This window comes from Tyto alba, unplaced genomic scaffold (assembly GCF_018691265.1).
Source record: "Tyto alba isolate M040663 unplaced genomic scaffold, T.alba_DEE_v4.0 Super-Scaffold_38, whole genome shotgun sequence".
NCBI lineage: Eukaryota > Metazoa > Chordata > Aves > Strigiformes > Tytonidae > Tyto > Tyto alba.
This window is the reverse complement of record NW_024881313.1, coordinates 15095808-15384165: the sequence shown is the minus strand read 5'-3', so window position 1 is coordinate 15384165 and position 288358 is coordinate 15095808. Positions and strand designations below refer to the sequence as shown.

Genomic DNA, 288358 nt, shown 5'->3' with positions numbered 1-288358 from the left:
ACGTGCTATTCACCTTACGTGCACAACTTTCACTAATGGCCAAGTAAAATGCCATTGATGGTTTTCATTTTTTCAGTTATCTTTACCTGCATGCTAGTTCTCAAGCCTTCTAGCTAGTTTCACAGGCTATAGTAAAGAGCTGTGTACAGGCATCCTGGCAGACTACAAGCACTCTTAATTTCTTCGGCCCTATCTTGCAGATTAAAGATATGCTGAGCTTCTCTGGGATGTCCCTGAGATCCCAGTGGAGACATCTTATCTTATACATTACGCTGGTGTTTGAGGAAGCAGCCCTGCATTTCCGAGTCTTTTCTGATGCACCACGCCCAGTCCCAGAGCAGTGATGATACTGCTGGAGCTGTCATTTCTTGATCACCAAACCTTCAGAAGAGAGGAGGTGAACAGGTATACTTATGGTTGCAAATTAGTCCATAACCATGATTTCTTGAAAGAATTAGATGTAGCTGTCATGTTTACATGTGTTAGTCTGTTTAGTCATGATGCACAGTCCCAGAGATGCATTCAGGTGGGCACCAAGGGGTCCCCAGCAGCCCCAAGCATTCTCTCCAAAGGGAAAGAAAATGTCCACATGCTCCAGGACCCCCATGCAGCGGTTACCTGGGATGGAGGTGGAGTCTCCAAGTTGCCTCGCTCTCCTCCGCATCCTGTTCTGGCATGCCACAGTTCCCTCTGGCATACTGTTTGAGGCTCCTGATGGTAAAACCACAGCCTATTTTTCTGTAACACAAAGGCAAGGCAGTTTAACAGATGCAATTTCAGTGAAACACTATTGTTAGCAAAGGAATTTGGTACTTTGACTGGAGTAGTTCTTGGACCTTTTCCACCATCCTTCAATAAATGAGAGTACTTAAGCGGGTGATCAGTCATAGCCTCTGCTGGTTTTGCACATCTATGAGGTCAACTAAAGTGATAGTTTCATATAAGAAACTCCTTGTAAGTATGCACTGAATTCTCATCAGGAATTACAGCTTGTAATGAAAGGTAATGAAGGTCTTTTTCAATAGGGAGCTGGACTTGTGTTATATTACTTCTTCATACGGTGTTTCAGACTGCCAAATTTCTGCTACACAGGTACAGCCTTCACGCAAATGAAAGATGAGTTTATTTAGGAAAAAAAATCATTAACAAGATAAGAACATTTGTGTATATAAACCAGAAAAACTTAAAGATGTACTGTATATGTTCCAAGCTAGTAAACTCGATTGTTGCCAATTAGGCTTAAGTGTACCCGAGATAATATAGAAGAATGCGGTTACATCTCCATCTGTCTCATTTGTTTTAGGATTCCACAAAATCTAATTTGGAACAGATTTCTGGCACATGGAACTGAGAGGAGAATACAACTACTCCTAGTAATTGCTTGATGCATGTATCTCCATCCTCTGTCCTAACTTCGTTGTCATACAATGCCTGTAGCAAGACACGTTACCAGCATGTCCTATAGGGCTGGTAGTCTGGCAAGAATTTCACAAGCTTCAGAAACAGTTGAAGACAGCAGTAAAAAATATGCAGCAACAGATTTGGTGTGAAAGAATATCGTGGTTTAACCCCAGCCAGCAACTAGTACTGCACAGCTGCTTGCTCACTCCCCCCCTCCCCAGGAAGGGGAAGAGAATTGGAAGGGAAAAAGTGAGAAAACTCATGGTTTGAGATAAGAACAATTTAATAATTGAAATAAAATATACTAATACTAATTCTGTAATTTAAAAGAAAATAACAAAGAGAGAGAAATAAAATCCAAAAAAGACAAGCTATGCAAATAGAACAGTTGCTCACCACCAACTGACTGATGCCCACCAAGTCCCAGAGCAGCAGCCCCCCTGCCAACCTTCCCCCAGCTTTATATGCTGAACATGACATCATATGGTGTGGGGTATCTCTGGGGTCAGTTGGGGTCAGTTGTCCCAGCTGTGTCTCCTCCCAACTTCTTGTGCCCCCCCAGCCTGCTCATGAGGAGGGTGAGATGAGGAGCAGAAAAGGCCTTGGCGCTGTGTAAGCACTGCTCAGCAATAGCTAAAACACCCCTGTGTTATCAACACTGTTTCCAGCACAAATCCAAAGCACAGCCCCATACCAGCTACTATGGAAAAAAATAACTCTACCCCAGACAAAAGCAGCACAAGGACACAACAGGCTTGATGAGTTCAGCTAGATCCAATAGAGGTCATGCATTTTTTAAATACAAATATGAACTTTTTGTATGGACTGGAAACGGTTTTGATTTACTCATTCAGCCTAATCTAACTTTCCATCAAAAATTACCAGTATGAGGAAAAGACTTTTGACTGCAGTTGTCTATCCATGCTCAGGCTGAATACTGTTTTATTCCAATGGTTTCCTCATTCATCTTGACTGACCTGACCAAGAAATAAGTGAATGAGCACACAAAACTGTTGTACAAGTAGAAGGGGTGAAACTCAAAGTCAGGAATAAATTTACAGACAATTTATAGACATAACTTGTTATTTCTTTTTAAAGCCAGAATTTCTTTAAATGAGTGGAATTACAATATCTTGGTACTTTAAAATATAGTCTTACCCCCTCGCTCCCCAATACAAATAGATTATTAGAAATCAGTTGAAAATAAGTAAGCCTTGTTATTTTTCATGTATGTTTTCCTGGTCTGTTTGTTACACGTAGATCCCATGGTTCCAGTTTAGCTATATTTGTGCAGTGAAGGTTGATAATGCCATCAATTACTAAAGGACATTTATTCATCCAGAATTAAGGCAAATATTTGAATTCTTTATGGCGAGCATGGTGAGCAACATTTCTCTTTTACCTTTTCTGTACTCCCGTCTAAAAATGTGGATGAATTCTGAGCAAAGTTAATGACAAAAATAGTTGAAAAATGCCATTACAACAATGCCTTACATTATCTAGTGACCCTAACTCCTTAACTCATCTCACAGCTTTGTGTGTATTTGCAGAGCATGTTCACAAGGAGTTTTCAGGCTTCATTTGTCTGCCTTTTCTGGTCTGTTTTAGAAATGTGTAAAAGTCTTCCCTTGGAGCCTCTAACCTCTTAAAACACCACTTTGAAGCCAGCAATAGTTGCTGTGTGGCCCCTCACTGCCCTCAAACCACACACAGAGCATGATGCTCCCTGCACTGCCTGCCTGCATTTCATATTACAGTCTGGTTCCTACAGGGAAAATTCCCAGTCTGTCGAGAAAATACATCAAGGTCATGCTTTCTGTGAAAAAAGTTGGAGTGGGAGTGAAGGCAGTGGGGAAACAAGGTAAAAGATATGTGTGTATCATGCCTCCAACCATACAGCTGCTAAGACATGTACCAACACGACCAGACCATCCCAGGCTCAAATATGGATTTGCTCACTGCAGAGCACTCAGTGTGTCTGCACCGGTTATTAGTATTCATTTTAAGCTTTGTAGGCCTCACGATGAGTAGGTTACAAATTCCAGCCATGGAAACTTGTTTTAGATTGTATATACAGATTATGAATAAAAAAATTGCATGGTCACATCACTGGTAATGTATCTTATTTGTTCCTCATTTAGGAAAAGCTTAAAAATTCAAACTGTACAGGTTCAGAGGCTTGGTCCATGATTCTGTATATACAACATCAGAGAGATCAATACCTGGAAGGCTTCATAAGCTTGGATAAATGCATGGAAACAAAGAATCACCTAATTAAATCTAGCTCTTATTCAGAAACAGGTACCCAAGCTACTAAATCAACCTTTTAGCACGTCACAGGTTTATGGGTAGTTTTTAGTTTTGTTTTGTTTTGTTTTGTTTTTATTTTGAGGACTACTGTTTTCATTCATTACCACAAATGGGTTAATAAGAGTGGCCAAGCAGCATGTGTCAGTCCTCCAAGGGCAGTCCTTCTAATTCACGTCCCTTTCTCGGGCACTCAGCATGGCAATTCACTCACTGGTGCCAACAGGCAGGTGAGCCTGTTCTAAAATCACTGTGATGTTATGCAAAGATTAACTGTTATGAATAACTATGGTAGGAGAAACTAATTCAGTGGTTTTTATGAAACAAAAAGATATGTTTACCTTAGCATGAGCTTATTTTTTGAGCTCAGTAGTACTGTTACAGTGCACAAAATAAGTCCTTCAGGTCCTGGTCCTGCAGCAGGAGGTACGTGGGCAAAGACTTTAGCCTGCCTAGGGCATTGGTGCTGTCAGAGGCAGGTGTGTAGGGGGGGGGGCGGGGAGGGTCAAGTGGGAATCACATGAGTACAGAGTCCCTCAGGTGAGATCCTGAGCTCCGCAGTATAGTCCTGGGCTCTGCCATTCAATCAGCAACATTCTGAAATTTCTGACTGGCCTGAGTATCATTTGTTTTGGGAACCTCAGATCTGAATCTCAAAATTCAGTGTGTTTGTTCTTCAGCACAGCTAATCTGCACTACCAACAGAACTGCCAATTTAGTTGATCACACCTCTTTTTTCCTTTAATTTCAAACTTTACAGTAGGTAGAGAGGCCATCTGGCACAAATAACCTATAATCTAATAAAGCATCAATTGCTCTGAGAAATAACTGAGTCTGGAAGGAGCCCTCAATGCCCCTTCCCAAAGCAGCTCAGCCACTGTTGTTTTTTTTAATTAAGGTACATGGCATAGCAGTAAACCAACAAAGCAGAAGAGTTTGAGAAGTCTCTGATTCTTCTAAATAGTCAGCATTTCCTGCCAACTTTAATGATTTATTTGTTCTTGATTTTTTCTGAAGTGATCTGACAAATGACTTTCCAACATCCACCCAAGAATATATTCTGAAACTGCTAGCTAAAATGCAGGTGCATTTGACTGTGGTTTTGCTTGAGCATTTTCCACGATACATTTCAACCCCTCATTATACCTGAGCCTCAAAAGGGGTTTTTGTTGTTGCAAAAGAAACAGTAAGTTTCTGATACTCAAACATCAATTAGAATTTTCAGAACTGATCCTCTTCAATAACTCGATGCAATAACTGCACAATTGGATGGTGTATCGGTGTGGGAAAGGTCAAAGGAAAAGGAAATTAGAAAACCTCTTCCATATTCTATTAACCATCTGATAATAATTTTTTTAAAGGGTTGCCTTACTTTCAACATACTTCAGTCTGTACTCCTTATTTTCCATGTACACAGTCACTTCTAACTCTAAAAACTAGAAAATAATATTTTTATGCTAGTTCTTGATAAAGATGGCTTCAGAGGTCAGTTTTTGAAAATCATTGGTTCTTATCAAAACATTTATTGCTTTGCCAAGGTACAGTCCCACATTTATGAAGCAATTCTGCAACATGCTTGTCAAGCCACAAACTGTCACTGAAGAGCAGAATGAATTCTGCCTTGTTCATGGAGCTGAGGAACAGACTGCAGTGGTCTGATTTGTTTTAGTGGTTATTTATTCAATAGTTGTTGCATCATGACCAAAGCAATCCTTTCTCTCAGCTGCAAAAATACCCAGAAGTGAATGATGTCCAACACTGAGAACTGGAAAGAAAGCAGAGGGTTTCAGATAAACAAGCCCCCTCAGAAATCCTGAACGTCCTGACTGGGTGGTGAGGGATGCAGACAAATCTGTCATTCAGAAGCAATGTCTGAAAAGCTCTGACATAACATTTTCCAAGGACACTTCCAGAAACCTGTGAAGGATTTCTCAAGCCAATGCATAGATATAAAACTTGGAGACATTTGTTCTGTATTTTAAATGACTGCAGGGAGTCCAGAAAAAATGGAGCTGGCCTTTTATTTGTGCTTTTTGGGGTTTTCTTTTGGTTTCTCTTCTATCCTTCTTATATCAGGGTGACTAATGCCTCCTGGTGAACCTGTAGTAAAATCTCTGTGCCAACAGAGAGATGAGGAAGGTGACGTCAGATGTGGACAGAGCAATAGACCTAACTTTACCCATCTATCTCCTCTACTGTGTTTATCGGTCAGACAGCAATGTGAGCCACCTTATCTGCCAGCAAACCTTCTCATCACCATTAGGGCTGTACAACATGACTATCCCATGTCAAACTTCATCACTTTTCCAGTCTAAGATATATTATTTAATCATTTTACATATTTATAAAACAGCTCTTAAACCATTATATTGACCTTTGTCTAAAAGATGCAGATGTTGGAAGACCCAAATAGAATGAAATGACTGAAGGACAGAGAAGGCAAACCCCAGGACTGATTTCTCCTAATGCCCAGTGATGAAACAAGTGCTGAACAGCTGAGACTCACTGTGGTTTCAGTTGGTGCTTGAACAATAATGTTCAGCTGAAAAAAACGTTGGAGAGCTATTGAGGAATGTGAGATGCTCAGAGAGCTGCAATCCTTGTGCCAGGGAGGTTTGAGGGTATAATTTATCCTGTGGATCCACAGCTGTCTTCAGAAGACTTAACCTCTAGGAATATCCTTCCTCAAATGCCATTCCCTGTTAGCAAATAGTCCAAAGCAGAGTTTTGGACTGTGGGGCAGTTGACAAGATTTGGAGAGGGATGGGGAGCCCCAGCACTGGGAAATTACGCTCAAGCAGGAGCAGAAATGGGGACACAACAGGACCTGGCTGGGGTATCAAACAGCCTGGTAGGTACTTTGGATGATCAAAAGCTTTCTCTCAAAATTTATTTTGATGTGAAACTAAGTTTTCAGCAAAACAGTATTTCTGTAAATACTGTCCATGTTCTGCAGGCAGCTTTGATTTGTTTATTTCTCAAAACAAAAAATCAGATGGCTCCATTTTCAGTGAAAAATATGCCTAGATTCTAACTTTCTGGGGTTTTTTACTGAAAAATTATTTTTCCACCAGGAAAAAAAAAACACCTTTGCTAATTTTTTTCTGCTGTCTAGTTATATTCTATTCTATAAAAGAAAAAAGAAAATTTTTTGCTTTGCAAGGTGTGTATAAGCAAAATTTAAATCAATGCAAAACAAGAGAAATAGAGTTTACCTTACTTACAAATAAGACAGTAATTCCTCGAGAAATATATCTTCCTTAGATTCTATTAAATGTAATGCTATTGCCAGCCCCTGTGTTACCACTAAAGGTTTGGATCACTTTTCTTGGTAATGCACTTCACATTTTCCCTTAACCTTTATACAACTGAATTACACCGTGTCTTTTCTTTTCAGAAGAAGTTATTTAGTTGATGGATAGAATGACTGCAGTCTTCTATCCTAAACTTTTCTAGATATAGAAAATGAACCCATCACATTCTGGTCTACATTCTCTCACTGTCTAAATATACATTATTTTTAAATTTGTGACTTTTTTACTATCTGGAGACCCAGGAGGCTTGAAGTCCTTTATCCACAAAGCAGGACTGGGTTTCCATGGACAGCAAGGTATAGAGATGCTGCTGGCCAGGCCCTTGCCTGTGTGTTATTGGCTTAGAGCACTCTGAGAGTGCTGCAGCAGTTTTGATCTTGAACAACAGAGCTATGGGGAGATCATCTGAGATTGGGTCTTCCATATTTTAGAAGAATTTCACCCACTTTTTCCATAGTTACTGCACTTTTTCTTACCTTTCCCCCCCCACACTTCATCACTGTCCCATGATTCATACCTTAATAGCTCTGCTTTCCCACCCACAACTCCTAATGGCTTCATAAACTTTTCTCTCCCTCCCTTGCCACAGAGGCCTCTGGGCAGCAGCAAGCCCCTAATTACACAGCCAAGGGAGAAACACAACAAGAGTTCCCATTTTTCCACATAGGAAACTGGACAGAAATATAACATCTAGCCACAACAGGGCAGAAATGTTGTTCCTACACAGTCAGTATGTGAAATATGTGTGCAAACCTGATTCAGGGAAAAGGACAGAGTAGATTAATCTTTCCAGTCTTACATGCAATCCTAGGATCCTCCTCTGACACATCCCAACTAAGTGCTCCCCAGCTCCCCTGCCCTAAAAGTCTAAAATCCTAATGTCTGTGCTAGCAGCCTTGATTTGCACAAGACCTCTTTGATCTCAACCTGGAATTGTCTTTGGGAAAAAAAAGCCAGCAGGAACGGGCCTATCTAACTGAAGAGATCTATCTTCTCTGGTTTCCTATCTGGGGACTGCAAAGCAGTGTGATATTCTTTGCTATGCTTTCTATATTTTGTAATTATAACATCTGACAATATAGAAATACAACTGTGAAAGCAGCAGTCAGCCAACCCCACACTGACTCTGATAGAGCATTCTGGAGAGGATTAAAAAATAAATAAAATTCCAGTGTATTAATGACAAATACCACAAATGTGGCACAAGTAAAATACACTGACAAACAGCCCTTTGATGGAAAGAAAGGTCCTGTAGGAACTGCCCAGCCTGAACACCAAGTGAGACCTAGCAAATTAATTTTCCCTGGCACAGCCACAGAAGATTATGTGCTTTGGCCGGACTTTTCTTTCAGTGTGATTCATACCTGTATCAGCTCTGGGAGAGATCCTTCAACAGTTCTGGTCCCTCCACAGGAACACTTTCCCTGGAGGCTGGCAATGTAAATTCACTCCAGCTTCAAACTCCTTCTTTGCCAGGTCTTCAGCAGCAGAGCCAGGTCCTGCAGAGGCACAGGGTTTGCCTCAGAACCAAACTGCCACCCCATAGACATGGGAGCGCATTATCAGAATAAAGCAGCTGCTTCCTCAGGAAGGAGGAAGGCATATGACATCCAATTTCACAGCTCTTTTTGAGAAACTGAGTTGTATTTTTTTTCGGAAAATGTAGGTGCCTGTAATATTTTTCATCTTATGGGCTTTTTTCCTAGGCAGTTGCTGATCAAAGAATATCCTCCACGACTGGTGTTGTCTTCCCTTGTTTTCTCTAATGGAGAGCTGCTCTGAACTCTCAGCCAAGCTGGGGATATTAAGTACATCTAAATTAACATCATTTTCATAGGTGCAGGTGGGAGCTCAGTGCCCCAGCACACAGTGTTTGCTAATAGTTTTATGCTGCATGTATTGTAATCACATAAAAAAGGCAGGGTAATAGTCTTCAGTGGAGTTTGTGGGATCAGTCCTAGAACCTGGAAAAAAAATATATATTTGCGCTCTTCATAATACTGACTTGATCACTCTGTTAAGCCAGAGCTGCCAGTCTTGTACTGCACCATTACACTTGGATCCTGGATTACTACCAGGAATATCAGCAGAAGAGGGAAAATTCACATACTTAAAGTAAGTTATAAGGCTGGTTACAGGGTGGAATTTAAGTAACTGACATTTTCTGATGCTACTTGAGTATCATATAAGGATATCTCTGCATTGATTCAAAACTAAATACGAGACCAAGGATCAGTGCTTCAAAAAGTTGTTTATTCTTGGCATAACACATGGCTGGTAATATAGTATAATTCCATACATATAGATTGTAGCATTTTAATATGGTTAAATGAAATTATGTCTGAAGAAACATTCTTTTGGTGTACACTGGTATACATTTGGTATACAGAAACATTCTATGTTTCTGTCCAGTGAATGGCATGATTTAAATTTGCATTATGATTTAAAATTAAAAACTTCTACCATAAAATCAAAGTATTAAAGGCTAGAGGGATTCCTTGCATCTCTCACAAATTTTGTACTTTCTTTCCTGTTAAAGGCATAGTTGTCCCTGTCCTGTTTATCTGAACTAAATGCAGCTGTTTATTTGATATTAACTTCATTGCACTTCAGTCCCAATTTTCTCATAATGTTCTTCAAGGCTTTATTTCCCCTTCACAGGGTTACCAAAGCAGCACCTACTTTTGCGAAAACTGGCTATTTTGGGACTTGTGCTGTAACTGTACTACCCCTTCCAAAAAGACATAAACTAGCAGCAGTATTAGAGCATTGCCCTTAGTCTCCAAAATGGGAACAGACGCAATTGCGCATTTTCTACACTTTATTTTGCACTCCTAGCACACAGTTATACTGTTCTGATAACTGCACCACGTTTTCCACATGCTTCTATTTCAACCTAGGCACCATCTTAAAAATATAAGGAAATTATACAGGCATTCTGATTATCTTAACATTTTTTTCTTCACCACTAAGGACAAAATGAAAACAGCTGATTCATAGAAGATAAACTTTTCCAGAACAAATGGTTCACGCATATCCTTAATAAAAGGAATGTGATGATGAAAAAATACCAGCAACATGATACTATAGGCCATAATGAGTGAGAAAATGAGTGTGTTATTCTTTGTGATTTGTTCCCTTTTTTGAAAATGTCTGCTTTAATTCTCTTTGAATTCTTTTTCAAACCTCTAAATCGTGAAAAGGAATTGGCATATTCTTTCCCATTTCCAAAAATTCAGTGGCAACATTATCAGCACCTGGTGTTTTGTTGTTCCTGAGCTCCTGATTGCCTCTCAAATCACTTCAAAATTTAATTCTTCTACAAATAGCTCATGTGTCTGGAAGACAGATTTTTATTCACTATTAACCATCTCCCTGTAGTGGACGCATAAAAATACTCCTCTTTGCTCTTCCGTAATTGAGTTTTTATAATTAAAAGATTTTCTTATTTATTCTTTATCAGACATAGATGTGGTTAATATCCTCTCTTCCATGCATCAGTACCCTTTTAAAATGTGTTTATTTTACTAATCCTGCTATCCTGTCTCATCTTTTTCCCCAAGCCATGAAAGTATTGCCTTTCTCCTTATACTGTTGGCCTCATGACTTTCCCTCTGGCTTTAGAGTTTTTCTCATCCAGAGTTCAATTCTGATTCCGAAGGCTACAGCCTTGTTATATGTCAATCTCAACTGTTTTCCTGCAATCTTTATCAAACCACTCTTTTCCCTTTATTTTTGGGCTTATTCCTAACGTCTGTTCTAATGCTTTCTTCACCATCTCTCTGCAGGTGTCCCACTTGGTATCAGTTTTCTCATAAACATCACACAATCCTCTGAAGACGCCAACCACTTTTAACTACTGACCAATATTCCTGTCCATATTCTGGATTCCCCAAAGATTCTGTGTTGTGTCTGTGTCTCATCAGCTTTATTTCATTTTGCTCAGTTCATGGTTGTAGCAAATAATTTTCCTACAATACAGAGATCTCACTTGCAACATCTCCCCTTTGCTTCCTACTGTCCTCAGCGTCACTTCTACATCTTGAATAAACTAGTATATTGTGTAATCTGATTGATACCAAACTATTTTGAGGTACTCACACACACTTTTGAAAGTTCTTATGGGTAAACAAAGTGACCTTCACAACCACATTTTTGAACTGGGCAAGTAGCATTTCAGTGCTATTAATTCTGTCTTTAATGCTCATATTTGGATCCCATGCATCTTCCTTAGGATATCTATCATCAAGGAAAACATGGGCAACTGAAATAATTTTATCTGTAGTTCTTCAGAGAACATAACTTCTAGTTTATGATCAGTGAGCTTCATCAGCACTTTCCTCAATGATTTGAGCATTAGATTCAGCAGATGAGACATCTTGGGAATGCCATTTGGTTGGGGAATTATTAGTGTGGTTAAGCTATACAGTTATGCTATTCTAGCATGCTTTGAGGGTGATGCTTCAAGTTAAGGATTGGAAAGTTCATGCCTACAGATGAAAAATTACAAAATATTATTCTTTTTTTTTTCTCTCCTAGTGATATCAATTAAAAATAGGAACCAGATTTGAGAATTTGTGCTAATATAACTATTTTAAGGGACTATACCAAAAAGGTTGAGTGCTGGATCCCCCCTCTCCCAGAGCAGAGGATATCCTTCATGCCACACTGTCAGAGAAGACTCTGCATATTTATCTAATTTTACACTACTTTAGGGAAGCCACTGAAAAATAAACACAGAAGCATTCCTGGATTTATTTATTTTTAGTAAGGCTTATATTTTGATGTGTACCACTCCTATCCATGCAGAGACACTAACGAGTAAACACTTTCCTTAAGGCAGCATTAATTACAAACAAAAAAGGTCTTAAAAAAAAGGTAAAAAAAATATTTTCTCTAGAAATGCTGACTCTTGAAAGTCTGCAAGATAAAGGAAATACTCACTTTCCATTAGGTCCCATCAGGTTCCTAATTCATATAAAGCCATACTTGTGAAAATTGGAAAAATGTTATTTCTAATGAAAATTGATAAACACTATGTCAAATGCTCTTTCTCTATTTTCTCTAAACACACAGAAAGCTTTATTGCTTGTGCCGGGATACACAACTTACTTTGTCAAGAATATATTATAAGATCAGAAAGGAAATAAGGCCAATATTTTCATGGATGTCTGTAATTAAGCTTCTAATTTTGTGTTTAGTTTTCCAGACATGAGACTTTAGGATCCTAACATTGGAAATACATTAAACAAAACACGGTCTATGTCTTTATCATGAATCAGAACACCTCAGTATTAGAAAATGAGAATTGTTTGGGTTTTCTGCCCATTTCCTAAATTAAGCAAAAATGAAATATTCTGATGAGTATTTGTTCATTTCAGGCAACAGTCAGAATAAGGGCTTTATTCTTACAGTAGCTTGGATAAAATCCAGAATGACAGTTTTCCAGCTCACTGTAACAACAGTCAGAAAGTCCAGATGATTTTTATAAACATTGGTATCTTAATGCTTATTTTCCATAAAGACTCATCTGTAGCTCTTTCAATTATGGAATTATCTCAATTAACACAAAACTTGTTGTTTTGGTGTATAGAAATTAAACAATTTGCATTGTTTAATTTCTAACAATGCCTTTCCTGACAAGTTAAGCCCAAAGGTGAAACTATCTGTGAAACTTCAGGCTAAAACACTGCATGTCAGCACAGTCAGCTCACCAGGAGACTGTGGGTCCCCTTGTGTTTAGGTGACATTAAATCCAAGCGTAGCCTAGGTTATCTACTGGCAGATGCAAACCCTCCATTTTGCTCCTCACCTCATTCCCCCTTCCAGCTCTTATCTGTCTTTTCCATTTAGACTGTAACCTCTTCTCTGCAGGGACCCTCCTTCAGCCCCTCTTTGCCTATTGCCAGGGCAAGGATTCCCAGTCCCAGGATGGGTCTCTAGGTGCTGCTATAACACCAATATTAATAAATGTTGCTACAACTATTTTTCCGGATATTAAATCAGTACCAGGACTCCCCGGTATCTGTGACTCCTCTGAAAGAGATGGACAGAAATGTCATAGTTTTGGCTGGTTGTGGTTCTGACACTGCAGGGCTAGTGTCCAACCCATGCCATATCCCACCAACATGGCCAACTCCCCTCACATGTACTAGGGCAAGAGGAGGGTTTGTCTGTCCCAGGACTTACAGCTCATGTTTCAAATCATTAATGCTTTGACCAAACAGAAACATGGCACATATATGCCCCCTCTAGACTATTATATCAGGAATTTTGCCCAAAATATGGCCTCTCCTCACACTTATCCCATTTCTCTGAAACTGGCAGGTTCCCCTGATCTGAGGGGAAAAAAGGTTATTTCCATCAGCTTGTCATGAGCTTCTCCTCAGCAGTGTCAGCAAGAGCACGGAGGGGTGACCTCGTAAGAGCAGAGAGTGGTACACAAACCAGCCATTAAATCCTAATGAGATGAGGTAGGCCAAATGTCTCCAGTACTGATTCTGCCTTTACTTATAATATGCACACCTAGTATCTCTTAGCTCTAATGGACTCTCAACATGATAATTGGAAAATTGTTAATACAGTTCAGTTCTGCTGCAAGGTATTTCCTCCTATGACTTTGTGGTTTAAGCAGCGGCAAATTTTATATAGCGTCCCTACCACCTATTTTTTTTTTAATGCTACACATGTTTTAGAACTGGGGAAACAAAAGCAACAGATCCAAATAGGATGAGAGAGACATACTACGTGACCCTAGCAAGTCAGGAAAAAGCAGATATTCAGTTGCCAGTTATTCATTTCCTTCTCTCTACTTCCTACTGGAGTTGGAACACCTCACCTGCTTTTGTAGAAGTACTTTGAGACTGATGGAGAAAAACAGTATATACAGCCATGTATTAGTAGTAGTATAGTTATTATTATTATTAATTACAATTAAACCCCAACATTTTGTTTTCATATCTCACCATGTGCTGAAGATGTCTTCTGGTAGAGTTATTATGATACTGTTAAAATGCAACCCTCTGAGCCCACTCTGCTTTGATGACTGGCCATCTAGTTTATCCAAATGGCATTGAGCAAAATGATATCAGATGGTAGTTGGTGTTTTATACTGTTACTCTAAGGAGACATTTGGGGAAAAATAACCACAATATCTCAGACTGATCATGGCTGACATACACATAGGAACAACCAGTCTGAATTCCACTCATATAACATGGATGTTCTAGTTCATGTAAGTAAAATTAATCAGATTATGGATACCGTCAATTCAGAGGGAAGATATAAACACTGTCATTCAAGAAGTGGTCACTGGAAATCAATAATAACTAGAGGTGCTTATTACTTCTTGCTGTTTAGGGCAGACTGCTTCTGAGAATCTGTTGGAGAGACTGTAGAGGTGCTCAGATGCTCATGAGAGCAATCAATTTATAGAAAGATTTCTAAGGTCAAAATTCACTGTAAGAATTTTTATTACAGTGGATGGAGCACAAAACATAAAGAAGCCAGAATGATTTAAAAAAAAACAAAAAAAAAAAAAACCCCCAAAAAAAAAACACACAAGACAATACACAAAACAACAAAAGAATGAACAAAAATAACAACAAAAAAGCTCAAACAAAACAAAAAACCCACAAACCAAACACACACACAAAAAACAAGTGACAGGTAGGGAAGCAAGCATTTTGCTTTTAAACTACTTTGCCCTACTATGAAAAACTGGTGGTGATACAGCAGCCAGAAAACTATTTTTTACAATCTACTTTTCAGGGCAATTTTAGGCATGAAAGAGGCATTGAAAACCCAAGTGGGAAACTGAGAAGATTTGAGTGAAAATTTGTTGCTACATTGCAATTTTGGTATTATCCTTTCCTTTATTTTATTGGAGGTGCTTAGAAGAAAGAAAATTGACCTACTGGAACAATTTAACATTCAGTGTATTTTCATATCTTGTTTCTTCAAAGGACTAGCTCCTTTCTAAGGGGAAGCACAAGAACCCTCATGTCAATAATTACCAAATCATCTGCCCACAAATTTTTTTCCAGCTCCTCCATCCTGTCCTATGTTCACTTACTCAGATACAGCATGAAATTTACAGCATTTCCAAAACTTTCAAAGTTTAATGCAACCAAAAAATCCAATGGCTTCTAGTTTTTCAGTTCTAGTTTGAATTGTATTTAGTTCAAAAGATCTGTGCACTGAGGCAACCAGTACAGTACCAATACGAAAACCCTTTATAACCATTAAGAGAACTCGGGACTGCAGCAAAAAGTTTACCTCTCTTGCTTGGTGACCAGTGGGACCTGCCATGCTCACAAAGGTGGTTTTATGTTCACATCAACATTTCTGTAAGCTGCAGCAATCACCTAACGTTTTGGAAGGAGAGACTCATAAGAGGTGTTGTCCTGAAGCATGTGCCATGCTCAGAGCTGTGTGTATTCATGTAACAGCTGGACTGCCTTTGAACTCTCTCTTTGGCTCTTAAATGCATTCACAAAACAAGTGTACAGCATAACTAGCAACTCAGCCTTGGCAGAGGCATAGAAGTTAATCAGAATGAACAGAGAAGCTATCCGTCTATTGAGCCAGATAACTTCAGCCCCTCACTTGTTCATAGTAGGGGAGTCCATTTACTTGGATTTGCTGTCAAATTATTTTCCTGGCATGTTAAATTGTTTCTCAATTAAGTGATAATAGACTTTTGTAGTGTTGTGCGTATAAAGTGGCATAAGGAAGACTAATTGGTCGTTCATGGACTTTTAATCCCTGATTTTCTCTGTTGAATTAATTTTAAATAAATGTGAGCCGTCTACTGAGAGTCAGTGTGGCAGAGGAAGGGAGCAAGGAAGCAGAGCCTTTGCTCTGAAGTTGTTGAGGAAGATCCAAGCAGAGCAAGAGCTGATACCTTAGATCTGCTGAGGCCACACTGACTTTGAATTAACCAAAGGTGGAGACTATGTACTTCTTAGAGGAGAAGAATGCATAAGTAAAAATTGTGTCCTGTTTGAGCCATGACAATGAAGGTGCTGTCTTTTTTTTTCCTGTTTGGGTTGCTTTAGCAGATTGCCTGAGGCTTTGACATTCTGTCTTTTCTCCATTCAGCAACATGTTTGCTGGTCAATAGGAATCATCAAGCTCCGTTATAATCTCACTTGCATCTGTGCTTCACAGTGGTTTCCAGCTAATTCTTTCACTCCTATTTATAAACCCCAGTGCTTTTCCTCCATCGGTGATTTTTGAGAGTATGAGGGATGCTGCAGCTGAAGAGAGTCAGTGGAGCAGCCAGAGCAGTACCAGGCTCTGCAGTCTTGAAGGTGGTGCTGCGGCAGTGGAGATGGTTCATCTTGGTGCCTGAGGTGCTGAGAGCCTTTACAGAGGCACTGAGTATAAAATGGGATTTTATTGTGCCCCAGTGAGGAAAAGCTTTTTCTCTGAGAGGCAGTGAGTGCAAAAACACTCATAACAACACTCATAACAGCAACGCTGTTTCGTGACATTGCTTTCCAAGGCAAAAACTACTTGCTTATTCGTTGTCACACACAACCTGTGCTACATGATATACTTTGTATCTTTTAGAATTTACTTGCTTCTGCAGCTCATGTATTGGTCCCCATTGACTATAAAGTGATATAGCTAATAGAGGGTGGTAGCAACACTCCAAACTATGGGTATTAATTTGTTATATACTAAATAAAGCCTTAATCTTAGCAGGGCATGGAAAAAGAGACAGTGAAAGAATGAAGAAGACTGTTAAAGTTGAGACCCCTATCTCTTCACCTAAAGGAATGGATGATACCTAGCATATAAAAGAAAGAGGAGCCGGAAAGTGAAAAGGGTGAAAAGAGTCATAAACCATATTCATGCCTTTTATGAACAAAACATTATAAAAACTGGAACTTTATTAAGATTTCCCTGGGGCCTATGCTATAGATAACGTTGGTTTAATGTAGCTCGTGGATTTTTTTGACATGGTATCTTGAAAGGACCACAGCTGATAGAAAGCTGTAATGGTGGACTTGGCTGATGACCATACGTAGCTGGATCTACAGAGGCAAGATCCAGCACCAGTATTCACCTGGTGGTGGGGAAAACTGGGCTCTCCCACACACCCTAGCCCCTCTCCTGCTGTGGGATTTTTCACAAGGGGAGATGACCAAGGCCTTGTGGCTTTTCCTGTTGTGGTATGAACATCCTTTAGGAAAGGAAGTGGTTGGTTTGTCTAGACAAATCTCATGGGGGTAAAACATCTAAGAGGCCCAGGCTTTTAACCCGTTGAGAGTGTTGTGTCCAGTGTCAAGTTAAAAAGTTTTATTAGAGCAAAGACTGGAGACTTCTGACTATCTATTTTTGATTCACTTGACATGGCAAGCATTTTTATATATTTTACACTCATCCCTTACTAAGTGGACATTTACTCATTCAGCAAAGAGTTTATAATAATAGTTCTTTGATTATCCTCCTTTTCCATTACTATGACAACAGAAGGCTTTAAGCACAGACTGTGCATTTAACTCCTTCTTTCCTGTGCCTCTGCATATTTCCTTATCATGCATCTGTGAGGACACTCCTTCACAGTGCTATGTCACTGTGCCCTCCATAAAGCTGCTGGTACAGGAGTATCAATCTTGTCCTCTCTTTAAATTTCTATTTGTTTTGGACAGTTGCAACAATCTTAGCCACATATTTCAAAGAATTTTCTGTTTTAAAATATATGCATAATTTTTGTATATATAGATACACACATTTATATATACATATGTTCTTCATGAGTCTCTAAGTACACAAAATTCAGTTTGTTTTAATGGTGTTACCAGAAGGCCTGAAGTATCAATGATTCTATTAACACCTAGTTACCGATAATGATTGAGAAAATGTCTGGTTTTATAAGAAAATTAGTGATTTTTCCTGCCTTTTTGAATTCTGTAAATAATTCTGAACACATTAACACAATATAACAAAAGCTGCGAGCAGAATCCACAAGGTAATTAAAAAAAAAATAACACCCTAGATGTTATTCAGAGAACTAGCATAGATTTTTTTATTATAAAGAGAATCTCCTAATCTTCTATGTTTTGGTTTAGTGTTTCAGTGCTTTTTATAAAAAAGCAAAATTAGTATGACAATACTTATAAGTTATTAAAACTGAGAATGAAGTGTGCTTCAGGGAGACTTCCTTTGGGCATGAAGAGAATATTTTTATCAGATATGTGACTCCAAAGCAGTGCTGATTAGCCCTTTTTGTGAGCTTGTACTTCACATGTCTGTATCTACATTCCATGAGATGAGAGAAAAAAGGCACTTCTTGGCTGCTACCAATTTCTCTGACATTGGCAGCAAAATGATGAGTCCAGCTGAGAGCTATCCTTGTGTCCTGGAGGATAAACCTGGTGTCCCCAGAATCTTAGGAGACTCTCAGTGTCAAGAATGCATCTGAAATATGCCCTCAAGCCTCACTCTGACAGGGAAATGCTGCTGATGGAAAATTCCTATTGAATCAGTTACAAACATCTCTCTTTCCTCAAAGAATTTGTCTTTTGACATACCCCAGCTGTGAATGAGTCAGGTAACCCCAAGGCCAAAGAAGAAGGCTTTCTAATTCCCTTTATAGCCATGTGGATCACTGAAACAGATGTGATAGGACACTGTATGTGTACATATTGAATCTTCTGTTGAGTAAATGTAAGTACAAGAAGAATATTTGGCCCATCACTTGAGCAATGTCTTGAATAGCACCAAATGGGCTAAGAAGCTGAAAGCAGTGTATGGTCAGCAGCCCCCAGAGTGCCACACAGAGCGCTGGGGTGCTCCATGAGGTTGATGCTCCTCAGGATGGGAGCCAAAGTTGCCCACGAAGAAAGCTCGGGCAGAAGAGTTACATCTGGCATGTCACACTTCTCTGGGGTTTGAATTTTCTCAGATTTCCTCAGAAAAACAGATAAGGTCCCCTTGGGTAGAAGCAGGGATGGGATGTGGGTTCCCTCTCTGTCAAGAACCTCTCTTGCAGCTCAGCCAACTCCTCCTGCACAAGGGTGCTGGGTCTGGCCCTGGGACATGGGTGTGCTTTGCTCAGCCAGACAAGCAGCACGCCAGCTGAAATCCAGTGAGTTACTCCCCTGCAAAAGCCAAATGGTCTAGAGGTGAATTCATCCCTCTCGGGCAGAGCAGGGTGCCAGACCAGAACTGCTGCCCATGGTGGTGAATGCTGTCACTCTGAGGCTGGGGTCTCAGGGGAATGTAGGCACTTCTTTGGGTGAGATAATTTTGCCTGCTGAGCATGAGGTCACCCAGATGTTCAGTGCAAACGCCTGCAACACATTGTGGGGGGATGAATGTCCCTCTTCTGCCCCAGGACCAACCCTGCCATGCCTAAGCTCCCTCCTCCTGTGCATCTCAGTGTGTCTTGCAATCGTTTTCCCCCTACATCACTATGAGTACTTATCTAACTCCTTTTTCTTTCAGAGCTTTTGCTCTTGCTCACTCTCTCCTTCCTTATGAGGGTGTTACTTGGGTGTTTTTTCGGAGCCTCCGGGAGGAGATTGTTATTCATTGTGGCAGCTGTGTGGCTTGACACACTCAACAGACAGGAATAGGGGCACCTGTAGATTTTGAAACAAAACATGGTCTACAAGTAGAGTTCAGTCTATTCCTGCAGCAGAAAGTCCTTCCCAGCATTAAGAGCTATTAGCCTTGGACTCTTGCTCATAAGCAGACTCTGTAACTATCTCTGGTTTTACTATGCCCATCAATAGCTCCCAGAGATTCATCTTCAATGCAAAAATGTATTGACTGCAGTTTGAAAAAACAAATGGATTTTCTATATCTATCCAGACAGTGATCTCTGAAGAGAGCATCAGGTGACTGCTTGACTACCCTTTCCTGATTGAATCTACATTGGGAACTACTTTTTCTTCCAGAGATAGGAGGGAAGCTGATAAAATAATCCTGGGGATAAAACTTTAAAATAATCTATTTTGTTGTAAACATTCAAGAATAGGCTACATGTATGAAATCCTGGGAATAAGAGCTCATGACCTTACATCCCTGTAACTCCATTGGCTCCTGGCATGCATTGATGTAAGTGGAAATAGAATAAGAACCCAATTATTCTCTATTTGGATGATGCTATATCTAATCACAAGTAGGACATACTGAAGGCACAGAAAGCCTTGGGGATGTGCTGGTCAATCACCTAGTAAAATATAATGGCTCACATAAAACTGTACTTGGAATATTTCTCCCATCTAGCTTGTTGCTTGTGCTGAGCATTTACTGTAACACATGTAAGGTCTAATTTACCTCTTTCCCTTCATAGTCTCTCTCACCTCCCTAAAGTGAATCAGTCTGTTCAGCAAATGCTTTTTGCTATGCCTCCTGAATCAAATTCAAGACATCTCCTTATACATCTCCCAAACAGATACAGCCAAGCAGACTAACGAGTAAAGTCAATTTACATAGTGAAACTGTTATGAAGCTCTGAAACTTGTTATACAGTGGATGATCATCCTTGTATCCAGAGGATGGGAGGAAGAATTTTCCCTTTTACCTGAAATCTGAACACTGTAACACTGTAAGTAAGTTTGACTGGAATGATCACTGTGGAAATTCGGCCATAATTTGTAGCTCCTGGGCTACACATGACATTGGGCTGTTATTTTAGGCATGCTGCACTCTGCTGCCTTCCTGTTTAATGAGTATGTTCTTCTAACAAGTCAGGTGTCAAAAATAGTTCCCACAGTCCATTAAAGATGAAGCATGGAAAAAAAAAAAAAAAAAAAAAAAAAAAACCAACATAGCACTTAACAATATCTGGTTCATTATTACTCTAGGATCCTACTTCTAAAAACCTAATTGTCTTTTGTCTTCGGTCTCTGATGTGTTCTTCCACCTTCTGCCTGAGACAACCCAGCACTCAGGTATTCAGCTTCTCAGCCAGTTTTAAATTTTTTTTCCACATTAACCCCTCATTCTTGTCTTCCTGTTGCAGGGTATGACTTTTGTAATGCTGTTTTTCTGTCAGGGGCCCTGCTGGGAAACAGATCAGGGACTAATATAGGTTTAAATATCTAAATATTTTTATTTTTAAAAAAACTAGCTCAGGTGCCTAACTTGGTTCCCAGCACACAACACTCCAGCAACAGAACCAGTGCAGATGAAGGGGCAGTGTGGTGCAGCAGTGGGAACGAAGCATCCACGGACAAAATGGGAGCACCTATGGAAGAGAAGGGCCAAGAACTTCTTAAATTGGCTTTGCCACGAAGTGCAAAAGCTGAAGAGGAAAAATCTGGTGTTTGTACACGGATTGGCAGCAATTAGTGTTTGCTTTCAGGAATGTAAGAGCCTGGAGCTGACTGTATAATGAATGAACTGCTAAATTCCAGAGGAAGTTTAACCCACAGCCAGATATTTCTGACATGGAGGAGAGACTAGGAAAGACATTTCAGGTTAATTTTAAGCAAGTTTGGCTCAGGATGAGGGAATAGGATAACCTTTTTTTCCCAGGAAGATTTCCAGACCTTCTAGTGAGGAATAGTTTCTTTTTGTCCAAGAAAAGCAGTATTTTATATAGATTTTCTTAGAGTTACTTTTTTTTAATGGTGATAATTATCTATGAGGTTATGCTACATACTAATGAAGAGTATAACCTTTCATCCAGCTGTGTGGATTTACTATGTCATTTAATCTTTCTATTATTAGAATATGTGAATTATATGTATGTGTATATATATACACATATGTTATGTGACATGAATCTGCCAAGCAACTCTTTGTCTGCCTAGGAGTTCCACAGAGCTGGTTTGTGTCCTTCCTGAACAACAAATACGATTGGAATTTTGACAGTCAGCACCAATTTCCCACAAAAATCTTGTTGCTTGCACCTGCAACTTGCAAAATTCAAAACATGGCAAAAATTAACTTGAGGAGTGGTATCTTTGTTCTGTTATTTTCCTGGTCTCTGCAAAAAAAAAAAAAAAAAAAAAAAAAAAAAAATCAAATCTATGCTGAAGTCCAGAATCTGCTTTCTAAAATAAATTCAATCTGTTTATGAAATAGGATCAACTCTCAAATTCTCCATGAATTCCAAACTGAAATGGATTCATTTTATTTTGAAGAGAGAGAATGTTCCTTTTAGCTTCCTTTTCCTAAAAATACAACACTACCGCATTGTTTAGAGCAATGCTGCTGGAGATTGACAGCTGACTTTACAAACGAGAATTCATTTTTTATAAGCCTGTCAGTCATGATATTACTGGAACAAGGCAGTAGATATCATCCTGCCTTTATCACATTTGCATCTTTCTTTCATTAGCTTTATGTTTTCTTTATCCTGGGAATCACCTTCCCTTTAAAGAGGCAATTTGTTCGTTTTATCAGATGATAGTCTGGTGTATATGTAGCCTACTTAAGAACAAGGTCTAATTAAAGAAGAAAAACCAATCACATGAGTTCAAAAATAGAGAGCTACAGTAAATACAAGTTAATACATCTAGGAAGGAAAACTTTGAATTACATGGGGGACGAAGTTGTCTAATCTGTCTAGTGGAGGCACTCTGCTCTGCTCAATCATACAGGGTAAAGTGAAAACAGGAATGGACATTTAAATCAACTCATAGATCACAAGCTAATTAACTTCATGGTGCCTTGAACACATAGTTATGTGCTGTGATACACACCAGGCTTCTAATGGGGCACATGGTGGGGTTAGAAGGACCCCAACATTCGGCCAGATATGGATCACGTGAATGGGCAAAGGGAAGAAAGCAGAGCCTAATAGACCTCAGGCTAGGAACGCACCATACCTCTCTCTTCTGCTAAGCACATAGTCCACAGCTGAAAATATGCAGCTTGAGATATGACCCTGCTAGCAAAAATCAGTACTGGACACTGTCTGGAAGCTGCAGTAAGCCATGAATTGCTGAGTGACCTACCGAAGGAGACTTTCACATCTCTGTCTTCCTCACTTCAAACAGGCTTCAGAGAAGGTGGAAAAATTACAGGACTCTGCTCATTTGGTTAGTGGGAAATTGGCTTAATGGCTTCCTGGTCTACTCCCTTCCTTCCTCTGCTTCTTCCAGCTTGCCTCAGGCTGGTAATTAAAAGCCCTGTGAAAACACAGAGATTGGGTCAGGCTAGGGGTATCAGAAAAAAATAGGTATGGAGAGAGAAGAGGCTAGCTCAAGAGTATGAGGACAGTTTTGGCATCTGTAAATGTTGCTCTGAAGACTATAGGAGTGACCACACAGCCACAGACATCTCCAGTAGCCCAACCAAAACAATACACTGTAAAACAGGCCAACCAGAACTGCCTGTAGTACCTCCTCATGGAGCAAGAGGAACCCACAAAAAGTGTTTGTGTCAGAGATGCAGGTTATTGGATAGGTGATTGGTCAAACTTCTCAACACTGGTGTGAGTATATTTAAGAATTCTGCAGACTGGGGAAAATTTACAGTACAATTGGGCAAAATGCCAGATTGTTATAAAACCTTAGGTGGATGAGTTTCTCAGTGGTTTTTCTGCTATTTAAAATAAGGAAAAGACTTTCTTTCTTAGGTGTGTGATTTAGGGAGGATGAAAAAAGCACTCATTCTATGGTCCACTGCAAACAGTTTACAAAATGAATAATCAATAAAAAGAATAATGTCTTCTTAAGGTAATGTCTTATAAATAAATGTAGCTCTCAGGATTCATTTATCTGGTAAAGCATGCAAGTTACTTCAATCATCAGCTAGACGTGAGATCAAAATAAATCCTAAATGTGGAATCTAGACATTGCTGCATATCAAGTAAAGAAGTGTTTTTGACACCTGGTTTCAAGTCCGCTGTTTCTGTGGGCTGAATTTATACCTCTGATGTCAACTTTCTCCTATCACAGGTTGTCACATAAGTGAGTGAAGGACCTGTGCTGAAGACTGGGTGTCTTGTCTCACAGTCTACTTCGGGTACAGTAATGCATCAGGCTTTTCATTTTTTGACACGCAGTAATAGTAGTTGCTTTCTGGGTTGTTTGTTCCCTCCCCTTACATGACTGATTTAGTCTCCTGGGACCAAAAGCTCAGCTGTAACCAGCAGGAATGAGGCATCCTGAGCCAATTCTTTAGGATTTGCAGGGCCAGGCTCCATGCACAGTCGTGGGGAGGAAGTGGCAGACGTGTTACCAGCACATAGTTCATAAAAAGAAGGAAGCAGCATGTTTTCCCATCTCTCCCATGCGTCAAAAATAGGAATCCTTTGTCCTCCCAAATGCATGTATAAATAACCTCGTTATCTGTGCTTTGCACAAATTGATGTAGACAGCTAAAGATATAAGATCATTTGCTTATTGTTCCCCAAGGTTCAATATATGTTATATAGTCAAAGGAAAATATACTTTCAGGTGTCAATTAATACAGTTGCCAAGAATTTGCGTTTGTAAAACAGACTAGAGCAAAAGTACTCAGTAGAGGATATGAAACAAAAAAAAAAATATATGCATGTCAAAGGCATTGCTGAAGGAGAAAGTCAGGGGACATGGTAAAATGCAAGGCGGCAAATATTGACACTAGAAACATCAGTGCTTTTGTGATGGGAATATCAGATATTGGAAGAGAATAGTCTTATCCATCACAGTATGGCCTGAAAGCTGGTGGGAGAATTCAGAAATCTGCGTGGACCTCTGCCTATAAGGTACTTCTGAAAATGCCACTGTATATATGTCCTTTGAGAGACGAGAGCCTGCAGTAAGGACCATTGAGAAGATGACCTTGAGGAGCCCAGATCTCTTCAAGGTTCAGTGAGATGCATTTAGACACCTGATTTTAAAACCCACTAATTTGTTTTTAAAACTTGACAAAATTTATGATTTTTTGTTATTGAGCCCAGTTTGTATCTGTCTGGAAACCAGCTAGATCTTCATCTTGTCATCTGGATATAAACTAGAGTTTATGCAGCTACAGTAGCCAGGAAAGAGAGTTTACTTTAGTGGCATGGTTCTCTCTGCTCTGAATCAGGTTATGCTTTGTGATATATTTTACTGTTTAAAGGTAAATTCAGTACAGGCATTTGGAACAATTCCCACCTCCACTCCCCCAACCCCTTTTTTCTTTTTTTTAAGTTGTTCACTTTACCATGGTTGAAACTTACTTTCCTTCATGCAAATAGTTATCTAAATAGTTATCTTTGTTGTATGAAAATTTTGCTAAGCTTTCTGCCCTCCTAAAAAAGAACTCTTCTGTGGCATATTTGTTGCAGTACCATTGGTTTCCAGCATTTACAGTTTTGTTGTGTCTTTAAATTATTAAATACATTTATTAGGAAGAAATAGACATTGAGAGAGAGACACACATCTAAAGAAAGTTTACAGGTGCAAAAAATACTCATTCTAAGTTGTGAAACTATTCTGTAAGACTTATAAGCAATATTCAAGATGCAGTTGGGATCTAACACTGAGTGTTAAGATCTATAGTCTATTGCAGAGACAATGCAGACACAGAGTCAGAAACTACTGTGTAAAAAAAAATGTAAAAAAAATAACTAATTCCCATCTTTCAAATGTAAAGCAGTTGCTCATCTTCCTTTTACATATTTTCAGCTTTCTCTAAGGTCTATAACAATATTGTATCCACAGACATGCTTATTCTTCTTCTAAATGTCAGAATGCTTATTTTAATAGGTTTGGAGATGGAGACTGTAATGGCATAAAATGATTTCTTATGTCAAAGCATAAATAGTGTTTAGCTGAAAAAACATCAGCAGCAACCACTTCAGTAAATACATCACAGGCATACACACATACATGCTTATAGAAATTATTTATTTGACCAAATAAAAACACCTGCATTGTATTCATGTTGGGAAACACCATGGCAATAGCGGGTTTCACTGGGACAGTCTGCTTATCTTACATGGCTATAAAAACAAAAGTTGAGAGGATATGTGTAGGCACCACCCTGCCTTGGCAAGACATGGCAGGCTTCCGTCTACCTGTTTTCTTTCCAGAAAAGCTTTGAAAGAGCTAAGTTGTAGGTTTCTATAGCTGTGTTAAGAATGTAAAATTAACCAATGTCAACGGCCAGTAAAAAGAATAGTGATAAATGCAGGGGTTTCAAGCACTTCAGACTGTGGGCAGGGGGGAAGGGTCTGCCCTGGTTCTAGGGACCTTGTGCCTTTGCCAGTCAGCCCTTGCCAGAAAGAAAGCTCACAGGAGGTTTTCAGCAGTTTTCATTAAACTTTCTGGTCAGCTGTAGCTGGTGTTGTTGCCAATGCTAGAAAAGAGACATCTGAAATTTCTGCAGACAGCCATAATTCAACCAGAGGAGACCTGCTGGTATCTTGTTCCCAACAACAGGTGCTAAGGGCCTGCTTGTGCACCCCTGCATAAGGATCCTCTGAGGATTCTTCTGAGCTAGTTTTTACAATTGAAAACAGAAAAGTCATCTAATTTCTACACGTTTTCATCTGCTACATTTTTTAAGGAATGCTCTATATATAACTTTCTGGGGCGCCAGCATTGTTGTTCAATGTTGCTGGCTGTACTCAGAGACCACACAATTACAGCTATGTACAAACTTAAACGGGAGAGAGTTCATGCCATGGTATCGATGAACTGCCCAGCTACCTGGGGACATGAAACACTTCAGTGACCAACAAGTAAGATATGGTGGTGGAAGTGGAGGGAGAAGGATAGAAAGGAGATAATATCTGGGGAAGAAGAAAGATGCAAAATAATTGGTACTGTTTATTCCAAATGTATCTATTTCCTGTTTGTAACACTTTTTGAATGTAGTTTTTCATTATGTCTTTGCAATTGCTGGTGGGTGGTGGCTCAATTTAGTCAAGTCAGGATAGTTCTTTCAGTAACAGATGAGTGCTTACCAGAGAAAAAACAAAAAATGCATCTGATGAAGATTTCCTCTCCCAGAGCTCCACAAGGAACAAGCTGGTCTGTCAGCACCCTATGTCTGTTTAAAGACAGCAGGGAAATAAGCAACCCCTTACTTGAAGAGTGTGGAGGGACAAAAAAGGGAACCAAAGGAAGAAGAGAAAGGGCAACTGACCTGAACACTATTCAGTGGGAAAATTACCTGGCTTTGCCATGTGAGCCAGGGTTTCACACAGGACAGAGAGGTCAGTTCTGCAAGGGAGATGGTGTGGCCCACAAAGCTGCCGCTGCTAAAACCACTGTGCCACCCCTTCCCTTCAACAGCACAATGTCCTGCATTTCTTAGTCCTTCTGAGAGTGGGACTCATGTTATACATATTCCTCTATATAGTCAGCATACTTGCTTTGTGTTCCCTTTGTTGCACTTACAGCTGCAAAACACAAGCATCTATTGTTGCTTTCTTGGCACATTTTCTCTTCCTGATATACAAAAAGCAATATGGTACAAGTCAGACAGCACAATGATACCCTTGGACTGTCTCTCTGTCCTAGAGGTTGGAGGGTCTAAAAGTGTCCCTGGTTGGCTTGGATTTTGTTGTGTTTAATTGGGACTTTTTAAATCTACAAAAAGCAATCTGAGTGAAAATTATCTTGTCCTGATAGAGTTCATGTTTCTAAGATGAAGGAATGAATCTGAGAAGATGATGACCACTAGCAATGTACTTCAAAGGGCCAATGTAACAGCCTGCAGAATGGGAGGAAAGGTGCCCACAGAGAAATTTTTCCCAAGTGGAAAAAATATTTCTGGAGATATGACGATTTATATACAAAGCAATATCAAGAACACAACACCATTCTGTCTTCCTATGGAATAAAAATAGGAAAATGCAATAGCTTATCAGGCTGGATGAGGCATACCTGGAGAACAAGAAAATCAGAAATAAATAGAAAGAGAAAACAGTCTTAACAACTACAAATATCTATAGTTGATTGCCACAATCAGAGGGGTAAAATTAATTCCAAAGATAAATGAGCAGAAATTGCAACAAAAACCAATGTTGGTTAAATGCATAAGTTAAGTAATACACTGCATTTTCACCCATGTATCTCTTATGAGAAATAGAGATAATCATCAAGAAGAGGATTAAACTGTTTAGGACCAATTTGCTGTAACTTTCACAAAAATATTAGTAACGATTGTTGTTTAAAAAGCTGGTGATTATTGAGGAGAAAAGTCCACATCAGAAGAGAGAAAGAGCAGATTAAAGACTGTTTAGGTGAGTGGGATATATTCAGACTGAAAGCAAAAGATTAACATATCCTTGATTCCTTATGGAATTGGTCAGACAGTATGTGCTTGAATAATTATAATTTTTTAACAAAAAAAAAAAATGCATTTACAAAAAATAGTGAAGTCCCAGAAGACTGGAAAAGGAAAAATATTATAAAGAGAAAGAATTTTTGTAACAAGTGGAAGAAACTGTGATATACAGAATTAACGCTTAGGCAGCTAAGTTTTGGTACCCAAAAAGACCCTAGAAGAAATTGCATTCAAAGAACAGTAGAAATTATTTGAAAATTAGAAAAAAATAAACCTAAAAAATAAGAAAAACTGATTAATTTGGTATACAAATGAGACATCTAAATGAGGACACAATTGAACAATATGAAAAGGGTTTGGGGTGGTTTTCTAGGCAGCCTGTGGAGGTAGAACAAGGCAAAGATTTAGTTTAAATAGAAACAGAGAAGACACATTTTAGAATTTAGGACCAACTTGCAATGATAAATATGTCTAAGTAGTATCATTTGCAAAATAGGCTGTAGAATCTGAAGTTGCCAACTCCCTGAGGAAGACAACCAGCTGCCTTTTCCTACGTAAAGCTTAATTTCACACCTTCCAGCAGTGAACTTTGCCATATGAGTGAGTCCCTGCAGACTGACAGTGCAAGGCCAGCTTCAGTGAGTTGCCTCTGCCTGTGGTCACTTAACATTGAAATGGGAATAGTTGTTTCATAGAGAATCTCTTAGGTTTGAGTTGACAAGACTGAGAGTTGTACTATTGCCCATTGGGAACAGTCTGGAGAGAGGTGAGCCTGTGAGAGTTCCTGAATCTGCTCAGAGAAATAGCCCTTGCCTGTCCTACATCAGAAGGGTAGTATGGCCTGGCACCCATATAGCACAGCTGTGCTTGGTCTTGAACTTAGGGAAAGTCCCAGGGACAGTGTTTGCACAAGAGAGCATCTCTTTTTTGGTCCTGAAACTTTGCTGTCAAAATATACAAGAAGCGTTGCAGGGTTTTCTATCCAGCTAGAAATGAGACTGATCCCAAGGTTAGACAAATCAATACATCATTTAAAAAACATTAGAGTTACAGTTTCTGTTAGGTAAATATTCCTACCATGTACAGAATATACAAGGTAATGGGTTTGCTTTGACCCAGATAAAAAAGTTAACAGAGATGCAAGCACAAAATAATAGCTAAGCCTTGCCTGCAGATTTACATTTAATTAAACAGTAGAGCTCCTCCAAGGGATGCTGAAGCTGTGCAAGAGGTGAGCAGCAGCATGACGCATATATATATAATGATCAGGCCTGTGCCAGTCTTGGCTGTCTGGAGAATGTGTCATTTGTGCACGTAAACACGGGCTTTATCAGAGCACCAGGCAAACTTGCATCTGGAAGATGGTCACATAAATGTGGGAACTGGGAGGGAAGGGACATCTCCCAATACAGCACATATGACTGGAAGGAACCGAGTCTTTGCTCAGAAAATCACATCTTAAAATCTCTTTTATTAAAAAAGGGCTAAAGTCCCTCTTAAAACTAATAAGGAATTTTTGCTCCCTTTTTTTCTGGGCAGCTGTTCTAAAACCTCACTGATCTCATGATCCACATCACTGTTGAATTTCTATCCTAAACTGGCTGCTGTCAGTTTATTCTATTTGTTCTTGTGCCAACATTGTCACTGAATTATCATGGCCAGGGAGGAGCCACATCCTGTCTCAGGCTTTGTTTTTCTCTTTTACTGAGGAAGGCAAGCATCCATCATGCTTTCAGAGCTATGCACGGTGTAACGATCCCCATGTTAATGCTTGAAGGAACTGGCTTGATAAAATAGGACTGATGCAGCCAAGTCACTGAGTTAAAGAGCCCTGCTAAGCAGTAGAGTGATGATAGTACTTCTGGGGTCATTCAGTTCTTCTTGGATGATATTATGAGGTAAATAACAAATTAAGACTGAATTTGGGCTGTGGTTATTCTGGGCTTCCCTGAGGCACTGGGATGAGGGGAGCCAACAGTGGTCCCTCTGCTGTGGCTGAAAACCAATAGAAGACTTGTTGGAAGGAATTTGATCCAATATGCACATCCAGAGCAGTAGCTCTGTAATTCTTGGAAAAGATAGAGCATGGCTCCCTGTCAGTGACTGGCCGTCATTATTGACAAAGGCAAATTAGGACAGAGAAAAAAATGCAGTTCTGCCCAGCCTCTAACTCTGCTTCATATTCCCTAATGGACAGGTAACACCTGGGGAGAAATCAGCAAGGAAGAAATGCTTAGTTCCCATGACCCTTGGCCTTATCCTGTGGATAGATCTTTTCTGTCTCACACTATCTGTATCACTATAAGATCTAAGCAGAATCAGTCTGTTACGACATGATTTTCCATGGAATAATAAGGTCAGTCTGTCAATTACATCTTATTGATGACTCTGATGAAACTCAGATTTTCTCCTCATCTCTACCTCTTGCCAGCAGCATGGTTTACATTTCCAAAATGGTCACATTTGGCTGCTAAAAATGCTTTCCTAAATCTAGCTATAGATACCCAAATAAATACAAGCTCAGACACAGAGCTCTCACTGCTTCAGACAGGGCTGCAGACAGTTGATGCCTGAGAAAACCAGGCCACTTTTACTTAGCAGTGAACTCTGCATAGAGCAGCCTGATTTCTCTGAACACATTGCCCTATAGATTTAAGACCATTGCTAATGCAGTGAAAATATTATTCAAAAGACACAGGATAAATGTTAAAGGTCCTGGACTTTTAAAACCTCTCTCCAAACCAAAACTTAACCTTTAACTTAAAAAAGAGTCTATGTGTATTTGGGCTGAGTACCTAACAGCATTTTTCTTACGGGCTGTTTAAAGAGATAGTACATCTATTGTTTTATTCTTTTCCTTTAGAGCTTAGGGAAACAATAACACAATATATATACATGGAGAGAAAAAACACAGCAAGCTTTTCAGAGAGGAATAACACAACAAGCATCAAATTTTCTATTCTATGGGTTCAAGCTGTTTGTTTTTGGTGATGTCTTATCTAGGTGACAGAAGACACATGTGACAAACAACATCAAGCAGTGCAGAGACTGGCAGCTGTCTGCATGAAATATGATGGAGTTTGTGCAACCAACTTTGGCTCATTTCTCATACCATTATTCAAGAACTGTCACACGCTGAACTTGCATGACTTGGGTGACCGGCAGGGTGCATTCAAATCATCTCCAGGGGCTGAGGACCAGGACTGCAAGTCACACAGTTCCAGGATGGCAAGTCAGAAAGCTCAAATTCCATTTCCTTACTGCTTGCTCTTACCCTTTCTGCATGTTTCCAGTTCCTCATGAATGAGAGAGGAATACAGTAATTCTTATTTAATTTGTGCATTAAACTGAGTTAAAATTGCAAAGCCATACTCTTACCCGTTGTGAGAAAGTACAAAATGCAGTATTTTTTTTCTTTATTTACCTTTTTTTCACGAGCTAATACATTTCCTTTGCTACAGAACTTATTCCACCAATAAATACATCTTTAAGTGGAGGTTTGGAGCAATTTGGTTTTAGTGTAACCATTTGGAAAGCTGAAAGAGCAGAGGGGAGAACTGGGTTGACCTACCATAATCTTAACATCTAATAATACCCCCAAAACAAAGTATCAGCAAACCAATTGATGTGACATGCAGTTTGTACACTGGCAGCTGGATAATGAGTTGCCACAGTTAAGTGGCATAATATTCCAAGGAAGTACTTAGATACTTGGATAACTACTTGATGAGGCAATGCAAGAATGTATCTGCATATCAGTCATAAGCTTGCCTTGCTTGGATGCAAATGTCTGAGCTGGACTCTAGCCCATAGGTTTGGATGTTGGCCAAACACTGGGTCCTGGTGAGAAACAAAACTTAAAATCATTCCATCCTTTAACAAATAAAGATGTTCAGGCAAAACCTCTGTAAGGTAACTAAGTCAAGGGTCCTCCTCAATGTGTCTGACATCACATCCTGCCAGGAACTGTATGTTTTGTAGGCAATAAGCTAATAAAGTGCATATTCTTGTTCACTACGTGCTTTAGTCATTCTGACTCTCAGAGCACCGTAGACACAGCCAACAGTGGCTTAATGCAGCACTTGGTCTGAGTGTCCACATTTAACATAGAGTACCTTCTTATGCATAGATTATTTCTAGAGACATACAGTCATTCCAGCATAGATAACAGTTTGAGTGCCTTTAATATTTATAGCTTCTCCTCCTTTAAGCCAGTTGCAGTGTGAAATTCAAATGCACACTGGGTTAACAGTTTGATACCCGTTTGCATATCTGGCATGATGGTGAATGACTGTGATCCAAGAACAGTAGTATTCCTAGGCTTTGTCCCAGAGCTGTTCAGCATCACTGAGTAAGTGGTGACACTACATTTCTAACGTCCAATTAGTGCTAACAGTGAACAGAAAGACCCACACAAATGCTTCAGAAAAGTGAAACAGAATGCCTTATTTCTAAAGAAGACTGACCAGAAGGTTGAGAGAGGTGATTCTGTCTCTCTACTCTGCTTTCGTGAGACCACACCTGAAGTACTGCATCCAGCTCTGGAGTCCTCAGCATAGGAAAGACATGGACCTGTTGGAGGTGGTCCAGAGGAGAGTCACAAAAATGGTCAGAGGGCTGCAACACCTCTCCTATGAGGACAGGTTGAGAGATTTGATGCTGTTCAACCTGGAGAAGAGAAGGATCTGTGGAGACCTTATTGCTGCCTTTCAATACTTACAGGGGGCTTATAAGAAAGATGGAGACAGGCTTTTTAGCAGGGCCTGTTGTGATAAGACAAGGGGTAATGGTTTTAACCTACAAGAGAATAGATTTAGATTCTACATAAGGAAGACATTTTTTACAATGAGGGTGGGTGAGACACTAGAACAGGTTGCCCAGAGAAGTTGTGGATGCTCCCTCTGTGGAAGCATTCAAGGTCAGGTTGGATGGGAATTTGAGCAACTTAATCTAGTTGAAGATGACCCTGCTTATTTCAGGGGGGTGTTGGACTAGATGATGTTTAAAGGTCTCTTCCAACCTAAACTTTTCTATGTTTCTGTGATAATAACTGGGCCTAGAAAGAGGGGCATAGGAGTTCTTTTCTCACCTGAAGGGTAGACTAGGCTAATCATAAATCACTTCTCAGTGTGATCTTCCTCATCCACAAAAGGTTCTCAGTGACAAGATTTAACTCAAAATGTAGAGGTTCAGTCTCTAGTGGGAATCAGAGATGATTTCTCTAGACTTTATCTGGGGTGTTATGAGTAGATATCTTTCCTGTATTTTTGTGCATCTAATAACATAAGAGCACATCCCAAGTAGCAAACTCCAGCGAGCATGGAAAGTCTCTTCCATAATGAACTTTGTTGGCACTGAGGTTTTCCTAAAGGATGAAAAAACTGAGGGCAGAACTCTCACTGTCCTTGGAGCAGAACAACAATAAATTCAAACTCTTTTGAGACTTGAAGCACTATATCCATCATCAGAAACCAAGACTCTTTTTGGCTTTGTACTGGTCCCAGCTTTGGTCAAGACATGACTAACATTGTACGTTTATACTGCACACAAACCATGGATTCTCAAAAAATTTTTCATCTCCTGGGTCTTGGTATGCAAGCTCACTGCCTCTTGACCTTCATCCTCCTTCCTTCTCCAACTCCTGTTTTCATAAAACACAAACTTCGCTGCATAGGTGAGAGCCATGGTGAAGCACAAGCAACATCTAGCCAGAACAATCAGGGTTGCTGGGCCATGCAACAGCTTCACTGTCTGTGTGGGCATAGTTTAAATATGTTGCTGTGGGTGAATGAAGCAAATCTTTCTCAGAGTCCTTGACCCTGTTTTTAAAATAGCATAGTATAGGCCTGGCCCAGTAAAATTACTTTCCTTTCATAGCAAACTGAAAAGTCATTTATATACCTTCCCTGTCTTCTTTTGAAATCACTAATGTAATAAAAACTTGCTCACATGAATATCATGCACAGAATTGAACAGCTCTAAATTTCCCATTTCCTTTCTGCTCCTGCTATAATTAAAATAAAATGTTTGATCTCCTTTTAGACAACATTTGGACCTGGTTTTCTGTCACAGTTTGATTGGATTCTTGAAAACATTTTATCCCACTATTGTACAGATGAAAAACTATCTAGTACAATCTTTCAAGTTAACAGTATAATCCTCTGTTTGCAGCAGAAAGTGACTTTCCCCGTGAGATTTGCAGCTCTGTGTTTCCTCCCAACCATCAAACTCATGATTGCCCTCTGCACATAAGTTGACCCCTTCTTCCAAATCTCTCCAGGCAGCTGCAGCACCTCACAGGGTGTTGACTAACTGTGATGTGCAGAAGTTCTGCCAAAGCATGATCCACCCAGCCAGTAGCAGCTCCTGTTGGTACAGCTAGTAAATACCAGGATATGTCACTGGTTTGGTCCAAATATTTATTTCTACATGAAAGATTTTTTGGTTTTTTAATGCACTTACACCATAATGTAAAAGCATTGAATTATGTTATTTTGTGTCCTCTATGTACTATCCAGTCTTGTCCTTTAACAGACCTACTATACTGTTACGAGGTTTAACTGCATCTAAGGAGATGAATAAACCTTCCAAATCACCCCTTGAGCCCTAGCTTTGGCATGGCTTTTTTGTTAGATGACAGAATTCCTTCAGCTTTACATTTTACTTAAGGTCAAAAAGTTGTTTTTCTTTTCAGAGTGCTTTTGCCAGGAAGCCTGTCACTCTCTGCTCATGAATCTCTTGTTCTGTACCTATGAGATAATTTCAACAGCCAAAATCAACCTAGTAGAACCTTTCCTAAATAAGTGGTGGGACTGATGATATAGTTCATGCTGCTGGTGTAAAATGCTCATGCAATCCAGTTCTCTCACTCCTAACTTAATATGAACTGCTGGTTCCTTGTAGGTCCCAGTTAATGGAGAAGACTCCTAGCAGCTTCTAAACATAAAAGCTGTATTGGTATTGTCACTATAAACCATCTGACGTGATATTTCAGAAGATCCTGTGTGGGAAGATTCATGGGAGGGAGAGGAATCACCAGGAGATACCCCAAGGGGGGTCAAAGCTAGAGAAATAATGAGTCATCATAAAAATGCTACAATTACTTTCTCTCCTTGCCAGCTTTCCCACGTAGGAGGGAGTTCAGCACTTGTGGCTCCTAAGACAGCTGTATTTTGCAGCAGCAGCACTTTTCCCCGATAATGGATTTTTCATTCTCAAAGGTGGCACCCCACTTATTGCCACATGACTAGTTTAAATTATGAGTCTCTTCTAACACTGATACCCTCTCTGAAAACCTAAATGTTGCCATAAGAGGAGCAGTGATAACATGATTACACCTAACAGTCAAAACTCAAGTTAAGGGTATAGCCCAGGTTCTGGACCCTAGCTGTTCTATCCAACTGCGTCATATCACTCTCTTAATGAACTTTTTATTTTTATTTTGAAACTATTGAGGCTTCTCAACCTATCTCTGACCTACCATTTCCCAGCAGGAGTATGTTAAGAGTTGCATTTATGCAATGGGAAGTAATCTTTTAATCTCTAGTCTGTCCTTTCAAGAACAAACTGAAATTATCACTGATAAGTCCCATCTTATCATGATGAAACATTTAGGAAGCTGGACAGATATATATTTCCCCCATAACCATGCAGAGAAACTGAAGTGGCTTATTAAATTCTGCATTTGGTCAGTTTCCTACAGCATCCAAACAAACTGAGGTTAAACAGCCATTTTTTTCTGATTTTTAAAATGTGCTGCATAATAAAAAACTTTGATTTCAAAAAAGGCTGGAATTCAGAACTTTCTTGAAATTGAGTACTTTTAAAATGTTGTACTTTTTCTTACTCAGAAGTCCTCACAGATATTCCTAGCATTGGTTAGAACTTCTATTGTGGTATTTTTCTCAGGTTTCCTGGACATCTTCAAAGTCTGTCTTCTGGGATACAGTCCCTTTACTGTAGCGGGCTTAACATCTGAAGTTGTTCCATTGGTGGTTCTTGACCTATAGGGCCTGTTTGTCTACACCACCGGTGCTTGCTCACAACCCTCTGTTTGCAAATCCAAGGAAACCACATTGATCCTGTGCTCCAACAAACCCTTGCAACTGAGTTCAAGAGCAGTTCCACAGGTCCTGCTCACTCAGGTGGGAGCTTGCTGGCTTCCACAGTCCGTAACGCAGCATTCTCTGCTCCAGAAGGTGGGAGGCATGGTACTCAACCCAGCCAGCCAGTCTTTCCAGCCGTCTGTAGGTAACCAATGCAGTGGGTCAGCACTGCTTCCTCTACACACAGAGAGCATACGGCATGGACAGGGTGTCAGTGCCCCAAAAGGGTGAAACAATCATCAGGACTAGCAACAATATCCTAGAAATGTAAAGGTTTAGAGCTTTTTGTTTCTTGCTTTTCTTCCTTTAAAGAGAAAGCTGAGTACGCACTTTCATCATCTCTATCTTGGATCACTTGGTGAAATTCTCCTTGATTTTATGGGGTTAAAGCAGGGGCGTAGCCTTCACTGCTCGGGTTATGGAAATGGAGTAGGGATCTGGAAGGTAAACCCTGCCTGGAGGGGAAATCACTGCCAAGGCTTTGCTGACAGGTGCAGGTACACTGACAGCTTCCAGTCTGAACTCTGCACCTCTCCTTCTCCTTGAGCTTATTTTCAGAGGTTGCCTGAAGGTTTCCTTCTGCCTCATTTAATCTCATTTAATGCTGAAAATCATTTATCTCTATTTAATGTAATTCACAGTCTCTATAACCTGACAGTTAGGTAATAGAGACTCAACTGGCTAATCTTTGTATAACATTCCCAGTTTAGGTTTTATTTTACTTGTATCAGTTCAAATCCTTTTAAGGAACCTGAGGGGAATTCCCACTGAAATGCCCTTATGAGAGATAAAAGGCCATTTTTGAAAGATAAGCTTCACTTTCAAACATTCTACATAACTCAGTATTAACTATTCAGACATATGATGTAAATGTGATACTGAAATAAGCATAGAATAAAGGTTAAAATGAAGCTATGCAATACAGTTAAAGTTTGACATATCAGAAAATATTTAGATATTTGCAGAATGAAGGGGAAAAAATAAAATCAAACTTCTGAAATTTCCTCTGAGAAAATGCATTAAAATATTATCATCTTTATTCTTAACCCTGCTGTGAATAATGTCAGTATCCTCTGGGTCAGCTTTGTAGTAGCAGCTCCCACTCCCTCTCCTCTTCTTCCTTTGCCAACTATTTCTCTCTCCCTCTTGAGTTCCTCATCAGAACAGTTATTTCTCTTATCTCTGCTTGCTGTTCCTGATGTCTAAACATGTAATCCCCCCTCATAATTCCCCTGATTTCTGGCTCCTTGTAGCGCATGTGCTCTCAAAATAATAATTCTTGCTGACTTTTGCAATCCATGTTTCTCTTCTGGCTTCTTTGGGTGGTCTCCAGATGATTTTACTGACAAATATGCTTCTGCAAAACAATTGAGCTTGTACCAAAGCTCCTTTCTGTACTCTTATTCCTATGGTCTGTATTGCTATACTATACAAACAATCTGTAAAATATTAAGTCATTCCCTACTATTTCAATAGTGGCCATGAAGTTTATTCGGTTTTATAAAAGAGAGCTAAATAAATTTTTTATACCTGCTCTGTTGATATTAACAATTTATTTATTTTTCTATTGCACATTGCTTCAATTTCATATTATTATTTTCCTCTTATTCATTCCTTACACTGTTAGGACATCATCAGACAACACACTGAACATCTTCTAAATTTAACTCAGTTTGCTGGAAGCATTTTTCAGGAGACCTATAAAACTGAAGTAGAAAAGTAATCCCAGATCTAGTCAGTGTAGGAAAGAACTGCCTAAGGATGCATTACCATTTGCTACCCAATGGGAATTAATTCAATATTCTGCTTTTATTGTGACTGGTTTTGTTTACCAAGACTCTGGAGTGCCTGGAAGCTCTTGCTACAGCAGAGCACTGCTGTGGAAGGCACTGTGCAAGCAAAGGGCAAATTAAAGAACACCACCCAAAAGCCAAGACACACAATAAACCCCTTGTAATCTGCATAGATATAATTGCTGGAGTAAAACCACTCACTGTTTTGTCTGATGTTGTCAAAATTAAACGCAAGCTGATACAGAAGCCCCACACCAAGGAGGCATAGTGTCTTATAGTACCAGGCATTAACTCACTAAACAAAATATCTGGCTCCTCACAGTCCAGCCTGAACTGTGAAATCCAACAATTTATGTCTGCATTCTTGCAATTGTTATCAAGATGACATTACAAAAGAAATCTGCAAGAACATAAGTGGGATAGAAGGGCAGCACTGCTGTGGAATCAAACATAAGAGTGACAATAAAAAATAACTCTGCTTAGATGTGGACACTGCCATAGTGAGACCAGACTCCTCACAGGACAAATGTGATAGCCTGGCTAGCAGCTATGACTGTTGGAGGCTGTGGTTCCCTATCTACCCAGTAATAATGGTGGGAAATGAACACCACTTATATTTGGCAAATATTAAGGGTTCCAGATGAGGTACAATGCTAAGTATTGGTCTGGTTTGGTGTGGATTGCCACTTATTTCCTTGAGACCCAGAGCTAGAAGTGGTTGATAAGAGATCTCTTGTCCAGCAAAAGAGAGAAGTTCCTGTTCATTTAAAGTTAGAGGAAGTTTTCAGTAGACACAACACCTTTCTTATCCTTTTTTTTCCTGTTTTTTGTTTGTTTTTTTTTTTTTCCCCCGGTTATATAAGTGAGGATGCTCTACTCTACTTAGCTTTTTCCTGTGAAAAACAAAATCTGAGGAAAGTTTTGTATATGATCAAGTCTCTCAGTGGCTGACTGCAAGTTTTCTTGAAGGAGCAAACTTCAAAAAAGGTTTGCATGCATGTTAACTCTCATTAGATGGTTAAACCTGTCCAGCTGGCAGACACAAATCTAGAATTAGCAAGTCATTTTCTTTTCCATTTCTGTCTCCTCAATTTTTGACAGATGTCCCAGCTGGAATAAAAACATAACAGCATAAATGTGTACAAAACAAGAGGGAAAGAATACAGAAGATGATTTCCTCCATCCATAATAATGTACACAGCAATGACAGGTTATTACTGAGAATCTTGCACACACTCTCAGGCAACTTGTGGTGCTTAAAGTATGGAGCAAAACAGAACAGGATTTGGAGGTGCAAAAAAGTCACTATGCCTGTGATTAGCAAGGTATTTCAATTTCTGACACTCCTCAGCTTCTGAGATAAGCACTGAACCATCTTTTGTCTATCAAATTCACAATAATTTTGCATACATTCATGATCATCTGCTTTTGAGACTAAATGTAGGAATCAATCAGTATTTTAATGTAGTTCAACCATCACCGGGGATTTTATTCATGTTTGTTCAGGTAATCATTTCAACATGAAAACTGATTTAGTTTAGAAGAAGATACCTAGAGCCTACTTAGGCAGGTGAGGTGGTCAGCTTTCCTAGAAGCATGAAGAGATAAGGAGAAATACTAGACCCGGACTGGGTAGATTATATCTATCCACTGATTTTAGCAGCAACAATGTTTCATCCATGATCTTATCTATGTAGCAATAAATAAATTCATTACTTTACTAAGCTTTATTTTAAAAGTCATTTGAGAAAAAAATTAACCAGGACAGTATTTGTGCTATTTTTATGGAGCAACTCAGGAATGAACTCATCATGGCAGTATTTCACTTGCAAGAATTCTTTTGATATGTATTTTATAATTTCTCTGCCTGGCTCAAACATGATTTGTCCAGGGAATACAGCTGGGTCTTCAGTATAATGTAAGAAATCACTGAGAATGCATCATTTTACAAGCACACAAACTATTTTACCACCCCAAATCCAAGGATCTTCTCTACAAAGGTATTGTGTCCAGTGCTTAAAGTAAGTATCTCCATAAAGGGATCTGCATTCATCTAACCTCACTGTCTTCTAAACTGATTCATTTAAACTCCTCCACTTTTCACAGCAGGCAGAGGTGCAGCCTAAGGGGGAGTTCGCTGTGACAGTGTAAGGTAATTGAAATCACAACACAAGATGATGCTTTACTTTCCATAGGACAGGGAACTGGTCTAGCAATTAGTCTGGACATATTTCTGTAAAAACAAATCTTTAAAGCATGATGAGGAGTCCTCACGTTAACATAGGTGTCCTTATCACTGAGAACTGATTAGCTGAACCACTTCCTTGGCTATTTCTCTGCATTGTGCAATGCTTAGTTAGAATGGATAAAACAAGATTTTTTAGCAGCTGCAATTATTTAACCTATGATATTTATTACATTTGAAAACTGAAATCAGTCAGATGATACTCTCTGGAGGGAACATGCAGTTACTTAGGGATAAATGTGAAATATTTAGGGTGAAATAATTCATCTGGCATGGTGAGCATTTCATCTCTGCAATTTAGTCCTTGATCTGTAACTGCACTTTGTTTCACAATCAATTTTAGGGATTATTTGATTTGATTAGCAATGTAGAATAAAAAACCTAAAATGATAAAAAGAGGCTGGTGCTGAAGGCATTCACTGCAGAAGCACAACTGAAACAGATGTGACAGGTTCTACCATCAGAGTATGCTGGTATGACAGCACTGGTCCCGGAGGAGTACTAGAGTGGACAACTAGCCCAATAAATTGTTATTAAGAACAAGATTAAAGGACATACAAGAAAATTTGTGTATTTGTCAGTGGCTGCTTTACAACTGTCTGCATTCAGAATTTAGGTCCTTAGATCTCCAGCTAACTTTGGAGATTCTTAATTCTGTAGTTACCCACGTTTTTTTCTCCAAAGACTTCAAGTGAATAATATTCTTTCAGCCATAAACTAATATCTCACTCATAACCACCCTGGTGAGATTTACCAAGTTGTCATTCTTTCATGTCTCATAATCACCTAGATGTTGGCATTCTTAGAGCACATACATGAGAAAAGCCTTGCACACACAGGACCCATGAGTAATGGGAGATGAACCAGATGCTGGAATCTGACTGTAAAACTCTTTTGTTTTGGGTTCTTTTGTCTGGAGAGGCAGAGATTCAGATGGCAGATACTTAAGTTTTTCATACAAAATGTTCCCTGAATCAGGTTTCTGGAATCCAGAACTTTCTTTTTCGTTTGTTCCATTGGAATACAGTTATGTTTAATAACACCTTTCTCTTTCAATGAATACTGAATTGTGGAAAAATTTCAACAAGAGATATTGGGAGAAACTCAGCTACAAATAGGCTATACTGTGAGGCTATACTGAGTATTTATGAATAATGTGTGGGTTTGCAATCTCTTAACAGAGGAAGGAACTGACTGTGGTCTTTACATAAAGGTAAGGGCTGTAAGCATTGAACTGACGGATGAAACATCAGGAGTAATATTTAGTTCAGACTTCCCTCCAAGTAAGGGTTCAGAGTGGGGACTCCTAATTGGAATGATAGGCCAGTACTCTGATGAGACTGGATCGTGTCCCACCGGTCCAATTGCAGCTCACTTATTTTTGGCTACCTTAAATATATTAGTTTTGACAGATCCTATTTGCTGGCAGTTAACCTTCCCTATGTAGAATTTAGGGGCCTTAAGTACGTCATTGGAAGGTATGGATTTCTACATTTTAACTGTGATGAGGCTGAATGAGTATGCTTGAATTTAATTTTAATTTTGTTTGGAGAATCGCCTTTTAACTAATAATGAGGATTTTGAACATAGCTGAATCTTTTCTGCACACTTCAAAGCTTCTGTTGGCACCCAGACAAGCACACATCATGGTTTCTGCACCCCCCAGTCAGGAGATTGGGACATGCAGACTCCCCCGGCAGCAACAGAGTGCTCCATCACTTCTTTGGCCAGTGGTTGTAATGTGTTTGTGCTGTCTCTCTAGAAACTATCTAAATCAACTTCTAAATATTCCCAAATTCTTTTGCCTGGGAAGCAGAAATCTGACAGTGGCTCTGAAAGGCAAGCCTCCCACCAGTCACTGCATGTCAGCCTGCCATGGGACCCCTCAGCCAGAAATATTTCTTGCTTGTTTGTCTTAAGGCTTTATGTGGGCTTTTTGCAGCTTGAAATAATGTTTTCTACCAGTTCAGGTAGAACATCCTTTTAAACATTTGTTTATCTGTTCAGTACAACAAAGAGATCTGGGGTTAAATGCTGCAGATAAAAAAGAGATTGAACTAACATGCACAGAGGTGCGGCTAATACCTCTAAGTAAATGCCACGTTCACAGAACTCTGGATGAAATGGCATTAACCAGAAGAGTGTCATTTCTCTCATGTCTTCCCAATCATTCACTATTCCTTTGTGCCTCAGTCGCCACAAATATTCTCCCTATTTTCTCATTCCTGCTCTTAGTGACTCTGTAGCTAGGCAGAGGCTTTTCATTGTACAGGCATACCCTCAGCAGAATTCTTCAGGTGGGCTATTTACAGATAAAATTAGATAAAAGAGCAATTTTAGCTTACCTTACTGATGCATTTCCCTCCCTTTCCTTGTAATTCATCTGAAACAAGCATGCAAGAGGTTGGAGTGAAGGGGGGAGTAAGGAACTGTCCTGTTCCCTGTCCGTCCTTGGAGTATTTCTTGAGATACTAGATGCAGTTACTCAGAAAATCAACAGTTCATGAAACAGAAAATGTAGTTTACATATGGGAAAAGACTCAGACTGAAGCTCAAGTATTATTCCAAATACTTAAGCCATCCAATTTGGAAGAGATCAAAATGGTTTAAAACAGTTCCTTGTCTTATTAAACAATTCATTATTAAGCCACTGAGTCACTAATTTCCTTGTCAGCAGGAAAGTAGCTCCTATGTAAAAGACAGAAATGAACTCAGAAAATTTGCTGAAATATAGATCAGTATTACTGTTTCACTAAAGGTATGGTACTGGTCTTCAGCTGATCCATCCAGCTGACCAGGGCCAATCTGTAGCATGTAAGGATCTTTTTACAGCAGTAACATGATAGTAGTCGATATGAGATGTCACGAACACTTCGCTGTGATAGTTAAACAACTATGCCTTATTGGGTGCATTCAGTACAGACTGTCAGTGCTCTACCTTGTTAAATGACAGGCAAAACTAGTCACTTACTATATGTCATTAACAGCTCATGATCAAGACTTATTGTAAATTTTCATGGATATGAAGTATTAATTTATTCAGATTACCTGCATATGAGCCAAATATCCCTCATATGAAAAGCGGGATTTCACCTGTCTGTACAAAAATAACCTCAAAGGCTCTGGGAGCTCTGAAGACAAACTATTTAGTATTTCTAACAGGTTGGAAGGAGAGGAGGAAAAAAATTTCTGCCTTGGTGTATAATTACAATCTTGTCTTTTTGAACCCCTTTTTCAAGCTGCTGTGCTTCAGGACCCAACAAATGTGGGCTTCGGTCGCATGGCGCACATGCCTGTGTGCAAGGAGAGAGCCTGTGGAGCATGTAGGGAAGGAGTACTCTCACCAGGTTTTGAAGAGTGCAAAGCAAGATTGGGATGGGGAGGCGGGGGGCACTGCAGCATCTGGGGCCAGTGCTCACCACGTTTGTTTTGGAAGCAGCATGTCCCACGGAGTTCCTGCTCTGGAAGGGAAGAATACAGCCCAGCACTGCACTTCTGGAAGGTTTCCAAGTCCCTGCACACTGATAGGGGGGCATAACACGAGAAGCTGTGTGTATATCATGGGGAACTAGACAGCTAAATACTTCTAAGGTTCTTGCTGTATTATAATGTGCAGGTTGGATCTCACAGAAAACTGGCTTTCCTGGAAGATGAGGGAATTTCTGCATGACAGTAGATCAGCATTTATCCAGAATCATCTCTGATTGTAATGAGCAATGAGATAAATCTGCTTTTTAGATGATTTTCAAATTGGGTTCAATTTTGTAGTTTCAAAAACTTTTCAGTCAATCTTACTGAATATAATTTCCCATTCTGTTTTCCAGTAATTAGTGAAATAGTATCTCATTTCATTGTGGAATATGTCAGCTCTGTGTGGCACTGGCACCAGAATGGAATAAAAGAGGAATTGCATCAGGGATAGGGTAAGGTCTGCTCCATAGTGGAAATTCAGACTGTGTAGATTTGTCCCACAGTGCTACGTGGCTGGTCTGTCCAAATCCAGCCCAGTATGATCCAAACCTTGTTTCTAATAACACATAAGGTGATCACTTCCTCGACCCAGTCTGCTGCCAAACCCCAGCCAAACGAAAGCAGTACCAACAGGGCTGAGCTTCACAGCACTGTGACCACAGGACCTAGGAAATCTGACAGAGATCTGTTTCTAAAAGTTAATTTATTCCCTTCTGAGCCATAAAAATGGTTTCTCAAAAACATTAATGAAAAAGAATGATTTTACAGAAGGAAAAGTTTCATTTTGGTGACTGTACATTACAACTTTTTGAGTCATAACAATCAAAAGCAAAAAAGAAAATGGACAGTCCTCAGGACAATTCAAAGGACTTTTTGATCTTGTTACAATACCAACCAAATTATTTTAGCAATTTTCCTGGTTGTTTTTGTGTTGGGTTTTTTTTTAAGAAGATTTCCTAGTTTAATTGGCATTGTTAACCGGTTTTCACTTTTTACCAAACATGTGTGGGAAGAGTTGTTAAGTAGCGTCTATCAATAGTAAAACCAGTGACGTACGAGCTGAGTTACATGGTGTACAACAGTGCAAAGCAAGGATTTAGCTGAAGCAAACTAATGGAGCAAAGCTAGTATGATTTTATGAAAGATGTTGTCATTATATTTGGTTGCAATAGGGCATGCCTGAAATTAAAACTGCTGAAGCAAATGGAAAAGTTAAATTAGCTGAGAATGTTTTAAAGCCAAATTCTATGGTATGAAGTTAGTCTTTACTCAACTGAAATTCCCAAGAACATGGTGGGGTGCTTCTGGGTTAGTTTTATGGAACATCATTAAATAGTGGGCTATAAAACCAGAGGTGCATAATAAAATCAAACTGCAAACACTCTATAAACCAATCTTTCTATTTTAACTTTGGGGGGAAATGTGACTTAGAAAGTGAAGGAACCATCTATGTTTCTTCCAAATACCTCTAACTAGCCAGTATTTTATGTAGTAAACTAAGTGGGAGACAATAACCTCCTTCATGCTTCAGTATATTAATAACTCTTGGTTCAAAAAAATAAATGCCTGCTCCTAAGATTCTGACTTTACAGCAATAACCTATTACACACATTTAGTTTTCTGGGCCCACTCTGGTGATTAGAAAAAGGAATCCAAGTAAGCTTACTATACTTATACACTTCTCAGTATAATTTGTGTTCTATACATCTGCCTTTTAGATTACAGATATTTAGGGATCAGATATTTTGCAAAATATCAAATAAATTGTTAATCTAAGTAAAAAAGTATAGTCTTGTACAAAAAGAACTGCTGAGCCGATTTAACTCTGGAAAAATTGTATGGCTATTTCTGCAGCTTGTAAAAATTGGTGGGATTTTATTTTTTAAAACATTTTTGAGGTATGAGAATGGGTCAATGATATGTGAGGGGACTCCCACCTGTGTCTGCCTATGTCAAATACTGCTGCAGTATCTGATCTTTCCGTTATACCAGATTCCAAACCCACGTATTTAAAGGAAAAGAATCCAAATAATCAGTGTAGAGCAGAAAAAAAGTATGTAAGATGACTACATATAAAATAAAATTGCATACACACTGAAGTTGGAAATAGAAAACACTTGGCTAAATAAACTAAGAGTATGTCCATCTTGCTTTCTACAGACACCCTTTCCCTTGCTTGTTCTGTGATCTGGCCAGACCTGACAGTGCTAGTGCTAAAACTAATAACCTATTTCTGAGTCTGATTTTGTTGGCATTAGGTACTAGAATCACCCAAAGTGAAGTTTGTCTTCTACCACAGCCTTTCTGTGCTGTTTTAGGCAAATCAGTTAGCTCTTCCATGATCTGACTTGTAAATAATTTCCATTAACTTTGTGAAAGCTACATGTCTAACTGTCCTTCAGGAGATGGCTCATCTTTCCTGCCCTGCAAAATGATTGTGAAAGGATCTTCCTTGTTCACAGGGGAGCATAAGTAGAACCAACAACACGTCACCTTGAGTCGTAGCTATGTGCTGGGTGTGGAGATGTCTCCAGATTTCCTGTTAATAGGATTTCTTAGCTCATGTGTAATGTCAAGCAAATGCAGCTTTACTGTTTTCAAAGTCAGTTTAGGCCAGCAGCAGCCTTGATGCTTTCATGTAGGGCTGAGACTGGGCTGGTAACTGCTGACTCCAGGCTGAAAGCCCTGGGGGCACAATGCAGAGACAGATGAGCTGGCTCTGCAGGAATTTGTGCACTCATAGAAGCTGAAACACTTTCTTTATGTTCACTTATCCATTCAGCCTCAACCCCAGTGCCCCATATAACTGCACTAATAGTGGACATATAAGCACCCTGGAAGGACTCCTAGACCTTGTAGATCTTCAAATGATGTAACACTGGGTTTTGCCCATATTTCTTCATGCTATCTTCAGTCAGATTATCATACTGAATTTTCATCAGCTAGGCCTCCAATATTTCTCGTTGATATAAGAAGTATATACAAACAGTTATATATGAAACCTCTGGCAAGGCTTTGTCATATCATTACAAAAGGAACAACATTTCTGTTGAGGAATATCACTCTGAGTGAGACTGACTATTTAGTGAGAACATACTTCTCCCTGCAGTTCACATGGGAGAAAAGAACAAAGCATTTTATTTCCCTGCATTCAATACATTTTGGTTGGACTTGATCACTCTTGTACTTCTTTTAGTAAGAATGATACATCTGAAATGCAATTCAATTCTACAAAACTAGTCTTTCATTAAAAACCTGGTATTTCTACCTTCTTTTTGTTGCTGTTATTCTAGCCCACCAGTGGAAGAAAATATTTGGAACTTCAGGATTACCCAAAGGACAGAAAGTTCAGTTTCTGACAAGCAGCACTGCTTACCAGGCCTGCATTTCACATGTACTGAGTGCTCTGATTGCTTCCAGACCATGTTCTTGGAAGTTCAGGAAGTTCATTGCTGGGCAGCTTCTATAGGACAAATTCCATCAGTTTGTTACTTACTCTTGTGTTGGTCACTCTCAACCATCAATGAATTTGTGAACCTCCCTGCTGTTTTATTATCATGACTGGATCCACATGACCCCAAGTCTCTGGACTTTCCCATAATCTGCTACAAGGCTACCCCGTAACAGCTTTCTGATTCAGCTCATGCAGAGAACCAGTGCAAGAACTATTACACAACACATAAGGTGTATATATATTTTCCCATGCTAATCTCCACCCATCCCAGCCACTAACCAGGTATTAGGTGTGACAGAAGACATCTTGTCAGACATGGGTAAATCTAACAGATCATTCAGCTTCCTTCTCTTTGCTGTAGCTTTTGTATCTTTCCTCTTTTTTCAGCAGTCAATGGGATCATTTAATCTTCAGAAACTATTTGTGTTCCCTACAGATTTCCAAAACAAAGAAGTTAATGAACAACATAGTTAGCACCTAAATTATCTTTTGGGTTGAACTTTGAAAAAAAAAAAAAAAAAAAGAGAAAAAATTTCCAGTTATATCACAGTCTCTGCCAGAAAATGTTAGCAAAAATCCAAGAAGTCAGTAGCAGAAAATATAGTCTTCCCTGTTGGATGATGACAAGGATTATTAATTCAATGTAGCAGCACCTCCATTAGCTGAAAGGATTGAGAATGTGGGTGCAGTGACAGGGGCCTTGATAGTTAACAAACACCTCAGTACCATTTCTGGGATTTTGCGACATGACAGCAGAGTCTGACATAAAAAGGGAAAAAAAACCCAAAAAACTAAGGACAAAAATATATTACAATAGCAGATTAAAATCAGCCTATTTTTCCTGGTTGATCTTTCTGAAATGTTTGAAGCTAATTGTATCATTATGAATAGAATGGTAACTCTTTTATTGGGTACTTTTTCTGGATTGCCTTTCAGCTGCATGATAGGCATATATAAAATTCAGCTTCAGTCCCACCACCCCCTCCAAACTATCACCCTTACACTGCTTTGTGGCCTCTTGATATGGTGTAGCTCTCTTAACCAAGCTGTCAGACCTATCTCTCCTTGCATTCTTCACCAGGCAGTCTGCTTCCCTCACTTCTCCTTCTCTTTCACGTATACAAATACATATATGGCATAAACTATTGAACTTTTGATTGAGTTTTAGTGCTCATGAAGAGGCCAAATGACAGCTCTCAGGTCTTTTAAAATCCGTGTATTTTTTAGTCAATTGTGCTTAGGGCTATCAGTTAGATGTACTTGCAATTTCAACTTTCTTCAGACATCTGTTCCTTGCATCCCAGCCTTGGACCACCAGCTCATTCCATATTGTACACAAAGTAACCTTCGAGAGCAAAAACATTCTGATCTTGGGTCTTACTGGAACTGGAAGCAGCAAGTGAAAGGCTGGGTATCGCAGGAATCTGAACTACTCAGTATGTCAACACTATTTAAAGAGCCACGTGTGCGTCATGTTCTTGTTTGCAAGCTAATTAGATTACTTGTTTTGAAAGATGGATTAATGAATTAATCACAGGGTGCGGTGGATGTTTTTTCTTAATGTTCTGAGACCAATTTAATATGAAGGTTTTTATTTTTTTATATGTATGATTCATTTCAGAACTGGAAAACACTGAAAGTAGAAATGTGAAAATAACTGTGTTAAAAAATTAAAATTATAATCCCTGTCATCTTTGGCACAGCAAGCTTTCTTTTATGTTAGCTGAAACTGTAGATAGTACATGCAACCATGAAAAGAGGGAATGATGTGAGAGCTTTCTAGTTAATAAATCAGAGCTGAATGGAAAAGGGTGTGGTTTTGATTGCGCAAAATGCCAGACAGGTTTCTGGTTTGCAAAACTGAAACCAGGGGTGGTTCACATCTTGATAACTTCTCATACTGCAGCATTTACAGAAATTCTACTACTTTTTTTGTATTTATCAAATTAATTAAATGTTGGGCAACTCCTGGTATCACAAAATGCACTGACTGAAATTTATTGACTCAAAGGCAGAAGGCAGCATGGACTGGGATCTGGCCCTGGGTTCTGCATAAAGGGAGACAATAATTTCTGACCAATTCAGCAGCTGCACCAAGTCAGGCATTATATGTGCATGTGCCTTTTCACTTATTTTCCTGGTTTTCAATTCGCCCATTCTAGATAGCTGCCCACCTACTGAGCCAAATCCTGCACATCCTTTTCTTGGTCACCTAGTCCACTGAGCACGGCATGGTGGGATCCTGGCACCTGACACGCAAGAAGGGAAACAGTCTCAACATTAAGCAATGCCAAGGTGTGCAATTCTGAGCAGGACAATTTTCATGAACCATTTGGTCTTCAATGATTCTGAAAATGAGAGGTGGAGTCAGATTTTCAAAGATATTTAGCTCAGTAAATAAAGATATGTCCAAGGACAGAGGTAAATTGCCCTAGAGACTTTTAAAAAGTACTTGGGAAACTCCCACGCTATCAACGGGAGTTAGGCAGGTAGACACTTATTAAAAATCCACAAATCAAACACCTTTGTAAATGTGGTCTTTGCTTCCTGATTCCTTCCATTTTCACCTTCAGCTGTACAAACACTCTCTGTACGGATACAGGATGTGCAGTTCCTTCCTCAACACCCTCTTTTTGGTTCTTCTTCATTACTAAAACTGAGGAAACGACAGACACCAAAGTACAGACTGCAAACTCTGCATTACTAGTAAAGGGGATATTGTACAGGCCAAACATGTCCAATAAGATCTCTCTGAGACAAAGCAAAGTTTCCGTACATGTTGATTAAGAAAATAACTATTTTTTGACTGACTGTTAAATGTAAATTTAGCAGACAAAACACACAGAAAGATTAAGTCCTAATCATGTTTCAGAGCGTGACTAAACAAGTGCCTGTAAGAGAATAGGAATAGGTCTGACAACGGTAAATGAATGCTACCAATAATGCATACCATGCATGTATCACAAGTTCTCTTCACATCTGCTTAGTTTGAATGCAATAAAATAGAGGAAAAGCTGTCACAGACATTCAGCAATTGCAAAAATCTTGAAGTCATGCTTTGGTGTGCTTTATGGAGCATTCACTCCAGTACTGCTGAGATTTATTGCATCAGCTGGAAAACAAAATAGTCATTATTTTATGGGTTTGGATGTCTGAAGGAGAAATATATTACTTTTAGGCTTTTGCCAAGTACAGTGATGCATTTCAAAGCTCTGCTAATATTGTATGCTCCCACCTGAGAGGCCGCATAGCTGAATTTATTTCTTTTGCTTTTTGTACATTAGGTGGTGTGTGACAGTGCTGTAATACAACATGTGACCAACAAGTTTATCACGTAGTGCTCAAAGGGTGTAAATCAATATTGTTGCTTAGAATAAAATATGCTGCTTTGACCACAGGGTGTAATGTACAGAAATGGCAGTGGGATGCATTTGCTGGAAGGGGCAGGGAAGGAGGGCTCTGTCACCAGCCTCAGCACCCCAGCAGGCCAGGACATGTGGTGGGAGCCCCCCTCCTCACTCCTGCTCTCCTTGTCCCCAAAGCCACCTCCCCATTCCCACGCAGAGTGATGCACCCAGCGCTGCGTCCCCCGCCGTGCCCTGCTCCTCTTGCTCTGTAACTCTCAGCATGTGTCTCTAGCAGTGAGCTGCCTGTAGCTCTGCACAGCTCCAGGACAGATGTCCTCCCAGAAGCAAAGCAATGCTCCCAGCACAGGCTGTGACTTGCACTGGGAATAGGGATTTCCCCAGGTAATGGCAATGAGAAGCGCCCTGGGTGCCCAGGAGGATGGACTCAGCTGGATCCTTAGTTTTTCCGTGATGTCCTCAGAAAACTGATTTGCATTTCCAGCATTACGCTACTCTTCACTTAGGTGAGTCTTCACTTAGGCCAGTCACTCATATTCACAGGAATATTTTGGCTGAAGGGAGCTCAGAGGTCATCTGGCTAATAAGCACCAGGAACAGAGTCAGGTCCGGCACTTTCTGGCTATTGCAGGACCACAGTGCGGGCAGGGGCTGTTCACGAAGGCAGAGCAGGAGGAAGTGCAGTGAGTCAGAGAAGGTTCTCCCCTCCTCCTCCCAGCCTAGGCTTCCCTAGCCAGGGAATGAACATTCCTGCACAACTTGCAAAAATGTCTCTCATGAACAGGAGGGAGTCTGCAAGAGCTGTGACTATTTTATTCTCCTCTGATTTACCTTTCTCAAGTGCTTAAGATACATCCTACCTCTTTTCTCCTTGTGGAGCCATCTGAGCTGTTTCTCAGTGGTTTCTTCATGGGGCTAAGGGTTTCATCAATGAATAGTTCAAGGGCGTTTATGGCTCTGAGGTCTGGAGCCTCACCCTTTGCAGTCGAGACTCAGCACGCTCCTCCCTAACGCCTTTCAGGCTGAAATGAGCAAGTGGTAGACTGAGAAAAAATAAAATCAAATGAGGTTTTTAAAGAAGAAAACCTCAATCCTAAATGTGACTGAGTGCTCACTATCACATTCAAATCCATAATTCTGTCTGTTGGGGATAGAAATATTAACTACAGATGTCTGTTCAAAAATGAGGCAATAAAGAGTTGGATGATTCTCTGTCAGCCCCATTGCAGTAGGTTTGAAAAGTGCTTCTTTATTGTGTATCTGGAGATCAAAAGTAGCTTTCCACCAGCAAAACTGCAGAGTACAGTTTGTAATCTTTTTTCAGTCTTAGTTTTAATAAGAAAATACAAAATTGAAAAGCAAAATGAGGTGAGTTTTCCTTCGGCAACACATTTACTTTTCTCGGGTGTTTGTAGCTTTAAAGAGTTCTGTGAGAAATAGAACTTATTGTGATTCATATTGAGCAGTTTTATTTTAGTTCTGCTTAGACTAATTCACACTGGAAAGATGCAAAATTGCTATTATGAGATCAGTTAAGGAACACAGTTTAATTGCCAGTACAAAAGTGACACTTAGGTGTCTACTAATGTATCAGGAGGAAGAATACCCAAGCTATCTGATGACTTTAAACAAAACTAAGGAGATTTAAAAATTCTTCCTTCAATATAAATCAATATTTATCTGAATATTGATTCAGATTTTAAAAGAGTTTTGAAAAAGTTGGAAGGACCAATTCCTGATAAAACCTAATCAAGGAAATGCCTTTAATATTAAACCAGGAATTTTCCAGTGTCTTTATAGAAGAGGCTTCATAGCAGTTTTGGTCCTGATCCTATTTGGAGACATATTGGAGTAAAGAAATTAGTTATTTTCCTTTCCCACCTGAAAGGAACCTATTGCTCCACCAGAGCACGCAATCATTCCCTTTGTACATCCAGCAACTGTGCAGGCACTGAAATAGAGGTCAGAAATTTTTTGCTTAGCCTTTGTTTATTTGCTTGCACCCACTGACAAACACTGACAAAGAAGAGCTCAGGTAAAGCAGATACATGTGCTGCTGCAGGAAAACGTTGCTCTGTGCAAGATCGTGTTTCTACACTTAAATGAGGTTACTGAAGCCTTTGGACTAGCTCCAGGTCTTGTTGAAATCATGGTAGAGTCCCTCTGGCTGGCACAGAAGGAACTGTACAGGTTCCTTGTGCTCCAGTGCAGCAGCCTGGATCCATGAGAGATCAGTAAATATCATTTGTGATCACTGGTTTTCTCACCAGACTTCCCCCCCACTTATATAGAGAAAAAAAAAGGCAAAAAAAAAATCTTGCTACTTTCTACCAGAGGCATTTTTATAAAGTATTCTTTTTTAACATCAGTAAAACTCAGGATTCTCCTTGTTTGAAACTACTGTGATGATGGAAAGCTTTTTCCTGATTTGATGATGAGGTATATTTTTCACCCTTTACTCTCTTGACTCTATAAATAGCTTTTATTAGTATAATCTATCCTCTTTATCTTGCTTCCCACACACAGAGAAAAATATCCCATAGAGAATAGTGTTTATATGCATTTATTAGTTACTGTGAGTTTCATTACTGCATTTCATATTAAGCTTTAAAAAATTTAAACATGTGTTGCCCTCTTAGAAAAGATGCTGCACACTTCTTAAATGAGTAGTACAATACACTCAAGAAAGCTCACTGAGCAAAACCCTTGTAATTCAGCTGGCAGATATATGAAAGAAAATAACCTGTAGTTAATACCTTAAGGCTTTTAAAGACAATCTAACATGAGAAAAAAATAAGGTTTAATATTACTGTATGCTCACCAGCGTGAAGTTTGGCCCCACCAAGTGAGAAAGTGATGTCCTTTGAGTTAAAATTGCATTTAAAATCCTTCACACAAAAGCAGTTAGGCACCTACCCATATGTGTCTAGAAGAGCACCCATTTTGTCCATATTTATCTGAAATTACAGTCAGTGCTGCCAGTAAAAAATGAACCTTCATTAAAAGGGATTTGGTTTATTCCCACATAATAGATACAGTGTTTTACATTTCATAAATTAGTCTTTAACTTGCCTAAACTCTCTCTCTTTTATCAATAGTTCAGACATGAGCTGGGAACGCTCATTTCTCTGGCATTTCTTTGGAAATCACAGCTCATGATCACATCAGTTGCTAATACCTCAGATAGCATGCTTTTATGCATCTTGTTTACATAGATTTTTTTTTTATATATATCATTGCTGTTCATTAGGTTTTGTACACTATGATTAACACCCCTTCTCCTCAACAATTAAGTAATTTATCAGATGATAGACACTACTGTACAGGACCACCATACACTGAAATATTACACTTACTTCAACAGAAGCAAGTATCCCTGCACAAATTATCACCAGTGATAGTTATGTATAATAATAAAAAGCTTTCTAGAAAGACAATGCAGCCAATTTTGCTTTCAATAACACTAATGTAAATGCATAATAATTCTGCCACGTCCACAATGTGGTTCTTCCAAATTCACATGACCATAGCTGGACTGCATTTATTTAGTAGAACAGATTTCTTGTCACTGCCTAGACCCAGGACAGCTGCCCTTAGCAGTATAGCTGACTTCAAGCTTAGGAACAAAATCTTTCACCCATGATCTGAGACACAAGTTCAGTAATACTTTTTTTTTTTTTTTTAATGTGGACCATTGTGCCTAATAAATGATTTTTTTTTTTTTTAATAAATTTTCCATGTTTTCCACCTCCTCAACTGACAACAAGCAATAGAGCAACAGGGACCCTTCTGACAGTCAAAAGTCTGACTCCAGGGATACAAGCCGAACTCATTGTCGTTTTGCTTACGAAGTATGGAATTGTGAGAAAGACATTTATGGGGATAGTCACTGTTAATATGAGATGTGGTGAAGTTTTGTTTGCCATCATTTATCTTATCAATAAAACAGATTACATGGGGGTTTTTTGTTTTCTCTTTTTGACACTTAAGATTCCACTAAAATATAAAGATGAAGCCACTCTCCTGCTTTTAAATGTTGTACAGAGCAATTCCCTGAGTATTGTCACACGCTACGGAGGAAAAATCAGCACAGATTTTAATTTTTATAGTCTTTGTTATAGTTCTTCACAAGATATCACTAAGAAAAGAACTGGAATTATGGGTTGCAATGGAAAGTTAAAGAGCAGTGATATTATTTGCAATGGAGTTTATTTGAATCTGCTTATTTCAGCAACCACTGTTCAGTGGCAGGTATGACTGTCCCATGCAAATCACTAGTCATGAGTTTCACTGGCACTTTGCCTGTGCAAGACAAGATGAACCCAACTGATTATAATTACAGCTTCCCTCCTCTGCAGTAGAAATTTGCACTGTGACACACGGTACCAGCTGCTGGACACTGGCTACTGTAATAAAAGTTAATTTGCAGGATGGTATGGGCTGTGTTAATTTTCAACATGGCAAAATGCTAACAGTTGACCCAACCTTGGGCCAGTGTTGTCATCAGCAAACTGAAAAAGGAAGTAAGTCATGAGTCATATAAAATGCTGTAGATGATAGAGAATTATTTAGATTAGTCAAAGCCACAGGAGTCTGAAGGGATGCTGGAGTAGCTTAAGAACATGAAGCAAAGCAACACAGTGGCAGCTGAAATTCTTTGTAGCTAAAAAAAAAAAAAAAAAAAAAAAAAAAAAAAGGAGATTAAGGCATTTACCTGGAAAGAAGGTACAATTTATACAAAGTGGACTGAAAGAAACTTCCACAGCCTCCCCTTCTCCTCTTCCCCCACCAATCCTCCAGAATACTCTACAGCCTGCTCACTAAGAGACCCTGCAAGAATTATGGATGGTTTAGGTTAAATTTGTGTGTGATACTATGTAGATAAGGGATTAAAACCCAAACCTCTGATATTTCACTGAGTACCCCAGCAGTAAGCCCTTGGACTTTGAATTATGTTTTTATGCAAGAAAGAAAGAGCATGTGGAGCAGCCACATTACGAAGGACTTCAGTGGCCACTTCAGTGTCCTGGATAGAGCCCAGTCCATCAAAAAATCTCTCACCGGGCCCCTAAGGGGACATGAACAGAAGATTATCAAACTCTTGGATCCCTTCAGGACACTAGCTGGGTATTGCATTGCCCAGGATATGTCGTGATGTGTGACCAGGCACCCAATTCTGAGACCAAAGTGAGATGGAGCTGCTCTTACATTTTGGATTCCCTTTTAATCCCAGGTCCACTTTTGTATCCCACCCCAAGATACTCCTATGAAAGTCAAAGACTCGGAGATGTAAGAGGTAGCAGTCCGTTTCTCAAATATGTTACAAGAGATTATACACTACAGTGATGCTGTTAAAAGATGGCCATCCTCTACAGTTAAGAAATGTTTAAACTTTGACTTCTGAAACAGCCTTGTGGCTTTTTAAGCCACAGTCAGAAATCTGCAACAAATGCAGCTGGAGTCCCTCAGATGATAGTGCTAGGTGTGAAAAAAATATTCTGAGGGGTAACTGGGCTGCTGCTCTGAGCAGCATGGCCAAAATTCACAGCCTGAGGGAAGGGACACAGGCAGCAACCATGGGTAGCATGCCCTGTCTCTACCAGGGAGGTTAGACTGGCCTCATTCCTCTTTGAAGGCTGGTTACCAGAGAAAAGGTTTGGTATGGAACAAACACTCAAAACTGTGTCATTACCTGCAATTTTCTGTCACAGAGCATGCTCCTTCGTCTACACTAAGCAATAGATTAATCAAAATAAGGTTTTTTGAAATCAAGAACCAGAAATAGAGTGGTAGAAAGACTACAGCAAGCACAGCTGACTGCTTTAATTGAAAATCCAGCACTGAGAGAAAAATCAGCAAGAAAAACAAATCTTGACTAGTTTCACCATCATGTTGCCTCTATGAAATGGGTGTAAAGCACACACCTGAAATTTTCTAACTGGAAGCCAATGTCATTTCAAGCAAACAGCCTGCTACCCACACAAAAGCTCTTCAGATAGTGCAACATCAAACAGAGACCCAGCAGCAGACACTCAGCTTAACTAAGCAACCCTTTGAGAGAAGCTCTTTAGGGAGAGCCAGCTGAGCCATAAAAACTACTGGGGATGAATGACATCAATGCAATTTACTGGCTTTCTTCAAATAAAGACCTCAGCGTAAGGAAATGATTTAAGAGACAACTAAACTCTGCTGGAGTCATAATTAGTAAATAATAGGTTCCATTACACATATTGGTGTATACAACTAATTCAGGATAATAACAGAACAAGCTCTCCTTTTTTCCCCCAAAACATTTTATTAACATCACTTATGAATTCATATTTAGAAAATATTGTATGTGAAAATAATTGAAATTCAGACATGACTCAAATACAAAACATAAAAGAAGGTGCAATAGTATCACCATAGGCATAATCTACCGTAAGAAATACAATAGTGCCTCAAAAGAGGGATTACATGAGATTTGCAGAAGCTTATGCTTTTCTGCTTTAACAGCCACCACATAAACTAAATATCAAGACCCTCAGCAGATGCAATCAGTGTAGCTCCATTAAAATCAATAAAAATATGCTGATTTATGCCATATGAGGATCTGGAGTGTAAATTAGCAGAAATTTCAAATGTCATGAAAAAAGTAATGGCTAGATTTTAATACTCGAGTAGCTTATTCATTGCCACTGTTGGAATGTTTATTAAAGCACCCCTATTCCCAGGTTTAAATTTATACTTCTTTTACTGCTATGAAGGCTTCTGAAAGCCTTGACTATGAACATAACTGTAAAGAACAGTCTACTTAAATGATAGTGGCAAAGTATGTAAAATGGCAGGACAATAAACCTCTGAGCAGACTTTCAAAAGGTTCCTTTTCTGTAGCAAGCAGAGGATAACAAAAAATCCATGGTAGAAATTTAGCTTTGTACTCTTGTAGTTATACTACGAGACAACTGACTTTTCAATCTTAATTGATTTGTAACAGTTGAAATATTCTCCCAAGGTAGTAGTAATATTCCCCCATAAAAACATGGAAATCTAAATACTTGGCTTTGCCAAAGTGTTACTGCAAAGACAACAGAGCAGAAGAACCAAACTTAGGTTCATTCTTCTTCTATTAAATGCAGTTCTTTATAAAAATTAAGTTGAAAATAAAAATCAGTTCTGAAAGACAGAACTATGTTGGTGTATAAAACTGTGTGAAAACTATTTTACAAAAGAAGAAAGTGGAATTAAAAGGAGGTGTTTCAAACATCCAAGTGCACATCAGCTTTAAGATTTCAGGCTATACACCTTAGGGTTTTTAATCAGTTTTCTCATCATTTTTCTGTGGGACACATTCATTGGCTTGTTGATTCCTGGTTTCTGAGTCCCTGCTAAGAAAACAAAGGAAGCAGTTAGGAAAACAGTATGACAAAACTGCTACTATTCTGTATTGTCTGGGTTGATTTTTTGTTCATGTTACGCTGTTTAAGCAGTTGATCCAATAATAACAAACATATCAGAAACTGTAAAATGTGTTCTGGACACCCTATTTTCATACACTGTAAGGTCTCCAATGTGTCCACCTTTGGCACTGGAGTCCTACTTTCCTGCTCTTTTCCTGAGCAAGCATCAAAGTCTTTTCCGGCTGTCCTGCAGCGACAGCAGAATGCAAGTAAACACACTGTTCTATCTGAAAAAAAAAAAACAAACCAAACCAAAGAAAAAAAGAAACACCACTATTTCTGCATTTCTCTGAACAACAGCGGGGTAAAGTCTAAAATATAAACAGTACTTGTGGAAGATGAAAAGGTAAAATGATGGGGGTTTCTGCACAGAACTGGGTTTCACACAGAAGCTGCAGAGTAGCCAAAGACAGTCGGGCTTATCTCCAGAAATGCTTACGAAGGCTGCATGAAATGTGTGAGTGCAGTTCAGAAAACAAGTACTTTGCAAATTTGACTGAAAATCTTTGTCTTTATGCTACCTATTCACCAGCACACAGAGACCCTGTGACCAGTTCCCAGTCCTTTTGCTGTCACCCCAACATATTTATTTCCTTTCCCAATATAAACTTTTTAAAATTAAATTAATCAGAAACCTTTTCACTCCAAAAGCTATAGATCAATATAAAGAGCAGCTGCACATTTACACAGGGAAGGTCAACTGAATTCAGCTTGAGACTCCAAAAGGTGACAGGAAAGATGCTGGGGAGGGAATTATGGGAGCAGGAAAGAAGGAGTGGCTTAAGTTGCCTGAAGGATTTGCTTAATGTTTCTGTACACTCCCAAGCTACAGAAATTAATATGTATAGCACAACATTAATTAGCACTAATTATGTCCTTAACCATGGGCTTTGGTTGTACCAAGACTTACTGAATTGTGAAATACACAAGTTGGTGAAAAAGCTTATAACCGATCCTTTACATTTGGCTATCTGGTGCTCTAGTTATGAGACAGACAGCATTTCCTTATTTCTTTCTTCCACAGAAGGACAGAAGAAGGGACAACCCCCAGGTGGATCTGGCTGGGTGTGGGCAGGGGTAGAGTGCAGAAGCAAGATGCTGAAGAGGCAGTTTCCTTCCTCCTCTCCCTCTGCACACTTAGGCTGGAGCCTGGCCCTACCATTTCCCAAGTAGTAATAGATGCAAATTAGATAATCACAAGCATCTCAGATAGACTTAGCATGCTATTAAAGACTCTCTTATAATACTAGAATGGCAGAGACTCACTCAGACTTGTCACCCACAGAAATATTACAGCCATGACTAACTAGCAGACAGTATTTTTACTTCTGAGGACCATGCTCGGGGTGCAATCCTTGCCCCAGTCCAGGATTCCCAGCCCAGAACTGAAGAATCATCTCCTGACTTAAGCCTTCTGACTACACATCTTAAACACAAAAGCACTCAGACCTTGTGCCTATCTCATGTTTAAAACAGAGCTACTTTTTGGCTTTTTAATTTTTTTTCCAAAGGCAATGTACATGCTAGATACAGCCTTAAATTTTTTTCCCGTTAGTATCATTTTTTTAAATATTGTGCTGTGTCTGCTTCCCGAGTGCTCTGGGGATCAACATATAATTATGCTTTTTTATCTCTCATTGATTTATTTTTCAAACAAAGCAAACTAGAGTATTAAAACTTGCAGTAGATGGTATGAACAGAGGATTGCAGGTAAGACCGCAACTGTTTTGACTTACAAGCACAAACAGTAGTTGATTTTAATACAACCATTAAGAAAAATCAATTACCATACCCAACCCTTCCCCCCATGGCAACAGAAACAGTTGACTCAGCACAATTTATGAGGCAGAAATCTTTAGTAATGGGAATGGGTAATGGGAGCAGGCAGCAGGGAATCAAGGGAGGACGGTAACTGCTGAAAATGTGAAGGAAAAAAGTAAATTGATTTCACAACTTACTTTAATCCTACTTAATAATATCTAGAATAAAATAATACCTTATTTAGTGTTCATGCTTGTATTGAACAGTTTAAAGACTGATTCCTTGTGGGCTCTAGTAAGTTAATCAGTCTCTTTGTGTGACCTTCTCTACACTTCATTCAAAAACAGTGTAATCACCTCGCATTGCACTGTTCTCGTCAGAAGGACTTAGCATCACATCACAGTTTTCCATCTTTGAAAACATCCAGTCCAAAATGTAAAAAGCATACACTTGTAGCAAGTGAAGCTGAGTAGAAGAACACTGTGAACACCTGTTACTGGTATTTGGATTGCTTTATCTGCTTGTGACTGACAAAACATAAAAAATCTCACCTTTTCTGCAGACATTGTAGCAATCCTTTTCAGTAACGAAGTTATTGGCATTTCCACCACAACCAGTATATTTGAACTCCTTACATGATTTGGTTTTGGTGTCATAGTAATAGCGAGGCACAGAAGAAGAACACAATCCTTCATCCTTTGGGCTATAGCATAGCAAGGGACCAGCTTGAAACAAAAAAAAAAAAAAAAAAAAAAATGACAAGAGAAAGAAAGACAAATTAGATAATTGCAATCTCTATGCCTGGCTTCTTGAAATTTACCCTGCGACAAATTTTGTAGTTAAGCAGATGTTGTTCCCACTGAATTGACATGACTGTTACCGATGACTTCAGAGACTTACTACATCTTATTCCCGAGTTATTAATTTGAGTAAGCAACAGACAGTCACAGAAAACAGGATTACTATCCCACAAGCAAAATTTATCAGTTTTCCCCATTTGTGGTGTCATGCATATGACAGCTGAGATATTTACATAGTCTGGCCAGAAGTCTTATTCCATATATACAGGAATATAACAATAATTCCAGTGGAACTACCTCTGTAGTGGAAAAAGACACTATTTATTTTATCCTTGCTATGATTTTGCCAGCAAATCCTGCCCACTGGCAGCAAAAAGTAAAAATCCCTCCACTTTCCTCTAAAGAATGCTTCACTTTGACTCGATAAAACTTTAGTTTTCTTGCTGGAGGATCTTCTATCAATTTATTAGATGTGCTACAGAGAAATTAAAAACAATTCAGCATTTACCTAAACGCTGACAATCTGTCATCAGCCAAGAATAACTGTCTCATCAAGCACTAATAAAGCTTAGGCAGTGACAGCTTTTATACATTCTGGTAGATCTCTCTTCTTCAAAGATCCTGTCTTGCACTGGATATTAGCCTGGTGTTTATGACAACACTTAGTTATAGTCACCTGCTCATAATTAGCACCTCTCTTCTTTAAAGCTCATACAGAGACAGTGAAGAGTCATGTCAGGCAAAAAACTTCTCAGAAGTTGAGGTGGCAAGTGCCAAAACCCAAAGCCACCTAACACCATCTCTCGGGCTTGTATTTTAGAAAGGCACTTCTGTTTTATAGTACAATAGCACTGCCTTCAACGTGACTGTCACAACGTCTTGTACATTTGCCTCAACACAGACCTCCAACCTTATTTCCCTTCAGATTACACACGTATAGCTCTCTAGAAGTCGAGACCGGTTGGGTGCAGCTGTGGGCATATTTAAGGTCACAATATTAAACTAGCACAGCATTTTTACTCTTTCAGTAACAGCTGAAACAAATGGCACACGAAAGTCTGTAAACAATATAAACATCTGTTTCACAGAAGTCTTTGAAAATACCACTGCATCCAGAGGAAAATATCAAATAAAATATCATCTTCATATCGCTTTCAAAGCATCTATTTTATTAAAAATTTGGAACAACTATTACTTTTCTCTGGCAGACAGTGGTCCACACAAGACTGCAAATCTCTAAAGTTGTTGCCATTTCCGTAACAGCCACCGTAGATGAACTCCTCACACCTCATCGAGCTCAAGTTAAAGGCATATCTTTTTAGATGACTCCTGCAAGGTCCTCCATCAGCCTCCATCCGGCATAATTTGGGCACTTCTGCAAAAAAAATATGTATTTCATCCTCTGTAAAATCAATCCTTCGTGCTCCCCATACTGAACATGGTAGTGTAGACAAAACACTCTTACTCTGGTCACAGGCAAGTCCCATCTTGTCCCACTATCTGCATTCTTTATTAAAGTGGGATAAGATTTACAAGAGGAATCTGATGCATTAATTAGCAAGGCGGTATAATGTTAAATTACATTTAAAATACTAATAGTGAAATTCTGCGTGCTGTCTCCGAGACAACTCGCTCTGGTTTCTCTGCATAAAACTGACATCAGCAAGAAGTTGCGACAAGCAGGAGGGACTGATGGGTTGGGTGAGAAGAGTCCCGCGAGCCCTGCAGCCTCCCCGGTGCTCCCCCAGGCCCCCGTCCAGCCCCGCGGCACCCCGGGGGTGCTCCGGGGAAGCGAGCCCCGTGCGGTCGGCCCCCGGGACTGCGGGAAGGCGGCGGGGCCCGTCCCCGGACTCACTCTTGATGGTCCAGCAGCTCTTCTCGCAGTCGTCGAGGGTGAGGAAGTTGTTGGCGTTGCCGTGGCAGCCCCCGTAGGTGAACTCCTGGCAGCTCTGCGTGTACCTGTCGTAGTACCAGCGCGGCACCAGGGCGCGGCAGGGGCCGTCGTCGGGGGGCAGCAGGCAGGCGCGCTGCTTCTCTGCGGGAGACACCAGCGACCGGGGCTGAAGCCACCGCGGCGGCGGAGGCGGCCCCGGGCCCCGCGTAGCCGCCCGCGGGGTCCCACCGAACGCCCGCCCTTACCTGTGAGGGTGCGCGGGGCCAGGGCCGCGCAGGCCAGCGGCAGCAGCAGCGCGGGCAGCGGGAGGCGGCGGCCGGCGGCCATGTCGCGGCGGCGGACGGACGGACGGACGGACGGGAGGGAGAAGGGAGAGAGGGAGGGAAGGAGGGAGGGATGGCGGCAGCGGGGTCCCGGGAGTCAGCGGCGCTGCCCGGCCCGACGGCAGCGCTTTATATGCGCCGAGACGGCTTCCCCGGGCCGCCTCCCTCCTTGCGCATGTGGTGGGAGGGGAAGGTCTGATTCAGCGGGGCTGCAGGTCCCCGCTGACCCGGCCGTCACCGGAGCGCGTCAGGCTGCGCGCCTGCGTGAGCCCGGCTGCCGGGGGGCGCGGGCAGCCCCCCGCCCCGCTGCCGTCGCGGGGGCCCGCGGCCACGCGGGGAGCAGCCGGGGCTTGCTCGGCGTCAGGCTGCGGCCGAGGGGCCACGGCCGCGGGGGTAGGGGGAGCTGGCCGGGGTCCACGGCTGTCCCGTCCCGTCCCCCCCCACCCCACTCCCCTCGCCCCACTCACATTACGGGATGATGCTCAAAGAGCATTTCCTGTTAATCACGGCGAAATCCGGGACGGGTCAATTAGCGAAAGTCCTCTCCCCCCTCGCCCATTTGGAGGCTCCAGGCAGAGGGCGGCAGGATGCTGAAAATCAAACCCGGGAGCCTCCGGTGGGTCACGATCCAGCCGGGCCAAGCACAAGCCGCTCGGCGAGTGCCGCTGGAGATAATGCCAATCAACCCACGTTATTAGCTTAAGACCGTTGTGTATAACACTAATGAACCTGAGAAAACCAAGGCACCGTCAGCGGGCTTGGACTCCTGGGAAACCCGAGGGGCTGGATGGATGAAACCTCCGGCTAGTTGAAAGAAAGCTGGATTTCAGGAAACATCATGACTTGCATTATTCTGTAGATTTGAACCCCACCAGGCAACCGGGTGTGATCTGGGGTTGTACAGGGGGTGAGCAGCAAGCAGCATACTTTCCCTTTCTAATCTATTAGAGCCATTACATTAATTAGTGTTTACTCCAGATTTAATACAGTAAGAGAGATAAGAGTGGCTGCAAATTAGGCGTGCTCTCCATAGATAACAATAAACTAATCTGATCTCCTATTGTTCTTCTCCACTCCCTTTACAGCAACCCTGTTGGGCCCCAGTCCTTCAAGCAGGATTGCAATGCAGGGCCCTAGAAATCTGTGGCCTGCAGGAAAGAAGCCACAGTCTGTACAAGGGTAAGGAGGAGGAACTTCACAGCACCTGGATTATTTTAGGAACTGGCTTTCTCTCCCTGGCTTCCCTGCTTTTGTTATATCACAGAGGAATGCGACCTAGTTTTCTGACATAATTTCATTTCTCATGGAGGCAAGAAAGAGGAGCAAATTTAATCCCTATGCCACCTACGTGGGTTCTGAGAGGGTATGAGTGGCACCTCTCTACCTCCTTCTCCAGCACAGTTCCTTTTTTCAGAATCTCCAGTTGTCAAAGGATAAGTGGGTGCCTCACTGACAAAAAAAAATAAACCCTGGTACAGTCTGAGGCATCACCATAGGACACGTCTGATATGTTCTATAATCTTATATCTACAGCTGTTACTAACAGGTGTCCTCATTTTTAGGGGTTTTGTTCAGCTTATTAAGCACAGCAACTATAATAAAGCTTATGTCCCTCTGGTAGGCAGGAACAAACAAACAAAAAACCAACATACTTTTTCTATTTCCAGAGGAAATCAAAAGGACAAATTTCTAATATTAGGAAACTCTCAAGTGATTTTAATATGACTCGACTGATGTCCTTTAGTTCTCATCAGATTTTGTCGGAATTGCAAAGTCATTGAAATACCACTTTAAACAATAGCAGCAAAATGAATGCTCTAATGCAAATACTATTTTCTATATTTTCCATTTCCTCTGTGCACGCACACATACAAATCAAAGTTTGAGCTAAACCCACCTATCCATCAATGCTGCAGCACAGCACAGTATTTCTTCAGCTGCTCCTTTGCTGTAACAGCAGAGAAATTCACTTAGATTAGGTAAGTGTCTGTAAAAATATATGAACTAGAGTAAAAGCACAGCAAGTGGTAGAAAGTCCTTTACTATCTGCTAGGCATGTCAGCAGACAGCTCACTGCAGGCTTTTCGTTACAGGGTTATCGATACTAAGCTGCAACTGTCCTTTCCTGACCCAACCGTGCACCAGAGCCCCTCCTCAGCTCACTCCCACTCCCACACCCCATGCCTGCGACCACCACACCCCACGCTCTCTGCCTCTTCACACCGCAGGGTTTCTGCTCCCACCGTCTGCCCTGGCTCCCCTGAGCCCTGGCTCCTTCCAATCTCTTTTGACTGGCCCAGGACCAGCAGCTGGTGGGGTTTGGGGATGCAGCTGCCAGTGTAGATTATGGGGTGTAGAAATTGCATACTGACAGCTGGGAAGGGGGGGGATAATAGCCAGAGGGAGGGGAGGAGGAACTGGGTTTTAGTGAACTGGCTAAAATAAACCAAAATACAAACCCCAAGAGCACTGTAGGAGCAGCACTGGAGAAGAAAGATCTAATCTCGAATACTGCTGACAGCTGCTTACAGCTGGTGAGTGGTGTGGAGGAGGAGAAAGGAGTGTGTTTAAGGGGAAAAGCCAAAGGTGGAAAGAGGGAAGAGCGATTGTCTATAAGGACCTTTGAAGTGCCAGATAACAGGACTTGTACAGGCCTATTTTAATGGCCTGTAGCTTTGTTCGGTGTAAAGCGTCACAAATTCTGCCTCCACTGTTACTGTAGGAAAGCAGCTGCTGGGATCAGAGATGCTGGATGCTGTATAAACACTCATGGAGGGTACCCTGTTCCAAAGAGCTACGCTCTTTGGATCTAGACCTCAAAAGTATATTCAACCACAGAAGACTTTCCTACCTTCTTCCTGTGTCTTCTGAACCCATCACTCCTCTTACAGGGAGTGCTCCACCCTCACCACCCATCCTAATTTCGTGACTCCAGAGACACTTAGTGCAGGCCGGGCACATCAGCCCTCTCACACAGAGCTGCAACTCCAGTGTGCAGAGACACCTACCTACAAAAACTGCTGTGTCTGCGGTTCCTTCCCCTCTCTACCTTTCAGTCCCGTCCATTTGTAGTTGTAATGCACGAGTATCGAGGAATGCAAACCACCGGCTGCTGCCTTAGCTGCTGGGCAGAGGAGCACAGAGCCCAGGGATGCCGGTGGCACAGGCAAACAAGAATCATGGCGAGGCGCCGAAGGAGGTGGCAGGGGAGGAAAGACCTCACTGCTGGGCCGAAACACCCGGCCGACTTCGCTGCGTTTGCCCCACCGTGGTGGCGAAGAGGGAGCGGAGGGGAGAGGCCGGCACCGGAGGGCCGCTGCAGCTCCCCGCGGGGGCCGAGGCGATGCGGCGGCGGGGCCGAGCAGCACCGGGGCGGCCAGACCCTCCCTGTGCCGGCAGGGCCCGTGTCAACGCCCCGGCAGCGGGGCCGGGTCGGGCGGCGGGTTTTAATCCGGTTAGGGGGGGATTAGCGTGGCGGTTTAAAGCCCGGAGCGGCGCGGGGAAGGGGTACCAGGCGCGCCGGAGAGGAAGCGGCCGCCGCCGCAGCCGAGCAGCGGGACAGCCCGGACGGCACCGTGTGAGTGAGCCCGGGGGCGGGCCGGGGGCGGCCGTCCCACCGCCCCACCGCCCCGCCACCCCGCGCCCGCCCGGGGGCTCCGGCCCCGGCGCCCTGGCTGCCCAGAGGTAACCTTTTGTCCTCCTCCCTCCTTCCCTCCGTGCTTTGGCAGTGTAGAAGATGCCAGCCATCAACATCGAGGACCTGAGCGAGAAGGACAAACTGAAAATGGAAGTGGAGCAGCTCCGCAAAGAAGTGAAGCTGGAGCGGCAGCTGGTGAGTGGCCGCGGAGAGGGGGCCCGGGGCTGCCCGGCCGCCGGGGCGGACGGCGGGGCCAGGAGAAGCCCGTTACTCCTCGGGAGGGGGTGCGGGGGCTCATGCGGCGGCCGGGGCCCGTCGGGCGGGCGGCGGGGCCGGGCGCGGCAGCCCAGCGCGGAGCGGGAGCTCCCCGTCCCGCCGCGCCGGGCCCGGTGGAGGCCGGAGCAGCGGGGCTTCGGCAGCCGCTCTCCGGGAGAGCCCCGGCTGTTTTGGGACGACCGGAGTTCGCACCGACGGGTCCTGCCACCCGCCTTTTGGGGCACGGACCGGGGACGGCGCTGGCGACATACCACCGCTAGCAGCGTGTAGGAGCGCCGGTCCTTCACGGGGGTGGCCGTGGAGCGAGGGGGGACGGGGCGCACCGCCCCCGGGAGAAAGCGCCCCGAGGGGCCCGCCAGCTGCGGCTGTTCCCGCTGCCTTTGGCACCCCGTGGCTTCCCCTGCCTTGCGATTCCCTGTGGCCCGGGAGCAGCACAAGGCGCCCTTGCCTGGGGAGGGAGGAGCGCCTCGGACTCAGTTCCCCTCCTCCGCCAAACGCGGTGGGAGCTGCCGGTGCCGGCAAGCGGGTGATGCGCCGGCGGGAAGCCTTGCAGCGGCACTGCTGCCTGGCCCGGCCCGCACTGCCCGCCCCGCACCCGGCCGGGCTGCGGGAGAAGCCACGGCCGGCCGCCCCGCTCCGCCGCCCGCTCCCGCCCCGTTCCCGCTCCGCTCCGGTTCCCGCTCCCGCCCCGGTTCCCGTTCCCGCCCCGTTCCCGCTCCGCTCCCGTTCCCGCTCCCGCCCCGTTCCCGCTCCGCTCCGGTTCCCGCTCCGCCGCCCCGGCTGGCCGGCGGCGCAGAGCCCGGGCAGGGCGGGAGCCCCAGGGCTGCGGGTGCGGAGCCACGATCCACTCAGCCTTGTCCGATGGAAACGTTGCGCTTTCAGTCATTTACACCGATTGCTCCTTCCCACAGGTGAAGGAGTGTCCAGAGAACTTCTGGTACTTTTATACATTTTCTATAGATGAAAGACATGCAGAACTGATCTTGCTCCACGATAAAACTCATTTTTTTTCTTTTTTTTTTTTTTTTTTTCCTGCATGCCAGCAGAAGCAAACTACATCTAAACAAATGGTTCTAGTTAGGACTAAAAATACATTTGTATGTGGGAATCAGTAACATTAGTCACACTAATTACATTGCAGATCTAGGTGTTTAGCCCAGAAAATAAAAAAGCCACAGTTATGTTTTAGCTGTCAGTTAGGCATCAGTGACTGTAGATGTTGTGGTATAGTCTAAAGCTCCGACAGTAGCGAGGGCTCCACATCCAAGTACTATAGATATCTATATCATCCCTCAGAGAGTTCCCAAGCAACTGAAATATACTCTGTAGGTTGTACAGGTTTTGATTTTCATAATAATTTTAAATTCTTTCCTAAATTTTTGGAATAAACCAAAAGCCTGATCACTTAGGGAAACGGGTATTTTCAAATTGCCTTTAGTAAAGCACAGACAACATCCTGATTTTTAGCAGTGCATTATAACAGAAGTTTCACTGTAAGGATGAAATCTGTGTTGTAGTTGTCACAGTCCCCTGGTACCTGTATGGGTGTTACAGGGACAGGGAAATGCAGAAGCCACGCCTCTGTTGTCACCTAAAGTAAAAATGTTTAGCTAAAGTTTTCTTGACCCCTTCCTATACCCCTACAGCACAAAGAGGAAATAACCTTTTGAATAATTTTTGAATGAATAAAAATGTCTGAATGTGTATTTAAGCAGACATTTTTTTCCTGTATGTGAAAAAGATCCTGATACTGCTGTCTGAAGTAAAACAAACCCTGATCCTGCATATACTTTGGAGCACAACTTTACTGTGGTGTAATTGGTATAATGTGCCCCAATTTGAATTAATAGGGTTTGCGGGGCATGTGTAATGGAATCTGTAGGTCCAAATTCTTCTTTGCTGTAAGGCAGCTAGAGATAGACCTTATTTTATGCACCGTTTAATTGGGAGTTAACTCCGAGTTCTTTCTGATGGCTTAAAGCTTAATTTTACACAGCCTGTGTTCTGTTGGTCTGTGATACAGTAGGTAAATTCATTGGTTCTCTTGTCATCATTTTACCTATGGAATAAAATACAATTAATGAAGGTGGCAAGGGGCCTTAAATTAGAAAAACTGGTCATCCTGCGGCCTGGCCAGCAGCTGGTTCCTGCTGCTGACTCTGCACTGCCGGGCCTCCGCAGGAGCTGTGGTAGGAAGGGAGGAGGTGGGGACAGAGCTGGGAGCGTGTCCTCAGACCTGTCAGGTGTTCGAGCACCTAAGGAGAGTTTCTGCTGACACAGGGAAGGGAAAAGATGTGTGTGGGACAAGGATCCTCTGGAGCTGGTGGGATTTGCTTGCGCAGCCTCAGGTTCCACAGATGCTGTTACTACATGTGCTGCATGTGCTCTTGTCTCAGTGAACACAAACTAAACACATTTCTTCTCCACAGGCAGGTTCACCTACATCAGTGCTAGTTTGCTGTGAACGCCATGCAAAGTGTCATGCATCTTATGTTCTCTCATAACACCACAGGCTGGTTTATTATCTATTGTTCAAAATAACCCCAGGTAACCTGTAAGTAAATTGTCTTTCCTGGTCAGGTCTTTACTATCATTCAAGACACACAGTTGCTATTATAGAACTGCAAGGTGAGAATTTGTATTACCACTGAAAAATAATTACTGAATGTTTTGTTTGGGAAAAACATGTAAAGTCATAAATACTTTGAAATTGAATTGAGAGTTACTGATCCTGAACCCAGTGACCGTAAGCCATAGTGATGCCAAGGGAGACTGTGATCCACATCTTAGTAAGACTATAGTGGCTAATTTTTTAAAAAATCAAGTTTAACTATGCAGCAACTGCTGTTCTTCGTGGCATATACCTCCCCAGGGATACCTGCACGTTCTGTGAATATCGGGCTGTGACAAAGTGGAAGGAAGCTGAGCCTGCACAAGCTTAGTGCTGGCTCTGTGGTCCCATCTTTTATATCTGATGGGAAGGTAAATAAGAGGAAGAAGGATGTGAATTCACAGGTTTGCTGTTCTGATGCTCACGGGGAGCCCCAGCCGTAACTCTGCCGCTCTCTGTTCGTTCCCTCGAGGTGTCCAAGTGTTCCGAAGAGATCAAGAACTACATTGAGGAGCGGTCGGGCGAGGACCCGCTGGTGAAGGGGGTTCCCGAGGACAAGAACCCCTTCAAAGAGAAGGGCGGCTGTGTCATCGCTTAGGAAAACAAGCCCAGCGCCTGCCACCGGAGCAGACACTCTTGTACCCGTAGGGAGTCACTAGCGTGTCCCCACCGCCGCCGGTCCTTGTTGAACGAGCACAGGAGCGGATTTTTTTTTTTTTCTTTTTTTTTTGTTTCTTACAAAAATAAAGAAACCAACCCGAAAGTAGCTGAGACCCGCGCCGGCCGCTCGGCAGGGACGGCTGCGCCCCGCTCCCCGGCGCGGCTGTCCCTCCTCCCCCGGCCGGGGACGGCTCCTTTGGCTTCGCGGCGCCCGCTTTCGCCACCCGTTTATCGGTTGCTTCATGGCTGTTCGTTGGCATTAAAGAAAACCTGCCTGTAACCCGAGAGCCTGCCGTAGCTTGCTGCGGGGGAGAGGAGCGGGAGGAGGGACGGGACGGGGCAGCGCAGGGGCCGCCCGCACCGGCCCTTATAGCCGGCCGGGCCAGGCCGCGGCTTTTGGCCCTCGCCCTGCCGCAGCGGAGCGGGGCAGGCCGCGGCGGCCATGGCGCTGCGCGGCGCCCGGCGTTGGGCCAGCTTGGCCTCGGCGCTGCGCGGCCGCAGCCCGGGGCAGCGGGCCGGCGGCGAGAAGCCGCCGTACGATGACTTGAGGGCGGCCCTCAGGAAGGTACGGGGGGAGGGGAGGGGAGGGGGGAGGAAGCGGCTCGGCCGCCCTTCCCCGCGGCGGGGAACACCGCGCCGTGCGCGGGAGAGCGGCGGGGACGAGGCCACCGAGCCGCGCCGAACGGCTCGGGATGGGGCTAAAGGAGCAAACTTCCCCTCCCGCCAGTGTCAGAAACGAAACTGTGTGTCCCCTGCCTGTGACTTCCCGGCTGTGTGCTGCCACGGCGTGCGCGGGTGGGCTTCCTCCCGTCCGCCGGGGGGGGGTGAGCGGTGGCGGGCGGGCACCGGGGGGGTGGTCCCGCCGCCCCGGCTGCTGCCCGCGGAGCTCCGGCCGGGAGCGCCCGCCCTGCCGCTGCAAAACGCAAGGTCAAGGTCTGTTTGTGGGCGCAGAGCACAAGAAGAGGCCGAACAGAGCCCCCGTTGTCCTCGTTCTAGAAGGGGGTAACGGGAGGTTCCCGTGAAGCCGAGTCGTAAATCAGGAGGAAAGAAGGCGTTTTGTTTTTTTTTTTTTTTTGGGGGGGGGGGTAACCTGGAAATTGAGTACCAGAGGACAACCTGCAAGTAATGATGGTGTGGCCAGCTCTGTATATTCCCAGCTTGTAGAAGACCGGTATAATTAAGCACACCTGGCAGAGGTGGGGTGTGGTGGTTTGGGGGTGAAAAGCCATGGTGTGGGGCACGCTGGTGGGGCTGGGGTCAGCGAGAGAAGCTTGCCTTTGCACTGTGAACTGCTGAGAAAAGTTCAGTGCTAACTACAAGGAGTAAATAGCATTATCGTGACAGCCACAGAGGAATAAGCAGGATGTGTGTTCAGAGGTGGGTGTTCTGGAGTGTAAGGACTTGGCCCCAGTTTACATATAGGTAAGTCTGCAATTCCTTGCTGATGGTGCAGTGCTCTGATGTAGCTTTTTAAAAATGGTATGCACTGGATTCCTGCCTACTAACTCTTTTATATGGGTTTGGATCTGTGCTGTCATGTCTTTGATAGTTGCTTTTTAAAATTATTTGAGGGATCTTACATTTCCATGGATACATTTAACTTTTTCCAAATTTCACCTCTTTGGTAGTTCACTATGGGCAGAAGATTCTTCTGAGTCACGTGATGTTTACTTTGGGTTTTTTTAGGAATTAACTTTCACACTTTCAGTGTTAAAACAAGATACCCCAAAGGCCATTTAATTAATCAGGTTTTCTGTCGCTAAGGTGAGGCCTGCTATCATTGAGCTTTAGCAGTTGTGGGTTCATCTTCTGTGTTATAAAAAAGAAACCTGAGCAATAGGGAAAAGATATGCATGACCAGTCCATGTCCTATGAAACCAGTTTCATTAGTCTAAATTGCTGGACCTTCTGCAAAGCAGGAATAAGCTGCCAGAGAAAGGATCAGTAGAAGAAGTTGGAAATGAACCCTTCTCTCTCACCTGGGTTAATAGTGCAGGATTTTGTAGCCAATACCATGGTGCCAAGTTTGTTGATCCTGTCTGGAGCGAGGCTTCGCTCCGTGTACTTGCAGAGTCACCTGCCCAACTGATTTGTTCCCCGGGCACGCTGCACCCTGTTACCTGCCTGGGCACTACAACTGTGTTAGTGAAAAAACAGTGTCCTTCTGAAATACAGAGGACAAAGACCTTGTGAAGGTAGTAATTTGGATCTGGAAGATTTTAAAAGTTCTGGTTTGTCATGGATAGTTAAAGCACACATCGTTTCCTATCTCAGGTGTTTGCAGCTGTGAATTTACTGCGGGATCAGATGAAAAGGGAGGGGCAGAAAGTGGCTGTATTAGTGTCTGCTGCTGCAGTGTTTGCTGCTCAGCTGGGTAGCACAATGCATTCTTCTACAAATTCTCCCCCCTCCCCCTCTTCCTCGTTGTTTTTATTCCCCAGCTAACAGTATGCCCTGTCTTGCTGGGTTTAGTCCATGTAATTGCAATATGGGCTAAGAGGGAATGTGCTGCTACGTTTATCACACAAATCCCTGTGATGATTACACTGTAGAAGAAATTACAGTCTAAACTCAATTTTATCATTGTCCCATATTTTACAAAATGCTTATATAGCATTTATTTTGGATTTTATCTGATCATACAGGGAAAAAAAATAATCATCAGTTTATGTCAAATCCAGTCTGGTGTTGTTCACCCGAGAGCTTCTAGCATTCAGTGTTTATTTTGGCTTAAGTTAAGCCTGTCCCCTGTGACTTTAGGATAAACTGAAAAGTAAAGTCTTTGGGAGAGAATGACTGTTCAGGATCTGTAACGCATTAAGTGTACCCATTCTGTAATTTGGGCTACTCTTTCCCCTTGCTAAATCGAGATGCAACTATCAGAGGAATCAGAGATATGAGCAGTGCAATTCCATAAGTAAGAACTGGGGTTTTTTGTCTCCATTAATTTTATTTTTTAATCTATTAAAATAACATATTTTAAATGATCTTCAATTTTCCAATTGTTCTGAGCAGGATAAGGAAGAGACTCTTATAATTCCAGGAGGCTATTTTTAGCAAGGGTATTGAAGTAACCCTGTGAGTGGTTTCCTTTACAACTTTATAGGTCACCACCCTTCCTCTTGGAAATCAAAAATGTAACTTTTCCTTAACTTTTTGAACAATGCTTGCAGTGCACTGGTCTCCTATGGCTTTCTGCAGTAAATAAATTATAGCATAACTGGCTTGAAGTAAAAAGATTTAACCTATTCTCTGTGTGTGTGTGTATAACAGTATACATACACATATAGGATATATACATGCTGTCCATTTTTCTTTTCCACTGGCATTAGTAGTAAGAAGCTTTGGGAAATAGATTTGAAAGGATTGGTATACATTTTGCTGGAGTTGCATGTAATATAAATGAGATTTCATTTCATATCCAGTGGTAACTTGGTCTAGTTACGCTATGTTATATCTCTGTAGGGTAAGGGGAATTTCCTCTGGGACAGTGAAACTCCACCAAAGGACACTTCTACCTTATTTGCTGCTCTTGGCTTGTATGTCACAATTTTCTGTTTATTAATATATCTTTTAACAAGAATTAAAGCCCCTTCATATTAGAGCATACAGGATCTGAATTAAATATTGGCATTCACTTTAACTTTCTGGTAAAATTGTTGTAAATTCCCTGTCAAAAGAATATGTGTCTTTTTGACCTTTTGCAAAATACTGAAGGATGACCACCGTTGCCACTGGAGCACCTTGGTTAGAGTTGTTTTATTTATCTTTGTATCAAATCATAAAAATCAGTAACAGAACAGCAAAGTAGTAAGTTGCTGGTATTACAAATAAATGACTTAAAACTTAGTTTGTTGCTAAATTGGGAGGGAGAAGAGACACAGCTGAGTCTGCAAAATACATGACTTGCATCTATAATTTTAAAACGTTATTTATCATGCACCTGAGGTAAAGTTGCAGCCAGGAGACAGTTAAAAAATGTGACTACTGAGGTTCACAAATTTTGCACCAAGTGCCCTTCTCTCTAAGGAAGGCAAAATGTATTTCCAGATTCTGGGGTATTTGCAATAGCTTTTGTCATCTTGTGTCTGACAGAAACATAATATAAACATTTAGGGGCTAGTTCTCTTGCTGGTATAAATAAACATAGCAACATCCTTTGCTAACACCAAGAATTTTGATGGTAATTTAACAGAGAGGAAATTTTCATAATTCATTTTTGTTGTTATTGGAAGGGGCAGCTGGGATGTACCGCTGTAATAAGAGGGATCATCCAATACATTCACTAGTGCCCTACCAGGAGATGCTTTTAAATCAGATTAGGAGAGTAGGAGAGAAAAATATTACCTTCAGCATAGTCAAGCAAGCTCTGTAAAAACCTTTTACTGATAATCAGAAAAATGTCACTTGATGTAGAAATGTTTCATTGTGTAGCAAAAATGCAGTAAAGGCAATTTTATAAGGAATGCTCTTATTTATTAGTCGGTGTCAGCATTGTGCATACATCTGATATTGCAGTTACTGTGTCCAAACATGGGTTATTTTTTTTCTACCTCATATTCATGCTAGAACAAATGTCCACGACATCTAGTTAGACTTTTCAATGAGCATCTTTTAGTAGGAGAACTGGGCCTAAGGGATATTTCTGTGGCTCGGGTCTAGGTATTATATTGCTTTATCTTTGCCACACCTGATTGGATTAGGCAATACAGTTACGCACTTCTGACAACTAAAGTAATGTCTTAATAAGCAGTTTATGACTGAGTAAATGTTTGGGGTTTATATAGGTTTTGCAATGACTGTTGAGAAAATGTAACTTTTCTTAAATCCTTTTAGGTCACATTTGCTTGGAAACGTGCGATTAAATCTCTCCCCCTGCCTGTATACCCATCCTAATGAATGTGACATCTCTCAGCCAGACGTCAGGGTGCTCTGAAAGCTGGTCTGTATTTCAGCTCACCTTGCTCGGGACTTTGACTATCTGGGAGGTTTTTTTTTGTTTTTTTTTTTTTCTTCTCCGTTCAGACTCAGAAGGAGCATGAAAGCCTATATCTAGCTCCAGTCCTTGAAGATGAAATTTGATAGATTACACAATAAGACTTCCAAGATACCTGGTGTGCTTCTTAAAATTATGTCCTGTCGTGCAGCCAGGTTTGTGCATCTAGACAGTGATTGTTCTATTTTTAACATCCTTTAAGAGCCAAAGATCTCTGTTCACTAGCCCTGGTAGCACCACCTGAGCCATATGTTCCCTCAGATAGGTTTCAATGACTAGGGTTTTTTTTAAAATTAGAGCATTAGTTTCTCTGTAGGAGTAAGTCAGGACAAGCTTAGTAACTTAAGGTATTTCCAGAAATGCCATTGTATCTGCAGTTTGCCTTTTTATATATGGCCGCCTTCAAAATACGCCATGTAAACTTGAGATTGGGCAGACTAATACGGGTGGCATACTGCATTGCTGAAAGTGGCAGAAGTGTCTGACGTGGTGAGATGCAGAGATTCTAAGGAGAAGCAAGTAGTCGGGAAGCCAAGTTGTTGCACCTGAAGCTGCTTTTCAGGGTTGGACGTTCTGCTCCCTGCCTGTGCTGTGGGCCAGGCCACCTGGGGAGAATGTGCTCCATGAGAGCTAAAGGACAGAAAGGCTGGAGTATGGAGCACAGTCTGATGCACTCTTGATCATGTCTGGTCTCTGGCACTGCTGCAGAACCTGCAGGATTTTTTTTTTTTTTCATCAGGAGCCGCCTTTCTCCTCTGTCAGCATCCCCCAAACCTGCTGTAGATGGGAGACTGGATTGGAGAACTGCTGCGGTGTTTGAGAGCAGAGCAGCTCTTCAGGCAGATTTGGGAGGGTTTCTTAGGAGTGGGTCCTGTCAGACCCATTGTCACAAGTATTGCTGTTAAAAGTGTGCAGTGGAATAAGCACAATGGTGTATGTTGTGATTGTATTTTCAAAGACAGAAAAGGAAATTAGAAACTTCTCTCTTATTCTTGAGAAGAAATCAACTTTCCTGGGAAAGCTGATAAAAACCTGAATAAGGTTCTTGTGGTTCAGATGACAGTCCAAATCTTTAGCTGATGATTCAGTATTACAAACTAGCAGATCTTCAATGAGATCAGCTGTTTTAATCCATGAGGATACCTCAAACTTACTAGATACTTGGCTGATATGGTGATGAGCATAGGTTAAGTGCCAGCACATACATAAACTGGCATAAGCTGCAGGTCTGTAGTGGGTCTCCATCTACAGTTTGGCATGTGCAGAGCCATTCTTTGACTAGCTCTGGAGAATATTTTTTCCTCTTTCAGTGATGCAAGACAAAGAAAAGGTGAAGGTAGCAATAGAGTTAGGATCAGTTCCTAGAACTGAATATTTTCTGTTTTATCTAAAAGATTCAGTCATAATGTGGTCCTCTTAGATGCAGTCAGTAAACTGTGTCTTATGCCCGGGACTACTTCTCTGGGTACAGGTGTGATAGCACAGATATCCTTGTCTGAACGTGGCCCACTGATACTCTGAGAAGTCTTAGAAGTATGACAGAAGACCATGGTTGCCACTTGTGGTCCTGGTCAGTAAAAAAGCATCAGTGAACATTGGAGGCTCTGCTAATGGAGATAGATGCCTTGAGGAAGGAAATCTATCAGTCCGGATGAATGATATAGCCCAGCCAGAACGATACAACATTACTTAACAAAGCCAATCTCTCCAACTGTTAGTTAATTTTCAGGTTGCACTTCTGCCTGCATACCACATTAAGTCCTGAGCCCTGTGATGGGGAGCAGTGTGTGGGTGGCAAAGGTGGATAAACTCCAGAGGCACATGTCTTTGAAGTTGGAACCCATTGTGTAATTCCACAATGTTCTAGTACCTTGCAATGGAGAGGTGGTGTGGGCCATAGTGAGGTAGCTTGTTTTGTTCCTGTGGAGATATAATGCAGAGTCAAAAGCAGGATCCAAACCCCAACATCCCCGCCTCTGGTAGGCATTACACTATACTTCAGCGCAGCATCTCTGTGTTGGAAAGTGTGAGTTGCAGGGGCTAAAAAAATGATTAACTTGCTCAGTTCTGCATCACTTTCACAACTGGATGCAAGTAGCTGGAGCTCCCCACCATCCTAAAGGCTTGTCTGAGATCATCACCTAGACTAACAGGGCACACATTTCTGCTCTCATAGCACTACCCTGGTTTGAATGCATCTGCCTTCAGGTCCTATGGATAACCATGCCCTTGGTTATCCATAGGACTCACTTGTTCTCATTAATTCTGGGTTCCCTGTATGCCAGGCCAGGAAAACAAACAAACAAACAAACACAAAAAAACAACCAAAAAACCAAAGTATTTGCTTATTATATTGTGAAAGTGTGTGGTTTGTGCTCATTCTGGTTCCTTCTGGGATAAGCCCTCCAGTTGAAGGTCAAGTTGATTGGGACAGTCCCATGTGGGAGGTTTTAGATATATTGTAATTTGTGTATGTGGGAAGATTAGTGATAAGATTAAAACTGAAATCATGTGTTCTGCAGATTGGTGCTGTGGACAGCCTCACAGGGCAACTGGAGAGGTTGCTTTGTTACCAAATACAGAGAAACACACTTCTTATGAACAGAATTTGTGGTTGTTGTGGATAAGTTTGAACGCAGTCAATCAATGGCTGGTTGGAGGTGGAAAAGGGGATTTCTTTGACCTATTTTTTTCCACCACAGTGACACCATGTGCACACATGGTTCACCTCCAAGAGGAACACTAGGACTCCACATGGCTTAAAACCCATGGTGTTAAGTATCAAGTGAGAAATGCTTTTTCCACAGCATATTGCTTTGCCCATTGTGGTGTGCTGAATGGAAGATATGGTAGCTATTACCAATGAGGCAGAGAGGTAGCTTAAGTAAAATACAATCAGCATGAGCTCAAAGGAGGTAAGGTGAGAGATTCCATGTAACTAAATACAGACTCGATTGCCTGATCTCGGGGCACTTTGCAAATGTGTTCCTACCCTCTGCGGGAGGACAGATTTTAGTATGGTAGCTGCAGTTGTTGGGAGTCCAGAGTGGGCAGCAATTTTGGGATCCTCCCTTTTCTGCCATATTCTTGGTTAGGTCAGTTGAAGGAGTTGTGGTTAGGAGTGTGTAGAGACTGTCAAGGCACTCAGGTCTTTTGCAGGAGGGATCTGCCTATGCAGCTGTCTTGAGAAGGAAGATGTAGGGAGGGAGGAGGGCTTGGCTGGGATCATGTGGGTCCCTCCCCAGCTGGAGCTGGTCTTCTGGCATCTCATTCCTCAGGAAAAGGTTGAGGTCCTGAATTGGGCCTTTTATTTTCTTAGTATGGTCATGATGTGTGCCCTCTGCTCCAGTGCTGGGGCTCCCAGGTGTGCCAGCAGCTGCACAGGGTGGAGGGGCAGCAAATGCTTCTGCACTCCCTGGTGGACTTGTAGGTTTTTAAGTTTTCAGTAAGTGGTGGCACAAAACTTTGTGGTTGATTCAGGGTTTGGTTGGTTTTTTTTTTTTTTTTTGTTTCCTGAAGTAAAGACTGTAGCCAGATGTATGGGACCAAAAGATTTGCAGTATTCAAATTTCTGAACCAGTAATGAGCTTTGCTTTATGTATTAGGTATGTTGCGAGGAACTGTGTTGCAGTGAAAGGGAAGAAACATGATGATTTAAACAGAAGTGTGTCCAGTTACTGCCAAATGGATAGGCCAGGCAAAATTTCAGAATACTCATAAAGTGCAAACTTTTTTCTCTGAAAATCAGGTTTTTTAAAAATAGATGAGGACAGGTATGTTTTATTATATAATGAGATGCTGCCGACCATTACATTATATGGCTTTTTCCCTCCGCTAATTTTTGTTTTCCCCTTGAGAAAGAAAAAATTTCATTTAGTAACAGTTTGTTCCTGTATTTGCTGATCACTGCAGTCTTTGGTACCCAGTGCTGTAGCAGATTGCATGATTCCTTTGTTGCCTGTGGCACGGCTTAATTGAAGGTACAAAAAGAAATTGTGGTGCTTTAATCAATTTTAAATACATGTCTTTCCATTTCAGCCATATATTTTCCAGCACTCAGGAAATTTGTCTGTTTTTCTCTTACATGAGTCTACTGAATATTGGTTTTAAATCCACTGGAAGTTCCTCTGAAAGCTCAGTGCTGGCCACAGCTATGTGCAGTGGCAGTGGAGAAACCCAGACGTGAGCCAGGCCTGTTCACCCTCGCTTTGCAGCAACGAACAGAGAAGTATCCTAAAGTAGAAGTATCCTAAGGATAGTCAAGGCACCAGCGAGGACATGTTATCTGCCCTTTTGAACCAGCTTTATAGTGCTAAGCTGGAATGATTTTTTTCTTCCTTAATTCCTAATGCCTCAAGATTATGTACCGACCATTAGGAAAGGGAGAAGGGGAAAGCTAAACAGCCTGAAATCCGTCTGTGTTTACACCTAAATGAGCACACGTGCGCAGAGTAGATTCAGGAGGGGAGATTATGTAACATACCTGATGTGGTTGATGTGTCTCTATTCTGTCAATGCTTAGTGCATTTACAAGCAAAATATCAGCATTGCAGCTCACGATAAAAGGGAGTGGTGAGCATAAGTGCCATGGAGCCCATGCTCAGCCAGGTACTTCGGTGTGGTCCTAACCTTATCTCTGTGTAATCACACCAAGGCAAGGGGACTGGCAGTGCATTTAAATAGGGTAGGTGGAACCATTATTTTGCTTATCAACATCTGTTCAAGGTTTTTAAGTATGTAATTAAAAAAAAAAAGAGAGAAAAAGTAGTTCTATCTGACTTGGCTTTTTTTGTTTTCTTCTTAGTGATATCTTTGGGCTCGCTTGAAGTGTCCTTTTCATCCTGCAGGTTTTTTTTCACTGGGCTGTTCACATCTTGCCCTGCAGGAGAGGTTGGGTTCTGCATGTGAAATGCATGAAAAGCTGGGGAGACCAAAATGAACTGAAGGGCAGAGCATGGTCTTCTGGACCTTTCCAAGGGGTGGGTGTTGGCAGCTGTCCTGCCTGGTGTATGAGTGCCTGGCATGTTCTTCAAAGTTTGTGAAAGAAGGACAGAGTTTCAAGAACCGCTTTCCTACCTTCTCTTTTTAAGTAACTCTACAACCACTCATTCCTTGCTCAGAAGTGTTTTAGTGTTCAAAAAGATGCTGATAAGGACAGCCCATCCCACTGCTTAATACCATTTATTTACCCAGGGCTTTTATGTGATTGCTTTTTAGTCCATGAATTTCAGTCTGTGTGTCTCTCCTCTGCATCCCATCCTATGGAATGTGCTTGGGATGATACCAGTAAGCTTGATTATATGGGCTAAATAAATCACATTTCAGATTAGACCTGTTAGTCCTCCATTATAATAGGGAAAAAAATATAATAAAGAGAGATGAAGAGTAAACTGATGATATGATTTGGGTGGCGTTTTTTCCTTCAAGTACAGTACAGGCTTTTAAAAAAAGACATGGGTATGTGTGGTAATTCCTCATTCATTTTAGGTTTTCACACAGAGGAAACTAGATTGAAAATTCTAAGTAGAGTAACAAAATGTTTCCAGTAATCATAGAAAAATATGGAAAGAAATCAAAGCTGGTTTGCTTCAAACCTTTATGTTAAAGTTTATACCACACTCTCTAGATTCATTGCTACTAGCTATAAAGTTTTAAGTTAACTTAAAGCTAACTTTAAGTCTAAATACTGTGGGTTTTTTCCTGCTGTTTCCTCCATATTCTCTGTGCTGCACTCGCATTATTTAGTATCTTGACGATGGCTTGAAAATATTGAGGCTTTAGAAAGAACTGCCATCTAGATTATAACTTTGTAACTTGTTGGTTTGGGGTTTGTAAAATGAATCATGCTGCTTTAAAAAGAGTCAAAATTATTTCATTTTTGTTCTTTAATTATTTGGATATGCTGCTTTTAGGACTTTTTTTTTTTTCTGCCAAGTGTTTTTCACAGAGTCATGAAATGGATGTCTACACTTAAATTGAACTTTTTCAGTTCAACCCTCTATCATTGTGGAAAACATTTTATTGGCTTGTTCCCAGCAACAATCTGATGACAGCTCAGAGTACAGAAGTTTCCATATTATCATTGAGGTCCAGTCCCAAATGCTGTACTCAAACAGGGCAAATTCTTTAGTGACAACTCGTAGACAGTCATTTGCCCGAGTGTCGCATCACACGTTTGGCTGGCTAGTCAAGTGTGAATACAAAATAAGAGACTCGGATTGTATCCAAATGCCAAATCTTTCACGTTGAAATCAAGAGGGAGACTTGTCATTCTCATGCAAAGGGGAGAATTGTTTTGGCAGCATCTAGAACATTTGCTACCCTGACAGGACCCCTTTCGTAGTGGTGAGTTGTTTTTTACACGGATCTCCTAGGTGAGTCCTAACCAATAAAAATGTGTATATAAGAGGAGTGAGGGCTATCCCTCTTGTTTCAACTAGTATTTAAAAAAACAACCAAACAAACCAACAACAAAAACCCCTAATCCCCAGAAAATGGTCCTGGAAAACTTCCTGGAAATCTCCACCCTGTGTTGACGATGCATCCTGAAAGAGGAAGCGGTAGGTTGCAGCTTTGCTCTCTAGATCACTTCAGACCTCAGGCAAGCTGGTAATATTGGATTTTGCTTGCCAGAAGAAAGTGCACTAAATAACTTTGTATGAGCAGGCAAGGTTAGCACTGCAGGGGATATTTTCAACCTGCTGTGTGGTTAAATCATCTTTGTGCGATGGGGTTATTTGTGACCTGTTGTGGTCTTATAGGTCATGTACTGCCTCTGCCTCTGCATGTGATGTTACTGGAGACCAAATGATTGCCTCTTCCGTTGGGGCACCAACTGCTGTGGGTCCAGGATCATCATCACCAGGCTGGGTGATCCGGCACTTGGGCAGCTCCTGGCTTCTGCTAGAGTCTCTTAGCATGTGTCGTGGGGACTGGAAGCATAGGAGCAACCCGCCAGCACTGGGGGGACCTCATGAGTGCAAGAAGGACAGCAGGACCCCACTTTGCCCACCACGTGCCAGTAGACATCCTCATCAGTGAGGTGTCATGGCAGAAGTGACAGTCTCTCCATAGCCTCTCTAGTAGGTAGCAGCTATGAAGAGCTGACCTCATCTCACCCACCTGGTTCTGCCCTGAATGTGCTTTCACATCCCACTCTCCTACCCTGCACCTTTTCCCTACCTTTCTGAAGAGTATTACTGGGAAAGTATTGGTCACCAAACTTCATTTAGGGGTTTGGAGGAACTGTGAGGCAGTCAAAGAGGGCCACAACCTTCAAGCCCAGGAGCAAGAAGAAACGGGGAATTTATGTTGGAAAGCTAATTCTGGTGTGCTTGGACTGCATGCCTTGGGCGGACCCAAACAGAAACCAGTGTGTGGGAAAAACACAGCTCCTGTTTGGATATATAAAGCCCTCCTGAGGAGCAGCTGAGAGGCCCTGTACAGGCTTCAGCACCACAACCGGCAAGGACCTTGCCGGTGGGGTCCTGGCTGCCATGTACCCATGGGGTGGGTTTTGGCAGCCAGGTTTCATAGCATATATAGGTGACCCATGGGGTTTGACCACCTCAACTCTGCCTTACGTCTTGCTAAAATGCTGCCTTGTTCTCAGCACTGGTGTCCCTATGATGCCGAGTTGTCTCACCATGCAGTCATTGCTGTCGGTGGTTGTGAATAAAACTGCAAGGAGAAATGTTGTTTTTGTGGGCTGTTGATTATTTTATTTAGTTATTGCTGGTGTCAAAGGCAAAGGGCTCTCTGGTCTGTTACCTCTTTCCTTTCAAGTCAGTGTTATGCTAATGTCTAGATGTAATCCCTGCAGAACTTTCATTAGTTGTTTGTTGCTTATTTATTTGCTTTTTTTGTTACATTACAGATCCCATTAATTGTGTCATCTGATTATATTAATAGAGCTAAGTTCAATTACTGTAACTTGATTTAAAGGAAAAAAATGTTTCTCAACATTCTATGTTACAGTTATGTGGCACCACTAAATCCATTTAATCTTCTTCACACAAAATACCTGTTTCTCAGACATTTTGCCTTGCTTTTCTAGTAAGTCTAATCTCACTTTAGATATAATTCACAGGAAGCATTAGTAAAAAATTCTGTCATTTTGTAAGAATTCAGTTTATTGTTTTCTTTTCAAGATTCATCATCTTGCTAATTGTGTCCTGAAATATGCTACCACTGTACAGTATTATAAGGGAAAGATGTAAGAGGTATTATGTGTAGAAATGGTATGGCCATTAATTTCTGGTTTGAATTGCTTGATAGAATGTAAACCTGCTAGTGAATAATGGAAAGAAAGCTTTAATTGCTGTAAAGGACATCTGTACATACTCTCAGTACCCAAATTAATTCAATTACAGTTTTTACTGTTGTAGAAATAGTGTATTTATTTTAGAACACAGTGAGAATTAAGTGGCAATTGCTAATGCTTCTGGGTAGGTGCCAGTATGATATCAGCACAAAATACTGAACATCACATGGAGGAAAATCCTCAAACGTGCTCTTTAAATAGTGTACTAACTAATATTTAAATAGTGTACTAACTTCCAGTGGAAAATAATCAAAATGTGCAACTACCTGGCAACATTATGGGAAGATATTTTCATTGCTGTGTTTTAGAGAGAAATTAGAATAATCTACCACAAAAAACCCCCTCTGAATTTCTGTCTCTATCCCCTCCCCAACCCTGCTACTGCGTTTCCCTGTTCCTGGGCAGGAAGCTACAGGTGCTGTTTTCACAAAACTCTGTCAAGACTATTTTAAATAAAACCACTTCTATTTTTCTTACCAACATGAAGTGAGTTTGCTGGCTTGATCAGTTTCCAACTGGGCAAATATCCACAGTGTTTTTTGAAATAGTTCACGGCTGGTATCAGCCCTGAAGCCATTCTGTTAGAGGCTCCCTGGAGAGCAGCCTGAGCTTCTGCTGGGATGCAGGCTAAACCAAGGCTGCCTCCAGAACTCAGTCCTTTGTGTTTGCATCTTCATGGTTCGAATGAAGCAGCCTGAGAAAAACACTGATTCCATACACGATACTTAACTGTGCCCTCACTGTCAGGAAAATAACAGAGTTTCCGTTGTGGTTTACTGGCACTTTATCAGCAAGTGGGAAAGATATAGAGCTCCTAAATCAACTTTACATCACAAATGCCATTGAGATTTGTTAAGCTAGATCAGGTGAAAAGATTTCCTTTGTGGCTGGGAATAGCTATCAGATAGCATGTTTGCAGTGTTAAAATATTTCTGGCGAGAGGAGTTTTAGGTCTTGTTATAGTCAGTATCCTAGTGATGCAAGCCTAAATGCTGTCACTGATGTTTTCCACATTTCTGATGATAAAGCATATAAAAATAAGCAGACCAACTGCTGAAAGATCACTTCTGTATATTTGCCAAACACTGCATATATACCTTATGATTTAGGTTGAGGTGCCTGCAGCTCTTAGTGTTTGATTCTAAAAGTTGTGTGCATTCAAAAAAATATAAATAAATCCCAAGTTAATTAGTCAAGATTTAAAGTAATTCAAGCATGAAATATTTCTCTGGGGGCATAGATGTGAGGAAGTCACCAAAGCCAAGGGAAGGGGCATATCAAATGGTTAGGTATGCGGCATTATTTGACCTGCACTGAAACAAATCTCTCTTTAGCAGTGTTTTAAGCACATGTTGTGTCATTGGTTGTGTTGCTTCAGTCATTGCTGGCTTGACCTTTTGAAAATACCTCTCTGTTTCAGTTTGCTTTTAATATGAAGGAATGATGATATTCAATAATCAGTACTGAAGCACCAGCCAGTTGACCAGCACTACAGTTCTCCAGCAATGTGCCTTATGTTTGTATGTGGTAGTACAAGGGGAAGTGCTCCCCCAAGTCCCCTTATGTCTGTAAATAGCATGTTTTTTTTGCACACAGTTTGCTTCTGAAGCGTAAAAACTTTTGACATGGCCTACTTAATTTCTTTCTAAAAACACAGAATAAGGAGGGTGGTCCAGTGGCTAAGAAAAAAACTGTGGGTATCAGTATCTGCACTGCGACACTAATTTTTTTTCTTAAACTTAGAGGTATGCACTGTTTGTGGTTTGTGCAGTGAAGTTGTCTTTGTTTATTTTGTTCTGTCATGCAAGGAAGATCTTGTTTTACTCAACATGGCAAACTTTATCTGGTAATAATTAAACTTCAGCTCTGTTAAACAATTTGAGTTTTACTCAAAGGTGTAAGAGCAAGCAGATTGTAATCTGCAGAAATATTGTAAAATAATTTCTCTCATGCCTTAGTCATTCTTCTGACTATATTTAAGTTTAAAGGTAGCTTTGTATGTACACTGAAACACTTGGCCCAGTACCAGCCATAACAAGCACAAAACTCTCTTGGTACATTCACTTGATACTTTTGCCAAGATCCATCAAAACACTGGGATAACTTTCTGTACATACTTCATAACATCTAGGGAAATGCCTGAAAGAGGTTATCTGAGCGTTACCAGATGTTATTACAATCAATCAAAAAGGTGTTTCACTACCTGTAACTGAACAGTGAGGGTCAGTGCCCTAGAATCTGATCATCTAGGGTGTGGCAATAGAGAAACTAAATGTGGGCTGTGCTAGATATTGTCCTGGTGAGTATTTTGTTACTATTGATCATGAGGCCAATGTTGTTCAGTGTAAGAGAGGGAGAGAGATGATAGTTGCTGAATGAGTTGAACACTTACTATATACATTTCTCGGAATTTGGTGAGAGAAGCGAGAAGGTGATTTTTCTGTTACCAACTGTGAAGTATCCTTATTTCTGTGGGCAACTGGGAAGCAGAAAGCAGCCATATATGGGCTGAAATTCTCTGAAGAATGTGCAATAAATAGATAGTTCAGAAGAAGGCTCCGCAGGGTCTCATGAGCACAGCAGTTTCAGAGTGAGAGGAGTCTATTTCCAGCTCAAGAAATAGCACCACAGGACTTGTTTATTTAGTGTGGAGGAAAGACTAAGAGGAGTAAGTTCTTAAAACAATAAATTCTCTCTTCATGGAACACCGTAACAGTGAAATTCTGGTAAAAGATTAAAGGCACTGCTTTTCTATTGGGAATTGGTGTTTGTTTTGTTAAGATTTGGTTTGAGGGAAGGATGGTGGCTTTTTGTTTCACATTTGGACCCCCTTGTGCCCACTGACCCGGGTGCGTGGCATAGTTGGTGGCAGGGCAGAAGCAGGCTGTGCCGACCCCTGGTTTTGCTTGTGGAGGTGGGCAGAGATGGGCACTATACGTCTGATTCCTGAGAGCTACTGAAACTGCTTCTGCCTCGTGCCAGGTTGGTAGGCGGCAGGAGCGAGGTGGCACCCTGCGGCGTGGGGCTGTTTGGCACAGAGCCGACTCTGTTCAGGAGTTACTCCCAGGCTTAGAGGTTGGCTGCAAAACTACAGGTTGCCCATTTTGTCCCCTTCCCGTGCCATGGAAATCTGGGACTTTGTGGGGTGGGATGTACAACACTTGTGCTCTGAAACCTGAAAGTGTTACTGAATGTAGTGGCTGTTGTTCAGATGTGTTTTGCCTGCAACACCTGGAAGGAAAGGCAGCCACCTGAATAGAGCAAGGGGAGTAGCCAGGCAGCTTAGGGCATTGACTTTTGGAAGGTGGGCAGCGATAGCCCAGTTGAGAGTTGCCCAGGGGCTAGACTTGGACACGCTGTAAATCTGGAAGAAGACCATGTTTTTCCAGTACATGTTTTGTCAGATCCTAGGGAAGCCTAAATGCAGACTGGACACAAGTGCCCTGAACAGCACTGATGTCCTTGAGAGTAGTTCTGGCAAAGGGAGGGGAAATGAGGTGTCTCCTGCTTGCCTGTCTTGTGTGTGGTCGTCATGAACAGATCATCACCCTTCTTTGGTAAGGTCCCTCCGAGGACAATCTGGATTTCCCTTCCTGTCACTTTCTAGAAACTGTACCCAGAAAGGTAACAAATGGTGAGGGGGAACTGCCACTTTCATAGGTCTTGGAGAGGATTAAACCAGCCCTGATGACTTCCTGTTGTAATGGTTATAATTGCTAAAAGAATTATTTATATTTGCCTTATTGCATCTGTTGTAATAGTTGTGGGTGGGTGGAGAATAAGGACATCCAACAGGAAGTAAGAAAATGAATGTGCTTTCAAAATTTTCCCTTTACTGTTTTTTTAAATTAAGTTTTTTAGACAAATGTAGTCAAAAGTGTTTCTGTAGGAATGTCTGTGTTAATAACTTTTTTTAAATTTATTTTTCAAATCTAGATCATCGACAAGGAGATTAATCCCTTTGTGGACAAGTGGGAAGAAGAAGGACAGTTCCCAGCGCATAAAGTATTTAAAACCCTGGGACAGGCTGGATTCCTTGGTGTAGATAAGCCAACAGGTAGGAGAGCATATAACTCCTGAGTGTTCATGTTGATGGTGATAGACTCGTTACATTATCTCAAATTGCTTTTGCTTCAGATCAAAACACAGTTCAGAATTTAGTGCAAAGTTTGCTTATATTCCTCAGTCACAGGCATTCTGGTTCCCAGCTGTGCAAATACAGAAAGGGATGATGCTGAGTGCTCAAGTTGATATTCTCCTAAATATACATGTTAAAAACCTCTGTGACTATTATTTTAAAGTCAGTAAAATGAACATCACCTCAGTTCTGGATCAGAATACTTATGAAAAAATCTCAATCTTCATTAAATAAATCACAATTTGAAAGGTGTTGTAAGATTTGGCATATTGCAATTCCTTAACCTATGTATTTTCTCTTGTCACTCAGAGGATGAGGTTTTTGTGGGTTTTAGGCCATTATATCCTAGATTGTCTTTAAAATGCACTATTCTAGCCCACAGAAGCATGTACAGAACAAGAAGTCTATGATACACACAGCAAGGGCGGAGCAAGTTTCATGTGTACATATATATGTTGGTGAGGAAAAAAGTCAAAAAGTCCAGAGGAATAGGAAGGATTTGAGCTCTTCAGCTGAAAAACATATTCCCTTAGTTTTTTTGTCTGCATGGGACATAATATATACTTGTTTTCTTTTCAAGTGCTGCTGTTAGGTGTTCCTGTCAGAATTCTCTGGGGTTTTTTCTCTTGTTTTCTTATTTGCGGTTAAAAAGTTTAAAACAAGAGCAAGTTTGTATAGGCAAACCTTTAGCAGTCATGGTGAATTCAGAGCATCCTGAAGTAACAATGTTTGAATAGTTAACTGCAGATAATTGTCTATATGGAGCAGCCCACACAACCTTAGCTAACCCACACCACATCATTATGTTGCTAAGGGACAGGGTTTGAACTGTGGAACAAATGATGTCTTTTTATCACTTACTGTCAGAGAAAATTTTTCCTCTTGAAATGAACTTTCATTTTCTTACACATTACAATGTGGAGGATTTTTTTCTCTAGCTGTTCAGCTGTTGGAGCACCCAGAACTGTTCAGCTGTGATTGTCTGACAAATCCAATTAGGTCTGAGCTGGTATTTCTTTACAAAAATGCTGACACTTTGAGATTATACTTAAGATCTATTTAAAGGACAAATAGGATTACTGGGGGAGGGAAAAAAACACCTCTACCTTCTGCTATAATTGTTTGATAGGGAGATTTGAAATGTGTCTCAGTGGGTTCTCCTTCACTGCTAATATTTATGTTGGTTGTAATAATGGTGCGTTACATTGCTGCCAGATTACAGCCCTTTCTTGTTGTTACATTCATTTTAGGATGTGCAGAGGCCTCGGCTGGGGTAAGGAACCTCAGTGCTGAGTGTGCTGCACATAAAACATTATGGAGGTGGGAACTTTGTATAAGGCTGACAAAATAGCTAGGACAAGAAATAACTGGAGTGAAATCTAGTGAAGAGAGAACTTGCAGAGGCAAAGATAGGCACAGAAGGTTGCATGCACTGACTACACTTGTCATACTCACGATTAAGAATATTTTAGCTTTGGCTTTGACACTTGTATCAAGCTGTTAATCTAATTTGTTGGGCCTCTGCAGCTGCCTTTTATAAAAGCTATAAAAAACCTGGATAAAATTATCAGCAACACATGGTCCATCTCAGTTTATCTTCTGGAGCAAGGTATTGCTGGGTACAGAAAATGCACCTGGAAGATGCTGCCTTTGCAGTATTCAGTTGTGCAACAGAATGTCACCAGGTCTAGCTTTGTGGTATAATACCATTGGGTACATCCTGAAAGTCCTGAAACTTTCTTGTGATGGTAAGTGAAATAGTCAGGTGTGTAACAGTACAGTCTTGACAGCAGGACTTTGGCAAAGACTGAAATTCTTTATCTTCTACACTTCTACAAAGTGCTTGCTGTATGATTAGTATGTACTGGTAATAGTAATTAAAAATAAAATAAAGAGATACACCTTTTGTACTCTGCTCAGCCACTTCTATTATTTAACTACTGTGTGCAGAGTAAGAGAGATCTTAAGAGATTTGAGGAAGCCAAGAGCAGCCAGGCATTTTGGAGGGATGTTGGGGGAGGTCTGGAGAAGAAAGGTTAAGTTGATTTGAGGAGAGCAATTGCAACACAGAGCCATGTGAGTAATAACCTGCCCTACTTACTCTTCTCAGCACAAGCCAAAATTATAATTATCATGTTGCATCCTTTCAAACCCAGATCATAAAACATTCTCTTTAAAGAAGACTGAATTTTTCAAGTTAGTTCACTTTAGTAGCAGCTGCAATTTTGAAATAAAAATTTTTCTGAATTTGTTTTTCAAGGTCATTCTGTCAAGTACAGTTTTCTTGTTTTGTTTTTTTTTTTTTTTTTTTTTTTTTTTTGTTTTGTTTTTGTTTTTCTGTGGAATTAATTTTGAAGCTTTTTGATTGGGCAGGAACAGGTCACAAACTTGTTTTGATTAGATAGAAGGAAACATCTGTTGGAACTCAAATTTGTTGAAACTGGAGTTTTTCCTGTGTAAACACCATTCCCTTTATGAACAATGAGCTGCTTAATGGGAGTCAGGTTTTTAAAAGAACGTGCCTTACATGTGTCCCTTATCATTGGAAACTTTCTCTGTGTGGAGAACTGATTTGGGGCACTATTTGTATTGCAAAAGCTCCATCAGTTCGCACCATATGCAGTTGTGGGCTATGAATTTGTCAAGGTTCTTCCTGTATTTTTTTTCACAGTTGTTTATGATTGTAGTGAACATTGACTGTAGTACAGTAGTTCAGGATGATAATTGGAGGAGTCATGTAAATGCTATAGGCAAGGCCCAGCCATGCACCTATAGTTGGAGAATCCTTAAGGTGATCAGTGGATTTAGCTTACTAGACTGTCTGGTCAGTTCTCTGCCAAAAAAAGATTTTTTTCTTTGAACCGTTTCTCTGCTCTGGTATTCTTTACACAACTCAAAAATAGTGCATGCGCTTGTTCTCCTTGGGAAAAAATGTGTGTTGTTCTGTTATATTAGGAAATTCTTCCCACTAGTAAACTACGTGCTGAAAAAGTTAACATTATATATGCATAAAAACTGTCTTTTTGCTCTATGCAAAATTTGTTTTACAGAATCACTTAATTCAGCCTGAAGTATTTAGTTTGAGGGGGGAAAAAAGCCTCCAACTTCTCTATATACTTATTATTCTTCATTTATATTTACTCTGTGTTTCTCCTCAAATTACAAAGTTTCTGGGCTATTGAGGTGCTGACAGTCCCAAAACTAAGGGCAGAAAATGTTAGGGTAGGCAGCAGAAATATTTTAAACAGTCTTGGTAGTTGGCCATTGTCTGTTTTGCTAAGGGAAGTGGGTAAGACGTGTTCTTTAGAGTGTTTTATGTGCAGATTAGATGAGATATTGGACTAAAGGATGAAAAGAACTATGTGGTCATTTGTGATCTTATGATTTATGAATCAAAGCCTTGGCTGTTGCTAAATTTTAGGATGTGTTGCCAAAGACACAAGGCTCAAAACGTACTGTTACATGCCTGCGTATGCCAACACAGATGATTAAAAGTTGTTTTTATCAGCTGATGCAAAAGTACAGAAATCCTCCTGTAAAGGCTCAGGGAAGGCAGAGGAGCAGAGAGAAAGGTTTGTAAGAGGCCAGTGTGTGCTGTCCTGCATTTTCACTTGCCATCACTGTGAGACATGACTAGTGATGCTCACTCTGGATGTTTCATTAGTGTTTTCACTGGCAATCCCGTAGGAATATTTAACAGAATGCATTAACATGTAGAAATAGTCATGACAGGTATGTCCAAATTGTAGCCTTTGTTTATTCTTGTCAAACATTTAGCAGTGTGCATGCAGAAATATGTTATCAGAGAAATCAGGACACTGTGGTAAGACTCGTACATGGATGAGAAAGTATAGTTTTACACTGTCTCCTTCCCCTACTGCTGGGATATATGCTAGATATGGGACTGGAGAAAGTAAGCAGTATGTTCTTGACCCTTGAGACAGAGGAGCATCTGATGAAACAAAACAAATGTTTCAAATGATTGATTGCACTGCAGTTGGAAAGTGATGCAATGTCTTTCCTTAAGAAAGCCTGTTTATTGCAAGCGCCTGTGTGTTGAATGTGGGAATAGAGATCTAGACTATCCTTTTAAGGTTAATTTTTTTGTTTTCTTCACAAGTATACATTTCTCTAGTCAGATGATGCCTTAGAAGAGTTTGGTAGTGAAGAGTCACTTGGAAAGAGTGTGTGTGGTTCGTTCTTTTTTTTTTTTTTTTCCTTTCTGTAATACTAAGCCTTGTTATTATATGGAATGAGTAAAAGAAGGACCTGGGAAGAGCAGTGAAGGGATTTAGTAGTTCAGGTGAAACAAGGTTTTATGGCCTCTAAGAGAGTAACTGAAACAAACTTTTTCAGCTGTATCTATAGATAGAAGCTAAAAGGGGTATATTTGTCAGAAGATTATACATTTGCCCAAAACTATTTCTGTATGGCAGGTGTGGACCAGCTGCAATGCTTGTGCTTGGTTTAGTAGATTTAAGCATAGCCAGCTGAACTAATTGCTTGATCTCTTTCTCATTTACAAAAGAATGCAATAGTAGTTAATCAATAATAGTTGAGCTCTGAAAGTTTGCAGTTTGTAAGAAAAACCATTGTGCCATGTTTTCAGATACCAATGAACCCATAAATCAGCACTCTGTAATGTTTACCAGCTACGAAGTATACCTGTTTTGCAATCAAGAAATAATTTTGATAAGCCTCTAAAAAACAATAGACCAAAATCAGTTGGTGCTTTATTTGAATCAAATTGATGACAGAATTAGTGATAGGTGGCAGTGGTTTGGAGACCTCGATCAGATAAGTATGAGAAATTTCACATGCTTATCTGACCTTCTTAATTTGGTGGAGTGGAATAAAATATCAGGAAAACAGGTTTTTGTGTGTGTACATACAAGTTCTGTGTGGCTGAGACTTTTCCTTCCACTGTTGTGAAATGCTGACAATTCAAGTCCCATCCAGCATCTTGCAAGTGCAGGATAAAATGCAATTGAAAGCTGTTTGTTTGCTGCATTTCACAGATCATTGGATATTTCTGATCAGACAAGGAAATGAGCACTTGAGTTCACCTTTGGTTTTTCTTGACTCTGCACATGACTTGGAAACATGAATGCTTCATTCTTTGTGGCTGGTTAGGAGGAGCAGCAGTACCTCTGGGAATAGCTTGTTCAGCTATCAACATCAGTTTTGTAGAAACAGCCAGCAGAGAACAGACTTACTGAAGGACAGTGAGTCTTTGTGGAAGAGATAATCTTCGTTTAAATGTGTTGTTGATGAAGGGATCGGATTAGTTCCTAGGATTCTGCTTTTGTACTTGAGATAAGGCAAATCTTCACACTTGTGACTGATAATGCAGAACACAGAAGTAACTCATCCAGTTCAGGTATGCATATACCAATACCTTAGGGGCAGATTCTGAAATCTGGTGTGTGTACCACTGGTAGTTGTAGGTTATGTCAAAATGGTATTGAGAAAAAAATGCCTCTTTCCTGGAAGAAGTCAGATGTGTCTAACTGGGAACAAATGTTCAGCTACATACGTGCAATTCAGAGCTTGAGCTCTTGATGCTCCCTTCTCTCATGGCATACCTGCAGTGACAAATTTGTTTCTGTGTATCACAGGCTTTGTACAAACTGGTAGATCCATGTGGTGTCTTGAAGTTGACTGGTAGCACTTAGTCTGGTTGTAGCTAAGAGACAGTTACAAATAGCCATCCCTGTTCCATCCCCTTTCTGCACAGTGTACAGGGTTGTGCTCCAGGTGGTGCAGGAGAGTCCATCCTTCTCTCTTGTACTTGATTTTAGGTTAAGCATACACCAACTCGAGTGCTTTGTATGAGGCTTGTTAATGAGCTTTCAAGGTTGCACAAAACTGTATATATTTACATACCAAATATGTGTCTTTGGGGGAATGTAGTCCAGAAATAAAGACAGAAAAGCCAGGGAGAAAAAGTAAAGATACAGCTGTGATGTTGTTGGAAGGTAACACTAAAATAGTGTCAGAGTAAGAACCTCGGTTTCCAGAATCCAAATTGTGTTTGTATTTACTGCCTAACTGGATCTGTCTTTTTTTTTTTTTTTTTTTTTTTTTTATATGTACTAGTGCCTCATGCTTCAGGACAGATGAGTATCATCAATAGCTAGAGTTTTATTTTCTCCCTAATGCTGAAGTTGCAATAGTAATAGTTCTCTTCTATAAAAAAGTGAGACCTGCATACTGCTCTGAGGTCCAGGTGCTGAATCAGGAGCCAGATGTAACCTGTGAGAGAGAACTAATTTGACTACTTGGCATTGAACTGGACCAAAAGCCAGATGGTATTTCTCGATATAACATTATGATAAAACACTGGAAGAAGCCATCAAGACTCTTAGTAGTGTCTTGTGATCATTTATTTGGAGATCAACCTGTTTCAGAAGCTGTGGACTGAACATTCTTAGATTGAGTTCATTTGTGACTTTTTTGTTTTACCTTTTTGTGGGGTGTTCTTGATTTTGTTTTCTTCCTGTTCTCATGCTTCTGAAGGTCTCTGTATATACTTTGGTGTGAATTTCCTTTAGTTTTGTAGAAAATTGTTGGGTTGGGGGGTTTTTGAAGAGGCAAGTTTGGTAAAAAAAAGTCAGTGTTCTTAATCTTGTAATTGTGAATAGGAGAAGAGTACACACTAAAACGACCAGCTGAATAGATTAAAGAAATATAAAATGTAAAACCTGTAAAGAATATAGGGGTTCAAATATTATCAAGTAAGATATACTGTTTCCATTAAAGGAATTGGATTTATCTTGTACTTCCATGGATCGAATGGCAAGCCTGTCTCTTGACAAAGCATGGGCCAGTGAATGAGCTCGTAGTAAAATAACCTTGTATTATAAGTCTCTTTAATTTATACATAACTGTCTTTTCCCAGTCTCAAAAGTTTGATGCTAGATTCTTGATATCTGTCATATACCCAGATGGCATAATTGGAAAGCTTTTTGAAAGGTATAAATATACCTTTTACACTTTGAGACATGTCAGTACACCGAGTGTGGAGAGCGTGGGAAAATTGTCTTTGTGAAACATAGGCTTGATTTGCTTTTACCCACTCACTTTTGCAGTGTTAACTGCTGGGAGTGAAGGTTGATTTCTTTCCCGGGGATGAAATGGGGAAAAATATTGTGAAACAATCATTTTGAGGTTGACATGGCAAATCTCTGAAGAACTGTTGACTTGTCAACACTTGCAGATACCATAGATCAGTAACCAAATCACAAACTTTGAATGACATCTGGCTTGAAGAGAGGGTTTACAGGATTCGTAGGGATGTGTTTCTATCCCCAACACTTGAGCAAGATAAGGAGCTGCTGCCCAGAAAACCCTGTGCAAACCAGAACATGTGTAGCTGAATAAGAAATGAGGAAATAAAAAGACAAGAAATGTGTTTAGTTTTGGTTCTCCTATTCCGATCTAACATTTCTAATCCCTAGTGACCCAGTTTGTGCAAAATCATAAGCAACATTAATAATCTAATCCCTGGAGATCTTGCATAAGCCCTTAGTCACTCCAGCATCTGTAAGAAAGTTCAGATGTCCCCATACCAGTGAAATGCCTTTTTGTGCAAGTGAGAAACAGGTCTTGGCACTATCTTTTTCCCTTTCTGACAGGTGGCTAGCTTTGCAGCCACCTTTGTGAATCTTGCTGCTACCCCTACAACAAAACTGTAGGGCTTCCCCTGCTGTAATCTGGACTCCTGGGGATCGCACTAATCCTTTTTGCCACTGATTCCAGAAGGGAGGGCAGGCAAAGGCATAGACCCGGTATTTGTGAACTTAAGTGTGACAGGCAACTTGCTTACAGGATAAGTAACATACACAATGTTTAATAACTTCATATGCTACACAGTAATAAAAAGGTGTCAAGGAAGGATAGTGATATAAAGAACTTAGCTCCTTGGGGCTTAACACTTTGATAAGGTTACAGCTGGTTGGTTGCGGCTTTCTTATTTGATAGACTGGAACAAGCGAGTTTTGAGGTGAAGATGCAGAGAACTGAAATCACAGTGTTTTTCATCACGCTGTATTGTGTGGAATAGATGTCACCATTTCACAGCAAACCTGGAAGTTAACTGTATTTTGTTATGTGACCTGGGGCTTTTGTTCATACTGCTTTTAGATCTACTTTGATTTCATTGTTTACCCTCATGTAATACTGATACACATAGAGACTTCATGATATCCTCTAGTAAGTGAAGTAGGAAATTAAAAAATTGGGTTTATTCCAACTTTCAAAAAGACTTCTAAAGTATTTTAAACTGGTCTGAAAAATATTTGGAGCCTACACTCTGTTGTGTTGGCACAACCATGTTGAAAGTCTTTTATAGGCTTAGTCTAAATAATGCACTGATCGGTAGATTTGTGGTCAGTCCAAACAATCAATCTGTGTACCCTTAGCTTCTCATTTCTAGTTGATTATTAAATGTTGAAAACACATGAATTACTTTTGAAGTGAAGATATGTTGCAGGCAGGAGTGAGTGATGCTTTAAAACTTCAAAACTTGTTCTTTTGACTTGATGATCTGATCAGTGCGAGATAACTGTCTGGCTCACTTGTGGGGAGGCAAGCGAGTATTTGGTGCCATCATAATTTCAATTGTACTATTCATAACTCTGAGGATTGTGTAAATTCATAAGTGGGATGTGCAAGCTGAGCTGAGAACTCAGGTGTGTGTGACTACTCTGTCCAGATGTAACGCATACCCCATATGGGAAAGTAATATTCTCTCCTGCATAGTACTTTATACAATCATGCTTATCACTACATATATTATGAATTTATATTGCAGTAAAGTATGTTTCATTTTATAAATATAATTTTATATACAGAGAAGGAATTTTTTATTATTTGTATTGTTTTAAACCTCTATACAACTTTAAAGAATGAAATATCCATCTAGTCAGTTCAGCTTAATGCTGCCCAGTTTTTTGGTTTTGACATATTTCAAAGGCCTGTCCCCAACTTCTGTGCAAAGTTCCTATTTCAGATCATACTATTTAAAATAACACTGCTGTAACCCAGTACTGAGATATCATAAGCACTACTCAGGAGACTTGCTGCAACAGGGAGGCTTTCTACTGTGAAGACTTTTACTTCCTTTTCTGTCAGATAATTGCCACTGCTGTGGGGATTGCTGGTGGGGAGGCTGATTTGAGGTGCTCATATGTACATGCCTCAAACTTCTAATACATGAAAACCTGCACCCAGATTTAGAGTTAGTCAGGGGTTCGGGTTAGTTGCCCCGCATGCGTGGTTCCCTCAGGCAGGGGACAGTAGTTAGTTTGTGACACAGCCATGAAACTCATTCTGGGGAGCACCATGTCCCCCAGTGCACCTTTCTGACCTGAAAGCTTTGGCCATCACAGGCTGCTTGCCCTGGTTGTCTTTTAGGGCACTTTACTCTTTAGCTAAACAGACTTCTTCTAGGACTCTTGCTGTTTCATTCACATGGATAAACAAAGAGATAAATGTAATATTTTAAGTGCTCAAGAATGTACGTGCTGATTATTTACAAATACCAATGCTGATCAATGTTTTTTATTCTTTTCCAGATTCATTTTTTTAATTTTTTTTTTTTATTATTCTCTTCAGAGGAATTGTGTCCCATTGTGCCTCCATGGGATGAAAAAGGAGCTGTAAATTAGTGTTAAAAAGCACACTATTGTGATTGTTATCCATACCATCTGCCTATAGCTTCAGCGAGCTGTATATACGTACAGCAGAGGGGAAGCGTGGGCTCTGTTGCTTCTGCATTGCTGTTAGGAGAAGCAGCATCCTGTTCCCCAGCATTGCTCTGGAATGTATTGGCAATTACTCAATTCTGTAACACCTTCCAGGAGCTGAGAGGTTCAGTGGTGCCTTGGGGCTGGCAGTCTCCCCGGGGATGGCCAGGCTGAGCTGTGCCTGAAGCTCGGACCTACCAGAAGGAGGTTGTCTGCCTGTTTGACCTACAAGTTTTCTGTCACAGCCAGTGTGCAGGGTTCTTGCTTGATGCATGAAATTATTTAATCTCGAGTCTTCTGTACACCACTAAATGAGTAATCATCATTTTGGCTTATTTTTACATGAGTAAGGATTATTCATGGGTCGGAGTTTTTACAGTTGGGTTCATCGCCCTGTTCCTAGAAACCCTGAATGGTCTGCCAAGCAGACAACTTCTCAGCGAAGCATTTAGATATATTCTATAAGGAAGTAAGACTTGAGATTGTCCTTTGCTAAGCGAAGAAATAAATCCAGAATGCAAGTTTATCCAGTCTTTTTAAGTCTATCATAAAATAAATGTTCAGACTTTTTCTCATGGACAGCATATTCCTGGCAGTTGACAGAATCGACCAGAAAACCTGTTGCTCCTTGACTTGTCAGCTACTCCTCAAAGCTTTGATCATGCAGATACCTTTAGCCCTTTTGTTTAAATATATGCTTAAATGCTTTAAATGTCTGGTCTTACTGCTTTGGTTCCTAAGGAACATGGCTTTGAACTGGTTGCCACTTGGTATCAGGTACTCACACTTCAGCTGTTTTTTCCAATTTAATGTATAATGTCCAAGGAGAACAACACAAACATTTTTTCCTGCAAACTCTAATTCAATAGAGAGAGGATATTGATAAGGTATGATGAACTGATAGCTATTTTTCTTAGAATTTTGAATGAAAGCAATGGAAAATATTTGATTTGTGTTTGAGTTTTTCAGGTTTTCTTTTTCTGTGCACTTTACTGGGCCAAAAAAGAATATAAGCAAATGCGCCTTTTTGAAGCTGCTGAGGGATTGGTTTGTTTGTTTGGGGGTGGGGGGAGGTTTGGATTGCTTAGGTTTTTTTTGTTTGGTTTGGGGATTTTTAAGTTGTGCTCACATAAGATACTCTCTCTCTAAACTTGCAGCAATGTAGTACTCTTAGTAGGTTTTGTTTATCTAGTCTCCTGCATGTTTTAAAAGAATGGTGTGGAGATTAAGTGGAAATGCACGGAGTTAACATTCAGGGCAAACTGGATCAATTGTCACTGCAGCCTCCATGGGGAATGGGTGCACAGTGCAATGTAGAAATGAAAGATGGGAAAATATCACAACTTCAAGGCTCTGTAGAACAATACCAGTGTTTAGGGGTGGAAGGAGCACTGAGCAGGACTTCTGGATTAGGTGTGCTGGGCAGAATTTGTTGAAGCCTCAGTGCTGTGGTGTGGTGCCAGTGAAATCCAAGTCACTGTCTTGATTCTTTTGCAGCTGACCTTGTTGGTGGAGACCTTCAAACAGACACATGAGGTGTTTATTGGGGCAGAGGTTGGGGAGTGGGCATGGGATAATGCATTTCAGGAGGAAATGGGGAAGAAACTGCAAGATGGTGTGAAGAGTTGTTTAACACTTTTGTTCCAGATGTGTTTGGTTTTGAGCTGTCATTTCAAAGTCATGATCACCTGGCGGCAATACAGCTTCACCCTGTTTGAAGAGAAGAAAGCAACAAAACAGGAAAAGTGTTTGTCAGTTAAAAAAAGAAATCATGAAAAGGCAGGCTGAATTAAAACTCCATTTTTTTAAATTATTTTTCTTCTGTCCACTCAAGAAACTCTTTAAATACCTTAATCTTCTAGGGTTTTTTCAGTAATATAAAAAGCTTGAAGCCTTTGTGGAATGCAGAGAGTTGTTAAAAAGTGTCTGTTTAAGTATTTGAAGTGTTGGCCAACTGTGAAGAGCAGTGTGATAAGGAAAGTGTTCTTATAAATACCAGATTTGTACATACATTGAAATTTAATACCACTTTTCTGTTTTACAGAATCAGTTTTAAAATCAGACTTCAGTGTCAGGATTTTTTTGGGTTTTGGTTTTGTTTTGTTTCTCAAGCAGATGCCTGAGAGGCCATTTGGGACAGACAAAGTATTTCTTGCAGGACAGTGGTATTTTCTGAAGAACATATCTGTTTGTCACCTTTCTGCCTTTCCTGGGGTTGCCTAGAAGAGCTGCTTTCTTGGTCATCTCTAGTGCAATAGCTATTGTTTCCCATAAGACCACAAACCCACTCTGTGGTCTTGTCTGCTCTGGCAAATGTCTTCAGTTCTGGGAAGCAGGAACCAGGAACACAGCATGGCTCTGGAGGATGGCAGAGACATTTTTTGTGTAGGACCTTTGAAACACCATGACCTGTGTATATGCACTTTCCTTGAGCCTGTGAAGCTGGAAGAAAATGTGCACTTGACCAGAACCTCAAGCGTTAACAAATTAGCTTCACTTGTACAGCTGAATGGGGAAACAAAGGGCGGAATTAATGGAAGATTTCCTTGAATGAGTATCACAGGGACAAGTATTTGAGTTTCTTATGGCATAATTAAATGGTTTAAAAATCTCTAAAGGTGACTTTAGTCAGCATTTCTTCTGCTTCCTATTCTGTACGTCAGAGGAAATGAATGAGACTGTTATGCTCACACTTACTTTATTACTCAAGGACTGGGGTCTCTTGGCAGAGTGGAAGATCAGTGAGTAATAAGCCTGCTGAAAGCAATACTCTTATTTTATTTTTTTTTTAATTTTTACATTATGTATAACCTGTGAAACTCATCCCACAGAAGTCACAAGGAGCAAAGTTTAATAGGAATCCAGAAGCTCTTACATACTTTTATAGATGGTGGGACCATCCACAGTTACTTCAGGGAGAGTAATTGTATTTCTGATCATTAGCTACTCACGTACTCCGCTGATGGATATGTAGTTTCACAGCTGTTTATACTCTCTGGTCTCTACTGGCTTCATAATAACCCCCTGAATAATAATAACTACTGGCTTCATAATAACCCTGAAACATCTAGCACTGCTCTGTGTCCTGGGGTCTAAGTCTGGCATGGATAAAGTAGCATGTTGGTGGATAGTAGCAAGTAGGTGGATCAGAGCTTTAGTCCCAGCAAGAGGTTGTAGTTTTATGTCAGAAATCTGGACTTTATCTCATGATGTTAGTAACCATCTAGGCTGAGATGTGATATAGGATACTGATCATGTCGGCATATGTGAGAGTAGAGTTCAGCCTTTGGCTATGGCAGATGCTGCTCAAGGGTGGTTTGTGCTCCTCTGGATGGAGTTTAGTGTTTCACTATGATGCAAGCTTCAGCCCTGGTGCTTTGGTGGGACCATATGGATTCCACTGTAGTCAGGAGGATGACACGTGGCTCTGAAGAGCTCTGGAAGAAGGTCCAGTTTTCTTGACTGAAACATTCCTCACTACCTGTTGACCCATGGGGAACTTTGCAGCTGCAGGACTATGATAGAAAGGTTTGAGTTCTCTTATCCACTTGAGAACTGTGTGGTGAGCCTCATCTGAGGCTAGGCTCATGCGGACACCCCATCAGAGCCCTCTCGATGTGCTGGTGGAGCACCGAAGGGAAGATGACATAAATCTGCAGCCAGCTGATCCAGAGCTGCTAGGGATTTATGTGGAGTGTGGCAGAGCCAGTGCTTGTGTGGAAAGACAGTCATCTTCTGGGGAACTACTTCTAGCAGGAAAATATTTGCTTCAGGCTCAGTTTTGACAGGAATGAAAAGCTCAAGTAATTTAAAAAAAACCCAACAGCGCAATGGATATTTCAGGTTTTCAGGATCCTTCCTCAGCCCGAGAGTAAGCTATTAATTTTTGCACATCTCTCCTTCTTCTTCTATTGGAATGGTTATGGATCATGTTTTTTACAGGTCATTACTATCAGTATTTGTTTTCTAAACCTTACCAGTTGTTTTCAGCCATCTCTGTCTGCTTATGTTTTCCCACTGAGCCTCTTATCTCTTTCTTCTTGCATTTTTTCCCCTCTTAAGAGGATTCAGGTGGGTCCTCATGCTACTTCTCTAACAACTCCTATTTGCTGTTTCATCTTTTTTAACTTAGTTTGTAAGGTTTGAGGGTAATAAAAATATTTTGCAAAACTAATGAAATTCTGGGTGTAAGGGGGGAAAAAAGTAATCTTTTATGGTCATATATTCTTGGCATTACTAAAGACCTTAAGGTCCTGAAGGCAAGAAAATTTAGGCTTTTTTTATCATCTACTTGCTGTGGATTTATTCTTCAAAGCCAGTGCCATTTAAGAGAAATTTAGACACATGGACTTTGCTTTGTAGGGAAAACTTATTAAAGATTAAGTTGCACATTTTTTCCTCAAGCTAGTAACATGCAGTGTTTCCTTTACCTGGTCTTTTGTTTGTTCTTGCTCAATAACCTTTTCAGGAGTTTTATTTTGGAAGATAAATAGAATATCTTACTCCTTTCACATTCTAATAGGGATTTGCTTCCAAGTCTGTCTTCTCATAGCTGAGTGGTTCAGGCTAAATCCTGGTATTGTGGAAGTCCATATTTACAAACCAAACCAACAAAACATCTGAATGTATTTTGCTAGCTTTTCAGGCTTTGTCTGTTGGCTTTAGGTAGAATACTGAGGGTTTTTTCCCCTTTTCTTCTAAGAGAAGCAGAGTGGGAGCAATTTGCTCTTCTGCAGCTGATAGAAAGAAGCTTTTAGCTGAGCTTGTTACTAGGAGCAAGTCAGGAAGTTCTTTCCAGTGTGTCCAGATGCTTCCTGTGCACAAGGCTGGTGTCATACTTGGCACGTGATGAAAAAAAAAAAATCACACTCAGACTGCTTTTTATTTTGCGTTTAGCCAGATCCTTTGGCACCATGGAAGGAAGATAGCTTTGCTGGTTGGACCGTGTCACTGTGCTTGGGGTTGTTTGGAAGGAGAAAAAAAAGGAACCATGTTTTTAGCTGCTGAAGGCGTCCCTTGGCTTTCTTCTCCATGCTACCTGTATGCTGTCCTCCTTAAAGTAGCAGGCTAACTCGTATTCTGCATGTATCAGGTTCTGCATTGCTAAAAAATAGTTACGGCAGCTGATGCTTGTAGCAGTGCTGCATTTCAAAGGGGGAGGAGGAGTTAGCATCTTTGCAGTCTGTGGGGGATTTGAGCCAGCCACGATGCATCCTCTGACCCCTTTGTAGATTGTATTGTTCTGTTTACATGCCTCTGTGTGGAAAAGTTGTATAAATCTTATGTCCTCGTTTGTGCTTGTAAAACCTGTGGGCTGGTGGACCTGTAAAAGGAAGTATGTTGCATTTGCTACCTTTAGACAGGTGTCTTCTGGACTCTCAGTCACCACACTAAGTCATCCAGATAAACCAGATTCTCTCAAGAGTAAAAGCAGTTTCCTACACTTTCTCCTTATCTCCTTCCAAATCCAGTGTTGGGAATCCCGTCTTCTGTCTCTGCCTAAATCATAGCTGGATGTCATTAAGTCCCATAGTCTCAGAGGAGGATGTGGTGGAGAGAGGAGAATACAAGAGGAAACAAATACCAGGAGGAAAATTCTTTAAGTAGGAATCATTTCAACAGGAAATGTTCAACTCCTTTTGACAAACTTGCTTTGTAATTATTTTCAAGTTGCTAATTTAATTTTATTACAGTTCTGCATTTATTTCTTGCTACTGAGAATCCAGTTTATTCTCTTCTAGAAAGAGAGATGTCTATTTTGGTTTTTGAAAACTTTGTCTATTACTGATCATCAACTTTGAGTCACCAGCAGGTCTTTAATGTACAAAATGGGTGCTACAAGTTCTGCTGAGTGGTACTTTTAAAACTGAAGGAACTGTCAGTTCTGGAGATGCCCACTGAACATTGTTGTGCAAACTGATGTTCACAAGAACTGACCTGGCCCATAGACTCACTGCACCATGTAATCTCTAAGCGACCCCAGGGATTTCAGAGTTACACTTGTCTGTGAGAGATCAGAATCTGGATGTTGCACGGTTTCTCTGGTGCTGCCTGCTAAATTAGGGAAAGGAGGGAAAATGCCAATTTTCTGTTTGGAAACAAGAGGAACAGAGTGAAACAAAATTAATTGGACTTTCTGTGAGGATATTTTTCAAGCAGTTTAGCTATGTGTCTGAAACATAAAACAGGTAGATTTGGAGCATTCCAAAAATCTTCCAACACTGATCTTGCTAAAGCTTTAACAGGTATTAATTGCTTCCAAGTTTAAGGTAAGTGACTTTAAAAAAATCTAAAATTCCAAAACTAAAACTATGAGATTATTAACATTGGAGATTTTTACCATCGCAGTGACCATTATCTAGATCTGCAACATAGTGTGGTTTCTTCAAGGAAAAGTGTGGAGCAAAGTGGATAAGGTGGGACATGCTGTGTTGTAACTTGTGCTTGCATGATGGGGAATCAGGAGACAGCATCAGGTCTTCTGTTCTACTTCCAAGCTGTCTGGGGCTCATGCTGAATATTGTGGATGTGGCTGCCCTACATGGCTTTAAAATGTTTTGCCTGGATTTAGGTAGATTTGTGTTTGTCCCTTGCTGTGGGTCATCTTCCACTGATGGATTTAGTGAGGAGAAACTGGATAGAGAGTGGATATGTTGACATGGCTGTAGTTTTGGGGGAGTGAACCTGCACCCTTGCCTGCCACTGAGCACTGGAACAAGCTCGTCTGTAACATAAGATGGAGAAAACCTCTAGCAGAAACTTTAGTTTTTTCTGATGTGGAGATGGAGCAGCATATGTGAAGGATGGTGATCTCTAACACCTAGCTACCATCATCCCCTTTGCTGTCTTTTGAATGAAAACACTGATAGTGCTTAAAGGGAAGAATCAGTTGATATGTTAAAATAATTTTCCCCTACTTTCATTATTTTATTGGTTCAATAGGTAGTAGTGAGCTGTGTTCTGTAAATGCCTCCACATGCTGAATGATCTAATTTTCCATGTGGGAGTACAGAGTAAACTTCAGAATACAAAAGATTGCATGAAAAGGTGGCATTAATTATACAAAATTACCATCAGAAGGCAGATTATTATACAGAACATTCTTTTTGACATTGTGAAACAGCTTTTAATTTAATATTGAGTTTAATCTGACAGCACTCAGAAATAACCACAAAGCTCTATGATTTAATTTCTGGCAAGGGAATATCCTTAAAGTTAGTTATTGTTAGTTATATTAACAGTTTTTGGGAAAAAATAAATAAATAAATAAATAAATAGTTCTGCTGAATAGTAATGAAGAAGGGCTTAATTGAAATCAGTAATTTTTAATTATAACATAGCTCGGTCAGAAGAGGTCAAATGGAACAACACTCAAATTCCTCTGAGTCCCAAATACCTACTAGCTGTTAAGTAGTTAACATCATGGACATGCGAGTCTAAACAGAAAAGTAGTTGACATTAAGTTGATGTATTGTTTAAAAAGAAATAAGAGCATTAATATAGTAAATAAGAGGAGAAATAAAAACTTAATGTTAATAGCAGGCACCAATTTGTCTGTGGCCACAGTTGCAAAATACACAGTAAAGCAAACACTGGTGAGGTAAGGCTCGTGTTTTGCAATTATCCCTGGTTTTGGAGCTGCACAAGCCCTTACGTGATTGCTTTTTATCTCTATTTATGCCAGAGAAATACTGGCTTATTTTAAAAGGCAAAAAAACAACCCAAGTGCTACACTTGCAGGGTTATGAAAGTGGGATGGAATCTCTCATATGGTCATAATTATTTTTGCTTGTGTCTGGAGGCCACGACCGTAAGCAGGGCCCGTGGTGTTGGAACGTGGGTAGGTGCCCCCTCGGAGCTCATCGCTGGCCTGAGCCGAGTGCCCGGAGGAAGCAGGGAGCTGACATGCAAAGGTGGTCTGGAGCAGGGCCAGAAACCTAACTCTAATTTTAGGAGGCTGGGTAGCTGTGATGAACATGGGAGACGGGAAAATCCTGATCAGGATGGCTTGTGTTTGCCTTCAGAAAATCTTAGGAGAATTACTGTAGTCCAAGTCTTGAAACACCTTTGCAGATGAACCATGCAGAGAAGTGCTTACCTCTAGCATCTCCTTACATGCCTGCTCAGCTTCCCCTCTTGCTCCCCATTTTTGTTTGTGATGTTTTTCAGTCAAATTAATTTTGTTGTGAGAGTGGTTAATTTCAGAAATATGGGGAGTGTTTTTAAAACATTAAAAAACTTTTTTGCTGCTCAAACAGCGGGCTGTGAATTCACTTGGCAGGGCTGTTTTTATTTCAGCCGACCCTGGAGAATCTCAAGGATACCACAAATGCATTTTTAATGGTCAGCTGAACCTTTACTCATAAGTAATAAATTGCAACTAATCAGAACATCATTTAGGGTAAAAAATAGCTCAACAATATGAAGTCATTCTAAAGTGCAGGGCCAGATGAAAATATCCGTGTTCAACATAGGCTTTGAACTCAGCATATTTGTGAAGATGGGCAATAAAAAGCAGAATCAAAGCATTGCTTTATTTTTTTTTTGTGTGAGATGTGTGTCACAACCTGCTCTGCAAAGGACACAAACTCGAGGGATTATAATTAAGCTCATTTTCAAGACGATACTCTGTGAAGACCATATGTCAGCATTCTATCTTCTTCTTGCAGCAGTGCTTTAAACACTCAAGCTGCTGGCTGACGCTCTCAGATAATGGAATATGGCATCCCTGTTGCTTATCTGAGCCTTTTTATCTGCTTAGGGCCAAATATCACCTTTGTTTAAATAACCTCTCTTGCAAGATAAACTTTCAAAGGCCTGAGTGTTGGTTACTGTCTTTTTCCTATTGAACATCAATGAGAGTTGGGCATGTATTTGCATTGTAGTTTTTTGAAAATTCAGCTTGTAATGAGAAAAAGGAAGTGAAGTGAAAACATGCTTCCTCTTTGTTTACTTCCTTAGCACATCTTTCCTTACTGGTTTCTAACAAAGCCTTCAAGCTGCCTTGAGCCATGTAACCAGATCAGACGGTCTGCCCAAAGTGTTTAGCTGCTATAGATCTCTCCTCTCTCCCACAACAATTACGCTGGCACAGTACAGAATAAGGGGAAGATGAGACTGGTGGTGAGTCCTGCTCACACTGATTTTAAAGGTAGCATCCTCACAGACTTTAATGAGCCCTGGATTAAAGGGCAGGAAACATCTCATGCAGCTTCTGTGTAACTGAGGGAAGGTCCGTGAGCCACCCATGGATGTGCCAGCTCTGGGGACTGGCAGATGTCACCGTACATCCTTTCTTGTCCAGAACAGCTTTTAAAGTTGGGTCAGAGTTTGACCTGTGATGAAATACCACTGATGCTACCCAGGCTGTAGCAGTGGTTGTTGGGAGGGAGGGGGGCACCAAGAGCTGTTGTTATGAAGCTGTGATGTGTTTTGGCTTGGTTTTGTAATAAAAAAAAAAAAAAAAGGCTCTTACATGAAGTGTTCGGTTTCCTTTAACATTTTTGGATGTTACCAAGCTTAGCCAGATGAATTCAGGGTCCCAAAGATAACTGGTTCCTGCATGTCTGAGAAAGTCATTAAAGGGCAAGAGGAGAGAGACGGGAATGAATTCCACCAGGAAGTGAAACACGGTGTCGTGAGCTGAAGTCATCTGCTCCTTTGGCCTGATACCCGTCTTACCTGCTCCCTTGGTAGCTGTTTGGGGCCGCTCAGCCCACATGGTGCCTGTTGCCTGGCTGCTGCCTGCGGGCATGGAGGGGGGAGCTGGAGGTGCAGAGCCCTGAGCAGCACAGGTCGGTGGGAGCAGAGCACCTGGAGCTCTGCTTTTCAGACAGGATTTCCTTTGACGTGATGACAAAAGATACCGCAATCTAATTATTTTTCCCTTGCTGGGTCACCATGCAGAGTAATGATCATTGCTGATGCCATAAATATTTATGAGAAAAAAAATCCATCCCATCTTCTTCTTTCATTGATGTGTTTTATCTTCACTGTTTCTCTGCTTATGGTCAAATTACCCATCTGATTCATTTTTCATCATATATACTCCTCATTCTACACTTGTGGGCTACTGTAATATTGCATGTAGTCAGGTTATTGTGAGAATTATTGTACTATTTTTGGAGGAGTGCTTTTTTTACTATATATTGTGCACACTGGTAATAGAGTGTTTCTATATTGCTTTGAGATGGTATGTTACTATTGTCAAATGTTTTTTTTTTCCTACACTAGTTACACAACAGTGAAGCTTTTTTGTCATTTTAGAAAGTTTCACTTGTTTGTTTTTTCTAAGGAAGTCTTTATGAAGCCATTTTCAATAGTATGCATTTGTACATGTTTTACACAGCCTATATATGTTAAAGAAAAACTAAGGGTCAAGCAGAAGTTCACAGATCCAATTAATGTTTCAGTAAATGCCCTTAAATCCTTTCTACGTTGGGAGTGGGGCACAGAAAAACCTATCCTGATGCTTATTTCCACTTATTGCTTCAATATTTAATTAGCATGGCTTAGTTCCTGCAATTCTCAGTGAGTTTTTAAAACATTTAATTTGAAACTAATTGGGCTAATGCACTGACTATTAATTACCCAGACCTGCAGATGCAGGAACGGTAGGAAGTCGGTCTCTGTGAAGACACTGGGTGCGGTTCTAGGTCAAGACTGAAGCTCAGGTGTGGCCAAGTAGATTTGCAGAAATCTCTCCAGCTTTCTCTGTACCCCCTTTTGGTCATCTGCAGGGAGGGAAGAGGTGAGTGGCATAACAGCCCTCATGCTGTACTTGGTGTTTGTCCTACAAGGATAACCAAGTAAGCCCTAAACAGTGGTCTTGTCCCATTGTCCATAATGAGAATAATAGTGGCAAGACACATTGCTTGTGTGCATATATGCACACACGTTTGTCATCTCATACATACGTGTATGTATGTGTATATGCATGTTAAGACACATCATAGAATCATAAAATGTCTCAAGGTGCAGGGACCCATAAGGATCATAGAGTCCAGCTCCCTGCCCCTCGCAGGACTACCTAAAACTAAGCCATATGACTTAAGATCATTATCCAGACATACTTCTTTAAAGCCTGGAAGATATATGTATTAATGAACAATTTTTATTTTGCTATGAATTTTAAAGGGCGAAACAATTGCTCGTGGAACACTATCTTTTTTCTGAGGCCCTTTCCTGATTGTGGTTACAGCTGTGGATGGTCTGTGGGAGAGGCCTTATTTCTTAGAGGATCTGTGTGCTTTTTCTTTGTTTAATAGTTGGAGATGCTCATTTGTCAGTAAGTGAAATTTCAGTGAAGCATTACAAACTCCAGAGTTTTGTATCCTTGCTATTGGGCAGATGGACATTACTATAAATTTGCAATAAACGTGTCATATTGAAATTTGAGAACTTGCCAGTTTGATGAAAGTGAGGAAGCTTGCTTATGCTTCATAAGTCTTGCAGTTTTGTGTAAGCATTTCTTAAGCAATCTCAAATTGTCATGAAGAATGTCTCCTTGCTAGTTCAGAAAAGATGTGGAGGCTCAGATCCCTCACTTTTTTTTTTTTTTTTTTTTTCTTTTGACATTTTCCAAAACAACGCTGTCCATTTTTTCTGCTGATAGCTTGCCTATGACTTTAGTCCAGGGTCTTGGGTCTTGCTCAGTCCTTAGATGTGAATTGTTAGCAGGGGATTTGTGGGCCCAGGAAGCATTGCTGTGGCATGCTGTGCAAATCCCACTTGTCTGGCTGTTCTTCCATGTACCTGAAACCCTGCCAGGCAGCAAAAGGTATGGATGGCAGAGCAGAAGGCCTGCTGTCGGAGAAACTGCTCCACTGCTGTGGGGTCTTGTCACATAGTGACATAGGGATTAGGCTTTTCTGTCCATTGTTTTGTTTGAATGGCAGCATGAACCAACCATCTGCCTGTTTAAAACCAGTCCAGTAGTAACTGTGATGAGAAAATATTAGTAAGACTTATTTCTGTGAGTTTACAACTGTTTCTGGTCTGGTAGCAACACATATTTCCAAATGAATTACTATTTGGAGGAGTGTCTGCCATTTTGGAGACGCTCAGCTGCTGTAAATCACAGTAATGCAGTGTGGGGGTTTGTTCTTCACATGGACATCAAAACTGTGGATGCTTTCGCATTGGTCTCCCAACCTCCCAGTATGTTTTCCTCATCTCAGGAGGGAATGAAGGAAGCAGAGCTATCTCCTGAAATATGTAGGAGGTCAAGTGTATCTATTTTCATGTTTCTTGGAAGAGCCTGGAGGCTGAATGACTTGAGTCTGTGGTAGGAAGGGTGACTGCCATTTCTGACACCCTTCATATTTAGGAGGAGGAACAACAAGATCATTTACTTGCAGTAGAATTGGTTATTGGATCTCCATAATCCAAAGTAGCAATTGAGGATATTCTTAAGTGAGATGTTTTCTAGTCGATTATCTATAGTTAATACAGTATATATTATTGACTAGGAAAGCTGTGTTTTATTTGATTAAGAACTTAAAAACAACAGAGCTCATTCCCTGACATGTGCCAGGAACAAAAAGATGGCAATAAAAAGAACTTAGATCTGGTTTCAGTCTTTTAACTCAGATTAATTTCTTACGCTGCATTTGTTTTACCCTGAGAGAAATACTGAAGAGTTACCTTTTTTTTTTTTTTTTTTTTAATATGCTACCACAGACAAGTTTATATATATATGTATTTACAATCTTATTTGGTCTGTGATCTTGATTTCCAACATCTTTCCATCAGCAAGAGAGACATTTTGAAAGCTGTTCATGTTTGACTTGGAATAACCTCCCTGTGGTGCTGAACTGCTTCTGGCAGGAAAAGACTTAAGTTCAGTAAGTAGCACCAAACCATGCTCTGAAGTTTACAGTTACCCTTTATATAAGTGTGAGCAAAATTTGATCCCTTCTTTATTTTAAGAATTTGCTTTCTTTTCCCTCTTTGCTACAAGGCTGCCTTCTGCAACTGTTTACCACGCATGTTGTAAGGGTCATCACCGTAATTACTAGTGAAAGCTCAAAAAAGAGGGAATTGACCTTCCCTGTGTTTCAGGGAATTTTCATCTACATCTCTTTGCCCAAACCCAGAATTAACTTAATATTTAACCAACACTGAGACGTATTTGGAATGGAAGCTCTTAGCTGGGCATGTCTTGGCCTGAAAGTTTTTGGCAAACTAATGAGTTCAGGGAAGAAACAAGGAAAGCTCAAAGGATTGATTTGTAGGAGCAATTAAAGAGCTCAGTAGTTGAGCCAGGGAGTGATCAAAGGCAGGTGATTACAATGTATGTGTCAGGCATAAACAAGGAAAGGAGGAGCTGATTAGGGCGGTGGAAGAAAAGGAGAAATATAGCCTGAAAAACTGCCAGCAAATAAAGCTGAGATTATCACTTACTGTCAAAAGTTGGAAACTTTACTGCTGGAGACATAACAGTTGTATTAAGTGGTCAGGAGAAAATATGCAACTGGAACTCACTCTTCTGGAACTCATGGGATTCTTTAATTTCTTTGAATCTTTTATTCAGATTTAGTGACAAGCAGGGGACTGCTTGAGCATGTCATCTCTAACTTCTAGCTTAATATGAGTAATTAAAGCCCATGCAGTAATCATCTGATCAAATCCAGTACTTGTGGATGAATTAGAGAAGTAAGTCTCAGCCTGTGGCCTATGGATTGCTGTAGATTACTTCCAAGATGAACATGAGAAGTTAATTAAAGACAGCAAACTTTTTGTCAGTAGGATGTCCCTGAAGGAGGGGAAAAAAACCCCAACAAAACAGGAAAGCAGTAAAGATACTGCATATGTCTGTATATCCTTTGAAAAACATCAGACTATTTTTTGTAGAGGAATGGTCAGCACACTTTTTGGCAAGATTGTTACAGCAGTCAGCTATGCTCACTGGTGAAAATCTATGTCTTGCTTCAAGACTCAATTTTTCTCTTTCCAGCTTCTGACTGTTGAATCATGTATTACTTACCTTCTTCTGAATCATTACTTTGGTCATAGAGTCTAGATAATGGCAGGGAGACCAAATACTACCATAGAGGTATCAAAAAGTAATATACCAATATAAGTTTACTAACAAATATTTGAAGGGGTAATATCTCCAGTATATTTCAGGCCAGGTAAGGTAGCATCTTTAGTTTCTGGAGTCAGTGTAGAGTGGGTAACCTCATGCTATGTGCTCTGGCTAATGTGACAGAAATATGCTTGTGCCTGATCCAGGCTGAATTTTTACTGTGATGGAGCTGATGAAGTACTGGCCTCATATCAGTGACTGGGGAGTACTGGCTTCTACTAATCTTCAGTGGTGTAGCTATCTATGATGCTTTCTGTGTTACGGTGCTATCTAATTTTTAATGAACTTTTTTCACTTTTTTTTAAAAAACATTGACTTAGATTCATTCTCTACAAATATATTTTTTCCATTAACCTCAGGAAATGCTTTAAAGGTTTTGTGTATGAAATAACAGTGCAATGAGTCATTTCAAATCTGGTTTTCATAACTATAATGTTGGAATGTCAGTAAGTCAATATAAAAGTGGAGGTTCTATGCTCAATATGAACGCTTATATATGAAATATATAATTAGGAATTCAATAAATTAATATCCTTTTATTTATATGCAGACTACTTTTAGATTTAATATATCTGTAGAGTTACTTTGGCTTAATTTTTCACGTCCTCAAGTCTTTACTGTTTAATCATCAATAAGAGCATCTTTCTTGATAGATAAAATACTGATAATAAATTAGTCTTTTTTCAGTGAACAGTGTGGCAGTATGAATAATGAAAAGGGAATCAGGTTGGTATTGACATCAGGCAGCTTGTCTTCAGAATCTTCATAAATTTTTTCAGAGAAAATATTTATTAAACAATTTAAAATACATGTTTATAAGTTTGTTTTCTACTAGCAAACAGAAATACCATTTCTGACTGCTAATTATTTGCTGTGAACATTTCAATTACATAGATAATTCTCAGTAGTGAATTCTCTTGTGAATTTTTTTTTTTTTTTTTTTTTAAGTTTTGCTCTCTTTCTCTGAAAAGAAACATGGCTCACGGTATCACTGAACATAGTGAAAATTGTGAAGTCACTTATCATTAAACTAATAAGGAAATAATCTCAGCTGTAAACAGAAAAAGTTAAACAGGAAAAAAAAACAGTCTTTAATTTTCTTGTTGCTCCCTCTAGACAGCTTGTTAAGTCATATTGAAGTTCGAGAGTATATGCAGTGGAAAGACTTTCAGAGTAAATTTTGTGGAACAAACCACCAGAATTGGTGTGATTTTGTTCATGTCTTTTGCTATTCTGTCATTTAAAGGACCCAAGTAGGGTATTAAGTAGACAAATCTGAAACTTTATATAGAGAGTTTGGATATGGGACAGGAAGTTTTTCATATACATCTAGTTTGATTTTCCATTATTCAGACAGTCCTGTTGTGGTTAGCGATACTATTAATGAGTGTGTAGCACGGCTGTGAGCATTAGGAAAAGGGAGTTTTCAAGTGGAAGCATACCTTCTTGCCACAAAGGTTCTTTGAAAGCTGATGTAAATATTACAAGTTCATTTAAAAAAAAAAAAAAAAAAAAAAAAGTATCCTTCTAAAAATTAAGAGTTGGGACCCGCTATGTTGTGCAGGGAGACAGAGTAACCACTGAAGTATGCTATAGTATAATTTAAACCAATCTGTCCCTTTTTAGTACCAGTTACTTCCTAACTCTTTCTGTGGCATTCAGGCAGTTGTGATTGTACAGCTGAGGGATGGGGGAAACAGGTGGAGGCCAGTTATGCTTAGGCTGAAATAGCAGCAGTGCTGCTGACAGCAGGACAGGGTGACAGTCACCACTGCTCCAGGAGTCAAGAAAGTCTCCTCCTGCTGACTTCTGCTTGCAGAAGGGGCAGTGGTTCATACTTATTTAGGGATAATCTGTTACCTTCAAACCAATTTTCACAATGGGATGAGGAAAATGACAAACCTAGCTGTTAAAAGTCCCAAATCTGTGTTTGGGGTGGCAGTCATTTCGGGGCCGCGTGCCCTCACCCTGTCATTAGGTTTGTCCTGTGTCTGCCCATTTCCATGGAGGCCACTCTTACACCAAGCAAGGTTATGGGATGGCAGTAAAGAAGCTTAATCTATTAAAGCATGCAACTAAATGCCTGGCTGCAAAACTGGAAATGGAGAAAATATTTATTTTATTATTATTTTTTAATTTCTGAGTTTAACTTAGCAAGAAGATCTCGATGGTGTCTATATCACGGCTGTGGCCAGTGGATACTGGCAGCTTCTCTCCACCTGAGGGCTGGTTTGCTCTGGAGGCTTCCAGCTTGTGTCTGGCCCCGCTGGTGTTTGAGGAGTGTGTCTGAGTTACTCCAAGAGGTGGAGCTGGGTTGTGTTTCTTCACTTGCCTCTCAAGCAGCCTTCTCTTACTGTTTGCTTTTACCAGGAGGAATCTCCAGTTAGAGCACATTCCAGGATGGCTGTGAGGATTCATATTTCCTTCTACTCCTTGCTTCACTGAATTAGATTTAAAAATAAAATACTTGTATTCTTAAACTTCCCTCTCCTTTGTTTTGTGCGATGGAGAGCATTAGTCTCCCCATCTGTCTACCTTCCTTCCACATGCACTTCCCTGAAATTACTCCTCTATTGTGTTCTTTAATTACACTCTTCCCAGCTTCAGGCTTTTTTTCACCTTTGACTTCTTCAAGATTGTGGCAAAATCCCGTAATTTGTGTTTCAAGAGACCTGCTCGTTATGCCTCTGTTAGGTATTTGCAGTATCTGTTTTGCCAAAGAGACTTTAAACAATACAGTATTAAATTGTAGGCAACGCATGTTTTTTCTAAATTACTTTGTCCTTCCACGGCAACCTGTTCCACACCTTTTACCAGTTTTGTGGATCCTGCTGTCATCGTTAAGGGGAAAGAATTTTTTGTATTTTTACTAAGTAGTAAGGCATTTTAAAGAAAGTCAGTGGCATAATACCACAGCTTTGTTGCCTCACTGGCCATTTATTTTAAAGGCATATGAAGTGCTTATGCAAGGAGATGAGAAAATGAAGGTAGATGAGTTGGGTGAATGAGGGGTAGGAGATACGGGTATTTGGCCCATATCTTTCATATGAGGTTTCCTCATCAGGAAAGACCTGATAGCAGGTAGTTCCCCATATCTCCAGAGTGAAACCTGGCCATCAAGAAATGGGGATGGCCAAGAGGCAGCATGGGGAGGTGAGGGCTTTTTGCTCAGCGATCAGCAGAGCACAGCACTGTGGCTGTTGTTGGCTGCAGTTGAGAAATTTAGCTAGAGGTCAGATTAAAAAAAAAAAAAAAGTGAGTCATCAGAGAAACACTAGGGATAATGAAATTCCAATATGATTAGTTTTTTCATAGCCTTGTTGTTGCATATTCTCCATTTCTGGCAGGCTAAACAGAGAGGTCTCTTGATCCAGATGGAAAATCTGTACAGAATTTTGTGTACATCTTTTCTGTGTTTGTAACCAACAAAACAGTCAGATCAGCAGTGCCCATTCATCTCACTAGGATATTCCAAAAGCATCCTGAATGTGGCAAAAAAGAAGATAAATCTTCACTAGCATAAGGACCAGAACCAGGCCTGGGTGATGCACAGTGCCCAAAGCTGGATTTACACTGGAGAAGACCTTTCAGCGAAGGAGAAATTAAGAAGCACTTTCATCCCAGGACAGGTTGGGAAACACAAACCAGAGGACAGGATTTGTCTGAAGATTCATTCTAGCTCTGGATAGTCAGCATGGTAGGACACACTTAGAAGGACACACTATTTGGAAGAAAAATAAAAATATCAAATATGTTGTTTGATTTATCTATACTCATCTTTGAATAAGAGTAACCAGTTTATTAAAGCGCTTCATTTCAATATCATAGAGTTTGGTAGCATTTTTTCTATTTTGCTCAGTTATTTAACCTTAAGACTAATTTTTCTGGAAGCTGACAGGCTGCACACAAGTTTTCAACTTGCAGGGCTAGATTAAACAGGTCTCCAACAGCACTGACAACTCCAACACAAAATCAGGAGCAAAACAAATCTTGCAAAGTGTATTGCAATTAAATTGTAAGTGGGAGACATTTTCTGGTGGCAAAACGTTAGCCAGGGTAACCTCAGTCTGCAGCAGCAAATCTCCCAAACACAGAAATTTCCCTAAAACAGTAATAGATTGGGGGTTGGTTTGTTTGTTTGGTTTTTCCTCTTTGTGGCAATACTTCTAACACATAAGAAGAATCTGTGCAATAAGAAACATATCTGATTCTTTTGTGTAAACCTCCTTAAAACACAGAGAATAGTGACTTGGTTTGGTTTGTAAGTGTTATTGCTAAGGCCTGTGTTTTAGCATGCTGTTAGGTGAGTTTGTATTTGGTGCATTTTTCATGTCTTGCTTTAATTAATCACTCTCAGTTTAGTCTATACTTTATCAGTGCTACTCTAAAATTTAGAAAACGGTGTTAGCCACAGCCACAATGTGAGAAGGATTTCAGACAAGAAAAGGCTCTACACCAACACTTGATGCTGTAAGAAAACCAGGAACTCTGTAGCTCAATCATTACAGTTACCATGTTTTCATAAATGTGAGCAAATTAAATGAGCCATTTTTTTCCTTTGTTCCTGGGTTTGGGTTTTTTTGGAGGAAGAAGATATAGATGAATTAATGTTTGACTTGTTTTATGTCCCTTGATTTGAAGTGGTGAGGCTGTAACCTAGGAGATGGTGTGATCTTTTACAGATAGAAAAACTTATCTCACTTTTTTTTTTTTTTTTTTTTTTTTTACTTTTGAAGGGAAAGAGCATTTAAGTTTCACACTTAAGAAATAGTTCATGTAACTTCATTCTTTCAGTGAAGTATAGCTTGGTGTTAAACCTTATTACTAGGCCATTCAGTGTTCAGTGAACGATGGTTTTGTTCTTTTCTCAACTATTTTAAATACAGAGTGAGAGTTGAGCGTAAATTGATGTCTTTGGTGTGGGCTTTCATGGTTCAGTATAGTGACGTAGGAGGCACAATCACTGCTGCTTTGCTCACTGTTAATTTAGAGTTGCCAGAATCACTCAATTTGGGACTACCTAGTGCTGAGAGATGCTATAAACTGGATTTTCATTAAGCAGAATGAGTTAGCAAATAGGTGTAGTCCATAAAAGAAGGTGAGAAAACATGGTAATAATGCAGCACTGAGCAGATATGCGGTATGCTCAACATTGTGAAACTTATAAGTTTTAATACATTCATTATAATTTCGTATGAGACATTGCAGAAGCTTCAGAGTGGGTCACTGATTAAAATCTGTTTAAAAGCTGATTAAAAGCTGCATATATATCACTTTTCTGCTTCTGCATCTAGCTCTGGACTCTGATCATGCTAACATTGCTGAAAAAGCTGCTTCATAAACTTGAACAAGTGATCTGGCTCTTGGGCAGTGTATGAAGAGAGTCTGGAGTCAGTATGGGATTGATGTCTCCACCGAACTAAGGGTACGCAGAGATGTTGAATGTGCTAAGTTTTTCCGTGGGTGTGAGATAAAAGCTTTGTACTGGAAATGCATCTTTAAGCCAGAGCCGTTCCAAAGCAGACATCTGCACACCTGCTGCCTCTGCTGAGCAATGTGGAAAGCCCGCAGCATCTCAGCTGCAGGTGGACTCCAAAGGTCCAGCAGCAGTGGGCTCCTTGTGTGGTTCGTCCCGATGATCCCTGCACACCCAGCCACCTGCCGTGTCGCGCACTGCCCATAGTTGAGCAAACAAGTTCAGCCCGGCACCTCTTTCGGGTGTCTCTGAAATACTGGAAAGCTTACCAGCAAGCCCTTTGGAGCTGTGGCAGAAGAGTAGGAGACCACGGCAAAACAAAGGGTGCATCAGCAACCTTAGTAGAGTGGCTACACAGTGAGACATCTAACCATGATAAAAGGTGCCTATGGTAATAAAATTCTCTTCAGTTCCCTTTCTTACAGCCCTGTGCTGCTCAGCAGGATCTCGTGGCCACAGAAGTGTCTGTTGTGTTACAGCTGGATGGATGGCAAATATTTTTGTGACTATTGGATATGTTTCTAAAATAGTGCTTCTTATGAGATGGAAGGGAATGTAACTCTCAAAACATGTGCCAGAAAGCCTTAATATGTTAACAGTGTTTTCTAATTGTGTGTTCTGTTTCTGGAGATTCTGACACCTACATACCAATAAATTGACTGGGAATTTCTTTTTTATTTCAGATGTTTCATTTAGTCATTTAGAAATAGTACACACAGCACCGTAATAAACCCCTGGTATCTGATGGATGGTTGCCAAACCTATCAAGTTTTTAAAATTGTTTGCAATTAGATGGATCTAATGGAAAGTGCATGGTACAAGATCAACTTAAAAAAAATAGTAATAGCATGTGGTTTTGACAAGTATTTTTTCCTTCATGAAAAAGCTACGTTTCCCTCCCCCATCCTCCCCACTCTCCATCTACTTGTAGATGTGTGGGAGAGATGGGGGAAGCATGATGACTCTGGAACGTTTGTTTATTTGGGAGGTAGAAGGTGGAGAGGACTCCAGCCTTACTGGTATTTTCTTTCTGATTTGAAAGGAAGGTATGTTATTGGCTAGACTAATGAGCCATGAGGATAATAACTCAGGTATTTGGCAGTAATTCTAAGATTATTTTTCAAATATCTCCTGGAATAATTAATTAATTTCTGGGAAGAAGGTTGTGTTTTGTTTTGTTTTGTTTTGTTTTTCCTCCATATATATGAGCTTGTTTTGTTACTTTTATTTTCAAATATGAATATTTAAATCTTGGTTTCAGAGCCATCCCAGAAGTATGAATATATACAATATATATGCTGATTTAATATATCTTCCCTTTCAGAATTATTCAGCGTACAAAATAAAATTTAATTTCTTTTCAAATTTACTATGCAGCCACATATTCAAGGTATTATTCAAGAATACATTTATTGTTATGTAACTGTAGTGTGATATTTTAAGAACAAGAATTTGAGATATAATTTGTTATATAGATGCTTATAAAAAAGCAAATTATTGAGATAAATAGGAGCTCCTGAGTGGTAGCTGAATGCATGAATGTCCCTGCCTGGGTTCCTGAATGGTCCGTAAACAGCAGAGGTAGTATTCACAGTGGGGGAGAGGTCTGACTTTAGCTGCAAATGTTTATACAGTCAGTAGTGCAAATGCACTTTTACAGTAGACTCTAATTTGCCATGGCTAAATCTATTTTCTATTTCTGTTGTAAAAAATTAAACTGTATAGTAAAAGGGTAGTTATACTACTGGGTGCATAAACACTTAAGGTAATTAGTTATAATTCAGGTAGGATTGGGAGTTGGGGAGGGTGGAAAGGACTTTTGGGGGAGGGGTTGTGGGTTTTTTTCTTAACTTGTCTCACTCTACTACAGTTATCTTTAACCATGTCATTGTTCCCTTTTGCCCTTGGTTATTCTCTATGTATGTTACAGACCTCATTGTGTCAGTCAGATAATTGTATATTAGGCAGTTTGATGTGTTTTTTATTAGTATACTGTATTATAATTTTACCTGCTCTGCAGCCAGCTGCTGTCATTCCCCCATGGAATAACTTGCTTTTGGTGGTTTTGAGTGGTGATTTGTTACTGATTTCAGAACCAAATCAGGAAGAAACAGATAACCCAATAAATGATAATTTCTTGGAGCATAGCACAGGGGAAGATGAAATGCTCATAGAAGTAAAATGTTTTGTGTAGAAGGTTCTTTTGAAGAAAACAGTCTTGAATAGGGAATTTGATTTCCATCATGCTTTGCACTATACTGAAATTCCTTTCATTTGTGGCTAGTACCACATATAAGGCACATCCTCCAATTTCAACAGAAATAAAAATAGCAGTGTAGCGTATTTCACATTGGAGATTTCAGTTCAGATTAGAATCCTGTTGTATTAGCTCTTTTACAAACACAAGGGGATAATCTGGTTTATGATGCAGTATGGCTAACAAATCTTAAGAACAAGGTTGCACACAAAATCATTTGCAAAAATGAGAACTAAACCAGGTATTTTTAGTCCTAGAATAGTGCTTAAGGTGTTTGTCCACACTTCTTAAACCAAATAAAAGTTGTCAATGAAATGTTTTTTCCATTACAATTATCAAGAATAGAACAAGCATAGGAATATGTTAGCTTTACTGAAATGTCTATATTTTGAGAAAAGTAAGGGGAAATGCATTTTTTCGACACTGTGAAAAATCTTCCATTTTCATTCCAGAAGGGTTTTTTATTGTAAAATTTTTGGTGTATGTCTTTTGTAAAGAAAACAAAACCAAACAAAACCAAACTGACAAAAGTATGCAATTTGATGTCATAAAAATATTCAAATTTTTGCATTTTTATTTTACTTTTTTCCCCAGTCTGAGATCAAACTCATGACCCTTCCTGAAAAACTGAAAATTTGAGGTTTGTCTTAAACAGCTAACCACACTCTATTGATTAGAAATAGGGACGCTCTTTTATTGCTTTGCTTTTGCTAACTCATAGTGGTTTCAAAACCAATGAGATTTCACAAAAGTATGCTGGCGGTCCAAGCCCTGCCCACACTGATGGCTGTGTCACCCCTGCAAATGCAGACGTTGCCAGCTGAAGAGAATTTTGCCTGTTAATACTTACAAACAAGGAAATTACCTAATGACAGAGGGGTGTGTTTCTAGCTGTGGCATTAGTTGATAGATGTATCTTTAATTTGTTCACTGTGATGGTAATAAGAACAGGTTGATCTGCAACGTGACAGGTAATCTGGAATGGCATGGTATAGTTTTTTCAGTATCTGGCTCAGCTTCTCAAGGACTTATGGGGTCAGCCACTGGAAAATCATTTGGTCCTGCAAGCCAGTGCTGATGGGAAATTCCTGCAGAAGCCTCCTGTGTTGTGCTTCTGTTCCAAGTTCAGTGCTACTGAACTAAAACCCCAGTGCTAGCCAGGCTAGCTCCAGAGCATGTCCAAAGTTCATTTAATTATTCACTGAACATATTCTGATTTTTTTTTTTCTGGAATTTATTTAAAACCAGCATTTGTCAAATTCCTCCCCCGTGCCCACAATGTTAATTCTCTGTTTATAATTCCATTTGGAGATTGCAAGTTTTGGAACTTGTGATCTAGTAAAATTTATGCCTTTGGGTGTGACATCTTGAGCTAAGAGGCTAAAGTTTTCCATGTCAGACAAATACGGATTTTCAACAAGCTATTTATCAGCTTGGACTGGACTGGAAGATCTTGTAGGAGAGAAAGGTAAACACAGCTTTCAGTTGATAAATAGCCTTTGTATTAAAACTTAGTGTAGGAAATTTTAATAAGAAGCAAATGTAATAAATCTGTTTAATCCCTGAATCACATAGTATTGCTTTTCAGTTTAATTAGAAATTTATGTGGAATTCAGAAGAGCCAGAATGAGTTCTGGATCTTTTTAATATTGACTCTATATCCTGATGCCTTTAAGAAATTAAAGTAATTTATCTGCTTTTTGCTCATAGGGTTTGCTATAAAACTGAGTACAATTTCTTCTGATTTTGGATCTTGACCCCTTTTTATCCAGCTTTTAAAAAATCCTTATGAACATACATACTTGTATTCAGTCCTGTTACTCATCTGTTCTCTCTGTTGTGCTTAAACTGAAAAGTGTTCTTTGGGCTCTCTCTGTTACCTATTGATAAGTTGATTTCCATTTTCTTTACCTGTTCACCTATGGGATGTTGAATGTCTGTACATTATTGTAGATTCCTTATAATACCTATTTGTGTATTCATACTTCAGATCCTGTTGGGCAAAAATTTGCTGTGACTCAGAGTAACGTGAACTTTTTGTAGTAGTTTGTGGTAGCTCATGTGAGAGGAAGGGTCCTGAAGAGGAGCACCAGCAGCACATAAAAATGATGTACCTGCTTCCTTCTTGTACAGGTGTGAGATGATTTATTACCTGTTCAAAATGAATGAACACATTTAAAAGAAGCTAGCTGAGCAGTTGTGCAGTCATTTTCTTGGGAGAAAGAGCACGTTTTGCATGTGGCTGACAGATGCCTCATCAAGCCTGAAGGCAGATTTCGGTGCCTTAGAGGGCTGATTCACAGTGGTGTCAGTTGGACGGCAGTGGACACACACCGTGTTGAAGGATGTTGATGCAGTTTTTGCCTGTTTGTCAGAAGGGTGGCAAACTTCAAGCTGAAGAGAAGCAGTATTCCCTGCTGGATAAGCCTGACTCAGAGAATTAAACTCAGCATCCAAAAGCAAAGCTTAAACTAGTCAAATGTGCAACAGGTTAGAGGAATGTATGTGTTCAGTGTATGTAAGGAGGCTGGCAATTGTTGCAGATTGACTGATCTCAAGCAGTGGGGAGGTTGCAGAGGTGATATTCTTGAAACCTAGCCTACTGCTTGTTTATGAGCTTGTTCAAGGAGAAACCCCATGAGAAGTAGCATGGCTTTGCCATTGAAGCTCAAGAGGTGTGATATTGAACCTATGCACTTCTTGACTTCATTATTCCATGCTTTCTTTTTTCTTGTTTTCTTCATGCTCCGGCATTTAGTTTGACTGATGTTTTCAAACGTACAATAATTGAGATCTGCACTTTTTAACCTTAAATAAAAAAAATGTGGGAAGGTTTAGTTGGGATTCTGTGAAATTGATGTTGGGTCAGAGTCAAGGGGGAAACATAAAGCAGGCAGAAGACAACTGAGGAATCTGTGACCAGTTATTGCATAAAGTTTTGATCTGAGTTGGAGCTGATGCAATAGCTAGTGCTTGGGACTGTGTGCAATCTTGGATTTTCTTTTTTCTTTCTTTTTCTCTGGCTATTGAGTCTTCTTACACTGTTAATGTTTTGTGTGTTTCCCATGTGGACATTTTATTCTATTTACTGTGCAGCTTAGCTTTTCCTTCCCCATAACAAATATATTTGTATATAGTTTTGGGGGGTTGTGGGATTTGTTTGAAGAGGTCTGATATCCTTCTGAGTTTGAAACTTATGCAGATGTGATTGTTGACTTAGATGACAGTTGGTGACGCTGCATAACCATTTAAAAATAAAGAAAACTTACAAATTTGTGAGGGAGGTTTTTGGAAGTCTGAGAATAACAAGTGCAGCTGTTGTCAACCAGTGATTTAGAATATACTGCTCTGGCTTCTAAAGCGGTGTCCTCTACAGCTTTCAACCCTCACTAAATGTGTCCATGCTGCTTCCAGCTAGGTCCAGCTCTGCGTGGTGCATTTATCTGCTCAGTGGCAGGCACTGCCAAGTTGCTATTTGGCATTTTGTGTTGTTTTCATAGGGTGGGGTTTTTTAATCCTTACACTGTGGGGGAAGTTTCTTCTGTAATTTCCAGTGTAGCTCTGTCTTAATCTAAACCAGTGCTAGACAGATCCAATCACCTTACTCATCTTGGTAAATTGAGTTTCTGAAGTGGCAACCAAGACGACTTCTATAGCGGTGAGTATTGCAGGAACACACAATTTGTACCATTAATTGCTCAGGGATTGTACCTGGGCTGCTAACTGTTTATGTTTGATAAGGAATGAGCAGCCAATCTATATTTTTCCTTTTTCCAAGGAATATTGAATCAAAAGAGTGATACTACAAATAGAACTTTGGTTAGCAGAAGAGGTCCTTATCTGCCTTGGGATTTTTGGATGAACTAGTGGATATCTGTGAGAAATCAAGTACTGTATGTGGTTGTGATCTTTGTAGGATCAACCAGACAAAATTATGAAGTACTGAAATTTTCCTGGTTTGGGACAAACGTTCAAACTGAAGGAGTTTGATCTGTCTGTCTGAGGTAATCTGTTAAGGGGAACTTTGCATCTGGTTTTATTTGTTTCTTTTTTGTTTGTTTGGGGGGTGGTGTTTGTGTGTGTTTGTGAATTGATCCAGAGGAAATTGCCAGAAAATATATATGTGTTCATCTCCACAAGACTAAAGTAGACTCACAGTGTTTCTGTTACACAAAGTTTTTCCACTGCACCCAGCAAGAAGGAAATAACCAAGGTGGCAATAGGTGTTTTCTGAGCTTGATCAGCCTCAACTTTTCAGAATGGGTTCATGGGAAATTGCATAACACAGAGAGTACACTTTTGGTAATTCCTTAAATTCCTTTTATGTAAAGAAGAGGAAAGGAATTACAGTGGGATTTCTGTACTGTCCTGCCTGATGACATTCACAATTATGTAACTTCAGGGCTCTCTGTAGTCCTCTGGAGTTGAAATTTTTGAACTATATTTATGACAGGTGAGTAAGGTTTGAACACTTACATTTTACTTCTGTTGATTTGAAATTGTAGGCTATGATGAAAACTGGCAATTAGCTCTGTCATCGTAGTGTCAAATGTAGGAGTCTCTCAGACCTATCTTCAAAATGGGAGGTGATTCATGTTTTATTTGTCTTTCTAGTCACTAGAAATGAGAGCACACATTTGTTTTTTCTTCTGCTGAGTTAGGTGCCAATAGTAGAAATAATACTGCATAATTTCCTTTGGTGTAGATATACTGTATGTGAATTTTGGAAGTTAGGAGAACAAACAAGATAAATTATATAGGAATTTAAGACTGAGTTACCGATATGGGTGTATTGTGGTTTTGCCATTACTTTTTCCAGGCTCACTCACATTCTTAAAACATTCCAAAGACTCCCTGTTTTACCTTGATTCAACTCACTTATAGACCCTTTTCACCATGGATGTTGTCATTCCCACTGACAGCTATTAGGTGGGGTTCAGAAGCAAATTCCAAATAGAGACACTTCTAAACTTTTAGAAAATTTGGACTAGAGACTTCAAGTCTGTCTCATCGTTGAACGGAGTCATATTTGAACAGGGATCCTGTAGCTGAACAAGTGACAAGAAATGTGTTGGTCTTCAAAAAAATGAGACAATTATATGAAAGACCTCAGCTTCTCCTTGGCCTTCATAAGCCATTTTTCATAGAAATTCTTTGCCTTTGTTTTCCCAACTGATCTTCTCAGCAGTGTTTCTGTTTTGACGTGTTACAGCTGAAGATCAGATGGTCTTGCTCTTTTATTTGTATTTTTGGGCATCATCTTTGCTGTCTGCCTATATTCATATATAAAAGTCCTGGTACCCTAAGTTGTCAGATTTGGTAGAATGTACATCTGCATCTTTTAAAAACGATGGGTTTTAAAACCTGCTGTTTTCTATTGGGCTGCCACCCCACTGGCAATGTCACAAAATTAACATGTAGAAATAAGCTGGTCTCTATAAAATAATGACTGTGTTTTGTTTTGTTTTGTTTTTTGGGGGGCTGGGGGCTGGGGAAAGCATGCTAAAATAACGTGATGATGGTGATTAGTAGAAAAGCACAGTGCCAATCTAAAAGAAAAATAGGTTAATATACTGACCATAGTGTGGTAGGTTCACCTTGGCCAGCAGCTGCTCACTCACTCCCCCTCCTCAACAGTACAAGGGAGGAAATATGATGGCAAGGCTCAGCTGTTGAGATAAAGTCAGGGAGACTGCTCACCAGTTACTGTCACAGGCAAAGCAGACTTGGTTTGGGGAAAATTAATTTAATGTGCTGGCAATTAGAATAGATTTGTATAGTGAGAAAGAAAGGCAAATTAAAACAATGTGTTCCACCTATCCTCTCCCCCTTCTTCCCAGGCTCAGTTTCAGTCCTTCATTCCTGAGTCATCTCCCTCCCTGCGACCCGAGCGGCGCAGGGGCGTGGGGGGTTGCAGTCCATCCCTAGCACCTCCTCTCTGCTTCTCCTTCCTCCTCATACTTTGCCCATACTCCAGCATGGGTCCTGCCCATGGTCTGCAGTGCAGAATCTTTATTTCTTTGCATGTTCATGTGTTCTTGCTTTGGGCTTTATAATTTATTTGTAAAAGAACCTGAAATCGAACAGTGGATAAGATATCAAATTAAGCTGTTTAACAGCTGGAAGTTGTGCTATTGTCAGCAAAACAGTAACAATTTGAATACAGCAGAGTTGCCTTTTTCTACTTTTTTTGAATTATAAAAACATTAGTGCATTAGACTTTCTGCCTAGTTTTTCTTTGCTTTTTTCTTTTAATGTTTCTTGCAAATTAAAAATGGAAATGTAGCCAAACAGTTCTCTGAAGGTCACTCATCTCATTTTAAAGTTAAATCAAATACTTGCTCTAGAAATGTTTTACACGTGAATAACATATAGCGTAGTGTTTTGCTTTGTGTTTTTTTTATATAAAAAAAAAAGGCAATTACATCTGAAAATTATTTGATTCCTTTCATTATGGAATTTCCACCAAAAATTATATTAGATATGGTGCTTGCTTTTCTGAATGAATATTAAATTGACCTATTAGCATTACATCATTGTATGGATACTTCCAGGAGTTGGTGTTTGTTGATGAGACTGGCAAACATGACCCTTCTACCATGAGCTTATTCCCTTATTGCAAATAAAACTTATTCCAAAAAGAGTAAGACTTATTCCAAATAAAAATGGAACATTCATTTGGTAAACCATTCACCATCATTGCTGCAGCAGGTGGAAATAAGAGCAGCCTGGTGGTTTTGTCTCAGTTTAAGAGCTGCCTCCCACCGCACGCAGGGCGAGGTGCTCAGACCACCCGCTGTAGCTGCTGGAGCGCGGGCAGCGGGGATGTGGAACCCAGGCTGCCAACCTGTGATGGGGGAAAAAAAAAGGTTGCATCTGTGCTCGGAGCCAGCGCTGCCTGCTGTCACCATGTGTGACACTGCTGGCAGCACGTCTTGGCACAGACATCCAGATCTCCAAAGAGATGGGACACAAGTGTCTTTAGCCATGGCATAGGTTACCCAAGTTACTTGGGGATGTAGCTGCCTTCTGCACTGGGAAGTGAATCTCTGTCTTGGTCAAGTACTTTGGGTTCAAAGGAAACTCTTCTCTATAATTATCTGCCAAACCACTCACTTTTCTTCATGAAACTCTTTCTCCTTGGCTTCTGGAACAGAACTGATGAAAAGTTAGGTGTTGACTGATTAGTATTTTTACCATTTGCTTCTGCCCTTCCTGCCTGTCTGCATCTGTGGTTGACTCTTGCATTATCTATCCCCAGATAATAAAATCTTTGGAGCCCCCTGGTAGGGCTTCCCCCACTCCACCTTCCCAGCTTCTGAGTCTTCATTCTTATTGTTTCCTCGCTTTAGTAAGAAATTCCTCAATGTCATCCCTTTGAGAGCTGGCCTTTTGCAGCATTTTGTTTTTAAAATGTACCAGTTAGTAACAAATCTCAGATGAGGGCAAGGCAAGTCTGTTACAGAGTAATATATAATGGATTGTGGTATGAAAAAAGAATGTATGTAAGCCATAGACTTGCATAAAAAGGTCCTTCTTTGGGTCAGTTTTGTGTGTAGCATTTCTCCTGTGAAGTTACTTGGGGTAAATCAAGAAACTAAGGTTTTGATTTGTGTGATTAAGACAGGAATTTAACTGCTTGGTAGACAAAACCAAAGACAAAATTAGTAATTACTGTAGTTTAGCAATAAAATGATTGACTGATTTTAAACAAATAAAATCAAGTGGAAAGCATTTGTGTGGTGACAAAACTGAGGTTATCTATTATAACTCTGCTATAGTTTCATATAAAATTAGCAAAAACTCTCTCATACCACAAATCTTTAAATAGCCTTGCCTTTGCATGTGCATACATTCCTTACTTTTCCTCAGATCATTTATTCATTGATGGGAGCTTTGTAAAGGCAAGAGAATTGGATTGTATATTATGCTAAACACATTCCCATATTACTGTTTTTTCATTGTACCACTTAAGTTCCCGATAAGAATCTTAATTTTGTTTATGATTTTAAGAAACATTCTTTATTTTCAGGTTAAAGTTTGGAAAAGTAGCTATTTTTTTAATTCTGACAACCCAGACTATTCTGGATGACCTAAGGAGAAATGTTATTTGAAAACTGGACTTCACCCCTAGGCTTTTCCATTTGTGCTTTCCTTTCTTTCCGTAGAAAAACAATGCAGAGATAGTTTCAGTGAGTTTAGGAAACTGATGATGGCATACAAAGCCCTATTTTTATATGCACTGTGGTGTTTTGATTTTTAATTTACGGTGTTTTTAGAAAACTTCAAAGGAGGTCAGAAGAGGGGTGAGCTCAGATAGTGGTTGATACTAGCAAGTGAAAAGGGAAGAGGGTTGTCTGCCCTTTATTATGTGTGTTGAGGGGTGGGGGCTCATATCTATTTATTTGAAACTTTCTTAGTTGGTCTTCAAATGAGTTAAAAAAAAAAAAAAAGGAAACTTATCTAATCAAAGCTTCTCAGTCAACTAATGATGTCAAGCAGTAACCTTCTCTTTCTCACTGTATTTCCTTTGGACTATAAACTATTTATTACCACTAGAAATTACCTCATCCATCATAGAAACATAGCCCTTTTCTGTGTTTTGCTATATGGGGGGTTTATCAGTGCTGGGCATGGGAAGGAAGTGAAGAATAATATCCTCTTTAATTGAATTTACAGATTGGAATGTGGGGAGGAGGAACGATCTGTGCTGGCACCCGACCAATGCCCTGGGTCGTCAGCCTCCTGCTAATGAAAAATGCTTTAATGACTGCACCAACCAGGTGCCAGGATATGAAATACGTGTGTTCGGTGTTGTACTTGTGTCCAGTGTGGATACTGAACTACGGCAGTAACTTAACATGGGGATGCGACCTGCACGTGGTCTTGCTGTGTGCCAACTTGACTGCTGCATTGAGAAAGATGCTTGAGTGTACAGTCGGGGGGGTTGTGGGGGGGAGGGTGTCTGTGAGACCGTGTGTCAGGTGTTATTGTGGAGAAATAAAAACCTTCTTACTTTGTGGTGATTTGTTCATATGACCTTACTGTTAGAAAGAATAATTTTGCCTTCTGATGTGATTTTCTGCAGCATGTCACTTTTTCCTGCTGTTCCCAGTAAAAGTAATTAGGCTACTTAGGATATTCAGAGGTGACCTGATGTGCACATGGGTAATTAAAGAAGGTGTAATTTTAAATTCAGGTTTTGTAAAGAACAGTGTGGCATCTCTTTTCTGAAGAGAAAGCTGATAATTGTCAAATATTTAAAAATTAGCAATGGAATTGTAGTTGGCAAGTCATTGCAGCAGCAATATTATTTGTTTTTTTTTTTTTCTTGTTGCTTATGCCAGTCTACAACATGAGTGTCATAGATTTGTTTTTTCCCTCAGAATATGGTGGCATGGGCTTGGACTTCTCCTATAGCATTGCAGTGGCAGAAGAGCTGGGAAATATCCGCTGTGGAGGTATTCCTATGGCTATTGAAGTGCAAGCTGGCATGGCTACTCCTGCTCTTACAAGGTAAATTTCAGAAAGTCTGGTTAACCCTAAAACCCAAATTGTCAAGTGTTAAGGCCTAAAACCCAATCGGTATAAGAGTAGAAAAAATTATTACTGTGCAGATTTACTGTCTAGTTGCTCTTCAGTAACATTTGAGGAAGGAAACTACTCTCTACCTCTGTCAGTTTGGTTTAGGGGAGAAGATACTTTTTTTTCTTTTAATGTTAGAATATTATATATTAAACTATAGACCTTGTTTAATAATAGATGATATATTTACAAACACAGAACCTTGGTGCCACAACCAATAAAACAATTCCAGAATCCACTTATTCATATTTCTGGTTTTTCTTAGTCAGATATCCCAGTGCAATCATACTAAGAATGCATTTAGTTGTAATGATTAGGATGAGTTTAATTCTATTTTATAATTTACTTGCTTTTTTGCAGCTTTACAAGGTGCTCCACACTGACTGTGACTTTTCAGAAATAATGATCAATAGTGGTGTAAGTCCTAAAGTTGTAGCTCATGTATCATGCTTCCTCAATACGCCCATTCCAGGCAATTACTCATTTTGCTTTTTCTCATCTGCTTGTGTCAGTGTTTCTCTTTTATCACTTGCTATCATTCAGACTCCTGCACTTTCTGAATCTGTTTTGTTTTTTTTTTTTTTTCCATCCCTCCCTCAATAAAGATGGCATCAAAACAGCAGTTTGCAAAACCAGAGGGATGCGACAAGCCGGCCCCAGCAGTTTGCCCCTGGAATACAGATACCCCTAAAATTCTGGAATGTGGTGGTGGGGATTAAATTCAAATAATGATGATGAAGTCAGGAATTTCTCTGCACAAAACAGATATACAAGAGGGGAATTTTTGCACAGAAGAGCATTTTAGAGTTGGGTTGTTGTTTGGTGGTATTTTTTTTTTTTTCCCATTGTGAATTAAAATGACTGTAAATCCTCTGTAGAGTCTGGAATGTAGGCTCTGTTCCCTTGACATCCATTTGTCCTTCTGCTAGGTATGTGCAACTTTGGTGGTCTCAGCCATGGGAAGTCTTTCTAAAAGTTCTCTTCTCCTTTGTGTAATACACCAAAAGCTTGCTGAAAGCATGGAGTTCTGTTTGTCTATTGCAACAGTAGCTCAGTTGTAGCCCATCTGAGAATAAAGCTAATATTTTAAAATACTTCAGAGAATAGCACCTTGCCTCATGATAGCCTTTTATTTCCAGGGGTTTAAAAAAATCTGTGGGTAAAAGAAGACGGGATTTTGTTCCAATAGCAGTTTTTTGCCCTTCTGTTACTCTGTTCTGCTGTAGTAAATCAGTGAAGCTACATACATTTGTGTTAGTGAAATCCTGAAGTGGATGTTCTTGGAAAGTAAATGTGAAAATGTCATTAACGTGATGAAATCTGTAATTGAAATTGCGTGTCTATTATTGAGCTTTTCTTCTACTGTTAAATCAATTCCATTGACTAGTTATACAGTACAGTGTCCCACTTTTAGGATGTAAAAGTGAAACTTGGTAATGAAAAGAGAAAGCTGGTTGCTACAGGAAGTTTTGCATGGGTGCAGCTTTACTTCAGGCAGTATAGTGAGAGGGCTAACTGCTTGTCATGGATTCAAATTGCATTCACAGCCTGGATGGTCTTTTTAAAGGTGTCTGTGTACTGTGGTGATCCTAAACAAGTTCACAGAGATAACCCAAATTTTGCATCTTAACAATGCATTGTTACATTTAATGCATCAGCGATGCAGAAAGTAGTACGGAAATCAACCATCATCCCCTTAAAAACTTTTAAAAATAAGTCTGGAGCCCTTTGTTGTCTTTCCTAACTTTGGGCTTCAATCAGCATTCATCAAGCATTTGTTGAGTGCACCTGCAAACCAACTCAGAGAATGTCATGGAGATGCTCTGCCACTACAGATTAGAGATGTTCTCTCAATTAGATACATAGTGCAGTAGTTGGAACAGATGGATACACATATGCACACACACACATGCAGCTTTTTAAATTTTCATAATTTAGTAAAATAGTCTTAAAAGATCTAGAGTCAGGATGTCTCCTGATGCTGTTACTGCAACTCCCATGGGTTTCTTGTTTCAATGACAAGCTGTTGCAAGGCTTAATTTGTGGAAGTCTTTGAGATACTCAGTTAAATGGGAAGTATATTGTAGTAACAGTTTTAATTCATTAATAATGCATTTTGAAAATGTTACCCATACCTGGTTTTCTGTTCACTGTTCTGGCCCCTTTTTACTTCATTCTTTATGAATTTTTTGACAACCTTCAGAAAGTTATATTCATGGTCATACTTCAAAGCAAATGTGAACTTTGATTTATATGCATTTCTATTGTGCAGACAAATATAGGAGAAAATAGTTCTGTTTCACTTGAAGATGCCTAGGCTGTTCCATTTTTTTCCCCAGATTCCTTTAAGTGAAGCTGTAGCGCTTTCTAAATTTGAGAACTAAATGTAAAATGTTTTGTCAGCAGTATCTGACATTTGAACTTGGTTCTGAACATAAATCTGTCAGGTCTTTCAAATACATTCAGACATAATACATCACTTGCTTTCTGCTTTGTGGTTTTAAATACCTGTGAGAGTCTAACCTGGGCAGAGCAGTATGGTGGGGCAATACAAAGTCAAGCAGCTGCTTCTGAACGAGCTTTACTCAAAACAGCTTCAAACTGTTACTGTACCTTTGAGGTTTCTCATGCTCCTGGTGACAGCCTGGTTGCAGGTGGCAGGTTGTCTGGTGGGCAGCCTTGAGGACTCCAGACCTGGTGTGGTAGCTGCAGGACACCCGACACATGAGTAGCTCTTAAAACTACATGATCTGAAGAGGACAATCTTTAATATGACTCCTCTTTTACAGTACTTGCATTTTAGTGCAAAATGCATTCCTAAATAAATAGAAGAGTGACGTAATCATTCTTAACCAAAACCCTTCAGGTAGGCTCATCTGCATGAGGTAGTCGTACACATCAGGTAGTCTCATACAGGCTTCTCATCTGTATTCTTTTCAGAATGTAGCAGTTGCTCGAACTGAGCAATTTATTTCATAAAATTTTCAAATAACTGAAGCTTAGAGGCTTGGTAAAACTGAGAACCAGAGCACTTTTTTTATTGCTTTTTTTTTTTTATGCCATCTCTCACAAAAAGTAAGTTAGTTTTCTAAATGTGGGTTTTTTAAACTCGCATGGCTTCTTATCTTGACTGAAATAGAAACTCAAGGAGAGAAACCTGACTGCAGTGTGGATTCTTTTAAATCCAGGTTATGTAAGTTACTGAACTTAGTGAAGCTTCCATGCTGCCCAAGGGTGCTTACTGCTTTTTATGCATTTCTAACCCTTTCTGTACCTGTAAAGAGCATCTCTTCCCTTTTGTTTTTTCTTGCTTCTTTTTCTGCATCTTGAAGATCCAAGGAGTATTGCTAAGATGGTCCTGAACATCAGATGGTAGGATGCCTGTGCAGGACTACACTGAAGGAGAAGCATGGCACATGGCTATTGCTTTAGTAATAGTTTCAGTCTGGGAGCAAAACAGAAAGAGAATTGGGAGAAATTCACCTCTTGCTAGTATCTAAGATGGAAAGTGACAGTAGGTGAGAGTTACCCTCTTCTTTCCCTAAAGAAAATCTTTATATTCCTAGGAAGTCCATGAATAAATTATCATGTCATCTTTGAGATATTGTAGAATAATGCATAGATCATCTGAAAACTTCTGTGGGTTTTGGGTTTTTTTTTTTTTTAGGGGGGGGGAGCAGGGAGGGCGGTGTATGGGTTTTTTTGCTTTGGTGGTGAATAGTGCTTGAATGGTTGAGCTCCAGTGCAAGAAAGCTTGAGTTGATCAAATGCTGAGAGCTGTGTTAGAACTTCCTGCGGCTGTTCATATTCAGAATTTCAATTTGCACTTAATAGGGTATCATATTAGTGTGTCTGTCAGTTCTGTTCATAACTTGCCTTACTAATTTAATTAATTCACTTAAGCTCAGCTTTTTTTCCCACAAGCAGAAGAAACAAAAGTAAGATCTGTGGTTCTACCAAGATGATTATCAGCTCAATTAAGTCAGAAGAGTGATGAGCAATAGACATATTTTCTATCAATGTAGCAATCTAACTTGTCAGAAACCAGATTTTTGTATATATTTGAGATGAATAAAGGTGACTTCAAATTTCTAATTGGCAGAGCACATAAATAGAAGTGTGTGGATCAAGGAAGTGTTATTACATCTGTATTTTGCCATGGGTTTATTTCCTTTTACTCACCATTTACAAGATTGTATACCATTGTAATTTTTGTGTTTGTATTCATGACGTTCCACCAATGCTACTTACAAACCGTGGAGCAAGAAAGGATGGACCACTTTCATGCAACTCTCAAAGTATCAGAATCTCACACTTGGGACTTCTGGGTTACCCAGCATCAACAAGGAGCTCCTGTTTATTGACTGGAGACTTGTGTGTGTGTATACATACACAGATATATTAAAATATATTTTAGAACGATGCTAAGGCTGCACTGTTAATCACATGGGAAACTATGCTCTGGGGTATGGCCCCAGCCCAGAAAGCGGACGTAGTCTGGTCTGTCTTGAGCCAGAGCAGGATCTCATTGCAAACAGAGTTTGCTACTTCTGGAGTTGTTAAACTGGAAAGAAGTGGGTGTTGCATTTGTGCAAACCTGAGATTTTTCTGGGCTGATTAGCTACTTGCTGAGCTGCATGTCCTTCCTGCAAGGCATAGAGACCCATGCTGTTCTGAAGATAGTATTGCCAGAGTTTTTTTTTAAATTGCAAAATAACTTCTGTAGCCTGATTTTGGGGAAGAGCTGAACTGTTTTCTAGAACTTAAACCAAAGATATCAAACCAAAGACATTATTATGATGAAAGTTCTTGTCATGGAAATCCTCTGTTGAAATAACTAGAGGTTGGCAAAGTTTTAAGCATCAGCAGGCATTGCCAAAAATTGTCTAATTCATTGTCTTATGAATGTTCAGCTGGCCATACTTGATCACGTCCCAAGGAAAAGAAGATAGAAAAAAAAAAAAATAAATGTACGCTGCATAACAAACCAGAGACTTTGTCCCAGTATGCTGGAGGAAGGAGTAAACGCGCCAAGCTCACTTCTTGTATTTATTTGGGATTGCTGCCATGATTGTCAGCAGGGACGGGACTAGGAATTGAACTCCCTGTGTGCACAAAGTGAAAGTGTCTGCCAGCTCCCACTCTGTTCTCTGGCCGGCCTGTGTCCTTTGACTGTTTTGTGTCAGGATTGGAGCGGAGGGGAAGGGCCATTCTTAGCTTAAATGACATCACTCCTTTGTAAGTTCTGGGACAGTGTTTTAGGTGGAGGGCCCAGATAACTGCAGCCTGCTTAGGCAGCTAGCGAGCGTAAGATGAGTGGAGATGCTGACCTGAGAAGCCTCATACCGAAGAGGGGACTGAGGAGGAACTTAACTTTTATGGATTTCTGCTCACAAAAGAGACATCTCGTGACCTGAGGAATTTTTCAGTCTCGCACAAGTGAGGTTCAAGAACTAGGCCACAAGCTTACCATTCATGCTGCAAGACCAAATCAGTGAATGTTAATTAGGACAAAATCAACCGTGAAAGGAGATGGACCATGTTTCAAATTGATGAAAGCAGCTAAACACTGGAAAAAAAGAGGGTGCCTGTTAACTGAATTGAAATATGGCCAAGTGAATTGTGTTAAAATGCCATCAACAGTTTACTGTTTCTCTTTTTATTTTTGTGGGGACTAAAAGAACAGCTGGGAAGAAGCACTCATGGATTTCACTGTGTGATTTAAACGCAGATGTGAAATATTAATAATCTAAATACAGATATTTGCAGAGGGTGACCATCACGTCATAACTTTTGAGTCACCACTAAAACCTGGCAAATACCCGGGGCAAGAGTCAGAAGATACGCAGAGAGCAGGTCCTTCATCCTGGCTGACTGCAGACTTGTGCAGGAGCATTGAGGGGAAACCCCAGGGACTGTGTTTCTTTCGATCTGATAGCTCTCAAAACAACAGTCATAAATATCAGATTTTGGGCATCTAGACCACATGTTTCTGTGGGAGTAAGATGACTGAATACTTGTAAAAACCTTGTTTAAAATTATCATGGCTGCAGTTCTGGTGAAGGCTCTGAATCATAGCTTTGAAGGGTATCTATACTGTCTTTTGGCTCTGGGACAGGTTTTACCTAGTCATAGAAAAATTGATCACTGTGTGGGTAGAACAAAATTTGTAACTAACTTGTAAATAAAATTTGCCTTCAAAAGCTTTTAATACCCTATCTTTTTCATTATATTGTTGCAGGTTTGGTTCTCATGAGTTGAAAAAACAGTTCCTTGTGCCAACTATAGCTGGAGATGTTGTGGCTTGCTTGGGGATCAGTGAATCTGGAGCTGGGTCAGATGTCGCAAGTAAGTTAACCTAGCAAATTGGCAATTTTAGACAGCCCGGTGTTTTAATGGAAAGAATCTGGTTTTCCTGACTCTTCCGTTTGCCACTGTCATTTGTAAGAAATACAAAGGAGGGAAAGTCAGGTGTGGTAAGGGCAAAAAGTAATATTCCAGGAGCAGTAACACATGCCTCTTCTGATGCATTCAAAATAAATCAAATTGAATGTATTTGTCAGTGAATCAATAGCTATAACCCTGCGTAGGCTGAGCACAACAGATTAATATGCAGCTGTCATCCTGGCCCTGGCTTTCTCCTAGTGTTCGTGCTGCTGCTGCTGCTGCCTCCCCTGCTCTGTCCGAGCCCACCGCTGGCAGGGAGCACTCCAGCACAGCCACCGTCAGTTGTGCAAATCTGCAGATGTATGGGATAGGGGATGTGGCCTGTTCAACTGTACTAAAACTTGCACTTCCTTAAAACCGGCCTCACCACTGAACATGGGCAAATTGCAGAGTTAGTCCATCCTGAAAATGGTGGCATCACTTTCACAACAGGTTTCTCTCACTCATTCTTACCTCACCTCAGCCCCTTCCGTCATTCCTGTGCAGCAAAAATGTCTCTGAGCTGGTGATTGTTTTATTTAGAGCTAATGAAGAATTTGCCATGTCAAATCTATTAGCTTTATGATTTAGTTACTTTGTGTGCAGCTATTTGTCTTGCTTTAGTGCAAGTGTATGTTTAAAAACATGGACAAATGTAACTATTATTCTGAAGTGTCTGAGGCAGTAGATTATTTGAACAATTACATTAAAACAGTTACTGTAGGAAAAGTAAAAGATATCTCATCTGACGGTTAATAGTGGACTTCAAAGGAAAGGAAATGACAATAAACCTGTTTCAGAGGTTTTGTTGTTGCACATAGGATGGCTAGGGTGGTGAACACATTGTGCTCTTACAAATTATTGAGCCGTCTTCCTGCAGACAAAATCGCCGAGTCTGACAGAAGATTTTTGGTCAGCAGAGTCCTGTTTCCATCTCCTTGACCAAACTCATATTGTTTTCTCATGACAAATAGATAATTATTCAGTGTTACTGCAAGGGTGCAACAGGTAATTTTCAAGAGGGTTAATGGGGATAATGAAATAATGAAATTAAATCTTCCTACACAATCCATTGCTGTTTTCCTTTCTAGTTAATTGAATTTGTTCATTAGAAAAATGCCATAGTTTTTATAGACTTGTTTTTCGTTAAAATAATTTGAATTTTGCTAATGTAGGAAATACAACATAATTTATTTTTATTAATACCTCTCTAGTTTAATTAGATGATTATCAGAACTTTCTAAATATGATTTTAATTTTCTGATGCAGTGTTCCAGATACCAAGTAACATAAATGTTCTTTTAGCTGCAAGTTGTTTATAATCTGGTTTAATTGGTATGATATACTTGGATTGGTGCAGCTGAAGAGTCATTTGAAATCAACTAGGATTATCTGATTGTCTCCCAGCTGCAGTCTGGGTTTGACTGCAAGATGAAATGATGATACTTCTTCACATGTCATGGAAGATCTGATCCCTGGTATAAATCCAGAAACCAGTTTACAGTTTCTGAAGGGTAATTAAATGGACAACTTAGTCATGAGCAGCACTAGCTTATGTTCTGAGTAGCACTGGTTTGCATGAGGCAGAACATATCATCTGCAGGTGGCCCAGTTTTAAAGGAGGCTGAACTGCCTGAAACTGCACTTGATAGTTCCTCTGTTTTCTCATGCTACTGGGATGTTTGTCTGACTTAGATAAGTGAAGGGGTAGTAAAGCATAGCAGATGTTCACATGTGGAGGTTGGGGACATGCTTCTGCCATGTGAGCTGGTGTATTTTAAGCTGAAGAATGACACTGAGAAAGGTATCTCTGGCATTTTCTTCTGCCAGTTCCAAAATTATTGAAGGCGTTGCAAACACAGAAGAAAAAAATAAGTGTTTCTCTGCATAAGAAGTGAAGGGTGCCTGGAATTAATTTATACAGAATTCAACAGAACAGAAGGACTGTGTATATTAGTCTACTATGAATTTCAAGTCAATTTGAAGGAGTACCTGTCTGCTTTCAATAGTAGTTGCTGTCTATTGTATGTAGCATTGTTCATATACAACAAAACTAGCATAGAGATGACCTGAGAAGCAGAGCAGTATGGAACACTTGGTATAGAAAGTGTCTGTCTTTAATTTCAAGATTTTTGGTACCACAAAGCATGTATATCTATGTTGGTTTTAATGATTTCATCTCATTCTATCTCACCTACTATTCTGCAGTTTATAGAATATTTTGCTGATAATCTGTGGGGGGATATGTAGGAACACATCATGGAAGGCACTTCCTCTTTCTTCAAGTTATGTCTTCCAGGCAACTGCGCCAAGTAACCCTGTTCATGTTTACCCCTTCAACATAGACATCTTGCCCCATTTTGTCTCAGTGGTGTCCTGGTTTAAGCCCAGAGGGCAGATGAGCACCATTCAGCCACTGGTTCACTCTGTTCTCTTCAGGGATGGGGAGGAGAAAATAAACAAAAGGATCAAGGATCAATACAATGGCAGGGAGGGATGACTTACCCATTATGGTCATGGGCAAAAGACAGACTTGTTAGGGGAAGAAAAAGAACGTAAATTTAATTAACACCCCGACCACTTAATTTGCCAGTCCAAGTAGGACAGTGAGAAGTACAACCACATCTTTAAAACACCTTCCCCCCACTCCTCCCTTGTTTCTGGGATCAGCTTTGCTCCCGATTTTTCTATCTCCTCCCTGCCAGTGGCACAGTAGAATGGGGGGTTCTGGTCAGTTCATCACCTGTTGTTTCTGCTGCTCCTTCCTCCTCAGGGGGAGGATTCTTCACACTCTTCCCCTGCTTCAGCGTGGAGTCCCTCCCATGGGAGACAGTCCACAAACTTCTCTGACGTGAGTCCTTCCTATGGGCTGCAGCTCTTCACAAACCACTCCAGCGTGGGTCCCTGCCATGGGCTGAGGTCCTCCCAGCAATGGACTGCTCCAGCAGTGGCTTCTCTCAGAGTCCCGGCCTTCTTCGTGTGCATCCCCCTGCTTCAGCATAGGGTCCTCCATAGGCTGCAGGTGGGCATCTGCTCCACCATGGACCTCCATTGGCTGCAGGGGGACAGCCTGCCCTCTCACCACAGGCTGTAGGGGAGTCTCTGCTCTGGCACACCTCCCTCCTCCTCCTTCTTTCTTCCACTGACCTCGGTGTTTGAACAGGTGTTTTACTCTACCTCTTCCTCTCAGGTTCCCCTTCATAAATATGCTATCACCACTGTTGCTAATTGGCTTGACCTTGGCCAGAGGTGTGTCTGACTCAGAGCTGGGTGAGCTTCTAGAAGCCTCTTGTAGGAGCCACATCTGTAGCCTGCTACCAAAACCCCACCACACACAAACCCAATGCAGTGGAATCTAGTCTTTCTGCTTTTCTGGGTTTAGGTCATCTTTTTTGACCATGAAAACCAAAAATTGCACATGTTGTCTATAATGGCATAACTACTTCTCCAATCGTAAGTAATAGGAATATTACCTTCCAGTATGTAATGTTACACAACAGTTAGCTCATTTCTGAATCTGGTGATTAACTGTGAAGATAATCTTCATTAGCAATTTGCTACTGAAACATTGTAAGATACAGCAATCATTATTACTTTGTGCCTAAGTACTTGTACATGCCATGTTGAATTTGAAAACTCAAGATCATTCCTTTCTTGCTGGGCAATGCCTCAGTTGTCTGTGTTGGTGATGTTTCTCTTGTTTGTGACACCAGCAAATTTCATTAGTGTATTCCTATTCTTCTTTTAAAGGTCATTAATGGAAGTATTGAATAAGTTTTGTCCAAAGGCTGATACCCAAGGAGGAGCTCCAAAAGTACTCTCCCTGTGCATCAACACTTCCTCTTTTAATGCCACCTGCTGCAATTTCCCCTTTGTCAAGTTCGTTACCCACATTCCCACTTTTGTTCTAATTCTTATATTTTCAAAATTTAAACTCATTTACCTAGTAGCATCAATTTTAATTTGCTTGGGTCCAGCAGGATTTTTCCTGTTTTGCTTTTCTCTAGAAAATCTGTTTTTGTAATAGCTCAGGTTGGTTTTAAGTAAGGTACCACTGCTAAACTGAATTCTCTTTTCATTCCAAATGTATTCTGAGGCTATGCAGATTGTCAAAGCCAACAACCTTTGTTTTCACCAATTTTAATTTCTATACAGTCCTTCCTCTGGATGTCTTGCTTTGTCAACTATATTGTGAAACTTTTTGTAATCTCATGTGAAATATTTCTTTAGTTTTGAGGCATCCTCTATATGCCTCATGTTTTTTCTCATTCTCTTTTCATTGCTGTGGCTGAAACATTTTTGATTGCTGTCTCAATCTTCTTCAATTTTGTTGATTTTCATCTGCAAGATTTAACTTAGTATGTCCTGTGGCAGTTCTTAACTTCTGGCCTCCAAACTGTAGCTTACTTCGATGATTAATCTTCTTCATTTCCTGTAGGCCATCTCCCATTTTTTGAAGTGATTATTCATTCAGTTAGACTTGAAACTATTTCATGCAAGTTGTTTTGTTTTGTTTTTTTTTTTTTTTTCCTGTGCTGGTGGTGTAAATTCCAGATATGTGTTCTTAATTTTTTACTTTAAAGATACGCGCTGCCTATCTTTGATTGTAATAATGACCTTAAACGTTGAAGCCAGCCTTGCCTTTTGTCAAATCTACTTAGATGCAAGGTTGGACTCAGGAACATAGTGGAGAAGAAAACTTGAGGTTTGAGTATGTTGTGGTTTGAATGGTGAAGTGATCAGCCTTGGTTGCTTATATGGCACTAGCTGTATCATATGCCTTCCGATGATGCCTTGTGGTCTTTCCTGTAAGGGACCTTCACAGCATGCTCTGTAAGTTGTTGAGTTGTAGCCACTACAGGCACAGTGGTGTAGACCTGCCAAAAATGTGTTACGGAGCACCCACTAAAGTAGCCTTTTTCCTGAGCTATGTTCTATCAGGGAGAATAATGACAATCATACATTCCAAAGTATCTTCATAGACATACCCCTGAGACTGAGTCCATTTGATTCTAGTAAATTAAGAAGGTTTTCAAAGCCTATTTTAGAGTATTTTAAACATAAAACTTATTCACTTGATCTTCTAATTGAAGAGAATCAACTCTTCAAAAGTTGATTTTAAATAACCGTTTCTCAAGTGCTTGAAGCAAACTGTCAACCATCACATCTGGGAGTACTTGAATATTCCTATTAGTAAGGCATTTGGTTTTTAATCTGTATTTGGGTGCTTAGTCCCCTGTGACGCCATGCTTCCAAGAACTGTTTACATTTCTGATAATATCACAGTGCTTATTGTTCGTCTGCAGGCCTTCTATGGAACTTCTATCTAATCTCTTCACTAGCTGTTCCACAACAAAGGGATGTGTGATGTAAATCACTGTGTATGCTCCCATCTTTTTCACACTACTTCAGTGTGATATTTCTTATTCTGGCTCTTGTGTGTCATTCATTTATTATTTAGTCTCCATGTATATGATTGTCCAGTGTCTGTGTCCATGTATTATGAGTGTCAGTACTTTAGATTTCTTCAGTTTGTTGGCCTTCATTTTTATACAGATTTCATATCAAGTCCCTTGGACAGATTTGGCATAGTCCGAATAAGCTATGTGGCTACTGTTTTTATTAGTACTATCTCTTTCCCTTGCTGTTCATTATTATCTGCTTGTAAATTCCTTTAGCCATAGCTATATCTGATATTCCCTTGTTTTATGTCTTATACAATTTTCTCCCATCATTTTTCTGCTGTTGTTTCATTAACAAGACTTCTTTTAAGCCATGCTGACCTCAGCCCCAGTTTATCTTGTAAACAAAGATCAGATACTTGGTTTTGCTTTGTTTTATGTTTAGAGTCTTTGGAAAGCAAGTTTCATGTGCAGACTGAGGGGGGTGTGTATGAAGCTACAACCAGCTGACATTCGGTGTCCAACTCCTACCCTCCAAGTCTACTGCCTCCCTCAGTAGGTGGGCTCTTGGGGACTTTATAGTGTCTCATTAGGTTTGCAGGTGCTAATTAGGTGTGTGGTAGAGTTCTCTCCTCATACCATCACCTACTTATAGCTAGATATCTGTTGGAGAGTATTCCTCAGTTGGGGTTTTAGTTGAAGTTCAATTGAAGAGGAATGAAGCCAGCCCTTTGGAAATTCTGCTGGAGTGTAAATAATAACTAATGATTCACTCTGGCTGTTGCAGCTACAACTGCTTGCAGCACGATGTGAACACTCATGGATGAAAATGAGATTGGTTTTTGCCAGGGGATATAAACAGCAGGTGTTCAGAACTCCTTCATGTACAGACATTCTCAGTGTTTAAACTTGGCCTTTGGAAAGTTTACTGGCTTTGGATTTATTATGCCGTTCTGACTAAGAACATGCAGGAAGTGCGTGTATGTGTATCTTTATGCATGCACAGATATTGAGGCTTATGTTTGTTTAAGTCAGGACTCTGCAATTAATGGCCTCCTCAGTGACTAATGTGCACAGTAACAGAAACACGTAATAGATCACTTCGGACTGAAATATTTCTGGCCCAAGTTTTTGGATGGCCAGATTTACTTAGGGAAAGTTTCTGCTTTCATCAACTGGGGTGAAGAGCATGAGAGGAGTGGTCAGGTTTCCCTGGCTTGCCTTCCAAGAGTTGTCCAGATGGGTCTGCCTTGTGCAGCCTGGAAGGGTGAGAGGACTTGGGGGTTATGAAGGGAGAACCAAATATTAGTTGTCTGTCTGAGAGCAAGAGAGTGACTCTGTCAGCCATACAGGGCCCAGCTTATCCCTCCTTCACAAGAATAACCCTTCATTTCCTATGTTTTGAAATAGATATCAAGACGACAGCTGTGAGAAAAGGTGATGAATATGTCATAAACGGTGGTAAGATGTGGACTACGTCTGGGTGCCAAGCGGACTGGATGTGCCTGCTGGCAAACACCAGTAAAGGACCTCCCCATCAAAATAAATCTCTCATATGTCTGCCAATGAATCTACCTGGTAATAACACAGAACTCTTTCTCTTCTAATTCTATTTTATTGGTGGGTTTGTATATGCCCAGTACAAGAAGGAAAGGTGTTTGACAGAAAGGACTGTACACATAAATACTCTTCCAAGTTAGGTGTTTCACTGTCATACAAATTTGGTTCTGAAATGCATTTGCAAACTTCCACAAACAAGTAGGGGCCAAGAAGAAACAAGAAGGAAGTTAAAGATTTTGCAGGCTTCAGTGTGTGACTCCCAAATAATTTTATATGGAGAGTCCTTTTTTCCAAAAACAAATTTATAAAAGTTGTTCAGATACATTTGCATGGGAATATTTCATAAACTTCTCTGAGAATGAATAGACAAGTCAATGCCAAGGACAAAAGTAATACCTCAAAGAAATTATTTAAAAATCGAGCCAACATTTTTTTTTTTTTAAATTATAACTTCCAGTATCTTTTATTTTTGGAGAAGTTCCACAGAACTTTTATCTTGATTTTCTGTCCCCACATGGCATGAAGATGCAAACAGTCCACAAAATAGATAACATATTACTCTATTTACATAAACCTTTGCCACATATGAACTAAATGTAAAATGTGCTTAAATTGTCTTTCTAAATAGTGTTAAACTCTTTCCTTTTTTGTAGGAGGACTGGTGAACAGAATATATACTTCTTTTTTCAGTGAATGGAGAAGTATTTTTAAGCTCGCTGTCTTATTTCTTCAGAAAACATTAAAAGTGATTCTCAAACATGCAAATAAAAAAATAAAGAGTTTAGAGGTTTTAAACGTGGGAAATACATGGGAAATACCTCCCAAAACAATCTTATCCCATGTGCAAATACCCGCCTCCAGGGAACCCCTGGGCAGTATCTGGCTCCATTAGGGTGGGCTTACTGGAAGGATGCAGTGTTGCGCTGTGATTGTATTGTGTGGATGATCCTGATCTTCCATCTGTTGCCACCCAAGCTGGTGGGCTTGCTGAAGAGAAGTGCAGGCATACCAAGGGTGCTTCACGGCTGTGCTCTGCAAAGGGATATTTTTGCCAGGGTTCTACTATCATTATCAGTTTAAATTACAAAAATAGTCAGTGAGTTAAATGTGGGCTGGAGCGAAAGCTTCCAAAAATTTTCAAGGTAGGGATTTGTTTTTGAAGAAGACTAGTAATTTGAGTGAAGACACTGAAGAAGTACATCCTGATCTAAGGGTACAAGTTTCAGTGGTGCAGTCCACACAGTGACTGTTTCTGAGCAGTCTGCAGACCTTGCAGCCATAATGTGCTGTGTGCATAAAGGACATCATTCAGAGAGGATACAGTTAAGGTTATGTTGGCTGGGACCTTTTGCAATTTTAACACCTTTTCAAAAGTTTTTAAACCTTTTTGGGTTTCACTTATTTTAGTATTTAAAAAATATGTTATATATTAATTTGTTTAATATAGAATGCATAATATATTTTAACATGCATTTTAAACATATCTAATATATAACAATGTGTATTAATGTGTTTATATTTTAATATAGAATACTTTCGTTCATTCAATTCAGAGTGTTTTACATTAAAAATACGTCATTATCAGCGTGTCACATGTAGGGATACCACCACGGCAGTGAAGTTAAGATCCGTATGTTCACTTAATGGATCAGATTGAGAACAAAACCCAGGTCTCCATTGTTGCAAAAGAGGGTAATGAGAGCTACTTAAGGGAATGTCTTGTAAGTGAATTTCAGTATGGAGTAACTCAAGGGAGTGAGTTGCCTTGGGAGTTAAGCAAGTTCTGAGTGGGTTGTGAGTTTCTACAACCTCTGCTCATGCAAGACAGGCTTTGAATGGGAGCTCACAGAAGATGGACCTGAGCTGCTTCACTAGTTTGTGACTTTGTCCTTATTGGTAAGTGATTAGTGAACATGTAACTCAGAGCCAGAATCGCCCTGAATTTCCAGGTAAACTCACTTATCAGCCATCTGAATGAAGTCCTCTTTGTGATTTTTCATGAAGGGGTCAGAGTGCAAATCCAATACAGTAGTATTCAGTTTTCCAAAAACAACAAAGCAATCAACCCACTCTTAGAGGCAGATCAAATATACAGAAATTGACTTGGAGGTTTTCAGCTACTTTGCTTATTCCAGAAAGATCATTGTAGCGTTGGGAGGGAGCTGTTGTTAGGTCACACAACCTATACACAGACCTTCTTTACTTTTGGTAAATAGATTTTGAGTAGAAAAATTGCCTGAGTCACCTGAAGCTGATCTGCAGAAGCGTAGAAGTCTTCCTAGAAGTAAAAGTTGCATTCCTCAAAGTGTATATGCTTTCATTTTTCTGTGTGATACAGATATTGACCTCCAAAAGGCTCACGGTACCTTGGTGACCTTTTGAAATGAAGTATTAAAACAGTTGATTGTGCCCAGTGGGTGGGTCATATCAGAAGTGAGATTTTTTTCAGGAAGACAGAGAGGGAGAGTATGAAAAAGGCTGCCATTTGACACAGATGTGAGGAGGAAGCTCCAGCTGTTTTGATACATCCTAAGGGTATCTGTCTGACAAAGACTGTGCTCCTTGGAGGGCAGCAGACCAGGACTGTATGGGAAGTGTCTAGAGGACATCACTGAATGATGCACTATCAAGCGTCTGCAGATGTAGATGTGTCGTAGTTTGAGAACGAGTGTGTTAGGTCTGCCTAACTGCTGCAGTCACCTGCCTGGATGGCAGGGTAAGTAAGGGATCCATGACACAGCAGTAACACATTCCTGGCTAGCAGCTGGAAGGACATGGGAGACTAGTCCAGCATTTTTTGTGAAAATCTTAGTTGTTTCATAATTGTCTAATGTGGTGATAAAGAAAAAGGAAAAAAACCCCACACCTTCCAAGTCTGAAAGCAAATTATTAACTTCAACTACTGGTAGTTTATTGGAGATACAAAGCAGGATTTGTTTTTTCTAATTCTAGGTGTGTACAGTTTCTATTCCGGGGTGAACCAAATCATGGTCTAGATTTGACAGACACTGTTGAATACATTTCTTATAAAGGGAATTTGGATAACGGCAGTGTGGATTCATAGTAGATATCCAAATTAGGTGAATACTCCTCATGCTGATGAAGTCTTTAAAAAAAAGCCGAAGTTCTCATGTGATGAGAGAGAACCTAACAAGTCATAAAATGTCTGCGTGTAAATTATATAGACAGTTGGTTTGTGGCCCTGATCTGGTACCTATACGTGCTGGTTTGTCCTCTGAGTCCTCAGATAGCACTAGGGTAGATTGCAAGGGGGAGATAATAAAGAGAAGAGCAGCCAGAAAAGGGGAAAGAGCATGTTTCCCAGGTTGCAATTTAAAATGTGCCTCTTTCCATTTGTAATGGCAGTAAGTGGTGTCAGGGGAAAGTGGCTGCCTTTCTCTCAAAGTAGAATATAGGAAATAAAAGAAATTGTCAGAAGGCTGGAGAAGTGGGAGAAAATGAAAAATCAAAGATGCCTGGGAAGAAATGCCCGGGAAGAGATATGGCAATCCATTTCAGTGATACTGGTGCAAGTAGCACAAATGGCTCTGTTAGAGTGATTTTCGTAAGTGAGGCACTTGGCCTTGCTAGATTGAGATTTGTGTGTTATTGGATGACTTGTGATTTATTTACTACAGACAAACTCCAGGAATTATCTGGGCAGATGTTTTCTACTGCTGCTGGTAATTTTTAGTATATAGTACCCCTTATGAAGAGAATTAAGATACTTAAACTAAGTAAAGGAAGATTTTGATGCCCAGATTGTATCCAAAGGGAAGATTATGTATCATTGTCTTCAAAAAAGAGAAAATGTAAAGCGTGTGCTAGCCACAGAGGGGTCACTAGTTGAGTCTGATGCAGTTTAGCCTCCTCCTGAACGAGACACACAAATTAATGTAAGAGCAAGTGAAACTAGTAAGGCACAACAAAAGAAGGATTCTGCTAGGTTCAGGAAACTTAAGCACACAACCCAGTCTGGAAGAAGTGTGGATAGAAATCATTAACACATTTAGCTCCTCTAACCAAACCTGTAAAAGCTTTCTTCAGTACTTGTTGTTGTGCGTGTAACTGGGGAAGTACACAACAGGATTGATTTAGCAATATAAAGAACTGACAGCAGTTGTACTTTTCCCAATAGACTCCTTAGTAAGCTACCCACTAACAAGAGCAGTAAGTGCATATTCATATGGGTGAGGAGCAGTGATTGCATAAAACCAGCTGGAAGAAGACCGAAGACATGATCTCTGAGACTCTCAAATAAAACCAAGCTGTAATATTCCAGTGGGAAAATATATTCCAGAAATCATTCGGGCCTGTAAATGGTTCAGTGTGTGTTTGTTTAGTTCTGATTTTAATACAGAAACAAACCACAAATGCTTTTTTGGCATGACTGGGTGCAAATTGCTGGATAATTTTCAAGCCAACAGTCAAAAATTTTTATACAACTGTCCTGATATTCTTCCTGTGTTGAACACATATCAAAGCAAGTATTCCTAACACATAATCTGTTTATAGATTGGCTGTTGGAGAAAAATCTTGAGTGGAAGGTGTGGAAGTCTATGTGGACCTGATTCTGAGAGCAGTCTTGGCATTTGGAAATAATGTCAGTATTCCATCTCGGTGGAGATGAAACTTTCCATAACCTTATTAAATGCAGCCAGAGAGAGTGAATTTGAAGGGAATGACTGCCAACTTCTTCTGCCTGTAGAACCGAAGTAATTTTCACATCGCTGAAGGCCTCCTGTCAGTAGAAGTTGAGATAGCTATATTACTTCAGAAGGAGATGTTCACTGAAAGCCATGAAGGACAGCAAGGTATAGATAAGTACTGAGAAGGACCACTGAGTACCAGCGGATTGGAAAAAAAAAATAGACTAAAGAGCAAAATATAACCAGAATATCTCCTCATCACAAAACTAGTTAGAATACTAAGTACATGGGTAGTAAAATGTTTGATTTTCTGCAAAGACATATATGGTGACTTGGAGGACTGATTTTCTATGTATGTTGACTTGACAGATGTAATCAGCATGCTTTGCACAAATCCTCATACCTGGTTGTTAGCCTCCGTTTACCTCTGAAACATTCCTGACTTCCATCCCAAATATTTGCATTAGCCACAGAACAACAAGGAGGTGAAGACAAGGGAATCGCCACAAAAAAATCAGTGGACGTCTGTTAAATTTTCATGACACAGAGGGAAGCCATGCTTGCATCTTAACAGTAGCAAGAAAGAACCTGTAGCTAGGAGAAAACAAACGAGGAGTTCTACCTGGTGTGACTAGGTAGCTGAAGTCTTATGTGTCCAAACCTGAAGGAACCGGGTTCATCTCCAACAGATAACTTCGCGTGGGGTCAGAGTCAGTGCTGTGTAGGGCTGTCTGTGGGGAAGCAAACCTTCTTCACATGAAAACTCAGAGAAATAAATTGTGAACATTATGAACTAAACAGTATTTTGTAGGCCATCATAAAATACATGGTTTTAATAAATTTTGGAATTGATATGGAATTGTTGGATGTTTGTAGGAGTTACAGATTTGAGTCTAGCTTCTTATTATTAGGAAAAAGTGGTGTGGTGTGCTTATAAAGTCTCTCTTCTACAGGTACCAGAAAAAAAATCAGGATAGGCTAGAAAGGGAAGAATAAATGTGGAAGAGAGGGAAGGAAGAGGATTTCCAGGAAGAGAAATTCTCTAGTTGCAGCTTAAAAATTAGCTGTTTTTGTCATTATTAAATATTTCTCTACTGTTTCACAGCAGTGCAGGCACTCAGCAAATACTGCTAACTTGAATTCCAGCATTTTATTATATTGCACTAAAAATCAAAAATAAGCAAATAAATATTGCATTGTTTCAAGACATGCATGAAGTAAGATTATCACTACTAGTAAATAATTATTAATTGGGGACATAATGAAAAGTGGGACCTTTACAATTGCAGTTTCTGATTTGCTAGGTAAATAAAATGGAAAAACTCTTAGAAATAGGATATGGGTCATTTTACTCTTAAATTCTGGAATACTGTTATTTTTTTTCCTAAAGGCAGGTTTCACTGTAATCGTGGCAGATATCTTGGCATCTGCAAAATTTGCTTTCTTAAAATGCTGTACTTGTACATAGCGCTTCTATTTTCCGTGGCCTTTCTAATACCCCTTTGTCTTCAGGCATTCAAGTTGCTAAGAAGATCGACAAACTAGGCATGAGGTCATCAGACACAGCTCAGATCTTTTTTGAAGACGTAAAGGTCCCCAGCAAAAACCTCATCGGTGAGGAAGGAAAGGGTTTTACGTATCAGATGTTGCAATTCCAAGAAGAGCGGCTGTGGGGAGCAGCCACTGGTAAGTCATCGTTTGTGCTTCTGGGGCTGGGCAGGAACATAGGGGTCACCCTTCGCATGACTAACAGCACTTTCCTTTTATTGCAAATTGCAATGACCTCTTAGGATCTGTTTTTGAAATCTGTCATAGTCTAGATACAGACAACCTTCCCTTTCTGTAGAAAAACTTGAAATAGAAAATATTTTGTGACATATCACAGAGGCTGGTTTTGCCTTGTTTCTTTTTCTTAGTGCTTTTCTGCTGATAAGAAAATATGGCGTCATATTACGTCTGCTACAAATATAGTACAGAGGCTACCAAAACATTGGCATGAAGTAGGAGGACAGTGACTTTTCCTATAGTACAGTCAGCTGTGGTGTTTATCCTAGATTTTAGAAGATTAACTTAGTGGCTGTGTAAAGATGTGGCTCTTACAGGACGCAAGAGCTTTGTTTTGTGGATCTGTTTTACCTCTGTACACTTCGGACATAAGTGGTACAGCACCAAATTCCTTTCCCTGAAGTTATGCTGTCACACAGTTCCTGTCACTCTGAAGTCAGGCCATACTTGAATCTTCATATTTAAGTTATACAGATTCTGGATATTCCAGGTAACAAGATATAAGTCTAGATTGTCCATTTTCAGCCTCCTGATCTTTCCCCCCACTCCACAGTGTTTGCTTCTTCAACTTAAATACAATGTGGTTCACTGTAGGAAGATTGGTCCTCTTTAAATTTCAGGGATTATAAATAATCTCACCATATTCGTGCTTCTGTGAATACCTTGTCTCTTACTGTCTGTGTGTGGCTGGGGGGGGGATCAGAAACTCTAAGAAGTGATTTTCTGATTCAGTGACCAAATAAAAAATCACTCTCTGTTGTGGGTTGATCACAGACCAAATATTTTAGAGTTCAAATGCTTTAAAAAAATCTTTAGGTTGGGCCAAAATTCTTAGTTCAGCCTGAGATGAATAGTAAATGTGAATAGTTTTAGCAAGGAACAGGAGATTAGACTTGCAAGGGATGCCACTGCAGACTCGGGCAAGGAGGAGTCATGGTCCTACTGCTTTAATCAGGACGTACACAGGCTGCAAGGATGTGCATTGTGCATTTTTATGCTCAGCTTGAAGTCTAAGTTAAACAAAACACTCAGAAACTCTGTGTTGCAGTGATACTCCCCAGGCAGCAGAGTAGCTCATGTCATTACTCATGCCCCAGGCAAAAGTGACGTGCACTGACAGCATCAAAACACAAAGCCTGGCAGGTTAGATCACTACTGTTAAAACCACTGGCAGCTTGGTACTGTCCGGCCTTGCACAACCGCTGGGCAGTCACCGTGCTCTTCCAGGAAGTGGGACACCAGGTTTCAATTCTTCTTTTTGCCCAGAACAACACAGCAGGAGCAGGCAAACCCTCGCCCTGGATGAGCAGTCTGGGAAGGGCATCTTGCTCCCCCCGCCATGGCCGGGCAGGGGCCATCAGGGAGGAAAAGCCTTGGAGCTCGGCCAGGGAGAGGGAGCTGCCTCCTGAGCACCATGGCCAGTGTGTTATGCCTTGCCGGGTCCCCTGGTTTTGCTTTTACCCACTATCCTACATAAAATGCATGAAGATGCCAGGAGCAGGGACAAGACCCGTGGTCTGGGCCAAGTTGCAAACTTCAGAGGTAACAGGTTGTGGTAAACGAGAGAAGAGTAACCGATGTTCAGAAGGGAGCCAGGTGCTTGATGGATGCAGTTTGTTACACCACGACACCTAGCTGTTAACTTCCAGTCCTGCACATGGTTTTACGTATGTTCAAACAGAGGTGTTTTGCTGAAGGCTCAGATGTGCAAAACTCTACGCGTGCCTTCAGTAGTTTTGTGACTAGGTCTGCATGTGTAATCCCCGTCCTCGCTTCTGGCCCTCAGAGGGACGTTTCTGCTCCTTCCCAGTTCATGGCTATTCATGTGGCACTGAAGATCATCAGCCTGCTTTTAAACACTTTAGGGACCAGTCCTGGCATTCTTGCTTTCACTGCTTCCTAAAACTTGGAAGAGGCAGTTGTCTGCCGTTCTTTTCTTTCATTTCTTTTTGGGCGCTGTTTTGTTTTGTTGTGTTTGGGGGGGGTTGTTTCATTTTTTGTTTTTATGTGTTTTTAGTATCATGTAGTCCAGCCTTCTTCTTGTTTACTACTTATCTTATTAGTGGCCAGATCTCATAACACATTGGGAGTTTCCTTCCTTCCTCACCTTATTTTTTTTTTTTTTTTTACTTTTAAAATGAATTTTCAGTCCAACAGATTTAAAATCTAAAAGGAAAACTAATTTCCTGAAATTGCAAAATTTGGTCACAGATGTGGTCTTTTCTTCTGAGTGACACGTTATCAAAGGTGTTGGTAAAAGTCACTGCATTTCTTGCTTCACTGAAAGAGAAGAGCTTCCATGTATCTCTCCCATATTGTGACACTCAGTACACACCGTCCGTTTGTGGACCTGTTGCACCGATCACAGGAAAAGAACGTTGCTAAGGCAACAAGGTTTTTTGTGAATTGCTTAACTTAGAGGCAGTTCAGTGCATGTGAGAGAGCAGAATGACACTTTTCTAATGAATTCTATCTGCTCCCGTAGTCTGAGTTTTATGAGCACCATTGAGTCATGGCCAGTAAGCAGGATGACAGATCCTTTTACATGGACAATGCACGTCCTTAGGGGACTATTGCTCAGTTTGGAGTTCACTGTACATCTCACTAGAGAGTGATCAGCCACAACTGAAGTGTATTTGTTTCCTTTTGTTTTGGAAAGAGACATAGCAATGCAGATGTGTTTACAATGAACAGAAGTTTCAAGTGGAAAAATATAAGTTGGATGGAGGTACAAGGAAAAGATTATTTTGCATCTGGCAACTTCAAGTGCTTTCACAATTCTTGGCTGTGTGGTAGACCATGCGTTCCTTAGGCTGCCCTAGAGTGACATTTCCTGCATGTGCTGTCGCTTGAAACCCACAGGGCCAAGTTTGTCCGAGGATGTGGAGAACATTGTATGACAAAAGAGGAAACAAATATGCAGAAAAAAAAAAAAAAAAAAAAGAGTTTAGAGAGAAAATTCATTTCACTGTTAAGCATGGCATTTCTGTGTACTTATATGACTGGCAAGTCACTGTCTGATGTTATGTTGTACAAGGCTGTTGCCAGTCACTGGTATTCCTGATGTGCTGCATTTCATTGTTGCTAGCTGCACAGCTAAGCTTTGCCATGTTAGAGTTATGCTCATAGCTCTAAATACCTGTAGGCGTAGCATCACAGAAGGGTTTGGGTTGGAAGGGACCTTTAAAGATCATCATGTCCAACCCCCCTGCCATGGGCAGGGACACCTTCCACTAGACCAGGTTGCTCCCCAAGCCCCGTCCAACCTGGCCTTGAACCCTTCCAGGGAGGGGGCAGCCACAGCTGCTCTGGGCACCCTGTGCCAGTGTCTTAGCACCTGCATCATAAAGAATTTCTTAGAATCATAGAATCGTTTGGGTTCAAAGGGACCTTAAAGATCTACTTCCAACCCCAAAATATTCTTCCTTATGTTCAGTCTAAATCTACTCTCTTTCAGTTTAAAACTGGTGGCCCTTGTCTTGTCACTACAGGCTCTGGTAAAAAGTCTCTCTCAGTCTTTCTTATAAGCCCCCTTTATATATCAAAAGGCCACAACAAAGTCTCCCCAGAGCCTTCTCTTCTCCAGGCTGAACAACCTCAGCTCTCAGCCTTTCTTCATAGGAGAGGTGTTCCAGTCCGCTGACCATTTTTGTGTCCTTCCTCTGGACCCTCTCCATCAGGTCCATGGGTTTTTTTTTTGTACTGGGAGCCCCAGAGCTGGATACAGCACTGCAGGTGGGTTCTCAGCAGAGCAGAGTAGAAGAGCAGAATCACGTCCCTTGACCTGCTGGCCGTGCTTCTTTCAGTGTGGCCCAGGACTGTCATCAGAAGATCTCCTCCGTGCAAATGGCAGTTCCAGGCATAACCAGAAGGGCGGTGGTGGCAGCTAAGGAAACAGGAGGATGGATCAGCTGGGCAGGAAGGAGGCAGTGAAGCGGAGAGGTGGACACTGTGAGAACAGTTTTCTCAGGCCCCCCACTCCCAGCCCTGATGTGTGGTGACAGCCTGAGTGGAGATGGGCCAAAACCCCTTCATGATCTTCAGTCCTTTCACGAGCAGGACCTAAATGGGTGCAGTTCTGTTCCTTCTCACTCAGCTCTGCTCCTGCCTCCTCTTTGCTGTTTCTTATCTCTTCTTTCCCTGGTGCTGGATGCTGGGAACCTCACGAGTCATGCTGGAGCACCTTGCTCTGACAGACCAACACAAGATTAATCCCTTGCCCTTATCTCTCCCACCTCCCTCTGCTCTCCTAGCACTGTCCTATACTGTTCAGTTTGCCTCCCAGCAGCTCCCACTCGGCTGTATGCTTCCCAGGTATCTGTTTGGGGGCAAGGAACAGGAGGTGCTTAGACTCTTCTTGCTCGCTCTTTAGCATCTCTTAAGATGGAGACCGTAGGCGTACAAATGAGAAAGCTGTTAGTGTTACACATGCTACAGTATTGTGTTACATGGTCCTTTGGAAGAACAGTGATGTTACTCTATACAAGAGATGTCCCTGAAAACAGCAATTTATTTTCCTGTCCAGAACACCAGCATTAGGGTGGCAGCATAGTGTATTAACACAGAAGAAATTAGGACATTATTACATATGCCCTTTTGAAAAATAAGCATTGAGGCTAGTTGTTTGAGAAAGGAGGGGAAAATATTTAAGGAATGAGAAAAGCTGATCACCTTACAGAACATGGGGACATGTGAAAACAGCACTCTGTGGAAGAGCTGGTGAGTAATCATGGCAGGGGGCAGTTCGTGGGATGCAGGGTCTGCATATGAGAGCAGTATGGGGATAAAGTTTAAATAGAGGTGATGTTGAAAGTGATACCAAAAAGAATATGAAAGCACACCAGGTTCCTGTAAGGAACTGTTATGTGAGTAACTGGCAGGTGGGAAAAGGGGTTTTGTAGTAGTCCAGGGCTTGGTTGTAATTTGTGTTTCAGATGCAGAGTTTTGTGGTTTAGATTTTAAATATGAATGGATATGGATATACATATTTTGAAGAGAGGTGGATTTGTGAACTCTCTTTCTTTCCCTACTTCTTGCCATAGTGACATGGGTCCACATTTGCCAAACAAAATTCTCCACAAATTCAGCATGTTCTGTTATCCTAGCTAATCTGTAAAAGACTGATAGCCTAGCCCTTCACTTCAAGGCTGGTTTGCCTTGGAAAATAAACTTTTCCCTTTTCTTCTCATTTAAAACAGGGTATCTCTTAAGTTTGCTCAGAAAGTAGTAGTGAACTAGATCTCTTGCTTCCAAGTAGTGTCTGCCATCTCTCACCTGTCTTCCAGCAGTATTCAATTTTGATTGTTGCCATTAGAAGCACTGTTAGGCATTTACTAAAAATGACTGTAAATGTTAATATTTATCCCTTCCTTTCTGTACTGGGATCTGATCACAGAATGCAGATGTAGTAAGCAGTCTGTTCCCGCTCCTGAATCTCTGAATAGGTTTCTGCCTTCTCACTGAAATCATCCTTGAATTTACATCATTCCCCAGGGAACACAGTCTGCCTTCAGATTTTCTTTTGGGATTGTAACAGACCTTCAAGACACAGGCATGGAAAGCAGGAGTTGCCACAACCTTTTGCTAGGGTCCCAAATGAGGCACTAAGTATGAAGTTTACATACTCATCATCACGTACTGCTCTCTACAACTTTCCTTCCCTCTTCCCTGCCTCCCTTTCACTCTCCTCCAAGTTTTGGCAGTTTGGGACTCAGGTGAAATAGGGATAAAGAGGTCTTCAAGATACAAGGAAATACCAGACTTTTTTCAAAATTGAAACTGCACCCCAAACTGAGCGTATAGAATAATTCACTTTAGAAGACCTAATGTATTGTTCATACAATGTGAAAAAAAACCCATCTTTTTCAACAAGAAGAAAAACAACAGATCTGGCTAAAATAATGTCTTGTTCTGTGCTTTGTTTCTTCAAGTCCTGACACCGCTGGAAACAATAATACAAGAAACTATTGACTACACTCGCCAGCGGAAAGTGTTTGACCAGCCTGTCCTGCACAACCAAGCCGTGCACTTCCGCCTGGCCGAGCTGGCAACCGAAGTGGAGCTCCTTCGCTCTCTGCTGTACCGCACCGTTGGTGAGCTCCCGCCTCTGCCTTCCCAGATGTGCATCTCTTTGGGCAAAGCATGTTGTCAGGCTAAAGGAACATGGGGAGGTGATTGCCAGAGAGACAGGCTGTAATCAATCAGTGACTGTGTGTATGACTGTGCTTTTTTTTTTTTTTTTTTTTTTTTTTTTTTTTTTTTTAAGCTCTCTATGTGGAAGGCAACGATGTGACAAAATTTGCTTCCATGATTAAGCTAAAGGCAGGTCGTCTGGCCCGTGAAGTGACTGATAGCTGTCTCCAGTTTTGGGGAGGAATGGGATTCACCAACGAGGTTCTTGTGAGCAGGTTTTACAGGTAAACAAGTGGTGAAAATAGGAAATGGCTTTATTGAAATTTGGCTTCTTAAATGTCCCACTCAAAAACATCACCCAATTGAAAAGGCACCAGCTCCTAGCTGGTGTAAATGGTATTGTTCCACTGAGTGGCATGTCACTGATGTACGTTGTGGATGCAAGGGCATCCACAGTCCCATTGACTTTGGGGTGACGTGTGAGTGTCAGGATGTAGGCTGGCTATTCTTTTGCCAAATCTTGGCTTTGCGTTACCACTGTGTAGTCTGAACTACCCGCAGGTTAGCTTGGGTGTCAAGTGAAAAAAGTAAACTCCATGTTTTCCCTGATGGTCCTCTGGTACCTGCCAGGCAAAAAGAGAAGGAAGGGGAAGCCTACTAACAAGTGAATTTTTATTTGTCTTTGCTTTTTGTTTGCTTGTAGTCTTGATTACGAGAGCAGAACTAAAACAGAAGCTTCCTCCCAAAACCAGAGAAAATCAGCTTCATCTTTCCCGAAATATATGAGTGCAAGTGGAGTTCACCATGAGGCTCCTGCAGCAGTCTTCTCTGGTAGCAGTCACTACCCAATTAGTCACACCAGACACCGTGTGGGACATAGGAGAGATGTAGCTGGTTCCAGCTACTTGTTAGATCATTAAAACAGTACAGAGGCCTTTTTGCAAACTAATTCAAGTCCCTTCAGATTTTACTGTATATCTACTTAGAGCAAAATTCTCTCTAAGCAAACAGATTTCTTGGCGGCCGTTAGGAAAATCCTGGCCCTGGTGTCTTATGTTCTGTAGAAGGACCAAAATGGAACTTGCATTTTCTTGCAGTAACAGATTTCAGTTGAGCCCTTCTATATACGATGCTTAATTAAAGGTTAGCAAAATTAGTTAGTGGTTCAGTTAGTTGAAAGTTTTGGCAAATGTATCTGTGTAAAGGGAGAGCAGATCACTTCAAAAAAAGACAAAATCTGTAAAAAGCTTATTTCTTTTTAGTAGGCTGAGTTACTTTTTCTATTTTTAATAGTATTTTATGAACAAAAATGCCATTGTGGAAGTCAGAGAGATCCTCAACCTTTTTTGACTTGTGGATTCCTAAAGTTCTCTGGTGAAGGTACAGACTGCTGTATGGTTGATGGTTTTAAGCCATCTGTCAATATGACTTTTTTTCTTAGTTATTTTTTTCACAGTTTCTTTATTAGCAGCTAATGGTCCCTGGCCATGTGGATGTTAAAAGCGATTGCAGGAAGCACTCTGAATAAAATGAATCCTTGTCTTGAACTCCTTACTGTCAGTGTAGTAATATGTACAGGTTAATGTGTATGTGCTTTTATATAGCTTTGATCTGTCTTTAGATTTCTTAGCCCAGTATATTATTGCTGTGTAACTTTTCTGTGTGAATTGCAGAGTGGTTTCTACATACAGCAGCACGGTTACATTTTTCCCTGAGAAATCCAGAGTATTTCCGATTGGTATAAACTGTGTCAGCTGGATAAAGAAACATATCTTTCTGCCTCTAAAACAAACACTGTTATAAATGAGGCTAAAGGTGGTGTGATATCTATACTCTAAAATTTTCTGTGAATCAGTAAAATTCCATCATTGAGTAACTGTAAGCTCCAGGAAGGGAGGAGTATTACCTAAATAAACAATTACAGGTTCAAGTCAGAATCTTGTTAGTCTGTAATGATAAGCAAAGCAGCAACTTTCCTAAAGCCATTCTTCTTTATGCAGCAGCAGTCTGAGCAACCATTCACATCACTGTGATGTTTGTTGAGTAACAAGCAGCGTAACTGCACAGCATGACATCTAGTCATAATGTACAAAGATTTTTGTAGCATAATCCTTACCAAGTTTCCAAGGAAATGTTAGTCTTTGACACGTCAGGCTGTTACTCCTCAAAGAGCACACAGCATAAAGCATCGATAGCGCATGAAGTCTCTGAATTTTAGTTACTAGTGTTGATGGGGAGATGATAAACAGACCTGGCACAAAACTGTCTGCTGAATGATACTACTCACATCTGTCATTTTAATAATTAGTCTTTTAAACTTTGTACAACAACTGACTTTTCTGAAGTGCAGTATTCTCTAGAAGGTGTAAAGATAGCTGTTTCACCACATACCAATATTTCACCATCTTCACCAACCCTTTACTAGGCTAGTTTTATATACGTAAATAAAACATAAATTTTTATATACGTAAATGTCTCATTTTCAGTTGTAGGGATTCTGAGAAGGAGAATGGGTTTGAAAAAAAAAAAGCTTTTTGAGCCCAGTTATCAAAGGGTTTAATAGAAAAATACAAGAAAAATACAAATATAAAAACCAGTAAGAGTGGACTTTTCAGACCTTGCCCTCCAGACCTCCAGAGGGATTCTGGAGAAGGAGCAAGCCAGACTGGAATTGTATTTGTTTATTTTTTTCTCTCTCCTGTATGAAATGCCTCAAAGACATCATGACTTAGGAAAAATCAATTATTGGGCAAACCCACAGTCTATATGAAAACCACAGGCTGTAAGAAATCAGAGGGAGTAAAACCTTTTGTAGCAAGTATATTGCAATTTTTCAGACTTGATCACATGAGTTTTAAAAAATTTCAGACAGTGATCTATATATTTTAATAGTAATCATGTACACCTCTGTTATTATAGGAAGAACTTGTCTGGCCTTCTTAAAAGAGTTTGTAGGGTTTGTGGTGTTTTTTTTTTTTTTTTAAATTAAGATTGTTTCTAAGTACTAAACACTTTCTAACTGCTGACAGTTCTTACAAGTTTTACTGGTGGGGTATGATGGGGAGAATGCTATATTATTTCTTTACTTGCTGCATTGTGGAAGACTTGAGGAAGCAGTAGTGAAAAATATTGACTTCTCCTGTGAAATAGGTAAAGTATAAATAGCATTGAAAATGCACATAGCTGCAGAAGAAAATCAGATTTCTTTTTTTCCCTCAACTGTCACCTAGGTATTGCAGTATGAAGTTTCATTTGTAATTCAGGATAGTTAAAAATCAAACCTCTATAGAGTTTTAAGAGGAATTTTTTTGAGTAAGTAATGCGTTTCCTTCTAAATTATTTTTTTATTCCTCACATTTAAAAAGACAGCTGAAATATTATTTAATTCTTTATTTCATTTTTTATATTCTTTCATTCTTTATAAAGCATGTCTGAACTAGAATGAGTCTAGACAATTGATTTTTTTTTTTTAATCAGTCTTTGTCATTATCACAATTTACAGTTGTACCAAATGAAACAAAACCTATCAATTTTTGCTGACAAAACCAATTTGCTTTGAAGCCAGTAGCTAACTGTTGGGACAAGACTTGATAACAATTCGTTAGTCATCTGTGAGAACAAATCCATAGTTTTAACCTTCTGCAGAGGTTTTGAGACAGATGACTGTCTACCACATTGGTTGACTTTTATGAGTACCTTGAGACGGAATTTAGGAGATGAAGCACATGCCATCTAGCTCTAACATGGCAAATCAAAGTAGGTAACTGCACAGTGAAGACTTTGAAGTGGAGCTACGCTCCAGAGCAGGGCAAGGGGATGCCTGTTGGGGCTCAGCAATCCCTCCAGAAAGCCCCTTGGGGAAACGGGCAGGGCGATGGAAGCAGTGGGCATGGCCAGAGGCCTGCTGCATTGCCCGGTGCGAGCTGAAACTTCTGCTTCTGGATCAAAGTCTCCATTAGATGCTGCTTCGTTTGGATGGCCTATAAGCAATCTAGCTGAGTCTGAAGGTTGAAAAAGTCACAAAGTATTAAACTTGAGGGTACATTAATGTGTTTTGTGGAGAAAAATCTTGCCAGCAAAACAACTTTAAAATAAAAATGGTGAGAAAAAAGGGTAAACTTTTTGTAATCAAGTGCAATTTGTGCTGAAAGGAGGCAGCATGTAAATGGCCCTCTGGGAAGCAGTGATGCTCTAAACCATGTGAACCTTGGGAAGGATTTACCAGTGGCCTCCCAACCAGGGAAACAGGGAGCAGCATCTGTGGGGGACTGCTGCCACGAAGCCAGGCTGCTAGGGAAAACCAGAGCTGGAGTCACCAAAAATCGTCTGACTGGCACTGATCATTGCAAGAAAGGGAGAAGAAAATTACTGTGTATTTTCTCTGGACATTAAAGTTATGTGAAGATGTCTGCACTGAAGATATATAGATAGTGCAGCAGGCTCCTTTCAGGGTGTTTGTGAACAGAAAGGGCTTTTTAGATCCTAATGCCATATGGCTTTCAAGAGGAAAATGCAGTGTAGATCGGCTTCCTGAGCAGGCACAGCTTCTCGGCTGCAGGTAGTAAATGGTAGTGGGATGCACAACTGCAAACACCATCACATTTTAGCTGCTTGACGCTAGAGACAGATTTAGTGTGCTATTAGCTATGGCCTTAGTACCTGTACAGCACACTAAAATGTCAAAAACTTTCCTCTCACTGTGAGATAGGTACCTGTCCTACTTCATGGCTAGTGAAATCGCATACAAGGGAGAGCTCAGACTGGAGCGAGGACCAGCCCCGATTGTCAGGATAACTGGGACCAAAAGTTTCCAGGCAGGGTGATGGACAACGCCTTGGCTTGTGTAAAACAAGGGTTGAATGGCACTCTGGACGCAGAGGGGTCAACACCTGCCAAAAGAGGAATGTTAAACTGAAGGATTATGCTTGCTTATACTACTCAGGAACACATTCAGGCTGTAAATTAGAGGATTCCTAATCATTAGAACAACTTTGTTATGTGACAGCCTTCAAATTAGGATAGTCCAAGATTAAAGGGAGCTTGTTCTTCCTTCTTGAAGCAGTGCTTAACACACTTATGAAGGAGGTTATGTGACATGGGACCTATGGAGATGGTCCTTTTTGTTCTTTTTGCTGCCTAACTAGAAATTATTGCTAACCTGGATTTAGTTTGGTGGATGGGGAGGGCTCCTCACCCTCCCTCATAAGTACAGTCTTTTAACTCCGCATTGAAGAAATTATTATAGGGTTTTTTTAATCTGTCAAAAAGTGGATTGGTTTTTAACATTTGAATCTCTTGATTTGGTCAAGTAGAGTAAGCCTTATCATCTACAGTGGATGTTTCAGGTGCATGAGATTTCCCGAATGAGAGGAAACTCTTTACAAGGAGTGTTTTAGGGGGGCAGAACACAACGGTCAGGAATTATCTCTTTCCTCAAGCAACCTTCCACTCTCCAAGGCAAACAGCGTTCAACGGGCAGCTAGAGGTTCAGTCCCTCAAAATGACACCTTTATGTAAATCTATGGTGTGTTGCAGGCTGGCTCCTCACAGTCCTTGGTCAGGGTGAAGCCATCACAGGTCAGTGCTCACATCAGCAGGGCTGCAGGTAGTGCAGGACATGCTGTTCTTTCATGGAGGCAGTGACAAGGCAAAGGAGAAATCAGAAAGTAAGTGTTGCTGTGCCAGATCAAAAGCATTCCAGAGGTAGCCTACCTAAAGCAATAAAATTCTAATATTTTTATATATATATATATATCAAAATATGTATATGCTCTATTAATAATGCTTTATCGGTATAATATAAACTATCAAACCATAAACTTAAAATAAATCACTGATATACAAGCTTACTTTATGGTTATCTGCCCCGGCTTCCTCAGAGTTCCTGGTGGGATAGTTAGTTCTGTGGTTTTGTTTTCTTACACTGAAAGCAAATCTCTTTCCCAGAAGAGGGCTGCTAGATTAAAATCCTTTGAGTCCTTTGTCATCTCGATTCTCTTAAACTGCGTGAAACCTCCTGTCCTGTCTCTCTGGGGGCGAGATCAGCATTAGCCACCTGCCTGTAGATTCTGTAAGAAACATTCCTTATCTCACCCATAGACAAAAATATAATCACCAGCAGTTTTATAAAGACACACACACACAAGCATGTGAAATGTGTTTTGCTTTTTTAAAACATGCATTTATATGTGATAACCAAACATGTCTGTCACACACCACCAAACCACTGCCTAGTTATAACTTCATATAAACAAGCCCCATGTGTCCAGGATTCCTGCTGCAAATAGATTTTTATTAGCATCACAGAGGAGTTCTGAGGATTAATTATTTACTGTTGTTACAGTTCTGTGAAGATGCAAGATGCTAAGCATTGGCAGGGGCTTTCTGCAGCTTGAAAAAGCAGACAGCACCGCACCACAAAGAACAAGTAACTTACCCTTGTTCAAGCTCTGCTGCCTTCAACAAGGCCCATAGGAAGGTGGGGAATTTTCAGGTGATTTAATTAATTAGAGGTAGTTTAGCAGAACTGTTTCATTGGTTTGGATTTTTTTCTTTCTTTTCACCAAAGAAGAAAAATTTGTGAAGAAAATTGCTTAAGGTTGCAGTAGTTTGAAGTCTGGTTAGCCCAGGGAATTTAGGCGATACTGTTAGGGATTGACTCAGTGATACTAATGGCAATTCTTAAATGAGTGTGATTAGAAACATCAAATCAAAAGTAAATAAGCTTTGGGCAGCCATTAATTTTTAAAACAGAGAAGCTTTATATAGTAATACTATACTATAATGCTATGCTATACTACTATATAATGCTATACTATACTACTATATAATACTAGTATGGATTATGCCAGATCTCACATAAACATTAGGGAGACCCAGATGCTTGTTGGTTAAAAAAACTTGAATGACCATTGCACCTTCTCTGTGCAATTCTCCAATACCTCATGCACCGACTGACTAATACTCCTTTTACCACCCGGTTCAGCAAGGTTAAGTGCTGCAACACTCATTGCTGCTGGCCCCCCAACAGCTCCCTCCTCTCCTAAAATTCACCTGCAGGCTTAGGCACCCACAGCTTTGGCAAAGGAACAGCAGGGACGTTGCGGGAAGTATCACAGACGGCATGGCCAGGAGGCAGCAGTGGGTGAGGTGTTCTGCAGCCAGCTGGCACCAGTATGGAACACATCAGCAATCTGAGCAGGCAGTCCTGCAGAAAACCCTGGGAAGAGCCTATGATGCTCCATCCGCCAGTCCAAAGTGGCGACACCAACAGAAGTCTGTATGGACTTCAGCTGCAGGAGGCCTGGCCGGGCTTGAGCAGGGGCAGTTGTATGCTAGGAGAGGTTTTAACTTATTGCAAGATGAAAATACAGTGTTATGCCAAGTTAAGGTTATTTTTAAAAGAATCTGAAAATTGGACGTGCGAGATTATATCTTATGCCTTTTGATTTTGCATTAGCAACATTCCTGTATGCAAAAGGGTATTTATGGTGCTGACAACACATTTGTCCACACTATGTATGCACTTCTGTGAACAAGGGGTTTCAATATAATAAAAGCAGCTCCGTAATAACTGCATAGAACAACTGGGTATGTCCTGTGCTTGTTCCATCAGTATAGCATGCAAACATTTAATTCTACTCTTTGTACTTCTACAGAGACATGAGATTAATGTCAATAGGAGGTGGTACAGATGAAACCATGCTTTCCATCATATGCAAACACATGAAAACACTTCCAAGCAAGTGACAGTGGAACATCTCCACGCTTCCTTGAAAATTCAACAAGCAAGAGCACGGCCTGTACTGCACACTGAGTGTAACAGCCAGAACATGTTTCAAGGGTAAAATAAGAAGAAAACATAACAGTAATTTTGCCAATTAACTGCTTATCGGAGTCTTTGACTATAATCATTCTGTGTGTTCTCCCAGTATCAAATTTCTGTTGATACAAGGCAGTCTGAAAGCATGTGGCTTCCTGCAAATTTTTTTCCTTTTTTCAGTGGATTACTTTTTTGTATTCCACACTAAGCACCCAGGAAAAAAATTGTCTTCTTTAATCAAGGCATATATACATTTTACAGCGTCTGAGCCACCGGTTAAGAAACATAACTTCCACATGGATACAGCTATGATTTTACTTGTAGCCTAGTCTAATTGCAGTGTAACTTTGCTTTCAAGTTCAGTAATTATGGCACAAATTATTCCCTGCCATATTGAAATACTGGACAGTGATTTTGCTCTCAATTACAAATACCTTCCCTATCTTTAAATTTTAGCAAGTATTCATAAAAATGAGCTCTGTCACCTTTGCTAAGTTCACATTGACTCATGCTACAGTGTCGTGGATATTTGGTGGTGGGAGTGGGGATTGATTGATTTTTATTTTTAGAATTCTACAAACAATCATTTAACTGTAGCTGAAGCTTTTGGAGGCCTGAATTTCAGCAGTAAGGTATCATGTTTTGTGTGTAATTATTAAAGAAAAATACTTTAAAAAATGTTAATATGAAAATTGTGTTATTACTTAAATGAGATGGTACAATTTATGTTATATGCCACAATCATCTTAAAGCAGACGTGTATACTATTTTCAAAATTACTGTGATTTGTTCCACAAAATTTCTCACTGAAATATACATATGCTAAGCATAAATTCTTAACTTGATCTTCTATAAATCATATTCTTTATGTTTACCTGATTATCAGCCATACCTTCAAAACCAACATCAGCAACTGTTCCTAAAGCAGCCATTTAAGGTCAGAAGAGACAACCTGTCTTAACTGAAAAAAAAAAAAAAAAAAAAAAAGCAAAGCTCCAGTGGATTTTTCCTAGTAACAAGATGGATGTGTTAAGCATTTTCTAAGGAATCTGCACGATGCTGTAAGGTTAACAGCTTGATAACTAAAAGATTATGTTTTCTTCCACCTGGAAATAGACTCTACCTAGCAGCCATAAAGATTAAGTTACATTAAATTGAGAAACCCAATACATAAATGTTTTGTAAAAAATACCTGCAAGATTTCAAAAGCAAGAATAAACATAACTGCATTATTCCTACGCAGCTGCTCTTAACTGCAACTTTGTAAAAGTATAGTTAAATGCTACTAGTATTTTTCTATCATAGCCACTGTATAGTGTATTTTATTCTACAAGATCATACTATAGCATCCTGAAATCTTGCTGTTTGTGAATTTTAAAGACTTTCAGAGTAATACTTTCTTACCAGAAAAAAAACAGTAAAGCAAGAGCAGATGCTGAGGAAAATTCTAAGGCTGCAATGTATGGTTCCCACCAATTGCCATTCCCCTTCCTAAGTGAGATGCTCTTAAAGAAGTTTCACCTTCACATAAGTCACTGTAACCATTCTAAGCAAACTTGCAGCATTTCAGTTCAGATTTTAAACTGAAAATTTACCATTTACTGGAATTAAAGGGAAACACGCTATATCCTCTACTTGCTCCAACAGTAAAATAATAACAGAAAAACATACAGAAGTATGTGACAGTTTTGACTATGTAACCGTTACCTTTCAGTTCAAGTTTATGTTAAAAGAGCCTAACAGAGTTGTGTTTTAGCACTTAATTAGAAAAGCCCTTGTGTGTTTTCTAATAGAGATGTAAAAAGTCGTTTGGAGGCTTCATACAGTCTTTGTGCTTAAGCTTTCTTCCCATTTCCCACCCTATCTAGACAACTACAAAAAAAAATGACAACCCTCCTTAAACGAAGACATACAGAAAGGAAGACATAGGGTAGTCAAACCTATTGACCAGATATGGGAATGTTATCCTTGTTTAACAAGCCTCGCAATTCTCATATAAAGACAGTGCCTTAACCTAGTGTTAGTACTCAGATCTATTGTTTGTAGAAGTATTGCAGACCTTTTAACAGTCAAAGATTAAATCAGCTAGAAATATTTGAGTTTTAATTGCTTTTACACATTCTGTGTGTTCTGTATTAGATAAGTGATGTACATGTCACACTTGTCACGTATGAAATCTAACATGGAAAAATGTAGCATACAGCTCCATTTCTTATTTTAATAGTGCTCCCCCCACAATTATAGCACCTTAAATGCAGCACTATTTCCAAAAAATACATTGGTATTCTGCAATACAAAGGAATGTATATAAACAACACTAGCTAGAATACTACAGGACACTTTATTTCTCAGTTTCTAATTAATTATTAGTGGCAACATCTTATACAATATTTCTAGAAAATTGTAGATACAGTTTCAGTATCTAGGAAACCTCATTTTTTTGAATGTTAAACTTAGCAATGTAATAGCTTCAACTGTTAGAAACTATTTGGTGAGCCAAAGCTAAATCTTCAAAATAAAAAACCTTAATATGACAGCACCTCCAACAGGTGCATCATAATATACTTTAATATAAAATTCAAAATACCTGACCTCATATTTCAGACATCATGCAGTGTAGATTAAGGAATCATCGGACTGAAAAGTAAACACACTAATGGCAAAAGTTCCAGTGATTCAATGGAATCATTAACTTTCAGATACTTTAAATATAAAGAAAATATTTGTACTGTGTCCATACTGGTTGATCCAATGATCAAAGACATTTGCTTAAGAGTAGATGCATAAGCATGATTTGTCACATTCAAATTAAAAAAAAAAAAAAAAAATCCAGTTTTAAGTTGTCCCCAAAACACACAGTTTAAGCTATCATACACTATCAGACCTATCCACAAAAATATTTTTGGGGATACCACTATTATATTTGTTAGCTTCAGGCCAGCCTTTTAAAAATCTGCAGATAAAACCAATTTAGAAATATTCAAGTATTCTTTATGCTTTTGCAACACAGAAATTACTATACGCCTGAAACGAGCTCTAATTTAGAGCATGGCCCAGAATGAAAAGCAGAATGAAAGAGAAAGCCTTATAATTCTGCAATTACTTCATATCCGAACAACTGTTTTCTGTATTTTTTAAAATCAATTCTAAAAATTATTTTCCCCTAAAAAAAGCAACCCCTATGCTAGCAGTTTCTGTATATTTACAAATATTCCCCCAAATCAGGGGAAGACAGGAAAAACTGATACGTTAAGAAAACTATATAGATTTCATTGCATTAGCAGTTAATGCAATTTACAATTTCACTGTGTTTTACCAACAGAATATGCCACTTTAGATCAATGTCTTCATTAAGACTGCTTTATAGCTGAAATTATACAATTTAAACCAAAGGTAACATGCATCACCTCAGTTTAATAATCCAGTATATCACAAAAAAAACAAACAATGAAAAGAGCATCATGTAGCATAATAGCTTTGTCTGGCTTCCTCTGGAGAGTGTTCTCAGTCTGCCCATAGTTGCACCCAAAAGTCCACCGGTAGAGTCAAAATGATTATCCTACATTTAAAAAACAAACAAACCAACAAAAACCATGTTACTCGGAAAAATATTATCCCTAAACCTCGCTAAATGCGTTTTTTCCTGTTTTTTCAAATTTTCCAAAACTAAAATTATTTCAGAAGCAGTTTCTGAAGATTAACCAGGAAAATCTTTTGCCTATTTATCTAGATGGATGCAAGCAAAAAAGGTGTTCCTGACTTCCTTATTTTTAGCTTCCCTCTTCTATTCTTAAATACATTTAAATATAGAACTGCCCTTTTAATAATACTATACATTTACTAATTGAAAATGAATAGTCGTATCTAAAGTGTAAAGATCTCAGTTGTGCCTTGGAAGTAATGCATTTGCACCATCTATCTTTTTGAACAGAAATATTGCTGCTGAATTAGTCACATTTTATAGTCAACAATAAGCTGTCAATATTTTAATATAAACATTCATACCAAAAGAAGGAATGCTTTACATTACTAACTTCTTAATCCTGTCCCATATTTAAAGGAAGTTACTGACTAAACACTTACCATTTCTGATAACATTTTATTTTGGTTTTTAACTTCTGTCCCAATTTCAATGGAAAGCTATTAAAAAAAAGTATTAAATATGAGTAACCAGTTATATATAGACTAGAGAAATCAGTCTAAAATACATGACATCGCTAGCATTTCACCAGATAAAATTTGAAAACAGTACCTGGTATTTCAAAAGAACATGTACAGTGCTCTGTCGATAGCCCCTAGGAAAGTAAGCATTTGTCATATGACTAGATTAGTCTAGAGAGTCACAGAAGGTACTCTATGCTCCTCCTCCCCCTTCTTAAACAGAGAAGCCCTAATTAGAATTAATGCATGGACTTCCAAAAATTCAAGATCTAGTCAAGTCTAAGTAGCAATTATCCATTTCCTGGAACAACTGTTAAAACTACTGGCACTCAGCACAGAAGACCGTGAGCACCCTTCTTAACTCAGCGTTGCTGGAGTTGACACCTATAACCCACTAACACATCTCTTTTAACAAGTTGCTGCTATGCTATAAATGGGAGTTTCTTTTGTGAACTTGTCTATTCCTTCTCTGCTTTGTGTCATGAAACAGCAGGGGAGCAGCAGGACAGGGAGGCAAGCTGTGTATGCAGGAGAGCCAGTCCCAGAGGCAGTAACCAGGGTCAGCAACAGCACATCCAGAGCTATGAGACTGGTCCAGGGTCAAGTCAGCAGGTTAGGGTCAAAATTGGGGAAGTATGAGAGCAGGCGCAGACAGAGCTGCAACACAGCAAAAGCAGGGGGCAGCCAGGAGCATCCTGCCTAAAAAGCGGCTCCCAAATGAAACAGGGGAGAACCCCCACTGAAGCTTCTTAGCAGCCCTTCCTCTGCAACAGTTCTTGCCAGCACACTGGCCTTGAACTACCTGCTCAGCTCTAGAAGGGAGGGAAATGTGCTCCAGGCCCTGATGCTTTTGATTAGCCAAAACCCGTGCGTTTTGTGACACAACCTAAATCTCATTATTTCATACTGCTGCATTTCACCACAATCTCTCATCAAGAATGAAACATGAGGGTTCTAGGAAGATTATCTGAAGATTACACCATATTCCCAAGATCGTAATATTGCACTAGAAGATGCAACTGAAGAAAGAGCATGCATGCTACTCCACGGGGCACTATCAACCACACTGTACACATACCCTGGGACGCTGATTTGAAATATAACATACCAGAGGAGGAGACAAGAAATGAAATTCTGTAATAAAGGTCAAAGCTCTTCTTTTTACCTCCTTAACTTACTCTAAATTATTTAGGTGGATAATTTCTTAACTTAAACCTAAAGTTTTATTTTCTGTTGGAGACTGAACTAATTACTTCTAAGCAACGTGGTATAACTAGCAATAGGACTTTGAATGAGTTTAGGCCTAAGAATTCATTGGCTTGTACTACATACATAGAAACTGCACCTATTGCTAAGAATGTATTTTAAAAAAACAAACAAACAAACAAACAAAAACTGAAGTTGTTAAGAAAAAAACCACGTTATTTTAATCACTGAGCTGTCTTTCAGTTAAGATTTGCCTGAAGGAAGTCCTCCATCTCTGGAAGTAATGAGAATCATTAAAACAACAAACTTCTCTTTCAGAGTATATTAGCATGCTATTTCTAGCAGCTGTTTTCATGTTACAGATATATCAGCAGATACAGTAGAAACTGATGAGCTACCATGATAACCCCAAAACCAAGTAGCCCATTTTCTTAAATAAACCTGAGCCAGTTTACTGACCTGAACTCAAATTTTCTAGTTACTGCAGGGACAGCATTTCATTCTGTAGGACAGTAAGCTGTAGGTAACACTACAGCTGTCCTCCAGATTAGCAAAAAAGGACACTTCTAGCTAAAAATCTAATTAAACGAACAATCAGTTATACAAATGAATGACTGTGCATTTTTGTTGACAATTCTTTCTTATATTAAATTTATCTTTTAAGCTAAGTCTGCTGCTTCAGTGGTCCGTGTAATTTAATTCAATAAATGTGACAATACCACTATAATTAAATACTTACTGATTTAATGGCACTGACTTTTGTACGCAGGCTTTCTGTTAACCTTTCATTTTCTTCTTCATAAACACTGTATCCACTATTGGTATAGCCATAGTTACCAGCAGATGCTCCATCACCTATAGACACAAGAGTCAGTAGTTAGACAGAAAACACCACCGGAGCAAGTGCTCTTCTTATGTGGAAAAGCACTCTTTCCATTTAAAAATGCATTGCCTTAACGTCACCTTGGCAAGCAGGAAGAGATGCTGCATGTTCCTGAGATAGGGATTCAACTTCTTTTCAAATGTATAAGTTATCTTTTAATGTGCAAATCAAAGACAAAGAAACTGAGGAATGGTTGTAAATTAATACTATAAAATTTTTCCCCACAAAGTGTTTTCAGATTACTTCTGTAGAAATCAACGGAGGCATTACATGTTGTTGTGAAAGGAGCATTAAGGCCACTCCCCAGAGCGGTTAACCTAACTCAAAATAGGAAAGTAGCGATCATTCTCTAACAAAAACAAATACCATTTGATCCCACCCACAGTTAAAGGAGAGAGCATGCTCTGATCCTTACATGTATTTCTCTACAAAGGACCTCAGACAAGAAGCCAGGCCTCTGAAGAGAACAGGGCCATTTCTGTCACCATGCTGCAGGTTCTACTCCCACTCCTGGCTTTGCTTTTCAGGTGATGGAGCTTCAGGACTGTTACCCAGACAACTGACTCAGCAGAGTAGCAGAGCAGAAGGGAATGAAAGCGTCTCGGCTCCACACATTTGCTTACTCCGACCTCTAATAAAAGATCTACAGACAAGAGTTGGACAGCAGCATGGGCACAAGAGAATTAAAACCATGTCCTGTCTAGACAAAAAACAGTCTTAGGCCTCAAATCAAAGATTTTAAACTGAAGAAGAGAGACCAAGACCAAGAAAGGCAACAGAAAAGAACTATTATAAGCTTTATGATACAGATCCTACTAGATTAATTTAACCAGCAATCCAGCCAAAACATTAGTCAATATTTATATGGCTAGTCAGAATGCCACACTAAAACTGCCTGAATGCCTTTGGTTAATTCCTCTTTAATGTAGTTTAAAGATTTTTGTATTTGGGTGCCTTTTTTCTTTTTGAGGAAGAAGGGAGAAAAGAGAGACACCAGTCACATTCACAGATGAAGCTCCATCTCAGTTTCACTGCATGCTTGGCATACATAATATTAAGATTTTAAGAGAGAGAATTACAATGCTACTTTCATAACAGATATCATTTTATATTAACCCATAAGGCTGTTCTTTAAGTGTAAGTAATGACAAGTTTTTTTTAGTTTGTACTCATAAACCGTTTTAATGTTATTCAGTAAATTAAGCTAACAACAAAATCTCAACAAGACTGGGTGAAATGTATGTTTCCATTTCATCACAGTGAGAGTCAAGAAGTTCGCCCTCCCCCCAATCAAAAGTTCCAATGCCAAGTACAGAGAGTTGACCAAAATTACATCATTTAAAGAGTCAGCGTCGTTCCCTTTGTCTTGTTTTACAAATACCAAATGACGCACAATTGCGAGTATGTCTGCAAGTTAATATACCATTTAGCTTCAGGCCAAAATACCATGATTATTACATAGACTGTGTCGTAACCAACGTGAACAACTGCCCCAAAGCTTTTACATAGGCACAGCCACTTCTATAGAAGTCACGGAAAGCACTGTGTAGATGCCTGGCTACTCCTGTTTACAGGAAGGACAGAAACTTCAGCACGGCAGTTCTATGGGCTGTCTTGCAACACTGTTCATTGACAGGGCATGGAACATGGACGTGAGCATAACACAGTCACAGGCTAAAAAAGAGGTACCAAGTAGCTGGTGCCCACAGCAGAAGTTCTGGTGCCCAACTTCTATATCCACCCTACTACGTAAAAAGGAATTCTAGACCAACAGTTGAAGTGTCAAGGGAAAGCAGCAAATTCTACTGCTTACTGCTTTATCTACTGGTAACATTCATAGTAGACATTCAGGTCTTCTGTTTGACCTTCCAGCAGATTTTTAAAGTATTTTCAGGATGTTCCTTAAGGCACTCTTTGCCAGAGACATGCTAAAAGAAGGCACGCTCTTCCTGCTGCACTTCTTCCATAAACACCCACCACTTTTTCAGACACAGCATACTGAGCTGGATGGCCTTCAGTCTAACCCCTCTCAGTTCATATCCAAGAGCGAGCTGTTAGTCTGAGAAAGAAAAGGACTGAAGACCTAAGTATTATCAAATGCCCACCTTTTTATGATAAACATCCCATCTAGTAAGTGCATCCAAGACTTGTTTTATCTTGTGGAAATACTACTACACAACACAAATCAAAATTGTACTAGTAAATTTAGGGTGGCGTTACAGACACACCCGGTTTAGCCACATGATATTTATCAGCCCCCAAATATTCACCTTCTTGGAAGAAATACCAAAACTCAGTTATAAACTTATGGAGGTATAAACATTACCTAAGCTTTACAGTGAGGTCACAGCACCCACACGGTTGTAGATCATGACATGGAAGTTCAAAGTTTATAGTTATCAACGTGGCTGCTGATTGAAAAATGAGGCCTAAACTTCTCAAAACACTCAGCAGGAACTCTGAAGAGATTTCTGCCTTTGCATTAGATTATATTTGTAATAAACTGACAACTTTTTTTATTCCCCCCAAACACAGTAGGAAAACATACAGAAGTACTAAAATTAAAAAAACAACTCAGAATTTGGAAAGGACTAAAGAGTGACAAGTCTCTGTCCATCCATGGAAACACGGCTCAAGCTAACACTGCGTTAGAACCACTCGTGAGCACAGTTAAGTACAAATCCCAGTGCTGCTCCGTAAGCTAGAAAGAGAAGAGAGAAGCACAGGTAACAGACACAGTATCTAAATCTCTGCAGCAAGCCTACACCTACGGGCACAGTCCCTCTCCCGCCCAGACCGCCCAGACGCCGTGCCCAGCCGGCTCGGACAGCGGCTCCCACGGGCCCTGGCCGCCGAGCTCCTTACCCGCTCTCCCGCTCCGTTTAACCCCCCAGCACCAGCCGGGGAGGCCCAGGCAACCGCAGCCCGGCCCGCACGCCCCGCCGCCGCGGAACCGCCGCGCTTACCCAGCCCCGCGCGCCTCATCGCTGTGCCCGGAGCTGCCGAGGCAAGAGGAGGAGGAGGAGGAGGAGGAGGAGGAAGGCGGGAGCGGCTGCCGCGCCCACAGAACCTGAGGGAAGCGGGACTCGGCGAGGCAGCCGCGGCCTAGCTCCGGCCCGGCCGACCGGCTCATTCACCCGCCGAGCGCCACGACAGCGCTGAGCGCCGCGCTGCCCGCTGGGTGCGCCCGCGGGGGCTGCTGGGGGCTGTAGTTCGGCGCCGGGGGCGGGGCGACGCCGTTGAGGTGGGGCCCGGCGGCCCGTGGCGCGGCGGGGCGCGGAGCGGCGCGGCTCAGGGGATGGGGAGAGGGGCCGGGCACTGTCTGTGGGCCCAGCAGGCCCTCAAAATGGCGAGATGGGTTCGAAGTATACGTTCCGGGGAGCTGGACACTGCGAGGCAGCGGTTTCAAGGGGCAGGGGAAGGTGACAGGGACAGCCCGTGTGCCGGCAGAACAGCTTTCCCCAGCCCCCTGCCTGCACAGTCACCTCCTCACAGCTGCAGAAGAGAAAATTCTATTAAATATAACCAGCCGCGAATATACTCAATGCATTACTCAGCTTGCATTAAACTTTTAAGAATTGAACCTGAAAGGCAAAAAAAAAAAAAAAAAAAATCTCAGTCTTCATTTCAGGAGGCCATCAGTACCTTATAAATTTACTTTTCAAAAAAGGAAGGTTCTCAATGGTTGTCTTGTAAAGGCAGTCAAAAAATTAAAATTCAGTGCTGAGTGGAGCTTTACCACCTTTTCCCAGCGTTTATTTAGAAGTGACATGCATGCAACTGCAGCGTACAGCAACTGGAACTGGAAACCTGCAGATTGCATTACTGAATCTTCAGTTCTCTGAATTATTTAAATTTCATTTTCAAAGATAATTTCTCCTTCGTTCTTCAACCTCTTGCAATGCTTTATTAGAAATGGGTTTTACCTGCTCTTATTAAAGATGTGACTCACTCTGTATAGCAGTGAGTATTTATTTCCCAGGACGATACCGGCATGATTTATCAGTATACAATATCAATATACAAACAGCATGATGGAGTCCATTCAGTATTTGCTATTTCTGGTGTGGCATCCACTGGCCTAAAGAAGCTGCATTGGCTTTTCCAATTACAACACGCTACCATATCATTAATTGCTTTGGTAATTGTGTTCTGGTTGGAACTAAGACACCCAATATTGGACCGAGACCCACTTGTATCGTACAAGCTATATAAACGTAGACCAAAGCTCCTGCTTCAGTGAGCTTGCAGTGTAACAGGAGTCTTCATCTAGGCAGGTAAAGTTGTAGAAGGAAGAATAAAACAACTTGTCAGTAAGAAGGCTTCTGCCTTCCTGCTGCTCATTGGTGTAATTGCTGTAAGACACCCCATGTATATTTTTGCAGTGCATAAAAACAAGTGATTGCAGCATTTCTTTTCTCTCTACTTGTCAAAGTTCAATTAAGACACTAGTCTTGTGTCAGCCTAACTTTAGGACAGACATTGGGAAGTTGTTGTTCACTTACTTACTTCTCAGTCACATCTGGATGCCTACAACTCAACATTATAAAGAATAAAATTAGTATAATGTAGAAACTGGCTCTTTAGTTTATTTAATATTTGACAATTTAAGTAGTTCATCCAAAATTTCAACTAAGGCATTAGTTGCACATACAAAACAGAAGAGAAGGCCAAGGATAAGAATTGAATTGCAGAACTGTTACCCATACTGTGCAGTGTGAAGCTAATCTCCATGGGATTTTGTCTGGAGCTCAGCAATTCTTACAGGAGTTTGCAAGCTGCCATCACTGGTTACTTGAGACTTGATATACATCAGTTCAGGGAGATACATCAGTTGTTTCAAAGAAGGGAAAAATACTATCACCAGATTAAAGATGCTGTTCATGCTAAAACCATCTGAAGTTCACAGATGGGCCCATTTCTTATCTTGCCGGGACAAAGAGGTCTCTTAAAGGATGACATGCTTAAAATGGCAACATTTAGATGATGTTAAATTTACAGAAAATTAACAGATTCTGAGAAAACCTTCTTCATGTGTGTGTTTCAAATGCGAGCTAGAGCTCTGTTAGGAGCAATATCCTCATCAAACACACTTTTTGAAGGGTTAGGGTGACAGTCTATGCAGTAACTAAGTAACCAGAGAGTAAAATTGAGGCTCCAAGAGGCAGTAGGAAAATGTCTTTTAGAGGCAGCTGCACTGAGTCTCTCATTGTTATGTATAATTTTATTTACATTTTTTTCTTCATACACCATGCAAGAAAATTATTACATTTGGTGGCATTGCTATGCGAAAAGATTTTTCTTTACAGTATTTGCATGGTCTGTGTCATCCTTCTTTTTTTCCCACCATGACTCTTCTTTCATTTTTCAATAAATATGGATTTATACCTAACTAGGTAAAAAAAGTGCATCTCCCCACCAGGACTGTAGTTATAATTCATTGTTAAGGGGCTTATTTTTCATTTTTACTTAAATTTTCTGTAAATGAAATCCCAGTTACATGTAAGGTGTTCACAATTCATAATGTTTATAATCTGCGTGCAATGTTTTGAAATAAGTATATTTTCAATTTATAAGTAGCATATTTACTTCTTCACAGTTTCTTACAGTAAGACATGGAAATAATACATTATTATTGTTTCAAAACCATTTTTATCGTATTGAATGTATGCTTTTTTCATACACTGAAAGTGCCTCTTAGAAAAGTTAATTTTATAGTTCTCTTGACATCACCATAATGAAATTGCAATTCTATCTCACAACAGACGTGGGACACAGAGGTCAGATCGGTATCATTAATACTCACTATGTTTATGTTATATTTCCATTGATTGGTTTTATTCATATTAATCATTTCACAGAAAGAATCTGTGAAATAAACACCATTTTTCTGCCAATGTGATTAATTGCAGTCCTGTTGGGGTCCGGGCCCGCGCCCCGGCGGCTCCCCACGTGGCGGAGCAGCCGTGTGTGGCCGGCAGGCGTGGCTGCCGCTGGTCCTCAGCGTCCGCAGTTCTTCCTCCCAGGGAGCCTCAACCGGGAGCCAGCAAGTGGTCAGTGGGGACTGACTCATCGACATTTGGTTTATCAGTGACAACTTATAGCAAGAACAAGCCCATTAAAAAAAAAAAAAGATGTATCCGGTCTGCAAGCTTACCTATCTTGACTGTGTTTTTATGATCTTTTAATAGTAGCCTACACAGGTGTGTCACCATCAGACACCCTGCTTAGGCAATGGGTATGTCACTCTCCCCAAAATATTAATGAACAATTACTCTTCCTTAAAAAAAAAAAAAAAAATCTTTCCTAAAAAGGGTGTTCCACGTCTTACCAAGTCTCCTACCACTGGTGCCATTTTTTGATTCTCTTTACTGTCTCCAATTAAGCTAGATGAATGCATTTACATAGCAAACAGCCCATATATTTTATTAGTAAATTATTCCATGACTCCCTTGCAAAAGCAATAAAAAGGAAAAAAAACAAAACACAACAAAAAAAAACAACAGAGAAGCTGCCTGAAAATGTCATGTATAATCAAACTTCCCATACACAACTGAAAGCCCAGGAATCTTATTAACATGGTAATAATAATGACATGATTATTATTGAATTATTAAATAAGTAATCAGAATGACAGTGTTCTTACATGTTTGATAAATGGTCGTCATGATTAACTTGCTACTTTCAACAATTATAGGCTGTGAAAACAGCCTAACAAGTCACAGGCACCGTTAGAGAGTTGAAAAGCTGATATTGCATGATATTATGTTAGTATCAAATATTTCAATCACTGTTTTGTTAAACATTAAGCTTCAATTACTAAAAAAACCCACTTCCTAGTTGATCCATTGTGTAATTAACAGCTGATGAGACATTTATAAATAAATTAATACATTAACCATATAGAAACAGAACTAGAGCACAGAATAATTAGAATTTGTTATCTTCAAAAGGGAGTAACGTCAGCATCTTTCATCAGTATCCTCATCACCTAATATCCTGGTTTATTCTAATGCTATTTAGCAAATGAGAGCCCTCAGAATGCTTCTGTTTCAGCAAACTCAGCCAGATCACGCAGGCGTTTCCTCCCATATTCTGAAAGTTGACAGACTGACACTGGATTTAGGATGTCATCAGCCTGGTTCTTCCTGGCAGTAGTCTCCAAATAGTGCTGTCATGAAAAACAGAAGATGCCATGTAAAACCCATGCTTTCCGTAAGACTTTAAATGGCTGAAGGGGGTGGATCGCAGCTGCTGCTGTTGCTGCCTAGACTGTCAAGTGAAGATTTAATCATGCAAGTCACAAGTGGCATAGCGTGTGGAGTCATTATTCAAGTGCTTTAATAATGAGAAGATATGTAAATCACTGCAAGTACTGACAAGCCTATCAGTTTCACCCATCACAGTGATTCAAAGCTTTATTAAATACTGTCAGAGAGAACCGTGGCTGTTTCTGGTCTTAATGCATTTCCATCATAGATGGCAACTTCTTTCTGGGATAAGGTTTGGAGCCATCTCGTCTCATTGTGTATTCAAACTACATTTAATTTTTTATGATGTTCTTTTAATAAAACCCTTACCAAGTATCTGCCAAAACACCCTTTTATTGTTTTTAGAAGGTAACCAAGAAGAAGATACTTGGATAAGATTCTGTGAACTCCTGTTATCTTTGATAAAACCATCTTGCTGGGAATCAGGGGAACTTCCTTGAACATACGCAATTGTACTCATCCATGCCAAGTCATCCTACACCTTTCCATACACAGGTTCAAAGAATCGTTAACACTTTGTACCTATAAAGACTTCCCATCTCACAGCTCTGCATGTGTATATGATTACAGGTTGAAAAATCATGTAAACTCATAAGATTTTACAACTCATTAAATATGCTTAGAACAATATTTACGGTGTGTATTTATATCAAGTTGTGGCTGTAATCCATTCCATGTTGTTTTTTTGTTCCTGATTTCAGTATCATCTCAGTTTCTCCAGCCATAATAAATGTTATTACGAGGGAGGCCTCGGGAAGCTTGGCTGGTCAGACATGGGTCAGCAGTGAAGGACCAGCTGTGGGAAGGAGAAGCAATATGTATGGTTGCATCTAGTAAGATAGTGCAGTCTTTTTCACCTTTACAACACTTTGTTAACAGTGAAGGCATCTTTCTCCTCACTTTTATATAAACTCTGTTTTGGAAGTATTGAGATTTATATTAGCTCATGGATAATATAATTTAAATATCATTATTATTGTTTACTTAATTGTTGTTGCTAAATACTGTGATTCTGTTTATTCTTTCCTTTAGTTACTTTTTAGTAGCATAAACTACTCCATCTCTTGTTCTGCAGGGAACACACCCAGAAATCTTTGCTGTATTTTTATAGATTTCTTGTCAGTGCTGTTAAATTACATCAAAAAGGAGAAAAAAGGCTATGGACACAACTGCTGGTCTCCCTCCTAAATTTCATTATGTAGGGCTACAATCAAAATTTACTGACTTCATGGAGAATTTTTGTATTGACTTTGGATCAGGATATAAATTTTTATTAAAAAAACAGCTCTGCTGATTCTCTGTCTTCCAGGTAGTACATGCTGTGTAATCTATGAATAATTCCAGTCATGTTTTCTTTCTCTAATATTAAGGTACTATTTCTGATGTCAGCTTTGACTGGATAATAATATCAGCTGAATGAGTGATAAGAATTCAGAGCCATTGCAGCAGCCTAAGCACTAATAACTGTAATGTCTAAAGAGGAGGACTAATACATTTAAAATAAAAAGTGGAAGTCAAAGTAATTTTTCATTTCAGTCAACAAATGTATGGGATGAATGAAGCATACAGTTCCAGTGCTTTGTAAGATGCAATTAAACGGTAATTTGATGATTTGCGTTCTGTTTATTCTGACCTTTCAAACATGTGGGAAAGGCTTTCACCAGTCAAAACAGAGATTCAATAAAAACAGAGACTTTAAGCACAATGAATTTCAGTGAGGGGAGAGCTATTTTGCAGACCTGTATCTATGCAGAGCATTTTCCTACATCATATTTCTGAAGACAAATGGGGCAGACATCTTCCTTGTTTCCTTGTCCAGCAAGGCAAAACTGAGAATGTGAATCAAGATTACTAGATGCTGGAGCTAGCTTTGTGCTAGATTCGTGCTTGGCCACTGTGGAGTTACCTAAAAAAAAAAAAAAACAAAACAAACAAACAAACAAACAAAAACCCAAAACATCATGTACTTCTTTAATTCTCTTTAGTTTTCTCATAGGTCAACAAATCATGCACAAAACAGTTTGTTTGATGACTAATTAGAGAAGCTAATGCCTGAATATAAATCCACAAAAGCTCTTGCATGTCCCTGGTTTTCCAGAAAGACCATTACAAATAAATTACCCATTCAAAGCACCTTTATAAAGATAATTTTCTTAGGCTGTTGCATGGATTGCAGCAGCAGGGCTAATTACCAGTACTGTATGGAGCACGGTGCTAATGGGACGCCGTGGCTTCCTCTACTGTGGTGGCTCATTCAGAGTTTACTTGTGTGTTTCTGCATAGCATCACACAATGCCACAGGAATATATATTTAATTTCTGTATTCATATTATTTGCCAGATTCAGTATAGCAACTGGGAAAAAAAGCGTACTATTGTTCTCCATAAAGATGCATCAATGCACTCCTAAGTAAAAGCTCTTTTAACTTATTGAAAATCTGAGCACCTTATCTAGGTTTTAATGGAGTCAGTGACAAAATTTTGTCAGCTTTTATGGCATGGGATCAAAGACTGAAGTAACTGTAGTGTGGAAAGGATCATTAGTTATAGTGTAGAAAGGATCATTATATTTCAGAATTAATTTGTAGGTTCTTTTGATGTTTTTCTGTAAATGTAGATAAAAACAAACTTAGGTTATGTTTTATGCTATACCATGAAGAAAGATTTCATCTCCCACAGCCCGTTCACCAACAGAAGTAATCTTTGCATGAAAATAACATGAAAGTCATTGTCACTTGTGTGGTCAAAAAGGACGTGATATATAAGTTAGAATTAAATGACAGTCTACACATTTATGCCACCACACACAAGCATCTACTGTATAGGTACAAGCCAGACTCATAAACCCCTAATTGGACAATAACCAGAATCCTCTGTCCCGTTAGGGATCATTTTAGGCAAAAGGCCTGGAGAACTGCCTACAGGATAAAAAGGCTCCTACCCCATTTAAACCCAGCTCAAGTCCACCAAACCCGCATCCTTTGTGGATTCTTGAGATGCACCAGCCCATGTCCAGTGATGGGTTGCTTCTTGGTTCAAGGTCCACCAGCTAGTGCTTTGTTGTGGATTGGATCCTGATTTATAGCTCAAAGTCTGCCAGACTGCTCTTATGACTTTTATCTCTGAGTGCTGCCCTTGGCCTGCTGGAATTCTATATACCACCATTTGACTTGTGACCAATTAAGCAGCTATCTTATCCAACACATTTTCCTTCCCTTTTATGCTTTGCTAAGGAGGCCTTATTCAGCTTATCCAACCTAACCCCCACCATTTTATATTCCTGCTGCTCAGATGACCACCATCTCCTTGAATAATTGCCATCTTTAGCTCTACATAGCTAAGTAAAGATGGGTTGGTATTTTTTATTCCTTTTACCCAGAAAATCCCATTATTCAACTGAACCCTCTTATCCAAATCTCTTTCCTGAGATCCTGAATGAAGGGAAAGGGTCATGTTGATGGTTTCTAGAGAGTAACTTTCCCCAGACAGGTTCAGGAAGGATGGAGAAGACACTACACACAAGCAAACTCTATTCAGAGTGATGCTCCCGGGTTGAATCCATATGCTACATGATCTCTCTAATTAATTATACTTTAGTTGGAAGCTCATAAAGTTAAAAAGCAAATGTTGGTTTACTACAGCAATGCTGAGTGTCCACTTACCCCACTGATGTAAAAGAAGATGTAGACAGCATATCTGAATTTCATATTCATGAATCTTCATTTGTAAAGATTTCTCTTTAAATGAGATTACTAGAATAACCTCATTTATTAAAAATAAAATCTATTATTCAATAAGACTGTCTTTAAAGTTATGTATTCCGTATATACTTAAGGCTATGCTTTAGTAATTTCTAAATGCGGTATTCTCCTAGTGCCCCAGTCAGCATCCCTATTTCCATCCTATACAGTCATGGATCTGGTTTCAAGAATTAGTCTGATGGCTTCCCACTGAACAGTGTAGATGAACAGTAGAGTCAGTGGTATAAACTTTAGATCATATTCCTCCTTCGTGGATCAGCATTAACTACAGTAAAGGTAGGGATGATTCTGGCTGCATGGTTCTGGTTTAGGAAATGCAGTTTTCTATATTTGAACAAGTCATGACCAACTACAGTGTGACCGACTGCATATTGCTTCAGGCTTTTTCCAGAGATTACAATTCTTAAGAAACTAATAATAGAGAGAAGGCTGGAAAGGACAGCAAAACCAGACGATGAACAAGGTAGGTCTGAGGCACCTGGCTCTCATGCCTGGCATTTGCTTGGCATGTACAGATCAGCCCATCCTGTGGCAAAGCTCAGACTGGGGAGGCACTGGAGCCACTGCTGGTGTGCAGTTGTTCTGACTGCCTGTCTAACGTATCTGACATATCCAGCATGTGCCGTGGGTGTGCAGGTTCAGCATGCTCGTGCACATGACACTGGATCTACCACTCGGATCTGACTCATGATCTTTATGAATCATAGGAAACACAATAGGACCCGAGCCACGTCCCAGAGAAAAATCGTGGTGACCTGCCAGGAGAGTGGGTCTAGCTCTAATTGTAGATTTGTGCCTCCTAATATGGCGGCACATGGGAGGTGAGATTCTGTGTAGACTTGCTCACATGCTACTGCCTGCAGAAAGGGCAGCATTTCCCCCTGTCTCTGGCAGCACACAGTGCAGACGCCGGCTCAGAAAGCATGGCTAGAAAGTGGTGTGCGGGATGGAGAGTGAGGATAATTGGATTCTAAACTTGCAAAATAAATTCTGGGATGGAGCCAAATCTTTAACATCTCTATTCCTCTGTTTCCCTGTCAGTAAAACGTTAATTTCCTGCCAAGAATGTTAAGAGCTTTATTTAATTGTTTTTACTAATATGCTCTAACACCTTGAAATGTGGCTTGGGAAATTAAAGTATTATTCAAAGTCAGTGGAAGAAGAATGTCCACTTTTTGCATTGCAGTAGAATCAAATGACCTGACCCATCATGTAGATTTTATAGAAAGACATGATTCCTCCCTCAGAGTCAGTGGGAGAGGATTGATCATTTTTTGCATTACAATAGAGTCAGATGTTATGGTCCATCTTGTAAGTTACATACAAAAGCATGACACCTCTCCCAGATACTTTATAAACTTTATGACTCCTGTAGTATCTATTATGTTATTGTATTACATTTTCTGCCACATTTTGCCAATGAAGAAGCCGTTTGAAGGAAAAATAAATAGGAGCACAGAGTTAATAAAAGTGTATTAATATAATATATAAAATATATATGTAAGTTTTTAGAATAAAGGGGAAAAACTTTTTGTTAGAAATAATGTACAACTTGGTAAAAGAAGCTATTTGTTTTGATGGTGCTGCACTGGATTTTCCAGTTTTATGAAAAAAAATACAGAATGTGCAGTCAAGTGTGCAAAATCATGTTCACCCATATTACAAAAGCAAGGAGGTTGTGCTGCATCAGAGATGCCCTAAGGGAGCTGAGATATTCAACCATCCCTACCTGGCAGAATTCTCAAGACATTGAATCCTTACTGGGAGCTTACATATGACATAAGGGATGTGAATATCCTAGACACCTGAAAATGAGAGTATGATCCTTTGCTGCTCACTTTTGCCACCTATTAGGTAACCGGTTAATTAGATGAATTGTTACAGATTAGCTTTGAGGTTCTTCAGTGAGCTGTATTGTATAGAATTGGTTTTCAGGAATATCTCATCCAAACTTTGATAGCAATAAATTCTAGTCAAGATTTTTAAAATAGTCCAGCTGTTTATCTTCAATCTTTTAAGAACTTCTTTTTCCTAAAACTCTGGAGAATATAAACTTAAAATCAAATAAAATTGTTTACATATACTGTGAATGATCAGCAAAACAATTGAAACTCTTACTGGGAGACCATAACACGCTGACAGCTAAGATTTTATTTCATGGAATATTAATGAGGATTTTAAATTACATTTAAGAAGAGAGTATGAAAAGATTGTTTTCTTTCCAGAGCTGAATTATTAGTAGGTTTGTACTGAGTTGCAGGACATCATTATTATTTTTACATCAGTAATGCCTTTCTAACCTCAATTAGCAGGAGACCAGAAGCCACACAATGAATCTTTCACTGAAATGCAGTTGTCATCTGTGTAAATGACTTTATAAATGTGTCCTGAAAATGGAAATGGTTTATGCAAATTAACCTGAACCACAGTGTGCAAGATGAGACGAAACGATGGAATTAACTCAGTGGTGGTGGTAAGCATCATTGGACTCCACCTGAATGGAAAAGCATCACTAGGAGAATTGGCTGAATTCCACCAGAGGGGGGAAAGGAGAACTAGCTATCATTTTCAGAAGTGCTAGCGTAGGTGGAGGACATATCTTCCACTCACTCCTTTCCCCTTGTAAAGGTATTTTTTCATTCTGAGAGTTTCCTCTCATGTAAAAAGAAGCATAATTTTAAATATATGCTGACCACCTGGAAAAAACCTACTTCAAATGGAAATAGATTTCAAATTAAGAGAGTAATGTTTCACACTCCTTACTGGTAGCTGGCTCTTAAAAAGGCTTGGAAAGAAGTATAAAAATCCTTGAAACCATTCACTTTAAATTATTTAATAGCTGGCAGCCTGACAAAAAGAAATATAAAACTTTTCCTTTCCTTCACAAGTCCCAATTATTTGCTAATATTTGATATTTTATCCATTATATTAAAGACTCATCATGAGCTCCTGCTCTAAGTTTGCTTTAGTCATTGATTATTAATGTCTCACATAATGTCATGTGAGACATTATTACTCAGTTTAGTAGGTTTAACTCAGTAAAATTGGCAATTGCTGCTCTGTGGACAGTCTTTATTTTTCCCTGTGCTCATACAACTCAGGTGGAATTCCTGACCCAAAAGGTACTAAGGGAATTGTCAGTATTGACCTTAAAAAGGGCAGAATTTCAGTCCTGAAATCAGAATGAATAGCTGAAAGAGGATCTGGAAGAGGACCAGCAAGCTGTCTCATGTGCATCAGATTCGGGTGTTAGGTTTCACTTTGTAGATCTGTAACAGTATATATTAAAAAATACACCTTCCTCAATTCTAACAGCCATATTTTTCTTCTGTAAAAAACAGAGACCCTGTCCTAGATGCTTTCTTGAGGGTTTTACTGATCCTTTTAAATTTATTGATTCAAAAATGCTGATAACCTTTTGTTAAACCAATTATAGTTTCTGTCATGATAAATGAAAATAGCAAACCATGGTAATTTTAGAAATTGGCAATTGCAGTGGATTCCCCCCCAAAAATGTAAGGCTAGTGCCATTTAATAATCTATTATTATTTGTACAAATATGTTTTTCTTCTAACATTATTCTTTGCATTTTAATGAAATTTCCAGTTCACTTTTACAAATATATGTCATGTTGATGCATTCTTTATCTTCAACCTTGAAAGCTCTCAGATATACTGAGATATTGCACCAAGTACAACAATTTATTTATAATGTTAAAATTTCCCTAAGTATCAAAAATCTATATGAAGAATTGATTAAAAATTCTCCAGGTGAAGGGGCTTGAATGCTAATCTGCGCAACTGAAGTACAGACCACTTACTGATAAAGTAAAAATCAAGACTCACAGCTTCACAGAAGAAAACAACTCCACAGGTAATCTCTGAGGTCTATAGATTAAGGCTTGTGGGGGTGATATAGTGTGATACACTCCACTCTGTGATGTGAACCATGACTTCTAACAGCTGTGTGATGCAGTTGTTTTTTATAGTCTGTAGTAGGAATACATGCACTGTGATAAGCATGGGGATTTTATTTTCTGTAATTTTCATCTTGTTGCCTTGTTTCTTAGTTAAAAAAAAAAAAATCCAAGAAGGATAAAACAGCAGGAGGGACCAGCAAAGCAGCTAAACTAGAAGGCTGATAATAAGACAGTGAATAATATTTATACATATGGGTCTGACAGAGCATAACATAGCTTTAATAATCACTAGAAGCTTCTGATACAGCTGTTTTCCATATTCAGGGTTGGTCAAAATGACAGGTACTGTTTCGAATGATGTCTAGAATGTCCCACGTCCTCTCTGTCACCACGTACCATACGCAGGTAGCCCACGTGAGAGGCTGCGCTGCTTAGGGTGAGTATGCTGTTCAGAGTGAAGGAACAGGAGGGGGTGACATGTGGAGACAAAGTGCTAACAGTCTATGGTACAGCTATAAGGAAAGATGGTGTTTAGGAAACAGAAGAGAAAGGAACAGTCCTGGTTTTTGTTTTGTTTTTACCCTTTGGCATCTAGCTTTATCAGATATATCAGTTTCTGCTCAAACCTACTTTTCCTAACCAGAATAATTTTTTCTTCCCCTGGAAATCAGGCCACCTCTGAACTACTCACTTTCAGTTCTAAGAGTCCAGAAAAATTTCAGTCTCCACATTATATTGAAATATTTCTGATTCTTGTTTTAACATACAAAACCATCTGTTATGTTTCTGAAGATGTGATCATTGTATTTTACTTTTTACAGACACCACAAAATCAGAGAGCCTGAGTGGTCTAAGACTCAAAGTTAATGACATAGGGCTTAAAAAATCCCCATTGGTACACAAGCCACGATCCTGAGCAGAACTGAGACAACAGAAAATGTAACACTTTTATTTGTGTTTCGTGCTTTATAGCAATGGCTATCCTGTTCTACGTTGCTGGAGACCAGAAACAACTAGTGATGTCAACTACAGTGAAATTATTCCACTGTAGTAAGAGATGTGCCAGCTGTGTTCTAGACTGTGGCATACATTTACCTTCTGGGAAAAGATTTTAGAGATTGGTAGGCTTTTAGCAGATGTGGCAAAGAGTAGACTGGAAACTGAAGCTATACACGTGTAAACTAGACAAGATACTACTGTTAGTGGAAAGGACATTCAATACCACAACTTACTTAGCAACAAGGATTAAGTTAGTTGAGACTTGAAAGTCAGAATTAGATGGCTTTATTTGACGGTTTAAGTAGAAGTTAGAGTCTTAATTAAATAGCTACTCTAGCTTCAGTGCAATGACCATTTAATTCCCTTTGTGCTTGCCTCTATGAATCTGAAAAAATAGGCTGTTTTGTAGAGCTGATAAAAGCACATCAGTTCAGCTTGAACTTTTAAGTTCCTTATAAAAATTATTCACAGAATCTGAGAAGGGTTGAGCTTTGAAGGGACCTCTGGAGGTCAGCTGGTCCAGCCCCCTGCTCAAGCTGAATCACCACCAGTGGGCTGCCCCAGACAGTGTCCAGACAGATTTTTAATATCTCCAAGGATGGAAGCTGCGAATTGATTACCTTGTATCTCTCACTGTTTCTTAAAAATATTCTGAGGCAGGATTAGTGTTTTTGAGAAAGCCCCCAAGTCTTTCAGAGCTGTGAAATACACAATGATTACACAGCTCGCTATACAGAGGGGTTACCTGAGAGTCTGGGTTGAGATTCGTGTTTTTCTGAACACACTGGAATGGTTCAGTTATGTCTTAAGATTATTTTTTGCCTTCTACTGTGTTTCATTTGTGTCACTAGGAGAAATTTGCTGAGGAGTTTCATGAGCAGTTACAGGTTTTTATGAATTTTCAAATTATATTTCCAGTCTAGCATCTTTATCAAACACACAACAGTTTGCTGACAGCATTCACTGCTTCATTTCAGAGACTCTGCTTATCACTTGGTTTCTGCTGGATGCTTTCCCTGTCTTTCACAAAAAAGCTTAGTCTGAGATAACGAGCAGCTTTCTTAGTACTGAGTATATATTAGTCAATACAGTGACAAATAAAAAGCTTGCAGACATCCATTACACCAGACAAATCTGCAAATGAAAAACTTATTTAGCAGCAATTTCTTATGGCATCAGGCAATAACACTGATTTTAGGTCAGAAGATTTCTTCATAGTGAATAAATAAATAACTTTTAATATAATATTCTATCATATATAGTTAATGATATTTTATGCTATTATTCAACTATGTCAGTTTGGTTTATTATTGAATAATGACACATCAATAGGCAAAATCAGACTATTAGGCCATTCATTTGTTATACAGCACGAAGTCAGAGCATCTTTTATTTCAGCTGACAGATTTGGACCTTTTATACTCTGTGTATAGTACCCTAACAGGGATATATCTTTTTATACCTCACGTAAAAAATTGCTTAATCGCCGTTTGCTAACTACAAAGATCCATGTGGTCAATGGAAGTGTTAGGAGTAAAAAACATGCTGAAAACTAAGTGAATAAGGGTGATATTCTCAGTAAGTTTTGGGTATGCAGGTCGTTGAATCTGCACAAGTATAATTCTGTGTTCCCTTGTACTACCACACACAATTAGAAATTGATAGCTAAGCGCTGCAGCCTGGCTTACAGAAAGTAGAAGATAGCAATACTGGACCCAGCATCAGCAATGGGAGTTCACAACTGCCACAAAGGAGGTTCTGGTAGCAATTTCTGTGCACAGAGTAATAGGGCTCCTTATATTCCTATACCTGTGCCCTACATACTCAGCAGCATGCAAGCCAGTGTATGTATGGCTTTATGTCCAGCAATTTGAAAATATTTCTGAGGCTATTGTTAAGTCACTCACAACAAACTAATGGATATAACATAGTTTTGCAATTATGCTTAAAGAGAGGTAAAAACCCCAAACTGGTGGTTGCTAAGTAGTAAATACATTCTATTACTAATAGTCCGCTGCAGTTTTATAAATGATTAAGCGACAATTAACAAAAACTATGAAAAATCTTTTTGAGGGCAGTATTGCATAAGAACAAGGCAATAATAATTATGTTTATAAAAATGAGTACCTCAAAGATATATTTGCCTGTGGAGACAAATCCAAACTGAACAGTTGAAAGCATGTGGAAGTACAAAAGTACTACAGAGTGCTAAAGAAGTACAGACAGGAGTACTTAGAAACCTAGATGGAAGAACTAGCCTTGACAGAGGAAAGAAAAAGTTAATCTCTCCATCTATGCTGAATAAAGATTTTTTTACTGCAACTTGATCAAAAAGCAAATATATTATTTCGCTGTTAATATTTAATATCTTGCATACATATCAGAGATATGAATATATGTGTTATTAGAGCCAGCTAAATATTGGTTTTCTGTGTGGAGCAATCACTATGGAGACAGCAGATTTCAGTGATAAATGACTGAATTGCTAGACGGGTGAAATCTTAGCCACGCTGAAGATGTTCCCTAGATGTAGAAGTCCCCTCATATATTGACCTCATTCCAATTTGGGGTATATACCAGTAACTCACTGTGATAAAAAATTGGACTTTCCATCTTGAATGTCAAAGGGCTTGAGAGCTCATTTTTTTCAAAACAGATGCTATGAAGTGTATACATAATGATACCCCAAAGTTTTAATTAAAAATGTAATTCCTATTTGGAATCAAGGACAATATATCTTCTCACAAAGTCAGAAATATTATACTCCACAAAATTAATACATATTTCTGTCAGACACTGAAGGAGAGTAATGTTTCACTAATTTGGCTGAATCTGCCCATTTTCCAGTTTTTCCACTTCCTTCTAACCAAATTATTTTTTCAAATTTGACAGCTTTCTATATTATGATCTTGAACACCCTCCAAAAACTTGTTGGCAGATAATAAATTTTAAGTCAGGTCTGACTCAGAACATTTTTTTCTCTGATAAATGTTTGTATCTCTGGGTAAGGAAGTGCTGAAGGTGTGGCTTTTGTGAAGAAAAAAATAGGGAAAATAGCTACTAAAAGTCATTCTTCATGGCTATTTACAGTAGCTATATGTTAAAAATACCTGCTACTTAGGCTACCATATGGGTAGCCTTCATTTTCAGAAGAGATGTCAAGTTTCAGAAGCAGAGAAGTAAAGGTATTGGAAAACCTTTTAGAGATAGTGCTTTTGTTTTCTGTCAGATGACTGACTCTAAATGAATGATACTATTATAGAAACATACTCCTGTAGCTCTAAAATGTTGTGGAAATACCAGGTGCAAATATAAGCTGATGTTTATCTTTAAAGGAAAAAATATTTTTTTCATGTAATTCAAATAAGAAACCATTAAAATATATTCTAGGTGATGGGGGGTTGGGATTTGTGTTTGTGTGTATGCATGAATGCTTTATGAATCTATAAAATAGCCTGTTCTTTTCCTCTGAGTTTTATGATCCATGTTTATGATTACTGAGCTTATTTACTTTATAATCAATGTGCTAATCACTACCAAGGTGGGGGCTATTAGCAAGTCATTATGAGCTAGCAGCAAGTAAATTAAATAGATGTAAAGAGCCACATGGTTCCTCATTTGCTTAGAACATGAGCTCTGCAGGGGAAAGGTGCAAAGCTTGAAGAAGTACTGACAAGAAGGAATTTTGTGTAATGCTGGAAGTACTAAGTTTGCTATGTTGCCAAATTTCTGTTTGGCTTTCTCAACAGCTCTGAATAGTGATGTATCATAGATAGCTGTGTTGTGATTATCTGGTGACTGTGCTATGATTGCATTTCTTCTGCAACAGGAATACATGCAAGGTTAAGTGGTTAGTCCCCAGACCATTTCCTAGTGTCTAGGACTGATACAGCTGGTTGTAGGTGGGGGTTTTCAGGGTTGAGGGGAAAGACATACACAGCCCTTTTTTTTTTTTTCCTCCTTCCTCCTCCCCCCCCTTTTTCTTTTTTTTTTTTTTTTTTGCTCTGTGTACTGCTTCCCTCTGTACTAGAAGAAAGCACTATAGGACAAATGAGTTATTGCAAAATTTCGTAACTTGTAGTCTCAACTAGATTCAGCTGAATACTAGCTGTTGTCAGTTTTGGCTCTGGAGTCCATCGTAAACAAAAACCATACAAAATCTGGACCTGTATTTTTAGTGCTTACAAAATTCTGTTGTAGTCTTAACTGAAGGCTTGGTGTACGGCTTCATAACCTGATTAATGTCTACAGTATGTCAAGGTAGTGTGTTGATGGAATATTATTGGCAGTATCTGGTATGTATTCTATGGATACAGTAAGCTAAGGCACATAATGTTCAAATTATTTGTTCAGGCCCATTTAAAACATCACAGGGAAAACCAGAAATACTAAGTCCCATCTTTTATCAAATAAACTGAATTGTTTGTGATTAGGGAAAAAAAAAAAAAGAGGACCTTCAAAAGAGACATTTTTTCTGGTTTGCTTGAGCATCGTGTGTGCTGTCTTTAATTAAACTGAAAGATGTTTACTGTGTGTGCCTTTGCATCTTAAGATTTCAGTAAAAACAGTAAAGGTGAATGCTGGTGAGTTGTAAAAAAAGGTGAAAGGCTGAGCTCTTCAACTGAAAGCTTGTTAATGAGGCTTAACTCAGGGTATACTGTTACCTAGCTTTTCCCAAAGTCTTCATTTGTTCTTTTTGCCACTTAGCCGAGAGTCTCCCTTTGATATTCTTGACTAAATATTAATAAAAAATAAAATGTGGCTTAGAAATATACACCCCGTGGCATTTCAAGTACACAGAGGCATGTCTGCTGTCACGCAGGCCTTCAGCAAGCAAAGAGTTTCCCTTGAAGAGATCTTATTTAATTTGCTCTAATCAACAATAGCCATGAACCCACTGTGGTTTGGGGCCTAATTAGGTGATTGTTAATTGCTTAATGTTTTAAAGAAAAGTTAGTGATACATGAGAGAAGCTTCTGTTGCTGCTCTCAAAAACCATGAGTAATCTTCAAGATCAGCAGTGGGACCATGGCTGACTCAGCTGTATCTATAAACCCATTAGCAGAGCAAGAAGCTGATGAATTATTCTGGAGAAAACTCAAGGGAAAAGTGATTTCCTCTGTCATTAGTCAAGACAGAGCAATAAATCTGGTCTTACTTTCATATGGTGTCCCTGGTAGACTGCAGGTTTTTCACTGACCTCTATCATCATCTCCTTCAACACCTGGTCTGTGCTTACCCCACCAGCCAGCTGCAAGTTAGAAAATGCACAGGCTCTGGCTCTTGTTACAGCAGAGAGCAATTATAATGCCTTGGATAATTTGGCAGGGCAGAGGAACCAAATCAAAGGTAATTTAAGACTAGGGGAAGTCTAGAAGTTTGTTTTGATTGGGAGACTGGATGGTGGAAGGGATGGGTTAGAGGAGCAGAACCACCGCCCTGGGCCTAAAATGGTTCTTAAACTGTCCTTAAATACAGACTAACATAGGGTAAGCATTCCCACAGTGACATTTAAGGAAGCAGAACAGAGTTCATCATTAAGAGGGACATTTTTTTGTTTTCTCATTCTAGGGGCAAAGATGCATAAGGCTTTCCAAAACTGAGAGGCAGGACAAAAGATAAATTAGTTATCAAATGCTTTCTGCAAAGTGCCTCAGTTTTGACAGATACATTTTCTACTATAAAAATACTTAACATTAGAAATAAATATAGATTTTTATTTTTTTAATCTCTAAGTATGTTGGACCAAGTGTCTTTTTTTGCTATAGAGATAATAACAAACCATAGATACGTTATTTTTAAATCAAGAGGAGGTGTACAGATGCTAGACTTCAAGTCTCACTACTTTAAATCAGGATGCATTTAGATCAGCTGGCTTATGTACTCTGCTGAAAATTAACTGTGTTTTAGCATCCTCAATATAACTTTTTTATAGGTGCAAAGCTAGTTTGTGTACCAGTATTGGACAGTATGGCCTGTTGATGACCTCACAGAGCTGGTAACTGGAATGTTTTTATTTGACTGAAGAATGGTATGTACTAGCCTACTGTGCTTATATAAAGTAATTTTCTGAATCTCCGTAGTTAGTCCTCAGTAGTACTTATCTCAGTTGTAAATGCAAAAGATTTTGCTGTTTGTTCTGTTGTAATTGCTTCTCAGTAAGCATCAACTGAAGATTATAATTTAAGACTTCCTACTGCAAAATGTATTAATTTTAATAATATTGGTGTTCCGTCAAAAATGGAAAAGTCTCACCATGAAATTTCTACGATTAAGATAGTTATATCTGCAATTTGCAATTCAGTCCAGCCAGATAAATATCAGCTAAATAATAACATATTTAGATATAAATTTCAATGCTATATTAATGAAGATACAAACTATTCAGTATAAAGAAATATTTTCCTTGCACTACAATCTAACTGAAGGAGAATATCTTTATCTTCAAAGGTAAGAAGGCTTTTTTGCTGTGAAGCTCTGGAAGCTACATGCAATTGCAGTGTTAACTGCATAGTCATGGCCCTTTCAGAGTGAGCTCTGATATCTCTTCATAAGTGAAGCTCTAACTTAGCCACCCTGCCAGGGACTGGTTTAATCCAGGGAACATGCTTCAGGAATATACACGTGTTAAGTCTATGACTTCTTTTTTTTTAACTGGAGCTCATCTTCTAGAAAGTGAACTGGTACTTAATGTCTGTAAGTAGTGGAGAAACCTCATGTCTGTAAGTCATTTCAGTGTATTTTTGGCACTGCTGGTCATGCATTGTTTCCAGTCTAATCCTGTTTGGATTTGGTGTATAGTCTCTAGAGCCCATCTGTGTCTCAAAGATTCATCTACTTTTCTGCATTTGTCCAGGTTACCTTTGCTTAAATTACCTTCACAGCATAGCTTCATGACTGTTAAGCCATCATTACTGCTTCCCCCTGCCCACTGTCTCAAAGTAGTCATGCTGGCTCTCAGCCTGTTACTGCTTGCTTAGTGGTAATACATACCTTGGTGTTGGCTGTGGAGTGAACCTGGCAGGCAAGTGGATCTAAACTGAAACCATCTTCCTTTTGATTTTAGCTACTGTCTTTTAACTAGCCTGCTTAAAAGTGCCTCACACTGAAAACTTGTGCTGCACCAGAAACGATTGCTCAGCAACAGGCAGGAGGGCACTTCTCAGATGGAGTACCAGCTCAAAACACTGGGGAAGTAAGAGCACTATTTTGCTGCTAGAACACATGCTTTTCAGGCAAAAAGTGCTTCTTTTTTCTGAATGTAAATTGAACAGATCAAAAACCAAATTACAAGTCTGAATTGAAGACTTCCCACAGGCTCATGTGAAAGCAGAGTTTCATCAGTTTGTACTTACCTACTCTTTATTACCTCTAGTGGAGATAAACCTCGACTTGGGCAAATAGCTTCTTGCTTGGTTATCAGCAGGAGTGGTGATGTAATCTGCTTATTCCTAATCTTCCCCCTTTTATGCTGAAGCATGGATTGTTGTAAATCATCACCTGGGTTTTCTAGCTTTTTAAAGGTGCCTTGCTTGAAACCTACATTGAGGGAAGATTTTTTTTCATTTTGCTTACTATTTTGTAATACATGTAATCCTTGACCAAAGGTGTTGGGTTGATTGTGCTCTCAGCAGCTGTTTCATCTGAACTGCACCTTCCCAGAGATCCCTCTCAGGTTTACACTAATAGCCGTGAGATAAAGAAGAGAGTTCAAGCAATGAAGTAGTTCAAATGTCAAAACATATTTTTGAAGGTCAATTAAAACTGATTATTTGCAGACTTTATGATGACCCTGTGGCCAGCAGTGTAAAAAAGCTACCAAGGTTAGTAGTTTCCTCCAAACCGTACCAGATAAGCAATTTTAATGTCTCTGAGAAACAGTCCTTTGTGGCTGTCTGTTTTAATGAGCTTTCAAAACAATTGCCCAAGTCTCTGTTTCAGATGCCAGAAAGTCTTCAACTTTACTGCCAGTTGAGGAAAATCCAATAACATCAGGTTAAATCACACCTGAGATTCTTTGCTGGTTGACAAAGCTGTTAGTGTCTATTTAGAGTACAAACACCTGGGTTGGTTTTGGTTTTTTATGTTTTTTTTTTTGTTTGTTTGTTTGTTTTGTTGGGTTTTTTTGTTTGTTTGTTTTTTAAATGCAAAGCACCGAAAGCATAAATGAAAGATCTACGTGCTCAGCATCTTGGCAAGCCAGGCCCATTGACAGTGTACAAATTCCTTAATGGCTTATTTTGAGTCACCAAGCACCATTTTATAGTAAATTATTTTTTTTTCAGTAAATATTGACTAGATGTAAATGTGTTCTGTTGTGGTTGCAGAGTATTGGACTTGAAGAGATCTTGATAATCACAAAACTTGATTCTTAAAAAAAGTTAAAAAAAATCCCAAGTCTAGTAAATCAGTCAAAAGATGAAAAGGCGGTGGACAACAGGGAAGATCAATGCAGTCATGCAGCAAGAGAAATAGCCCATAAAGAAGATTTATGCTGCACACCTGTGTGTACAAAAGCAGTGCTCAATTTCCTCATGAAATTCTTTAAATGTATGTGTTCACTGCCCACTGAAGTCATTATAGTATTTCTTTCTAATTCTACAGTTGCTTTATATAGGTGTTAGTAAGGCTACCAGAGGCCATTTAGAAAGAGCAGTCTTTGTAGATGCTATAGACATAAACCCACACCAATTCTCATCATCATGTGATCAAGAGCGGCATGAGCTGTGGACCTTATACAAATGCAGTGGGTTCCCTTGTGGGTGGGTGGGAGCTTTGTCCTCATCAGGAACAAGAAGGTTATTCAGTATCACTCTGCCAGTGGCTAAAAAACACAGCTAAGGCTCTCCTTGTTTTACTGGTTCAACTCTTGAATTTGAATAGCTGCTTTCTTCCTAGCTGCAGTGTGGAATGAGGAAATAGGTGTGACACCAACCTTAAAGACTAACTGTAGTTTGTTTATACTGGAGCACTATTGCATTTGTAAACTCAACAGAACACATTAAGTAGACATTTATAGTCCAAGATCCCATATACTCTGTTTCAGTAACATCATGGAGAAGTTGTTTCTTGACTGATAAATCTTGCTTATTCAGCTCTTCAGTTATGTGCTACAGGTGTCAGGATAGTGGATTTTTGTGATCTTGTTTGATGCTTCCTGAAATATATCAACTGAGGCATTTTAGAAATTATAAGCCAAAAAAGAAAATTCAGTGTCTTAAAGGAAATCATCCATTCAAAAGAAAATTGGTATTTTAATCTTCCACTTCTTACAAAATAATGAATATTTATTTAAAGATTCCTCACAGAAATTTAAGCAAATAAATAACTGAAACTCTCCACAAATAACAGCAGAGATTACAGGATTTCAGCTGCATGTAAGCAAATTATTTCCATGCATGTAATGACTGCCTAAACAAATAGGCACTTGAGCATCCAAGTGATAATTATATATGATAATGTCTTGTCCTTATCTACTAAATCATGTATCTTGCATGTGTAAGTGCTTTTTGTGCAGGAACGTATTTGTGTAACCTCTGCCTAGGGCTTTTTTCTCTGTCTCTCTCAGGTCGTGGGAGAAGGTTAATTCAGCTCATGTCATTGGGTGCTCAGTGCCCTCTGCAGCTTTTCCCCATTTGATTCAATTTGCTTATTCTTGAAAGACTAGTTTTTCAGCAGCGTTTTATGAATTAGATAATGAAGTTTCCATTTTTAATACTTTCTGTAGCAGTTTTTTAAGGAGGCTAATTTCCAGTTTTGTCATGAACTAGAGAAAACAGAGAAGAATGAGTCAGAGTTGCAGGTCCTACAAAGCACTGAGGAGTCAGGGCTCTCTGTAAGGACCAACTGTTTCCACTCAGAACAGCATTACCCTCACAGGTCTGCATCTACATTGTGTTAGTGCCTTATTAAATACTCTTCTCCAGCCTACCTGTTGTTTCTGGGCAGTGAGAACTTCCGTGTATATTTTGCTTGAAGAGCTCTTGCTCTAGCATTACATTACATGTGGACTGCCTAGTTGCTCTGGAAAATACAGGTCCGTGCAGTGTATCTATTGCACATGATAAAGCTCAGGCTAGTAGTCATGAAACAGATCAAAAGTTGCTCTGTACTGCAGTTTTCTCATTCGAAGAAAAAAACTTTAAGAATGTTAATTTTAATGTTTCTCAACACATAGTTTCAAATTAAAGTCAAGTAACAAGCCTTTGAATACATAATAATACATACAGAGCAGGAGAAAAGTGAGGAGTGGTTAAGTATAGTGGTGACTTCACTGTTCAGTAAAGGAATGTCTAATGGTGAACAGTAGCTGCTAATTTCTACCCTCTGAAACCTCTTCTTTCATAATGGGCCAAATCCATAACCATTCAAAGAGTAGAATTAACCAAGTTCTTATTTAGTTGTACTGTAATGGATAATGGACTCTTCCATCCTTAGGGGAAAGTCTGATTTAGTTTGAAAACCGCATCTCACCTTGAACTATTACAAATTAATGAGGGGTCTAACTTCAGACGCAAACAAGCCAGGTAGGTCTTGTGACTCTTCAGTAGTCTATCTTGGTTTTTACCCATACAGAGCTATCTCTCTCTCCCTGACTCTCTCTCTCTTGTCTTAGTGATATTAGCACCTTTCTTGATGTGCAATTTTTTGAAGTCTTGTTAAATCCTGTGCTTGTAAGCTAAGAAAGCTATGAACCCAGTGTGCCTTCTGGTCATGTATTGCTATGTTCTCACAATGCTTCATGTGGTTCAGCGTAACTTCTAGGAAGGCAGAATTATGAAGCATGTATGCAAGAGCTTTTATTCAGAAATTATACTGGAGTATTAATGTTTTTACATCTGTCTTGAGTCACAATGTTTCTGCAGAAGTTGAGCTGAAGGAAATGATCTGCATAAAAGGGATTCTTCTGTCTTGCAGAGAAATCCTCTTTAATTTGAATGTTGACTATGGCTTGGTGCCAGTACCTCAAGCTGTGTTGCAATGCAATGAAGTATAAAATATGACCTTAGCTGTATGAAATTGCTCTGGCCTCTTCCTCCCACTGCATTGTTCTAAGGAAACTGAATGTGGAGGGAAACTAATTAGTATGAAGCAGTGTTGGAGGCTGGCTTCTCTGGTTTGTTAGAGCGTTTCGAGATGTGCTTCTCCGAGTAGGGGACTGCAGGAACCACTTCCTTCCAGCAGATGTCTGCAGAGGAAGGTAACTGAGGCTCATGCACCTGGTTCTGTTTTATCTTCCCACCCGCTTCATAGTACAGCCAGCAGAGTGAACAGCCTCAGAATAAAGAATGCTTTACAACGTCTATCATTTTAGCAATCCAGTGAAACCTCATGGTGGATGCATGTTGTACATGTTTGACTGGAGCAGTTATATATTTATGTTCTCAGGAATATTTTTAGGAGTATTTATCTGAAAGAACTGCTACATCAAGTGATTAATTATGTAATGCCTACAAATGTAATCACCATCTAAATTTTAATTAGGCATCTTTTAACTTCATGTTTCAAAATTAGTGTAGTAATCATTAAATTACAGGGTTTTTCCCTTTATATAAGATGCTGCCTGGCCTCTAACAGACTTGATTGGAAAACTTCCTATAACAGCCAACAGCTTGGCATTCGTAGGCATGAAGGAGATCCAGGTTTAATTCTGTATCTGAAGGGCCTTGGTGACTTGAATCAGTCCTAGCTAAGTGACCCAATTTCTGAACTATTTAGGAGGTACATGGAAAGGTTGTTTTGGGGACCTGAGGAATATATGAAGTCACTTTGCATGGGGGAGAGGAGGAACAGTCTGAAATGAGCTTCTGTTTGCTCTGAAGCAGAATAACTTCCAGATACCTACCTGCCTTTCATAGTACAAATTCTTCTTTTGCCTAATTTGCCCAATGATTCTAAAATGCTGCGATCTCTGAAACGCAATTGTCCATTCACAATGATAAGAAAACTACTACTAGATCTTGGTAGCAGTTATTTACATAAAGACTAAGAGTAAGTGAAAGTTTTCTTTGCCTTGGAGAAACTATTTCTGACAGCTTACAATAAATCTCAGAGGAATGAATGCTTATGTTCCCGCAGAGGTTTTATACTATTCATCTTAGGAAGCATGAGTTTGTCATTTTGAACTGAATAGTTTCTGCTTTACCCAGCCAGATTCTGTGCAACTCTAGGGAATACAAAAATGTGGGCCTTTCTACGATACCAAGACATAAAAGTGACAAACTGGGAAGATGAAATAACATGGATTTAATGGAGAAAAATATCTGAGTTGAATTTGTCCATATTTTAGCCTCTGCACTTGATTTGTTACTGTGCCTTATTTTAATCATGTTTCCTAAGTGATGTTTGCATCTGCCAACAACATTATTCAGTCTCAAATGAAGTTAACACCACAAAATTTCTAAAGATCATTTTTAACTGTTACTTTAATGTTTCATTGCTGCCAGATGAAAGCCACCACCCAGTGGAAAACATTTGCTTATAACAATTCAAGATCAAATCTTAAATCATTATAGCTGGCCTAGAATCAGTGCACAGCTGGAATGTGAGCATCACTGGCTTATGCTGAAATGTACGGAGGTGGAAGAGCAGCCCTGGGGGCTCTTGCTGACTTCTCAGGAACCCACTTTGCATCCAGTGCAATCTAGGCATACCAGAAAACTGGGGGCTGCACTCTGAATTTTCTGTTTGCAAGCCTATGAGCACCTGAGACAAAGTAATTAATGGGAGACTAGAACCCCTCTCTCTCTCAAACACTTAGTTTTAATGCACCACATTAATACTACTTAAATACCAGAGACTGACACTTCATTTTTTGCATCCTAGTAAAATGAATTGTTCCTGTACTTGATTTCATTTCCTTGACTCCCTGCATCTAAGCAGCACAAGGTAAAATTGATAGTGCTTACCACATATGAGAAAGGAGGGGATTTTTGTAGGTGGAGAGAGCCTTGAAATAAGCCACTGTTTTGACAGAAAACAAGAAAACATTTTGACATCAGCACCTTTCAAAAAAAAATTTTGGTAGCTTAAGAAATATTTACAAATATTGTGTTAAAATAAGTTTGTTGTAAAAATAGTAAAATATATCTTGAATATTAGACTTAATTTCTGTGGGTGTTCATTGAGTTGAACCATCTCAAACAAACCAGTACCAACTTCCCCACCCCAGTGTAACTTCCTTCTACCTTGCTGCATTCCTTGTTTCATTTATTAAAGCAAGAATTAGCTGGACAATGGGAGAAGGCAGACTGAAATCTATCTTCTAATATTTTGAACAGGTATACATCTGCTACGGATATAATTTGGACACATCTGAATTTAAGAATTTGTCTGTGCTGGAATTTAATTATTTTTTTTCTTCAACATCAAAAATTGCACTATGTGATAAAATGTGGAGTAAATGACTGTGCTGCTTTTCTGATTTTTTTAACTTCTTTTCCCTCAGTTTCACTTGAAATAGGATTCTACTATTGACAACCTTGACTGCAAGCAAAACCTCCCACTTAGCCCTTTGCAAAGTGTGACTAGTGACACTAGCTTTTATTTAAACTTTAACTGAGGAAAACAATTTATTTCCTAGTGAAATCTGAAGGTAGCATCTAATTTTTTCTTGCTGTTAATAGCACCACAAACTGTGTTAATCTAGTCTTTACATAGTAAAGTTTTGACTTTTCTATGAGCTGGCAGATGATACTTTCATATTCAAGTCATCTACTTAATCTCAGATCTTTGTTAAACTAGGCAAATGACATTGCAAAAATCTTTCCGTAACAAAAATTGGAATACTAGCTGCTACAACAGCAATCTATTACCTCATTGTTATTAAATGCCAATATGCTGTGGTGACATCTTGTTAGATGTGATGCAGTGTTGTACACCGCAATTACCAGCTCTTCACTTACTTTTTCACCAGCTGGGACCCAGCTAGAAATATAAGTTTTGCTACTGTTTTCCCAGCAAAAGAGTCACCATCTTGCCATCAACCTGACTTTCTCTGATCTCCTCTCAGAAGTAAAAAGTGTAGAAAGATTTGTCTGCTACTGTCAGTCTGAGTGAGAGAAAGCAACTTCTTACTGTAATTGCTGACCCAGGAGATTATGACTCAAAATTAATGAGTAGCTAGACCCAATTCTGTCAACTTTGAATCTGGTCATACAACATCAATCAGCTTGTCCTTTACATAGCTTATAAATGCATGTTTTAAGAGTAGTGTCTGAGGTATACCTGTGGAAACTCAATCATCGGTGAATTATGCCCCTACTCCAGTGTATTCAGCCATATGAAGAGTGGGATGAAACTAGACCCCACCAGACAGGTCTCACACTGAGTTAACTACTCCTCTCACAGACACCACCACCCCTTCAACACTGAAACAAAACACATGTAAATCAGCTGCAAAATAAAGTCAAGGTCAATAACATGGACTAACTACTTGGTTCAGTGTACAGCTTATCAGCAGTGTATGCCTGTTCCAGATGAAAGTGGCTAAATAGAGAATTTTACCAACAAATCAGTGGGAGTGGGGAAAAGTCCCAGCTTTATCATTCTCAGGGCTGTAGGCTGAGTTGCCATCAAGTCCAGAGAAGAGGTAACTCCTGCTAATACATGGTGCAAGGAGAAGATCACCCTGCTCTTTTTCTTCTTTCTCTTATTAGTAAAATGACTATGTATGCTTTCTCTATGTGCTCAGGCTGCCTGCAAACCCTGCCCCTTGGATCTTGGCCTATCTTGTCAAATATTGCCTTGTGATAGCATTGAAAATGGGTGCTGTGTATGGAGTTATTCAAGATAGAACAATTTCGCCTTTCAGGTGGTAGGTTTAGAAGTAATGTGGCTATATGTTGGGTTTGCCATGAATCTTATTACATTCAGTACTGATGCTATGCTCCCTTCCCCATGATGCAGTCTTCCCTTTTGGGTTTAAAATGCAATAATCAGATTATGAGTATTGTTTCCAACCTTAACTGATTTAATTTGTTTATCATTAGCTCTGGATTGGGACCTTGCTGCAGTAGTCTCACTGTTATGGTTAATATAATTATATTTAAAGACAAAGACTCAAAATCAATACAGAGGGCTATTCTCAGACCCTGTGTTTTCAGATAGGTCTGGAAAAAGCAGGCTTAAAACATGCATTTCATCTACTGTCCTCTTGTCTCCATAGTACCGCATGGCCCCCTAAACAGCAGGAAACCAACCTGGTTTAATATGAAGAAATTATTCTTTCTCTCTGTACAGCTAATAACCTGGTCTGGTGCCTGGTTTTGCTGTTTTACCTTCCTTTCCACTATTTCTTCTTGCCTGGTCTTCCTACATTCAAGTGACTATTTTAACTGAAGACGAGTTTTGTTTGAAACATCTGCAGGAGACATGCATAGTACTGAGCACCTCTGCAGAGAATGTGGGTGTTTAAGTTAAATCTCATTTCCACTTTTATGGGCTGTAATTGTTAGTTTCCTCACAATACTTACTAGGAGTGTCCTATTTATCAGTTTTCTTTCCATTCTCTAGCACAGGTGGAATTCTGCCATTGCCAATGGGTTCCTATGCTTACCACCATTGCTGTGGCTCTCTTTCCCAAACCACCAAGAAAGGGTGGTTTTCATGAACTGAGGGTTATCCTGCTGTTTCCTAGGATACTTTTCACAAAAGCACAGAGATGTCTCTTTCAGCAAAAGAAGTATTGCTGATTGCCTACGGGTAGGGTGGAAAGGGCAGAGAGCAACTGGCTTGCTCTGAAGGCAAGGGAAAACAGTGCAAGGAGCAAAACTGACAGCTTCTGATGCTGTGGAAATTTGCACCCATCTCTCTTTCCATATCTGCTTTTGTAGAGCAGCACCAGCTCCTATTTGCCTATTTGTACTGCCTCCACACACCCCCTCTACAACAAAAGTGTCCTGAATGGCAAAGTATGTCTTCAGGTTCCATTGTTGGGCATGTTGCGGAAGGGGATCACTGTGAGTGAAGCTGCTTGGGAACAAAGCAATTACAATAGCAGACAAATGAGCATTTCCTCACAAACATGGAGCCTCTTACAAGCATGAAAGGTATGAAGACTGTCTGGGGATGTGACTAGAGGTGAAGGGAATATATAGGTCTTCTGTTCTTGTGGGGCCAGATGCTCAGAGGAGGGCTGAATTCCCTCTGCTTTGGGGAGAACCTGGCTTCTTAATATGTCTCATGTGTCCCTGTCCTCTATTTTTGCTGTTGGGTTTGATTTGGTAATAAAAGCCAATAAGGGATTAGGTAAGAGTCTGGTTAAAACCTCTCTCATGCAGAATAATTACATGTTCCTCTGGATGTTTCTGTAGCGGTACCAGGACCTTTTGCCCAAGCTTCAATTAGTATAACCCTGTAATAGCACATTTCACCCAGAAATACCAAAGGGTTTCATAAAATTAGCTCTGTGGTCTTGCTGTGATGTGCACTAGGGATTTACTGTAATTAAAGCTGATTAAAAATGTTCCAATGAAATTATTTTCTATGGGATTATGTATACTCTGCAGCATTAAAATGTTTCCTCTTATTTCACTTCAGGACCTCCAGGGAGCCTTGAGGAAGAAGGCTGCCTCATGGTATATAGCCAACCTTGAGCATTCAAGACATAGCCCTTCTCCAAAGCAGAAAGTCTTAAATGGCAGCCCAAGAGGGCTTGAAGAAGACTGCCAAGGCTGCAAGTGGTTTTGGCTGCATGGGAGGAAACCTGAAGGTAGAGACTTCAGGAAAGAGAGATGACTGTCATTTTGAAAGGCTGAAATACATCTTTTGCAATTCTCATTCTGTGATGACAGATTGCAACAATCTTTCTGATTAAGAACAAGTGGCCCTTTTATCTTCTGGTATGTCAGACTTGTTTATTCCAGCCTATCCTCTTCTTCTCCTCATACATAGGGGAGTAGGGGCGTTACCAATGTCTTTAGCTTTTTCAAAATCTCCTGGAAAACATAGGTTATAGCCAGCAATAAAGACCAACAGTTGTTATCATTGCTTTCTGTTATGGTAAGAATACAACCCCTGGCAGTCATTTTTAAAAGGCTACCTCCTTTCCATGATGTGCTTAGAAAACTTTTTTTAATAAAGGGATAAGACTAGTCAGTAATGTTTCTTGAACTGAATTGCCTTTAGGCTAGCAAACTACTTACTCTTTTCTCTTGGGCTTTATTGTAGAAATGGGGACTTCTAATTTGCTAATAGTAAATTGACCAAAAATACATTTTTTTTTTAACACTCTAGAGTCTGTGTGTATGGAATCATACTGTGCTCCTTCAAAGAGACATTGTGTAATCCTTGCTTTCTTCAGCTTCAGTAAGGTCACTCATGACCTTACTTCAACTCTCAGAGTATGTTGTGCTCCTCTGCTGTAACTAATAGCATTAGTACTAATTATGACCTGTAAATCCACTAATTTCTTCTAGAATCAAGGAACATCCATGCATTTGAAAGCCACTGTGTTTAAACATACTTTAATTATGTTCTACATTCATATTTTTCAACATCAGCATCTCACTAGTGTGTCAGTTTAAAAATACTAATTATACTTTTATTTAAGACCTATGGCAAGCTAAAGTTATAGTTGATTACTTTCAAGTGTCTGGGAGCAGCTCCAACAATTATAAAGAACCAGAGCAGCAAGCTATATTTATAGATATCAATTCAAAATAAATACAGAATAAGAAAGAATTATGACTTTGAGAACTACTGCTTTTAAAACTAGCTATGGAAGCATAAACTACTGCTGAAGTGATAAGGTAGACTCATGAATGTATTTCTGACTATATGGCGGAGCTAAAGTCAGTACTTAGAAATCATTAGGGTTTGTTTTTTTTTTTTTTTTTTAAATGCTACTTTTGTAAAGAGAAGTTGCCTGAACAACCTTTAAAACAAGCAACATATTTTATTTAATTCTTTTATAACTTAGGAACCAAAATGTTTGTAACGGAATCCTCTTTTTCACTGTTTTTACTTTAAAGACTTTTATACCATCATAAGAAAACTTTTACTGTCTTGTATCAGAGAAAAGACTTGCAAAAAAATTGAAAAGACTTTACAAATGAGGGAAGTATGATACAAAAGTATAGAGGCAATAATCAGTCATCCCAGTGTAACAATCATGTTCAAATATATGCTAAATTTTAAGCAGTTAGATTAATTGGATCAGGATGAAAAGTGGCACATGGAATGAGTTTGGAATGAACAAAGGAATTCCTAACCTCTTCATACTGTTTGTACTGTAAGAGAAAGTCATAGTCCAATTCTCCAAAAATGAGACATGGAAAAGGAAACACTGGCAGAAATTTCTGCTTTGAGCATTACATGGTATAAAATGTGAGAAGGCCTCCACCAGTAGGGATATGGAAAACACATTTATTTCAGGTTTCCACAAAGCTCTGGAAACTGCTCAGGAAGTTGCAATGGAAGCAAAGCATGGTGAATAAAAGAAATCGTAAGGGCAAAACATGCTCAGTAGTATAAATCATTTAAAAGGTGGTGGAGTATATCATCATGCCTTTAGTGAGCAGGTTTTCTTATTAAAATATACTTTGCAGTAATGACTGCAGCATTGCTAGAGGAATATATTAGCATTAGACTGATGATTTAAAGGTGAAATGAACTTAAAAAAAAAATGTTGGGCTGTTAAAGAGTAAGATACATAAGAGAAAGGAGTAGTAAATTGCCAGAATGACATTCTCAGTCATCTTAAATGGCAGTTTATTCAAAGAGACACTTATACAATGTAACAAGGTAAATTGCAGTTTATTCACTGACAAGTATTCAGGAGGGAATTTTTTTGAATAACAATTTATTCAGTTCAGATGTTTGGAAGACATCACTTTATCAGGCTGTAGGGTCTTTGATACTTTCTTTTATTTGTACAATGTGCAGAACTGCAAAGTCATGGATTTATTCTTACAACTGAAAGTACCTCTGTTTATTTTGCTTTTAATATTTTAATAGCTGTTAGACTCATTCCAGGGTTTCTTTCTGCTTGTTGAGCCACTGAGATCAGAATTTCCACTCTGTCTTGTCTTTGGTTGTTTTTTATTATGAAAAGTAACCAGAGTATTTTGGATACCTCCCAGGAAGTTACTTTAGAAGTTTATGAGAACTCAGGTAGAGCTGAGGATCTCCTCTCAGTAAATAATGTAACTGTGAACAGCTGTAGAGAAGAGGAAGGCAAATGGGCTTGAATCAAGCAGTATTGTTTTAGGCATAGGATCAGCCACCAAGCTCCTTGAGCTCCAAAACTGGCAGTGGCTTTTGTCTTGCTTAACTTCAGGTATAACTCTTGCCATCTAAGCTAGTTATGCTGAGGTCAGTTTATATTCAAGACAATTATGCACAGCTGGGCCATGTTTCAGCTGAACACTTTGGCACCTACTGTGAGATGTGAAAAGTTGAGCCTTCCACTCTGGTTGAGGAGGTTGCGTTCTGTACTGCTTCCTGTTGGCTGTTTGACTCAGGTGCATGTGGTCTGATGTATCACATCCTCCTGTGTGCCACCGAGTACAGTTAAGCCCATCCTCATGTCCAAGTTAAAGCTCTAATTAACGAGTCCTTGAAATAGCTGACTTGGCCATCTCAGGCTGGTGTGCTCCGTAGTCCTGTAAGACTATGCCTGAAAAAACTGATGTCCTGAGGACTGGATATCCGTAAAGATACCCCGCTGCGTGAAGGGTGATGAGGGAGAGAGAGACAGCCTTGATCTCCCTGGTGTTTGCCATGAGGTTGATGAGTTACACACAAATAGCACTCTGCCAGCTCTCTGAGACATATCTGCAGGTTGTGGTCTGAGCATGTCAACAGGATGTCAGGAGGTTCATTGGACCACAGATGAAGGCTCTGACAACAGTAAGTGCATACTATAAGTGTACTTCTCTGCCCTTGGCTGAAATGTTCAAGCTCTGAAATGCTCTCTTCCACCTTCCCTGAGATATCTGGGGGGAATTTGACGTGTGTTTATTATTACTATTTAATTCAGTTCTATTTTACTTTGCTGCTTATTAAGGCCTTAGTTTACTATGTAGCTGTTCTTGATGTATTGTTGTGGCTCTTTTGTCATCACTTGTATCTGATAAGAACTTCTACTTCATCTACTTCTCATTAGGAGGACAGCTTTTGCTTGTTTTTTGTATACAAGTGTTGGGCATGTGATGAGACAATGAAGAAAACTTGGAATAGAACATGATGAAGTGCATGATGGCATTTATTTTGTCTGGCAAGCTTGGTATGTCACTTTAAAGCTTTGGTTTATTATAAAATCATAGCAGAACACTGCAACCTTCTGTGTAATGCCAGTCATAGGACTAATCAGCATTAACTCCTTATTATACTAACACATCTGCTGTAAAAATGTCTGACAGAATTGATCTTGCTTAAGATTGAGTGATGTTCCCAGGCAACTTGGGACCATTACAGACTATTAATTCCCTTCTCTATCAAAATAAAAACATGAATAAGTAGTTCAGAAGAAAAAAGACAAATGAATGCATGTCTCTCTGAGAAGAGAATTAAAAGGCAAACACCTGATATAAGATGATTTAAATGCTTCAGGATGTCAAGACATATTGATATGAGTGCATAAGGACTTATATCGAGTGTAAAAGAAGTAACATTTTGCTTATCAGGGGCTAAAGTTTGTTACTTGAAAGAGAAAGCCCCTGTAAAGATTAAGGAAGAATAGGAAGACCTGTCCAGAATTCCTACCCAAAATGCCACTCTGGTTACCTTATGTAAAAGGACTTAAAGGATGTGCAGATGACCACTGTTTAAAAAATGGTTTCAAGAGACATTTGAAGCATCCATTAAGGAATAAGCGAAGAGAAGTACCTGCCATACTGTATCAGATTAGTAGCCTAACTGACTTCTCATCTTTAGAGAGTACAGTTTCTGGGTTATTGATAACACTGAGGTTAAAGTATGCTTCAGTCAAAAGCAGGACATGTTTTCAGAATTTCTATTGTATGTGTCAGTGCTTGCTGGGCAGAAAAACTTCTATTCAGGAAAACTGTTGGCAGACTTAATGCAAAGATTTGAACTAAAAGAGAAAGTAAATATGGAAGCAAGTGCTATGTGTCCTAAGATTACCAACAATTCACACTCTGATTGCTGGAGAGAACCACAGCTTTAGTTCTGTAAACTGTTGGAAGGTGGAAGTCATAGATTATAATTTTTCAGTTTAATAAAAGAGTTGGAAATCATGGAGGGCCTTGGTAGACTGGAAGCAGGTTTGTTTGAGTGCAGTGACAAATGCCTTTTGGTTCCTATTGTGTCATATTCAGAATTGAATGTAGTTTGATTTCTCTTTGTAAATTCCCATAGCAGATTTTTTTGTATACATTTGTCACTGTCAGGGCTTGGGCTGATTATATTGCAGTCCTAGACAAGTATATTCTCTGTCTTGGAGATCTAATTCTCCCCCTCATGGATAGTTCTGGTAACTGGGCTTGCCTTGGGTTTTCTTTTCCATTTATTTCCGTCTCTGTTAAACCTGACATTGGTCTCCTGCCTGTTAGTTTTCTATTTCTCTAGAGAAAAAAAATGTCTCATGTATTCCACCTTGATTAGTATGCTTTTCTCAAATAAACCCACATCCATTGCTAGTTTTTGTAATTTCCCCCTTGCCAATGTGTTGTGTAGTCTTTTCCCTTGCATTTTCCTTCCTGTTGCTTTCGTCTTTTGCTGGGAATTTTTAAATAGCTTATCACTAGTATTCTCTCGATTACCCGAGATTTGGATTTGTGTCTTTTGTAACTTGAAAATAGCCTCATCTTCTAGAATTGATACTATATAAGAACTCTAAATGGGGATTTTCCCAGCTGTAGCAGATTTGTGTTTTCCTGACTGCTGTTCCATCTGTTCATTTTTTATTATGGGAAAAAAAAAAAAAAAATCAATGTCCCTCTAGGTAATTTCTTTCACTTTCTTTAATAATTAAACCTTATGTTGAAAACGATGCAATTTCGCCACCAGGCTGCTAGCTTTACAATGGAGACCAAGAGGTGAGAAATGGTGACATTACATTTCACACTGACTTCATCACTTGAATGTGTGAAGTGTCTCTTGCAGACAGCTCAACTTTAACAATTTTGCAGTAACACTTTTAATGCCAGACTGGATTTTCTCTTTCAGTTTTTCTAGGAAATCTTTCCATTCTGAAGTTGTACTCCTTGCTTTATTTTTTCTGACACCTGATTTTAAGCTGAATGCCCCTTTGTGCTCTGACAGTGACTGCAGCTCTCTAGCTGTCTGCTTCTCATTCCCTCACTTCTCCATGGATAGCTTCAGGCACAGTAGTTAAGTCTTGCAGGTCACTAACTTTACTTCATACTACAAGAATCCTGAATGTCAGATTTTTCCTGAAATAATAAATAGCAGGTGGTCCCTAGTGCCTGCTTCAGGCCAGTTAACTTTCTATTTCCCGGTACCCTTCCTGTTTGTCTCCATTTGGACTGAGAGGCCTCTGTTCAGAGCAAGCTAAGACAGCCTCTTAGGTGAGATTTTGAGAATTGGTATTTACTTTTAATTTGAGAGTCATTCTTCATTAACGCAGTGCTCTGCTGGTTTGTTTTTTGGTTGTTTTTTTTTTTTTTTTGTTTTGTTTTTCCTGTGGACTGTCCTAGGGTCAGTGCTAATGGGCTTTTGCTGTCTCTTCAGAACTTAATTGTAAATATCCATCTTAGTCCACAACTCTACAGTTCCCTGCAGTGGTAGAATCCAGAAGAGATATTACATACAAGAGGATGTTCGTATATTTTATGTATTCCATTATGTTGACTTTTTAAGGGTAAATTACTGATGGAGTGAGGATGCATGTCACATGCATGTTCTTCAGGGTGTTATTCATACCTATAATACCCATTATAGACAATTTACATATACTGTAGGTAATATAAATATAGGTAATACCTAGGGCATTACTGATAGATGATACCTATTACTGAACCCTTTCATAATGATTGCTAAAGAAAAAGATAAGAGAAAAGTAGTGACCAGATGAGGGAGGGACACACATTTGGGAAGGTGCCTCTCCATGCACCCTGGCTGCTGGGCACAAAAACTTCTTTTGTCCTTAGGAAAGCCTTTCATATTACCTATGTGTAGAACATTTGGGTTCCTTAGAATGGAGAAATGTTACTTTCAGCTTCTCTTTGAGCCCACTGATTTTTTTATTGTTGTTCTCTGAAGTAGGTTAGACAGAACAGAGAGAAATGTGATGATATTCTTGCCCTAAGCTCAGTCTGCTTTTGTGATATTCATAAGAACAAATGATTTATGCATAAATGTACATGAACATTCAGATTTTATAAAAGAAAACCTATCCTAGAAATTTGACGAACTTTGGATTTTCATCTGATAAATCATAAACAGACTGTAGAAAATTCTTTGTATTCCCATTTAGGCAATAGCTATCCTCCAGTTTATTGACATTTATAGTTCTGTCAGAGGAAAAACTGTGCCATGCTCATGGAAATAATAGGTGGATGAGGTTCAAGAGCCACCCAGTGGTTTAAATTGCCTGTATATACCATTCAGAGACCTGTTACAGGTTGGGAAAAATCTGGCTCTATCCATCAGTGGGAAAAGAAACAAAAATGAGTTTCTCTATGCTATGGATATAAAATATCCATAGCTAATAATAATTAATTAGACCCTACTCTTAATACTTTCAGAGAAAATGATATTTTCCTTGGTTCCTAGTTACAATGCAAGAAGCAAGTCTGTTTTTCATACAGAGATGCATCATGTATCAAGATGTCATGTCAAGGACCTCCATACATACAGTTTTGGGCTTGGTTTTGGATGGCTTTTGTACTCTTTTTTTATCTGTGGGTGGCTGACTATTTCCATCCTTCAAATGAGTTTTATCAATTTTATGTCTGTCGAGCTGTCTGTGAGGGAAGTGGCAGGGTTTCAGACTCTGCCCTGAGTGCTCTGTAGGGAATTCCTTTTACTGAGAATTCTGCTTCTCAGCCATCCATTTCACCTCAGCTTCCTCTGAGGTGGTCAGACTGGCAGATGGAAACAGACCCAAAAATGTTTCAGTAGGTGAGACAGAACAATTAAGTTGTAACTGTATAGAGAGACATCAAAGAAACCCATCAATCATTTTTCCCAGTGAGATAACACCAAACAGTATTCGTGATGGTACAAGGACAATATGGTTCATTGGTCACTCTTAAATACAAGAGATTTCTAACCAAAATCAATCATGACATTTGCTAATATTCAAAGTTTTTAAGTGTTTTGTCAAACTCTTATTTGCTGTGGCTTTTAGTTTGCTCAGATGTCACAACTAATAACCAAACATTATAGAATCTCTTGATCCTGGTATGATGTAGTTTTCATTTTTTCCTTTAAATGAATGGTATTTCACTGTACCACTAGGCTAAATCAGTGTCCCTAGAAAAGCTTTTCTCCCTTCTCCTAAAACTAACATGTGAGGGAGATGTAGATTGTCTCCTCATTCAGTTTCTTATAATGTCTTGTGTTAGTTATGCAAAGAGGAATATTCTGAATATTTAAATATTCAGAACTGATATCTATATTTCCTTGGGAAGACTTTATTCTTTGATAAATCAACTGGTTTTTCCCTTTAAAAAAAAAAAAAAAAGGTAGTAGTAGTATGACAGGGTAATTCTACGACCAGCTGAAATCCTTTCCAAAAAAGAAAAAAGAAGAGTTGTTGTATAGTCAGATTTTTTTTCCTTATTTTTCATGCTGTTTTATGAACATTATTAAACTTCTATTTGTTGCAGATTTTGTCTGAAGAGACTACAGCTATTTCCATGCATTCAGTAAACTTTTTGAGCAGGACACTGAAACCTCAAGTGTTCTGGAGATATTGAAGTTCTGTTAACTGCAAAAAATGTAATTTGATTTGCATCTATGATTCCAAGCAAATACCAGTTTATTTTAGTAAGCTGCACTTTCTTATTCACTCAATGACAAAAATAAATAATTACGGGACTACAAAAAATGGAGGAGTGGTGGGAGGAGGGGGAATATTAAATCCAGATAAGAGAATAGGCACAGATAATAATTCAAAACATGTATTTACTTTAAAAAAATGATACAGTGCTCTCTCGCTATAAACTCGTCAAGGAGTTTGTCCTGCCTCTAGAAACAGATGTCTTTTCACAGATGCAATAGTAATAAATAAATAAATTTTATTTTTATTTGAAAACGGCAAACATTTACAAATATCTTTTTCAGTCTTCCTAGTTATTAAAATATTTTTAATTGAAGACCTTTAGTAACTGTACCAGGGCCCATTATTTGCGAAAGTGGTTTACCAAATGTTTCAAGTCTATGCAAAGTACTAAAACCTGGTTAAGAAGAGGACCATACTACCAAAATAGAAAATGATCTACAGGGACATCGAAAGTAGTTATTAGGAAAGGGCACTTCAGGGATAAGTAGGAGTCATGTCAGATAAAATACATTTTGAAGTAGTCCAGAGGATCTCTGTGGGACAGTGAGGGCAAGGCAATAGCCAGCAGCTATGGGGACCCTTTATCCCATAGCTGGACCTTTTTGTCAAAGTTCAGCTACAACAACAAGCCCTTTCTTGCTCCTAGAGCTCTGAAGTAAAAAGAAATGTGTCTGGAAACAACCAGCTCCACCAGCACCAGAAGCCTGGCGAAGACTGCCTATATGGCTTGTCCCTTCATGTAAAATCCTGTGGGAACATTGGTCAGAGGCTCTCAGTTGTGCCCTGTATTCCTGTAGCATCTTGCCCTAGAGCACAGGCTGCTGCAGTCACGAGAGACTGGACAGCCGAATAACAGTGTTAATACCTAAAAGGTGGAGCGAATTTGCAAATATTCACACAATGACCTTTCCTCTACTCCCTTTTATAAATTTTGTAGGCACTTAATTATCCTTGAGACCTCAGCCGTTCTAATTAAAACTGGCCATCAAGCTCAATGAAATATTTAAATATTTTTTTAAAAAGTGCTACAGAATATTAAGATTCTGGCTTTTAGCTGGCTACAGTAAAATAAAACAGAAGTAAATATGGTCTGTACTCTCACTTCAACTTCTGCATACCTGACCATGACAGACAGCCTTATCAGCATGTTCACTGTATATTTACTGGTCATGTTTCACTGGTGCCTGAAGTCAGTCTCATTTCTGCATTGTAGCAGATTAAGTAACTTCAATTTTCACTGGACATGCCCAAGCATATTTCTCTTTTTCAAGAATAAATAGTTAATTTATTCCATAACAATGAGTGCAAATGTGATTATAGAAGTGCTGATAGGGTCCTGAGAGCTACCAAGAGTAACAGACTCCTGTGATAAAAGGAGTTCTTTGCTGAATGACTAGATAAATTCTGGGGTTTGGACAGATAGGTAGCTATACATTAATTGATATAGGTATGTATCTCTCCAGGAGCTAGGATTTAGTACTCCCTTAAAATTCATTTTGCACAACACCTTGAATGAAAAACTTCACTTCTTTTTCTTTCTGGATCACAGGTTGCTCTTGGAGATGACGTATGTTCAGATCTGAGGTGAAAATAAATACCATTTGCACATATGCCTTGCCCTGTCTGTTGGGGACAGCAGCCTGTATGGTTATATGCCTGTTGTCAACACAGCAAGGTGGACGGTCTTGCAGACATCAGTGGGACTGGCTGGCTCTCCAGCAGTGAGAGATGAGTTTGGATTGGGAGCTCTGCTGCTGATTAAGCCTGTGGCTATACTGCAAGGACGGAAAGGGAACACATATCCTTCTGTACAAGGACTGGGAACAGCAAAGACTTCAGGTATAAGTAACATCAACAAAGATTACTAAAAATGCTGGGTTTTCTTTGATGCATAATAGCAGAAGAAAGACAAGAGACAAGATGCAGCAGAAAGTAAAAGTGAAGGTTTTTCCAAGAAAGGTTATTGTCATCATGATGACCAGGCTCTTTCAACTCACTGATATGCCTGTAAAGCTAGCTGTCTTCTGACTCCTATTATTCTGCTACCACCTGATTTTGCTTTTTTCCCCTTAATGCATCTCTTAATCTATTTTACTCTGAAAATTAAAAATCACAGCATGCCAGTGCATTAGGAGAGGGTCCATATGAGCACCAGCATGGATGGAAAAAGTTCTGTGAGAGTCTCAAGCACTCTTAGGAAAGATGGTTTTGCTTCCTATTATTTAGATCAGGACAGACTCTTCACATCTTTAGTCTGTAGCAACAGTTCTGTTAATTTCAATGGGGCAAGATTAGCTCTTAGCTGTGCTGAGCAATAAAATACTTCACCTCATTTTCCTTAGGATCCTTCTTCCTTTGTATCCTTTACTATGTACAATGTCTGACAGAAAACCATGCCAGTAATACTGCAACACAATTAAATTTGTCATCTGCTATCTCTGATTACCAGACCTTAGCAATCAATCTGAGGGTTTTAGTGTTGGTTTTGTTTTGCTTTTTTTTTTTTTTTTTTTTTTTTTGGTGGAGGTAGACTGCAAAAGGTCAGATACCAAAAGGAATGAAAGTGTAGGAAAAAAAAAAAAAAAGCTGTTGTGAAACCGTTCTTGGGAATGCTTTTGTTGAAAATAAATATAGACTCATACAAAAGTTAAGACCTAGGGACCTGATCTAATCTCCTGAAATTAATCTGAAATCCTGAGAGGACTTTCTGATGATGTTACACAGTCATACACACTTCTGAACCTTTGATGGCAGGAAAACCTCAGAGAACCTTTAAAAATATTTAATATCAACTTTCTTATCCATTGTCTGGATAAGAAATTCCTTTAGATGAAAAACATCAATATTTAAAACACATAAAACCAAACTCTCTTCACATTAGATGTCAAGTTGGATCTTTCAGAAATTGCAAGAACTGGTGCAAGCCTGTCCTAGTCAGCAGTGGTTGGTGCGCTTGTTTGGAAGAGGCTCCATTTCAAATTGCTCCTTTGGACCAGCATGTGTGTTGTGGGCAGAGGAGCCTCAGCATCCTGCCTGGTTTTAGGTGTAGGTATCTGACATACCACAAAATTATCCTAGAACTGGGAAACCTTTGTAAGGTAAATTAAAAGCTATTATTAAAAGATACATTAAAAGGTAAATTAAAGCTGGACATGAGCTGATAATGTGAGCTCGCAGCCCAGAAGGCCAACCGTATGCTGGACTGCATCAAAAGAAATGTGGTCAGCAGGTCAAGGAAGGTGATTCTCCCCCTCTCCCCCACTTTCCTGAGGCTGCACCTGCAGTTCTGTGTTCAGCTCTGGGGCTGTCAGCATAGGGAAGACTTGGACCTGTTGGATTGGGTCCAAAGGAGGGACACAAAAATGATCAGAAGGCTGGAGCACCTCTCCTGTGAGGACAGGCTGAGAGAGTTGGGGTTGTTCTGCCTGAAAAAGAGAAAGCTCTGGGGAGACCTTATTGCCGCCTTTCAGTACTTAAAGGGAACTTATAAGAAAGATGGGGACAAACTTTTTAGTAGGGCCTATTGTGATAGGACAAAGGGTAATGGTTTTAAACTACAAGAGGGTAGATTGAGGCTAGATATAAGGAAAACATTGTTTACAATGAGGGTGGTTGATACACTGGAACAGGTTGCCCAGAGGGGTGATAGGTGCCCCACTCCTGGAAGTGTTCAAGGCCAGGTTGGATGGGGCTTTGAGCAACCTGATCTAGTTGAGATCCCTGCTTATTGCAGGGGGGTTGGACTAGGTGACCTTTAAAGGTCCCTTCCAACCCAAACTATTCTATGATTCAGTGAAGTGCCAGTGAATGAAATCTATTTTTATAACAAAAAATTTGGTTACAAAGATTTGTCATCTTCTGACATAAATTCTCACAGCTCTAATTAATTTCACTTTCAGAAGAGCTGAGTGCAATTCCCATTTACATTATCAATTACTATTTATGCCTTACAGCTTTTGTTGTTCTGGCCTACCACATCCAACCAGTTATCACCACAACACAGTGAGTGCACAGCCAGCCTGGCTTCTACAGAGCAGCAGTGAGTAACATAATTATTATTCTGAATAACAAAATAACTACCTTCCTATCTCTATATTTAATGACACAGTGTTAGCTGTGGGCCCTTGTCACCCCTAAAGAGAAACAAATATAAAAAGTACCTGTATTTCATAGATAAAATTGAGACTTTCCAAAGTTTCATTAGCACTGACATATTATCTGTGTGACATAGCAGCATAGAAGTGCCTAATCTGCTTTTAAGTGAGACACCTTAAGTACTACAAAAAGTATGGTGCTGTGCTCAATATCTGGATTACATAGCTAAATTAACTTCACTGCTTGTAATACTCAAGCTGACAGCTCATTTAGGGGATGCCATGCAGTTCAGTACAACAGGTAGGCTTACCCTTACTGCAAACAGAAAATGAACATTCAACAAAAATCAGCATTGTATGAAACATGTTGTACCCACAGTTCTTTTTAGCAGTCCCTGTAAAAACAACTGGAAAACTCCTTAGGGAAACTGTTTAAAAAAAACTCTGATATGGTCTCCAACAATTAAAAGTGCCCAAGATGGCAAATGTCATGTCTGTAGCATAAATCTGGTGAGTGAACTGGTGGTGCTGCTGCTGCTCTGCCTTCTACAGACTGTCAAATGCAGACCTGGGGCCAAGGGCATGTGATGCAGGCAATATGCCGTCCCGAACCCACAGGGATCTACTGTCCCAGGGGTAACCAGCTCCTGCCACCGCTGGCATAGGAGCAAACCCAAGAGATGGCAAAACTGCTGCTGCTTCTGTCACTACTCAGCTGCCTCCTTGCAGCACAGGCACAGAAGGCAGCTTCTTGGCACACTGCTGTGCCTACAGCTTGGTCCTTGCCTTCTCTGTCCAGACATTACATCATGGTTTTTACTGGTTTTGCCTTTTAGAACTTAACTTTTCAAGCTCCCAGCAAATTGCAGAGCTGAGTCTCAAGGAATGTGATCAGATTTACTTTTCTATGGATGATGCTGTGCAGACTAGTTGGTCTTAGTGAAATATTGGAATACTCAGCTGATCTGGAAATGCAGCATCTGACAAAAGTGTCATATTCTTCATTCATATATGCTTTGCCAGCAGGTTGTTAATAACACTCATATCTGTCAACAGCATCTGAACAAAAACGGGGAGATAACCCCCAGTTGCTTCAGAGGGATTTTGGAGGGGTGCATTGCAATTGTGGACAGGATGACTGGGGAGGAGAAAGCAACAAAAATAATAAATATAAATTTCTTTTTCTTCATTGATACCAATAGCACACTAACGTAGCTTTCAAACATTAGGTCACAAACATAAATGTTTGCTTAGTGTTTTGTTTGAGAGGCTGTGATGACAATCAATAAACAGGATGCTTTAGTCAGCAGTGGAGAATTTCCATTCTTGTAATATCAGATTATTTTTACTACTAATAACAAACTTTGTCACCTTATGAGTTCAATCTGGAGTCGAAATGGAGACTTTTAATTTAGTTTTTCATCTGTGGAATTACAATTCCTTTGTATTCCACAGCTTTCTCACTATTCCATTTCTCCTGTTTTTTCTAGTACCCTTAGCATCTAAAGCTAAAGTGAGTGAACTTCAAACATTAATTTCTTTTCAGATTTTTCCTTTTCTCACAGCCTTATTGTGTCACAGCTCTTTAGAATCCAAGTCCAGCAGAAGAACTACTCAGAGAAAGGAAAAGCATATTATAATTTGTGTGAAGACAAAACCAGTTTTCCGTTCCACATCTTCCTGTCATAGCCAGGTCACCAGGTGACATTTGGTGTAGTTGGGTTTCATTTCTGACCAGTGGCCTGAGGCAAAGCGGCCAGTATTAGTCCACTTGTGACAGCCAGCACAAGAGGGATCTCTTATTTAGCTTGTTTAAAATGCATACATACACACATACATGAAGGCTTTGGAGATCAGTGCACCTTAAAACAATCAAAACACAGATGTAAAGGGAGCAGCTTGGCTGTAATGCTTGTCTGTGGGCTGGGCAGGGAGGTAGCTCTTCCGAGGAACCTCACCAGCCTGTTAGTTGTTGAAGCCCCAGCAGCCAGGAGCAGGGGAAGAGTAACAAGATACTCAGCAAACGAGGCTTTGTGGAAACCGAGCTTTCCCACAGCTCAAAGTTCTACCTGCACCTTAGTGCCAAGAACGTGCTGTCAAGATGCTGAATATCACCATTCTGGTGGAAGTCTTTCCTTTCATTCAGCTACAAGATTTTTTGGAAAAGCTTCTGGGAAAAATGCCAAAACGCAAATATTTGTACCCTTCCTCACTGCCCCTCAGTGCAACAGCTGCAAAGCACAGCGTTTTCCAATATTTGCATGCCTGTTTGCTAAATTATAATCCTAACTGACTCTTTATTCTTTTCTTCAGTCATCAGTTCAAGTTTAAAAATGCAACACATTCCCATTCACATTAGTCTTCCTCCACTCACGGTCCAAACTTTGGATGGCACTTGCAAGAAGGTGTGGACATGAAGTGGCATTAGCTGTCTGCCTGCAGCTGAATAATCTGAACCAGAAATTCTCTCTCTTATGCTCATCTGCCCCATCCTCACCCCCTGCCCCACTACAGCAATAGCAGAGGTTGCTTTCTTCAGCTTCGCTGTGTAGTTTTGCCTCACTAGAGATACTTTTGTCCCAGGATATTCCATGTGCTCTCCTGACCTTATCCCTATTTCCATCACCTTCTTAACTGGCTTTGGGTCAGATCATGGCTTTGTGTGTCCCTTCCCAGGCACTGCTCTGGCACTTCATAGCCACACCACCACTTACAGAGATGACTGCTGCTAGCTCTGGGGGCTTAGCTGGGCAGAAGATGGTGTGGGCTGGGGAAATTTTGATGCTGGCTAAACCCTTACGGTCTCACAGGTAGCTTCTCGACATTAAGAGTGAAAGGAAAGAGGTAGAAAGGACAGTAAACATAAGCCAAGGTATCCCCAGAACAAGGCCATGCACCAATCTCTAGCTTGTAGCATGGAGGAGTCTAAAGAAGTGAGAAGTGCCCCTGCGGAGTTCCAAAGCTCAGGGACCCCACAAGGCGAGCTGGAAGGGAGCTCGGGAGCTGCAGCCAAACCCAGACCGCCAGCTTAGCCTACTGTTGAAGCATATCTCTGGTACTGTAGTTGGATGCTGTAGAACAGATTTAATAGAGAACAATAATTTATGCCTCCTTTCACATTTTGAGAAGTTTGTTGTCCTTTACTATCTCTGCTAATCCAATCTATCTCACTCGATTCTTACAATATCACCTGTGAGTGTGTTTATATGCTGCCTCTATTTCATTCTCATTTACCACTAAAAATCCACCTCTTCAGTATTCAGTTCAGCCAACATGAATCACACTATATCCTCTGGCAGATATTATTGGGCCTGTTGTAGCAAAATAATGGTTTTGGAAGAATACAGAAGGCTCAATTTATAAAGCCTTTCCGTGGTGTATCTGTGTTGATACACGATGACTGAGGACTTGGTATAAGAAGTCACAGCAGTCAACCTGAAAACACCTCTGCCTTCTCTCTACATTTAAAGTGCTGATTTTTAGTTATACTGATATATTTTGACATCAGAGTCCCAGAAAAATACCATTTTAAACAAAGAAAAATAATAAATTTTCTAGGATGCTTAATATGAATGATGTGAAGTTTCAGAACAGCAGCACAAAAAGGTGAACAAGTACATTGCAAAGGAGATAGCTTAAGAAATTTCTTGCCATCAAAGTAGGCAAAGCGCTATTTTAATAGCATCATGAAAAGGTATCTCTGTGGCAGCTCAGATGTAGCCCCGAGAGAGGGCTGTTGTGCTATGCAGCTACCTTGCAAACACCACACTGTCAGCCAGGAAATGTCCAGACCCTTAAACGATGACATGGCAAGATACAGGGAATTAGACAAATACAGGACAACTGGGCTGGGTTTGCTACATTTCCACATGGTATCTTGGAGCAAGAATGGAAACATTCCACAGAATGGCATCAATGCTGGTGTAATTTTAAGTTTTTCATCTCAAGAACAACTGAGACTTCAGCTCTGTTTTTTTCATTTATGTAATAAAATTGCCAGATTGTACATATTCATCTAGTTATTAAACAATATTTCTATTAACAAAGAAGCTGGGGACACATTGAACATCACAGCAATACAATGTGTATAGTTTTAAATCCGGCTTATTCTGATTGCTGCTTTTTCATAGACAATGAGTTTTTTACTAGATCCCTATATGTATAGATGCAAGATGGAAAGAGCCTGTTTCAAAGTGACAAAGAATGTTTAAGGCTGCTAAAACACAGGCAGGATCCAGTCCTGGAATCAGATATCCAGCATCTGAATGAGGCTCTTCGGCTCCTCCATAGGCTGTCCTGTACAAAATCAGTATACTGCAAATTTCAAAGAGATGGTGGTTTTAGAACATGAATCCTAATAAAAATGTCTTATTAGGGCAGACAAATCAATGTGTAGAAAAAGCTTGAATACTATATTCATTAGGAAGTGAATGCTGCTTTTAAAAAAATCCTTTCAAAGTATTCAGCTTTAGGGGCAATGTGCATTGACATTTTGAAGAATAAGTTATTTTTAGGCAAGGTCATATTTATTAATGGTTGCAATAGCTTTTGGGGTTCCCTTCATTATATGCAAGCTCATGACTTTTATCACGTAGAGACAAGAATCTTTGTTTTCTATGTATTGCACAGATGTGGGTATGAAAAAACCGGCTGAAACTTTTAAAATTCTTTTGGACTTCCAGTGCTGTAAATTAGAGAAGAATTCATGAAAGAAAAAAATTAAAGCCTTGAGCCTCTAAACTTTTGCACAGTATATGGTTTGGCCATTGATCAAAGCAACAGAGGTAAAAGGATGAGATGTGAGAATGCTGGCGGGTGTGTTAGGAACTGTGCTTTCTGTTGTACTCTGACTACTTTTTTGCACTCTCTCTGAACATGCTTACCGATATAACCCCCTGTCTGCAATATTACTTAGGGATTCAACTGACGAGGTCTGGCTGGAGCACATACAAGGAAAATGAACTTCAAACCTGTAAACATTCATACCAGAAACTTGACATACATCCAAAACAAAATACAAGGTTGAATGTCTTGTATCTTAGACATACACCAGCATTTTGGCTATCTGATAGAGGCCCAGAATATATACATTCATATCAACTGCTGCATGGCTATTTTTGAACGTGAATGCTTGAGAAAATTGTAGCCTACTACCCCTTTGTATAGAAGGAGATTAAATTCTACAATCAGTGACTTATTGTGTATTATTCACCTTGATCTAAACAGCGGTTTAGAACTGCTTAAAAAAGGAAATTCACACAAAAATGGTTACATAATCTATTGAAATCTCATAAGAGCAAAGAAAGTTGCAGATATATTAATATTGTATATTCATTAAATGGAAGGACAGGACTGACAGCCCGAGAGAGTGAGAGATTTGAAATGAATAATTCTTTCAGAATTAAATGTGCAAATTAGAGCAATTAAACTATAAGCCACTCAGACACATTTCAAGGCTAAATGTTAACATCCTGTAGGAATAAGAATAGACTGGTTTGCTGAGAGTGCAGTAAGTTTTACTTCAGAGTTTCTCAGTTTGTATGTCACATAGGCTACAGCCTAAAGCTGATTGTTCTGTGTATAACATCCTCTCCCATGTGACACCAAGCTGTGTGGTGCAGTTGACACGCTGGAGGGCAGGGATGCATCCACAGGGACCTGGACAGGCTGGAGAGATGGTCTCATGCAAACCTCACGAAGTTCAACAAGGCCAAGTCCAAGGTCCTGCACAGGGGTCGGGGCAAGCCCAAGCACAAATACCGTCTGGGCAAGGACTGGATTGAGAGCAGCCCTGAAGAGAAGGACTTGGGAGCATTGGTGGATGGAAAACTGACTGTGAGCCAGCAATGTGGGCTCGCATCCCAGAAAGCCAACTGTGTCCTGGGCTGCATCAAGAGAAGTGTGGCCAGCAGGTCAAGGGAGGGTGTTTCTTATCCTCTACTCCACTCTCATGAGCACCCACCTGCAGTGCTGTGTCCAGCTCTGGGACCCCCAACATAAGAAGGACATGGACCTGCTGGAGTGGGTCCAGAGGAGGACACAAAAATGATCAGGGGGCTGGAACACCTCTCGCTTATGAGGACAGGCTGAGAGAGTTGGGGTTGTTCAGCCTGGAGAAGAGAAAGCTCAGGGTAGACCTTATAGCAGCCTTCCAGTACTTAGAGGGGGCTACAGGAAAGATGTGGAGGGACTCTTTATTTGGGAATGTAGTGATAGGACAAGGGGTAATGGTTTAAACTGAAAGAGGGTAGATTTAGATTAAATATAAGGAAGAATTCCTTACTATGAGGGTGGTGAGGCACTGGAACAGGTTGCCAAGAGAACCTGTGGCTGCCCCCTCCCTGGAAGTGTTCAAGGCCAGATTGGATGGGGCTTGGAGCAACTTGGTCTAGTGGAAGGCGTCCCTGCCAATGGCAGGAGGTTGGAACTACATGATCTTTAAGATCCCTTCCAACCCAAACCATTCTGTCATTCTGTGAATCTATGACTAAGTAGGGGCCTTTTCCTTATCCACCCCTGCTAAATCTACAGTAGTTCTACATAAGGCTAGATAACTTTAAGAGAGGACTAAGACATTTCTTAAAGCTAGATATAAAGAGATGTAATTTCATTTTGTTCTTCCTTTCCTCCTCATCCATCCTTATAGCCTATTGGATTACTCCCTATTGCCCTAGATGTTTCTCAAAGTAATTCAGTCAGCCTTTGCCCTGTTTACGTGCTTTCCAGTCTGCCTTCAGCACTCACCTTTTACAGTCTCCAGACTCTGGAGGCACCTCTTTTCCCTTACTGTCTATATAGCCAAAGTCATAAAGTGCAGTAGCAGTTAAGGGGGCTCATTTTCACAACTGCAGTGCTCGCAGATTGCTCACTGCAGTGAAGAGCCTGATCTCCTGTGGAAGAAGTTGGAAATAAGAAAAGATACATACCACCTAGCTCATTTTTCAAAATAAAATACCTACAGCTTAAAAATGATGGGATGAATATTAAAATAACAAAAAGGGGAAATTGAACTTATGGTGATGTTCACTCTGATATTTCTGTTTAATGAAGCTGTGGTTGCTACTTAGCATCACTGGCTAAAACTTATACTGAAACACAAGTTATTTAGATAAAAGTCATGATGACCTTAGTCACCTATAAATTAATTAAAAGTTCGAATGGTAGTAGTAGCTATTAATTAGCATGAGTGGAATAATGAACTTTATGGATTTCTGATTTTTCTGATTTTTTTACTTTCAGATTTATAACTTTGTAGAGGGTAAGTAGAGCATAGCAATATGGAATAATAATTATTAATTTCTTTACCCTTTTATAGATTACTCCATTACTCTTGGCTTGAAAAGAACGTACTATGCTCTGTTCTGGCCCAGAAAAATAAGACTGCCAATGATTTTCTATTTCATCCTAGCTACTGTTTACCTGACCAATACAGCAATATATAGCAAAATAAAAACCACACAACAACCAAACAACTTCTTCAATTTACAAATGGAAAATTGCCAGGTAACTTTAAAGTTGAAGAGCTAAGGTTAGAGGTCACTTCAACAGAATCACAATTTTAAAAAGGGTTTTCTTAAAAATCAGAAGTTTTCCTGCCTACTTTTGTTCTGCATACTTTACTGACAAGATAAATAGCAAAAGTAGGCATAAAGGTCAGTCAATATGCTGGGGAAGGATCAGTGATCTTTTGTTCTATACTTTTCTATTGCTTGATGAATTACAGGTGCTAAAACAAAGAACAGGAGCCATTATAAATACTATGGTGCACTCCAGGACATCATTTCCATAAACTTTCTGAGTCAGATTAATAGAAAGACTGAGCAAACAGTTTATATGTCCTACTGGAATATTGTGACTTAAGCGGCCTTTGGATTAAAATAATAACACAAAGAAGTGGTTTTAATTAAAACACATGAGGTGGAGATTGTTCTTTCCAGGCTGCATCCATGAGTCTGGAGATCCACACATCCTCTACTGAGTTCAATAGAATGACTTCCATCTACATCAGTGGGTTTAGACTTTGTATTCCTTGCAGACCTGACTGCATGATTGTGAGTTAATAATATTCAATATTCACATTTTCTTTGCCTTTTCTCCTATCCAGCCTTCTGCTTTTAAAATTGCACATGCCATCACTTCTCTGCCTCTACTAGAATGCCCTCTCTTGATACATCCTAATATCATGTTTGTTTTTATCATACCACATTACATTTATGACTGTTGATTATCTTGTGATAAACTCATGTATCTTGATCTTTTTCTGCTTTCTGTTTCCAGCTAGTGAGCTTCTCCCACTTACAGCAATAATTTTTACTCTTAAATTCATGACATTACATGTAACTTTGTTATATTTAATTTAATTTTTATTATTTTTGTCCTCTGGGTCATCTAGTTTTTGCAGCAGGATACTCCAATGTTCATCTATATTCCCAGTATCTTCCACCTTGTGTCATCATCCAGTTTTATTCCCTTGCTTCTAATGGGGCCAGAGTCATTAATGAAACAGTAAATGTGCTCGGTCAGTATAGGATTCTGTATCACTAGGGTATTCTAGATGAGTTCTTTTTTGCCAGTCTTGATTTTTCTCCTGCTATGTTGTCAGCCTTAATTCCTTGAGAAATGCTGACAGCTACTTCCTCCAGTCCACCAGCTGCATTTTCATTTTGTGAGTGGAACTGGTCAGAGGATACCAGAGTCTTGGTTGGGGTGCTTTACCAGAACTAGATATGACAGAGACAAATCAGGGTCTGATTTGACTCTCACAGATTTTGCATTTTTAATTCAAGTAAGAGTGTTTGTTCCTAGCATAGCTGTTTGTTTGCCATCCATTTTGATGATAAATGGTACAAGCCTTTTTTCTTTCTGACAGTCACAAGCACTGGTTTCATATAAAGATTGACCTTTACTTCATTACTGACGATAAGCAAGCTCTGAGTATGTATTTGTTTAGCTCATAGATACCCACAGGGACTTCATAGAAAAATAGACTGTGGCTCTGGAAATTGCACAGTCTAACTCAAGGTCTTTTGATTTCACTTGCTAATCTCCAGGGGAAGGAACCCCTCTCATCTCTTCTGGATAGAGAATCAAAGACAGTTCTTCACTTTGTATGTGAGAAGGTCATAAAAGCTGATTTACCCAGCCTGAAAGCTCTAAAATATTCAGTAAAAAACAATAAAACTGAGTGGGAGACTTAACAAAGCACTTCAAAATGGAAAATATAATTATATTTTGAAACATGTCAGTTTTGAAAAAATTAATTTCTGGTTGAAAAAAGAAAAAGTATTTTTCAAATGTTCTGGGTTTCACCATTCCAGAATGGAATACCTTGATCTTTCCACTTTGAAACAGCTTTTAACATTTTTAAAAAAACATTTATATTGTAAAATATTGGCTGCTTATTTTGACTGGTTTCACAGCTTATCTCAATTTAAGAAGAATTGATTTATGATGGAGTCACATTTCACTGATAGATCTTGTTTATCTATAGATACATACAAAATCTCTCTCGTGTACAGGAGCAACTGATAAAGAAGACTCTTTTTTTCTTCTCACACCACCAAATGCCTTTTGGTCACTATTCCACCCAAAAGCCATTTCCTGAAGTGTTTTTGAGGTCTGGACGCCAAGGCTGGCTCAGGCAGTCACCTGAGACTTGGGGCTGGAGGTAGTTCTGTCTGCTACTGAGCTTTGGAACCTGTGGCCTCCCACTGGCTTGCCATCCACTACCCGAGGAACCAACTTTTCAGATCTCCTACTATAACTGTATCCATAAGCACTCCTAACCTGCTCCCACAAGAAGTGTTGTTGGAGAGTGGTAGTAAAGACAGAAAGGTCTGAATTTATCACAAAACTGAAGAGGGATTAGCATGCACTTTTCTCTCTTGTAGTCCAGGCCCTGTTACTAAACAGTAATTGATAAAAGCATATACACAACTTCCTCTGGTCTCTAGCATGAAGCTTCAGAACTCACAGTGGAAAGCACAAAGTCACTGCCTGATGCCCATGTAACAGTGGAAATTGTGTACAGCCACACTTGGAGGAATTAAATTAGAAAGCTGACATGCCGCAACCTTCTATGCAGCCAGTAGAAAATAGTCTATTAGCAAAAAGGACAGGCTGAAGATGATAAAGTCAGTCAAAAGTAGAAATGGTTTAAATTGAATTGAAGCGTCGGAGCATCAGAGTACCAGTATTCATAAAAGGTAAATGCTTCTTTCTGACACTGGTGCTGCCATAAAGAGACACTTAATGAGAATTCACTGTCACACTGAATTCAGCGCTGGTCTGGTTTACTGCCATACTAGGAGCATGCTTCCCTTTGCTTACTCTGAATTTAAATAGGTATTTTATTTTAGTTATGTTTAAATGGTCCAAATTATTTAGCAGAGAGATTAAGATCTGGGACACAAATTGTTTTATGTTATCAGAAAGGGAAATTAGGGATTTGCAGGCTTCTTGGGGAGTTTGTTGTTTTTTGGGTTTTGCTTTGTTTTGTTTTGGTTTTTTTTTTTTTTTTTCCTTTTTTATTTTCCTTGAGATCAAAACCTACACTGAAAAATATGCTTTTGTTGAGGCACAGTTTTGGAGTGAGACATGAACTCCTTGTTGTATTTCTATAGCCTACAGTAAATAGGAAGTCAGATTAGATCAACAGAAAGGTCTTTTTTGAGCTGTAGGAAGTCTTAGAACTATCAGCATTGCTCTACAGTGCCACCTAATGGCACAGGGAGGTTCACATGAGATCGATTCTCAAGGCTCATAGTAGCATGAAAGTCAGCAATACACAACAATCAATACTTCATGGATTCTATGAATATCTTTAAAATGTGTTTCTCCTCTAAAACGTGTGAAACCATGTCATTTTTATTCAAATAGTATTCTGAAATGCGAGCAAAACATGTGAAAAACTAAATATTATTTATCTACTATATGAATGCTAACCAAGATATTAGTACTTTACCTTCCTGTTTCATACCTGCAAAGCTATACAAGTTCTTTGGCAGCAAGGAAAACAGAAAATCCTCTTTAAGACATAGCTCATATTTTAGCGTATGGAAAGGAAGGCTTATAATAAAATACTGGTGAGGACACTGTCTTCAGGGAAAAAAGGCAGATGTTTTGTAACATTTCTCTGGGATGCTGAAATTATCTGTATTCAGAGACGGATCCTTTCCATTAAAAATCTGTTATCCCTGGGGATTTCCACTGTTGACCTTGCTGGGAAATGTGTCACAGTGCCTAAGAGACTACTTCTAGGCCATAGCAGATAACCACGGTAATTTTGAGATGTTTGTGTTTGGTGCAGTACATCATCAGCTATCAGTACTCTACCATCACCTAAGGAAACTGAATGACTTGAAAATATTTTTGAGTCCATTTGGTTATTTGTCTTGTTTCCTCCAGGTTCTATAGATTTCTTGACCACGAGAATACTTTTGTCACCAAATTGGTCTTCCTGCATAGCTTATGGTGTGCTGGAATCTGTGATGAACTGTGGGTGCATCCTTTAGAAAAAAGTCTAGGAGTAGATTCAAGCATTCTGTGGTGTTCAGCTGTTTGAAACTGTTTCTGCTTATATAGATCACATCTAAGAAGTAGCTGCTGTGACTGCTCTTGCAAGGCTGGCTCCTGTCGCTACACTATATTATCTCACTTTCTGATTTGTGTGTGCTTCTTGATATGGCCTCTTTGTGTGGTCAGGGCTGTGGACCAGTGCTCTTGCTGGACTCAGGGAGGCAGATTCTTCAGTACACAACAACCATGTTGGAGATCCCTTGACTAGTTTCCAGAAAACATGTATATATGTATGATGCAGCAGGGCATCTGTCAGAGCCATCTGCCCTGAGGTCAGAATTGCCATGTTATTGTGTAGCTCTGTATTGGGGCCAGTTCCAGAGAAGCTTATTCACTAGTAGTTGGTCTTGTTCCAGCATAACCTGAGGGACCCCTGTGTTTAAATCCATTCCAACAGTGATGTATTTATGATAGCATTTTCTTGCCATAATTAGATGCCACCTTGAAAACTTCTGAGAGCAAAATATTCTCTGCCAGCTAGTCATCTGATTAAATGGAATCATTAAACACTCAAGTTACAAGCACTTAGAGGATAAGGAAATAAATCAAGAGCTTAAATGTGTTTGTCCAAAACAAACACTGTCAAGCTATTTTCTTTCTTTACAGGTTAAATAGCTTAGCGGGAAAGGTGGCAGTAACAGACATTACACATTTGGACCTAAGGAGGGGTGCTGATGATGCAGTAAAGGGGTCTGAATTCAATAGTTATAGAACACATGCATAGAGAGCAGCTTGTAGCAGAGTTTGATGTCAAACTGGAAGACTGTCTCATGTGACACTCCACAAAGGTCCAAACTGGAGTCACAGTTGTTTGATATTTTCATCAGCAACTTGGGTAATGAAATGCAGACTATGATTTATAAGGGTTTTAGATGACACTAACACCTCAGAAGGGCTTGGAGAGCAGGCTCAAAATTCACATGATAAGATGTGGCTCAAAAGTAGCTAGATGAACTTTAATAAAGATAAATATGGAGTACTGCACTGAGAAACAAAATGCTAATGAAAATCAGCAAGTTAGAACCAGAGGAATGGTTCTATGCTGGTCCTCTGAGATCTGGAAAATTCTGCCCAAGCAACCTGCTCAGCTGGCTACACAGACTGGTTAAGTGCTGGCCAGCGTTAAAAGAGACTGATGGTTGAATTATTGAACACACACATGTGTACAGCATTTGGTATACCTCCAGATGAAGGGAGCAACAATAAAAGTCTCATCATATGTGAAGAATGAGGTCATAGCCTGTGTTTAGATTCCTTCCAGTATTTTGTTAGGTCAGTTTTGACAAAATCTGTGTGAGAATCCAAGTCAAACATCTCATCTGGTGCTAATTTCTTTTTGCTATAGTAGTTGGAATGGCAATTCCTATTAATTTTTCAGCCTGATAAATGCTACAAAGAAAAAAAAAAAAAAAGAAGAAAAATAATAAACCCAAAATTATTCACAGTCCTCTTTACAGTGATTTTTTCTATTGATGTTCCTTCAGTTCAAGGTCTCATGGAAACCGATAATGTAAATGCTGAAATTTTTACTCAACAGATTTGATCATTACTAAGTTCAAAGTTACTTCCTCCTTAGTGACTTCTTATGATGGTGAATGAACAGAACTTGTTGCTTCTTATATATCAACAGAAGTGTTTCTCAAGTGCCAAGCATTTCCATAGGCACTACCTACTGAGAGCATTAGGATTACACAAGCTTAACTGTGTATAAGTAGAATCGAAGGTTTCAGAGCCTCAATTATTTTTCCTATCTTTAGGGGCTCACCATGTGGGAGCTTCTGGCTGAACTAAAGAAGAAATGAGGGTTCGATTCATCTGACCTAATTTGGATATACACTCTAGGATGAGGAGCACTGTACATTTGACTCCAGTGAGACCAGTTTGGTCTGTGTTGGCCTTAAAGGGATTCCAAGGTGGCTAGTTCAGATGTAGATACTCGAGGCTAGGTGGAGATGAATCCTACCATGCAGACCTGGGTTATATGTGAAAGACTCAGAATTTACCTGGAATTTTCAGGATTAACCAGTAGAATATTTAATCATAAATGGAGCAAGTTTTTAATGAAAATAATTTAGAATATTAAATATGGTTCCTACACGCATACTTATAAGCCAACACAAACATACCACTATATACTATCAAGACGGGCACTGTATTGTTTTGGTAGGCAATATCTAAATCAACATTTTCATACATGCTGTGCTGACTAGAATTGCTAGGAAACTCTAGTCTTTATTGCATAAACATGCAGTACATAACTAAAGTGCAATTTCAAAACTTCAACACTTTCTACAGTTCTGTCACAGAGCTATTTGAAATAGTAATGATCTGAGTGATTGTTTGGCACAACAAATCACTATACATGAAATATCTGTTTGTTGTCAAGCGTTCCCTTTTCAACAGTGAGTGCTCTTTTCTAGGTCTCCATTAAGGTAATGGTGACTGTACTGGAAATGGCTCGTGATAGTTTCAGCTATTTAGTTAAGTGTACTGATGACCTGTTAGAATGAAATTGAATGAAAGAAATAAGTAGCTGGGAACAGAAAGATAAAGATATGGAAGTCAACAGGATGGAAGGGACAGCATTTCTGCACTCAGATAATTATTGTGTTGTCCATATATGTAGCCCTCTTCCAAAATCTGTATCAAGTGCCAGAAGTTGTCTCCCCATTGTAACTGATGACCTGTTGACGTATTGGTGAGAAACAGTCTTTCTAGTGTTTATTCTAGACAAAATATCTTGAGTCATCACCTTGATTTATAAACACTGAAACTTTAAAAAGCCCTTAGTATTATTAGTCAGCCTTAGGACTTAGAGGATATGATAGGTCCCAAAGCTTTGATGTTCACTGGATGGAAAGTGGTGGGAAGGAAATATTTATTTGATTCCACAGAAACTTTTAAACTACAGCAATTTTGAATGGTCTCTGGGATTCAGTAATCCTGTTAAGGAAACCCACCATATTTTGTGTTAACAACTTTCCATTTTGCATGGCAAATTGCTACCTATTTTGTTGATTTTCATTTTGACATAGCCAAATTCCTTTGGTGCTATAAGCTATATAATAGTTTTGTTGATTAACTAAAAGCTGGTGTAAGTGTTTTCCATTGTTTTGTCTCCCCTTCCCCTCCTTCTGTGCTTGCTTTTCAATAGATAATTACTATAAAGCCTTTTTGTTTCTTCATTCCTCATTTTTCTTTGAACAGCAGCCAGTCATCATGAAGATTGACACTGTTTCATGAAATTGACAGTGGTTATTAATTTGTAGATGATTTGTAAGACAAGTGGAAAGTCCAGATAAGCTTCATCTTCTTTAGCATATTGTGTTTTTTTCATTGGCATATAAATGCTGCTAATCACCATTTAAAATTGTTCATGCTTTTTCATTCATCTGTAATTACCATTTAAAAAATTAGATGCTATATCAATAAGGTGCAATAAAAGGTTATTGCAACCTTTTTTGGTACATTAGAGGACCTAAACTCAAGGAGAGAGAAGTCTAGTGGGGCTGTGTCACTTTGTACATTAAAAGGGGCAAGGGCAATTTCTTTTAGGAACTTTTCTGGAAAAAGATCATTCTGAAAGGAGTAAAAGTCTTATCCTTCATATAAACAAACTATTGTTTCAACTAAGCTATCCAACATCATTACTATAAAGACAATGCCATACAACAGTACAACCTTTCCATTTGTTGGGTTGCCAAGAGCATCATCAGGAACATAAAAGTATGCACATAGGCATTTCCAATGCAGTGCGTGCAGCACATCTCAAAAACTTGCTGAGAGCAGATAGTATTCTTACACCACTGCAGCTTCAGAGTCTGGCTAAATAATTTAATGTCTGGCTAATGGGGGAAACCCTTATCTGCTGTGATATTTTTCTATGAACTTGATGAGAAATCCTGGTTCACCTGGCTGTAAAAAAAAAAAAAAAAGATCCTTGACTTAGTGGAAAATTCAAGTCTGGTCTTCAACTGAAATACCATCTGTCTGTGTTAAACCACCCAGTGGGCAATGATTTCTAAATTTTGAGGTTTGAACTTCAAGTTATTGTGATATTTAGTCATCAAGCAAATTTAATCTAAAAACACTGAAAAGGGGAGAAAAATTAACACAGAGAAGTAATAAGAAGAATCCTAGCTAGTAAGGTCTACAGCCAAACCAAAGCCCTAACTTTATAATAGATTATAATTGTGCCTCAAATTAATCTGTTAGTAACAAATTGAAAAATAAGGACAGTGGATAAATGTAGAGCATAAGGATTTAAAATTCACATAGTTGTAATCCCAGGTGTTTCCATGGCATTTCTCCCATTCCTATCTGCTCCTTCACAAATTCCAGGCATGATAAAATTCTCACAGAAACACATATTTAATGTCTCTGTCTGAGAACCACATTCTTTTCTCCTATATCTCAGCAGAAGAATAAGGACAATTTAACTACATTTGCATATAATGCATCAAACAGAAAGGAATACTAATTTAGTCCTGTTCTTCTGTCTAGTCAATATAAATTCCAGGCAAAGATCTCATATGTCCAGGGCATAAAAGATCTGGAACTAATAGAAATTTGAAAGCATAGTGGAGACTTGGATCCATCTTCATATCCTTTTTCTTTCCACAACTGAGAAAAAACTTGATATTTCCACATGAGATGAAAAATGATTCCTTCAGCATCACATATTGTGTTTCATAGGGTCAGTCATTTCTGAATTATGCAAGACTACAAAACATGCATTTAATATCTCTTTTCAATGTTTTCATATAGCACAGGAAGGACTTAAACTTCATGAATGTTTCAACATGTTTAAAGTCATTAAGCTTGGAAACAAGAAAATAAAAGCCATTTAAGACATACAACCTGAGCCAAAACTCTGCTGAAGATCTCTGACATTTGGACTACTTCAAGAGCAGCTTCCAGCCACTTCTGCAGAAGAATCCCAAAGACAAGCCCAAACAAGAGCCAATTTTAATAAGGACAACCACCAAATGTGATTCAGACAGATGGAGTTATGACAAGCTGGAGTGGAACAGTCATGGTAACAATTATGAAGTAGCCACCATGAACCAGCTGCTTATCAAGGACTGGAACTATCAAGGAACTGAAGTGAGATACCACTTTTATTGACTTAGGCTCATGTTATTATTGCTTATGGCATTATTAAAGCACATACGCTTCTATGGTGATCACTGTTTCTCTTCACTGACAGATAAAGACAACATAGTGTGGCTAGTCTGATTTTAATAATTATCCAAAGGTAGACAGGATGAATCAGGGCCAAAATCACTTTTTTTTTTTTTTTTTTTTTTCCCCAGGCATTTTGTTAGGAGTTGAAGGGGAGATTTAAAGGTGAAAAAATGAAAAGTGCTCACAAAATTTTGTGGAAGAGCCTTCCTGTACATAGAAGACAACACAGAAAAAAGCTCAAAGTTTTTTGTGGTAAAACTTGAATACAAGACAATTAATTTCAGAATCTTTGGCAAAATGAAGATGGAAGTGGTTTGAGGAGGAGATTATTTACTCAGTTTCTGAGAGTTGACAGGCCAGATGGGACCAAGTCTCCAGGAGAGGAATGGAAAACAGGAGAGCTATGCATGAAGTTAAAGAGGTAGCCATGTAATTCAAGCAATCAGTTTAATTTTTGCAGCAATAGTTTGAAAGTTTTCACATGAGAAAAAGTTGGTTTATGCCAAAGTCAAAAAGTAAACTGTGGAACTGCAAAATTCACTGGGCAAATAAGAAGTGCTGGCCTTATGTTTTGAATAAGGAAAAAAAATCTTTTGGATAGGACTACAGTTCTGAAAGATCTCTAAATGCTTTTTACATAGAAAAAGAAACAAGAAATGATCTGTAAGAAGCTTTCCACATGGATAGACAGCTAGACAGGTACTAGACAATCTGTCAGGTCTCAATTATAATATTTTATTCAGACAAGTCTTTATTATCTCTATCCCAAGATAAAAGCAGCAGTGGTTTCCAAGCGAGAACCAAGTACAGCAATAAGCTTGCAACTTCTTACATCTGCATAAACCCTGGAGCTAAGCTGAGGACAGCTTCCACAAAAGGTGTACACGCAGTTTCCTGTAGTTGTGAAAGATGCTGGTACCTCAGTGAGATTTATTTGAAGTTCCACTCAGACAGCATTTTGATTTAGGACTTATGGACTTTCCAACACTGCTGGTGGCAGGAGTCAGAGGAAGGACCTAACTCTTCTAAAATAAATCCAAAGGAAATATTTTCACAAGGCCTCTATGAGGTAAGGCAACTGATCTCTAAACAGGTTTATTTAAAACATAGGCAACATTTACTGACAGGTATCATCCATATTCATTACAGCATCATTTCAAATGAAGAAGCTGAAGAAACTGTCAGCTGCCATAGCAGAACTGTTCAAGAGCCATATCAATGAGAAATAAAGAGCTACTCTTGAGTGCATAAACATAGAAAGCAATATTGTCCTTCTGAACTTACTGGCAATGTGACAGGTTGTGTACAAAGTAACAGGCACTATGTTGAAAGCACAAGTGATCACCACACCAGTTTGGGTTTGAGGAATGCTGCAAAAACTATGGAGCAGATCAATAATATCAACAGAAAATAATTCTATTTCTTTAGCAACGTGCATCAACACCTGTGTTTGATTACACTGCTTTAGCATGTCTATGACTACTTATGGTGCAGTTTAAGGCCTCAGTTTGGTGGTGTTTTATTTTCCTGAAACTAAAGTAATAGCATGGTAAATGAGGCTGAACATATTGCTACAAATAGATATCAGAGGACACAACTCTATGGCACATCCTACTTGCCTGTTTATAACTGATCAACAAAAGAGTTTAATATAATGCAGCTTGAACACCTCTTTCTTTTTATGTCTTAGTGGCAAACTGGTTTGTTAGTAAATTTATTCCATCCAATCAAACTATATCAGTTAGCATTTACTGATTTTAAAACTGCAATATTTTGGTACACAATATATTGCTTAAATTGTTTTTATAACACATCCTTTGTGGCTTTATCTGTTACTGTTGATTATAAAAATGCAGGGTTTTGAAAGTGTTGCAGTTAGCAAGAAAAATCTTGGGAAGGATTAACAGTATTAGAACAGCCCAGTTCTTCCCAAGTAGTACGGGAATGGAAAAAGGGCTGACAAGATTCTCCTCAAAATGTCCTGAATCTGAGGAAATAATATCAGATAGGAAACTGGGTTTAGTTATATTATTGAAAACACAGCATCTTGAAAATAACATCTGGCAAACTTTTTATACACCAATGCTTCCTATGCATAGAAATCCATTTTAATGAGTCAGTAATTAATTATTAGATAGTAAAGGCTTTAATAATGCAAAAATCCAATAAGAATCATTGCAATTTTTATTCAAAGTAAAAAAGCAATGTGAATCATAGAAATGACCTCTGGAGGTCTATAATCCAACCGCTCACTTGAAGAGAGGGTGCTGAAAACCAGATCAAGCCAGCTGTGGCTTTCTATACTTATTGCTAATAATAAGCTTTGTTCTGTCCCCTTATTTTTTTTTACAGTAACCTAGCAGAAAATATCATCATGGCAAAGATCAGATGAGCTAAAGCTCTTCAAGACACAACAAACATGAACTGCATGGGAATGGATTTGCCCATTTGGTCAAGTGCCTCAAACACATGTACAGCTCTTTTCCAAAGAAGCAAATCTGTTCCTATTCCAAAGTAAAAGACAAAAATACAGTGTTTTGATTTGTAATGCACCATCATTAATTGTCTTCTGTCTTCCACTGATGTAGATCAAGATTAAACACATTATAAAACTGATCATTAAATGTAGACTTATTCAGAGTATATCTGGTAGAAGCTCCATGAAGGATGGCACAACCATGAGATAAAAAACTTCCTAGCTATAATGTAAAGAGAACTGTCAGCTTTGCAAAATATATTAAATCAATTCTATAAGACTAAAGCAAGCATTTTCATGTAAGTCAATCAGAGGAAAATAATATGATCCTCTTCCTCACCATAAAGAAAACAGGTACTTCTCACACTAGTATGGTGTTAACCTCCTCCCACAATAGTTTGTATTTCTGCTGACTTTGTTTAGGTATTAAGTGCAAAGTATTGCTTAAGTCCTGTCACATTTTAGAAGATCTGACATCTTCACAGAAATTTTATCCCCGCTGTCAAATTAATGAGATTTCCAGGAGAGTCTAGGCTCTAGAGTGGTATTTACAGCAAAAGAGTCAAAAGTTAAGCACTAACTATTAGTCATTAATATTTAATATAAGTGCTTTCTAAACATTTTTTAATAATTGAATTCATTAAGGTATGTGGATGGATTTTACCAATTGAAGGCCACAATTTAATTACTGCTTTTTTTTTTTTTCTTCCCCCAGATACTAAAACCATGGTTGACTATCATAAATCTTTCTTGTACTCTATAGCTGCCTGGGGTCAGAAGAAGAAAGCTCAGAACGGTATATATACCCACTGCCTACCAATGATTTGACAGGTTTTTTCACCACTGTAAAGCAAAACCACCAACTAGTTAGCAATGCTATTTCCAGAGGTACCTTTGAGGTTACACTTCTGAAGACTGATTATGCCTGAATATGCTTATGCTGTAAGAACTAACGAAGAAGTATGCAAATAGCAGATGAGCTTTAATTAAAACAAAATAAAAAGGAAAGTAAAATTTTAATCAGTGTTCTCATGTCACAGTAGCAAACAAAACTGATTATGTGAACTATAAAGCAGTTGTTAAAAATCCCTTAAATTTAAATGCTTTCCCATTGTTTTTTTTTTTTCAATTAGAAAGTTAATTAATGTATTTTGGTCAGTTTGGAGTTTTTAAATACCATTACTCTTCTTTTATCAGTGGTTCAAATTGTAAAAAAATCAGAACATTAAAACAAACAAACAAACAAACAAACAAAACAAAACATGAAGGAGATAGAAAGATTTTTTATCTAACTTTTCCTAAAAATGAATTTTTTCATGGGAATGATTTTCAATTAAAAGTTTTTTGGATTTTGTTTTATTGTTTTGTTTGTTTTTTCTTGGGAGAGGGGAATAGTTTTAGTCAGGAAACAGCTATGAAAAATTCCATTGATTTTTCTCAGCAAATAAAAGACATTATAGGTCCATTGCTGTGCAAATACTTCATGGAATTTGTGTTAATGAGTTACCTCAGAGATATTTATCAGGCATATCTCTGCTTTTTGGGATACTTGGTAATTTTAAAAGTTTACCTTTTACACCCATGATAGCAAAGATGACTTAAAGCGTAGATTAGATAAGGCACTGAAGAATAACTGCATACTGCATGACTGCATAGGCAAGGCTGTACCAAGCAAGTTGAAGGTGCTGATTTTTCTATCTGTTCAGCACAGATGAGACCATATTTGGAGTGCTGTGTCCATTTTTGGGCTCCTGGATACAAGAGAGACATGGATACGTTTTAGCAAGTCCAAGAGAGTGCCACCAAGATTATTAGTTGGAGCATATGACACGTAGGAGGCTGATAGAGCTAGTTTCCTTCAGCCTTAAAAGGAGGAGGCTACAAGAGGATCTTACTGATGTTCTAAGATGCCTGGTAGATGACAGAGAAGCTGAAGCCAGACTTCCCTGGAAAGTGCCCAGGAGGAGGATAAGGGGCAACACACACCAGGGTTGCGTGTCACTAGTCTTTGCACTGAAGCTTGGATATGAAGAGCCTCAAAGGAGAAAGTCTAATGACTTTTCATAAAGGCTGCTGTACAAAAAAACAGAGTTGACCTGTGAGAGGCAGGTAGAAAATCTGCATTGTCTAACCTCAGTTAGCCTCTTTGAGTCTCAGGAATCGCAAAGCGAATACTAGAGGTTTCTTTCTTTTTAAACTCTCCAGGTTTCCCCTTTTCCAAGTTTCTATCACACCTAGGGATTTTTGCATCGGTGGATGGCTGTTAACCCCCCAAATTTCCTTACTAACCTCTACAAATCCTTTTCAGCTCTTTTGACTGAAGTAACTACAATGCAATGATTATTTCACAATTCACCATTTACCTTCACTATGGTCTACCAGCAAACCATGAACCAAAACATACAAATCCCTACCTACACAGTATTTGGGCAATAGGCTTCTACTCAGTCCCATTTTGTCAAATTGATTGAATACTCAGAAAAAAAAATTCCACACCTATTTATTGAAATCAAAATGCAAATTTGCTTTCGCACTTAGAACTCTTTGTTCTCGTTTTCAAAAGCATTCTTACCAGTGGATATCTATTTGCATAAATGTTTCCCAAAGGGGTCATGAATATTCATGTGTGCATATGCCTCAATCTTGAAAGTTCTTGGGAGGCTGAGGGAGGAGGAAAAATTATTCAGCCTGAGACAAAATAAAATAATCTGGCTCTAGTAATGAGTCACAAACTTACCAACTACAAACAGCCAAAATGGTGGTGAAAGCTTGTTTGGGAAGCTGAAACTTCTCCTACACATCATTCATCAGCTTCAGAAAAGTGAAGTTTATCTGTAATCATAAACAAAGATAACAGCTACGTCAAAGCAATAAGCTTCCACTTACAATTTTCTTGCTCCTTTTCTCTATTAATTGGAAGAAGTGCTGAATACCCTCAGCAGGCTTAAAGCTGGCCTTCCTCACCTGCAACTTTCAGCATGGCCGATCCAGAAGCCAAAAGAATATCCCTGTGATCAGTCACCAGTTTGGGGCCTATTCACATGCTCAGGCATGGACAGCCTTGGGGCGTGAGCAAGTCTTGGTCTGGAAGCTGCGTGGCCATATATATGTCAGACTGTGTCTGTGTGATCAAGTCCATTGAAAGTCCATTGAAAGACACAACTTAGCAGATGACTACAATCATGTACAAACATGTCCAGCTAGCTTTGAGAACTGGGTCTGGCTGATTCTTATGCATCTGGGCATGCAGGCAGAGCCAGGACATGACCACCTGCAGCAGGTAGTCCTGACCTCCTGTATCTGTAATACAATCATTTTTACAATAGAGATTAAGTTGCTAATGAGGTTGTAGTATTATTCTGCAACTGGTCAGGCTGAACTGAACAAAGAAGTACCATGCATGTATGTACTTAAAAAAAAAAAAAAAAAAAAGAAAAATACAGTGAGGAAATGGCTTGTTGTTGTTTATTGCTGCCACTGCTCTCAAAGTTTCAACTTTTTCAGTTTATCATCCTGGATACAATTATGCCTGGAGCATTAAATTCTACTCCCATTAAGCTGGCAGCAAATCTGCCATTAAGTAGAGAGCTGGATGAAAATCCTTAATTGAGAGAATCTTCCATGAGAAAAATGTCATTCTGATGCAATCAGTTTGCCATTTAAAAGCCCCTAGTAAACCTGTTCCTTCCCATCTCCCATTTCTTGTACTAACATCTATATCTCCAGTTTACTCAAGAAGGTGTTACATCTGAACACCTTAGAAAAAACTTCCCTCAGACAGATAAGATGCCAACATGTATCTATAATGTAAGTTACCATATCAGTGACATCACTATCTTGGATTTGAATGCTTTTTCATTTTAACTCCATGTCTTCAATTAACTTTGCTTCCAAAGTGTTTTAAAGCAATGTTTGATGTTGGAACTAAAGGTGTCTAAATCACTTTAACCTCTTAAAAACGGCTGCTGCATTTGTTCTTCACCAGATATGTGCTACAGCTCTGACTTGGTGAATGTCTTTAAATCTTTGCTGACAAGGCTGCTTTTATGGTAGTCTTCCAAATTCCAGGCTGGAGCTCATCCAGTCACACCAGCATAGGCACAGTGGATTCGAGGACTTGTTCTTCCATCCTGTAAGTGCTTGCTCCCTTTCTTATTCCTAGCCTGCATCCTATCCTTTGCCCTTCTGCCTACTGAAACTGAGGCAAAACGTTCACTTACTGTGGGGTCATATTTAAACTACTGTTTATCCTATACCATCTTACATGTAGAGAATTCATCTTTTCTTTCACTCCTTTTTAATCTAGATTACTAAAGAACCTCTTGCTACTTGTTCTAATTCCATTCACAAATCTAGTATGGCTTGGTGTTTGGCAGCTTTCCCTGCAGCCATATGCTTTTAGGACTGTTTATCATCTTCATCACTTAATAAAACATAGTTTAAAATAATACCACTGAACATTGACTCAGTAACTGAAGATGAAATATGTTAGCTATAATATTCAGGATATATATGGAACTTAGCATTGTTAGTACTACTTTTTCCTTCAATTTGTGTCTGAATCTTTAGAGCGTCCTCTAATGAAATATTTTGCAGTGGCAGTTATCTTTCTATTAGCATTATAGCTGGATCTATCTATATTCAGAAGCAGACACCTCATATGTCCCTGGGAGATCATTTCTTAATAACCCTTCCCTAAATAGATTTTTGCACACAGAAAAATTGTTTTATCTATGTAGTAACTTTTTCTAAATATGGTCTGTCATAGCAGCAATATACAATGCTAATCCACCTTTACCTCTATTTTCTGAAGTTTGCTTTCTGTAATAACTATTTCTTTTATTCTTCTTCTTCTTCCATGTCTCTTTTATCCTTTACAATAGCCATTTTCATGTTCTTCAATCCTCTAGCTCTTATCTGTGCTCTCCATATTTATGTATGAATTTCTCAGCTTATTCTTACTGATCTCGTTCAGCTTCCTGGCCAGACTGTGGTACAGTCCCATCTCTGTAAGTATAGTTTACCTGACTGTTTCTTCTGCTATTAGTTTCTTTCTCATCCTGTCATCTTGTAGAGTCCCTTTATCTTTTTTTTCTTAATCTCCTTTCACTGGAGATTTCTTCTTACTGTAAAAATGGGCTCAGAAGATCATCTGTCTTTCATATTCCTCTCGTTCTATTTTAAAACTCATTAGGTCATTTGTGTCAGCCTTGAGTTGAGAAAAATATTCTTCCTAATCAGGTGGAGTCAATCCACTGAGCTCTTCTTGTGAACGCCTCTGCATGTGTGAGTGTCCACAGATCTCTTATAGTACCAATTCATGAGCTTAGAGCCCATAAGTATATTTGTGCCAAAACACATAAAAGAAAGTCTCATGATTTCTCTTGCATTTTGAAGGTGGTGACAAAATTAATATCCAACACGGTTAAAAAGTTTCTGAAAAGGTAACTGATTATTTTTTGAGAAGTGTGTAGCATTAAAAAAATCAATTAAATATAACTAAATTTCAATTGTCACTGTGTCTTATACTCCTCCTAATTTTTCCAGGCACCACAGATACTGGTCCTACGAAAAACAAATAGATTTCCTACCAGAAGTGTTATTAAGGGAGATTTAAGCGTGTTCAAAACTATCTGTGTTCACACTCAGGATTTTAGCATCCTGACAGAAAAATAAGACATTTTAGGATTTGGCACATTAGAGATTTTTCTCAATGGGAAGTGGCATAATTCCTTTGTTCACTCCTTCTGATATACTTTTAGCAAAGTTATGTGACTATTTTCATCATTGTGAGATCACTCTCCACTTCTGTCTTTAAAAGCAAAAAATGATCCCAAGGTTTATGTTCCCGTGGCATACCACTAGTTTCTAGAGTTAACAGACCCCTGAGGTAAACAGGAACTCTTAGATTTGTTTCAGACATTCTGTTTGCACACTGACAAAGAAAAGATTGAATCAGTTTATCTAATTAAAATTGGAAAGCCTTAATTCTGAAACACATTTGAGCTAATAATGGCCAAAGAACTGCTGAAAATATGGAATACTAATTATCCTTCTACGGTTTATCAGGCACATGTTAAAGCACTCTACGCATACTTGTAAGGCATATAATCTGTGAAGCAGATGAATTTCAGTCCATTCATCCAATTCAATTTTCTTCACCAATTTATTTTCCACAAGATTGGTGAGAATGTTAGAAAATTGAAATTATAAATATAAAAAGGGCTCTTTTACGAACTGAATACTTTCATATTCTAATCTTTCTGAGTAAACATATTAGAATTGGAAATAAGCAACTTCTGGAATAGACTAGAATATTTCGTTTCCTTGCCATGAATTAAAAAAAAAAAAAAAAAGAAAAAAGAAAAAAGAAAAAGATATTTACATATTAGGATTTTATCTTTTTTAAAAAATGAAGCTAAGTGTCACTATATGAACTTTCCCTAACTTCTCATCAGGAAAATTTACAGCCTACTTCTATGTTAACTTTTTCTCTAGGGAGAGTTTTGTATACTTTGAAGCTCATTAATCATAGATATCATGGGGGGAAAGGGAAAAAGAATACAAGAGTGCTTCTTGCCTTAGCTGTGCTTGGCTTTCACTTGTTCACAAGCTGATCCTTGAACTGAAAAAAAAAAAAAAAAGAAGTAAATAGAGTATAAAAATTTCATTTTACTTCTTCCCACACAAACAGTTCTGAAGGGAAGGTTTCTGTCAACAACACCTGTAAGTTAGTTTGCTCCTGAACATTTATTGACTATAGGAGATAGTCTGTTACCAACATTCATCCTTTGGATACAAAAGCCATCAAATTCAATAATATTTGGCTACATAGTCCCTTCTATTGCTTTGGGTATTTTTTTCTTCTTAATTTTCTCCATGATTGACTTGGAGAAACACAACTGAGAACTTATCTTAATTCATCCTAAGTCACTATTCTTTCCCTTTTCCAGCCTGATGAAAGACATGCTTTCTCTTTCTAAGCACATTTGTCTTAGTGTATAGCAGGGGTCCTGCTATAGTCCTGTGGGGTTTAGGAGAGAAGAAAAAGATTACCAAGAAGGACTGTAGGTAATGTGGGCATATCACCAGTTAGTTTATAAATAAAATTGGTTAATGACAACTTTGATTCCTTCTTTTTTATATAAAAGCTTGAAGGGTACTTTTCTTATTCCTCTCTATTTTAGAGAGCCCAAAGGAAATTTCTCTATAGCTTCAAAGACTCCGGGTGTCTGTAAATACTTGAGAAGGAGAGAAAAGAACTGTGTAGGGTTTGGCTAGGTGGAAATGTGCTCTGGAACTGCACATTTGAGATGCATGTGGCTTTCAGAAGCCTATAAGCTAGATCCAGCATTTACTAGGATTGAAAGAGGCAGACCTAAGCATAAGGGACTGAACATCCTCTAGTGCCCTGAGATTTAGAAGAATAGAGTAGCATGGGGTCATAATGCTAATACTAAACTCTTATATAGCTCTTTGCTTTTGCACAGCCTAATCTGCTTTATAAATAAGGTTTCTAGAAGTATCCCACTTTTATATGGCAGGCCCTGGAACAGCACACAGGTTTCTGGACTCTTAGCATTTTGATCCCAACATGTGATTAAGAGCTTAGAAAATGCAGCTAAAGCAAAGAGAAGCTGCTAAAATTGTCCAGATTTACTGTAGATGAACAGAATTTATGAACCTAACAGAGAAATCCTCATGTCTTCTCTGGAACTCTAGAGGAAAAGCCTGCGACAGAATCTTTGGGAGCATGCTTACAGCTTATTTTTCTAAGGCTACAAAGTCTCACACACCAACTGTTTTTCTCTCCACACACATTTATACTGTCTCCTTTGTTCCCGTTTACAAGTCAGGGCTCCACATGGGCTGATGGCTCTGTGGGCTGATGGCTCCATGGGGCCTCCCTGGGAGGGCAGGGCAGGGCCTTCCAGCCAGACCCTCTCCCGCTGCCCCAGCTGAGGAGCAGGGAGGCGGGAAGGCAGCCAGGGCTGCGGCAACCCTGGGCGCGGGGCACCTCCCTGGGGACAGGCTGAGGCCGAGGCCGGGCCGGGACTTTCGGCCTGTGGGTATGCCTGGCTCTGGCTCAGCAGGGCCCATGGCAGACCAAGGCCTGACAGCGATGTGGCGGGGCTGGAGCTCAGGGATGCCGCAGCCTCAGCTGAGAGTAGCCTCCGTGGGACAGGGGTTGGCCCTGGCTGAAGCCTCCCTGCCACACATCCAGGAGGCTCTCCCCAGGGCACAGAAGAACAGGGCCACCCCGGGCTGTGTCAGCGCTGAGCAGGCCCTGCCCCGCAGCCCAGCCCCAGCAGGGCATGCACTCAGGGCCCTGACAGCACACTGACAAAAAATTCCTTACAACAATCTCACTTCAGACTCCAAGGAACAATCTTGTAACAAATCTGGGACAGGACCAAAAGGTATCCAGAGCAGCAAGGGCCCTGCAAGCTGTGTGGGACCGATGGCCGGGCAGGGCAAGGAGACCCCATGCCCTGAGGACAGGGCCCTCAGCGGGGCAGAGCCAACCAGGCCCATGGCTGTCACCTGTAGAGAAAAACTTCAGCGACCTTGGAAATACATTAGAAAACTGTGAATTAAAGCTGACGAAAATACAGCTCAGGCACTACTGTTATAGGTATCCCACCCTCGATCTCACTGAAATTATAAAAGCGTAGTGACAGTAAAGCCTGCATATGATTAACTCAAGAACAGCTTCCTCACAGAAATATTTGGTTAAGCATTTGCAAAATATCATGGTCCCTACAGTAGGGGACAGTACAAAATATGGCATTGATTTGTGCGAATTTTCACCAAACATAGTAAAAAAATAACTAACTTACTTGTCCTACAGATTTCTGTTGTGCCTCAGGGAAAGCGTAGGCAGTTGTACACAAATGAAGTGGGGCTTTGTGCTTGAAGACTGACATTTATACTTTCACATCTTTAAAACATTGTACTCATGGGTTAGAAGTCTGTAGTATCTGATGAAACTTGTTTCTTCATGTCCTGGGTTGAGTGAGTGGTGGAGTTTTTTGGTGGCAGGGGAGGGGGCTATCGGGGCAGCCCCCTGTGAGAAGCTTCTCGAAGCTCCCCCAGCTCCACGTCAGCTCCACTTCTGTTTGGGAAATTGAGCCAATCAGCTGCGCCTCTGCGATAACGTATTTAAGAAGGGACGTGGTGACGGGCAGTGGGACTTGTGAGGAGGAGTTGCTGCAGCTGCATGAACACCAAGGTCAGTGGGGGAACGGAGGAAGAAAGGAGGGGGGAGGTGTGCCGGAGCAGAGACCCCCCTGTATCCTGTGGTGAGACGGCAGGGCGGCCCCCCCCTGCCACCCATGAAGATCTACGGTGGAGCAGACATTGATTTGTGGCCTGTTGTTCCTGCTCGGCTAATCAAGGTTCTGTGCCCGAAGAAGGCCGGAGTCTCATGGGAAAAGGCAGCCCCGCTGCTGTAATTCAGTGCTGGGAGGATTGCAGCATGCGGGGGAGTCCCACGCCGGAGCAGCTCGGGAAGGGCTGCAGCCGTGGGAGGGAATCCAGTCGGAGGAAGTTAGTGACCCATGATGGAGCAGTGTGGGGAACGCTGCGGCCCATGGGAGGAATTCAAGTCGGAGAAAGTTTGTGGAGGACTGTCTCCCGTGAGAGGGGGACCACGATGGAGCAGGAGGAACAAGTTTCGGACACTCCCCTCACCGAAGATGAAGGAAGTGGCAGCACTGACTGCACCCCCCATTCCCTGCCCCTGCGCCACTGGGGGAGGGGGTAGAGATATCGGGAGCAGAACTGAGCCCGGGAAGAAGGGAGGGGTGGGGGGAAGGTGTTCTCAAGATGTGGCAATGCTTCTCACTGTCCTACTCTGTTATGTGTTGTTAGTGTTTGTAATAAATGTATGTTCTTTTTTTTTTCTTCCCCTAACGAGTCTGCCTTTTGCTCGTGATCATAAAAGGGGGATTTTTCCCCATCCCAGTCCTATCTCGAACCCCAAGCCTGGCTCTCTGTCCCTTCTCATTGCCAGAGGGGAAGGGAGAGAGAGCTGCTGCATTGTGGTTGGCTGCCAATCAGGCCTAAACCACAACACTTCATCAGTACAGATTAACAGCCAGGGCCCAGTCACTGTGTGAAAGGAGAATGCTTACACAAGGGCCATGTAATTATTCATGTTTCCTGTACAAGCTTCATCCTGATTTTTTTCCAGAATCCTACAAAACTTCTGTTGGTGTTATCATTGCAAGGGAAAGGGTTTATGCCCACATATACACAGAGGAGGCAACAGTCTGTTTTCTTCATACCCTACAATCCTGCCAAGGCTCCTAAAGAGCCTGGTAAACAACAAAGCTAGTGAAAGAAAGACCTGTTCCTTGCTTTGGCTGTGAGGTACCCTGCTACCTCCTTCTGTTTCCTGACAGCATGTCTCCAATGAAGATCTGCTGCCAGAGTTTTGTGACTTCTGGTGTCCTTCCACAGCTAGCTTCTGCAGTGCAGGTGGTCTTTTAAAGTTAACAGAACCTGAAGATGACACCTTTACTAGAGATTTTCTTTATGGTTGGTAAAGAACACGTTCATGAAGCTAGAAAAAGAGTAAGGACCTCAATTCTAGTTAGAGCACAAAGCCAAAAATAGGCTTAGGTTTTTATCTGTGCTTTTAGGGTAGTTTTGAATTTTGTCCAAAGATTTTTAAAGCTGAAATCAGTGGTTTTTAAGTTTTACAAGCTTGTAGAGCTGGTAGGTCACAAGGACCATTTTGCCTTTGGAAGGCAGGTAACTGATAATGTCCAGGGACTATTACAGTGATTAATTAATTATTGTAAAGACTGAAGTCCCTTGAGTAAACTACATCAATAAGCAAAAGGAAGCAGTCCATTAGATGTGGTTGTATTGTAGCATTTGGAAAATTCTGTTTGTTTTCCAAGTAAAAGTTAAGTGTAGAAATGCATTCATTGACATATATGCCATACATAGCCACTTCTTGCTCTCAGAAATACTTTGGGACTTAGTTCAGTTAAATATTTTTGTTATTGTTTCTGCAGGCTGCTAAAGCATAAAACACTACTTTTAAAATATAATTAATAAGCCGTAGGAGTTGGTGATGCCCTATGGGTGTATAAACATGAGGGGAAAAGATTTTGAGTCTCTACCACCGATACAATGTGTGGTCTTGGGTAATGTTTTTCAATTTTCTGTCCTTAACACTGGGAAAGTGCTTATTTCCTTGCAAGAATGTCTTTTAGCAAAAAATAATTTATTTTGAAATGCTTATGCAATGTTAGGCTTGCTTTCAGACATTATAACTCAATAATGCTGTTCTATCAAGTGTCTTTAAACCATTGCAGTGAAAAATCAATTTATTCTGTGTTTGTGGTGGGTTATCTGGGTAGCTAGCAAATAATGTAAGATAACGAAGTAATCCAGGCAAAACACCTTGAAAGACATGAAAATTTCTATAGAAAATAATGAATTTTAAAATTTCAGTAATATAGGGAGGGTTTTCCATTATAAAGAACTATGGGTACATCAGTGAAGATGCTAGTGCTTTTGGTAAGAATGCTACTGTGGTTGTGAATGAAAGCTGTTGTGTGTATGTTGGGTAAAGATTAGAGGAAAAATGAGGCACAGAAACCCAATCTTCCAGTTGAACAGCAAAAGCAGAACATACCAAAATAAAGAAGTAAGACTTTAAGCAAAGCCAAGCAGGCCATATGGTGCAGTAATTTAAGACAAAACTAAAAAGGACAAAAACGTTGCTTCAACAGGTATTTATAAAGGCAGAAAGAATCCACTGGCAGGACAACCATGGAAATACTGCTAGAAGGTTTTGGCTATAGGACGGCAGAGAGGAGATCAGCAAAGGGAACAGCTTAGGGTGGAGTTACTCCTGGTTTGGACAGGTCTCAGCTCAATATAAACAGTAGGCTAATTGCAACTGTCATTCCTAGTTTAAATGAGCCTCTCTAAGCCTTCTGACAGATAAGTGATAATGGTATTCATGAGGTAGGCACAAGAGGAATCAATAGCAGAACTGGCAGTAAAAACAACAGAAAATCCTTATTTCCAAAATGTTTTGTTCAGTGCCCTGTAAATAACAACTATATCCATATACCGTTGCCCACTTTGTGGGTTGAGAACATTTGGCTATTCCACAGAGAATACTAATTCCACATAAGTAATATGTGAAAAGGTTTGCAGATCCAGGTAACAACATTAGAAGGAGCTGCTGAAGATTTTAAATGACTGATTTAATATCCATTTGAGACCATGAGATCAACCAATTAGTCCTGGGCCTGCAATTTTAGTATCAACTGTAGTTGAATCATTCAGTAATCATTATAACAATCAGCTGATACATTCTAAAAATATCACCACCTATTTCATTATAAATTTCAACTTCGTCAATGTTAACTGCATCCTAAATTGGAAGAAAATGAAGCAGCTTAGCTCTCAAGATTTAATCATTATCTAATCTTAGAGCTATCTAACCTAAACCTTCCTCCTTGAAGCTAAATTTCAAAATGAAGACTTTTAACATGACTTCCCATCAAAGCATCTGTTTACATGTCTGGCTGGAGTTGTGCAGATGGTGAGGGCCTGCAGCAAGGACATGTCCCATTCCAAAGAGCTCCTCTGGGTAAGGATACCATGTGAGGCCAGCTAGCTGCTTCTGCCATGTGGGTCTCTGCCAAGGCACACATATTCAGTGTGCCTGTAGACAAACGTCTTCTATGCTCCATGTAATAACCCTCCTTTGTCCCCCAGCAAAGCCATTAAGCCATGAGTAGGAATAGAAAGCTCTTGTGAAATTCCTGCTCTGATTCTCATCATTTATGAACCAAGAACTGCAGGTGAAAATCTAAGGACTGTCAACATTCTAATATAAAATACAGAACAAAACATCTTCCTGGGTTGGAAGGAACTCAAGATGAACACACGTATTTTGAGGTAACCTGAACATTTATAAAAGATGGACTTTCTGCTGCTGAAGCTACCTTTACAACAATGTGCATAGCCTGACTTCTGATCTTTCCTCCCACATTTTTCATGTTGCAATCTTTCCATGTTGCTTTTCCCTCCATGGATTTAATTCTTTCTCTTTGTAGGACAGATTTTAGGTATATTTAAAACTGAAGAGCATTTCCTTCAGGCACATTTTTTAGATTAATTTTATAGATATTTTTATAGGATCAGATTACTTAACATCCTCTAAAAATAAAAAAGTTGAGTAGTTTTCTGTTCAGTGCAATAGTTTTCCCAATCACATATTCTTTGGATGCAGTGAGAGACTGATCAAAACTGGACTGCACTTTCTGTTGTTGTTATTTCTTCCTCTTTTGATGTGAGTTAGCTTGACAAATTCTAGGAGGGTTACTTCCCTTTAGATGGTTTGTTGAACACTTTTTACTCTTATACTCTAGAGTCATACAGGGTTTGCTGCAGGTTTTACTGTGCAGTTCTTCCTTACAAAATCTTGAGTGAAACCAAACTCTTTCTCAAAGGAATTCACCGTGATCTGTTCATGATCAAGGGTGCAAGTATCAATGTGGGAAATCTGTATTTAAATACAAATAAAAAATATTAATAAAGTTTATACATTTTTCAAGTTTATAAATATATAAGATTAATTAAGTTTATAAATTTACAATGGTTTAAGTACTGCAGAGGCTGTGGTGTAACAGTCTCAGATATTCGATATACACATATGGGAAAGGTCTGAAAGTGTTAAGTTGATATTGTACCTTGGCTGTGGAAAGTTTGAAATAAAACCACTGTAGCTATTGGGAGAAAAAAAAAAAAAAAAAAAAAGGGAACAACATGATCCACTTGGCATTTTTTACTGTTAAAACTAAAGATTAGATTTATTGTCTGTTTCAGCATCTCCAGATACCTAGCCTTCTGGGAAATGAGTCAAGTACTATGACCTTCCCACTTTGGAACTGTGTCAGAGGATTTATCTTTCAAAGCCTTCATCTTGATTAGAGCCGGAGAGCAACCTCCTGGGAACACTTTTCCCTTGGGGTATGCTGAGAAGCCACATTCAGAACGGTCAGCTGAGAGCTCAGCTGGTGGAGGCTGATCCAGAAGTGTCCTAGGGAAGGAGCATTTGGGGGCACCCACCACACGGATTCAGGAGGCTGAGACCACAGAGATTTGTGTTCTGGTGGAGGAGAACTATAGCTGACAAAGATGCTTTCCCTCACTGCGTGAAAAATGCCAAGAGGGAAAATTGCTTCAGATAAGGGGTTTGGATATGGAACAGAAGATCTGAATGAGATTGTTTAGACAGAAAAGTTGAGAGCAAATTCAGAGTTCAGTAAAACAGCCAAGAGTCAATGCAGCATCTGCTGTTTGTAGCTGCTCTCCTCAGAGATAGGACGAATCTGCAGGCCAGAAGAGGAGGCATCTCTGTCCCTTCAGGCCGGACTCTGAGCACTTGGGTATCCATTGCACCCGTGTGCTTTGTTTGTGTCACACTACGGCCCCCTTCCCTAATCTTTGCGCCTCACAGGGGCTGTGAATGCACTTTGATACCCATAAACTCAGCCTCACCTTCAGAAATTAAGTTCATTTTATGCCAGGGTATGCGGGACTGAGAAGATACTTTCATGAATCATACCAAGTTAATATGATCTAGAAGGCATCTCAAGGCCTGCAACCAATGCCTTCCAGATGGTTTGAATTGTTTGTATGGCCAAATAGATGGTTGAAAGATCTTTTAGACAGGATATCATGGTAGGGACAATATTCAGGACTCTATTTCCTGCTAGTTTAACACAGTTTCAGTCAGTAAGACTGAGGATCAAAATTCAGAAGTTTTCATTAAAAAAGGAAATCCAGATGCAGACACACATGTGTAGATATGCATGGACATATTAATGTAGCAGCTTTGCAAGTCCTTACTGTTCTAAAACATAAGTATTCTAAAAGTATTAATTCTGGTAAAGCTATTTGACCTTTTGGGGAGATCTTTTTCATCATTTTTTCATTAAGACCTGACAATAACTCTCAGCAAATTAATTGGTTTATGGCAGCTGAAGTGTATAGAGAGTGCCATTACAAATTAATAAAAAGTAGTGTAAATAACTGTATTTTTCATAAAACAGTCCTTCTTTTCTCATGGCAAGATCAGGGATCCTGGAAAAATTTATTAGATCTTTTAAATTATTTATTATTTTTAAAATTAGAATATTATGAAAGAACAATATCAATATTTGTTTAAGCCAAAAGGATAAGACACTAGAAGGATTTTTTTAATTTAAAATCTTAGACTTGGACAGTAACTTGTAAGACAACAGTACCAAATGCTTCATAATAGAAGCAGTTTCTACCATGAAGACTGTATCCTTTTTGATGCCATACAACTGAGTCAGGGCACTTATGAACATTGCAGATGCATTATTCTTTCTTCATAATCCAAATACAGAAAAGCATTTCCAAATCTACCTTCGTGAAACTATGAGAAAGATCATTTATACTATAAATCACATACAAACTACTCCTACATTATAAAAAATAGGTAAAAAATGTGCAAAGAAACTTAAAAATATTGTATCCATTATATTTGTTACGTGATTGCTCATATTCAGTATTTGTCTGTTACTGCAATGTTTACATTTAGATTCAACTGATATATTTAAAAAACTGATATATTTAATTGCTTAGAAATATTTGCCAAAGCAAATATGGGGTTTTGAATGTACTGTTGTGCTTGCTGCACAAAAGCAACACCTCAGCATTGCTCTCACATTTCTTCAAATCTCTAATTAGAGTCATTTCCTGCAGACTCCTCAGCATGCTGAGCTTTCCTTGTAGCAAATTAGGTGCAGAGGTTTTTAGGGTATATAAATGGGAAATCAATGGAAGCTCCTGACCTAATTATCTTTTAAAATAAGGACCTGAGAGTTTTCTGGTGGGTCCGTGACAGGATGTTCATTCTCAGTTCTATCTGTTGTGGATGCCAGTTTGAGAGGCAACACTTCCATTTACAAACTGAAACTACTTCAGAATGGTGATATTTTACCCTCGTTTCCTTCTTATCAGACCTTCCACCATTACCTTGTCTATCGCCCTCATTGTTTTTCTAACTTTTTTGCTGTGCTATTGAAGTGTTTCCAACATCAAAAAGTCACAGCTATAAGTAACTTTCCTCCTTACCTCAATAGGCCAGAGATAAGCTTTATGAAAAATGTGTAAAATTTTAAAGATATCATCTAGTACTTACATATTTTTTACTTTGAAATGTGTTATTTTTATTTAAAATACGTGCTTTTGGTAGAATACCTGAGTCGCTTGTTTAATGTTTGCTGTGACCCTTTTGAAATCTTTACCAGGCTGCATGATCTGCAGAGAAATTTGAGCTAAGCCAACCATCACTGTTGCTCCTACAGACCAGACAAGCAGATATTTGGAAAACAAAATAATTGGAGGTGTGTGTGGACCACTGCAAGCACACTACACAGGTCTCCACACCAAACCCCTCTGGGATTGCAAAGGTACTACCCATCTGTCAATGCCATGGCCCATCCCAAACTCTATGTCATCACGTCATCGGACCTTGTTGGAAACTATTGCTAAAATCCTGGAGGCAAAAGAGTGGAGTAACGGTAGGCCACAAAAAGAGGGAGGCTGAGCCTGCTGCAAAGCCATGGTGTTCGTGTGAGGGAAGGAATGAGGGAATGCACCAGAAGAATGTTACAAAATGAAACCTTAACCTCAAAAAACCACAAGTCATGGTGTGCGTATCTCTTCTGCTCTGCCTTGTATACACTTCCAAAGGATCGAGTGTACTTGTCCACTTTGTCAAGCATTCCCCATAGATTTGCCTAAACTGAGTTCCATTTATTCCTTTTTCTACCCTTCCTGTCCACGAACTACTAAGGAACTACTAACAATGAATCAAAAACAAAATGAAGGAGGAAAAAGAAGAAAAGGTGCTGAAAGGTCATCTCACAAAAGTTTTTTTTCAAATAAAAGATTCCTCTATAAAAAATAAGTAGATTTTTGTGAAGAGAGATTTAATTGATCTCTGGTGTGGCTTTGGTTTAGTGTTCTCTTGCTCCATGACTATGCATATATCCCAATAGAACCCAATTCATCAGACTAATGAAAGGAAATTAAAAAAAAAAAAAAAAAAAGAAACCTTTAAATATAGCAAAACCATTACATTATATAAAATTAAAAAAGTCCTCAGGCTTACTTATCATGGGCAGTTTAACCAACTTTCTGTCAATTGACTTAAAGCTGATTCGCCTTGAAAAGCTTAATAGTGGATACGTGCTTCCCATTTATGGCTATTCACAGTACAAACTGGCATTTGGCCCTATGGAAATAAAAATGTGGCTTCTGAAATTTATTGCATTAAAAGCAAATGAAGGCATGTAGACTAATGACAAGTTGTTAGTGATTAGGTCACCTCCAGAATAAATTGTTTGGACATGGAAATGGTTTATGTACTATTCTCTTGACAAGAGGCATATAACAGAAAATGTGACATAAAAAATATATTTGGAGGACTAATTTCAATAGAAAATATGAATATGGAAATGACTAGTTGGTAGTTTGCCTTGGGCTTTAACTTCACTTATTATTGGCTTGGTCCTGTTATAGATAACTAATCTTTTAAAATCGTAACATTAGAACCTTGCCATGATAAAATTACTCTATTGAAGAATGCAGTAACAATCCTTGATTTCAAATCTCCTAGTTTTCAAGGAAAACTCCAATATATAAGTATTCACTGAAAAATGTTTATATAAATTTTCTTTTTTTGTAATCATATGTCTTTTGTTGCTTCCTTACCTGTTTGTCTGTGCTGTAAGCAAAGGGTTGCAACATCACAAACTTGAAATGTCAATATCTCTTTCAAAGCTATCACTCCTCTTGCAAGTATATTGTTTCTACAGTGAATGACAAATAAGAGGCTCAAAGACAACAGCTGAAGAGAAACATACAATTTGATGTGATTTAAATCAAAAAATATTTGTTTATAAAATGTAAGTGGATGGTGGCAAAAGTAGGTCTTTATGTGCTAAGCTCAGGCTACGTTCTGTTATTGTACTTGTGCAGTGCAAGTCTCTCGGCACTCAGAAGGTATTTCTACAATAAAACATGGAAAGCAGAAATATCTGAGCTGACAGTCCTGAGCTGATTTCTGAAGAACTAGAAATAGCATGTCCATGCTTTTGTATATTGACAATATACCATGGCAGAGACACATGTTTCCTAAGGCAGGATCTCTAGCACCTGGTTATGAGGGCAACCACATAATTTTATCTAAACACACTGACAGGGTGAAATTAGCACATGGTCAGGAGGGACTGTTGTGACTGAGTATGTGTTTCACTTTGTCTTCTGAAGTTGACAGTGTTGATTACTACACCCAGAAAGGCACAGGAGACATGAAATACTTTGGCAGATTGTTAAGTGGTTTCTGAGAGAGCTTTGGTGAGGGTGATTTTCATCAAGTATTGCCATTTTCTGCAATCATGTTATATCAGTTACAGCAGTCTTCACTTAGAGCTCTGTGTGTAACTATTCACAGACCATGAACGTTTGTTTCTTCAGACACTGCATGTTCTTATTCCTTAACAGACCCCAGCAGGTATGTTTTGCAGAGTCTTTATTTCCCATTCTCTTTTCCTACCTGTACCAATGTTTTCCTGCCTGGAAGCAACTTTCAGATGAGCTACTGCTAAGAACACACCACTGTGACCTTCTTCCTGGCCAAATGCTGATCAGATTTTCTCAGTGACTATGAAGACACTATGATATTGTTGCTGGGAAATTTTACTGGTGGTATAGATAGAGAGAGTTGTAAATAATGATGTGGATCATTTGGTAAACAGAGCACTGTCAAATGTGTTTTATTACAGCCAAAGTCACGCTACTGCAATGAAATAATGTAGATGACACTTGCAGCAAGAAGTGTCTGTGAAAAGGCGATTGTGGTCGTGGTGTACAAATGTATTCAGTGTAAGCAGTTTGCTTAACACTGTGACTACAAGAACTAAGAGTCACCAGGATGCACAACTGAAGTCTTAGAAGTGGTACTACTAACAAGAGCCTGCAAAGTGCCACCTCTGTGAAATATAGCATATCCAGAACACTGCTATTATCAGCAACCACCAAAAAAGTTTGATGTGGGATCCTGTTCTCTAGCAGCTGGAGATTTGCAGATTTTGCTGTTTTGACTGCAGAATGGTGAAGGTCATTATGCAGTAGCATTGACTAAATGTTCAGCCTCCTTAAGGCACGTAACAGCAGCAGTTCAGGAGTATACATGGTGCAAAAGAGGCTATCCTTTAGATCACAGTTTAAATTGAGGTTAAAGCTAACACAATTAGAAGATAATAGCCATCCATAAAGTGAGTTGGTGGCTTTATTTAACTTTGAAACAAACTTTTTGTTACCTGACTTATTGCCAGTTCGAACAGAGAGACTAAGGACTGTTTGGTCATAACTGACTTTCAGAAGCTGTTGAAGCATCTTGTTTCACCAATTCCAAACTAAATTAATGATATAAAATTGAACAGTGCAGCAGAGATTGAAATGAATAGAAAACTACTCTGTTCCTAGAGTTTTGGTCTCATAAGTGATATCGATTACTTACAAAGTATCTCATTATATGCATTGAATTTCCTACAGAATTTCATAGAAAATATCAAGTACAGTGTTTACAAGCAACAATAAGTTTATTGACTGTTTTTGCTTGATGATGGATGAAATCAAATGCTTAACTGAAGTCTTTTGGTTCATAGTGATTAAATACAAAATATAAGAAAAGAATGTTCTTGGATTGCTGGGAACAAAGGCCCATGACACCAGTAAAAATTTTTCTCATCTGAGTGGACATGAAGTCAGATTATGTATAGAAGTTTGTGTGTGTCTCTCTGTCTGTGTGTGTGTGTATCCAAAACATGATACTTCATCTGGCAAACCTCCTATTGGCATTAGTGAGAGCTGGCTTGAAAAACTGACGTATTTGCTTCTTGATATTTTGCCATGGAGATAATCACTAATCAAGCAGAAACCATCTGGCTAATTTCAGTGACATGGTTGCCTGGCCTCTGCTCTAGAAGGAAAAGAAATACAAATCCTTCATAAATCATAACCATACTGTATAAAGCAATTCATTAATGGTTTGAGTAATTACCTCTTTTCCTGTAGGCAAAAGCAGTATGATCTGACTGTTTCATCAGAGTGCATGAAAAACAAAGCTTTACTTTTTAGAAAAGGAAGCAGTTTTCCTTGTTTTATTGTTGTTGTCCTTAAAGCATTTAACCTCACTGCACATAGAGTTGTTCGGATCTAAACTATCTTAAAGAGAGGTTTTGCACCTGCAGTGCTAGACGGGTTCTTTGGAGAGCTGGATTTGTCAGAAATTTTTTGTGACCATAGCAGGCAAATAAGAGCCAAAGTCTGTTGAAGATGGACCGAGAAAAAGTTCCATTTCAATGAGCTAGGACATAAAAAGATCTTGTAATTTTTTTCTTTTACTGGGATAATCTGATCATCATGGTCTTACCTTAAAGTATTTTGTCACAGTTCTGTAAATTTCCTGTATTATGGTTGATAAGAGAAAGCAGTACTCTGACATTTTGCTGTATTCCTGATTTACATTTAACCTTGGAATAGCAACACAAGGAAAAATTTCCATTACTTTGTGATCCAGAAGGCCTGGTGACCATGACACCTCCAGAGCACAGACAACTACTGCAGGTAAATAACTTTCTAACTCTTAAACACTGTATTTCAGTAAAGTTGGCAGTACGGACCTTAAAGCCAGTTAGCAGTAAAATCAGTAATAAACCATCTGAGTCATAACTCAAGAGATTCATGGGATAAGTGGACTAACTTTAGTAGGTAGGCAGTAGAAGCATTTGTCTCCATTCTGGCTAGGCCAGATGGCTGTCTAATGAAGAAATGGAGTCCTTGACAGGAAAAAAACTTCCTAAGTGCTGAGAGACTGCAGAATTAAACAGTGCCAATTATTGGTAAAATTTCTTTAATAGATGGAAAGTAGATAGCTAAAACCTTAACAAGTAGATGGCAAAAGAAGAGTAACCTAGATTAAAAATACTGTAGGGAGACTAGATAAAAATACTTATTTCAAGTACTGCCAAAGGGCACTTTATTACCTATCCATTCTAAAATGTAGCTTCATTCAATCAAAAGAATTACCTTGAAATGCATTCCAGTGCCTGGAATGGAGTGTGAGCTCATTTGGAAGAAATGGCCTGAGGCTTTCTTTCACATAGCAGAGTGACAACCATTACTGATAGAGAAACTGAAATAGGGATAACACAAATTATAGTAACGTTATTAGTGTTTTCTGCAATTATTTTTATTCCTAGTTTAATCAGCTACATTTCACAGCAGTACTTGGAGGTGTACCGTGACCTAGAACAGAAGTTTACCTTAATTTCTACTTCACCTGAAAGTAGCAAGGCACAAATCACAGGATATATGCCTAAAGCCAGATAATAAGCAGCATGTTTTCCACAGTTAAAAGAAGCGAATATTAAGCACAGACTTTCATGAAGTGTTTTTGCAGCACACGGTGATGTAGCTACTTTATTTTATGTCAGAGCTTCATAGATATTCCAACCTCAGCACAGAAGCTGGGAGATGAACATCATTGAAGCAAGGGAAGCTTCTGAAGTTGCTGTAGCAGCCTGTTAGGATACTTATGGTGAACTCCTGGGGAGGGAAAAACCCATCCCATTATCCAGTAATTTAAATGGAAAGACCACAGAATCACACAACCACTGATTGGCTGAGGTTGGAAGGGACTTGTGGAGGTCATCTGGTCCAACTCCTCTGCTCAATCAGCGCCACCTAGAGTCAGTTGCCCAGGAACATGTCCAGATGCTTTTTTAATATCTCCAAGGATGGAGACTCCACAACCTCTCTGGCAAACCTGTGCCAGTGCCTGGTCATCCTCACAGGGAAAAGGTGTTTTGCGACATTCAGACAGAATGACCTGTGTTTCAGTTGGTGCCCATTGCCTCTTGTCACGTCACTGGGCACTGCTGAAAAGAGCCTGGCTCTCTCTTCTTTGCACCATCCCTTCAGGTATTTATATACATTAGTACCATCCCTCCTGAGCCTTCTCTTCTCTAGACTAAACAGTCCTAGCTACCTCAGCCTTTCCTCATAGGAGAGATGCTGCAGTCCCATAATCATTTCTGTGGACCTTTGTTGGACTCTCTCCAGTATGTCCATGTCTCTCTACTGGGGAACCCAGAACAGGAGCCAGTGCTCCAGGTGTGGCCTCACCAGGGCTGAGTAGGGAGGAAGGATCTCTCTGCTATGAGGGAAGAACCTGCCTCGACCTGCTGGCAACACTCCTCCTAATGCAGCCCAGGAAACTATTAGCCTTCCTTGCTATAACGGCACATTTCTGGCTTATGTTCAACTTGGTATTCACCAAGACCCCTGTGTGCTCTTCTGCAAAGCCACTTTCCAGACAGGCCGCCCCTAGCATATACTGGTGTATGGGGTTGTTTCTCCCCAGGTGCAGGACTTTGCATTACCCCTTGCTGAACTTTATGAGGTTCCTGTCCACCCACTTCTCCAGCCTGTAGAGGTCCCTCTGGATGGCAGCATAAACCTCTGGTGTATCAGCCATTCCTCCCAGCTCTCTGCCATCCACCGATTTTCTAAGGGCACACTCTGCCCCTCATCAAGATCATTAATGAAGTAGTTAAACAGGATTGGACATAGTATTGACCACTGGGTTACACTGCTCGCTATTGGCATTCAACTAGACTTTGTATCACAGATCACCACCCTCTGGTCTCAGCCATTCAGCCAGTTTTCAATCCACCTCACTGTCTGCTCATCCAGCCCATACTTCAACAGCTTCTCTAAGAGGATTTTATGGGAGACAGTGCCAAAGGCCTTACTGAAGTCCAGGTAAACAATATCCACTGCTCTCCCCTCATCTACCAGGCCAGTCATTTCATCATAGGAGGCTTATCGGGATGGTCAAGCATGACTTCCCCTTGATGAATCCATGATGACTACTCCCGATGATTTTCTTGTTGATCATGTGCCTGGAAATAGTTTCCAGGATTAGCTGCTCCATCACTATTCCAGGAATCAAGGTGAGGCTGACCAGCGAATAGTTCCCTGGGTCTTCCGTCTTACCCTTTTTGAAGATAGTAGTGACATTTACTTTCCTCTAGTCTTCAGGCACTTCTTCCAGTCACCATGATTGATCAAAAATTATCAAGAATGGCCTTGCTAGCTCCCTCAGCAATCGTGGTGCAACACACCAGGGCCTGTGGACTTATGGATAACCAATTTGTCTAAGTATTCCCTGACCTGATCCTAAAGCGTAACACCTAAGTGAGTCAGGATTTCTACAACACTACTTCATTTTTCATTATTGTGTAGTCTTGTTGGGGACAAAACTGGGAACAGAAAATTGAATAGGAACTGAATTGAACAGAGTAGGAAATTGAATAGAGTTGAGCATGCCCAACTTTATTTAGCCTACGTAAAAAGACTGGCTCCTTGTCATTGGAAGACAGTACCTGTTGGTTGCTACTGGCCATATCTAGCAACCCATGTCTAGGGTAAGTCAATTCCTCTAAAAAGTGAGTTGAGAGACAAAACCTTTCTGTGTCTTCTCAATTTTGTATAAATGGTATCAAAATTCACAAATTTATTCTTACTTGTTTGATACTTGATTTTTGCCCCCAATGTTTTTGTTGTAGGCATAGAATATATCATGCTTCTTTCAGATGAGGTGTGAGTAGGATTGTCTAATCTGAACAGGAAAGGTCTCCCTGTGCAGTCACCACAAAGCTCCACCAAAAATCTTGAGCAAGCCCATTGGTGTTAGGACAGCCCTGCACACACTCTATCACAAAGATGCACACAGCCATTTCCCTCTGAAAATATCAGTCCTTGAGATAGGAGTCAAGTGAAAGCCAAACTGCTGTCAAATGTTGATATTCTAAATATCAGTGAGAATTAAAAACAGTTTTATAATTGCAATTTATTTTGCTTCCTTTCACTTTGTTGCTATTCAATTAACGTTATACATTTCTTCAGAGACTTCTCATAAATTTCTTCTGACAGTAAATAAAAAAATACCTCATTTTCTTTCCCTAGGGATGAGATTTGTTATCAATATTTAAAGCATCACCTGTTTTAGTGCTTGTAATTTTTTTCAATACCCAGGAATGCTCTGAGCAGCATCCAGACATTCTACTTTAAATCTGCTATAACATTCTACTTTAAATCTGCTATAACATTTCCAGTTCAGATCTGAAACAGAATTTTTCATGCATTTGCACAAAGAGTAATTATCCTTCTTTTAATGTTATTACAAAGTACCTTTGTAATAATCAATTCTAGCAGAACCGTCTGAAATGATCAAAGATTTATTCAGTCTCTTGGTAACAATAACAGGGTTGTGTTTCGTTTGAATATTGTCAGTGGCATAATTTATGTGTAAATAGCTTTTACATTTTACAATGCATTGAATACAGTAAACATAAAGGGTCCATAAAGAGCACAAATAAAAGATCAAGTGATTATACTACTGTAAAATCTTGTTAAAATTCTGAATAAAGTGATTTAATTATCCCCTTTTCAGAAAGTCCCATGTTCTCTTTCATACATAATAGCTTTAAACACTTCGAACATTTCACAGCATTTATTAGGCAATGTGCTGGGAAAACTATGCCTTGGACTCTAATACTCTTGAAGCAATGAGAAAACAGAGGTAAAAAAACTGAGGGAGGAGCAGTGTAAGCAAACCCTGCACTCCCTGAGGATGTTCCTGCATCCCGTGTGAGTGCGGATGGGGCTGGTGAGGAGCTCATCTGACAGCTGTGCTCAGTGCTGGGTGCTCAAGAGGATAAACATGAAGAGAATGCCACCAACAACATTTTGAGACCACCTGTGGAAAGTGCCAACAGTCATCATCCCAGCCCACTCCACTCACTGATGTGCAAGGTGATGGGGGGTGAGGGGAACTCCAGAGTAAATAAGCAGCTGAGGTCTCACTGTGCAGGTGTGTGATCAAGGTCCTTCCCACACAGGTTGTTGAGGACGGGGATTGCTCATCTCTCCTTTTTTTTTTTTTTTTTCAGCCTATTCAGTGCACTGGAACACACCAAAATTGCACAGATATATTAGGAAGAAAGGTCAAAAAAAGTCATGAAGCCATTCATTTACTGGGAAAAATATTCGTTTCAGAATATCATTACCTGCCATCCTCAGAAATCCCACTGGCTATTTGGTGTGGGCTTCATGGCTCCATGCTCTGGAGCTGTGGGATATTGCTGAGAAGGATGGGGTAGAGGGAGCAGGGAGAGGGACACACTGCCCTCCAGCCACTTGCCTAGTGGGAAGGAAGGATGCAACCCAGCCAAGAGAAATGTAAATTTTCCAGTTCTGGCAGTTAACATGAAAATAGAGGAGTGACTCAGTCATTACAAACTCATTAATTTCTCAACCTGTTCTGTCTAGCAAAGACTTTTATTAATGATTTCTTTAGAGAACTGATCTTTCCTTCATATATCCAAGTGATTTATGTTGAGCTTTTCTTTAGCTATGGAGTCTTGGATAAAAATTATGTAAATTGTGAAGCAAATGTGAACTTCAGAAGGTGCTAGTAGCAGAAAACACTTTCTAAATCATCAAGTGCTTCATTAATTCCTCCTAGTGGACCTTTATACATAAAGATACAGCAGAAAACCAGAGAGAATGGCATAGACAAACAAAAAGAGATTTAAAAAAAAATAATTAAGAGCATTAAGAAGCCAGCTTATAGGCAGAGACCCAGCGTTCTCGATGACCTTGGCAGCAACACTGGGAAAGTGATTTTGTTAAGTTGGCTGCTTCCTGCAGTTTTCTTCCAGTTCCTCATACCAAAATATGCCTTAAATAAACAGTTTATTTTCCCTCATATTTTTTTTTTTGTTTTCTTTACACACAACTTTTGTGGTTGTTAGAAAACAATCACCATGAAGTTATTTAAATCCAAAGTCACTAAATGTAAGATCTTGAGCTTCCCTTGCAACAATTCTTTTGATGCTGGATATAGTTAATTAAACATTAGGGTCTCAAGAAAAAAATTACACACACATGACTGTACATATATGGTACAGAGAGGATAAAATTATGTCACTGAAGGATGTCAGGATGTCATGAGGATACCTGCAAACAAGTTGTGAAATGAGGGCAATAAAAAAATTAATTATAATAGACGTTAACATATTTACAACAGAATATTTACAATAGATGTAAATAGAATATTTACAATAGAATATTTACAATATATTTACCAGTTACTGTTCACCACTGGTGTAATGATGAAGATGTGGTAATGCAGATGTACATGGTAATTAGCATACCAGATCAGTCTAGAGAAGACTCACACTTATCACAGCACACCTCACAAACCACTGTGAGTGTACGAGTGCTCAAAAAAACTATTCAGCAAAATGATGGAACTTAATAGTGATTTGTGGTAGCTACAGTCTTTGCATATTTATGACACTTTATAAGTAGCTTTAAGGTACAAATTTAAAGTGAAAAGCTAAAAAATAGCATGGTATTAAAAAAGACTGTAAATCTAGATTCTTGTAGAAAACACACTAAGTTATGGTATTGGAGCCAGATATTTAACAAGCTCCTTCTAATTTACCTGGAGTTCATAAGTGAAATCCTGCTGCTTTTCTGCATGTCAAAGTACTTTTCTTCCATTCCATTGCAGAGGAAAGACAGAATGCAAAAGACCATTCCACTTCATTATTATAATTGACTGGTCCTTCTCATTATCACTCCATTTCATTTTTCTAAATAGAAACAATGAATGAGTTACATTATGGAGAAATTTAGCAAATATCAGGTTAAAGATCAAATCAGCTAATATTTCTTGAAATTTCTAAAACAGGGAACAGCTCCCAAGACATCTGAATTAGATCAATAGAGTAGTACTGAATTGAATCAACAGACTAATACATGCTTATTAGCAAATTCTGAATGACTAACTGAATGGATGATTGTAGCTGTTAATGTACAGTGTTTTCAGAATACAAAACATACAACAAATTACATCTTAATGCACTTTGCTAAAAGCAGTGATTTGCTTCAGAAAAATTAGAAATATCAGTATGGCTAGCCTGCAGTTAACTATTTGCAGTCATCTTGTCTACAGGCTTTTCTGCAGGCTTTGGCATTAGAGAATAATTTGTACACTAATTTGCAATTTTATTTGCACCTTTGCCACCTCATAATAACAAGGTAGCCTTCACTAATTCATAAAAAAACCCCAAATTATTATTAGCCTGAAAAATTAGTAATGTCTCAAATCCATTACAAAGAAAAGTCTCGCTATCTACTCACCAAGCAAATTAGGGAGAATATGCAACAGATTAATAGGCATGCAAGATAAGAAATGACACCACTAATTATTATGAGTAATTTGATCTGACGTTTTGAAACTTTATAGTTTAGAATTTCCTTTGGAAAATGGTTCCCATGTGCAGTATTTAGTTGTACTGATCAGAATATGTGCTAAAATCATGAAATATCTTGTAATATTTTTAAATGAAATTTATTTTTTAAAATAATTTACTGTAGACAGATATGTGCAGCACATTTGTGTTCCCTGGAGCATCTAATCCCATTTGTGCTTTTAAATCTAATGCGATGTCTGTTTACCAAAGGCAGGTAAAAACTCAGAGCACTAACATCTACACCAAGCTTGTGTTACCCTTTCATGCCCAGGGAAGGAGGAATGTCTTAACACACTCACAATTTACTTTTAAGATGTTGAATTTTGCTGCCTCACAGAAAGTACAACCTCAGTGTATTTTTTTTTACTATGTATTTTAAGGTGGGTTCTGAAATATTTAGTATCATTATAGTCAATCTCTCCCAAATTGTTGTTTGTTTAAAAAGAAACATATCTCTTCAAGTCTAGAAAATATTTGGCTGCCTTATTCTGCTTATTAATGCAGACAAAAGAATAGTGCTGGCACACGCATACTGACAAGGTCCCTACCATTGTACTCAGTCATTCACCGAGATTTCCTCATGCTCAATGCCTCTGCCAAAGTGCCTCTTAGGCACCAAAAATAGACATAGACACCAGGCTTTGGAAGGTAATTTCAAAATGCAAACCTACAGCTCTAATATTATCAGGCCCTAAAGGAAACAGGGTTATTTTCTAATTGGTTATTTTCCAATCTGCTAGTTCACTACCCGTTAGAGAAATGGAAATGCCAGTTTTAAAATGTGGCATCTTCTGATGTTTTGAGGCGAGGAGACAGTGCTGTGCGCCCTGCTGAGCTGGGAAGTCTCTCTGCAGGGGTAAGCCGTGTTCCCACTGTTGATGCAGCTGGGCCAGGGCAGCTCAGCCAGCCACCATCCAGCAACAAACTGTCCTTGTAAAAATGTCAGAGAGAAACCCATGCTGGGGAGGGAAGCTACATCCACCTTACCCTCCCACACATTAATATCACTATGTGCTTTTGTCACACTACAAGAAGAGGCTGCCCAGACATTTCTCTTCACGCCTATCCCTTGTGCAGGACTTTGTAAAACTATCCAGGAACATCTTATAATTAGCTGGGATGCATAGCTTGTGAAGACTTACAAATGAGTGGATAGGTAAATCTCTTAAACATTTGTGCTGCATATGATTGCAGGTATATTAAGGGAAATACTGTGGTTCCTTAACTCAAAATAAGTAAATGTAACTAGAATATGTAACTAGTCTTATCTGTAAGCTATGGAGTTGCTAAATGCATCTGCCTTTTTCCTTTGTCTCCTTGGTAAACAATTCAAAGAGGAATCAGTTGTTAAATATAACAAAACTGTTCAAGGGTTGAAAGCATTGTCAGGACTTGAGGCTCCTGAACTCTGAAGAGGTAAGAGATTGTGATGGAAGATGAAGATCAAAATAAGGTTCAGGAAGAGCTTTACTTGATACTTTAGTAGAGTTTTATCCATTGAGGGGGCTGCTCTGAGACAGGGAGTGAATCATTCTCTTTGATATTTTGTGTTCTGTGGCATGTTTAGGGAGATTTGTTTGGATTTTCAGTTTTCCTCTTGATCACATACAATTTCCAAAAAATGATGCTGAATTAAATTTAACACAAATTAGATATTATTGTAAAAGTTTCTTATCAGATTTCTGACTGACTTGACCCCATGTGTACCCCACTTTATTAACAGAACACTCACTTGCGTTGGAAGCAGCAAAAATGAACAAGGTTCTTTGTGTATGTGTGTAGAATGAGGAAGGAAAACTGTGGGATTTGGAAGTACATGCCCTATTAAAATGTCTCCTACTAATATCTCATCGTATGTGACATGCAAAACATAATTAAACAGCTCCCACATGCAAATATTCAGTTTCAATTCAGGGAAAGTCATACATGGGTCATGTAAGGATAATTAACAAAGGCAGTATGAATGGATCTTTTACTATTCCTATCACTATGCCAATGACTTAATAATTTTTTTACTACCTGTACTGTGAAGCCTAATGTTTTTGGAGAACACCTTGACTCATGACACTGAAAAGCAAGCACCTTTGTAACCTCGTCACAAATATACAGGCACCATGCTAATTACAGATACTGTTATATAAACATTCCTCTTATTTTTTGGATGATGAGATTTATCAGATTTCTGTGTATGGTACGTTAATGGGTATTATTTCTTCATAGGACTCTTGTTGTGATATACTTATCTTTGTTTTTTGAGCAAAACCCACTTACAGTTAAGGCAAAATTAGGCTTAATGCATGTTTGACTAGATGTATAAAATGAAACCTTTCAAATAATTTTTTTTCATTTTCACACAATTCAAGTCATCAAGCAATTTATTACAATGAAGACTGGAAAAAAGGTCACAATACTTAAGAAGGTATCTGACCAGCACAACTTAAAAAAACATGTCTCAGTTTTTTGGAGATACTAGGAAGACCACAGCAATATTCCTTCAGTTTAAATCAAACTATTATAAAAACTCTATATAAAATAGAAAACAGTATGCTGCTCTTATACTGACAGAAACTGTAGGTGTTTTTTTCTTTAGAAAATCAACAAATAACAACATCTTTTTAGTCAAGGGGTTTTTGTTAAGTTTGTGAGTAACCAAAAATCAGAATTATGCTGGAGAGTCTTACACCTTATGGAAAAAAATAACTGTAGAAATAGGAGCTCTAAATAAAAATAAATGAATAATTGATAGCTAAAATATGCCCTTGCTCTTTTTTCTTTTAAGTATTTAATTTCAAACTTATTCTTAGGGTAATTCATGCATTCAAGGAAGTCAGATAAAATTCAGACACAACTCATATATCTTCAAGAGCGAAAAATAAGTTTATACCAAATTGTGAAACTTGGAACTTCTAATTTTTTTCAGCCAAGTTAGGTATCACATTCAAAAGTATTGTTACTCTGGGTCAAGGCTATCTACTTACTTCAGTAACATACATGATAATTGCCTTACAGAAACTGTTTCAAATATACCCAGTAATATTTTGACAAATCCTTTTCTTCTTTAGTATCTGGGTCTGTTTTGTGGTTTGGTTTTGTTTTTTTTTTCCCCAGGGTTACTCCTCTGATTTTATGAGAATGATATGTTTTACATAAATGTTATTAAATTTAAGTAAATTACCAAGGTTAACTTATATCTAAATTTAATTTACTTCCTAAAGGTGTGCTCTTTCACCTGAGATATGGAATAATCAGTCGAGCTTCATGTACCATCATAGAGAAAGACAGCTGAATACAGCAGGTAAGGCTTATCTTTTTGAAACTCTCTTCTCAAAGTGCTCTAAATTATTCCAGAGACCAATGTGCCACCAATATCCATAAATCACAGAAGATATAAATATGGCTTGCAGCCTTTGTCATGCATCCTTCCCTCTGAATCATGGGAACATTGCCCAATGCCTGGAGCAACAACATTTTGGTTTTATTCTCTGATAGTTACCACATCTATTCTTTCTGTCCTTTTTTTCTTCACAAGAAGTAGTATGAAGGCAATAACTATTTTGTTAGGAAGTAGGCCTGTGTCCTTAAAACTTACAAGAAAGATACTGACGTTTAGTCATTGGTCAACTTGTAAGTCGTGAGCTACACCAGAAGGTCCTTGCTTTGAGTTCTTCAAGCACATTGGGCTTTGGTGATTTTGATTTGGCTCTGAGAAACCAAGTGCTGGCTCATCACTCCATGCAGTGGGTGGGGGGAATCATGGCACAGCCATCTAGGTGCCATATAGCGTACAGGATATATTGGTCACCATCAATTACCTATTCAAATACGATCAGCTCTTTGGAAAGACTGGTGTCTCTAAAGTGTAACAGCAGTGACACTTTTGAAATTACTCTGCCAGTTGGTGCTGAAGCCATAAAATTCATGCATGATTCAATAACAAAGGGTCCACAGTGAAGATAAACAAGAAAGGCTACATAGACTAACCTCTTCTTCATTAGCTTTTTGTGTTGAGAAGATAACAGGAAGAATATTCTTTCAGTTAACCACGAGGTTCCCTCTCCTGTCAACTACAGCTTTGCTTGTCCAGCATTAAAAAACATTCCTCTCTGAAGGTAGAGTTTGATGCTGAAAATTGGCTAACGTGGTTTCCATGTTTCTGTTCTACACAATGATATCATTAATGCTTACATTTTGTCTTTTCACAGTTATGCCCTGATAGAGATATAAGCAAGATGTTTTCATTGCTGTTTTAGTGCAGCTAAGGGAAAAAGAATGTCAGTTTCTGCTCTGCTTAATGCAAATGAAATGCTCATTGTGAGCATAATGTCAGCTATAGATCAAGTGTTTGCTGGCAGCACTAAAAAAGAGCAGCCAGTGTAGGAAAACCATCACATTTAATCAATCAGATTTAAGGGACATAATGAATATTCAGCCATGAGTTGGTGAGCAGACAATATATAATTCTCCATCCAAGCATGCTTAGGACAAACAGATCCAATATCCAGGTGGTAATGAAAATATTCACTCCTTTGCAATGGAGGCAACACAGATCAGTAAAACAGCCATTTGGAGAATTTTGAGAAAAGGTTTTCTAGGAACAAGAAGAATTGGACTGCAGTGGTGACAGAAGCAACAGGAAAGGAGTCCAAAACCAGAGACACTGAAGGCAACTGGATGCAGCAGCTGCAGGAGGTGTTATCAGTGGGTAGAATCTGATGGAAGTGATTTCTACAGTGAAGCAACATCTACCAGCAGGTGGAGAAGCAACTGGAGACTGTGGCAGAGGAATCCTATTAAAGTCCTATTAGGCACTGGGATCTCTTGCACCAACACAAATGCAGAAAGTGGGTGTAAAGGGCAAGCTGCTGGGGCTTGGCCAGGGATGGGGTGGGCAGCACAGCTGGACACAGCTGGATACAGCTGTCTGAGCCCTTGCAAGAGATGCTGAAGCAGGACTTGTGGTGCAGCTCTTGCAAGTCCTGAGGCATCAGTGTCAGCAGGGTTAACGGGTGTTTGCAGTCAGGCCTATGTAGCCTAATAGGGCTCTTAGAGGGATGGAAGAGAAGAGAGGATGCATGGACAACCCCAAAGTTGCTGACCCCCAAAAATGGATTTTCTGAACACTAATGTGAGAGGTGATCTATAGAAATGTGTAACACCTGCAAAAAAAATGTTAGTATAATTAATTGGCATTCAGCAAACAAAATGCCATATCATATTGATGTACTGCGAAATATTTGAGGAAATATTACTATTGAAAAATAGCTTGCATTTTTTACTTTATTAATGACATGACTTCTGTATAAAGTCTGGCCCATCTAGACATCTTAGTGCCACTAAAACATCATTAAAGACAGAAAGACTGAAATTAGGTCTGTCTTTAGAGAAATCAAATCTTTCTATTAAATATTCAGTCCTTTTACCTTTATCCATTTTACATGGTGCTTTCAGAGCAATCAATTCCAGCCATTACTGGAGATGCTTACAGACTAATATTCTCCTAAAGGTGAATAAATGTATGGTTCAATTCCTATTAGTGTATAAGGATAATCTATAAGTCTCCTGAGGCATGATTCAAAATAAATCTTAAGGCAGTTACCATCTATACTCAAGTAATATCCACATTTTTCTTCCCAGAGTTTGGCAATAAAAATTAGAGTAGGGTACATTAGGTGTATCTCTTCTCAGCTACTGAGAATGTGCTGCTCATTTTCATATAGGTTATTATTATGCCATGTAGATCTCACCAGTGTGATTATTGTAGCTTTGTCACCTGTCATTAAGAAGGCCAATATGTAGTGTCTCAGAAAATCCTCCCATACATAGTGAGGGCAAAATGTTCTCAGAAGCATGTTCATTCCTCCAAGAGAGTTCATCAAAGTCTACATTTATAAGATTGAAGGAAGCAAAACCTGCACCCCTGTAATTAAGACTTAAGGCTTTTATTGAATGACCTCTGAGATATGATTGCACCAGGCTGATGGGGGCATGCTGGGAAAAGACACCCAGTGCACCAGCCCAATAAACTTGCACTGTGTCTCCTATGTTATCTTAAATATTGCTGCTGCTGCCATTTAATCTAAAGGTCAGCTAATACCCAAGGTATTCCAAATGTAAAATTGATGTTTAGTGTCCTCAATATAAATTTAACGGGATACAGTACAACAGACAAGACAGTTATTTGGCAGTGACCTGAAAATAAGTCTGGAAATGGTCACATTAGTTTTTGGTAGGGATTTGAGAATTGCAGTTTCCCATTCAACACTCAGTATTTTTATTTGGAAGAATACTGTGAAATATCTGTATCTGCCATCATGTGTCTCCACTGCTAATAACTTGTAGTATTTCTGGCATCTTCTTATCAGGAGACTTTGTTATTACAAAGTAGCTGGAATACAGTTTCCAGGAAGGAGGCAGAAATATGTTTATTTTCCCATTTCCTTTACAAGTAATTGGCAATGTCTGGCCATTAAAGAGGAAAATAACTAAACAAATAAATATGAAAAAGCAAAAATGAGCTGTCATAATTTAGCCTCAATGATTACCAAAAAAATAAAGAAACTCTTGAACCAAGAGAAAAAGGAAGGAATGTATAAATTGTTCTGTGAAGTTATGCGAGTGCTTATGTCAGCTGGATGAAGCATGTGGATCCAATGAGACATTTAAACAGGAAGATACATGATGCAGAAGGTTGACATTTATTGATAAGTAATTATGGTTTTGGCTACTTGACAGGTTGTGTATTGGGAAGAAGTCCACTAGGAACATTCAAAGCTGGATGTGATAATGCAACAGGGATATGTATAAAGAAAAATATTAGCCTCATCTATTTTTCAAGTATGTAATACACTTACTATGGACACATTTCTGAATTATTTGCAGTATTGGTATTTTTGTGTCAGATACCTAATTTTAGAAAAATCTCAATTCTTGTAAGTTCATCAGACAAAGCTTCTTTGTTCTCCCATGTTGTGGTGACACAACTGGCACCTGCCACTGGGGCAAGGCTGTAGCTCACATCTGCTGAAAGATGGAGAGATGCAGATTTATCTGGTCCCAGCATAGGCTGCAAATGATCTGGGTGCCCTCTTTCAGGAAACATTTTATCTCCATATGGCAAATTGGAGAAAATAATAGTATTTGTTCTATCTACCTTACCTATTTTGATTGTAAACTCTTCATATCAAGGGACTGCCATTCAGCATTAGCATCCTGAGTATGCAGAAAAACTGGGCCATCACTTCCATAATGGCTTTGAGGTACAACTGCAGGACATGAGTTAGCAGGTAAAAGGCTGCCTTGTTTATCCTTATCTCTAATATATCAGTGGTGGAGTTCCCACACTCATTTTTTTTAAGGGTATGCCAGTTCCTCACAGAATAGAAAGGATGAGGGAGGAAAGAGTCCATTCACATAGTCGGGCTGGGGCATAGGTGATGCTGGGTATGGTTTCTCCTAGAAGAATTAACACTTATCTGGTAATTAAGGTCAACTAAAGGCCTGTAGTGTTGCACATGTGGGTTGTTTCATTCCTCAGCCAAGCTGAACCCTGGCAAACTCACACCCCAGAACAGCAGACTGCACAGCTTCTTGTATTTTTCCTGATTGCTGAGCAGAGAGATTGAGACAAAAGGGTTCAGTCATATTTTGAATTCAAAGAAAGAGAATTTGTGTAAAGGTAGGAAAAGTGATTATTTACAAAAGCCAAAAGAGGATTCATCAAAGCGAGGCATCATTGTCATTCTATTCTTAATGCTCTAATGCTTCATTTATGGATATGACTCTTATTTCCCAGGACTGTCCTCTCTCCACCCACCAGAATTCAGTCATGTGTCCAAAGAAATTATCCAGAAAAAAAAAATGCCTCTGTATAACATAGCAAGCACTTTTGAGACTTTTTTTTAATTTAAAAGGCAATAAATTCTAATAATACAGTTCGTGACAATTTGGAACTTCATGGCATCAGCATTTGGGGGAAAATTTATCAATGAACACTGCATATATACATTCAGTTAAACTCATTACTGGATAAACCATAAATGCACTTTAAGTTTGTGTGAAGTTGACATGTTTGTAGAGCAATTGGGCTTTGAAGTGATTTAGTCACTTTAGAGAACAAATATTGAGTGAGGACCCCCAGTGCTGGCTGAGGTAGTAGAGAGGAAGAGCTTTGGGCCTTTCCAGATGGGAAAACATGGCTTGGCTGCCTGCCAGATTTATGCTAGCCTCTTTCCCCTGGGAGAATATTAATTTTTTAATCCCTGCCACCTGAGTGAATCTGGTTCTTTCCAAAGATAAGCCATTCACTCCTTAAAAATATTGTAGAAGACCCTCTGACCAACTTTTTCAGGGGAATGCTCCCAGATTTACCTTTGCTTTGGAATAGGAATCATCCATAACCTCCCCTCAGTGCACTGTTAGCAAGGTCTGGTTTAAGACATCAAGGCTAGCATGCTCAGCGTTCAGTACATGCACATTACTGCCATGAATTTATGTCACTGATGTCAGCTTGGTTTCACTGACTCTTTCCCATAAAAGGCACGAGACTTCAGACTGGGATGCTGTTCTTTGGGATTCCTGCCAAAGGACTTTGGGTGAATCTGACAGATCTTTCAGCCATCCAAACTATAAGAGTATAAAGTTGGTAATATTTCACTTATCCTTTTAAAATTACTGATAATTTTTGTCATTGCACTTTTGATATTTTCAGAAATCCAGAGTAGGCCTGGAGAAAACTTGTCTCATACAAGTGCTGTACAAATAGAAGGATTTTTTATGGGCACGTGAAAAAACAGTAAAATCAGGTAAGTTTTGAATGGTCTTGGGCACAGGAACACTAAAATGAGAAGAGAGTGGCTAGTGGGGCTAAGGAAGAGGAGAACAAAAAGGAAAAAACTGAGCAGAACATTATAGTTGACCCAAAAGAATGAGAATGGTAAAATGGGAGAGACTGAGCAGAGGAACTCAGCCGAGCTCTTCCCTATGGATGGAAATGGACAAACTTACTCAAAATTTTGCATGAAACCAGCACTTCAGGAGAAAGGATATAGACTAAGGAAAACTAAATTTGCATTTCTTATCATTAATATTTCTTTCCCAGCTCTCCAGCTAAACTGTGGCTCAGTATTCATTGATTAACAACTTCCAGAGGACAAATGAGATAAATCTCACAGAGGTTTGTGAAAACAAGCACTCCTTGATATTGATAAAGCCCATGCCTAGGATTAACTTCTCAGTGGGAACCTGCTTCCTTTGCCTAGCTTCACACTCATGGGGGCTATCTCTGTGTTGCAGTCTCACACTCACTGATGTTTTATGGTGACACCATATAAACACCTCTGCACTAATTTCCAAGACCTCCCATCTTGAAGCCAACTTCCTGTTCGGTTACCAGCTGTGAAGTTTCCCAGTCATTGTTGTCACATTCCATTCAAAAACTACATTTTCTGAGGATTGTTGTGCACTTAGCGTTGCTATCTACACTTCCCCCTTTTGGACTAGTGCATCCTCCACTCTATTTTCACGTCAGCATGAGAACACTGTTTGCTCTCACTCATCCCTTCTTAAGGTATTGCATTTCTCTTTTCCCTTCTCACCAAAACGGTGGCCATGGCAAATTTTTAGAGTAGTTTCCAAACATGAACACAAGAAAGAACTTTGATACTCTAAAACTAACATATATTCCAGTGAATGTCTATGAAAAATAGTATTTTAAGCTTTCTGAAGCAGAAGTTGCAGCAGAGTTCCTGACTGAACCAATTCTTCCTCTAGGACATAATTTAATATTTGGTGGGTGAATTGACTTCTTTTCAGTTTATGTATTTCTATTTATTTCACTTATACGCTGAGTTTAGGAAAGTTGTGATTTTGGGACACCCTCTTTATTTTATTATCTTTTGATCTGAAGAGACAAAATGACTCATCAGTCATCTCACAGTCAGTGACTGTGGATAAACAAATCTTTTTAACATTATTGTTGTTAATAAGTGTTTGCCTTTAAATAATCCGTTTGAGTACCAAAAGGATCTAAATAACTATGGCAAATAAAATAAAAATAGAATTCTATAAATGGAAACAAATGAGGGTCATATGAATCCCTTCTTTTTTCTAATCTGCTCAATAGGCGTTGATTATATAGATTGAGATATGAACAGGGAAGATGCTACGCAGATCACTACCTGCATCACCTAAAGCCTGCGGAATCAGTCCATGTTAATGGGATGCTTTTACCCTAGTCTACCAGGAAACATGCCAAAAAGTAAGGTCTGACTAATTATGGCTCTTTTCACCTAAGCACGTAAAATCAGCACAGTGTGACATGAATAGTGTATAGCTTATTGTCAGAAGCAATGACTTTTCTGTATGGTGTTAGTACTCATTTAAAATAAAAATAAAAGCAAAAGAAAAAGGAAAAAAAAAAAAAAAAAAGAAAGAGAACAATTGCAAAACAAGCAGTGAATACAAACACTTTCTCAGTTACCACAGCTATAACAATATGTTTTAACATGTGTTCCCAGGTCTGAAAATTGAGTGTTTTTCAAGCAGGGTTTGTTATACTCACTACCTGGATGGAAAGACCGAACTGTGTTTTGGCCTCCATCACTTGACAGGGATGATGTGCCAGAGCAGCAGTGGCACTAGCCTGATGAATTCCTTTGGTGTTTTCCTACAGAAATGTAATGGGACATTTGTTGATGGTTTCCTCCCCAGAAGTTTAGGCACACCTTGAGGCAGCCCATGTATGCACTGAAGGAAATGAAAGTTCCAGTTGCCAATAGCAAAGAGGGAAATAGAAGCTTGATCCCACATGAGTCAGGACTTCATCATTTGTGATTCTGATTCAACACATAAACTACACAACTACACCCATTGGAAAACACCTAGTAACAAGCAAACAGCAACTGCTGAAAAAGCTTGATATATTTAGAGAGTTTGGATATTACTGCTCTACTGTTCTCTGTTGTGAGATATAAGAAAAAAATGTTGCATCATGAGAGCAATTAAACATTGGAAGAGTTTGACCAGAGAAGCAGTGAAATCTCCCTCACTAGAACTATAAAATACTTGGTTTGACAGGGACCTAGGTAACCTAACCTAAGGGCTCCAGGTGCACCTAAAAGTACCTTCCGGAGTAGTAGGCAGAAAGTGTGGGTGGATGTCTCTGGTGAGGCTGGTCAAGGCCATTGAAGGCCGTTTGGTGTCATCGGGATCCTGATAGATCCTGTGATGTGTGACATTTCTAATAAAAATCCACATTTTCAACTGTGTATAACATATGATTAAAGATGCTGTTTTTAAACTGGTTATTGCTTTTGGTTTTAGCCTGAAAATTAGACAAAAGTTATGCAGATATACATGAACAATACTTACAGTTTTGGTGGTGTTTGAGACTGATTGAATGACTATATCCCTCTAGCCAAGCCCCATGCAGTAATGCCAGTTAATCCTTTGCATATGGAAGGGGAAGACCCGCCTAGATTCTGTCTTGATTCAGTCGTCACAACTTTATATGTCTATTCAGGATATTTAAGTTATAACCCTATCCACCTCTATAGTTGATGGGAAGAAAGATACATGTCTAAAGGGTATTTCAGTCCACAACTTTATATGTCTATTCAGGATATTTAAGTTATAACCCTATCCACCTCTATAGTTGATGGGAAGAAAGATACATGTCTAAAGGGTATTTCAGTCCACTCAAGCTCTAGGTGTCTCAAGGCAAGTTTGGAACACATCCAAACCATATGTTCCACATGGATTTGTTCAGATTTTGCATATGACCTTTAGCTATCATTTTGTGTATGACATCTTAGCTTTCAAACAGAGAAATTCAGGCAGTTATCAAAACTATTGCTGATGTATCAATCAATGTATCTGATAAATAAGTCAGGATGGAGACCAGCTGTGTCATGTAGGCATTCTTTCTGCTACCCAACTGATTGCTGAATTAGAGGGCCACAGACTAAGCTAGTAATGTTCTGATTATATCACCAGTTGCAGCTAAGGAGTTGCAACTAGCAAGCAATCTCTTCTTGGTGTTCCTTAACACTTTACCCTTTGCATAACCTTAAGGGAACATCTGGTTACTAATTTACATCCACCTGCTTCCATAGTCATTTAACAACTTCTAAAGCGTGCATACTGGTGATATTCAGGACTGAATATTGACCAAGGGCAAATGTGTTTAGTAGAGGATCAGGGAAATCTCATAGCAAAAGCAGCCCAGAATATGCCAGCAAAAATCTTCAGCTAGAATAAGGTTGATCATTCTTACATTAATGCAGTTGTTTTGTATAAAGTAGATAAGCACAAGCTGTGTTGACCTAGTGCCCATTCTAAGGTCAAACTATGGTCAGGCAAGGGACCTCAAATTTAAGGCCTGTCAGGTGAAGTGCAAACTGCTTTAGAATTTAAACCCTAACTTTTGTCCCTTCTGTAATATACATTGTGAATGTGACTTATGATACCTCCTGATAAAAAAACCCTGGGGTGCCATCATTTCTCAGTTAGATGCAATAAGTCTTGGCCCATATAAGCAGATGCCAAGGGCTAATGTCTGGGACTGCTTGTCCAACGACAACCTGAAGGCTAAAGGATATAATTGGTATATTCGTGTTTGCAAAAAACATCTTTAACGCATCAAGTACATCTTCACATCCCTAAAAGTTTAAAAATTCATCTTGGGATGTTATTCTGAAACTTAATATTCACAGGCAGTGTTCAGATTTTTAGGAAGAGAAAATTATTTGAATCAGTCAATAACCTCAGATAATATACAATTCAAATTCTTTCTCAAGTCACTTAGCTTTCTTTCCTACATTTTGAAAACCCTCAAGCAAGCCTCTCATATTCGATGTGTGGGTGTGTGCATCGTGTGGGCTGTAACAGTGCTTATTTTTCTTTGGAGTCAGCTGTTGCCTAGAAGCAGCAGGGGAGAAAGCATTGGTGGTTAAGATTGAAGCTGCTTAGATGGAGAATACAGCCCACATCTTTTAAGTTAGGACCAAGAATATTCCAGTACTCAGGTAGGTAGAAACTGTTGAGAGAAAACAGCTCCATAAAATCATAACGGGCTGCAGGTGCTATTCTCACTTATTGGTTCCAGAAAATAATATGAAGCTTCCATGGTCACATTTAGAAAGCCCCAAATTTAGGAAACACTTGCAAATTTTGAGCTGTGCTACAGGGACCACCATAAAGCAGAAAACCCCCCACCCTCAGCTTTCAGTGCAGGGCAGATATGATTTCTACCCAGCTGCTCCTGCAACCTGCAGTTGTCCCTGCATCCAGATCTGCACTGGTTAGGAAATGCATAATATTTCTAACTCAAGCTTTGTCACTGAGGTGGCAACATCTCTAACCAGCTTCTGCCCAGCCTCTCAAATCTCCCATGCACACAAAAAGGCTAGCTGTGCTCTGCTACACTCTACAGCTCTCTACAGAAGTCTGCCCTACCACAAAAAGTCCTGAGGCTACCACAGAGATCTACAATGAAATTTAGTCAAGAAGTGGTTATCTGAAAGCAGGAAGTAACTTATTTCAATTAGCATTAAATAACATAGTCATTAATGGTTATGAACTATAATCATACGTCATGACATCATGGAATAAAGAACAAATGGAGCATTTCCAAATAGTTCTGGAGCAAAATTTAGAATTTTTGATACAAAAATACTTCCAGGGAACAAAACCTGAGAAATATTTGGAGTGAGTTGCAAATTAGCTAAGGCTTATTTCTTTTCCATTTAACCTGAAATTTAAATTCAAATTTAAAAGTTAAGGTGATCAGCTCTGTGTTTTATCATCATCCAGTCAGTTTTGGTGACTCACAAAAACAGAATTTCTAAGGCCATCAGAAGTAAAAAAGTGGAAAAAAAAATGTGGTCCTAAATACAGGCTTTTTTTTTTTCCGTTTTACTACCTATTTTCTGTTTCAAATTTCCTTTCAGTCCTACCTTTACTTGAAAAATACTGTTCTTGTCAGTCAGCACACTCTGCTGGTAGACCAAGAGAATGTGACTGACACAGTAAAAATATTTCCAAAAATAAAGCATGATGTGCAATTAAAAAGTAATCAGTTGTATCCTCTGAGACAAGGAAACAAATCACAATAATACATAAACCACAGCCCTCCTACACAGTGAAGTTAATTTGTTAATATAGTTTGATTCATATAACTATACTAAAAAGGAGTTGGTTCATACCCTTAACTCTATTTTTAAGACAACAATTTCAGAAGGAACTAATTGGACACGAGGCAATTAGGCCATCGAGTGTACAGTGCTCCAGTGAGCCCAGATTTAGCTATCATGTTTTCAAGCTTGAAAAATGAGAAAGGAGCCTGAAATCTATTTTCAGAACCTGGCCTTGAATGTAAGGGGTTGGGGACAAGAGGAAACTCTCTGAATCCAAGCATGACCCCGGGTCTCTAGTTCTATTTGTGATCTCTAGTCAGCTGTGCAAGGAAGAAGCCTTTGAGAGGTGATGACCGTCAGTATTTTCTGTGCTCTTTGTTCAATCTCTGGGAAGATTTTAGTACCAACCATTGTTGAACCCAATCAGGAAGAGTTGACTTTCCTGAATTTACATCATGAAATTATGGGTGAATGTTTACTATTCTCATGGTACCACATGTTTTATAAATAGATAATAGTTACAAAAAGCATTATCTCTGAAATTGCATGAGATTTCTATGAAGTCTCCTTGTGTTTTCTGACTAGCTTTGCCATTTCGCCAAGAAGCCCCTACATCCAACTTCTTGTCTTGTTTTCGGCTAGTTGTTATACTCCTACCACATTTCACTCTACTTTTGGGTAAGCTAATTCAGTGACATTAATCTGTACTGAAAAGAACTTTGAAAGAGGCAATAAGAGAAAAGAACATTAACTGAGAAGATGAGTTATGTGTGTGTTGCAGATATTCAGACATACTTTTCTTATATACACTATTTTACATTTTGAAATTAATTTGCAATACTGTGTCCAGAGCAAACTAGGTTATTCCATTCGCTCTGGATCTAATGGAACAAAGTCTTTTATTTGTATGTATCTATCCTATGTCCTTGTACATACCCTTACCACCACAAACCTTGCTTTCCTTCTTCCCACCCACTCTACACTCTTCACAGCACCTCTGATTCCTACACAGTAGGGTAAGTGCCACATAAGCCTGCTGAGCTCACACAGCTATCATAGCGTAAGCACAAAACCTTTAGGAATCTGATTATCTTTAATCCTGCTGCCACAACTTGTTGAAATTGGCATCAGGTTCAAAAAATTCTGCAAAAAAGCTGCAGGAACTAATGGACACGCAAACTAATTAAAGAACAGTCAGAATAACCAAGGGGAAATAATGATGGAAATTAAAGTACGTCAGTAGACAAGGAATGTTTTCCTTCATTTCCATCATCAAAAGAAGGCAATGTCATTTTTATTAGAACTATTCAGTTAAGATGTAAAAGAACTTAAAGCTACCAGAAAAAATTATCTCACCTGATTTTAAAATGCTATAACTTTAGTCTTGATTTTAAGTGCATGAACCAGTTCCTTAAGCAGCCTCAACTTTCAATTATGTTTAGTGTAAAATCAGGCATTGTTACCACTAACATTTTCCTGTTCAATCACACTGTCTATAACCAGGCACTAATAAGAATTAATGAGACAAATCTGCCTTGATTTAGTTTCAAGGAATCTGCAGGAGTTCTGTCTCTAGGGAGAGTTTCATTTATTTACCACCTGTGTCCTAAATGTGTTTTCTTAATGTTGGAAGACCCAACAAATCTGCCAATCTATTTGCTCTATTTTTGCTGTTTCTTGCACTAAACCTTGCATTCCTCAGGGGCTTTCCTGTTAAAACCTCCATCTGTATGCAACATATTTTTGAAAGGCAAACCCAACCTCTTAAATTCCATGGACCCCAGAGGTCACATGTGCTGTATGAATCCTCTGGAATGAATAATCTTCTGTGTTTCCTGGAACTTGTCAAGTGGGTTCAACTGCTTCCAGTAGCTGGTCCAGCTGACAATGTGGTGACAGCAAGGAGATGCAGAGCCAGAGGTCACTGCAGAAGGATATCAGTAAGAAAAACAGGCATTTTTGAAAGAGTACAGAGAATGAGGTATTCCCAAAAGAAAAAAAAAAAAAAAAAAAGCAAAGTTACTTCAAAAGCTCATTCTACTTCAGTAACCTTTCACATAATTCAGGGAGTCACTTCCTCAGGTTCATTCATTGTTATTACCATTTTAGATCTTTTTTGTTTGTATAGCTCTCCTATTTCATCTTACACATATCACTTTAGAGGCTAAGGATGGAATGATGCAACAATCGTAAAGTTCTGACCTGGTAAGACCATCCCTTACTTGACTGTGGCAATGATTTCAGCTGCAATTCAGCTGTGTAGGCTTCATTGTCCTAATCAGGTCTTGAAAACAGTATAAATAACATTTGTTTCAAAGTGCTGAATTAACTGTAAGGATGTTTGTATTGTTAACGTCACAAAGTTTGTTAACTAGATGATGAAATACTGAAATTGGAAGTAGTAAAGCATTGGCTGGAAGATGGACTATTCACCTCTGCTAGGAGAAACTTTTTGAGTGTTACAACCTCCTGCCTCTTCAACACAACAGAATACATGGCATTAATGCTCAGAGGAGAGGAATGCAGGAGAGAACTTATTTTTCCCTGATGTACATAATAGCTCCTGTAAGTGCTAATGGTTTTCACATACACATTCAGAGACAGCTGTATTCTGTGAACTGGAAAACAGATGGTCATGGGGCTATTTAATAAAAATGCCATTCAACTTAAATGCACTGTTTACAAAATGTCAATTATGTTTTCATTTTCTTAGGCCAGAAGAGATTAAATAACAATGGCAGAAGGGAGATAGAGAATAAATTAGCAATCAATGCATTGGAAAAGCCATAAGCAAGTATTATCAAGTAACAAATTGATGTTACTAAAGAAGTAACCTTGTGCTATGATAGGGATCTTTCAGTTAAAACTAGTAAGAGCAAGAAGGCATTTTCCCAGAAACTTTGGACAGAATTTTATTTCAGACACAATATTTTAGTGGCAAGAAAAAAAATAAGAAAACTAAATGAAACATTAAATTCTCTGAAATTGTGAAGGGAAAGATCTGCTTCTGCCCTCCACCTCACTTCTTTTTCAGTGAGGACTGGAAAGATTAAAAAAAAAGGTTAAACAAAGGGGAATGGAACCTTGCTACTCACACTATGCTGCATTGCAAACAAAATTAAAAAAAAAAAAAAAAAGTGTGATAAAGCAAACACACTCATTTTTCCATATACCTTTGTGCCAAATTTCTGTTAATAAATGGAATCCTTATTTTTATATTTTAGTTGCTATGTATTGAAATGCCACAGCAACTGAATTGAATTGCCACAGCAAGTGAATTAAATTGCAGATTTGCTCCTTCTAGAAGAAAGTTGAAGGCAATTTTTAGAGGAGAAAGAAGCCTGAATTTTTATAATTAATTTTAGTTTATGTGTGAAGTACTCTTTCCATTATAATAAGTTCTAAAGCTTTCATTTCAGCTATATGTTTATTTTTAAATAATTTAAATTTCATTGCAAATATGTACTTCTTTGAAGTAAGTATTAATTTCTAATATGTGTAGCTTCAATACATAAATGTAAATATCTAAATATAGTAAAATGTAGCATGTATATAGCAAAGTGAACTAACATAGTGTGTTACCAAATGGATGCGATTCCCTCCTGAGCAATGCCCCTGAAAATAACATCATTATAGATTATACAATATCTAGATGATCATTTTGTTGACAGCTTTGCACTCTTGATGTCTGTTCTCAAAATTGTAACTCTATTCCCATCAGAGTCAGGGTAGGTAGGAAGCTGTGGCATTTACCTCCATACATTCTCTTCTTCCAGTTCACCAGTCCCCTTCACCTGCTCACCCTCTGCACTGCAGCTTAAATTTAATTAACCATGAAGCCTTTCCTAAGACAAGAGTGAATCTTGCATCTGGCAGGTTATAGGGCCTTGAACACAAGTCCACATTCCTCCTCTATGGATCTAGTATACGATTAGCATGTGCTGATCTTCATCAATATGCTGAAAAGGGTCCCATGTCGCCTTCTAATGCTAATATTCCTACATTATCATCTGGTAATGTCTGTTTGCCTCTGGCTTTTAATTTCTTTCATAAAATTATAATGTGTCATGTTTTAATATGGTGGTTGTATAATTGTCTCTGGATGTGACTAGCAATTTCTCAACTACGATTTTTTCCATAGCAAACTGTATGTTTACTGAAACCTAAATTGTTCATGAGAATCCTGCAACCTAGCAAAATGGAGAAAATGTCAGAATACAATGTGTTGTCCCTTTTTCAAAGGAAAATTTTAATTTACCACTTGAGAATGACTTGTTTATGCAGCACAGCTAGTTTATACTAAAAAGCTACAGTTTAAAACTCATTAAAATTGGAACAAGATGTTTTGGTATGTTCAAACCAACAATTTGGCTTAACTCTAATTTTATTCAACTGAAAAACATAAATCTCAATAATGTCTTTGAGATATTTATTTTTTTCTGTCAGCTGACGATGAATGGTAAACAGCAAATATTGCTGAATGGGGTACTCTCTTTCTTATAAGCCACTATGTGTCCTTATACTTCAAGTCTCTTCTGGTGTGTTTAATGTCATCCTTTACCAAAATTTCATTACTGTGCAACAGCTGGTGCTGTCCTTACTGTAAATCTGACCATTGCCATCCTCTGTTTGGATTGCTGAACACTCCCGAATTTTTATCGGCTTGACTTGATGCCCCACCACTACTACCACTCTTCATTTGACCTCAGCAGGGATACACAGTGACCTAGGGTCTTCCAGATGCTTTGATTTCTTTCTAACTTTAGCTATATCTTCACTGGAAGGTGCAACTTTGACTTCTTTTCTAAGTAAGACTTACATGCATGTGAACCACAGAGTTAAAAAGTCATTTTTGTCCCTCTGGGCTGCAAGATGGAGCTGTAGTTTGTGCTCTTCACTGGTGGACATCATGGAGCTGTACAACAGATACCTGTAGCCCGGACACTGTGCAGGAAAGTTTCAGATCAGGAAGGAGGTGAGAGTAGTAACAAGAAGCCTGGTGGTAATAGTTGCAACACTGAGCAATAGGCTCATAGGTCTTTCAGAGGACAGTAACCCAAATTTCAGTCTACCTCAGCAAACACCTAAAGATCACTGACTGGCCTAACCCTTCTCACCTTTCCCCAAAATGCACTGTGCCCACTAGCTTGTTTTGCCCTCCAGATTCTGACTCTGTTTCATGACAGCCAGACCCTCACTGTGGCCATTCTTGTTGAACATGTAGGATTGACCCTGAAAAATATAGAGGTAGGAATTTTGACATTTTGTTATTATTTTAAAGATTCAAAAGAATCTAGTCTGCTAGGGAATCAGAGCCATTCACAAGACCCACATTCTCCAGTGTGAGATACCTGAGCCTTCCCAAATCTAGTAACTGTACTATTAGCTGCTGTGTGTGTATTCAATTTAACATTTTCAGTATGAACTGATTAAAAGCATGACCCCTCTTTCCCTGCAATAAAAAGCTTCATGCAAAATCTGCAGAAGCTTAGAAGTCTGAAATTGCTTGCTGTCTCCTCAGGGCACATGTGTGAATGCTAGTTGATTTGAAGAATAAAGGACAAAATGCCATTAGGATACAGCTGACTGATTCCGTAGTCAAAATCTATTGTTTTACAATGTGCTTATATTTCTAAACCAGTATCACTGTCAGTGAGGAGTCGTCATTTCAGCACTTAGTAGCATTTAAAGCTGCTAAAGAACTTTTCTTTGATGCTATGGCTTCATTATTCCATTTTGAGTAAGCAGTTGCTTTTCTGATTGTTCTTTTTTTCCTTGATTGGGCAGAGCTATTTCTGCTGCAGCTAGAAACCCTGGTATTTTTGCTGATGTTTTGAGCTAGGTTTCTAATGCTTTATAACACAGTTTTCACAAAAATCCTGAGCCCAAAGCTCATTCCACTTCCACATTCACCTTTGCAAGTTAGTGAACACATTTGCCTATTTCTAAATTCATTGCAAACCTCTCAACTTTCTATGGGACTGGTGTGAGAGAAGCCCATCTAGTTACACAAAGGAGAACTGTACAGAGGACTGGGCTGCACATGGAACACCAGGAATCCTCTTTCAATGAGAAGTCTCACTAGGAGACAAGTCACCTTGGGGACATGTCATGCTATAGGTTCTTGTCTTCTCAAGCATGAGTGGAGAATGTTAATTATTTGTGCAATTAAGCATCATCACCATCGTGGTTGTCAAGGCAATACCCTCATCATCAAGGAGAGAAGTATTCACGTGACAATGTCAAGCACAAAATGATTGTTGCCTTAGTGTCCCTGCTCGCCCTCTGTAGTCAAAAGCTAGAAACTCCTTGGTATATCCAACACACACAAAATCCCCAAATTCAGTTGTCACAGTTCCATGGGACCTGGGACAAAGTCCCAGTGCAGAGTCACAGCCCTAGCAGGCCATGCAGATGTGGCCTCAAGATCTCCCTTACTTTATAAATAACCCAAAGTCTCACCATTGCTTAGAGAGGCATTTCTGATTCTCTGAAACTTTGGGGATTTTTCTCTTGCAGTTAAAATATTTTGCAAAGTCGCCTCTTCCTCCATAAAACATAACCTAACAATTTCAAGGGAGAGTGCTAAAGACAAAAAGGCTCAAGAAAGATGAGCATACGAAAAAGGGCACCTACTTTGCCAAATTACAGCAAAACGTGACAGGAACAAAACATGCCTTCAGTGTGAGTGTAAGAAACTGGTTTATTTATGGTGGAATCACTATGAAACTCAAAACACAGGGCTTGAGGGAGGCGAGTAGTGTTGGATGGAGATTAAGAAAATGAAATATGATTGCTCTAAGGCTTAGAAGTGAATAATACACCAGGAAATTCAATAAAAAATTAATCTTACACATGAAACAAGGAAAAACTGGAGTCACTGTGTAAAATTGAAAGTTAGTCATGAAGTTCTCCAAAGTAGTTACACAAGGAGGTCAGAAAAGGTGACAAATAGCCATGGGAACTCTCTTCCCACTTCACAGGAGTGCTTCAGGTCTGCCTGTCCATCAGTGATGTTGGTGAAGTGAACTAAAAATGAAACTTTAACCAAAAGGGCTGTGGTGTGGATGGCCTGACCACGCAGCAAGATGCCTGGGCAGCAGCCAGCCTGCGGAGCTGCAGAACAAGGCCTGGGGGATATGGCCATGGTGTCCACAAGAGACAGATGGGAAGGGCAAAATGCCCCCACAGCCTTCTGCAGGAGCCATCCTGCTCCTGCCGCTGTGCATGGAGACAGGTCAGCTCTGCTCTGGTTCACTTTGCAGTTGCATGGCCAGTTTAGGACTTGATTTATTTGAAGCTACTCATTCTTGGACTCTCACTGCCTACTCATACCCACTCGTCTTTCTCTGTGGCCATCTTCCTGAACCAGACTTTCATGTGATGCTCTTTAAACAGAAGGAAAACATACAGATGGGATTTGTACAAGCATGAGGCTACACACAGCAGAGGGGAAGGCAACCTGCAGCAGGGGAAAAATGCCTGGAGGAGGCAGAAGGTAACTAGGGGTCCTCTTACAATCTGCACTTCCAAGGCATCAAGGCAACTAGATGACTAACATGCACGCTAAGCCTAGCCCAGAGGGCTCCCACTGGCCTGGTGCTGTACAAACTGAAACCAGCAGATAGTCTTGCTCCCAAAGTACTGCCAATTGAACAAAAAAATAAAAATCTCCAAAGCAAAGCTGATTTTTTTAGTGTTTGAGTCAGAACAACAGGGCATTAATTATCGTCATGATTTAATGGTATTTTTTTGGCATGGCATTTGACTAGACTTTAAAGACATACTCATTTGTCCTTCAAGCCCCATTAACAATATGGATGTCTCTCTTTATAGCAAACACATTAACAAAGGACCAAGCAGCTGTTACACATCCTGGTTTGAATTTCCCTTATTTTCCTAACCAAAAATTGCAAACTATTGACTAAAGAGGATAACAATGCAATAACAGAATGCTGAGGGCCAGAGATTTTTGTATTCCTGACTTCACTTTCACAAAGTCGTCCTGCAGGCACCATTCAGTCTTGAGAACAAGTATCTGTTATATAAAGAACACTTTTTTTGTGTGTAACTCATCATTTCAGATGCTGACAGTACACAGACAGACTTGCTGCATTACCTGTTTTGTTGCTAGGAAACTTTTTAACAGGAGTCAATTTGCCATTCAGCTATGTAGTGGTTTAACCCCAGATGACGACTAAGCCCCACACAGCCACTCACTCACTCCCCCCTCAGCGGGATGGGGGAGAGAATCAGAGGAGTAAAAGTGAGAAAACTAGTGGGTTGAGATAAAGACAGTTTAATAGGTAAAGCAAAAGCTGCGTGCACAAGCAAAGCAAAACAAGGGATTTGTTCCCCACTCCCCATGGGCAGGCAGGTGCTCAGCCACCCCCAGGACAGTCAGGCCCCATCACGTGGAAGAGTGACTTGGGATGACAAACACCATCACTCCAAACATCCCCCACTTCCTTCTTCTTCCCCCAGCTTTATATGCTGAGCATGACATCATATAGTCTAGGATATCCCTGGTGTCAGTTGGGGTCAGCTGTCCCGGCTGTGTCCCCTCCCAACTCCTTGTGCCCCCCCAGCCTGCTCACTGGCAGGGTGGTGTGAAAAGCAGAAAAAGCCTTGGCACTGTGTATAAGCACTGCTCAGCAATAACTAAAATGTCCCTGTGTTATCAATACTGTTTTCAGCACAAATCCAGAACATATCCCCATAGTAGAGTAGCTACTATGGAGAAAATTAACTCTATCCCAGCCAAAACCAGCACAAGCTATTTGCTTCATATGTGGTTATATGGAAGAGGACCTAAGCTGATCATTCTTTTAAACAATGCCCTCCAGTTTTTTTACATGGCACTGCCAGAAGCAGAGGATACATGTTATACAGAAACATTGGTTATGTGTATGATGAAGGTCTCCCAAAGTTTAAGAAAAAAGGCAGGATTCACATCCAGATTGAATTCTTGCACAGAGCTCATTCATCTGGAAAATGAAAATTCATCCGTATTATGCTGAGTCTCTCCATTTGGACAGCACTGTACATTTTAAATTTTCATTTTTTGTACTACAGTAAGAGGCATGGCCCCAGCCAGAATCACCACTCCATTGTGTGACCGAGCCCTTGCTTTGAAACACTTATAGTCTGACATCATGCTTCCTGACTTTATCAAGAAATTATGGCCTTTCACACTTTTTACAGACCTATCGAACAGAACTCAGCTGGTAAATACAGAAGGCAATAAACCACTGCTAACAGGGAGACTGCCACTCTGGGAACTAGAGCTCTCTGGCTACTAACCTCCAGCTGCAGTATAATTTCCCAGTGGTGTTGCTCCAGTGCTTCCCAGCCTGAGTCACCTCAGCTAGCAGGGAAATGGGCATGATGAAGATTCAGATACCTGAGATTCTTGAGGGGTTAACAATCATGAAGACATCTGCTCCTGATTGAGTTTGTTGAAAAAGCCAGTAGTTTTGTGTTTTGTAGGATCCACATAAATTCCTAACTGTAGTTAAAATTATCTGTACCTTTTTGTACCTAAAATATTATCAGTGATTTTATTTTACTCCTTCAGAAAGGGTCAGTTCCTGTGAAAACAGTGCAGGCAATTTCAGAGACTTTCATTTTAATGGCTCAAAAAGTCCATCACAGCTTTGTGTTCCTCTGTGCTTGGTTTCCTTTCTCTTTGATTTTCTCCTCAGTGGCAAATTGCATTTGAAATGTTACATTTCAATAAGTTGCTTTTTACAAATGAATAACTTTAGGTTCCTTTGTGTTAGATAAAAAGTCAAAGCCACAGAGGAGAAGATTGTAGATGTTTGAGGTGATTCATTGATTCTGGAGAGTTTTTTCCACCTGCCTAGACTGTTCACCTTTTAGTTTTAATAAAAGGTGACTAGTGTAATGTGGATGTCAATAGTAGCAATGAAGACCATTCATTTGAAGCTTCCTTTTCTGAAAGAAATAAAATTTAGCCTATAACTACAGGCAAATTTTTAATTCTGGCTTTATAAATCTCAAATAAAATCCCCCAGGGCAAGTAGCAGGTAGGATGGTTGGAGAGAGAGCAGGGCTCAGAGGGCTGGGGCACTACTTCCCGCTAAGTTACATGCACTCAACTCACCTGAGATGTCAATGGCAACTCCACAGCCTCATAGCTTGTCATCTGGATCACAAATGCTTCCAGTCCTGCCCTCTGAGAGCACTTTGTCAGGATGTTTTGTCAGGATATGCAGGATATGAGTTCAGTGAAATGTTTGGGCTCACAGCTCCTGAAAATCCACACTGAGACAAGATGGAAGGGATGAAGAAGAGGTGAGTGTGAGACTGTTGAGTGCTTCTTTCAAAGCAATACTTAATTTGGCAAACAACAAAAAACCAAACAAGTCAAAATGTTCTGTGTGACAACGCAGTTGTGTTGGGATTAAAGGTCAGAGATCCTAGCTGATAGTTTGAAGTGAAGCATCAGTCTTCTTTGAGCAGCAAAACTGAAAAGAGAGGAAAAGGCAGCAAGATACCCGTCTATTCTTTAGCTGTAGTTAAGAAAATTTCATTACATAAGTCATCACCTTAAATCACTGTCATCATAGTAATTAATTTATTCTTGCACATATAAAACATGTTATTAAATATATCACCCTTATTTGGTAATTGCTTATCAGAAGGTAAAATTGATGATTCCTGAATTGAATCATTCAGTTTAACAAGCCCTATCATTTTCTCAGTAACAGGCATAATTAGTGTAGCTTGGTTTCATCTTGTCCTACAGGAAGACCAAATGAATCACACTGGACAACAAAACTCCTCGAGAATGGTCTGTACATACTTTGCTGGAAATAAAAGCCACGTAGAGCTTTTGTGATTTTTGGGTTACGTAAGTGTGTGAGAAACCTCAGATCAGTATGGTCTGGAATATTGAATATGCTATGCACAGGAGACTTTTCCAGACATTATGCTAACTGAATAAAGCACATTCAATTTCCATTACATTTCTAACAAAAAGTAAGAGCAACTTCCGGTGCAAAAAGACTTAGTATATTAATTTTACTTAAATATGTCAGTAAAGGGAAGTGACAACTGAGAGTGTGAAGGAAAAGTTGATGCTTTACAAGGCCACTTTCTAGGGTTAGTTGAGCAGACAGGTGAGGCACACTCACTGCATGGGGTCTCTTCAAGATGGGATTGCTGTCCCCTGGAAAGAAAGACAGCATTGTCCCTGCTTCTGCTGTGATTCTTGTTAAGTATGCCTACGGCCTTGTTAAATACTGACATTTGAATATCATTTTGAAAAGTATTGTCGCCTCAGATACTTCAGTGGCCCTCATATTTAGTGGGGAGATCTGCAGGTGAAAATGAGGTGAGCTCCAACCATTCATAAGAAAGGCTTCAAATTATTTAAGCAGTCAACTGAAAGTATCACGTGAGAGCAGCCCTCACAACATAACCTCCAAAAAGAAGGTTGTTTGCTTAATTAGGACCTACATGGATGCTACAAGCTGAAGGATGCAATTAACTTGTCTAGCTTCTCTCAACCTGTATAATTTGTTTCTTTCATATTAAAATGTCTTATGTATTTCAGCTAGTGGTAGATAAAAGTAATCTGATTTTTTTTCACCCCTTACAGAGGGGTAAGAGCTTGCAATTCTCATTGAAATCAAGTGCTCAACACCTCACAAAATCAAGCCAGTGATACTTCTTTACTTCTTACAGAACTTGTCTGGGACTCGTGTTGAGTAAGAAAAAATTCCTGTGGCAACAGTAGATAAAGCTCACATCAATACAAATGGCAATTGTCCAATAAAACCAATATAAGTTAGTGGTATTTATGTTATAAATAATCAGGGGGGAAAAAAAAACAACTCACAAATATTCGAAGCATCATTAAACAGAATGAACATGTTGGTATCACTATCATGCAACATCAAGGGTTCACTTAACTACATGATGTATGTCTACTGTGAAATTTATGGGGACATACGTCCAAATTTGAAGATGGCTTGAGAAAAATTTAACATTTTAATTACAAATATAATTTATTCTGTTACACTTTTAGGGCAAGTTATCAGCCCACAATGAGACTCAAAACAGGCTACAGCAAAAGACCAAAACTTCGTAAGATTTTAAATGCAGCAGCACAACCTAGAGTCTGACAAGGTCTGCGTGCTGCTGCACTGAGAAGACTGAAAAAATAAGCAAAATTTAGGAAAGCTTAACAATTCAAGAGCAAAATATCAATTTTAATTTCAAAACATGGAGCTTTCTATTGAATATTTACTTCACAGCAGAATGATATTTTGTCATTTAATATCACATATGGCAATTAATTATTATATCTATGATTTGGGTTTTTTATATATGGCATTCACTGCATCTTCTTCAAGCTGGGCTTAATATTTTCCTCTGCAAACATAACAAGTTTGAAGGAAAGTCATCACTTGGGAGTTATGAGTGTTTAAAAAGGTATGACACAGTAGTTAGTCTGAAGTGGATTTTCAAGTGATAGATTCTAGAGATAAAAAATCCCACAGGAAATCAGAATGGACTTTGAAATCCACTGTTAAGGTGGGATCCTTCAGTTCACTGCACCAGATCTCATATGGGCAGTTGAGGATTTTGTAGGGAAGTGACACACATGCATGCACATTGAGAAGGCAGCTCTTCATCCTGAAGGATAAATCACCATCTCATGGCCAAAATGCTAAACAGGAGGACCTCAGGAGACACGAAGATACGTCGTAGAGCTGTTCCACCACCAACTCATTCACTTCAAAGACTGCTGGGGAGAGTATCATCTGGAAAGAAATAATCAAGATAGAGAGTAGACAAAACTTCCTTGCCCCTCCAAGGTGATGTTTATAAGACCTTTTGCAATGAAAACACCCTTCTGAGGCCCATGATCACCGATTATATGAAAACACAGCCAGTGGTGGCAAAAGATTCACTTTTCAGGTACCTGTAGCTAAATTCTTGATGTCTGTGGATTTGACTGCTTATTACAAAACTAGTGGACTTCTTGAGATGTCTCCCAAAGCACCCTGGGCTAAAGCTGCTTGTCAGGGGCCATGTGGATGGCAATGTCAAAGACAGGGAGGGGTGTGAGGTTCTTGAGGCAAAATGTGAGCTGTTGGGTAACGGCTGGGATGAACGTTTCCATGACAGCATTGCTGAAATGCTCTTGCGTCCAAGTGCAAGGTCAGGAAGGAGAAAGATGAAACACAGACCAATGCACAGTTGAGAAAGCAATCGCTGGGAATATACTTTATATTTACTAGGAACCAGAAAAGATTGTAAATACATGGAGTGTATGCAGCTAAAACAAATTGAATCAGTTAAGTGTTATGCCAGGACTGAATGATTCCAACCTGCAAACTGGATTACCTTGAATTCTTCCTCGTGCAGTCGCTTTTAGCTTGGCTCACAACGTTTAAATTACTGGGCTAGTCCTCTCAGCTGCTTTTTAATTGAGTCAGCCTTTACTCTGAAGTATTTTTAAGTGTTGGTAACTCAGACATAACACCTCCTGTATGGAGAAGTTAAAGTTCTGTTAAAAAGTTGATCTTCTCAGCCTCAGGAAGGCAATTAAGTATTAAAAGTCTCATAATACGTGTGAGTTACACCCCAGTTACTGTGCAGTTAAATTTATTGAGTGAGCCAGATTTGAGCATTGTAACAATAACAGGAGTCTTTCTACTGAGGGCATTGTATTCTCCCCAAATCCTGAGAGATCTGTTGTTTACAAGAAAAACTGTGCACTTTAGCTATGCATTTTAAATATCTGAAACACTTTAAATATGTTTTGTACCTGTATGTTAGTCAAATTTAAAATAATAATAATAATAATAAAAAAAACCCTATAAACAAGTTT

General features: G+C 39.6%; 4 protein-coding genes across 8 annotated transcripts; 2 read left to right on the top strand and 2 right to left on the bottom strand.

Annotated features, from left to right (window-relative positions):
• Positions 1-56918: 56918 nt before the first annotated feature.
• On the bottom strand, positions 56919-63278 carry TFPI2 (tissue factor pathway inhibitor 2). 2 transcript variants are annotated; one of them, XM_042801669.1, is made up of 5 exons: positions 62772-63278; positions 62488-62667; positions 61828-62007; positions 60384-60557; positions 56919-57996 (listed from the first exon to the last, which is right to left on the bottom strand). In XM_042801669.1, the coding sequence occupies exons 1-5, from the start codon at positions 62851-62853 to the stop codon at positions 57896-57898; spliced, it is 717 nt and encodes a 238-aa protein (XP_042657603.1). In that variant the 5' UTR covers positions 62854-63278; the 3' UTR covers positions 56919-57895. The 2 variants fall into 2 exon arrangements, with proteins under 2 accessions (XP_042657603.1, XP_042657602.1); XM_042801668.1 differs by having other exon boundaries at positions 56921-57999; positions 62772-63275.
• Positions 63279-66296: 3018 nt separating this feature from the next.
• LOC122154302 (guanine nucleotide-binding protein G(I)/G(S)/G(O) subunit gamma-11) lies at positions 66297-70313 on the top strand. Of its 2 annotated transcripts, none has more exons than XM_042801666.1 (3): positions 66297-66424; positions 66578-66681; positions 69846-70313. In XM_042801666.1, exons 2-3 carry the CDS (start codon positions 66586-66588, stop codon positions 69969-69971), a joined length of 222 nt encoding a protein of 73 aa, XP_042657600.1. In that variant the 5' UTR covers positions 66297-66424; positions 66578-66585; the 3' UTR covers positions 69972-70313. The 2 variants fall into 2 exon arrangements, with proteins under 2 accessions (XP_042657600.1, XP_042657599.1); XM_042801665.1 differs by having other exon boundaries at positions 66299-66426; positions 66583-66681.
• A 59-nt stretch (positions 70314-70372) lies between these two features.
• On the top strand, positions 70373-163100 carry LOC104357937 (probable acyl-CoA dehydrogenase 6). Of its 3 annotated transcripts, XM_042801662.1 has the most exons (9): positions 70373-70598; positions 87289-87409; positions 128448-128577; positions 134888-134994; positions 141885-142052; positions 148196-148369; positions 154399-154560; positions 154734-154884; positions 162259-163100. In XM_042801662.1, exons 1-9 carry the CDS (start codon positions 70476-70478, stop codon positions 162347-162349), a joined length of 1227 nt encoding a protein of 408 aa, XP_042657596.1. In that variant the 5' UTR covers positions 70373-70475; the 3' UTR covers positions 162350-163100. The 3 variants fall into 3 exon arrangements, with proteins under 3 accessions (XP_042657596.1, XP_042657598.1, XP_042657597.1); XM_042801664.1 differs by lacking the exon at positions 141885-142052; XM_042801663.1 differs by lacking the exons at positions 70373-70598; positions 87289-87409 and adding an exon at positions 120409-120529.
• A 1403-nt stretch (positions 163101-164503) lies between these two features.
• Positions 164504-171861, bottom strand: BET1 (Bet1 golgi vesicular membrane trafficking protein). The gene is made up of 4 exons (XM_042801667.1): positions 171639-171861; positions 168529-168644; positions 166506-166562; positions 164504-165981 (listed from the first exon to the last, which is right to left on the bottom strand). Exons 1-4 carry the CDS (start codon positions 171655-171657, stop codon positions 165826-165828), a joined length of 348 nt encoding a protein of 115 aa, XP_042657601.1. The 5' UTR covers positions 171658-171861; the 3' UTR covers positions 164504-165825.
• Positions 171862-288358: the final 116497 nt, after the last annotated feature.

Coding starts and splice junctions, on each gene's coding strand:
- LOC104357937 (XM_042801662.1), top strand. CDS start 70,476: ATGGCGCTGCGCGGCGCCCGGCGTTGGGCCAGCTTGGCCTCGGCGCTG. Junction 154,561..154,733: donor TCTGCTGTACCGCACCGTTG/GTGAGCTCCCGC, acceptor TTTTTTTTTAAG/CTCTCTATGTGGAAGGCAAC. Junction 154,885..162,258: donor CTTGTGAGCAGGTTTTACAG/GTAAACAAGTGG, acceptor GTACTTCTACAG/AGACATGAGATTAATGTCAA.
- LOC122154302 (XM_042801666.1), top strand. CDS start 66,586: ATGCCAGCCATCAACATCGAGGACCTGAGCGAGAAGGACAAACTGAAA. Junction 66,682..69,845: donor TGAAGCTGGAGCGGCAGCTG/GTGAGTGGCCGC, acceptor CGTTCCCTCGAG/GTGTCCAAGTGTTCCGAAGA.
- BET1 (XM_042801667.1), bottom strand. Junction 166,563..168,528: donor AAGTCAGTGCCATTAAATCA/GTAAGTATTTAA, acceptor TTTTTTTAATAG/CTTTCCATTGAAATTGGGAC. Junction 165,982..166,505: donor ATAAAATGTTATCAGAAATG/GTAAGTGTTTAG, acceptor TTTTAAATGTAG/GATAATCATTTTGACTCTAC.
- TFPI2 (XM_042801668.1), bottom strand. CDS start 62,853: ATGGCCGCCGGCCGCCGCCTCCCGCTGCCCGCGCTGCTGCTGCCGCTG. Junction 62,008..62,487: donor GAGCTGCTGGACCATCAAGA/GTGAGTCCGGGG, acceptor TTTTTTTTGCAG/AAGTGCCCAAATTATGCCGG. Junction 58,000..60,383: donor CTACAATGTCTGCAGAAAAG/GTGAGATTTTTT, acceptor TTGTTTTCTTAG/CAGGGACTCAGAAACCAGGA.